This window comes from Eptesicus fuscus, chromosome 7 (genome assembly GCF_027574615.1).
Source record: "Eptesicus fuscus isolate TK198812 chromosome 7, DD_ASM_mEF_20220401, whole genome shotgun sequence".
Taxonomy (NCBI): Eukaryota; Metazoa; Chordata; class Mammalia; order Chiroptera; family Vespertilionidae; genus Eptesicus; species Eptesicus fuscus.
In genome coordinates, this window is record NC_072479.1 from 49129777 (window position 1) to 49418134 (window position 288358).

The 288358-nt window shown below is 37.9% G+C and overlaps 1 protein-coding gene across 1 annotated transcript; it reads left to right on the forward strand.

The window, feature by feature from the left end:
* Nucleotides 1-38423: 38423 nt before the first annotated feature.
* On the forward strand, nt 38424-230059 carry TAFA2 (TAFA chemokine like family member 2). The gene is made up of 5 exons (XM_054718591.1): nt 38424-38502; nt 107223-107329; nt 191284-191436; nt 192523-192647; nt 230021-230059. The coding sequence occupies exons 2-5, from the start codon at nt 107224-107226 to the stop codon at nt 230057-230059; spliced, it is 423 nt and encodes a 140-aa protein (XP_054574566.1). The 5' UTR covers nt 38424-38502; nt 107223.
* Nucleotides 230060-288358: the final 58299 nt, after the last annotated feature.

The window sequence follows — 288358 nt, forward strand, 5'->3', positions numbered from 1 at the left end:
TTTTTGTGTTTTTGTTTTTTCTTTTGTATAAGTCATTTGATCTTTTAAAAAGGTCATTCTACTTGTTGTTCTTCCTCTTCTTCCTCTATTACAAACTAGAGGCCCAGTGCATGAAATTCGTGCACGGAGGGGGGGTTGTCCCTCAGCCCAGCCTGTACCCTCTCCAATATGGGACCCCTTGAGGGCAGTCAGACATCCCTCTCACAATCCAGGACTGCTGGCTCCCAACTGCTTGCCTGCCTCCCTTCCTGATTGCCCCTAACCACTCTGCCTGCCAGCCTGATCACCCCCTAACTTCCCTCCTCTGCCAGCCTGTTCACCCCCAACTTCCCTCCTCTGCAGGGTTGATCACCTCCAACTGCCCTCTCCTGCAGGCCTGGTCACCTCTCAACTGCCCTCCCTTGCAGGCCTGGTCCTTCTCAACTGCCCTCCCTTGCAGGCCTGGTCCTTCTCAACTGCCCTCCCTTGCAGGCCGGTTGCCTCCCAACTGCCCTCTCCTGCTGGCCATCTTGTGGTGGCCATCTTGTGTCCACATGGGGGCAGGATCTTTGACCACATGGGAGCAGCTATCTTGATCTTGTGTTGGAGTGATGGTCAATCTGCATATTACTCTTTTATTAGATAGAATAGAGGCCTGGTGCATGGGTGGGGGGCCAGCCGGTTTGCCCTGAAGGGTGTCCCAGATCAGGGTGGGGATTCCCTTGGGGTGTGGGGCAGCCAGGGTGAGGGGCCTGTGGTGGTTTGCAGGCCGACCACGCCCCCTGGCAACCCAAGCGGAGGCTCTGGTATCTGGGATATATTTATCTTCTACAATTGAAACTTTGTAACCTGGAGCAAAGCCAAGCCTTCTGCTCGCTCTGTGGCTGTCGCCATTTCTGTTTGGATTTGTTTACCTTCTTTAATTGAAACTTTGTAGCCTTAAGTGGAGGCCTGGGCCAGCCAGGGCTGGTTGAAAGCTTGGCTTCCTTGGTCGCTGGGGGCAACCCTAGCCTGCTCTCTCCAGCTCCATGGCTGCCACCATTTTTGGGGGGATTTATCTTCTATAATTGAATCTTTGTATTCTTGAGTGGAGGCCTGGGCCCGCCAGGGTGTGTGGAAAGCTTGGCTTCCTCTATTGCTGGGGAAACTCAAGCCTCCCTCCTACTCTCTGTGGCAGCAGCCATCTTGGTTGGGGTTTATGTACATATTTGCTCCTGATTGGCTGGTGTGCGTGGCTGGTGGGCATGGCTTGTGGGTGTAGTGGAGTTAGGGTCAATTTGCATATTACTCTTTTATTAGGTAGGGTAGTAACTTATATTCCTCTATTAATTTCTCTTACTATGATAGCAGTAACAGACTTGGAATAGATTCAAGAGTATGTATGATTTACCACTTTTTGCCTGATTCCTGCTCATCATTCAAGACCCAGATAACCTCCCCTCAACCCCCAGGAAGTCTCTGATCATCCTTTCCCATGTGATTTTTGAATGAGTATTCTGTATCCATTGTCTTTTATTTCCACTCACTCTTGCCCCCTCCTATTTTCTTTTATTCTTTTAAGTTTGTAATGGCATATTTTGCTATATCCAGGGACCTTTTTTTCTGTCTGCATTTATCTAGAACTAATGGGTCACACTAGACATTATGCGTTACCCTCTCATTTTTGAAATGCAGATATGCCAGGAATGTATTCTTTAGCCTGCTATTTTTTAAACTTATATAGAATAAATCATCGAGGACCATGTTTTCATCTCTTAAAATGCCCTTTGAATTTTTTACTCTCCATTCCAATGTTACCATTTTACTCTGGATGTTCATGATAATTTTTGCAGGAGTTTGCTCACTCTTATTTCTGTAATCACTTCTCAGTGACTCCTCTCTCCTGGTCCATGGTTAGTACTTAATGCATGTTTGTTAAAGAATGAGTTATAATAACTAATGAATAATGCTTTTGGTATATCATTTTCTTGCGGAAGAACTTAGTTTTTGTTACCACTAAACTCTTTGACCTTTGTAAAGTTCTTCAGACTCTAGGCTTGATCTGCCATTTAATTCTTAACATCAGAACTTCTGAAGGAAAAAATAATTCTTTTGGCTAAATTGGTTTATTTCTTACATTCCAGATGTGTTAACCCTTCTGTGTTTATTTAAATTTTGCCTGTTCTTTTTAGCCAGTTTTGTTCTTATCCCATTTAACAAATAATAGCTTCTGACATTGTATTTTTTCTTGATCTGCCATTTTTTTTTTTCTAATAGGTCCAGTATTGGGGGAACAAAAAAATTTTCAGATATAAATTTCATTAAGAAAATTGGATTCTTCCATCAATTTGTAGTGTCTAGTAAGTTTTATCATGTATAGTTTTAGCCATTATCAGTTCTATTATGTTTTAATGATATATACCAGTGATCTCCATTATAATTTAAATGCTTGATTTTTAAATTATGTATTCTTCTTTATTCTTAGTATCAAAATAAAATGAGAGGACATTCTATGAAAGAACAAAAACACAGGAATTTTGTGTACCATTGGGTTAAAAATATTCTCAGGATTGAAACAATAGTTGAAACAGCTGCTTTGACTCTATGCTTGTAACCTGGCTGTTGAGGTCTTTAATAGTCTGAATGTATGTTCCTTTCCCATCTTGTCTCTGACCATACATCTTTATTTGCCCTTTGCTTTAGTCATATTGGATTTCTTGACATCCTCTGAACATATGGCAACCTATTTTTTCATGAATTTGTGTCTTTGTTCTCACAATTCCCTCTGTATAAAACATCCCTTTGTCTCCTTCTTTGCCTTGTGAATTGTACTCTTATACAAGGCCAAGTTCAAATGAGTATTGAGTTCTTGATCTCTCAAACTTAGTAAATATCTCCTTCCTTTGTGCTGTTACCTCATTATTTTCATAACCTTTAAAAAGTATTTACCGCATTATGTTCTACATGTTTTCTCTGTTAGACTGAGTTAATCAGGATATGTCTTGATTTATTTTTTCACTTAGTACTTAGTAGGTTTTTCAATAGAGATAATTACAGATACATGTCTGTTATGAATTGCCCTCTTACACAATGCATACAATTAGATTTTGGCAAGCAGACCAGGTTTTATATTTTTAAAGTAGTCTAATAGCCACAAACTGGTTAGGATTCTTCTCCTTATGCATTGAATATGTCTTCAGACAGCCTGTGTTAAATAGTCACTTTCCATATCCTTTGTATAGTTTCATTTATTATAGTAGACTCCAAATTTAGGAAGAAAAAAAAGTGTTTAAAGTAGATTTTTTCAAAGGAATCTTTTTTAAACTTTAAATCAGTTAGTATATTAATATAATTTTTTTCTTAATAAATTTATACTGTTCAAGTATAAATCATTTATTGATTATTTATGATAACATTATTATATGAGAAACACTAGACTACACCATTGTCATAAAGATATTTCTTGACCTGAAGAGCTTCTAATTTATTTAGAAGGGGAGGGGAAAAGAAATAACACTTGCTAAGCATTTCCTGTATGCTAGTCTTGTTCTTTTGTATTTCATATACATAATTCTTGTTGATACTCACAATAACATTATTTCATTGATGAACAAATGTGGATCAAACTGGTTAATGAACTCACCCAGGGCAACCTAGCTTGTGAGTGGCAGAGAAAGAATTTGAAATCAGTCAGATTTATGTGTCTCTAAAGCCAACACTCTGGTTCCAGATATCATTTCTAATAAATGTGATAGTTCAGAGAGATATGAATTCTAGGGAAAATTTCTTAACTTCTTTATCGGTTTTGTAGTGTAGTTAATTGAAGTAATTATCTTCACATCAACTCAACAGCATAGCATTGTTTCAATGATTGACAAAAAAAAATGTGAAAAATTATTAGCAAAGTGACTGGAACAGAGTAAACTTTAAAAAACTGGAAGCTATTGTTATTATTATGATGATTTAATCATACTTCCTCTGAACAAATAAGCAAGCAAAGCAGACCTATATATAGCCAAACAAATACAATGAGTTCAAAATGCTGAATGTGGGGTTTGAAACAGTAATGCTGAGATTGAGGCCCATGTTGTGTGTCTTATAGTTTTTTATAGTGGCTTAAAATGAGCAAGCAGCTTTAATGTGCATTATTAAGGCAGGTAAAAATGTAGCTGAAGTATGAGCTTATTATACCACAATATGTGTGTAGAGTACTAAGGGAGATCAAAGGAAGTAGAGCTTGGCTTGGAGAATAGAGTGAGTTAGGGGGGATTAAGAATACTGACAGGCTTATAATGTAAGTGCTAGTGGAGGGGTTATAAAAGATACGCTATGCAAGGAAAATCTATCTATACTAATAAAAGGGTAATATTCTAATTAGACTGGATAGACCAGACGTCCTTCTGGACAAAGCCACGGTGGTGGGGGCTGAGGCAGAGGCAGTTAGGGGCAATCAGGCTGGCAGGGGAGAGCAGTTAGGAGCAATCAGGCCAGCAAGGGAGAGCAGTTAGGGGCAATCAGGCCAGCAGGGGAGAGTAGTTAGGGGCAATCAAGCAGGCAGGTAGAGTGGTTAGGGGTGATCAGGCAGGCAGGCAGGTGAGTGGTTAGGAGCCAGCAGTCTCGGATTGGGAGAGGGATGTCCGACTGCCGATGTCCCTGTAGGATTGGGCCTAAACCGGCAGTCAGACATCCCCTGAGGGGTCCTGGATTGGAAAGGTTGCAGGCTGGGCTGAGGGACCACTTCCCCCACCCCCGTGCATGAATTTCGTGCACTGGGCCTCTAGTAGCATAATGAAAGGCCCAGGGATTGGAATAAATAAGTTGTATATGGAAGAAGAAAATGAGGTCAGCACAGCACAAATTAAGTTTTTAAAATTTTATTTTTTATATTTTAGTCATCTGTATTGCCACCTAGAGGAGTAGCTAATGTGGGAAGGAAATAGGGAACACATTTTTGATGTTTTAAATGGTAATATGGTATGGTGAGTCCATTAAGTAAGGAATATGCATTGAACAAGGTGACCTTATTAAACAATTATTGACCACCTTGACAACACCAAACCAGGACCTGGAAGGCAGAAATGTGGGGCTGCAGACCTGTTCATGGGTTTCATTGCTTGTGTGTATATCATATATGGACTCTTACCTTCTTTGTTGGAAAATGGATGTCAGTGGTGAATAGATCATCTTTATCTTTCCTCCCCATTGATAAACTGCTTCTCAGAGGCAGGAACTCCATAAATTTTGACTTATCACTTTACTTTCTTCTGATATATTTTTACTCCTCCTGCCACTTCTTGATTGCTTTTCAAGTTTTGAACTGAAATATCTGGTATTGTTGGCATAACTCCTATGAACATTGTTGTTTTTTTTCTTTTCTTTTTTTTTTTAATATTTTATTGATTCTTTACAGAGAGGAAGGGAGAGGGATAGAGAGTTAGAAACGTCGATGAGAGAGAAACATCGACAAGCTGCCTCCTGCACATCCCCCACTGGGGACGTGCCCGCAACCAATGTACATGCCCTTGACCGGAATCGAACCTGGGACCTTTCAGTCCGCAGACCGACGCTCTATCCACTGAGCCAAACCGGTTTCGGCTGAACATTGTTTTGAATGGCTCAAAGAGTTGGATCATCTTTTACTTCCGTTTCCAGCACCTTGCATTATTATAGATTGAAAGCACTGTGCCAATCTGACAGTGCTTTAAAAAATATATATTTGTATTGATTTCATAGAGGAAGGGAGAGAGAGATAGAAACATCAATGATGAGAGAGAATCATTGATTGGCTGCCTCACACTGGGGATTGAGCCCACATCCCTGGCGTATGCCCAGACTGGGAATCGAACTGTGACCTCCTGGTTCATAAGTCTATGGTCAACCACTGAACCATGCCTGCTGGGCCTGACAGTGCTTTTTGATATAATGTATGCAATATGCTGGCCATGCTTCATTCACTGATCGAAGAAACAATGAGGGCTTAGTATGCTCTTAAAAACAAGTTATTGTACGAGATACACAGTGGATGGCAATTAGATTCTCTTTAACTTACCTTTAAATTTAAATTATTGCATATGAGAACTTTGAACTTCTGGTAGAGGACCTCTGTAGAGCATGGATAGTTATTCTCTATATCACTTCTTGGGAACAAGTCAAGTTGCTAGGTTCATCTTTATAAGTATTTAGATTTAGCAGGTGATTAATTAGTGTCTCTTGATTGAATTATTGCATATTTTCAGTAAAGTACACATGTTTCTCTAAATACTTAACATAATAGAATATATATACAAAAAAATGATACATTCAAATGTCACCTCTTCTGTGAAGCCTAACACACATAAAAGATCGAGACCCCCTGTTATATAGCCCCTCTGCAATTCTCACTTTTATTTTGAAGCAATTTAAAATTTATTTGTAATATATGAATTTTGCCTCCAGGTCCACATAGGTATTATTCTTCTACATCTACTGCTCATATGTAAAGTTACTCAATGCAATAGAATATACACTTAGAAAAAGAAGTACATAGAAAAATTACTGGCAAAACATAAGGAATTCCTATTTATTTTTGAAATCTCCCATTCTAATGTTTTACATGTATCCAGATAGTTTAATTTTATATATGCATATTTATTGATTTCAGAGAGGAAGGAAGAGGGAGAGAAAGATAGAAACATCAATGATGAGGGAGAATCATTGATTGGTTGCCTCCTACATGGCCCCTACTGGGGATCAAGCTCACAACCTGGGCATGTGCCCTAGACCAGAATTGAACCTGGGACCCTACAGTCTGCAGTCTGATGCTCTATCTACTGAGCCAAACCAGCCAAGGTCAGATAGTTTAAAACACCTCAAAAGAGAAAGTAGGGAGATAGAAGTTGTTGGCATAACTGCGAGGGAGAACAAAATGGGCTCTTTTCCAAGCACCCTGGAGACGGAATTACACTATGTAATGTGCACCTGCTTTCTTCGGATGATACTGAGCTGAGCTCTTTCCCAATTAAACTTCATAAGTATTTAGTGAACACTTACTATATGCTCAGCCATGGAATTTCTGATGTAGATTATCAGCTCACACCCATTAGATTAAAAAACAAAACATAAAATAAGAAGGTGAACATGAGGAGAAATTGGAACTCTTATGCACTGTTGATGGGAATGTAAAATGGTGCAGCTGTTATGGAAAACAGTATGGTTTTTCAAAAAATTGAAAATAGAATTACCATATAATCCAGCAATTATATTTCTTGGTATATATCAAAAAGAATTGAAAGCAGATTTTGTACACCATGTTCATAGCAACATTATTTATAATAGCCAAACTGTGGACACAACTGATGTCTATCCATCAATGAATAAACAAAATGTGGTATATATATATACAATGGGATATGATTAAGCCTTTAAAAAGAAGGAAAGTCTGACATGCTATAACATGGGTGAACCCTGAGGACATTATGCTAAGTAAAATACACCAATTATAAAAAGAAAACTAATACTAAAACTAAACTAATACTCCGATTCCACTTAAATGAGGTTTCTAGGGTTGTAAAATTCATAGTGACAACATCGCTGGGTTGTTGTCAGAGACTTGTGGGGAGCAGTGAATGGGGGAGTTACTATTTGATGAGTTTAAGTTTCAGTTTTGCAAGCTGAAGAGTTCTGGAGATTGGTTGTACGACATGTGAGTGTACTGAACACTGATGAACTGTACACCTAAAAATTACTAAGATGGTAAAATTTATGTTTTGTACATTTTACTGCCTGCCCCTGCCAAGATGATTAAGAAACAGTTTCTTCCCTTAAGTGTTTTAAAATATTTTTGTGGTGATTAACTGAATAAGGTTTTGCTTATTTGTGTGGAAAACTAAAGGAAGAGTAGGAGCTAGCTGAATATAAAGAGAATGGAAAAAGGCACTGTTGATCATTTGTATATGGAGAAACTAGATGCTAGGGTGGCTAAAGCTCAGGGAATGTGCCAAGCAGAGACATGTCAGGAGAGAAAGGCAGGCTTTATACTTTTCAGAAATTGCTAGGACACATGATGAGTTTTAGCTTTTAAGTTTAACCCAAAGACTGAGGGATATTGAGTGCAGTTGAATATATCTCTGATTAGGTGTTTCAAGCATTGCACAATTTCATGTTATTCTCAGCTTTCCAGAGTTGGGGCCACTAATCTTCTGTTTGCAACCTCTGTCTTGCTCTCTCTTCACAGTGCCGCTTCTGCCTGGTTAAGGAGTAATGATTCCATGATGTTGTTAGAGTACTCTTGGAATGAGTCCATCAGTTTCAGTCCCATTCTGGATTCTACTGATTATCTCCCCCCCACCCCCTAGTTTATTGATGTAAAATGAATAAATAAGATGTTTAAAGTGTACAACATGATATTTGATGTATATTGTGAAAAGATTTCCCCCATTGAGTTAATTAACTCATTTATCAATTCACATATTTATATTTCTGAGAGAACATTTTTCTATTTTCTTAGCAAATTTTAATTATACAATACTGTGTGTTATCAGCTACAGTCACCATATTATACATTAGCTCCTCAGACCTCATTCATTTTATAAGATTGGTACATATATAAGCGATACCTTGAAGTAATTTGTCTTTCTCTGCCTTATTGCCCTGAAGGTTCATTCATGTTGTTGCAAATGACAGGATTGTCTTCTTTTTAGAGGCTGAATAATATTTCAGTGTGTGTGTGTGTGTGTGTGTGTATACATCTATATCTCATGTTTTCTTTATCCATTCATTCACTGATGGACACTTAGGTTGTTTCCATGTCTTGGCTTTTGTGACTAATGCTGCTGTGACCATGAGAGTACAGCTGTCTCTTCAAGATCTTGATTTTAATTGTTTTGGATATGTACTTAGAAGTGGGGGTTACTAGATCATATGCCAGTTCTACTTTTAATTTTTGAGGAAATTACATACCGTTTTATATAGTGGCTACGCTGGTTTACCTTTCCACCGAGGGTGTACAAGGGTTTCTTTTTCTCTCTGTCCTTGGCAGCACTTAGTCTCTCTCTCTTTTAATAATACTCATCCTAACAGGTGTGAGGTGATATTTCATTATGGTTTTGATTTGCTTCCCTGATGATGAGTAATGATTGGCACCTTTTCATGTATCTGTTGGCCATACGTATGTTGTCTTTGAAAAAAATGTTTATTCAGGTCCTTTGCCCATTTTAAAATTGGGTTACTTGTGTTTTTTTTCCATTGAGCTGTATGAGTTTCTTGTATTTTTGGATATTAAGCCCTTATTGGATATGTGGCTTACAAATATTTTCATCCTTTCTGTAGGTTGCCTTTTCATTTTACTATCCAGAAGCTTATTTGCTTGATATGGTTCTACTTGTTTATTTTTTCTTGTGTTTAAAATAAACCTGCTGGCATATTTACAGCAACCTTTTTCTTACATGTAAAAAGAGTAATCCTATCTAATAATAGAGTAATATGCAAATTAGGCATCACTCTGTGACAAAATGGCGGCCCCCATACCCACAAGATGGCGGCGCCCAGTCCCCTCAGCCCCACTGCTGGAGCGTCTGGCCTGTCCCACCAGCAAACAGAGCACTGAGAGCAGGGCATGGCGGCTTCCTTAGTGCTGCGGCAGCGGGAAGCTGCCAGGCCCTGCGCACACGGAGCGAGCTGGCGGAGGAGCGGGGTCTGGGGCCTTCCTGATGGTCGCCACGGCGATTGGGAGGACGCCAGGCTCTGCGCACACGTGCACATGGAGCCGGCGGAGGAGCGGGGCCTGGGGCCTTCCTGATGGTCGCCACGGCGATCGGGAGGACGCCAGGCCCTGCACACACGGAGCCGGTGGGCGATAGGGAAGACTCCAGTGCCAGCAGAGCAGGGCATGGCAGTTTCCTTAGTGGGACAGTGGCAGGGAAGTCCCCAGACATGGCAGATAGAGCCCAGACAGCAGGGCTTGGGGGCTTCCTTAGTGGGCAGTGGCGGTGGGAACACCCCCAGGCCCTGCAGACAGAAAGCCTGGACAACAGGGCATGGGGCTTCCTTAGTGTGTCCGTGTCTGGGAAGCCCCCAGGCCCGGCAGACAGAGTACACTGCAGGGCATTGGGGCTTCCTTCACATGGCACATGGCGGCAGCAGGCAGAGAGCGACAGCAGGGCAGGGGGGCTTCATCTCCATGGCTGCAGGGAAACCTCCAGGCCCTGCAGAGAGCAGAGAACCATGGGGAGTGGGCCTAAGCCATCAGTAGGATATCCGCTGAGAGTTCCTGGATTGTAGAGGGTGCAGATTGGGCTGAGGGACCTCCCGTGCACGAATTTCATGCACCAGGCCTCTAGACTCTAAAATAATGATTAAAAATATAGTAAATACATAAGCCAGTAACAGTTGTTTATAAATGATTATGTTCTGGTTATAACTATATGTGCTATACTTTCATACAACTGGGTGGACAGTAGGTTTGTTTATACCATCATCACCTCAAACAGGTGAGTAAATGTGCTATACTACAACATTACAATGGCTACTAATACACTAGGTCCGTGGTTGGCAAACTGTGGCTCGCGAGCCACATGCGGCTCTTTGGCCCCTTGAGTGTGGCTCTTCCACAAAATACCATGCCTGGGCGAGTCTATTTTGAAGAAGTGGTGTTAGAAGAAGTTTCAGTTTAAAAAATTTGGCTCTCAAAAGAAATTTCAATCGTTGTACTGTTGATATTTGGCTCTGTTGACTAATGAGTTTGCCGACCACTGCACTAGGTGATAGGAAGTTTTCAGCTTCATTATACTCTTATGGGACCACAGTCCAAGGGGAGTGTTTTTTGAGGCACATAACTACATACAGTTGATAGCAAATACAGAAAGGTAAAGAGAAGTGTTCTATTTTCTCTGTTTTCATCAGGTTGTACATGCTTATGAGATGTTGAGGACATTTACTTTAGCAAGGCAAGTTTGAGATTGAAAGTTTTAATGGTGAAACAGGACTAAGTGGTTATATTTAAAAAAGGCCACAAGGATAATTTTTAAAAAGTGGACAAGTGCTGTATTTGACAGAATTATACAACTGATTAAATAGTCATACACTAATGTATAATTGGAGGATGCACTTACACAGTGGTCGGCAAACTCATTAGTCAACAGAGCCAAATATCAACAGTACAAAGATGAAATTTCTTTTGAGAGCCACATTTTTTAAACGTAAACTTCTAATGCCACTTCTTCAAAATAGACTCGCCCAGGCCGTGGTATTTTTGTGGAAGAGCCACACTCAAGGGGCCAAAGAGCTGCATGTGGCTTGCGAGCCGCAGTTTGCCGACCATGGTACTAACACATCATGTGAATAACAGCAATGAGTATATGGGGGGGGGGGGGGGAACCAAAAGACCAGATTCCAGTCCTTGTACATTTACTCTCTGAGCTGCTCAGAGTCTGTTTCCTCATCTGAGAAATGAGATTAATAATGAAACATTTCTCACAGGGTAGTTGTGAAGATAAAATTAATCAATGTCAATTTAGTGAACCACAAAACTCTATTCTACAACTATATTTAGCATCAAAGATGTCTAGCATTGTGTTAAATTTTGGGATACAGTAATAATTGAATATAGCTATTCTCTTAAGAACACACAATATAATGGCCTAGGTCAGTGATTCTCAAACTTTTTTGATCACATTGCACACATAAACTAATTACTAAAATTATGCAGCACATCAAAAAATTTTTTTGGCCTATCTGACAAAAAATGTATAATTTTGATTCATTCATACCAGATGGCTATTGTTGTATTGGCTGTTGTTATTATTTTTAAAAATATATTTTTGTTGATTTTTAGAGAGAGGGGAAAGGAGATAAGAGAGATGCCTCCTACATGCCCCCTACTGGGGATTGAGCCTACAACCTGGACCTCTGGAACCTGTGACTGCCTGGAACCTGTGGGCCCCTTTACCTCATTCATTCTTGATATTTATTTTTTTTAGAATTATATTTTGAATTTTATCTTTCCAGTTTAATATAGAATTTTGCCATGAGCACTCTAGTATCATCATGTTTGCCAAAAGTCTCAACCAAGTTTGCTTTCTAGTGTGAATCACAGACAACCTGACTATAATGGTTTAGTTTTTCTCACAGAAAGAGAAGTCTGAGGAAGCAGCCCAGAGATGTGTCAACAGTGCCACATTTTCATCAGTATCCTAGCCTCCTCCTTTCTGTTCCACCATCTTTAGCAGGTGGCTTTAATACCAATGGTCACAATTGGGATTTATTGCATTCAGGAAGGAAGTGATGGAAGGAGACAGTTACCTGTATCAGAAAAATGAAAACATTCTCAAAACTTCCCAGTGACTTTATGCATTGGTGTTTAGAATCATGTAACATGTCCCACCCAGTAGCAAGGGGGGATTTGAATTTTTAGGTGGATACATGGTGACAAAGACTCTTTGACCAAACTTTAGTTAGGCTCCCCTGAGCCCTCTTCTAGATGAGGCCTCTATTTTGGCTCCCATCCTGTCTTTGGCCTGTCCAGCCCAGTGTTGGCAAAGAATCCTGACAATCAGTTTAGGGAGATACTCCTCACCCTTGGTATCCAATCAAGTTCCTCATCCTCCACCATTGATGATAAGTCCTTGGCTTGTTAGCAGAATCTTATTAGGTAGTTTAGTAAGAATTCTCTTACCCTTGGTGTCTCCTCTTTGTAATTTTCTATCCACTTGTCCCCTCACTCTACAAATCCCCAGCTATCTTTGCTGTATTTGGAGTTCTGATCTCTGTCCCCAATTGTAATACCTCTATTGTGAGAGTCTTGGATACAGTCTTCATTACCATTTCAGCAAGTGTCAGAATCATTTTTCCTTTAACAATGGCCATTCTTGAAGAGAAGTAGGATTCTGCTAGCTAAGAAGAGGACTGGATAATGAGGAAGCAATTAACAGTGCCTGTGGCATCAAAGGTCTATGTAAGCTAAAAGTGAGTCATTTACTTTTGAGGAGCTAGTGTGACATGGAGCATAAATCCTCATAAGTTTGGGATTTACATTTCACTTCCATCTCTGCCAGTGATATACCTAGGAATTCAAGAAAATGAAGCCTGTAAAACTTTTCACCTCCATATTTTGCAGAAGTATTTGTGCAGTTTAATTAGCTAATGGTTATAAAGTGATTTGAAGAAAGTTACTGCAAGTACATAATGCTTTGTTAGATAATGTGCGAATAATTTTACAAAATCTGGATAACTGTCAAGCAATTAAAGGCAAATGCACTGTAGATGCTGTTATGTGTGTTCCATTAGTGTTCATCAGAAGTTGACACACCCATTGAGGAAAAGAGCAGATCTCATATTATTCTGAAATGGTTTTTGAAAAATCCTTACTCCTCTCTTAAATTCTCTTTCACCATCTGCTGGTAAAAGAATTGAGATGGTTGCCTGTGAACTTAGCAATTACATGTGCTAATATAGTAGCAGGAGAAAATGTTCATCACACCTGTTTTTACAAACAACAACAACAAACAAAACAAAATTCCACTACTACCCCAATCCAAAAACACCATCTGGTTTTCTGTGAAAACAAATTTTCAGATTCCTAAAAACAACAAACCAACTGTATTTTCAGGTGTTGTTATGTATACTGAAAATGTACTCATTTAACGCCTCTTAATTCTTAGAAAAATTTTGGGGGGGGGGGGTCTTAAGACAAAGCATCATCCTGCCAATATTTTTGTGTCTTCTCCTTTCTTTTGGATTTTGAGAAGATGGTGGAGGGGAAGAAACATGACTGTGAGAGAACTGTTTCATTTTATTTTGTTCATGAAATCCTTAATATACCTACAAAAGACAGGATTATGTATTTGTCTCAATTTAAGAAGTATTAGTGCATGAAAATTAACATATAAAAATCTTTAGCAAATGTAGGACAAAAATATTTTTAAAAAAATCTAACTTGCTAGCATTCATAAATTAGTGGGCTACTAGAACCTAGCTTTCCTGATAAATGTTATTTGTGTGTTATTGTCTACCACTAAATCTTATGTCCTCATCTTAACAACAAAATCATAATTGAGATTAAATTTAAAAATTTGTATATATTATCGAGCTATTAAATTTTGAAATCAAGACAATTGTATCATAAAATTGGGGACATGAGAGTTTCCTGGCACCAGGAAAATTGGTATTAATAAAATCACCGTATGTGATTGATTCGGTTTAGTCTTATTTACCACCCCATTATCTATGTAACAATGTAAATTTGTGAGATTCATGGATTTCCAATTTCATAGTCCTTTCCAGAAAAACTCAGCCCTCCTCTTGACTATGTATTAAATTTAATTTGATGCATATTTTGATTAAGTTTAATTTTTCTGGAAACATCTATTATAAGAAGGTAAACATAGGATAATATTGTGCTCTGGTTTTTCATCTAAATGATAGAGCAAACATTATGTGCCTAAACAATCTATGTTAATGTGTTCTTGAAATTAAGCAATAAATATCAGCCAGCAACTTCATAATCCAGATGTTATTTTATTACTCCAATAATATGGGGAATTTAAGACACTATTTTTAGTAAAACTAATCTTATTTCTAGATAATACAGTCTACTACATCGAGACCCTCATTATATTCTTTACAGGGATGATGAAATGTGCATATTCAGGAAGGGTTATATTACCTTACTACCTGGTAAGCTTCTAAGAGTTATAAAGTAAATGAAGACTTTAGGTTAATAAAATTTTCTGTGGTTTAATGATTTTGTGTAGGTCAGTGAACCCCAAAATAGGGCTTGCTATGAGAAAAAATTCCTGAAGTGGAAAATCTGTATAATAATGTAATAGTTAGCACATTTTTTTTGGGGGGGGGGCGTGTCTGTTCTATTTTCAAATAAAGTTGCTTGTTATCATTCATGTACATGTTTCCCCTTTTGCACAAAATTGAAATTACATTTAATATTGTGCTAAGTAGTTCATCCAAATAGAATTGAGCACCATTTGGACAAAGTTCACTCAAAGATGCTGATTATCTTCTTTTACACGTTGTTCACCAAAGTCATGTGTCTTGTCAGCTCAGTCCACCTCACCTGTATATCCCTAAGCAGTAATTCCACAGGTATTCTTCCTATGTGTATAAAGTTCTCCCACTGCAGGGTGCTGACAGATGGGCAGGGTCAGAAACGAGTAACTTCCTGAGTCTGCTCTTTAGGTGAAAGGCTCAGGGAACAGGTAGTGATTGTCTCCTGGGATGAATTTGAGACACCTCAAAATTGCTGGGAGGAACACCTGGCCCAAAGGCTGTGCAGTAGAACAGGTGCTCAGGGTTGCTATGGCCTTAGACCTTGGCAGACATGGGATTGAGGCCTCTGGGTTGTGTAAGCCTGAACTCACTATCCTAGAGTCTTCCAGCCCCTGAAGGGCTAAAGATGCTTTCGATTTTCTGCTGACATATGCACAGTTGCCTCCCTGTTGTCTGGCTTTCAGTGCCTGTCCTGGGCCGCCTTGGGCCGCAGACCCTTCCCCACACCTGGCAGGGCTTCTAGGGTGAGGGTGGAGTGAGGCATCCATGAGCACTGGGGTTTGCATAATAGGTGGTGTGAGCCAGACTCCTTATGGATGAGTCTGGGATGAGGGGACTGCAGCCCCCAGACGCCCGGTGTTTCTCTTCTCAGGACTCTCCTCCCAGTCCCTTAGGTCCTTCAAGATAGGGCTTGTTCTGGGGCAAGTGACCAATTTCACAATTTTCTGCGTCACCCCTGATGTTCAGTGCATCCCAGCCCATCCTCTCCATGACCCTCTATCAGGACACAAAAAAGAAAAAAAAAAGTTTATTATAAAGTTAAACTAGGAACTCTATGTACATAGAAAAATGTTGATAGACAATGATCGAATCTAAGCTATGTATGAGAGCACCCTTTTTTCAAAAAGCAATTAACTTGAATTTAAATTTCTACCAGTATATTACAAACTCCAAATGTTACATAATATAGGTTATGTATGGCTTATCTCAATTTAAGAGGATTAGTGTAGGAAAATTAACATGTAAAGCCAATATAGGGATACTTGGCTAAAGCATTCTTTCCAAAAGAATCTGCTGAGACAAAATACAACAAAATGGAGTCCTTTGACCCTGCCTCCCCGACCCCACCACTTTCCAAAGATAGATGTTCTTCTTAGAATCTTGAGGACTTTATTTTTAACACTGTTAGTTCTTATTAGTAGCTCTATAGTTGCTTTAAATTTATACTTTAATTTCAGCATCTCTGTTAAGCTGATTTCTAGACCCCTATTTCTAATGCTAATGGTAGACTTAAGAAAATAGGTACCCTTTTAATATGCTTTTCAAAAATTGCCCATTAGTGATTTGTCATCAGTAAAATGCCTTATCTCTGTGCCTAATTTTGTCACACTTTGCTCTGTCCTCTCTGTGTCCTTGTGATGGATAAAAGGTTGACTTTCTGTGGTACTAAATTTATCCAAACATGCCCTGGTGTTTCTCGGGATGAAGTGCTACCATATTGGGGAAGCACAGAGGTAGGCTTCCCAATTGTACAGAAATCATGAAACTTATGTCCTATATGTTACTCACAAGTATCTCATTAGCTGAAGCCACTGCTTATTAATCATATGCTTTTTTTTTTAATGTATAGGCTAAAATCCCACAGAAATGTGGCAAATAAATGATGGTGGAGGCTGTGAAAAATGTCAATTACTCATTGAGTGATTGGCAGTAGTTAAGTCTCAGGGAAAAGAGGAATCTTAGATGCATTTCATATTTTCTTACCCGACAATGTAACTTCACTAAAATTACACCTTTTTGAGTTACTATTATTCAACTGTTTTCCTGATTTGAAAGCTAGTGCTGACTTGTGCCTACTTTGCAATGGATTAGTATCTTTTGCATTTAACTTCTTGTTACAAAGGTCTGTAATTTGACTGAAATAAGCACTTGAAAAAATACAGACTTGGTGGATGGTAGTAATACAAAGTTTTAGGACTTTTTAAAGGGAATGCTATTGTTTCTTTGGAAAATGCAAACAATGCCTCTGCATAGTGCTCTCAGGAGGAGGCAGTGGGTTCTCAGGACACTGGACCGGCTCAGTCATTTATTGCTTCTCTTCACCTCCATGAGAGCCTCATTGCCTCATGGAGAACATGATAAAGAGGAGGAGATGAGATGAAGATACACTTTACAGTTTTGCTTTGAGTCAATTTTTGTGGCTCCTATTGACCATTAAATTAAAATCTAGGTAGACATTGGAATTGTCTTGCAATAGTACCCTGATACTGCATGTTTCAGCAAAACTGCTAACCCCAGTCCCCCAATATGCTCAGTTCTTCTAATATATCTTCTTTGTCTTGGTTTATGCTGTCTTTAGTATACAACGTTTCTCTTACTGTTCCCATTGTCACAATTCTTCTTACCCTTCAAGGCCCATTTAAAATATCACCTCCTATATGAATCTCTTCTTCACCAGATATGTTCTTTCCCTCTTATTTGGACTCCTATGATAATTTATTTCTTCCTCTCATGAAGTATATTCCTCCTTATCTACTATTTATTTCTACTCCTATCTCATTCCTCCCCATGAAATAATAGGGAGTTCCTGAAAACAGAGGCCATGTGTTATTCATATTTAAGTACTCAACCAACAGGAACTTCAGGCATGGTCACTAAGTGAAAATTGTGTTTAGATCCAAACATTTAATAGCTCCAGAAGATTCCTACATATTAACCACGTCCTCCTACCCCCAGATTCACATTCACTTAAGTAAAGTTACTTGTGAAAGACATAGCTTTGAGCTTTTCAGAATAAAATGACATACGCAAAAACTGGTCTTGGTTTTCTAGGCTGTTTTAACAGATCATAATCTTTCTATTTTTACAAAATATAAAGAAAGAAAAATGATCTAAAAAAGTTCATCTTGGGTACAAAGCACTTGGTTATTTATATGGCCACATATATAATCATATGTATATATGTATATAAAATCATATATCCTATATAATAAAGGCTAATATGCAAATAGACCGAACAGTGGAACAACTGGAACAACTGAACAACTGAACAACCGGTCACTATGATGTGCACTGACCACCAGAGGGCGTACGTTGAACATAGTGGGTGTCGGCCCTGGCGGGAAGGTGGAGCAGGTGAGCAGGGGTGCCAGACCAAGGTGGGGTGTTGGTTGCTGTCATTGGGGTGAACCTCTGGTGGTTACTGAAAATTCTTTGCTCCCGTGTGCCGCAGTCCCACCTGGCACTTGCACCTGCTGCTGGCGCCGGCCCTGCTTGCACCTGCTGCTGGTGCCAGAGTCGCTGCTCACACCCACTGCCAGTGCCTGGTGCCAGACTCGATCGCTCGGTGCTGTCAGTGAGTGTGAGTGGTGGCTGCCAGCTCCTATTGCCCCTCAGGGCTTCTCCACCTCCTCCTGCTCCTGAGGGGAGATCGGGGTCAGCAGCCACCTCTTGCACCCACTGCCAGCGACGGCCCCACTAGCATCCGCTGCTGGTGCTGGAGCTGCGGCTTACACCTGCTGCTGGCACCAGCCCCAATCACTCTGCGCCTTCAGTGGGTGCAAGCAGGGACAGTGCCGTCAGCGCATGGGAGAGACAGCAGTGGGAGCGGGGGTTATGGAAGGGGCTAGGGGGACGGCACAGAGGATGCCTACCACAGCCTCGTGGCCCACAGTTTCTTTCAAGGTGCATGAATTTGTGCACTGGGTCCCTAGTATGTATATAAAATCACATATATATATGACTGTGGAGCTCTCCTGATTCAGAAACATATAAATGATTTCTCTTTTAAATTCCCATCTATCTCATAAATTTTCTCTAGCTTTAGATATGCAATTTTTAAGGCAATATAAAAAATCCTAAAAATGAACCAATTGTAAAACTATGGGGTAGAAATAAAATGTCAGCTTTTTTCTTTTCTATAAATAGTCAACTGCAAGTATTGTGTTTCTGAAAGCTTTTCTGTTTCCAATAGGTTAGTCTTTGTCAGTTCTTGAAGTTTTTAAATGTTGATACCAGGAAGATGAGTATTTAACTCCTAGAAATCTAAAGAATAAAAGTTAATTTGCATTAATTAAAATAACTTAATGACAAGAACAAGGAATAAAAATATAAAACCTCTGAAGGGTCATGCAAAGCAAATTGTGGATGGAAAATTTTGATATAAACCTTTAATATTTAAAAACCTTTTATAGACCTTTTTATTCACTGGAAGTCTCATAGCTTCATCATTAGCAGAGAAAAATAATTATCTAATGAAAACATGGAAATGTTGACTGACAGGTTGGACATTTTTACGTTAGAGAGTCTGGTTGGAAATGGGTAGCAACAGATACCTATCTTGGTTCTGTCTATCTGCCTTCCTGTCAATCATCATTTCTAGGTGTCATTTTTTTTCTCTTAATTTTATATTTCCAGTGACTGGTCTTAGAAAGATCATATTCTTTGTGCATCATTTAGTAAGAAAGGAAAACCTAAACAGATAATATGACTATTTCAAAGTAAATAAATCCTTCCTGGTGTGAAAGGATCTGTTGATTTCTATTAAGTTTTCCTTTGCCTTGTAATACAAGGTGCATTAATGGGCTAGAACTAAGTATATCAATATATTTAACTACTTTTTGTGATATATAATGAACTCTTTTCTCTAAAGTTTAGGCATCAACTTAAAAGGCCAAGGAGATAAGACTCCCTAACAGCTTGTCTCGATTTTGCTGAGGGTTGATATGATTTCAGTAAGCAAACTCTTGATTTTTTCCTTTTCTTTTTCTTTCAACAATGACAATACACGTTCTAAAAAATATAGGAAAGTTCAGATGTAAATAGTAACTCAGAGTTCTTGCTTTATTTAAAACAATCATGTCGTCCTTTCCATATCTGAGCTGCTAGGCAATGGCATCTATGATTCTATCAGTTTTATTTCAAAGACTTAATATGACACTTTAAATAGCCTATCTAATAAAGAGGGAATATGCTAATTGACCATCACACCTTCACAAGACGGCGACCCCCAAACCAATAAAGAGGGAATATGCTAATTGACTGTCATGCCCTCACAAAATGTCAGTGTCCACAGCCACAAGATGGTGGCACTCAGTCCCCTCAGCCCCACCTCATCCAGCTGGAGTCCCTCAGTCCCCTCAGCCTTGCAGGGGAAGGCAGTGGGGGTGATCAGCAGGGGAGGGCAGTTGGGGATGATCATGCTGGCAGGGGAGCAGTTAGGTGTCAATCAGGCCAGCAAGGGTGTGGTTAAGGGGCTATCAGGCTGGCAGGCAGAGTGGTTAGGGGCAATCAGGCAGGCTGGCAGGTGAGTGGGTTAGGAGTCAGCAGTCCCGGATTGTGAGAGAGATGTCCGACTGCCAGTTTAGGCCCTAGATTGGAGAGGGTGCCAGCTGGGCTGAGGGACACTCCCCCGCCCCTATGCATGAATTTTGTTCCCTGGGCCTCTAGTGTAAACATATTAGGTAACGCTATTGTTTATGTCTGTGTTAACATAATTTACATTGTAGCTATGTCATGGGAAATATTTTAAAGGTAATCTATATTCACACTGACTGTGTTATGGTTTTTGAAGTTTGTATACATCTGATGTATAGTTTTGGTTTGGTATAAGCTACTATTGTAATTTTTTGGCATTTTATTCATAAAGAATTTTTTGAAGGAATGACAGCTTGTCAAGGATTGTGAATAAACACATTTTTACATTAAAAAAAGATGGTAGCATTTGCAGAGACTTGGGACTAGGAATGTGCATAAAGAAAAGAAGCAGAAAAATATATAGGGGTAGAAATGAGAAATATATTTCTTGACAATCCATATTCCTTACCACTTAGCCATTAGTAACACCAAGAGGAAGTCAAATTGCTACTCTGCATTTGGCCGTTTTGGTTAGTAGATTGCTTAAAGTGCTTTGCATTTTTTCTCAAGTGTGCATTAGTTAAGCTATATTTAACTTTTCTTTCTGTATAAGGTGAATATTGCAGCTAGAGAAATATTCTAAGAAGCCTTAAACATTAAAACAAACCAGTTTCCACAGTATGTACACATAGTGTTTAGTGTGACAGAGGTATGCCTGAATAATTCCTGCATTTTGAAACTGGGATGGTGGGTATAGAAATCAGAATACTAGGGTTGTGGCATATTAGAAATAGGAGAATTGTTGAAAGCTTGTTTGGAGGTGGCGATGAATGACAAAATTGGAAAAGCAGTGACATGGCAAGGTGTTAATCCTAAAGATTAACAAACTGGCTACCCCAGTGCCCTTGACCAGAATTGAAACTGGGACTCTTCAGTCTGTAGGCTGGCACTCTATCCACTGAACCAAACCAGTTAGGGCTTCAGATTTATTTTTACAGATACTCAGAGTGAAAGCCAAGCAGATAGCACCTCGGTGTAACTCTAACGTTTGTGTGGTGCCTTTTCTCTCCATTGCTTCCCAGCCTTCCAGGCACTTAAACAGCACAGTAGCAAAATTAAAACCAGTTTATTTCAACCATCAGCCCAGAGACTCCTCTAATCATCTGTAAAATCAGAGAGCCAAAGGGACAAACTCTAAAGATTTATTTAAAGTTAGAATATCTTTGGCAAACAAAATATTTTATTCTATTGTCAAATCACAGTCTTGGACAGGGAAATAGTAAAATCTAAGTAGCATTTTGTCAGGGCTTTGTTGCCCATTTTCAAATAAACATTTATTTCCATCAATAAGCAGCATCCTAGGAAAAGTGAATGTAGTATGTATATAATACATACACACACTCACATGTTTTATTATTTAACACACACCATATGCTAGGCACTGTCCTAAGCATCTTATATATGTTAACTTTTATTTATTTCAGATATGGAACTGCTTTGCCAATTTACTTGTATATGAATTTACTAGGTAATTGATTTAATGAAACAAATTCTTAATAGAATATTCTACTCTGAGCCTTCCTGGATATGCCTGATATATGGTACAGGCATAATAAATTATCTGAATAGATATTTCATTAAGAGGAAATAGGGTATAATAAATATTGATATGATTACATATTACTACCAATATTCTTTGTGGCTCTAAATCTTATTCACTGAGTGTCCTCACCTCATATAAGCCTGAATGAGTGGGGTTGTTTTTGTGGATCATCCTTCAAAGGGTGCCATAGACAGCATTATTAACAGTCCCTCTAGAACTCATGAATGAAACTATGGCACATTTTTAGCTGTGTGTATTGATTTCTGGACTTACTTTGAAATTCGTAGTATATATCTTAGTGCCATCTGGAGAAGGAAGAAAGGATAAACTACATTTCCTTTGTGATATCATCTTTACCTTCCTCTTTCCTGTGATGCCCTTCATCTCCATTCCCCCTCTAGCTTTTGTTTTCCAGACATAAGGCTGAGGAGGCTTTCCAGTGGGGTTCTGACCTCCCCCCACTTCTCTGATGGTTTGTTTAATTTTTATCTCATATCCAAGATCAGCTATAGAATTAAAGCCACCATACCTGTGTATATTTACTGCAGAAATACTCATTAATTCTTTGTTTACTTGTTATTTGCAGTCTATAATGTTTTCTGGGTGGGGAATAGTCCATGTTGCTGACATTTCTTCTTTTTCAAACATCAGACTTCTTTTATTTAATCATTTTGTTACAGAAACCTCTGTAAAATAAATTATATAGTTGTCTGTAAAGACATATAATTTAATCTTTTCTTTAACCAAATGTCTGCAAAAATCACTCTTCCTCTGTGCTCCGTGGAGCCCTTAAGGAAAACCCACGTATGTGAGACTGCCCTCTCCTGCACCAGGTCTCCTGTTTGCTACTGAGTTGATTCTTCTGACTTCCTTTTTGTTTATTCTCACTTCAGCAAGGTGTCTTCTGTAGCAGCTTCCTTTTCTCAATCCTTCACTTTTAGTATCTGATTTGCAGTCCTGGTCATCTGGGGCAAAACTATAGTCTAGGAATAGCCAGTTGAACATGCTTCCTAAATTGTGGAGCCAATAAGAAGTCAGTAGGCTCCAGTCCAAAGACAGTCTCACCTTTCCTATGAATAAGAGGATTGGTGTTAGAAAGGTGGCTCAAAGCCTGTGCCTACTGTCTTACCTCTATGGTATGTATTCTTTGTTTTTTAATTCCCATTGGCTGGTTGTCTACTAACTACTGGTCATTGTAGTAAGTTCTGATTGTGTAGCAGAGAAGAAACAGACATGGAGAAGTCTTGTAGGCACACAGACATGAACTTTTTAGTGTCCTAGTGCTGTCATCTATATACCAAAGTGACAGGGAGGACCTTGACTTTCAGGGGTCAGATAATTCACCTTCTTAGATCATATATTGCTGGAGCAGAATTTTGAAGGATAGATGGCTGTTGGTGCAGTGAACAAAGGTGGGGTTTTCCAACAAGTTGAAAGAGTACATGTAAATTTCCAGACAGGCAGCATCATGTGGTCCTCAGTACATCTTGGTTTTTCATTTGTTGTAGAGGAGCTTGTGATGAAATAGGTGACAAAGTTATTAATTATGGCAAAACCTTATTTTCTCTACAACATTCTATTAGATCAGTACTGTCTAATAAAATATAATGTGAGCAAAAAGGCAATTAAAAACTCAATAGTAGCCACATTTTAAAAAGTAAAAAGAAATAGTTGAAATTTATTTTAATGATATACAGGAGTGGGCAAAAGTAGGGTTATAGTTGTTACTATTGAAAATAATACAATAATACATAATAATACAAGAATAAATGCTGTTTTGTATACTCACAACTGTTAACCGACTTTTGCCTACCTCTGTACTTTATTTACCCAACATATCTAAAATATTATAATTTTAATATGTAATCAATATAAAATTATTAATATTATGTTTTAAGTTATTTTTGGCACTAAATTTTCAAAATTTGGTGTGCAGTTTATAGTTATAGCATATTCAATTCAGACTCTAATAGAAAATATGTGGCCTGAATTTAAATTTCTTAAAATCAGAATTAAAACATAGATTCATGTGTACAAATTCTTTAAAACATTCATAAACTATCTTAAGTAACAGAATAATTTAAAATTTAAATAAGTTACATTTAAATAAATTTAAAAATTCAGTTCCTAACTCAATATGAGTCATATTTCCAGTCATATTCAATAGCCACATATGACTAGTGATTCCCATATTGGACAACTTGTATTAAACTATACTCCCCTTAAATTACTAAATACTGTTTCATCTAATGTAGCCAAATGATAACTTACACCCATAGTATCATACTGAGTTTATTAAGTAGCTTATAGATATGATCAGTTTTTTATGCTTTTCTTTTGAAGTTACCATATTAGCCACCACTTATTGAGGCTCTCCTCTTGCTTCTATGTGTCTGTATCCAAAGATCAATTCTCAGGCATCCTCTTATGAGACCTCTATGCACCCTGTGATACACTGATCTCTTTCGTCTCCTCGACACATTTTCCTGGGATCCATGCCATCGTACCCTCCTAGTCATCCTGTAACCTTACTGGTTGATTCTTCTCAGTTTCCTTTTCCTCTTTAGTTTACTGACCTTTACACTTTGAAAGACTTCAGATCTGAGTCTTTCGACCATTTCATCACTCATTCTTTGGTGATCCTGTTCAGTCTCATAACTTTAAATATTAACAACATGTTGATGACTCCCAGATTTGAATCTCTAATACAGACCTTTCCCTGAACTCCAATCTACTCCACTACCTAGTGTGATGTCTAATACATAGCCCCATTATAATGTATCTAAATTTTCTGATTTTCTACTAACAAGTTCTTCCAGGCCTCTCCATCTTGGTTAATAGTAACTCTATTCTTCCAGTTGCTTGAGGTAGGAATATTGGCATCATTCTTGCTGCCTTTCTTTCTCTTATAACCTCTAATAAATCTATTGGCAAATCCTGTTGGCTCTCTTTATATCCAAAATATATCCAAAAACCAACTAATTCTTATCACTCTTTTTTCTGTTACTATCCTGGTCTAAGCCAATACCATTTTAATCTAGATAATTAGAATAACCTCCCAATTGCACTCTCTGTACTTTCATTCTTGCCCAGTTTAGTCTATTCTCAACCCAGAACCCATAACATGATACTTTCTGCAAATCTCCAATGGCTTCCCATGTCTGAATAAAAGCCACCGTTCTGATAATGGCCTCACAATTCTACCTGCCTCTCTCACCTGATTTCCTGCCTCACATCATCCTTTCTGGGTTTACTGGCCTCCAGGCTATTCCAGGAACATGAGCCAGGCTGCTGTGTCAAGATCTTTGCACTCACAGTTCTCTTTGGTCTAGCTCCCTCTTTCTCTGTTCTGCACAACTGATGTGCTTATTTTTTCAGACCTTTACTTAAAGACCTTTCAGGGAGGCCTTCTCTGATTGGCTGGTCCATAGCTGGCTTAATTGGAACCTCTGTGTAAAGGAGAAAATGGTACCCACCTGAGGCCATGGCTCTGTGGTTGACAGATGAACAAGCAGATGATTTGCTGGGCTACCCATCTGAAGATACTTGGGGGCACATTATAATCTATGTGATTGTCATTTCTAGAGCACTTTGCCTGGAGCCAGTTTTGTACAAAGAAAAAGGCCCCTTCCTTTAGGCAGTTTTCAGGCTCCACTAGCCCCCTAAACTTGACACCTTTGTGTAGTGTTCAAAATGCTCATGGGGCCTTTTTGAGGCCTCTTGACCGCTCCTTCTACCTCCCAGGGCACATCTCCCTATCTCCCTGCTAATTTTATTTTTTTCCATAGTGTCTACCACTATCCAGGAAATGAAAACGTGGGCCCCCTTGTTCAAAAGTATTAAGAATTTTAAGACTGCCACAGCAGAGCATTAAAGGAAGCACAGGCCCTTCTGAGCTCAGGACCCGGTGCAATTGCACAGGTTGTGTGCCCATGAAGCTCGCACTGCCATCATTTTAAAGACCATATATTTTGCTTATTTATTCGATAACTTGCCTTTCTCCCTAGACTTGGATATAAACTCAATGGGGCCTGTGATTTTTCTGTTCCATTCTGTTATACCTGTGGCAGCTAGAACAGATTATTTGTTGAATAAATGAATGTGCTAAGCACTAGGCCATAGGCTTTAAATATATTATCTCCGAAGCCAATTTCACAGATGAGAAAGCTGAGTAAGACAACACTGTTAAACCTGTTGTCTTATGTCTGCGTAGGTGGGGGCAGGTAAGCTGTGCCGTTTAGAAAGAATGAGATACTGAGGCTCAGGGAAATTTTGTATCTGCCCCAAGAGTGAACATCTCAATGCCAGAGAATTACTCTTTTTCTTTGAATCCTACTTCGGGCAACAACTTATTTTTGGCTCTTTTGCTTAGAGTGGGTAAAGGGAACAGTCACTGGAGGAGAGGCAGCCACCAATTTTTTTTTCTTTTTGCTGTTTCTCTCCTTTTACTTGAAAATGCCTTTGATAATAACATTACATACTTTAAAAAATTTAATAAATTACCCTGTTTGCTCCACAAAAAGTCTATGAAGTAGACAGAAATTGTTCTTTCCTACTCTATACATGTGAAATTTGAAAACCAAATGGGCAAAGATCATGTAAGTTAGTAAAGAGTGGGCCTGCTAAACCCCAAGTTTTTTGTCTCTGGTTCTCTGTTTTTATCAAAAGTTAATCTTTAAAAAAATGATTCTTTTAACTTATTGCAAATTACTTTTTTTGTGATAAAGGTTTACCATTTTTCTGTTTCTATGTAATGACTATGCTGAAGAATGTCATTATTTTTCCTAAAGCAGTGATTTTTGTTAAGCTCATATAAATCCCATAATGAAAGTAAATGCATATTAAGGAATTAGCGTTTCTGATACATTGGATGGAGTTTAAAATTGGTGTGGCATAGCACATCAAATACTTGATAAGGTGTTTATAAACTTATAAGTAGCTAGATGAACTATTGCATTGATTTGGGGATTAAATGGCAATTCAGTCTGTGGCTTTTGATGAATTGGAGCATGATGAAGTTTTCTGGAGCACTATGATATAGGCAGTTGCTTATGATACATTTCTATCAATTGAGAAACAGATCATATTTCTGAGAAAGATAGCTTGAAATACTTCTTATCATTTTGGAACTTGGTTGTATTGTCATTCACTATTGAATAATTCTGGAAAGTGTTGTCAGAAACCATACATTCTAAAAATAAAACATGTTCCCATAAAATGTTTTCAGGGTAAGGCATGATAGTGAAACGTAGCACCTTGCAGTTCTATTTCTTGTCCTGATTCAGTTGAGGGTGCTACATAGTCAGTAATTAGTTATTTCATGTACTCATGACAGGCCCAGTTGATGTTTATGAGTTCAGTGAAGTGGACTCATTTTTTCCCCATAAATCTTACCCAATCTGAGACATATAGGAGCTCTTCATTTTATAAGTGAAGTCCAGTTCCCAAAAGTTCTAAGTATGTAAGCAGAACCACACATTAAGTGTCCTAAGGAAGTGGTTATTTAAAGAAATCTTTTCAAGAAGTGGAGAATCTTGCAAGAGCACTCAACTTCATTTATTTAGATTTTGGTCTAGGTACCTCTCTCACTACTTTCCTGTTTTATTGGGTTCACTATGTGCTAAGTAGAAGGTTATCTCCAGAGAAACTCTTGCTCAGCTCCAATACTAGTATTTGAAACAGCATCTGAGACACAGGAAAGTGTTTGTGTCATGTGTCACAACAGCATGAAGAAATGTCTGAAGAAAGTGAGGTCAATTGGTCTCTGCTTTCAGGCAGAGTTTTCCCAGGTAAATGAGCATCCAGTTGGTATATATATATATATATATATATATATATATATATATATATATATACACTTATATACATATCTCTCCCTCTCCATTCCTCTCTGAAATCAATACAAATATATATTTTTTAAATATATTTTTAAAATATATTTTATTGATTTCAGAGAGGAATGGAGAGGGAGAGAGAGATGGAAACATCATGATGAGAGAGAATCATTGATCGGCTGGCTGCCTCCTGCACGTCCCCCACTGAGGATCGAGCCCACAACCTGGGCATGTGTTCCTGACCGGAATCGAACCTGGGACCTTTCAGTCCTCAGGCTGACACTCTATCCACTGAGCCAAACTGACTAGGGCCAGTTGGTGCATATTTTATAGTACCAAGGGTTTATCTTATACCCCGTCTTGGAGTTCAGTTTAGCATGATAAAAAAAAAAAATTGTAAGAAGTGGCTTATCATCTCCATATAAAATGCAGTTCCTTTCTGAGGTGCTGAATGTGATTCTTGCTGGTGTTGGGACTCAACATTAATTCCTGATGAGATGATTACTTATCTTCAGTACTTACTTCAATTAGTGCCATTAGTGGTGGTGCACTTATTCCTCAGTTCTGAATGGGAGTGTTGTGACCTGGGATTACTGTCAGCCCACCTCTTGAGGAGTTTCTGGTTAGATTTTTCTCTTCTCTCTGATAGGTGTGGTCTTATTTCAGGCCACTCCACAGGTTTTTGGTTAGGGGTGGTTTCTGGGCAACAGTATTTTTCTGACAGTCTTGGGCTATGTAGCAACAGGATTTAGGGTGGTGAGTTTCTTTGGATTTAATTTACTTGGGTTCCAAGTATTTCTTTTACTTTTAGGTTTTGAAATGCAATACACAAATCAGGGAAAACTATTATATTTTAAGTATATAATAAGCACTGGGCAGTTAGCTGTGAGGCCTTGGAGAAGGCACTTAACTTTCCTAAAGTCAAATTAGATGCTAATTTGTCTGGCAGAACCCCGACTCAAAGCAAGGAAAAGAATCTCCTATACCTGTCTAGTTTTCTCCTTGCTGTTTGTAACACTTAACAGGGATACTTTCTATTAAATGACCTCCAGGTTGTAGGGTTTATTAATGAGATTTAGAAAAATTTAGAAATTCAATGTGCATATGCTTAGCACAGTGCTTAGCCTATAAAGTATTCAATGAAAGGTCATTGTTATTATTCTTACTATATATCTGCTACTATTACAATGGCTACTATTATTAAATTATTTTGAATAGGTTTAGACCAATAAACAGGTAAGTGCTTCGATTAAAGTTCTGGACCAGGAACTTCATATATATTATTTTATTTAATCCTTATGACAAACTAATGAGGTAGATATTACCTCTCCATTACATAAATATGGAAACCATAGTTTAGTGCTACTATGAATATTTTTGCTAAGAATTTTTAAGGAATTAAACTGGAATTTGAGCTCAATCTGTTTGATCCCAAATTCTTTGTCCCTTCCTGGATGCCATGAAGCATCAGAGATACATCTAGAAATAAAATAAATTCAGGTCAGCATACAAAGACTCCTTTCTGCATTAGCGCAAGTATCTCCACTACCGTAAGTCTTTTTCACTATGTAAAACTAGTTTGCGGAAATTGATACTCAGCTCAGCTGAATAAACTCAATTTTCTACTAACTTCCCTGGTTACCTGTAACCCAGCTCAGCTTTTAGAGTTTCCAAGTCCCAGGAGACAGCAGCTAGTGGCCCAAGGAAGCTCCATTAAACATTTGACTTGGTGGCACCATGATGCAACAAAAAAATTCTATTACAATGGACTACCATAAATCATTAAGGAATCAGTTCTCTGCTAGGAAGAGGAAGGATGTGGAAGGTAAACGGAGTTACTTGGGAGTAGAAAGTCTAGAGCCCTACTGAACAGAAGTGCTGTGGGGGCCTATGCCGGGGCATTAAAAGATGTAGGGGGTGCATGATGTCTATCCCCTCCTTGCTGGAACATCATCTGCTTTTCACTTTTCACCTTTCTGGCTACTTCATTTCCCAGCCCCAGAAAGCATTTGTTATTGCCACTCTCACTCCTGGGTCACCACCTTAAAGTTTCCTTTCAAAACTGGAACACAAGTGGAAAAGGAAAATAGCATTGCCGCGTGTGCATCGCGGCCCCTTGTCTTTCGCTGTAAAGGGCACCATCCCTGATAGACCCGTGGGCGGCATTTGAGGTGACCCCGCAGAGACTATTGCCCAAATAGGAAAATCTACAAACTGTCCTTCTCCCTTTCAAATGCCATTTGGGTGTTTTTTGTTTATGCATGCTAATAATAGATACCGCTTTACTACTTTGGTTAAGAGAATTTGTTTTTCTGGTACAAAATTCAATTTGAAACAAGTCAGTGATTTATGATGTTATTTGATGTAGCTGAGGTAAAAAATAATAAAGGTATGAGGTGAAGGAGGAAATTTATGCTTAGGTATATTCGCAAGGAATGAAAACATAGGTGAAGCAGAATTGTCTTCAAATATATTTTTGGAGGCAAGCAAGAATCCTATGTACAGGATTTTGATTATAGAAATTGCCTGGCACAAACCTGATACAAAAATTGGTTTGTTGTATATTACTTTTTGTGTTCCAGAAGATTTCCCAAAGAAGATAATTAATCTGATAAAGCTGCTGTACAAGCACACTGTGCATTTGAAAACAAAAGCCCTTGTAACATTACAAAATGACTATGACCACCGGGGACATATGCAGCTAGACTTAAACAGGACCTTCCATACTGGATGTTAAAATAGCTTATTTCTCTTTAGTTTTTTGGACTACCGGAAGAAGCAGAGCAGATCCAAGATTTTGTGTGATGTGTAGTTTTACAAAAGACCACGGGTAAGCTGCAGTGAAAATTACAGGGTAGGAGTGTGTATTCCTCATTCATGGCATTCATATAATATGCTTATTACAGAAAGGCATTAAAAGGTATGTATCCAATTTCACAACAGCTGGATAGTGCTAAGGGCTCCCATGGCATAAGGTCAGGTGTTATGCCTTCTTTATGACATTGATTTAAATTGGGGTACTACAGTATTTGCATCTAAAACTAAAATAAGAATTTTTATGTATCAGATGAACCAAGGTTTCTAAGATTTCCAATCTAATACAGGCATCCAGCATGAGATTAATTTTCATGTGCGTATAGCAGGGATTAATTTTGAGAGCTGAGAGACAACACACAGAATGGATCAGAGTTTTCGGTAATCCTAAAATTGAAACAAAAAAAGAAAATACACTTTAATCAGAATGCCTTATGAAAACTGTAGCTATTGATGATAAAGATTACATTGATGGTGGCACAAGGAGCAAAACGTGTTGGACATCTTTTAAAGTCATAGCTACTTCGACATGTAGTAAAAGGAAATACAGCAGTCCCACCTTAGCCACAGGGGATACAGCTAGTACTGAACCTTATGTGCACTATGGTTTTTTTCCTATGCACACATTCCTATGATGAAGTTTAATTTATAAATTAGGCACAGTAAGAGATTAACAACAATTACTACTAATAAACTAGAATAATTATTCTATATAATAAAAGAGTAATATACAAATTGACCCTAACAGTGGAACGACTGGGAATTATCAGTTGCTATGATGCACACTGACTACCAGGGGGCAGACGCTCAATGCAGGAGCTGCCCCCTGGTGGTCAGTGCGCTCCCACAGGGGGAGCTCTGCTCAGCCACAAGCCTGGCTGACAGCTGTGAGAGTAGCAGAGGTGATGGGAGCCTCCTGCCTCCTCGGCAGTGCTAAGGATGTCCAACGTGGCTTAGTCCCGCTCCCCAAGTCGGACATCCCCTGAGGGCTCCCAGGCTGCCAGAGGGATTTCTGACTGCCAATATAGGCCTGATCCCCCAGGGAGAGGGCCTAAGTCAGCAGGTGAACATCCACTGGGGGGTCCTGGACTGAGAGAGGGTGCAGGCTGGGCTGAGGAACCCCCCCCCCCCCCCGTCCAAGTGCACAAGTGCACTAATTTTCATGCACTGGGCCTCTAGTCCTATAATAAAAGTTATATGAATATCATCTCTTTCTATCTCACAAAATATCCCATTGTACTCCACGTACAGCATGGATATGCTGGACAAAGGGCTGATTCGCATCCTGGGTGGGACTGAGCAGAACGGTGCAAGATTATGTCATGCTACTCAGAATGGCACACAATTTAAAGCTTATGAATTGTTTATCTCCGTAATTTTCCATTTAGCATTTTTGGACTGCCATTGACCATGAGTAACTAAAATCTCGGATCAGGAGGCTATCAATGATCTCTCATCTGTCAGTCTACGTATTTTATTAAACCAACTATCACTGGGTTGACGTGGGAGACAAGTTCTCACTGTACTCCTTGAGATGTTGGCACCACATTACTTCTGCCATGGAATCCTCTTAGGATTTAACATCAAGGCTATCAAAGGAGGTGCTACCCCCATGTGGACCATCCTGCTTCATGGCCCCTGACAAACTGGATTATGGACATCGCTGTTCAGGACATTAGTTTCTTCCTAAGTCATACAGAGTACTATGAGGGGTACTGAAAATTGTGAAAATATGTTCTAAGGTCTTGAGGAACTTGAATCTGGTGGAAAAACAAGTCTTGGAGATATCCACTGAATCTAATGTCCAAAAGTAATGCCCTAAAATGTTGACTATATAAATGGTTTGTTCTACTAGATTGAGGCTGTACTAACATGGAACAAGTTGATCAGGATCAGGGACTTTGTACCCAGCAGTTCAAATCTTGGTTTTGACCCTGAGAAGGTATGAGATTTTAGCTTTCTTATTGGCAAAATAGAGAAAATAATAGTGTTTACTCAGAGGATTGCCATGAAGAGGAATGTGATAATCCATGTGAACTGTTTAGATGAAACTTACCACATACTAAGTGCTCAGTGCATGTTTCTTACTATTATTGAAATGGCTCCTTAACATGAAGGGGATATAAAGATGTAAGTTTCTGTGTGTTTTTTTTCTGAATTTAGTTTGGCTCTTGAGGCTATAATTTTTTAAAATTAATCTTAATTGTTGAGATTATTACAGATATCCCTCTTCCCCCCTGCCCCCCACCCCCCATAGTTCCCCTCTACTTGGTTCCCACCTCACCCCAGGCCCTCACAACCCTATTGTCTGTGTCCATAGCTAATAATACATGCATATAAGATCTTTGTCTAATCTCTTCCCACACCCCTCAAGCCCCCTTCCCTCTGAGAATCATCAGTCTGTTCCATTCCCATGCCTCTGATTCTATTCCATTCACCATTTTTTTCTGTTCATCAGATTTTTTATTCATTTGATTTTTAGATTCAGTTGTTGATATATGTATTTGCTGTCACTTCGTTGTTCATATTTTTTTATCTTTACCTTCTTCTTCTTCCTATTCTTAAAGAATACCCTTCAGCATTTCATATAATACTCATTGGGTGGTGATGAACTCCTTTAGCTTTTTCTGATCTGTGAAGCTCTTTATCTGACCTTCAATTCTAAATGATAGCTTTGCTGGGTAAAGTAATCTTGGTGTAGGTTTTTGTTATTCATCACTTGAATATTTCTTGCCACTCCCTTCTGGCCTGTATAGTTTCTGATGAGAAATCAGCTGACAGTCATATGGGTACTTCCTTGTAGGTAACTAACTTTTTCTCTTGCTGCTTTTAATATTCTCTCTTTGTCTTTTGCCCTTGGCATTTTAATTATGATGTGTCTTGGTGTGGTCCTCTTTGGATTCCTCTTGTTTGGGGTTCTCTGTGCTTCCTGGACTTGTTAGCCTATTTCTTTCACCAGGTAGGGGAACTTTTCTATCATTATTTCTTCAAATAGGTTTTCAGTATCTTGCTCTCTCTCTTCTTCTGGCACCCTCATAATTTGGGTGTTGGTACACTTGAAGTTGTCCCAGAGGCTCCTTACACTATCTTCATATTTTTGGATTCTTTTTCTTTTTGCTTTTCTGGTTGGGTGTTTTTTGCTTCTTCGTATTTCAAATCTTTTACTTGATTCTTGGGATCCTCTAGTCTACTGTTGAATCCCTGTATATCATTCTTTATTTCAGTCAGTGTATGCTTAATTTCTGACTGGTTCTTTTCCATTTTTTTTTGGCATTCTCACTAAGATCTTTGAAAGTCTCACTAAGTTCTTTAGAGGTTTCTAGAAGATTCTTGAGTAACCTCTTAACTGTGGTTTTGAACTTCATATCCAGTAGTTTGCTTTCTTCCATTTCTTTCATTTGTGACATGTTTCTTTGTCTCTACATTTTGGCTGCTTCCCTGTGTTTGTTTCTATGTATTGGGTAGCTACTAAGTCTCCTTGAGTTGACAGAGTGGCCTTGTGTAGTAGGTGTCCTATAGGGCCCAGTGGCTCAGTCTCCCCAATCACCTAAGGTGGACACTTTTGGTGCACCCCTTTGTGGGCTGTGTGCACAATTTTGTTGTAGTTGAGCCTTGATTGCTGTTAGTGTCACTGGGAAGAATTGAACTCTAGGCCAATTGGATGTGGGGACCAGCTGTGACTATAGTGGGAGAGCTGCTGTGCAGGAGACACCCTTATGGGGCAGGACTTGCTTCAGTGGGGCTTTGGTGCTCACTAAGTCTGCCCCTTGAGTGTGTCTCTTACGGATGTGAAGAGTTGTAATCTGTAATGGTCTCACACTGACCACTGTGTACACTGGCTCTTGGGTCTCCAGGGAGGTGCAAAGTCAGTCACTGCCTGGGGCCATCCAGCAGGAGCTACAGAGAGATCTGCAGATTCTCCACTTTGTATTGGGTCTGGCAGTGCTCAGACAAGGCCCAGATGTGAAGCAAAGCATGTTGGTGCTGGTGTGGGGTCTTGGGCCTTTTCTTGATAGGTTTGGGGCTCCCTGACCCAGCTTCAGCTTGCTTGACAGATTTTTAGCCTGAGAAAAGACAGACCATTCATATGCAAAAGCCTCTGTGCACAGCTTGGTTGGGGTTGTAAATTGGGTGGGGCAGGGTCTCAGGGAATCACCAGGGTGGAGCAAACAGAAATGGCTTCCAGACAGTCCTGCACTGGGGCAGTCCCAGCATGGGAACAATGACCACTGTGAGTACCTCCATCTGGAAGAAAGCCACCCCCACATTCCTGCCCTGATGCCAGACAGTCCAGTTTCTTCCCATATGTGTCTAGGTCCCCCAGAGCCTCGCCCAGCACTGGAGCTCAGAGGAAGTGGGAGCTTTTAAATTCTGTTTGTGGTGCTGGCCTTTTAAGAGGAGCAGTTGGGTCTCCAGTAGCCTGTGTGTCACTCAACCCCAATCTGCACTGGTTTTTACAACCTGTAGTTCTTACTGCCCCTAGGGACTTTTTCCCCCCCCTGGAACCCTGGGCTGGAGGTCTGGTGTGAGGCTTGGACCCCTTGCTCCTCTGGGCGGCCTCTCAGAGGCGTTCTCCCTCCCAAGTAAAAAAGCGGCACACCTGGGTGCTGGACCAGCCCGTTCTGTGCCTCTGCACCTCCTGCCAGTCTCAGTGTGCTTTCTTCTTTGCTTCTCTAGTTGTAGTACATCCATTCAGCCAGCTTTCCCGTTGTTCTGGATTTTAGTTGTAATTTTGATGTGGTTGTGAGAGGCAGCAAGCACAGGCATTTACCTATGCCGCCATCTTGGTTCTCAAGGCTTCATTTTTACTCTAAGATAGGAGACTTAATCTTGCCAGCTTAAGGTTGTACAGTCACTTTTGGTTTAAAACTTGTCTATTTTGGGTGAATCATCAGGTAAAGATTATTCTCCTCTCCTTCTCCCTAATGACAATCATAATCTCCAAGGGGCTTTTGAATGGTTTTGGCATCAAAGAAGTATTAAATGCTGTGTGTTGCTTTTTATTTGCCATCAGTTGCTGTTGTACTGATATTTTATTGATCCTTTGGTGACATGGCCCTGCCTTGGCTCTTGATACTAAATTGCCCATCCAGTTCTATTGGCCTGTTGACCCCAGAGCCCTTGCAAATTGTGCTTAATGATGTTATCTCTATCATGATTATTAGTGATTCTACTCTTCCAGAAGAGTATGCTAGAGATTAGGATAACACAGACAGAATAAGGGTGCTAAGGGATAGCTTGTGCAACCATAAATCTCTTTAGGGTCATGATGGCTAGGGGACAGTTGGCTATGAAATCTTTAAAAGCAAGTTTGGTTAAAAATTACTATAGCTGGTATTTAATCTCAAATGTCTGTTTCCAAATTCCATGTTCCTTTCACTGTTGTCATCACCACCTCAATTAAAAAAAAAAAAGATATACTTTTATTTGTACTGGTTTTTACTTTAAATTTTAAAGCGTGACCAGACATTCCACCAACAGGAGGGCTAAGGATACTCTATTACTCCAGAACTCCTTGATTCCACCTAAGGGTCAAGAGAGAACCCTAGATTCTTTTTCCGTTATTTCCGAACACTCTCCGTCTGACTATCACATTCTGCCTTGAGCTCATTAGGACTGGCTTCAATTGCCCTTTATTGCTTTAAATTTATTTCCCACAAGAGATTCCAAACCTCTCCCACATTTTAATTTCCATTAGGTTTTCTTATCTCCTATTTTGCCTCCTCTCACCCTTCCCATTTCCCATAACTTTTCCCTGGGCTCTTCAAGGTCTGTCAAGAGCATTTCTCCTCTCTCCTTCAAGCCCAGCACCTCATCCTCATCCTCACTCTTCCCTGATGACTATCTTCCTGATTTATTGAGAAAACTGAAGGATCAGCAGAGAACTTCCATCAGCATATTTACCCACCCATCAGCATTGGCCTTCCTGTCTCCTACCAAGCAGCAGTAGTTCTCAACACTGTGGGCATACTGGAATCACCTGGGAATTTTATAAATCTACAGATGCCTCCTACACTGGACAAATTAAATCAGAACCTGTTAGTTGGGGCCTGAGTATTACATTTTAAAAATATTTCCCTGGAGATATTTCTGTCTAGCCAGCATTGTGAACCATTACCATAGAAAAAGTATTCCTGTTCCTATCGAAAGCCAATCCCTCCACTTTGTTTAGTGGATTCTATTTATCTCACCTCCCAAGGACATGACTCTAGTGACTTTCCTTCTCTTTCCATCATCAGTTATTCACCTCTTTATGGATCATTTTCAGCAGTATACAAACATGCTGTCATTGTACCAATATATTTTAAGTTTTTTTTATTGCACTTTTCCATCAGTTCCATAATCAGTTCTATTATTTTACATCCCTTTGCTTTTCTACCATTCTCTCTTATAATATATTTCATGTGTCATCACTCTGCTAAGCCTGATATTATTTAGATAACAAAAGACTTTAACTACGCTAAATCTAATATTCAGTTCTTAATCCTCATCTTGATATATTAACAGCATTTGACGTAGTTGATCACATACTTTTCCTTGTTCAGCTTTCTTTATTTGGCTTATTTCTCCTACCTCATTTTCTCTCAGTCTCCTTTACTGGTTGCTTTTTTTGTCCCTGACCTCTCAATGTTGGTGGAGCCTTGAGTCCAGTATTTAATCCTCTTCTCTTTTCTGTAGACTCGCCCATAGTCATACCATCTACTTCTATATTTAAATAACACCAATATGCTAGTGGTTCCATAACTAGTATTTGCATATAGATCTTTATCCTAAATTCTTCACTTATATATTTGAATTGCTTAATTCCACAATTCCATGGAGAACTGATAGCCTTTTCCATCTCAGATAGTGGTAATTCTGTTCTTTCACTGCACAACTCCAAAACATTGGAGTCATCCTTGAGACCTCTTTTTTCTTTGTTTATTTTTTTATTTTATTGAATTTATTGGGGTGACATTGGTTAATAAAATTATATAGTTTCAGGGGTACAAGTCTATAATACATCATCTGTATATTGTATTGTGTGTTCACCACCCCAATTCAAGTCCTTCCATCACCACTTGTCTCCCTATACCCTCTTGTACTTCCCTCTACAAACCCCTTCCCTCTGGTAATCACCATACTGTTGTCTGTCTCTATAAGGGTTTTGTTTGTTTTTGCTTAATCCCTTCACCTTTTCTCCCAGCCTCCTAACCCACCTCCCCTCTAACAGCTATCAGTCTGTTCTCTGTATTTATCACTCTGTTTTTATTTTGTTTGTTTGTTTTGTTCATTAGATTCCACATATAAGTGACATCATATGATACTTGTCTTTTTCTGACTGGCTTATTTCACTTAGCAAATGCTCTTCAGGCCCATCTATGCTGTTTCAAAGGGTAAGACTTCCTTCTATTTTATAGCTGAGTAGTATTCCATTGTGTAAATGTACCACAGCCTTTTTTATCCATTCATCTACTGATGGAGAGACTTTCTTTTTCTTATATTCCCATTCAGTCTATCAGTAAGTCTTTTTACTGTACCTTCAAATGATCTGGCTACTTCTCACCACCTCCTCTGTTATTACTCTGGTCTAAATCACCAATATTTTGGCCTGGATTAGTTTATAATCTCCTAAGTGGTCCCCCTTCTGTCTCCCTTCCTCCATATACCTCAATCAAGCACCCTGAGTGATATATTTAGTACCTAAGCCAGTTCTTGGCAATCCTCTGCTGAAATACTCCTGTAGCTTTTTTTGCCACTCAGAGTAAGAGCCAATTCCTCATAATGGCCAGTAACTCCCATTATGACCTGACCCACCATTTTCTTTCTGCTGCTGGCTCTTCCTGCTTTCCCTTTTGCTTATTCTCTTCCAGGCACATTGGCCTCTGACTCTTGACCTTTGCACTGGCATTTCCAGAGGGAATTTTTGCCCCAAAATTGGCATGGCTACTACCTTATCTTGTCTCAGTCTGTATCCTGTCAGTGAGTATTGCTCTGACAACTCCCCATTTGTCTTTTATTTTTTCATAGTGGCTTAACATTACCACCTAGTATTCTATATGGCAGGCTTATTGTTATACTATTACATTATCAGAATATTACATTGTTCTGCATAGTATACTTATTAGTAATTCAGTTGTCAATGGAATGTACATTCCTTCATATTTTACTATCTCATTTAGTGTCCAAATTAGTGCTAATTTATTATATCAGTTATATGTTATATTAACACTATAGATATTTTAATTTCAGTGCTTCATAATGCTTTAGGTACTTTAAAAATTGTCTTCGTGATCATTATTTTAAAATTTTACATATAATAATTTCACTTTTATAATTAACTGAAGAGACTGAGAAATTTTATCATGAGTCAACATTAAGAAAGTGAAGTGGAAAATTGATGATATTATACTGATAAGCTGGGCCAAAAATGCATTTGCCTGAATTAAGCAATTGAAACAGACTTTACTGTTTCGGGTTGAATGATTACCTACCATTCTTTGTCCCATTTCTTTATTTCCTACTCTTACTCACATGTTTAGACTTGAGAAAATGAAATAAGTGAAGAAATTGACCATCATATAATTAGAAAACAAAATACAATGGTCAGAAAGATGGCATTGGGGAGGTGATGGGCGAGCTGAGTGTTTTCCACAGATAGAAATTATTTAGCTATTCAGAAAGGCAGTTAGAAAGGCTTTCTAGGCAAAAAGCACAATATTGACAGAGGCCTTAGACAAGAGAAATGGCTGTGAGAATGAAAAGGTAGTGTCTGGGGAAAGGGAAGTTGAAAGGAGGAAGGGTTGGACTTGAAAGACATATGAATATTAAGTTAACAGGTCTTATAGTTGATTCCTCTATGCCCTATTTTCAAAATTATCTTCTGCATTTTAAATAGAGCATCAGAAAAAGAAAGTCAAGTAGGAAGTATGGTCTTGATTGTATAAATAATTCCCCAAGAGAAAGTTGAAATCAATACATTATAATAATAAAAAATAAAATAATAATTGCTACAAATTACTTAATGGTCCATTATATGTGGTATGCTTTATGCTTTATACCCATGTTGTTATTTAATACTTGTAACAACCTAAAGAAATTTGAACTATCATTATCATCTCCATTTTACTGAATAAGAAATACAGGTGGTACTGGCAAACCCACGTATTCACTCGAATCTTTCTGAATCCAGAGCTCTTAACTGTGGCCCCAGCATTTCCCAAAGAGCCTTCCCTTGCTACAGACGAAGACTCCTAGGCCCCACACCAGAGGTACTGAATTAATGGAACCCAATAGTCTGCATTTTAAACAAGCATGGTTCTTATATCCGATATAAATTGAGAATCCAGTATATCTTCAGTATAATATGCCTGCCAGTTGGTCAAGGTATTCAAGGATTTTTTTTTTTCTTCACATGATTTCTTGGGCCTTTCAGTATGTGCCTAGTGTGTAGCTTGGATAGACTTATACTCAAGGAACAGACAGACATTTTCGTCCTTTATTTCTCTGGCCCCCACTTCGGAAAGTAGGACCGAAGGCTCGTCTCCCATAGAAATAAGCGGCCCTCATGCTTTAACAGACAGCAGGGGAAATGCACTGTCCCCAAACATCCACCAGCTCATCCCCTTCAGTCTCCTACCTGATGAGCTTTTTGACATGTCATTCTAGAGAGCACAGGCCAACTATTGGAGTGGAGGAGTTATGCAGGGTATAGAGATCAATTGAATAAAAGGAGGAAATGTTTAACCAAAAGAGATCTTCATCAAGGAATACTATGCCTTGGGAGGTAGTGAGCCCTCACCAATGGACATAATCAAACATAGTCTGGATGCATAATTGTTAGGGATACTACACAAAGAACTGGATATGACTTTGACCTTATTAAGGAAAACTAAATGTTTAATTTCTGACAGGTAAAAATTATGAACAAAAAATGTGCATGCACTCCTTTCAAAATGCTGTCTAGATTTTGATTCATAGGGGCTGTTTTATGCTTTTTCTTTGTTTTATTATGTCACAAGAGCTTTTCTTGTCAAATGAAAGTTTTCATGTCTGATGACTTCAGATCTATGCTATTAAAGAGTCCTATCAGGTTCTCCTGACAGTTAACCCTCTTGATATTGAACACTCATCTTCATTTCCCTCTCCTATCCTGTATATTTAAATGGCAGCACTGGGGGCTGGGAGATCCAAACAACTCACTCTCATTGCCTTGCAGAAGTTCTTACTACTCCCAGTGGGGCTTTTAGGTTAATTAGACATGAATGACAATGATGTGAGTGAACTTATTATAGTTAATATACCTATTAAGAATACATTTCTATGCAGCATCTGTACATAATTTGGATAAGAAAGCATAAAACCTGAAATACATCCTTCCTTAATTATTTTTTCAAACAAAAATGGAGAGCATCTTAGATTAATTTGGAATTTTCACTGTGGTTCTGTCAATTGGGAATACGAGGTTTATCTTGAAGCCACACTGAAGATTTGCTGTGACACATGGCTCAGGTATCCCCACTCGGAAATATTTTTCTCAATAAAAGTGGGATGAAGGCAAAAGCCAGAGGTGGGTGAGTTATCAAGCCAAGAAATAAGAGAATAAAACATACACACAAAAGCCTAGAGAGTCTTCCAGTAAATTTTACACAACTTCAGAGATGACTTAACAGTCATGCTATTTTTTTGGGTTAGTCAGATTACAGCTGGAGAGTAAAAACAGTAATACTATAAAAGCAACTACCCATTTATTAAAACCTTGCTATGTATCAGATACCCTACTAAGCATTATACTCACTACATTTAATCCTTTTAATCAAGCTTTAAGGAATATAATGAAACATTCTGATCCCTAGTACAGGGATATTTAGATGAGTAAACAGACCAGAGAGGTTAATTAACTTGCTGAAGATCAAACAGTTGGCAGTTTTAGAGCTGGTATTCTAACAGATTTATCTGACCACAGGGCCCATTTTAAAAAAAAAAAACTGTTATGGTATATATTCTCCTTTTATTACATTTAGTTCTGGATCTCATCTTTCAATAGGGACATAGACAAACTGGAACCTGTTCAGAAGAGAATGACCTCAGGGACAAAGGGTTTTATGTCATTTCATATGAAGAAGGACGAAAGGCCCTGGAGATGGCTTGGATCAGTAATGGAAAAGGGGATAGCTACCCGTATATATATGGGCAATCTGAATTCACATAACGTAGGGCCAGGAGCTACTGAGAAAATTTGTTCTAATTGGGGGGAGTAAATTTCTCTTCATGGGATGATTTGGAGAAGATGTGGGACACCCTCTGAGTGGGGATCTTGTAGAGAAGATTGGATGGATGTTTGGGAGTGAATTTCATACACTGGGCCTCTAGTATTATTATATAACACAATCACTTTAAAAGGTTTTTATTTAGATAGATGTTTCTTTTGTTACTCTTACTCTGAATACAGTGAAACCATAGCTCTCAGGACTCAGATGAGAGGTTGTGAGGATATGGCATCTAGCTCCTTCTGTCATCTGAGTGACCTAAAGCCTTGTTTCATAGCTACCTTAGAGGCACGTGTTCCTCTCTGACCAGATTGTGACTTTCTTGCATGAAGGGCATTGGCTTCTATTATTACTGACCCCATTCATTGGTTTGAGAATTAAATGACTGAGAAAGCAAAATAGTACAACAAATATTACTCAGAAATGTTACAGATACTTGGAAGTCAGGATCATGATCCCTATATACTTGCTCCCCGTGATTCACATCCTCCTGACTTCTATCTGTCCTATTAAACAGGAAGAAATGTGATCCTTTGACCATGGCCAGAATGGTAGTCAGGCTTTCAAAGTGCCATCATAAGTTATGCAACTCTGAGTAAATTTCTTCCCCAATGTCTCCAGTTTTTTTCTTTAACAAAAGCTGTTGAATTAGCGTTACCTTCAGGTGTGATTGTTTATAATAATCAGCAAATACCAGTAAAGTCTTTTGAGAAATGTTAAGGCTTTGTATTATAAATACCAATTGGTGATGCGGATTTCTTGGGTCCTATTCAGATGGGCACTTACTTTATTTAGTAATCAGGATCATTTTATGCTCAATTCCTTCCTTCATACCTCTGTGTCTGCCTATTTTCTTGCCTGGTTCTTTCTTCTTAACTTTGTTTCATTTAGCGTAATAAAGCCTACAGCATCAAAACTAGGAGAAAAGATTGTCTGTGGCTACCTCCTTCACAACTGTTGCATAATGTTTTTAAAACTTTCAAATTTCATGCCTTTAGACAGATATGCATCACTTATTTACCGTACTCACTACCACTCCCTATTGTGCTACACCAGAACAATTTCTCTTATTTATATTACCAGTATTGATTCTATAAATTTTTAATTTTGTGATCACATGTGGCTAGTGGCAACCATATTGGACAGCAGCTTTCTAGAAAGAGAACTACAAACATTTTGCAATGTATAAACATTAGTATGACAGCATATTATAGAGAAACGAATACTTTGAATCCCAGTTCTGGCTCTTAAAGAACTGGGCAACTTTAAAGCAGTAATTTACCTTTCTGAGCCTTGGATATCTCATGCATAAAATAGAGAATTTATAAATGCCTATAGAGTTGTTTTGAGGTTTAAGTGAGATAATGTATGTAAAGTGCTTTGCAGGTACTTGACAGGCAATTATCCGTTTCACATCCCAGTGGGGAGTTTGGATAAAAATTTTAAGTTATCTCCTCAATAAGGGCTCCATCAGAACTACTAGCTAGTGGGAGTGAGGCATTAGCTTCTGTTTGGTATTGGTTTGGTTCTTCTTCTTTGAGGTTTTCTACATCCTTTTCAGTGTCCTATGTAGTTTGCATTTTGATTGCTCACGTCCTTCATGAGAGCCTTGCTTGTTGTTTTCTGGCTGTTATTCTGTTGTTTGACCTTCTCAGGTTCTTGACATATCTCTCACTTAGGCTCTTTGTCATCAATCCTGGTTTCACCCCCAGTTCTATTTGTGACTCACTGTCTGGGCCTGATGCCTGTTTTCCCCTTCTCTGGCACCAACCCTGGTTTTGTTCTTGCTCTGCCACAGAAAGAAAAGTAGGGCTGATAACCTTGATCACTGAATGCATGACAAGTGTGGGCTTTCTAAAGATTAGCGTGCTTTTCAGTACCTGTACCTAAACCTGACAGTAAATTCCTTATAGTATTTAATTTGGTACCCAAGGCAAACTATTTGAAGTGCTGTGTGAGTGAAAAATGTCATGATTTAATTCAGACATGTAGAGTGGAACATAACTTAGCTTACAACTTAGTGGTACATGGAACTTGCTTGATTAGGAATAATGAATGCAAGAGAAATGGTAAGGTTGTTGATAGTTTAGAGTTTTTGGAGGGTTGGGTCAGTTCTGTTGCCTCTTCACTTGAAATGCTACCCAGAACCTGGGTGAAGGTGGGAATACAGAGTTGAGAATGGAGAAAAGGAACTTCCTGCTGCTGAGCGATTATAAGAGTGTTAGTTATGGTAAATTGCTATGACTTTCTGTTTCCCATCCAGTCTTAAATGAATAGCTCAGAAAGTACCATGTAAAGCAAACACAGCTATTTTCTTCTGAGGACACAATACCAACAGATGCAACCTTTGTGAACATCTATACATGATTCAAGTCCTTAGCCATGCAGGGAACTTATAGGCAAACTGCTTGTCTTATTTCTGTAAGTCCCGAAGACAAAGAAACAGCCAAACATCTGATCTTTGAAGTAAATGCCTCCTAAAATAGAGCTGTCCTAATCATTGGCAGGGTTAGGGCTGATAGTTACGTGCCTTGAGGAAACACAGATGGTTCAGAGTTGCACAGGGTGAGTTTATCAGCAGGAATGGCAAAGAGGGTACTAATTGTGATGGCTGCTTTTGCTGTGCTGTGTGGGGTCTTGACCTTTACCTAGTTTTCAGACTCAGCACAATTCCTCCCTCTTCCACAGCTTCCCCTTAAATGTATTCTTTCCTCTTTGATTTCTTCTTTACATTTTCTTTTTCCTTATATATTTCAGTCTATTGCATGGATTTGGCAAGAATAATGCACAACCCTGAGCCAGCTCCTCTTGAGTTGTCTTACCAGCTTACAAAATCAGTGTGTTATCAAAGGTTTCTTATGGTTGTTTTATTTTCCAATTAAATTGGGAGCTCCTGTGGAAAGAGAATATTATTTATGCCACTTTACCTCCAAGTCCTGCCCAGAGGGTGTTTGTTGATTATGTTTTTCGCAGAGTCAACCTCTGGGAGAAAGGTTGTCCACTGAGTGGAGAGGCAGGCAGAGTCACAGCCGTTCAGCCACCCCAGCTTCTGCAGCTGTCACTTGTCCTCAGCTAACTCTACTTTGTGGAAGTCAGGAGGGAATGACCCTTTCTAGCATCTCTAGTTAGTCCTATAAACATGTTCCTAACCCTCAAGTTACAATATAAATGAATAAAAGAGTGGAACATTTCTTTTCAAGCTATGGATTATACCCCTAAATTCCCCGAATCATTTTATTTGTGCATGCATTGTGTCCTGAGCGACTGAAAGAGAAAAGAGTTGGGATGGGGCAGCATAGCCACTAGCCACACACACACACACACACACACACACACACACACACACACACACTCCATACACCACACACACAGCACACACATACAAAATTCTAGTGATCCCTTTCGGGCCCTGTTTTACATTGTATTGGGAATTATTTACACACTTGAATTTTTGATGTCAGATCAGAGATTTGCTTTATGTATCTTTGTGCTTCCCCATAATGTCCTTTAATAATTGTTTGTTGAATAAATTTACCATATTTACACATTTAACCCTTTGCACTCACTTGCTTTTTTCTCAATTCCTTTATTCTACTTGGGATTTAATTTTTTAAATACCCCAGATTTTACAAAGCGCGGCAGTAGAATAAAAAGCTGGAGTTTCTTTTCATACAAACTTATTTATTTGGATTTTTTTATATTTCAAATTATTGATACATTCAAAGAGTAATTTTAATCTCGACATCCGAGTGCAACAGGTTAAAAGGCAGTAAGTATATCATGTTTTCCTTTCAATAGCCTAGAAAAGTTTTCTTTAAGATGAAAATGCACTCAGTGAATATTCCTGTCTTCCATCACTTTCTTTAAGACCATATTCAAATTTTCCCATTTCGATTTTCAACAGTTTACTGTGCCTTTTAATTATAGGAAACCAGAAGCCTTAGGTGGAACCACTCTCAATTCCCCCCTTCCCCATTCTATAAACATCTAGTGGGTGGTTTCCCGTCTCTTTACCGCATTTGTCACTGCTGTTTACTTCCTGCCTACATGACTGCCCCCCATTGGCTGCTTCACCTTGCACTTCTCGTGTCTGTGTCTTTGACAGGCAGTTCATCCTCTGCTTCTCCTAAATACTGCCATTTCCCCAGAGATTTATCTTATTAAATCTGCTAACAACAAACTCTTTCTGCCTCCTAGTCCTAACTCCCCACACCCCACCATGCTGCGACCCCTCCCCTCCAAATGTGTATTCCTAACCTAGACGGCTCCGTCTGAGGCTCAAAATCTCACATAAAACCACCTTGTCTGTCCGCTATACCCATGAGGAGGGTCTACGCCTTACTTTTCCATACATCCCGAGGCATTCGTAGGATGCTCTGAAATTGCCTGATTTTTCCCATACTTTGGTAACTCACCTCTATTTTTACCAACAAGAAAATAGAACTTTGAAAATGCTGTGACTTCAAGGTCAAAATGCTCACAATAGTTTATGAATTTGTGACTGACGATTTACCCCGTGCAAGGCCTTGGATACCTTTCTCTCCAGATTTCCTGGTCTGTGAACATCCTTCACTGTGTCCATGGGACTGAAAACTGTCATTTCTGGTGACTTGCTGACAGTAAAATGCAGGCTCCTTCACGCAGAACTTGCTTCCAGAAATTGCACTATTGGATCACTTTAGGATTACAAATTACACTTTAGGTGAGGAAATAAACTAACTTTGGGGAAAGTTAATATCAGTTTGGCTTAGGTTTGCAAAGAATGCAACATTCTGATAATACAGTAAAATATAGGGGTTGGCAAAGACCATGAGGTATTACCTAGTTTATTTCCTCATTTTGTACTTAGAAGTTAACATTCAGTGTTCAAAATAGTTATGCTTCTTCTTGACAACCCATCAAGGACCAGCTTCATGTCTCTGTTGTTACTCTGAATCAGGTAGTACACTTTCTTTGTTGCGAGGGAGGTTAAAAGTAGTCAAGATGCATGTTAACAACATGATTACTGAATTTTGGCTTTCTCCATGTGTACTCAGGTGAATTGAGAAAGCACTGAAAAAAGACAGAGCTTTGGGGCCTGCATGTGAGCCAGTGTGTCTGCGTGCCTGGTAGCAGTAGATAGATGTCAGAGGCATTTTGTTCAGAGACTTAATAAAATGAATATTTGCCTTTTGGTACTTTTCAAAAAGCTATTATCCCCTGTGTAGGAGAAAAGAATTTTTCATTATGCTTTGCTTTCATAACTGAGGAGGACAAGAAGACCTTTTTTTCTAATTAAAATCTCATTTCATACTAATGTGATATGAGGAAATTATTTCTGGAGACCTCCATAATTTTTAATATATGTAACAGTGATCTGTCTGGTGATACTGAAACTATCTGGTGATGTGAATTCTATACATTTATTTAGCACTTTACATATTCACTTATGTACAATATTATGCTTGATCCTCAATGTTAATGAAATAATATCAAGACCATCTTACCTTTTGAGAGGTTAGCTAATAATTTTTCTTTAATTTGGATCGGATCATTGTTATAACAGTTTGTAACTCTAAATTAGTATCTTGATGTTAAGGTAATTGGAATGTTGGGTTACTGAACTGTAAGTTTCAAAAGAACTGACAATCTATTACTCTTTCGTTTGTGGTACTTCTCATGTCTTTCAAGTAATTAGCAAACTTATTAGAAGGCCTGGTAATGACATGCTTTTGAACAATAATCTTTTACTCCATGAGAAGATAAGAGACTACTTTTTAAAGATAGTCATAAAATAGTTCTGTTATACTGCAAGACTCTCATGTACTACTGAATTAGATACATTAATTCTCTATGAAACAGAATAATACTCTTGGCTATCTTCCCAGGTTTAACCAATTTATTGTTATGAAATGGAGAACCAGAAAATGAAAAAAAACAACACACAACCTCTTGAATATTCCATGAGTACTGAATGCACACTTCCCTTCTGAATCCTTTTTAGCATTTAATTGTTGATGGCAACCTGCTGAAGATATTACATGAAAAAAATCTTGGTAAATAAAATCAACATGGTAGATATTTTTTTATTAAATAATTTGTTTGTTTATTTATTTATTTATTTAAAAATATATTTTATTGACCCTTTAAAGAGAGGAATTGAGAGGGAGAGAGAGTTAGAAACATCGATGAGAGAGAAACATTGATCAGCTGCCTCCTGCACACCTCCCACTGGGGATGTGCCCGCAACCAAGGCACATGCCCCTGACCGGAATCGAACCTGGGACCCTCCAGTCCGCAGGCTGATGCTCTATCCACTGAGCCAAACCGGTTTCAGCAACATGGTGGATTTTTGCACTTTCTCATTGAATCAAAGAATTGAGGCCAAGTGAAACATTTATTTAATAAACCTTTAGGCACATTGAAAATTTGGAAGTATATCTGTTTTTTCTTACTATTATTTATTTTATGCTCAGGCCAATAGTTACGAAGTAATTCCTGCCAATGAAATTGAATAAGTCTAAATTTTTATTTCAAGTGTATACTGTAAATCACGAGGAGAAATCATGTAGACCATGGGTTAGCATAATCTGGTTGAAAATTATAAACATTATAAGTTATTTATTGAAGTGTTTCATGATAAGAATGTTGCCTGCTTTATCTTGGTTGATCATCAATGGGGTTGGTATTATTCTCTTTTTATCTAAGAGGAAATGAAGGCTCTAAATTACTCTAAGGGCTTTTATTTAGACATAACACCTAGTTCAGCCCCTGGCAGAGTAAGTGCTCAGTGAATATTCCATGAAGGAAAGATATATAATACACTCAAGTACAAACCAGTAAGAGGCAGAGCCAAATTTTGCATGTATACCTTGAATTTCTCTACACTCTCATTCTTCTACTCTGCCTCTTAAATATCTGAGTTTTGGAGGTGTTTGTCCCATCAGGAAAAAAAACAACATGTAATATTTTTATCCAAATGTCCAAACTTTTATTTGGAGATTGTTTACCTTCAACCAGGTATGATGGCTGCAAAGCCAAGGGGCTCTTGGTGTGTGTTATATGTTTAGATCATCACCAATAATTGCTAGAGTATATTAATGCTGATCAAATCGATATTTTCTTTACCTTATTGGTCATATAGTTGATATAGATGGATGGTCTTGTTGGTTTCCACTTACAACTTCTATAACATTGTGTCTGTTTCCCCAAGCCAGTCAGGGTCCCCAAATTACAGAAGCTTTCAGTAATTTCTGATGTTGGATCTTAAAAGAATAGCAGGTATTGTCAAAAGCAAGGCATTTCCCCCCAAATCACTTAAACTATTATTATTCCATTGTATGAAAGATAATTTTAATGAGAGTAAATTACAATCAACTTTGTAGAGAAGAGCTTTTGCTCTTGAAGTTCCTCAGAAGTAAAAATAAACGTGACATTTTTTACTTCATGAGTGCAATTGCATTTTTTGACTCATGTAATAGTCAACGTACAGAGAAACGAGAGATTTTAAATGTTTCTTAAAATTAGAAAGTGGCACACAAATCAAGCAATTTCTCCATGACTATTAATTTTGACATGCAAATAAAAGAAATTCAGGGAATTTGGGGAATGGTTATTAGGTATCAGGAGGAGGGGCTTTATACAATTTATTTTTTAATAACTATTTATTGAATGCTTAGCATGAGCCAGCCACTGTTCTAGACCCAGATGGTTGGAACACAGTAGTGAACAAGACAGAAAAGGTTCCTTGTGTAAAACTGAGATGCTTGTGGTAGGAGTCAGAAAATATGCAAACAAATACATTATTATTGACTAGAGGCCCAGTGCATGAAATTCGTGCATGGGGGGGATGGGTGACCCTCAGCCCAGCCTGTACCCTCTCCAATCTGGGACCCCTCGAGGGATGTCCGACTGCCCGTTTAGTTGGACATCCCTCTCACAATCCAGGACTGCTGGCTCCCAACCACTTGCCTGCCTGCCTGCCTGATTGCCCCTAACCGCTTCTGCCTGCCAGCCTGATCACCCCCTAACCACTCCCCTGACAGCCTGATGAATGCCTAACTGCTCCCCTGCTGGCCTGATTGCTCTAACTACTCTCCCCTGCTAGCCTGGTCACCTCTAACTGCCATCCATTGTTAGCCTGGTCGCCCTTAACTGTCCTCCCCTGCAGGCCTGGTTGCCCCCAACTGCCCTCTCCTGCTGGCCCGGTAACCCCTAACTGTCCTCCCTTGCCTGCCTGGTCACCCCTAACTGCCCTCCCTGCTGGCCTGGTCACCCCCAACTGCCTTCTCCTGCAGGCCTGGTCCCCCCAACTGCTCTCTCCTGTTGGCCTGCTTTCCCCCAACTGCCCTCCCCTGCAGGCCTGGTCCCCCCAACTGCCCTCCCCTGCAGTCCTGGTCCCCCCAACTGCCCTCCCCTGCAGGCCTGGTCCCTCCCAACTGCCCTCCCCTGCAGGCCTGGTCACCCCTTACTGCCCTTCCCGAAGGCCTGATCCCCCCAACTGCCCTTCCTTGCAGGCCTTGTCCCTCCCAACTGCCCTTTCCTGCAGGCCTGATCGCCCACAACTGCCCTCCCTTGCTGGCCTGATTGCCCACAACTGCCCTCCCTTGCCGGCCATCTTGTGGCGGCCATCTTGTGTCCACATGGGGGCATCATCTTTGACCACATGGGGGCAGCCATCTTGTGTGTTTGAGTTATGGTCAATTTACATATTACTCTTTTACTAGATAGGATGGAAATAATAGTTAATAGTTCTTTGGATGGAAATAATAGTTAATTGGATACTGAGCTATATGATAGTCAGAAAAATCCTCTCTGAAAAGATTTAATCTGACCAGAAATCTAAAGAATGAGGAGGACTTTCAGGCAGAAGAACTAGGCATTATTAAGGATTTGAGGACTTGAGTTTGGCTTTTTAGGAATGAGGTGTGAGTGGGAGGGAGAAGGATAAGTGATCAAATGTAGGTAGTCTACTAGGCCATGGTAAGGAGATGGGATTTTAATTTTATTCTGATAATAATACATTGGTTGTACATTGGAAACCTTTAAGTTCCAGCATCAGAAACTTTTTAAGTGATGCAGTAGTAAGATTTTCATGTAGAAAGAAAATGATGGCTGTCTAAGTTTTTAGAAGAAAAATGCTATGGTGAAAGAGTGGAAGCAGAGATCAAATAGGAGATCATTGTCATAGTGAAGGTCAGACTTGGACAAGGATGAAGGTGGAAATAAATAGATGGATTTATTGTATATTTCAGATGTTGAGCATAGGATGTACTGAAAGTTTAGAAATGGGGGTCAGTGAAAGGGGAAAATCAAAGATGACTTCTGAATTTTTGCTTGGCTGAATGGTGGTACAATGAAGAATGAGGCAGAAATAGTCAGGGAGATGGAAGGAAATGTAACAGTCAACCCTTCAAGTTTGACATATCTATTAGCCATCTAATTAAAGATGCTAAACTCCTGGTTGAATAGGAAAGTTTGGTTCAGGTAAGATGTTCGGGTTGGGGGAAATTTTTGTGAATTATCAGTGAGGAGATCATACTAAAGCCATGAATCTGGGTGAGAAATCTGGGAGAAATAGTTAACAGAGGCTCCAGCACAGCCTTGAGGCACTGCAGTGACCTTTCAGAGGTCAGCCAGACAAACAGATATCAGCAAAGTACCCTGAAATGAGAGGCCAGTAGGTTAGTAAGAGAACCAAGAGTATGAGAATGTTCAATCCCTCACTTCCAGAGAGAGAGAACAATGTTTCTAACAAAAGAAGGGTGTGCTCAGTTGTGTTTATAGTACAGAGAGGCCTAGAAGAATGGGGACATTGAAGTGATCTCTAGCACAGGAGGTGATTTCTGTGATTTTTGAACTGAGCATGGATAGTATGCCATTTCCAGCTTTGAATTGGATGATAATATAGAAAGTAGTCATGGTATTGATATTTATTTTAAAGGTGGTGACAACTGGTCATTTTTTAAAAAGTAAAGGTATTACTGAAGTAATATACAGGGGTGGGCAAAAGTAGGTTTATAGTTGTTCATATGGGAAAAGACATACAAGTTATGATTATTACAATAGCTTCATTAACTCAAAAGAATGTCACAATGGCACAATGTACTTAGGTACAATCTCGTAAGTGCTCACATTGTCAGCCTTCCTTATTTATATAATCTTGTAGTCTTTGAAAATCAGTAAGCAAACCTGAATTTGTTTTTCTTTTCTTTCTATCCATATATCTTTCATTTAAGTTTTTAATTTTTAATTTAATTTTTTTGTAGATAAAAATAATTAGCCATTTACATGCAATAAATATTAATATTTCAAGAAAAACAATTTTAAATATAATAATGTTGCATGCAATAAACATCAGTATTTCAAGAAAAAAGATTTTAAATATAATATTACCAAAACTGTACTAACATAGTATAATATCACAAAAGTTGTAGGGAACATTAAAAATCTGCAAATAATAGGATTACTTCTATTATATTCTAAAACATTTTTTTCTCTGGCTCTATTTTTGTTCATTAGTTTATATTGTTCATTATATCCACAAAAGAGTGAGATCATGTGATATTTATCTTTCTCCAACTGGCTTATTTCACTTAGCATGATACTCTCCAGGTCCATCCATGCGGTTGCGAATGGTAAGAGTTCCTTTTTATAGCAGTGTAGTATTCCATTGTGTAGATGTACCACAGTTTTTTAATCCAGTCATCTGCTGAATTTTGGTGACCTGCTTGGGGTGAGCCCCACTGACTCCTGAGGTGGTTTAATTAAAGCGTACTTTTGTCCACCCCTGTATATTTCCCAATTTCCATAGTGGGGCTAGAATACTTAGATGGCATTGTTTTGTATATAGCATAGATTTAATAGGTTACTGAGAGGTTGGATTCCTATAGTGCCATACCAGAAAAACACAGGTTCTTTAATGTTATTGCCCCCTGGTTAAATCAATAGGTTGCAATGAAAGAGTTTAATTGGCAGGTTTGCAGAGCTGGAAGATTTATCCACAGCCATAGACAAGTGCTATGAAAGTCATACATCTATATTTGATAGAAAGTGTACTGCTATCCTAGTCATGTACACTAAATAAGGAAACTTTGATGCATAGTCATGAAAAAAAACAACAAAACAAAAAACAAAAACACCAAAATTCAACAGACCCCATTCTTGTTAATGGTAACATGGCAGATCTGTGGCAGGATGTCTGACTGTGGAATCATCATCACTGACTGACATGGCTTGCTATTTAAAATGGTCTCTCTATGCTGTGGGAGACATAAAGTATCAAAGCTATGTCATCAGGATGATGCCTTCAATTCAACTATAAACCTCATTCTGTTTATTCTGATCTTACCTGAGAAAAATAATCCGTTGTTATAGGCCAAATATATGTGCATTCTGTCCTTTTGAGAAAACAAGTTTTTGCACTGTAATCACATGCCTTCAATTCAACTTTAAATCCGATTCTATTTATTCTGATATTATCTGAAAAAAATAATTTTCATAGGCCAAGTATATGTGTCTTCTTCAAATGACCTTCTGAGAAAATCAAGGTTTTTGCACTGTAATTGCATTTTTATGTCTTTTTCTACTGTAGGAGTACCATATATTTGTTCAGCTACAGGTAACAAGAGATAGTAAAATTTAGAGAATGTTTTTAAATTACAAAGGTGGAAATAGAATTAAAAATGGGAGGACATATTCGCTAATGATACATCTAATAAGGAGTTAATGTCCAAAATTTATAAAGAATTTATGAAACTCTAGATAAATAAAAAATTCCAATTAAAAAATAGGCAAAATGTCTGAATAGACGTGTCTCCAAAGAAGACATACAGAGGCCAATAGACATATGAAAACATGCTCAATGTCACTAATCATCAGGGAAATGCAAATTAAAACCTCAATGAGATATCACTTCATACCTGCCTGAATGTCTATCTCAATAAATCGACAAACAACAAGTGTTGGCAAGGGTGTGGAGAAAGGGAGCCCTGTTGTATTGTTGTTGGGAATGTAGTACAGCCACTGTGGAAGGCAGTATGGAGTTAGCTCAAAAAAATAAAAAATGTAACTGCCTTATGACCCAGCGATTCCACTTCTGAGAATTTATCCAAAGTAACTCTAAACCCTAATTCAAAAAATATATGTACTCCTATTTTCATGGCAGCATTATTTACAATAGTCAAGTTTTGGAAGCAGCCAAAGTGCTCATCAGTGGATGACTGGACAAAAATGCTGTGATATATTTACACAATGGAATACTACTCGGCTGTAAAAAGGAAGAAAATTTTACTCTTTGTGGGCAGACAGCTCTGGCGGTGGTGGTGGTGGTGGTGGTTTTGGGGGTGTGGGGTGTGGTTGGAGAGATTAAGCAAAAAATAAAGAGAGAGAAAGAACTCACGGATATGGACAACAGTATGGTGATTGTCAGGGTAGGAGGGGTGGGTGGAATGGAAAAGGGCATAGAGGGGATAAATGGTGATGGAAAACAACCACCACAACAAAAACAAGACCGACTATAATGTTGCCTTTAAGAAACCCACTTTAACTACAAGGCACAGCGAGATGAAGACTATAGGGAAGGACAAGAGGCACCATGCTCACACTAATTTAAAAAGTTGGAATCGCTGTGTTGATATCAAAACAGAGTAGAGAGCAAGAAAAGTGATCAGGGTTCAGGGGAAGGGGCATGACTTGGTGGAGCAGGAGGGACTGTTAGGGCAGTGAAAGTATTCCGTGGGAATATAATGGTGAGTACAGGCATCACACATTTGTCAAAAACCACATCATGTGCCACACAAAGCGTGAACCCTAACGTAAAGGGACTTTAGGTGACAACAATGTGCCCACATCCATTCATCCGCTGACGATGAAGCCGTCCCACAGTCATGCCAATAGCACGGGCGTCTTCATGCGGGATGTCAGGGGTACATGTGAACTCTCTGTGCTTTCCATTCAAGTTTATTGGCTCTTCACCCCGTCCCATTTCAGAGCCAAGTTAGGAACTGTTTTCTAGAACCACCGGCCTCCCCTCCCCCAGCCCAACTGACCAGCCCTGGCTGCTGGGCACCCGGTCACCTCAGAGACAGAACTCCGCGGGGTTCTGAGCGGTCTGTGCCCACCAGACACTGGCAGTCAGAGGCGGAGCCCGGAGCCCGACCAGCCATGGAGGGGCTGCTGCCTGCCGCCGCATCCGCCTTCCAGCTGGTCCTGCAGCACCTGTGCGGGGCTCTGCTGGGGATTCCGGGGAGCTGGAGACTCGTCCCGGGTCCCGCTGCGTTCCCCTGGGCCTGGGGGATGCTGGCGGGCACGCTGGTGGTGGTGTCTGTCATCGTGAAGAGACAACGCGCTTCAAGAAGTGTGAAGGCGCCAGGTGCAGGGTGTGCTGCCCGCCGCACAGTCTGTGCGAGAGGCCGTGGGAACACTGGGCCCATCACAGGAGTCAGCCACGCCCTCACGTCACCCGGGGCGGGGGCCAGTCCCCTCCTGTTGCAGACTCTGTGCTGGAGGGCACTGAATAAACACCTGAGCAAGCTGCCACTTCAGGACACGGTTTACTTACGGAGCCAACCTCCTACACTTTCCCAAGGGACTGATGAAAAGCCCATCTCAAAAGCATCGGGGATTGATGGAGAACAACTTCAGAAGAACAGAATGGATGGTTTGAACAAAAATTCTCATTATCCAGAAGGTACAAAACTGCGCCAAGAAGAAATGATGGGATGGAAGCAGAAAATCCAAGAGAAGGAGGAGAGGAAACAGAGGCTGGGGCAGGCGAACACAGGAATGGAGCAGGTCCTGAACGTTAGAGGCGGCCAGTCAACGTCAGTGGCTGGAAACCCCAAGCCTGACGACCTTGGACATCACCTGTATGACGGGAACTTGGAATTCCCACAAAGGAGGGAAGTAGGAAAAGGAGATCGACTCATCCGTGGGTCGGAAGTTGATCTCAAGGGTGTCCCTCATGTTGCTGATGTCAGTCTGTCCCTTCAAAGCGCTGACCAGGGACATCAGGACATAGCCAGACAAGTGTGGGAGCAAAAGCAAAGGAATGAAGAGCTTGCAGCAGAAATAACGAGCCTGAAAACCGAGAAAGCATCTTTGCAGCGTGAAAATTCAAGCCTACAAGATGAGATGCAACAGCTGAAGCTGAAGCTTGAAATTGCTCCTGATGTATATGAAGACCCTGTAACACAATTACAGAAAAAACTGTTTGAGGCGGAAATGCGCGGCTTCGAAATGGAGAAGAAGTTTTTCAACGCCTGGAGAAACATGAACTCCAACTATCAGTTTCTGAACATGTATAGGAAGATGGTCCAAGACATGAATCAGGAGCTACGAAGAAGCACTTTCTACTATGAAAATGAGATTCGATACCATCAGAGAAGAGCTGAAGAAGCCTGCATGGCAGCCAAGTTCACTGAGAGAAAGCTCCAGTACCTATGGCGGGAAAATGATCACAACAAGCAAATGCTGGCTGAGGTCAAGTCCAAGTCCAAGTTCCAGCCTTTCAGAGATGGCTCTTTTGGTACCCGCCGACTCCAGGAGGGAGGTCGCCTAGTAAGACCTCAAGAATTCAGCATCACCCACAGTTGTGACTCAGCTTCCACAGTCTCTGGGTCCTGAGCACCCACAACCAGGGCACATCTGCTGGTGTGTCTGTTCCAGTAGTTCTGATTGATCTCTCTTTAGTTTTGGTACTCTTACTAAATTGATGCCACAATTACCCTTAGTAGTATATAGCATTATAACTTTACAGAAGTATTATTTAAATGTAGATCATTTAGTATAATTCTCATGAATACTACATTCCCCATAAGACCCTTTAGAATTATATACTAAAAGTATTGTATTTTGATTTAAATATCCACTATCTAAGTTTGACATGGATGTTTAAACAAAGACCTTGATTGTATGATATTGCTCTTATTACAAGTCTATAGAAGTAACTTAATATGTACCTGTTGGTTTTAAAAACAATGCAAAAAAAAAATTGAACAGGACAACATCCCATTCAAACTGCATAATATTTTCATTATTTTAGTCCTGAATTCATAATTTAGCCCTAAAATCATAGGATAGTTTAGCCCTACATTCATAGATTAGAAATCTTTAGAATTCTTTTCAGCTTTATAGTTCTTTCTTATTCTCTTTTGCCTAAGATACTATTTATTGTTTAGCATTTTTAAATTTTATGCAGTCAAAGTAAAAAAGGTTACTCTTGATGGCAAACACACACTCACTCACACACATAATGAAGATAAAAGGTCCTCTTAGTAGTTCTGAATCTGAAGAAAAGGTAAAAATATTATTGTAAAATTTAATGTATATTTTAAATATATAAATAAAAAGACAAAAATTGTTTTTATTATTACAACAATAATTTCAGTATTATTTATAGTCTGACTAGTATTAATTATTTACAGCCTTCAGAACTCTTGGCAATCACATTATCCATTATGTGATTTTCTTAATTGTTTAAGTTCCATAATACTAACAGTTTGTTGTTTAAAAACATCCTCATATAAGACTTTTTGATGCATTAATAAAAAAAATCTTAAGGTTTCTTTTTTAACAAGGCAAAAACAACAAAACTGCTTGAAGCTTGTTATATTTATGAGCATCCAGAGTGTTGTGAGCTTCTCTTGCTTTATATTAACCAGACAAATAGAAACAGAATATGTGGAAGTTCCCTTATTCCTCTTTTTATCTAAAACATAAAATCAGAGAAGGTAGCAACATTCTCACCTGAGAATATTCTTTCCCTTAGCAATAAGTATCATTTCTTCATGTTATTTTCATGATTTTTGTTATTATTTTTGATGTTGTTATTTTATATTCCAGGGATTTCAAGAGTAAATAAAAAAATTTATAATCCAAACTTCTGTCTCTTCCTCTCCCCCAACTAAAACGCTGCCCCAAAAGAAGACATGTAGCTAGCCCCCTGCAGCCATGTCAGATGGGCACCTGGAAAGTTTTCCCAGCCTATCCATTTGAGCAAGGTTGATCTAAACTGTTACCCTTGATTTCCAAAGGCTGAAATAATGGTGGATTACATCATCCTTTGGCAGGAATATCACGCTTCCTGTGTCTCCTTATGAAACACCATCAGATACCCACTCACATTATGAAAAGACATATATTCCTGGGTGCCTGGAGAACAAAATGTCCATGAGCTAAGAATGCACCATACCCTAAGATCAGAAAATAGATAATGAAGAAAAATTACCTCCATTCATTGCAGATTGCTGATGCAGAATATATTAGACTAGAGACCCAGTGCACAAAATTTGTGCATGGGGGTCCCTCAGCCCAACCTGAACCCTCTACAATCCAGGAGCTCTCAGGGGATATCCTACTGATGGCTTAGGCCCACTCCCCGTGGTTCTCTGCTCTCTGCGGGCCTGGAGGTTTCACTGCAGCCATGGAGATGAAGCCCCCATGCCCTGCTCTCTGCTCTCTGCCTGCCTCAGCCATGCACCATGCCAAGGAAGCCCCAATGCCCTGTAGTGTGCTCTGTCTGCCAGGCCTGGGGACTTCGAGGACACCGACACACTAAGTAAGCCCCCATGCCCTGTTGTCCTGGCTCTGTCTGTGGGGCCTGGAGGTGTTCCTGCCACCACCTTGCTAAGGAAGCCCCCAAGCCCTGCTGTCTGGGCTCTGTTTGCCGGGCCTGGGGCTTCCCCGCTGCTGCTGAAGCCTCCATGCCCTGCTGTCTGGGCTCTGTCTGCCGGGCCTGGGGCTTCCCCCGCCATCACCCTGCAAACGAAGCCTCCATGCCCTGCTGTGCCGGCTCTGTTTGCTGGGCCTGGGGCTTCCCCGCTGCCGGAAGCCTCCCAAACCCTGCTGTCCAGGCTCTGTTTGCAGGGCCTGGGGCTTCCCCGCTGCCGCGCTAAGGAAGCCTCCAAGCCCTGCTGTCCAGGCTCTAACTGCTGTGTCTGGGAGCGGATCAAAAACTCCTCCGGAGGCAGATCCAGCCTCGCTGCTCCTGCGGACAGGCTGGACACTCCAGCAGCAGAGCTGAGGGGATTGGGCACCACCATCTTGTGGCTATGGGGGCCGCCATTTTTGTCGCAGAGGGATAGTTAATTTGCATATTACTCTATTATTAGATAGGATGCTACTAAAAAAGGTTTGTTTTGTATAATTCTGCACATTTTCCCCTACATTTCATCAGATCTCAAAGATTCTGTTCCCTAGTGATAAAGATTTCATTAATGAGTTAATGCCTTAAGGATACAGACTCCAACAACACTGTTATTACCTGATTCTCTGCCCGTCCCTAATTGCTGGGCCAAAATCAAAGAACTAGTAAAGAAATTTCTATCAATTATCCTGTCAGAATATGAAGGTAATTCCTACAGGTGTAATGATTTATGTCACCAATTTCTGAATACATTGTGTACCAAACGTTCATATTTTAGTTGAGTTTTGTAGTTGACATGCATTTTTCTACAGAATCAATGGTTTAAATTATGGCTAGGTTTTCTGGCTTGTCATAAAAATCTATTTGAATCAGTCACACTGTACCTAAGCAAAGTACATATAATACTATTTCAAATTTGTTTTACTCTTTTATTATTATTAAATCTTTATTGTTGAAAGTATTACATAATTCCCTTTTTTCTCCCATTGACTCTTTATGTTTCACTCTTAATTAAAACATTATTTCTATGGAAAGATAAACTCAAAGTTCATCTGTTCACTTATTTATATGAAATGGAACCATATGAAAATGTCATTTTTGTGGGTCAAAAACAATTGGATATTGACAGTTTATATGGTTCAACCTGATACACTCACTCAAAAAAAAAAAAATCAACTGAATAGCATGAGATATAAGAAAGTTAGGAACAAGGATGTATAAATTAAAGTCCTTCTATTTCCAGATCATCATGTCCAGTTAATACACATAATGTATATTATGGGTACATGACATTATGAGCAACAATTTGATGCATATTGACTCAAGGGCAGCTAAAAACAGATGACACATTTTTAAAATTATCAAGCACTGTAAGCAGTAGACATCTTCACCTCTCTCTGAACACAACTCCCTTTACCAATCCCACATCCTGAGTAGGGGCATGATGAAGTTTAAGCATCACTTGGTAGACAAATCACATAAATGTGAGCCCAATGTTTATTAGACTTGCTTATATCAAGAAAGGCCAGAGCCAGCTCATTTGTGAATTTATTAATATTTAATGGTCTGTAATTCAAGTTTTCTTGTTACTCTCTTTAGCTGTAATATTCAGTCAAATTAGTTTCAGGTAATAAATAGATTAATCAACTGAATAAGGATATTTAGTCTGCTTTCCATTTGAAAAATCTAGAGTATGAATACCTCTGCTTTGTTTAGGCTGCCTAATTATGCTAATTGTATTTGACTGAGTATATATTAGACAGTGAGCCAAGCAGGATGTTGGATCACAATATCCCTTGTTTTCAACTCCAAATTGCATGCTTAATCTTTAATTAAATTTCCCATAGATTTCCCCATAGTCAATAGTATCCATGTGTTAAACTAATATTATTAAATTCCTGTAAAATTATAATTTGGGGAATTGGATGATATAATCTGAGAATCCAGTATAGTTCCAATAGAATTTGAAAATTTTAATCATCTTTCTGAATATAAAGTAATATTCATTAGTCTTTAAAAAAAATCAAACAATGAAAAAGTAAACTAGAAATTGAAAGTCAGCTATAATTGGAGTGAGAGGGTTAGAATAAGTAAAGCAAGGGATGGTGATAGAAAAGGAGAGTGACTTTATACTAGCACCAAAAGAACGATATCTAAAAAGCCAAACTAAATATCCTACTTTGCCCATAACTACTACATAAAACACATATGCTTAATATCAGATATTGGTTTGAATAACAATTCCTTATAGATTCCGAGGACATTGGTCACCTCCAGGTGATGTGTCAAAAATAGCTATGGGTCTAATTTTTTTAAAATCACTGTCATGATCTGATTGGATGACTCATTTATTCAACTGATATTTATTGAGTGATTATCAAGTCACTATGTTAGACATTGGGAATAAAACAGTGAATAGGCCCTGTCCTCTTGAGATCATATTCTAACGGGGGTGGTAAGGTGAACCACCAATTACAAAATAAATTTTTAATGAGAGTATAAGGTCAAAGGCACTGGAATACATGGTGCTCTTAAAGCATAAGGCAATCTAAGCCAGTGGGAGAGGTATGGACGGCTTCTCTGAGGAGTGCTATTAGCTGAGCTCTGAAGGGTTCAGAGTTCATTCCTGTTAGGCAAATGAAACAGTACCATAGGCTATTGAGAAAACTGAAAGGAAGCCCAGTGGTCTGGGCGTGGAGAGGGTAGCCCAAGATGAGGCTTTCGCAGCTAGCAGGAGCTAGACGCCACAGGGCAAAGATCCTGAAACTCAGTACTGTTGACATTTGGGGTTAATAATTCCTGTTGTGAGGACCTGACCTGCACTTTATCGGATGTCTAACAGCATCTCTGGCCTCTACACATTATATGCCAATAGCATTATTACCCACCCCCAGGTATCCCTTGAGAACCAAGAATATCTCCAGACTTTGCCAAATGTCCTCTTGAGACAAAATCATCCCCAATTAAGAACTGCTGCCATAGGGCCTTATTGAAAATGTTAATAAGCCTGGCCTTTGTCCTAAAAGCAATACGAAGAAACGTAATCGTTTATGAAAATGAGTGATTTGTCAAACAATCTGTAGGGCAGGAGGCAATTGAGAGTGAAATTCTACATCTGCTAGAGAAATGATAGCTCTCCAAGCCTACAGAAGAGTAGGTCACCCACTCCCCAGATGTTCTGAATTAGGTAAGCTGCCTCGCTGGGAGTGGGAACACGGCCACTTGTTGTGTACTTCCTTAGTGTTCATTTATTTACTTGGATCATTTTGAGGGGCCTTTTGTGCATCTGTGTTCACCTTACAGCCTGGCAGTAATGCTCTACATAGTGTTTGCTAAATAACACTTTGGTGATGAATTGTTGGAATTCCAGTATGCATATTGGGGAGGGGGTAAGAGTTACATTTTAAAAAAGTATGGAGAGTAAACTGAAAATGAAGAGTATAAAAATACAGAATATGTAGAAATAATTATATTTTATGCTCCCAGGAGTATATCTGAATATACCTGTTTTTAGCAAAAAACTAAAACTAAAATCAAATATCAACCAAAACAAATATCAAATACTGAAAATGAAGAAGTGCTACTAGAATCAGGAATTATTTTTCTTATAAGTAACACTAACTTGAGACCATTATGGTTAGAAAAGAAAGTCAGTCAACTGATCCTCTCCTTCTTAGCTCAGTTCCTTCTGCTGTTTAGAAAAAACATGTGAAAAACATGTCACTATGTTGCTTTTTTAATTTGCTTCAATTTTGCTGCATTGTTAGCTATTTTTATTATAATAAATAATTGGAAGATATTTATTATATACTTTTAAAGGGCATAAATAAGATAAAATTGCATGCACTTCAAATAGACTTGCTATGTACACTCTTATTAAGATACATTAAGAGAAGGGAGCATTTTCTACAATGACCAGGTGAATGTGGATGTTGTTTAGTGCTCCACCTTCAGCCTTTGCCATTATTATTATTTTTTTTGGGGGGGGGGTGGGTGATTAAAATTATTTATTTTGTACTTGGAATGTCATTTTTATTTTTTAAAAAATCTTTATTGTTACAAGTATTATATATATCCCCTTCCCCCTCTCATTGATCTCTTCTAGCCCGCCCCAGGCCCCCCTTCCCCAACCTTTGTCTTTTCTCTCTTGCTCTTTCCCATGTGTTGGCTCTGCCAGTGAACTTGCTGTTCTTTCTCCATCTGTCCTCACAAACCATGGTCCATCTGTGCAGGATGAGTTCCATTCAAACCAGTAACCGAGAAGCAAGAGCCAATGTCCCTAAGCATGCCGGCATGGAAAAACACTGCCAGTGGAACCCCTCTGACCCATGCGCCAGGTGAAGTCTCCAGCAGCCAAAGCAAAGCAGTCATTAAGTGGCTCTCACTTGAGTTCTGGCTCAAAGTTACAGGCAATTTCCAGATTTTTACAAAACGGCATGATCCTAATCCACTCACGCCACAAGTAAATAATGGACATCAGCCCGGCTTCTCAGCACTGGCAGCAGCGGTTCATGAGCTTGGTTGGCATCAGAGTTACCTGCACTGCCCTTTACAAGTACATATACCTGGACCCCACTACAGACTATGGAACATGACTAATGAGAGAGAGCGGCAGGCTACCTGTCACTTCAACAAAAACCCCAAGAGAACCTGCACATTAAATTCTGATGTACACCAAAATTCAAGAATAAGTACTTTCCATACTAGAGCAATCATTAGTAATGGAAAAATAATTAATTATTAATGGCTCATTGATAGATAAGTATAATTCACAACATAAGTTATTTTACTCCAGATGATTTCACAGCCTCTTCTACTAGACTGAAATCTCTTTGGAGGAAACAAAATGACTTAATCACTGTTGTACCCCAGACCAGTTATACAGCACATGCTCAATGAGTTTGCATGCATATATGCATAACCCAATGGACACAGACCCTGGGATGCGGAGCAGGTGTGAGTTAGAAGGGGTCAATGGGGTAAAGGAGGATATTTATAAAACTTTTAACCATAAAGATAAAAAAATTAAAAAAAGAACTTTTAGACATACACAAAGGAAGAGAAAAGAATGAAATGCCAGGACCTTCATTTCATTCTATCACTTGAAAATGCTGTGCAAGAAAATGCAATATACCAGGTTTCTAGAAAGAAAATGCACATCCCTTCTACCCATCATTTCCACCATGAGTGCATTTTAAGTCTCAATTATTAAAAAAAAATAAGCCGAGTTATACATAAGATTTATCAAACTCTCAGGAGGAAATTAGATTACAGTCATTCCTCCATATTCCAGGGAGATTGGTTTCAGGACCCCTGTGAAAACTAAAATCCACAGATGCTCAAGTCCCTTATATAAAGTGGAGTAGTATTTGCATATACCCCACCCAATCCTCCCATACACTTTAAATCATCTCTAGATTACTTATAATATCTAAAAAAATATAATGCTATGTAAATAGTTCTATTGTATTCTTTAGGGAATAAAATAAGTTTGAAAAGACTATACATATACAGTACAGGTGCAACCATGATAGACCTAACTACAATATCTGTCAGCAACAACATAATATTATTTCAAATATTTTGCATGTTAAACTCTCCTCCCCTTACACTAGTTCTCTATTTTATTCTGAATCTGTCCAAAAAATGACAAATATTTATCTACTTACAGAGCACTTCATGAAAACTGCTGAGTAAGGGCACTAGAATAGGTTTTCCATTTCTAATAAATCACTATAATTTATGTGGCACACTTTCCCTTGGAGAGGATAATAGGAGGCTGATGTGCATAACACATTTCCACAAAAAGAGAAAAATGAAATCCTTTTAGTGGATTTGTACTCACTCTGGATCAGCAGTTATAAACCACAGACTTGATGGTTGAGAGCAGGGCGTTAAGCAGTGCTGAGAGAGATCAGTTTCCAAATGGAGCTTGGAATAAAACTTTTAAACGTAACTCAGATGAAATTAATGTTACATTGCCCTGATATCAATGCCATTCTTGCCGGTAGTATGTCCAGGAATGCTGCTGAACTCAAGGAAAGGGAAGTTAAAGGGGCAGAGTGGCCCCACCACCTGTTGCTTAAACAGTCCTGAGATGCATATACACTTGTGCCATCAACTCATGAAGCCCACCATCATCACCATGGCGGATATGCACAGAGTCCTGTGATACCCATTCCCATTCAGTGCTTCTCAACCTGCAACATGCGTACAAATCACCTACAGAACTTCTTAAAACAGATCCCTGAGCCCTACCTCTCCAATCCTGATTCAGTAGGTCGCGGTGGGATCCAAGCTTTTGCATTTCCAAATCTCCCAGGTGATCAGATGCTGCTGGTGTGTGCACCACACTTTAAGTGACATTCCTGCAAGTGATTTTTCTCTGATTGCTTTTACACTTCGGGTTGTTTCTGGGTGTTCATATTAACCGGGTAAGCTAAGAAAGCTGGAGGCAAACTCACTGGGGGATTTGGCATGTATTCTAGCACTCTGTACCCTGCATTTCCCCAGGAAAAAACCCTGAATGGGAAAATACCACTCAACCGACTCCTATAAATGTGATGTTTAGATCGCTAATCTCATTAGAAAGTGAAGCAGCCAGGTTCCAATGTAAGATAGTCCGGTTCCTAAGACCATGTTTATTCCGTTACACCTCAGTTGTCATTCGAGTCATGAGAAGATGAAACTACTTACAGAGAAGAAGGGGACCCGAAAGAGTCTGTGGTCAGAACCTTAGGGAGTACCGTTTGTATGGGTTGAGTTGTACACCACCCAAGATAAGATATGTAAAGAGTCCTAACCTCCGGGCACTCAGAATGTGGCTTTGTTGGGAAATAGTCTTTAGAAAGGTGACAAGGTAAAAATGAAATTGTTAAAGGGACCCTAGTTCAATATAAATGGTGTCCTTATAAAAAGGGGAAAATTGGACACAGAGACAACATGCACAAAGGGAAAACGATGTGAGGACACATAGGAGAAGACAGCTATGTAACAAATGCTGGCATCTACAAGCCGAGGAGCACCAAGGACTGGCAGAAGCTGGAAGAGCAGGGAGGGCCCTCCTCCAGAGCCTTCAGAAAGAGAGCTGCACGGCAGCATCTTGAGTTTCGATTTCTAGTCACTAGAATTGTGAGACAATACATTTCCGTTGTTTTAAGCCACCCAGTCTTTTAGGAACCAAGAGAAGTGCTGGCTAAAGAGGCTAAGAGACCATGATTAAAGGTGGGTAACGTGCTATGCCATAGGACGAAAGGGGAAAGAAGTAAAAATGCATTTACCAAAACAATTGCTTTCCCTCTAAAATAACTTTTCTGGTCAGGTGAACAACTTTAACTGGCCGTGTGATTAAGAAATCTCAAAACATTTTTGAGACATCAGTTGTTAGCAGCAAAGAATAATGAACCCCTTACATGTCTATAGGACCTTATTATTCGACGTTTTCATCATTGATTTTCAAAACAGTCTGATGAGGGAGGCATTTCTCTGTTGTTTAAATAGGAGACTGAAGCTGAAAAAGAACTGAACTTTAAATGAAACTGTAAAATGTGCAGCCATTATGTTAAGTGTTTCATTATTTAGTATCCACAGAAACCCTCTGAAGCAGGTGTCTCATCCACCATTCTCAGGTCAGGAAACATAGAGTGTGAGGTAAATTATCCATGATCATGGTTAGTAAGAGGTTAAAAAAAGCAGTAAAATCCATACCTGTTGCTTCCAAAACTCAAGTTCTTTCCAGTACACCATAACTGGCCTCCATGTGGACTGCTGTGCTCCATAAAGTAGTTATGGCAATGAGACAGGTACTTTCAAGTGGATTTATTAAACTACAGCTTCCTAGATAGAGAAATAGTTAAAAGATATTTCTCTTACCTGAAAGGCCTTTATGCATAAAGTAGTTGAAGAAATCATTCATATGGAAGTAATTACAGTTTATGCTGCCAAAATAAAATCTATTTTCTATCCATATGTATCAGTTAAAGGGCCCACCTGGTCAGCTGAACAACTTTAACTGGCTCTGTCATTAGGAAATCTCAAAGTAGAAGTTGGAAATTACTATAGAATCATGTGTATACTTACTTATTCTTCTCCTCAATAAACAGTAAAAAATCATCCCAAGACAAAAACCATACAGTACATTCCAATATAAAATTAATCATTTAAAATAACAACAGCATGTTTCCTTACCACACTGAAGATTAAATAAAGCTTTATGGTTTAATAAAGATTTCTCACGGGACCTAGAAGGCTGTTTTCAAATACTATCCTACTTCATTTTAAGACATTTTTTTTTCATCTTTAAGTTCTGAAAGAAGATTCCAATATTGCTTAAAATCCAAGTATCTAGAAGAGCAAGTCATATAGCATTCTTTTTTGATATTAAATGTTTTTGGAATCACAGAGTTATAAAGGGTGTATAAGAGGCATTTAACTTGCCCATATAGTCTTAATACCTTCTATAAATGTATGGTAACTAAAGATCATGAAGGAAAGTCTCTAAAGAGCTGTCTCCACCCTGGCATCCATTCCATATTGGAAGGACATTTCCAGGACAGAGGGGGAACTGCCCCCAAGTTCTCTCCTTCCCACAACCAAAAGCCCTTCAAGGCACCACTCTGCCCCAATGTTCAGGCCAATCCTGATCCCATAGAGGAATATTGTGAACACCTCTGGCCCCAAACTTAGGTTCACGCAGAATCAGCAAATGTCTCCTGGCTGCTAGCTCAGTTCAGCTGCTTGTACCCCCATTTTGATCAGCTGGATTTAGTTCTATTTTCTGCACTCAAGTCTTCCTTTCAGTAGCATACACAGTGCATGTATTCCTCCAGAATCATGACTTTGTCTTCATCTAGCTAGTCTCCTGCTGGTACAGAGTCTTGCCCTGAATTCTAGATTAGTGGCTGATAATTTATAATCAGCTGAATGGTTTCTCAGGTCCTACCAGCTTACATGCCTGCCTGGACTCCTAAGTATTTGTATCTATTAACTCACCTTACCTGTGAAAATTCTTACAACTGCATGATGAGCCTATATTTTGTTGCTATACTTTCTGATAATGGACTCTGCATCTCATTAAGTGTATTGAACGCCTCATCTGGTAGAGCAGCATTTAGGAATACTCTACTCTGTCAAGGTTCATTGTGCTATATCAGCTCAATCCTGAGCACAGTTTATTGTGGTGACCACTTCTTGGATGCACCCAAATACAGACCTGTCAGCACCTTGCCTTTCCTCCCCTTCTTTAGGGTCTTAATAATCAAAACTTCTTAATTTCTGCTGATCTCAATCATTTAGTAAAAATTAGGCTCTCAAAAAAAGGGAGATAGAACTGTCAGTCATAAATAATATAGGTAGAAATGGATGGAAATATTTTGCTAAAATCACAGAACAGATTATATGACTGTGAAAATGAATGAACTACAATTGGATGCAAACACATCTTAGAAATATAATGTTGAATGAAAAAAATAAATTTTAGGTGATTACACATAATATAATAACACATTTATAAAGCTTAATCAAGCAAATTGTAGTAATACATTGGTTAATGATACCTACCATATATAGTAACATTATTTTTTAAAGAGGAAAGTTAGTAATTACTTTTAGATGAAGAAAAGCAGGAGTTGAGCTGGGAAGGTGTACAAAATAGCTTTAAGAGCAAGCGTAAGGTTTGATTCCTAAATTGGTGATGGGTTTAGTACGTGGTAGTTCACAATTATTTTATATTATGCTTCCTAACTGTACATACATTACCTGTTTTTATATGTATCAAATAGTATAGAAAAGTAATATCTCAAGTCAGTTATAGGATCATCTTTACTGATAAAAGGGATAAGGTGTTAGGTTCTGTGTTCTCAGGGAACTGTATCCTTTTTTTTTTTTTCTATTTACATCACAATAGCTTGATGGCATGCAAAAGGAAAAAACACAGATAATCCAAAATTTCATCTCTCTTTGTAAGTTTAGCTTGGATCCTGGGGTCTTACAGAAATCAGAGCATATATTTAGCATTTCTGTTGACGATAAGACATGTTGTTCAGTGCCTGCTGAACCTTCTTCCTTTATCCTTTCATTAAATTTTAGGAAGTGCTGGCAAGATAAGAATAAAGAAAATCAAATAAATCATCTGCCAAAAGGCTCACCTGTAAGGTATAGGCAAATAGTGCAGGAGTACTGATTAAAACAAGCAGATCGAAACCCTGATAACCTAAACCTCTCTAAAGCATGGAGATTGGCAAGGGAAGAGCTTTCAGCATTTGAAGTGGCCCCATAGTATCAGGAACAAGGATGGGAATGTGAATCTAAGCACTTGTCAAGAGCTGTGTATTTAACTGAAGAGATAATTGTGGGCAAGTCTGTGGAATCCATGGAAGATGAAAAACGTGGAGTTTAGTAGATTATTAAATATTTCATAATGTTTTTTCCTTTCATGAAAGTATAATATAATTAGATCTTGGCTTAGTTTGTGCTTTTGACTGCCATTGTTAATTTTTTTTTTCATTTCAGAATTTTATTAACTCTCCACCCCTGAGTATGTGCACTTCATACTTAGCTTTGGCAAATTTAAGGATTTAATTGCTGTAAAAAGACAGAAGTGAAAAGTAAAATAAAGAACTGATTCCCTTTGCCTCATTCATGAGCATATTTTTTATTGAGGTAAAATCGGTATATAACATTATATTAGTTTCAGGTGTACAACATAAAAATTAGACACTTGTATTCAGTACAAAGTGATCACTATTATGAGTCCAGATGCAATCCATCACCATACAATTGACCCTCTTCATCAATTTTGGCTAACTCCCTTCCCCTCTGATAATCACCAATCTGTTCTCTGAACCTATGAGTTTTATTTTAGAGTCCACATGTAAGTGAATTCACACAGTATTGTCTTTCTATATCTGACTTATTTCACTTAGAATAATATCCCCAAGATCCATCCATGTCGTCACTATGTAAGATTTTCTTTTTTTATGGCTGAGTAGTATTTCACTATACATATGCACTGTATCTTATTTATTTATTCATCCATCAGTGGACACTGTAGGTTGTTTCCATATCTTAGATATTGTTAATAATGCTGCAGCGAATATAGAGGTGCATATATTTTTTCTAATTAGTATTTTTCTTTTCTCCAGATAAATACCCAGAAGTGGAATAGCTGAATAATATGGTAGTTGTATTTTTAATTTCTTGAGGAAACTCTATATTGCTTTTCATAGCAGCTATACCAATTTACATATTACCAACAGTGTATAAAGGTTCCCCTTTCTCTGCATTCTTTCCATCACATGCTATTTCTTGTCCTTTCAATAATTGTCATTTTGACAGATGTGTGATAATATCTTCTTATGACTTTGATTTGCATTTTCCTGATGATTAGTGAGGTTGAACATCTTTTCATGTGCCTACTGGTCATCTACATGTCTTAAATAAAATTGTTTATTTTATCTTATTTTTGCTATTGAGTTTAAAAATATATATTTTGTATATTAACCCTTTATTGGATACATGATTTGCAAATATTTTCTTCCATTCAGTAGGTTGTCTTTTTATTTTGTTGATGTTTTCCTTTGCTGTGCAGAAGTTTTTTAGTCCCACTTGTTTATTTTTCCTTTTGTTGCCTTTGCTTTTGAAGGCAGATCCAAAAACTCAGTGTCAACACTGATGTCAGGGAATTTACCGCCTATGTTTTCTTCTTCTTTATAGTTTCAGGTTATTATATTCAAGTATTTAATCAAATTTTCAGTTAGTTTTTGTGTATAATGTAAGGTAGTAGTCTAGTTTCATTTTTTATGTGTAGCTGTCCAGTTTTCTCAATCCAATTTATTGAAGAGACTGTTCTGTCTCCATTGCATATTATTGGCTCCCTTTTCATATACACAATTGACCATATATGTATGAGTTTATTTCTTCTGTTTTATTGAACTCTCTGTCCCATTTTCTGCTAATACTATGCAGTTTTGATTACTATAGGTTTGTTATATAGTTGAAAATTAGGGAGCATGATACTTTCAGTGTTGTCTGTTTTTTTTAGAATTGCTTTGGCTATTCAGGATATTTTGTGGTTCTAAACAAATTTTAGCATTATTTTTTTCTACTTTTGTGAGAAATGCCATTGGAATTTTGATAAGGATTGTGTTGAATCTGTACATCACTTTGGATGATATGAACATTTACACAATATTAATTATTCCAACCCATGAGTATGAGATATCTTTCCATTTACTTGTGTCTTCAGTTTCTTTCATCAACGTCTTACAGTTTTCAGTATACAAGTCTTTCACCTCCTTGGTTAGATTTATTCCTAGGTATTTTATTCTTTTTGATACAATTAAAAATGGGGTTGTTTTCTTAGTTTCTCTTTCTTATAGTTCATTATTAATTTATGGAAAAACAACCGATTTTTGGAACTTGATTTTATATTATGGAACTTTACTAAATTTTTTTATTCTAATGTGGTTTTTTAGTGTGGATTCTTTTATTTTTAAAATAATTTTAATTATTGATTTTTAGAGAAAGAAAGGGAGCAGGGAGAGAGAGAAGCATAGATTTGTTGTTCCACCTATTTATGCACCTTTGGTTGATTTTTGTATGTGCCATAGCTGGGAATCAAACCTGAAACCTTGGCATATGTGGGTGATGCTCTTACCAACTTAGCTACCAGGTGTGGGCTAGGGTTTTCTATATTTATTATCATATCTTCTGCAAATAGAGATATATTTACTGCTTTCTTTATGACTTGCATATCTTTTATTTATTTTCTTGTTTAATTGCTCTGGTTAGGACTTCCAATACTGTTTTGACTAAAAGTGGCAAGAAAAATACATCCTTGTATTTTTTCCTGATTATAGAGGAAAAATTTCAGCTTTTCACCATTAGGTATGATATTAGCTCTGGGTTTGTCATATATGGCTGTTATTATGTGAAGTACATTCCCTCTATACTGACTTTGTTGAGTTTTTATGAATGGATATTGAAATTTGTTTACTTGAGAAGACTGTGTATTCTGCTGCTTTGGGATGAAATGTTTTGTATATAACTATTAGTCTATCTTGTGTTATGTGTCATTTGAGGCCAATGTTTCCTTATTAATTTTCTGACTAGATTTTCTATCCATTGATGTAAGTGGGGTATTAAAGTTCCCTATTATTATTGTAATATTGTCAATTTTTTTCTGTTTAGGTATGTTAATATTTTGGGGCTCCTATGTTGAATATATATGTACTTACAAATGTTATATCCTCTTGTTGAATTGACCCTTTTATCATTATGTATTGCTCTTTGTCTTTTGTTACAGTCTCATTTTAAGTTCTATTTTGTTGGATACAAATATAGCTACACTAGCTTTCTTTACTCTTCCATTTACATGGAATGTCTTTTCCAATGTGGGACATAAACCCTTCACTCCTCAGAGAGAAGTGGAAGATCCATGAGATAAAATTCTCTACTATGTGTTGCCATGCTGGGAGTGGGGTTTTCGTTGATAATGCAACTCTGCCTCTCCTAGAGATCTTCTTTTTTCTTTATTGATTAAGGTATTACAGATGTGTCCTTATCCTCCCATTGCCCTCCCACCCCATTCCCGTTCATGCCCTCACCATCTTGATGTGGCTCTTTCATCCCTTGTCGTGAAGGGAGCTGTTTAGCTAGTTATAAGGATTTTTTTTCCAGTGGGAATTATTTCATAGGTACTTGTAGATTTAGTATGTCTATGGGACAAGGTGAGTTCAGGCTCTTTCTATGCCACTATCTTGCTATGTACAATCCTGCTGACTCACCAACATTTGATATTTGTATTCATCCTTCCCCTCCCTTTGACCTTTTCTTCTCTCCTCTCCTCCCTCTTTCCTCTATCTTCGTTCTCTCTAATTGCTGAATTGATTTGTGGTCTTCTGTCTTAAGAAATCCTTTTTCATAACAGTCCTTTGTGGGGAAAGGGTAACTTCTATTAAAAAAATCAAATACATGAGGAATTTGCATAATCTGTTTTTTTAATAGATTGTATTAGGATATTAGATTACGAGGTTGTGTTACCTGGGCATGTGTGCTTCCATTCTTTCATACATTCATTCATCTAATAAACATAGGCATTAAGTACCTACTATACACCAGTGCTGTGGTAGATTTCTGGGATACATAATTGAGAGTAACATGGTCCCAGCCTCCAAGAAGTTCTCTGTATGCCCTAACATGATTTATAGGTGTGAAATGTCAAAATATGAACTGTTGAGGTTATTTTAAAAAAGCATGGGTGTTATTCTTGGGAGTATTGGCCGTTGTGAATTGCTCTTTCTGTATTTCACTGTATTTGTGATAGCTTTGAAACCCTTGGGTAAATCCCAGGTATCAGGGTTTAAGTTTATAGAAGCATCATTTACAATAGTGAAGATATGGAAACTATATATATATATATATATATATATATATATATATATGTATATACTCATTATATATCATGGATATTTATCCATTCTTTATCTATTTAGTCACTGAGGAACACACACACACAGAGAGAGAGAGAGAGAGAGAGAGAGAGAGAGAGAGAGAGAGAGAGAGAAATATTATTCAGCCACAAAAATAAGGAAATCCTGCCTCTTTGAGACAACAGGAATAAACATTAAAGGCATTATGCTAAGTGAAATAAATTAGACACAGAAAGACAAATACTGTATGATTTCACTTATATGTGGAACCTAAATAAGCAGAACTCATAGAAACAAAGAGTGTATTGGTGGATGCCTGGGATTGGTGGGTGGTGGAAATCAGGAGATATTGGTCAAAGGGTAAAAACTTCCAGTTATAAGATGAATAAGTACTGGCTGTGTAATATTCAGCATAGCGACTATGGTTAACAACACTTTATTGTATACTTAAAAAATAGTTAGAAAGTAAATCCTAAATGTTCTCATCACACACATATGGGCACAAACACAAAGGTAGTTATATGAGGAGATGGATGTATTAACTTTATTGTGGCAATCATTTCTCAGTGTATGTATATATCAAATCACCCCGTTGTACACCGTAAACTTACACAGTGTTATGTATCAGTTATATATCAAAGCTAGGGTGGGTGGGCAGAAATCTATCAACAGAGCCTAGTGAGGTCTGTTTTGAGTGTATGAATGGATGGATTGGGGGGAGGGAGAGTGTTCCCCGTGTAGGGTAGAAGCATGTAGGAGAACTAGGGTTTTTAAATGGAATGAAAATATTTGTCACTAACTTGTGGCTTTAGGGATGGCAGGAAGTTCTGGAGAATATATGATACACCTTGTTTTCCTCACCTGATTAAGAAAAGTATATTTATGATCTCTTCACCATCTGACTAAATTTCATAGCTTCACTTCCGCATAGTTCTCTGGACATCCATCCACTCCTTCATCCATCGGTCCATATTTATTGACTGCCTTTAGGTTACCAGACACCAGGCAATGCATATAAGGCATCTTTGTGGAGCTTAGATTTTGTGCTCCTTGTGTTAATACAGGGAAACTAAAAAAATACTATCTAAAGATAGTGAAGGTGGCAATTTTAAATTGTAGTAAACATGCTGAGAAAGAGGCTTGTTCACTGTGGAAAGTGTTGGCAATAGATAATAAATGTTAGTTGGTTTAATATTCATGATTTTTTTCTTCACCCATATTTTATCAGTTCTAATAGCAGTGTCAGTTTGCCTTCAAATACAGGATATGGATAGGAGACACATTTCTTTAAATATTCAAAAGGATCCAAGACTGCTTTAGCTGTGAGCTTTGTGTTAAAAATAACGGGAACCATGCAGACAGTCCTTACTCTGAAACTTTAATAAACCAAGAAATTTCATTTGCCAGACTATCACTCTTCTATTAATAAGAACATGAAGTATTATGGAGCAAATGTTCATGTTCATTTATAAATATCATCAGGACTTCAGGTAACTGACAAATGACTGCATGGTACTTAGAGAAATGTTCTAAAGGTATTACTAGTATATCTAGCTAAAAATGTGTTTACTATTTCCTTTGAATTCCCCCAAATGCAGCACTATCTCTTTGCTGCTGAGCTATATTTATAGTTGTCTCCCTGGATACCTGATTTTTATTTTGGAGTAGATCCAATGCAAATCTCCACATTAATGCAACACATGCAAAGGTCAGAAGGTCCAAAGCGTGGTTCCCACAGCAACTGACCTTTGTTTCTCTGGAGCTTGGCAGTACTTGCTTTTACTTCGTATTAGAAAAACTTTTCTATTTAATGATGTATGGCATGGAGCAGTTGTTTGGGGAAATGTTGTTTAGGAATGTCTGCTTTCCAGTAGAAAAACTTCAGTTTTATGTTATAAAAGTTTAAAGGCTATTTTGTACTTCCCATAGTCTTGAAAACTGAAGGCAACCATGGGAAAGTAAAAGTGAACACTTCTTTTTTTTTTTCCTAAACAACTGTCTAACAGTAATTGATTTAGCTATCAAAACAACTTAAAATAAGCAACTAATTTTGATTATTTTATATTGGTTTATGAATATATAATAAGTAGATGGATACTTTTGAACAAACTAAAATGTGGAAAAAATACTTTATAAATGAAATATTTTTGTGTGGATGTTTATAAATGGAGTCATTTCTAATTTGAAACCAACAGAAACCACACCCATGTTTGCTATCTTCTCTCTGTTGAAATGGAAGAATTGTTTCCACTACTGTTTCCATCATGGTTTGAATCCCATTTTCCATAAAGGCTTTGGTCCTCCCATTTTCCCTCTCACTCCTGATTCATGCAGTTCTCCTCTCCCCCATATCATTCCCATCAGCATATACACAATCTCCTGCATCTCCCCCAGTGTCTGGGCCCCATAGCTACCACCCTGTTTTCTATATTCACTGTCTCCAGCTCTTTATCTCTTTATTCCACTCCAATGGGTCTTAAGTTCCAGTAGGTGCTCTCTTTCAAGGTCAGCAAGTCTTCCTTCCCTGATGCCAAATGCCATGGTTACTTGTTGAGCTCACATTATTCAAACCTTAAACAACAGTACAAACTTTGCACTCAATTGACTATTTCTTTCTTCTTGTGACACCTTTTTTTTTTTTGGTGCTTGGGACACCACACTCTCCTTACTGGTTCCTTCTAAGACTCCTTCTAAATGCTTCCTAAACCCTCTTCCTCTGATCCACTTCTCCAGTGTGGATACACCAGGTCTTGGTCTTCCCTATTTATGATATCACCCTGACTTAGGGTTGGCAGATTTGGCAAATAAAAATACAGGATGTTAATGTTATATCCGATAAGGGCCTAATCTCCAAAATTTATAGAGAACTCATACATCTTAACAAAAGGAAGATAAACAATCCAATAATAAAAAAAAAAAAAACGGGCAAAGGACTTAAATAGACATTTTTTGAAAGTGGACATAGAGAAGGCCAAGAGACATTTGAAAACATGCTCAAAGTCACTAATCATCCCAGAGATGCAAATGAAAATGACAATGAGATACCATCTCACACCTGTCAGAATGGCTATCGTCAACAAATCAACAAATGACAAGTCCTGGCAAGGATGCAGAGAAAAAGAAACCCTCATGCACTGCTGTTGAGAATGCAGATTGGTGCAGCCACTTTGGAAAACAGTATGGAGTTTCCTCAAAAAATTAAAAATGGAACTTCCATTTGACCCAGTAATCCCACTTCTAGGACTATATCCCAAGAAATCAGAAACACCAATCAGAAAGGACATATGCACCCCATGTTCATAGCACAATTTACAATAGCTAAGATTTGGAAACAGCCTAAGTGCCTATCAGCAGATGAGTGGATTAAAAAACAGTGGTACATCTACACAATGGAATACTATGCTTCTGTAAAAAAGAAAGAACTCTTACCATTTGCAACAGCATGGATGGAACTGGAGAGCATTATGCTAAGTGAAATAAGCTAGTTGGAGAAAGACAAATGTCACATGATCTCACTCATTTGTGGAATATAATGAACAACATAAACTGATGAACAGAAATAGATCCAGAGACAGAGAAGCTTTGAACAGACAGTCAAACTTCAGAGGGTAGGCAGGGGAAGGAGGGGGTGTGTAAGAGATCAACCAAAGGACTTGAAAGCATGCATATAAGCATAAGCAATGGACACAGACACTAGGGGGGTGAGGGCATGTGTAGAGGGATGGGGGTGGCCGGGGAGAGATCAATGAGGGAAAAAGAAAACATATGTAATACTATATGTAATACTTTAACCAATAAAGTATTAAAAAAATACAGGATGCCCAGTTAAACTTGAATTTTAGATAACCTTTTTTAGTGTTATGTGTTTCATAAAACACACACACACACACACACACACACACACACACACACACACACACCTCTATGTATCGTCTATCTATCCATCTCAGACTGTTGGGATATATCTACACTAACAAAAGAGAAACATGCAAATTACCATCACTCTGCTACGCTACCAGCCAATCAGAGTGAGTATGCAAATTAACCTGAAAACATGGTGGCAGCACCGCCCCCCTTGCCACTCCAGGCCTGTGGGGGTCGGAGAAGTTGGGCGCCAGTGCCTGAGGCTGGCTGCAGCCCAGGAGATGAAGAAGCCGCCTGCCCTGTGATCCCAGGCCACAGCCAGCAGCAGAAGCCTCACATCCGCCTGCCCCACGTCCTGGGGGAGACAGAGAAGCCGGGCCCCAGTGTCTGAGGAAAATGCAACCCAGGAGAGGAAAAAGTCACCTGCCCCATGATCCCAGGCCACAGCCAGCTGGAGAACTTGCCCACACTGCATCCCAGGGAAGATGAAGAAGCTGCTCACCCTGTGATGCTGGGCGCCAGCACTTGTGGCTGCAACCCAGGTGAAGCCACCTGCCCACCATCCCCTGTGTCTGCAGCCAGCCTGGGCACCTATGGCTGACCAGAGGGAGGGAAGCCTGGATCCTGGGTGCCTGTGGTCAGCTGGAGGAGGGAATCCTGGGTCCCAGATGCAGGGCCGAGGCAGAGGTGGTTAGGGGCAATCAAGCCAGCAGGGAAGCAGTTAGGGACAATCAGGCTGGCAGGCAGAAGAAGTTAGGGGCAATCAGGCAGGCAGGCGAGTGGTTAGGATTCAGCAGTTCTAAATTGTGAGAGGGATGTTCGACTGCCAGTTATCCCCTGAGGGTCCCAGATTGAAGAGGGTGCAGGCCGGGCTGAAGGACACCCTCCCTCAGCTCCCCCGCCCCCCGGGCATGAATTTCGTGCACTGGGCCACTAGTTTTAGTATAACCATGCTTCATGCATATTTGGGACATACTTATACTAAAAAAAAATATTCATTGTGTCTGAAATTCAAATTTAACTAGTGTCCTGTATTTCATCTCTAACTCTATGCCAGGTAAGCTTATTTAGTTACTTAGAATTAAATACTATCTGTATGACCTAGAACTTACCTCTCACTAAGCTCTAGTTTTGTGCTCTCAGCTTCCGAAAGTAATATCCTGGATATCTACCTTCTCAAACTTAATATGTCTAAATGAGAATTATTTAGTTTCACCCCCTTGTCATCTTACTAATGACATCAATGTTCTTTTTACCATACTCTCATTAAATCTTTGGACAAGTCCCAAGGCTTATATGATCAAAACATCTCACAAGTATGTGTACTTTTCTTTATCTCTACTGATGCCTTCCTAGGCCACATCATTATGAAACTTGCCTGGACTATAACCCCAGATTCCTCACTGTTCTCCCTGCATCTATGGCACCTATTCCCCACAACTATTTCTCTACGCAAAGATACTTTTAAAAGAGACCTTTAAATAATGTCAATGAGATTGTGTCATTTGGCCTGCTGTTTCAAAGCTCGCTTTACTTCTACTTTCCAATGGCTTCTCACTGCACTTTGAATAACCCAGATTCTTTATTATAACCAACAAGGACTCTGGCTAGTACCTCTCTTCAGACTCCTGCTTACCTCCTCCAGCCATGCTGTCTCCTCTTTATTTCACTAGCTCTTTATTTTTATAAACTCCTCCCTTTTATTGCCCACATTTTCTTTCCCCTCCTTTTTCTCATGGTTTATTCATTTGTTTAACATCCTCCTTACCATCCTGTCTCATGTTGCTTCTGTACTTTCATCACTCTGTATCACATAACTGTTTGTTTATGTATTATATCACTGAATAATACTTGCAGTTGTCACATTGGTGTTTTTAGATCTTCATTTATTTTTTTCTCTTCTGAAACATAAATTCCATGAGGAGAAACACCTTGTTTCTTTTGTTAATTATTTTATCTACAGCTCCAAGAATACAACATAGAAGGTACTCAACAAATATTTGTCGACAAATATTTGTTGAATGAGTGGTTTTCTAAAATAGATTTGAGCTGTGATGTGTCATGAAAATCCCAGCATATTACCCTTCCTCAGCTTTGAAGACAGGTATAGAATTTCCACTGCTTTTTCCCCCCACCAGCACATATGCTGCAATGGTGAGTTGGAAATGTTGGTGAAAAAACAGCAATCAGCACCAATGAAAACACTGAAATGGTTTCATCTGCTGGTTTGAGCTGGCTCTGTCTCTGAGGAGAGAAGCCTGAGATATTATAGCCAGTCAGGATCCTGCAATGGATTCTTTCAAAATCAAATTTCAGCCTGTCAAGAGGTGGAGAAAATGATTTGTGACCGGAGAAGATGGTAGATTAATATTTCTGAAATACTGTGCACTAAACCCCCTGTAGCTACTCCTTTGTTCTGCTATTAAGACCTCCCTCCCTCTGGTCCAGGAAATGCTTTGCTTTTAACAGCATCTTTGCTTTGATATAGACATTTCCCCTGCCCCGAGATGGGGTTTCCCAGTGAGGTGTAACGCTCATTAGCCCCTCTGGACAATGCAGTTGCTGAAACAGACTTGGGTCTTTGTCTCACAGCTGCGTTTTAGAGTCAGAAGGCCCTGGATGTCTGGGGGAGCTGTGATGTATGAAGCAGAAAGAAGATTGATTTGCCACAGGGTACCTTGTACCTGGAGTAATGAGAGTGGCAAATTACTTGCTCACTGAGCAAACATGACAGGAATGTCATAGAGTGAATTTATATGTATGCAAACACACTGGGGTCACAGAGGTGGGAATTCCACAAAGTGACCCTCTCTCTGGAAGACAGCCCTCCACATCACCACCTTGCACTGGGAAGGCTATGTTCAGCAAAAGCTGCATAATAGCTGCTTAAAACACAAAATACTTCTAATGAATAATGTAATGCTCACGGTACAGCAAGAACTAGGATAAATTGTGGTGCCATTTTAAAATGAGAGTCCTCAACTCACAGGCTATTTCTGGTGTTCATCTTGGATTTTGTGGCAGTGGAACATAAAACACCTACTTTAATAGAGTAAAAGAAATGGAGTGATTTATCCTAGTCATGGTAGGCCTTTAGAAACTCTCATTTGGTAATAGAAAAAAACCAGTGGTTGGTGGGGGAGCAGATAATTTGTCTACGTTTAGGCAGCCCAATGCATAGAGAGCACTCACGCTTCTAAGAACATTTGGGGCAGACAAAAGAATTTTAAAACTCTTTAAGTGACAGAGGAAGTGGTAGTAATATTCAGTTAAAACATTTTAAGATTTCCAACTTAAAGATTTGCACATATTCACTTTAAGAAGCACTGCTGTTGCTTTTAGCTGTAACCTATTAAAAAAAACACATTAAAATGATAATTTTGTTTTGTTAACAAGTTTAAAAATCTGCTGATTTTAACAAGTAGTCCTGGATTTAGAATACTTTTTTTCTTATTTGACACTTATTCGTTAATCTTTCCTCATTTATTTTTTGAGAAACTGGTCTGTGCCTGGCACCATGTTCAATGTAAGGTACTACAGAGAGCAAAGGAGCCATTCAGGTTCCTAAGCAGCCCCTTCCTAGTAACCCAGATTGTAATGTAATTTACGTCCAGAGAAAAGGACCCTTGTTAAGCCTGATTGTGGGACTGAGCCCTGGTGAACAAGGCAGAAGACAATATTCTAATGTGTTTTTTAGTTTTTTATCTGCTCCCCCATGTCCCCTCCCCCACCCCCCACCCCCGCTTAACTTCCACAGTATTGATTAGAATAGTCAGTGGGGGTGCAGTTAGTTAGTCTAGATAGTAAACAACAAATGGTGACATCCTTTAACTTGGTACCTCATGGGGACACAGAAAGTATGTATGTTTTCTGTGTGTTGTGCACCCTTCTAAGGATTTCATTTGTGGTAGCTGATTTAATAATCATGCTACTCCTGTTAGGCAGATTCCACTTGGCAGACAAGGAGACGATTGGGGAGTGAGATGAAATAACTTTGCCGAGGTCACACAGGTAGTTAGCAGTCAAGGCCGATCTGTTGTACAGCCTTCAATGACCATAGGGGAGTTTAACCTCTACTTGGGAGGAGGAGGATCAGAGGAGCTTTGGTTGAAAATAACTGAATCTACATTTAAAATAAGAAATATACTCCACTGTAGGTGCCAGAGCTTCTGCCTCCAAAGTTTCTTCCTTTCATGGCTCCAAAATTGTAAGATTGATTGTTGTAATTGCCAAAATCATTGTAGCGTCCTCCACCTCCCACATGGCTCCCATCATTATCAAATCCATTATAGCCATCCCCACTGCCACCATATCTAACACCATATCCACCCCCACCACGACTGCCACCGAAGCCACCTCGATCACTGATGTTTCCTCACAACCAAAGTTGTCATTCCCACCAAAACCACCTCCACGACACCTCCAAAGTTTCTAGAACCACTTTGACCTCTTTGGCTGGATGAAGCACTAGCCATCTCTTACTTAGATGGGCCTTTCCTTACTTCATAGTTGTGGCCATTCACAGGATGGTATTTCTGAATGACAATCCTGTCTACAGAGTCATGGTCATCAAAGGTTACAAAAGCAAAACCTCCCTTTCTGCCACTGCCTTGGTCAGTCATGATTTTCCAGTCATTTCAATTTTCCCATGCTGTTCAAAATAATCTCTTAGGTGATGTTCTTCAGTGTCTTTTTTAATACCACCAACAAAAGTCTTTTTCACAGTTAAGTGGGCACCAGGTCTTTGAGACTCTTCTCTTGAGACAACCCTCCCTGGTTCCACAACTCTTCTATCTCCCTCGTGGAGCCTTGCATCCATGACCTCCATAGTGGCACACGTGACAAACCCAAAGCCCCTGGGGTGCTTGGTGTTTGATCTCTCACCGCCACAATCTGTGAATGTCTCCATTGCTCAGCGTGGCTCCTCAGACTCTCATTGGTTGTTTCAAAGCTCAGACCTCCAATAAAGAGCTTGTACAGCTGTTTGTTCTCTTTGGGAGACCAACTTGACATGACAACTGCCAGAGGGTGGACTTCACCGATGCTACTTGGTGGTGTCCCCCGGCAGAAAGCTATGGCAGTGGCAGGTTTTAATTACTGTCAGGAAACAAAGCTTAGAGGAGAGGAGAGCCAGAGAAGTGACAGGGAAGCTACAGGTTACAACACATTCGTGAACTCAGCCAAGCACAGTGATGACAGGGCATAGCTGCTCCAGAGAAGACATGTTTTAGACAATACTCATGTGAATGGGCAAGAAACTTGAGGACTGTACTTGTGACTAATTGTATCACAGGTTATTTTCGTTTCTGTTCTGTGGAAAGCGTAAAGCATCCCAACAAAGGGTTTTAATGTAGATTTTTTTTGTACCCATGCTATTGATTGCTAAATGTGGTAGTCTGATCATGATGCTGAATAACTGTCTTTTTTTAAAAAGAAAATATTCTCTAAATTTTAGTATGTGACTGACGAAGACATATTTATGTGCACTTACACATGGTATAGAATGGAACTTTGGGTTTCATCTCTCAGACCTAGTCACTAAGAATCTGGTATTACCTACACCTTGGTCCACTATGAAATTCTCTTCCTTTAGGTTCTTTTGATCGTCTTTCGTGTCTACACTACTATTGCCTCATCTCATTGTATGTCAGATTGTTGCCTTCTTGCTTGGGGCCCCTAATTTTTTTCTGAGTCTTTTTATCCATTTGACCTTTTAAAGAGCAGTCTCTCACTGACTTTCTTTTTTTCTTTTTCTTTTCTAAAAAAAATATGTTTTATTGATTTTTCACAGAGAGGAAGGGAGAGGGATAGAGAGCTAGAAACATCAATGAGAGAGAGACATCGACCAGCTGCCTCCTGCACACCCCCCACCGGGGGATGTGCCCGCAACCAATGTACATGCCCTTGACCGGAATCGAACCTGGGACCTTCCAGTCCGCAGACCGACGCTCTATCCACTGAGCCAAACTGGTTTCGGCTCTCACTGACTTTCTAAGAAAGATTGCATCCCCTAAAAACTTTGCAAAATGTCAATTGTTATATGTACTTGCTTGATTTGCCTGCTTTCTCTGTTTGTAGGAGGGTGTGGCTATGATTGCTCCCTCTTGATCTGAGTGATCTTGTCCATCTGGTGAATTTTTCAGGCTTCACAATTAAGATTCGAACTCACTTTATGGGGGAAACTCCTGTTTGGGACTAGAGCTAATGACATACTGCCCATTTGTCAGGAACATGGATTCCTCCTGGCTCCAATCCCTTAGGGACATTCTGGTTTCATAATTTCATCTTTCTATTGTATGGACTACACTAATAATAGAAATTAGCCAACACTTAGGTGCTTTCTATATGTCAGGCCCCTTCTATAAGTGCTTTATATGTCTTAACAAATTTAATAATAAGGCTAGTGCTATTGGATAGGAAACACTATTTTCTGCATTTAATAGATAAAGAATGTGCACAAGGTAGTAAGCTGTCAAGCTCGATCTAGGACTTCAAACCTCTCTGCTAAAGAATTACTGGCATATTGAAGGCAATTTCAAATTGTCCTGGGAGGGTCATAGAAGTCTTCATGGGAGAGTTAGCATTGATTTCAGCATAGCACTGATTTTTTTTCTATTTGTTCTTCTCTATGACTCTCATAATTATTTGTTAGATATGGTTGCCTGTATCGAATTGTTGAGCATTTATTCTCGGGGAGGCCCTACTGTAAAAACTTCATTTATATCAACATGTCACTGGAGAATGAAACTTCTCCATCACTCAGAGGAGTGAGGTGCTTGTGATGTCTTTAGAAAATGAATTTCCTAAGATTCACATAGGAGAATGAGATGTGGTAAAATACTTTATTTGTGTGGAGTTACATTTCTAGGAGTGCAAAGTCCCATGTCCCTTAAACTAGTCTTTACAAAGGTGCAGCTGGGGATCCAGTAGAGCCAAAAGGAGGGTCAGTGTCCAGAGCTTCTGTTCCATGTAGCAGCCTCATAAGTTCTGCATTCAGACGAATTAAAAGTCCCTTAGTCCATTTGTGGGTCCCACATAGCTGTCACGCCCAGAACCTGGCACGCCAGTGAGAGAGAGAGGCTCCTTTGTTTAGAGGTTTAAATATTCAGGTTTTGTGCCCTTGCAATGGCCACACTTATTCTGGCTGTTGATTCACTCCTAGGTGTGACTGACAGACAGGCAGGCACCATCTCACATCTCTCAGACCTTACAGGGCATGTGACTAAATTGCCTTTGTCTAGTTCCTTCACCTATTGATCAGCAGGGAACAGACTTGGAGATTGTTAAATCAGCAAAGCTGTATAAATGGCATGCTTATATTACCTAGTCTTCATTTTATTCCGTTCCTGTTAATAATAACCAGGTTATTACAATGGTTTCATTCACATTTAATAATACTCACAACTCCTGAGAAAGGAATCATTTTCCCCTTTCCCCATTTCATAGTTGAAGAAATTGAAGCACTTGTTAATTTTGTCCACTGGCCCAAAGTTGGTAAATGTCAAAGCTAGGGTTTGAATGCAGGACATCTAGCTCCTGAGTTATGTATCCACTACTCATTATTGTAATTATGTATCATACCATGATCTTCGCAGTGGGCTTAGGATCTGAAGGAGGGGCTGACGCACAAATGAAAATACTATACAGGAAATATGAATTTAGAAGGCATGCGGGGCCAGGTGGAGACCTCTTTCTTGAAGAGGCACACTGACTTCTGGCCTGGTCCGCTATTTATTTACTTGAATACACATTTGGCCTTTAAGCAATGCATATGGGCATATCAAAGGTAAAGTTAGGTAAACAGTAAGAGGATTATCAGGTTAGGGAATTGCCTTGAGCCACCACTATCTCAACAGACCTGCTAACACCCAAGGTCCATTGGCCTTCTCCGTTTCTTGTTGCACTGACAGTATTGGCAAGTGGTGGCTTCCCTCAGTATCAAAGTCAAATAAGGTGGCCATAATTATAGCTGAATAATATACACCAATTTATGAACCACACTATTTTATCTTTTGATATTTTAGATGCCTATGTGAACTAACAATATAAAACAATAAAGGTCAAGAACTAATCTATTTTAAAGTACATTTCTTTTCATTAAACTGTAAGCCTCAAGTGACCAATACCAGCAAGTTGACACAAATGGGGACAGTTGGGACCCAGAACTTGACCTTGTCACTATGAGGGTCTGATGATGGGATTGGGCCCAGCTTGGGTCCTGAGGAAGCTCCATTCTGGTAGGTGAGGCATGGCATCCAGGCAATAAGGCAAGAACAACATAGCCCAGAGAATTATTGTTAAGGGCAGGAGAAATATAGGGTGTCCCCCAAAATGGATACACATTTTAACAGCTGATAACTCACTCAATTTTCACTCCTTTTGAGGTTTAACTGATTTTAAATAATGGCCAGGGAAGATTGTCAGGAGGTAGTAAAGACAAGGAGTGAATTTCAGGAATTGCATTTTAGGGGTGTGTGTGTTGGGGGGATGGGTTAGGGAAGGGAGGCTAGAGCAAAGTGAGGTGTTTACAGCTGCTCCAAAGGAGTCAGGCCCAAAAAATGGTAGAAGCTGAACTGGGGCACCACAAGAGAGCTAGACTGACAAATGTGATGTGAGTCTTATAGTATTGGGGCAGATCTTCAAATTCATATTCCAACTCCTAAGGCTCATCCTAATCACTAGAGGGAGGTCTGAGCCTGCAGTAGGGGGAGGCTTTGGAAAAAACTGTTTCCTCTTTTATCAGAGGGAGGCCTTATGATATCCTCTTCTAATTATTTGTCATAACTATGGTGATTATTGCTATATTTAGGTGCATTCCGTTGGTTGTACTTACAAAGTTCCTGATTGGTTTTTGAGATAGAGTGAAGACAGTGTTCCTGGACATACTATCTGCCTTACACAGGAATAAAAATTTTGAGAGGAGAGAAAAATCATTTATATTAATAGTATTATCTGTTTTCAGAAGGTGGGCACTTAGCCTGTTTCGAAAGGGCATAACATCAATGATCAAGTTGCTGGCATGAATTGAGAAGGGTGATGCCTATAAGCCCAAATCGCAGGGAGTCCAAAATTACTGCTATTTGTCATTAGGGACCATTATGTAGTTTTCCAGCATATAATTACCTTCTTAAATACATTGTGATACAGTGGTCATTTTTTATTCCTTATAACTGACAAAAAGAGTTAATACAGAATCAGGTGAACAGCATGTGACCTGAGGTGGAGGATACATGTTCCCCTGATAATTCAGAAATTGGATAATGTCCCCAATAGACGAAAGCAATTTTATTGTCACCTTCATTTGATGTTTGTACAATGTGGTGTCAGCAGATGGTGTCAGGGGTTCTGGGAACTTGATTATTTTTGTCAATGCTCAGTACAGAAGGTGCAGAACTAAAGAGGAATAAAGGAACAATGCCACCCTGTGCCCTGGCTCTGTGTCATCCTTCTCCTTTTGTGCAAGATGGAAACTAATGTAGAAGCCAGGATCTCTTTCTCTACTGTTCATCTGGTGCATACATGTCCACAAATATTGCTGTAGAGTGATCTGGTAGAAGGAACAAGAAATTTGTAATCAGAGGACCTGGACATGGGTCCTAAAGCTATTATATGGGGTGTGTCCCTACTGGGTGAGTCAATTCACTTCCCTGACCCTCAGTTTCCTTATTTTTGAAATACCTTTTCCAGATGTAACTCTTTTTTAAAAAATAAATAATTCTTTATTTTTAAAAATTTATTGGAGTGACATTGATTATTAGGATCATATAGGTTTCAGGTAGAGATTTCTCTGTTACAAGATCTGTATATTGTACTGTGTATGCCCACCACCCAAAGTCAAATAACCTTTTGTCACATGTATATGGTCAGATAATTTTCGACAAAGGAGCCAGAAACACACAATGAAGTAAAGGTAGCCTCTTCAATAAATGGTGCTGTGAAAATTGGAAGACCACACGCAAATTAATGAAACTGGATTACATTTTGTCCCCATGTACAAAAATTAATTGAAAATGGATCAAAGACATAAATACAAGGTCTGAAACAATAAATGGCATAGAAGAAAAGCAGATGTAACTCTTATTACTCCATTCCATAGTGCAGGACAAAGCCAAATAAGACTGCTTGCTTTTCCTACTCCTTGAAGGTCCCACATTGAGTGTTTTTCTCAGACTGTTCCTTTGACTTGGCATGCCTTTCTTTCTATCATCTCTGCTTATTAAGATCTTACCCAGAAGCAACTTGTTCAAGGACACCCAGCTGGGAGCTTTAGATGTTAATAAAAATAATAGAAGTGAAAAAAGAGACTCAGGGAGAAACCAAGATGGCTGCATAGGTAAACACCTAATCTGCAACCTCGCACAACAATTTCAAAAATACAACTAAAAGTCAAAACGGACATCATCCAGAACCACAGGAAAGCTGGCTGACTGAAACGCCCACAACTAGAAGAAAAGAGAAAACCACAAGGAAAATCAGAGGAGCCGTAAAAGCCTGAGGTATGGAGACACGGGAAGAGACAGGGGCGCGCGCGCCTGCGGGGAGGACGGAGCCGGAGAGGACGGGGCGGCTGAGTGCCTGGCCAGCGTTCTCTAGCGGGAAGGAGATAAAAGCTCCAGATTACGCTGAACCCCAGCTCCGACTGCACTGAACCCCAGCTCCGGGTGAGACCCTGGGAAGCCAGGCTTATACTGGGGGAATCTGGGCTGTAAGGTGGAAACTCAGGGGAGCGGCGAAAGGCAGAGCTCCAGAGGCGCGCACGTGAATGCGTGCAGAGGACGGACTGTTGACTGTGCCGCTGAATTGCCTTAGCAGGAAGGAGACAATAGTTCCAGACTGCGCTGAGCCCCAGTTCTGACTGCACTGAAACCCAGTACTGGGTGAGAATCTGGGAATCCAGATTCATTGGGGGAGAGACTAGACTGTTTGGCAGCGGGCGAAACTCCAGGGTGCCTTTCTCTCAGAGGTGCTTGCAGGGAGTACAGAGGGACACTGAGGGACACTGAGACCCAGGAACCTCATAGTGCAGGGCTGACGGGAAGCCAAGGCTGTAGGCTCCACCCTGAAACTCTGCCCCATCCAAGCTGAGCACAGAGGCTTTTACAATTTTGCAAGTCTAGTTGAATAAGGCTGTCTCCCGGCGTAGACACAGCTGATCCTCACAGCCAATTGGCCTGGAGGTCAAATCCTCCCAGTGTACCAACAGCAATCAAGGCTTAACAACATCAAGACTTTGCACTCAGCCCACAAAGGGAGGTATCAAGAGCGACCACCTAGGGAGATTGGGGAAGCTGAGCTACAGGCCCCATAGGTCACTGACCACACAAAGCCACTCCATCAACACAGGGAGGCAGCCAAAATGTGAGACACTGAAGCAGGTCACGAATAGAAGAGATGGAGGAAAGTAAACTAATGGACGACACAGTGTTCAGAACCACATTTATAAGGTTACTCAAGAATCTTCTAAAAACCGCTGATAAACTTGAAGAGACCTTCAAGGACATTAATGAGAATACCAAAAAAATGGAAAAGGACCAGTCAGAAATTATGCATACACTGTCTGAAATAAAGAATATACAGAAACTCAACTGTAGATCACGGTACCCCAAGAGTCAAACCAAAGATCTGGAACATGAGGAAGCAAAAAACACCCAACCAGAGAGGCAGAAAGTAAGAAGAATCCAAAAGTGTGAGGGTAGTGTAAGGAGCCTCTGGGACAGCTTTAAGCGTACCAACATCCGAATTTTTGGGGTGCCAGAAGAAGAGAGAGAGCAAGATACTGAAAACCTATTTGAAGAAATAATGACAGAAAACTTCCCCCACCTGGTGAAAGAAATAGACTTACAATTCCAGGAAGCACACAGAACCCCAAACAAGAGGAATCCAAAGAGGACCACACCAAGACACATCATAATTAAAATGCCAAGGGCAAAAGACAAAGAGAGAATCTTGAAAGCAGCAAGAGAAAAACAGTTAGTTACCTACAAGGGAGTACCCATACGACTGTCAGCTGATTTCTCAACAGAAACTATGCAGGCCAGACGGGAGTGGTAAGAAATATTCAAAGTGATGAACAGCAAGAACCTACAACCAAGATTACTCTACCCAGCAAAGCTATCATTCAGAATTGAAGGTCAGACGAAGAGCTTCACAGACAAGAAGAAGCTAAAGGAGTTCATCACCACAAAACCAGGATTACATGAAATGATGAAGGGTATTCTTTAAGAAGAGGAATAAGAAAAAAAAGGTAAAGGTAAAAATTATGAACAACAAAAAGACATCAAATACATACCTACCAACAAGTGAATCTAAAAATCAAGTGAATAAGCCGAAACCAGTTTGGCTCAGTGGATAGAGCGTCGGCCTGTGGACTCAAGGGTCCCAGGTTCGATTCCAGGGCCCCAGGTTCGATTCCGGTCAAGGGAATGTACCTTGGTTGTGGGCACATCCCCAGTGGGGTGTGTGCAAGAGGCAGCTGATCGATGTTTCTCTCTCTCATCGATGTTTCTAACTCTCTATCCCTCTCTCTTCCTCTCTGTAAAAAATCAATAAAATATATTTTTAAAAAATCAAGTCAATAAAAAATCTGAAGAACAGAATGGACTGGTGCATATAATAGAATCAGGGACATAGAAAGGGAGGCGACAGACAATTCTCAGGGGGAAGGGGGTCTGAGGGGTGTAGGAAGAGATTGGACAAAAATCTTACACCTATGGATGAAGACAGTGGCGGGGGGGGGGGTAAGGGTATGGGGTGGGGTGGGGAATCAGGTGGAGGGGAGCTATGTGGGGCAGGTGGGGGGGGGGGAAAGAGGAACACCTGTAATAATCTGAACAATAAAGATTTATAAAAAAAATAATAATAGAAGCAAAAACTGTGTAGTCCATTCCTGTTTATGGAAGTGCTTTCACACACATGATTTAATTTTACTGTTACAAAAACTTGTGAGGTTTTTATTACCATTTATTTCAATGGCTATATAATATTTATTTCAGCATTATCTTATAATGGGCACTGAAATAATTTATAATTTTTGTTATTATGATGAAATCTGTGAAGCATTCAGCATGTTCTCAATAAATGTTGTGGAATGAAAAAAAAAAAATCTTACCCATGCTTCAAGGTTTAGTTTGATTATTTCCTTCTTCATACCCAGGTTTAACACTTATTGAGGATGTTCTTAAGTGTCAGAAATAGTGAGGGTGCTTCACATATATTACCTAATGTAACTACCAAAATTGTGCAGTAAATCTGTTTATTCTGTTCTGAGCTGTGTGTGTGTGTGTGTGTGTGTTGTGTGTGTGTGTGTGTGTGTTTTCAAAAAGACTTGAGAAGCCAGAAGGGACAGAAGATTGGTACTGTTTTATTTATTTATTTTATAGATAGGAAAACTGGGTTAAAACAATTTTCTTTAGTTCATAGAACCAGTCTAGAGCAAAGACATGGTTAGATTACAACTCAGAATTTTGACTACTGGTCTGGCACTTTGTCCTATTTGTCAAAATTTTATGAAGTTAACTTTGACTCCCTAAGTTTGTTCTGTCTCTCTAAACTACTGTGATCTTATAATACTTCGTGCATTATTCTCTTATTTACATGATCTTATAAGTCTTCTATTTCTCTCTTATGAGTCCTTTAAAGGAAGGAAGGGACTGGAGAGTAGTATCACAATGCCCACCATAGGGCCTTGCATAATTTAAGCATTTAATAATAGCTATTTTGGATGAATACATGGTATTTCCCCAAGCCATTTCCCCAACAGCATTTCCCTTATGTTTGTCTGACATCAAGTGTGTCTGTGCCAACTGTTTAATAATTACTATGTGCCAATGACACATATATAGTAAATAATACTTTGACTATACAATTTCAGGCTAAGTGCCTTTCTGAATTTAATTAAAAATGCCATTATATTCTTTTCTTTATGGATATTAATGGAAAACAAGCAATACATAATCGTAAACTTATTTAAAATCAATTTATATTGTAAGATGAATTATTTTGTTTACGATGTTATTGTCAAAACTCAAATTAAGAATTTACAATGTTAATCAGAATGTAGGCTCCATATGTGTAGGGATCCTGATGATACCTGTCATTTTCACAGCTATATCACTGGTATTTAAAGTAACAGTAGATGCTTAATATTATTTGTTGAATGGCTCATGAGGCTGCAGTTTTCATTGGATAATGAACCTTTGACTTTTTCGATAAGATATTATTAGGATGAAAACTTGTAAGACATTATCATATATGTTATCTCTTGATTTTTCCCAACAACCCTGTGAGATATTTAAGAATTTTAATACTGCATTTTACATTAACAAACAAATAAGTAAACAAACAAACAAAAATAAATAAATAAGCTGAGGCTCAAAGAGATTATATGTCTCCATAAATCATCTACCTAAGCAGTAGCAGGTGAACAAGACTCTAATCCCACTATGCTTATAGCAAATTCAGCATTCTTTCTGTGTTTTCATATAGTCGGTAAAGAATATAAGCATAGAAGGGAATATTGGCCAGGACAATCATGCTGGATGACTTTTTAAGGCTAGAAAGTTATGTGTAATACATTGAAGTGACTTAAGCATCTGAAAGATGGCACCACCAAGGAAGCAATGTTAGTTTGGAGAGAGACTCTGAATTTGAGGCAATTGTGAATGGTCCTTTGAGACTTACACTAGGAGAAAAATTCAGTACAGCCATTTAATGCTTCATATTTTTGCTTTGCCCCTTACTTCCAGCTTGTCTGAACCACAGGCTATTTAAAGCTTCAGATTTTATCAGTCTTCTCAATACTCTTTTGTACTCTGTAGTTTTTGTTCTTACCAGTTGAAAGGAACCAGCTGACTTCTTTGGTATTTTTATATTTTGTGCTCTATTCCTCCAGTGTTTTCAACCCATTGCCCAAATGCAGATGTGTGATTGCTACTTCTAGCTCAAGACATCTGCTTTCCAGTAGGTCCCTTTCTTTTTCTTATTCCCAATTATAATCTTTATGTGCCACTGCTAACGTACAGCATCAGATCTGGTCCCTGCAAGAATGAATACTCTGTTTTCAACATCTGTGTTCTCCCAAGGAAGGCAATGTTCGTTTTGAGTTGTATTTGTATACTAAACACTTTCAAATCTAAGGACCTTAAATACTCATAAAAGCACAGTCATTTGATATAAAAGCACTCGTTTGAAGTCCTATAAGTCTAGGTATAATTTTCAATGGGGTAAATAAAAGTTACAGGGGAAATAACTAACTCATTTAAGGTCATTTTTCTCTTTATATGCTCCCTTCCTGCTCTGTTTGTGCTGATCCAAGTCAGAGTTTCCGTAGCCTATGACTAGAAAGCACTGTCTCTTCTAAAACCTACCCAGAAAAATGATGGCTTACATCAGAGACCACACACTGGCTGTCTACAGGCTGTATTTGGCATGCATAATGTTCTTAAAAATGGAATTCATTGAGAACATTTAAAAATTGTGAGATTTCAGATATGATTCTGAATTTCTGGCTTTTTAGAGATATGGGAGGGTATGCCAGAACAAAGCTCGCATTTTCATTTCATCAATGGGCTGGAGCTCAATGGTTTCTGGAGGTGACTTGGAGGGTAAAATTGAGCCCTCTTTTCACTTACTTTACTGCTCCTACTGACTCCATCAGAGATCTCTAAACAGCTAGTGACTTCCTCTCTTCCTCCTTCCCTTTAGTATTATAATGGCAAATAGCTAAATTTATTTTCAAACAGGTCTAATTTGCCTCTTTCTGAGCAATTCTAACACACCCATGGTCAAGATATCTTTTATTATAAGCCCAGAAAAAAGATAGTAGGAAATATATTAAAATGTTCTATTTTAAAGTATTGAAAATATGACAGTATCATTGTTTTCATTATCAAACTTTAAATGGAAATAATTTTGGACCTGGAGCTAGAAGACTTGGTTTTGAGTTCTGGATTTGCCACTTACTAATTTTGACCTTGAACAAGTTATTTAACTTCTCTGAGCGTGTCTCCTCATCTTTGCAAGGGATTATTATGTCTGCCAGCCTCCGGTCATGTGTATCAAATGTGATCATGGGGTGGAAGTTCTTACCATGCTATATGATGCTATGCAAGGGTCAGATATTTTATGGGGAAGCAGAGCTATCGCATCTGATTTCTTGGAATCTGGTTACAGAGACAGGACTTACGTATAAGGTAAATGACAGCTGAAAGTATCCTTCTGACTACAAAGGATGGAGGCACTAAATGTTATCAGATCTAAGAAAAAGTGCATGACTATGCACTCAAAGTTAAAAAGACATATATTATTATTTTTATTTATTATTTATTATTTCATTTGCTCCACAAATATTTATTCTGTATTTACTCTGTGACAAAAACATAGTAAGCGCTGGACATAAAGTATTGAAATAGAATGCCTCGGCTCTTGCTCTTATAGAATTTGTATTCTAGTAGAGGAAGAGAGGGACAATAAACAAACAGATCATTATAACTTCAAATACTGTTATGTTCCATGAGGAAAATAAATGTAGGTTATATAACAGGACTGACGAGCAGAGCTGTTCTCATTATGACTCTTGCCGTGTTACTTTTTTCTTTATTTTTATTGTGATAAAATGCACATAAAATTTATCATTTTAACTGTTTCAGTGGAATTAAGTGCATTCATAATATTGAACAACCATGACCACCATCCATTTTCAAAACTTTTTTATCGTCCCCATTAAACAAAAACTCTCCATTTCTTCTTCCCCTCAGATCCTAGTAACCTCCATTCTATTTTCTGTCTATGAATTTATTTGCCTATTTTATATAGTGCATGTAAGTGGAATAATATATTTTTACTTTTTGTGTCTGGCTTATTCCACTTAGCATGTTTACAAGGCTTACCCATGTATCAGAATTTCCTTTTTAAGGCTGAATAATATTACACGGTATACTAGTATACACCCCATAGTGTTAATTCATTCACAATATTACCTATTTTAACACGACTTGGTAATAAGTCTAATTTGTAGAATACTTTACAAAGAACTATAATATCCATTATACATGGCAAGAATAGTGTTAACTCAGGGATTATTGTCACAAAACTGTGGTGTTATCTGACTCAGTTGTTTTATAACATTCTATCTGATGTATTTTGAAACCTGTTACCAACAGTGAAGTAAGAGTATATGAATTGGGAGGAAGTAAGGGCAGTGGTTTTTCAGCAAATATGAAATGACAATGGCTGTAGTATGGACCAGTCTTACCGACTCCCCTATTGTAGGACATTCCTCTTCTCAGGGTGTTTTGGAGCATTTTTCAAAAATAGATTTAGGTCATAAGCTTCTACCACCACCTTGGGACATAACTTCACAATCTAATAAATCTCATCATTGGGCAAATTTCTTAAGATTGCACACTTAACCACTTGAGGGCTGCTTTGCAGTGTGATTGCATCCTCCCGAAAATTGCTTGCTCTGTGACTGAGGAAGACAAGTTCATTCATAAGGAAAATGTTAGCAGTGGAAAGAAACAGTTGATGGCAAAGAGAAGGTAGAGTTAGTGTACACAGCAGGTCTTCAAAGAACATCTTTTTATTCAAGGTCATTTCCTTGTAACGTTGATGAGATGCTGTAGCTAATTGATTGTTTCTATCAATTAGCCTTTGGTAAAATTGGTTTTGTTATACGTCATTTAGTTTAAAGTCACAGAACCTAACGACTACGGTAAGTGAGGACTGACTGACTGTGTTATGTGATTGACTTTATTCAGGATAGGAAGTCCAGAAATTGGAAAGAATAAAAATGTGAGATTTTAAAAGGAGCAGAAATCTTGTTACAAAGGAACAAGATGAAAGAATATATTACAGAGCTTACTGTAGACTGATGCTTATAGCACATAGTGGTTGCTGCTTTGATTCTTAACCAGTTGAGTTCTCAGTTGCTTTAGCTATTAACTGAAAGCTGGGTATAGTACTTCGCTATATTTAAATCTGATAATGTTCCACTTTTGCTCAAAAGGAGCTCATTATATATGAAGTCATGTACAAATACCAAACACATACAAGATGTGTGTGTGAAATGTAGTTATAAAAATGTAAGCAAAATAAGCCAGTGAGAGAAAGACAAATATTACATAATCTCACTTTGTGGAATCTAATAAACAAAATAAACTGACAAATAAAATAGGTCTGGAGGCATGGATGCCTGGAACAGACTGACAGATCTCAGAGAGGAGGGGGTTGGAGGGACAGGAAGAAATTAACTAAAGAACTTATATGAATATATGCATAGCCCATGGACACAGGCAATTGTGTGGTGAAGGCTTGGGGTGGGGCAGGGGCTAGGTAGAGGGGGGCAAAGGGGAGAACGGGAGACATCTGTAATAATACTGTCAACAATAAAAAACAAACAGGTGTGTCAGCATCACTGTCTCTTTCATCATTCATTGTGAAGTTGTGCATGGAATTTAATGCTCGTACAGGTGTTGTCCAAAAAATCTTGCTTAAACTATTATTCTTAGAGCAAAGTACAGACAGACTGTAATGCGCTAGATTAAGCAGCCTCTTGAACTTCTTTTTATTGCTTTCTTTTGAAGACATAGAATGGAACGTCTTTCAACATGTAGCTGTCCCTGTCTTTTTCATGGTTTATTTGCTTTGATATTTTTGATGGTAAGATGAAATGTGTGAATGTTTGTGCCTTTTGGGGCATGGTTGTATGAGCGGAGGCCTTCAGGTTTTAGCCTTTCTGTTCACGGACCTCTGAGAGGTTCTATGTTGAGGGAAGGTCAGCCATGGGTAAAGGTGTGTTTTTCTCCTGATTGCATGCTGTTGCCTAGTTAGTATTTGATGGCATATTGGCCATGACTGCATGATTGAATTCACAAAGGGAAGAATCCCTCATATCCGTAGCTGTAGCCACAGTGAGAATATGTGTCCTTCTTGGACCACAAATTTTATCCTGACAAAGAGCCCTTAAAGATTAACTTTTTCATCATTCTTACTTATTCTTTGGCTCCTTTGCTAACATGAAGGAGAGGGAGCTGGGTGCAGTGGATTTCTTCTGCTTCCTCATTTCCCAAGAGAGCACAGACACGAGAGTAAAAGGAATAGAAGCACTTAACTAGGGCCAGTGGTAATAGAGTAGACAAATATTTAGAATTGATTACATGACCATCAATTATTTGTTTTAATAACTATAAAAGTTTTATTAAAAAAGGAAAGAGTATTTTGTTATGATCCTGTATGTGGAACTTAGATGTTATGTGCTGAGCTAGCTGTGTTTTTGCCACAGTAATCACAAAATTAAATGCTAGGATTGTGATTGAACTACCAATATAATATGTTGAAAGTTTTATTTCTTATTCTACTTAGTGATACTCCACCCAAGAGTTGTGAAATGTAACCAGTTCAAGTGGATGCTTTGAATTCAGGACTCTCCTCTGCGACTTATTAGTTGTCTTCAAATTATTCTTTCAGATTCTATATGTGATCTTGGAATATTAATACATGTAGTTTAGTTCTCATGAGGATTATTGAGTTATTGTGAGGATTCAATGACATATTGAATGAGTTAGAACATTTTAAGCCAGTATATTTGAAACTCTACAAAAACATACATATTATCCTATATAATACAAAGATAATATGCAAATTGACCGAACAGTGGAATGACCTGTCGCTATGATGTGCACTGACGCTCAATGCAGGAGCTGCCCCCCTGGTGGTCAGTGTGCTCTCACAGGTGGAGCGCCGCTCAGCCAGAAGCTGGGCTCACGGCTGGCGAGTGCAGTGGCAGTGGCGGGAGCCTCTCCTGCCTCAGTGGCAGTGCTAAGAATGTCTGACTGATGGCTTAGGCCCGCTCCCCGTGTCAGTCAGACATCCCCCGAGGGCTCCCAGACTGCGAGAGGGTGCAGGCTGGGTTGAGGGACTCCCTCCCCCTGAGTGCTAGAATTTTGTGCACTGGGCCTCTAGTTATTAATAACTTCAGTTAGCATGCTGTATTCTACATATCTCTAGGCATTTGAGGAATATTTGTTCTTATACTTAATGATCCCAGAATGCTGTGCATTTATAGATTTGATGTCTACTTCCTGATATCCAAGTATTAGTATTTATTTTGCAGAGCCATCAGGAGACTGTTAATCAGCCCTATTCCATTTTTAGCTTGTTGCTTTATAGTCTTACCTTCCAATTCTATAGACTTAGAGTAAATTCCTAAAAGTAGGTTTATTTATCACCTATGATTAAAACACATGAGCTCTTTTATTTGTTGCTCAAAGATTTTTATTCCCCACTCACTCCTAGCCAGCAGGCCATGTTCCAGATATTATTAATAATATATAATAATAGCTACAGTTTGAGTGCCTATTCTGGCTTTGTGTTAAATGCTTTATATACATTGAATTTATTCCTTAGAGCAGTCCTACCAACATGTAATACTATTAATGCATTCCCTATGTGGGCATAAATGCTCAAGTTGTTAAGTAAAGTTGACAAATTCATTTAACTATTATGTGTTGAAGCCAAGATCACACTCAGGCAGGTATTTCTGATTTATAAGCCCATGGTCTGAGAGTAGGACCTTTGAAGAAATAGTAACACCTCTGATTTATCATATGTCTTATTAAGTCCAAACTGTCACATGATTTCTTGTTTATTACAATGACATTCCTCTTTGAAGAATAGACAACATTTGAATTTTATAGATAGAAAAGGAGAGTAAGCAATTCAGTTGTAATAACAGATGCACAGCATTGTGGTTTAGTTTAGCCCTGGTCATTTCAGGTGTCTTTCTAGTGCTCTCATAATCTCAAATAATTGTTTTATTTTGCTTATGACATTTTTGTCTAATTGAGTATTAGAGCTTAGAGTTTTAGAATAATGTATGCTTCTGGAGAAATCATTTAAATGACAATGCATTTCTATTTCCTATTATTATAAAACTAGAGGCCCGGTGCACAAAATTCATGCACAGGGGAGGGGGGATCCCCTCAGCCCAGCCTGCACCCTCTCCAATCCGGGACCCTTTGGGGGATGTCCGACTGCCGGTTTCGGCCCTATCCTAGGGATCGGGCCAAAACCGGCAGTTGGACATCCCTCTCACAATTCGGGACCAGTGGCTCCTAACTGCTCACCTGACTGCCTGCCTGATTGCCCCTAACTGCCCCCCCCCCTGCCAGCCTGATCACCCCTAACCACTGCTGCCTACCAGCCTGATCACCCCTAACTGCCGCCCTGCCAGCCTGGTTGCCCCCAACTGCCCACCCCTGCCAGCCTTGTCACCCCTAACTGCCCCCCTGCCGGCCTGGTCGCCCCTTAGTGCTCCCCCTGCCAGCCTAGTTGCCCCCAACTGCCCCCCTCTGCCGGCCTGGTCGCCCCCAACTGCCCTCCTCTGCCATCCTGGTCACCCATCACTGCCCTCCTCTGCCGGCCTGGTCACCCCTCACTGCCCCCCCTGCTGGCCTGGTTGCTCCACACAGCCTGCTGGTCAGTCATTTGGTCGTCCCTCACTAACCCCCCTGCCAGCCTTGTTGCCCCATGAAGCCTGCTGTTCGGTTGTTACTGTGAGAATGTCGTGACCAATTTGCATATTACCTTTTTATTAGTACAGATTTAGATGGCAAAGGCATTTGCACAAAATCAACACTTTGATGGTACCTGGCTAAGCACAAAGCAAACACACTCCTCGGCTTTTGTACCCATCCAAATTGCAATATTGTGGGGAAATAAATGAAAGTATAAAATCTGGGTGAAGAAAGGGGGTACTTCTTAAATGAGGCTTGCATTTGCTGCCAGGCAATCTTTAGAAATAATGGTGATTTCTTGGCTAAATCTCCAGGGTTGACTTTTTAACAGAATGGAATTCAGAAAGTAGATTTATCATGAAACACTGCTGTATCAAAAAATGAGAATTTTAAAACAGATGTTTCAATTCATAAAAAATTGAGAAACTGATTTAAATTTCAATCCTTGTACTAAAGTTACCTAAGAGTTAATTGGGTTAATCATATTACTGGCATATGAAAATCCAACTCTATAAACTTTTGATGATAATTTACAAGATGGGAAGTCCAGATTCTAATTATTCAACAGGGAGATTCTACTTCAAGTAATGTTGGTGGTAAGTGTGGTGTGAAATACTATAATGTGACATTATTGGATATATGATGTAAAATAAAAACAAAATGAATAGCAATAATAACAATGACTAGAAAGGACCACTTCAGCTTCTGGATAATATAACACATAATGTAGGATTCTTGGTAGGGCTACATGATTATCTCTTAAATTTGTTACTATATATTCTTTTATATACAAAATACATATATACAGGAGTCCCTTATACTTTAATACACATCTGTATCTACTTAATCTATATGTACCTATCTATCTACTCAAAGATAATTGCTATTCAGTAAATAACTTGGATATTCTAAATGCAGTCATAATCTTTATAATAAAATGATAGTCAAGTTGGATATTATTGGATAAAACCAACGGTATAGTGAAACTTGTGGCTCTATATGTCCTATTAGTAGGATTATTTTGATAAGCTACCAAAAAGCAATGAATGCTTTAGTTTTGGAAGATACATTTGTTTCTACATAAAATGTGGAAATTAAAAGTAATAATAACAGCCCTGGCTGGTGTGGTTCATTTGGTTGGGCATTGTCCTGTGCACCGAAAGGATGCTAGTTCAATTCCTGTTCAGGGCAGATGCCCAGATTGTGGGCTTGATTCCTGGTAGGAGGCGTTCAGGAGGCAGTCGATTGATGTTTTCCTCTCACATTAATGTTTTTCTTTCTCTCTCTCTCCCTCTCCCTTTCTCTTTCTTTAAAAATCAATACAATATTTTAAAAAGTAATAATAACAAAAATAACTTATCTATATATATATAAAAGCCTAAGTGACCGGCCGACTGGCCAACTGGCTGGTAGCTATGATGTGCAATGACCACCTGGGGCTAGACGCTCAAGCAGGAGCTGCCAAGTGACAGAAACTTTGCAGAGTGCCCTCTTGCACTATGGGACCCATCAGGGGATGTCAGAGAGCTGGTTTCGGCCAGATCCCCGCAGGCCAGGCCGAGGGACCCCACCTGCCTGAGGGACCCTGCTCACTCTGCAGATGCCCTTTGAACCCCAGCACCACCCCAGGTGCGCTGGCCATGGAGGGAATGCGGGAGGTTGGCTCCAGGGGGTGTCCAGCCCATCTTGCCCAGTCCCGCCCTGCTGGCCACATTCTAATTAATTTCCTTTCAATGTGCACGAATCCATGCACGGGGCCTCTCGTTGTAATTATAATAACACTAGTGGCCTGGTGCACAAAATTCGTGCACATTAAAAGGGGGACCCAGAGTCAAGTCCCCGCCCACCCACATGTGCCTCAAAATCACGTGAGACCCAGACCCGGCCACCTCCCCCCACATTGGGCTAGATCCAGACCCGGCCAGTCCCACCTTTGTCAAGCCCCACTGGGCAGGGGGCATAGCCTCAAGTTCCCTGGCCCAGCGCCAGGATGGGGGCGTGGCCTGAGGTCTCCCAGATGGGGTGGGGGGCGTGCCTTGAGGTCCCCTGTCAAGCCCCGCCAGGTGGGGGACATGGCCTGAGATCCCATGTCAAGCCCCGCTGGGTGGGGGGCATGGCCTGAGGTCCCCCATCAAGCCCCACTGGCAGGGGGTCACAGCCTCAGGTCCCCTGGCCTGGTGCTGGGGCAGGGGATGCAGCCTGAGGTCCCCCGGCCTGGTGCTAGGGTGGGGGGGCGTGGCCTGAAGTACCCTGTCAAGCCCCACCTGGTGGGGGGTGCATTTTGAGGTCCCCCGTTAAGGCCCGCTAGGCGGGGGTTGTGGCCTCAGTCCCTTGGCCTGGCTTTGGGGTGGGGGGTGTGGCCTGAGGTCCCCCGGTCTGGTGCCAAGGCAGGAGGTGCAGCCTGAGGTCCCCCAGCCTGATGTCAGGGCGAGGGGCACGGCCTGAGGTTCCCTGTCAAGCCCTGCCGGGTGGGGGGCACGGCCTGAGGACCCTTGTCAAGCCCTGCTGGGTGGGGGGTGTGGCCTGAGGTTCCCTGTCAAGCCCCACGGGGGCACGGGAGGGTGTAGCCTCAGGTCCCTGCTGATTGCTCGTTAAGGCTCCTTAAGGGAACTTGGCCTCAGCTGTGGGTGCAGCCATCTTTGTGATGGAGTGATGGTCAATTAGCATATTCCCTCTTTATTAGATAGGATTGTAATAATAGTATATACTTGTAGAATATAAAAGTTTACAAAAATTTTTAATCTTTATAGTCTACTCTCACTTTGGTATCTTTAACTTCTCTCTTCCTTCTGACTCTTTCCCATCAACTTATTAAAATCTCTCTAGCTACCACTCTTCCTTTACTTCCATTCTCTGTGTGTTTCTTAAGAGATTAATCAAGACACTGTTTCCATTTTTTCATCTTCCCACTTACTCCTCTTCTCACTTTATATTGTATCACTCCACCAATATGTGCACTGTTCTTGCCATTGGCATTCCTAGCTGATGAATATAGTAGAAATTTAATCATTTAAATTAAAAGAAGGAATGAAACTTCCCCATTAGAAAGGATTCATCTATTCTGTTATGATTACATATTCAATACGCACATTCCTTCATCGAACATGTAGATATTGAACATTGTAGATGGTGTTCCATTGCTGGAGTAGTGCTAAATAGACAGTATATACCCTCATAGAAATTACATTTTAGTGGGAGAAAAAAGCAAATAAACTGCTTAAATGTATAATATGTAAATAAGGTAATTTCATATTGTAATAAATAAAATACCTCAGAATATTGGGAGAAAGAGAGGCTGTGGGGTGGGTATCTTTGCATCTGGAGGGCAGAGTGGTCAAGAGGTGCTCTCTGCAGAGATGATCATAAACAGAAGCTCACCACACAGAGATGGGAGGAAGAGCCTCAGGCAGAGCTAACATTTAGCGTAAGGTCTAGATCATGCTTGGCACAAGGGACAGAGGGCAGGCCAACGGGGAACAAAGGGAACAGGGATGTGAACTGAAGTCAGAGAGGGAGAAGCTTGAGCCTTTTCTCTGGTAAGAAATTTACATTTTACTCTCTCATCAATGGGTGGGTAAATTCTGGGATGTTAAGTAAGGTGTGAGGTGGAGTAATGTGATCTTATTTACATTTTATAAAGATCATTCTGATCCCTATGAGACAAAAGGAATGCGCCTTATCGATTAGAGTATTTTACCTCAAGGGTTGATTCCTGTACTAGTTTTGGCTGTTGAAATCCATGCTATTCTAATTAATTAACACCAGGTTAGTTTGAATATTAGATCATTGTAGAGAAGTGTGCTAAAGAGCCTTTTATATGTATTGCCTTACATGACCTTTATTTCCACAGAAGTGCCTTAAGCTCAGAGGACAGCTTTTATCTCCTTTCTGTATAAGATTCTCCCCTTTTCCTTTCCATTTCTCTTCTTTAGACCAGTTAAGCTTACTTTCTGTTTGTAGGGGGAAATGGTTTTTCTAATAGCATAACAGTTTTTTAATTCTTGTTTATTTACTATTAAATGCACTTTTAGCATAGGTCAGGAGGGGGAGGGTTTCAGTATCATCCAAAAGTCTACATCTCAGTGAGTCTAACTGAAACAGAATACAGAAGAGAAGAGTGGGAGGAAGTCTGAGATGTGATTGTCAGTCTGCCACTTTGACAACTTTTCACTTCAGCATCCTTCACTGCCAAGGTTACCATTTCTCAATTATCCGTTTCCCTTGTGCTGTGTGCAGGCTGCTGCTGCTTGGGGAGCAATTTCAAGGTTTCCTTCTCTGTGTGTATTTATCCTGCAGTTTCCTGTTTCTTTTCCCCTCAGCTTTTGCTGTTAAAAACTCCACTTAAATTTTGTTGTTTTTACAGGTGAATGTGACAATTCTGAAAGTGTGTTGGACCCTTGACTGTGGTGGGAAATTTTAAACTGAGGCCTGGTGGGTAGCACATTGAATGGGAAGTGAATGCCCCCTCCTGTGGCTCCCACTCAAGATCAGGAAGAAACATGCCATTCAGCCTTTGTTTCTTTGGGTTTCTTCTTTGATACTGCCCCTTTTTCAAAACTCTTCCTTCTCTCAGCGTGATTGTTATTTAAAAATCAGAATAAAGCTCTCATTACAGATTGGATTTCTCTGTTCTTTCTTCTCTTCCAGTTTGCCTTTCTCATCTCCCCTCCCCGACCTCTTTTTTACATTTTTCTTCTTTGTCCTTTTATCATTTCATCCTAAAGAAATGACACACACTTCTTCCTCCTCACATTGACAACTACACAATATATTTGGGTGTAAGGCACCACCAACATTCAATAAATATTCACTTTCCAGTTATTAAGCTCAACTTTGGGCCAGGCTGTACGTATTCACAAATGTATTAGACACAGTCCCTGTGGGATCTTTAGGGATCTTATATTAGAGTGGAGGATGGAGATAAGTAAATGGAAAATAATAATGCAGTGTGGCAAATGGCTGTCGTGCATAAAGAAGGGTGCTCAACATGGTCTTGGACAAATCCAATGGGAGAAATTCTAACTTGCACTCTGACCAGTGAATAACAGTTAGCATTCTGAAGAGTGGATGGGGGATGGGGTGGGTGGCTGATATGTTTCAGGTGACATGGAGGTGAGGTATGCTGGAAAGCATTGAGGAAATTTAGTAGAGTTAAAATAAAATGATGGGAAGAACAGCATAGAATCAGATTAGAGACATAATGAGTCAAAAACAATTTTTTTAAACCTATACAGGTTTTTATACCTTGCTAAGGATTATAGCATTTTCTACCTTTGAATGTAGAGGGGAATCATGTGAAGATTTTAATCTTATGAAGGGTGTCTCGTGATCATAGTTACATATTTGACTACAGCACAGAGAGGTAGTTAGCACAGAGAATGCATTACATTCAGTCAACAGTGTTTATCAGGCCCTTACAAAGTGCTAAATACTGCAAATATAGTTGTGGAAAAGGCAGTTACCAAGCCTGCCTTTAGTTCCAGAAGATGGCAATTTTGGTGGCAGGAAGTCCAGTTAGGAGGCTGTAACCTGTGAAAATTTTGGTAGTCTACAGTATTGCCATAGGGATGGAAATAAGTGCATACATTTAGGAGATATTGAGGAAGTAGTATTAAGAGAAGATGGTAATTGACTGGTCAGGGATGGGGTTGGTAAGAGGGAGAAGACATGGGTCTTTAGAGACCTCCAAATGTTGACCTTCATTCTGCTTTTTCTTTTAGTTTGACAGCCTGGTGACGTTGTGGGTGTTTCCATTTTCAAATGTCTAGTTATCTGTTTGACCAGCTGTCAGTTTTGTCATCCCATTTGGTGGGTGCATAGTGGAATGGCAAATACAATGGGTCATTGACCTTGTAGCAGAGACCATTTGATATGGGAGAGCTATTATCAAGAATTATGCTAAGCAGCTCTTGTCAGATGAGTTTTGCTAAACTGCTGCTTTTTTAAAGATGATATGCAGTACAATAAAGCTGCAGGGATTGGATGTAGAAGGGGAGGCAAGATCATTGGCAAAAAGTGAGAAAATGTAGAGTATCATAACAAAGTTAGTAGTAAGAAGGCTGAGGGGAAACAAAGGCGATGAAAGATTGAAAATGGGCATTTGTCTATTGAGGGAAGAATTTTATAACAGATTTCTCTATGTAGAGGGCCCCCTGGGAAGGCGCATGGGCATTCTTTAATTATTGTCAGCTGAACCCAGTGGTGTCGGCAAAGCCACACCTTGGGAACATGCCTTGCCAAAAGGGCAAGGGTGTTGTCAGCTTGACCTTCATTTCAGCCCATGGTGTGGGGAAGTGGGTTTTGATATCTAAATCCAGCCTAGCACCAGGAATGCTCAGGGCCTACTCAAGAATGCAAATAATCTCCTTTGTCTTGACCTTTTGGTGAAACTTCCTGGTATTTGGGAGTCTAAAATAAACATGCTGCATCAGCTCTGGGTCACTGTCTCTCCATCAGAAGAGGGCAGCGGTCCACACAGCCCCAGCTTTTCTTTCTATCTCTGTGTCTTGTCTCTTTCTTTTATTTCTCAATCCCCAGCCGCCTCTACTCAGGAATTGGACCCACTCTCTAGCCGCCCTGGACGTGGAATAGAGAGAAAATAGTTACATGTCTAAGAGGTTTCCTGATGGCATTTGTATCCTGTGTTACTCTGTGGAGAGAGGTTTTTGGAAAATGTCAAACACTCAGATATGCCTCTTGTTAAAAACATCTGCTTAAATTTGTTGAACCCAGAATTTAAAAAAATATATATTTTATGGATTTTTAGAGTGAGAGGAAGGAAGAGGGGAGAGAGAAACATCAATGTGAGGGCAAAACATCAATTGGCTGCCTCCTGCACACCCCCTAACAGGGATCAAGCCCACAACCTGGGCATGTGCCCTGACTAGAATCAAACCCAGCAACCTTTTAGTGCATGGGATGACATCCAATCAACTGAGTCACACTGGCCAGGGCTGTTGAACCCAGAATTTTACAAATACATTTGCCCCAATGTTTTTCACTAATACTGCATTAATTATTCTGTGGGACTGGTGCCTCACAAGACACAACTAGGAGAATGCTGATCTAAGTTATGATCATAGTAAGGGTTAGCACTTATTAAGCTTTTATTATCTTCTATGCATAATGTTAAACTCTTACATGAATGATCTTATTTAGTCTTCATATCTACAACACTGTGAAGTAGATACTATTATAATCCTCATTTTAGTGACAAAAAAAAATCTCCGAGTTATTAAGTAATTTGTCCAAAGTCATTAGTCAGTAGGCAGGAAGTCAAATTTTAAAACAAACAGTTTAATCTAAAAAGTTAGGCACCTATCCCTTTGTACACGATCTGACGTGTTACAAGAACAAGGTCCACAGAGGACTTCCAGCTGTTGATGCCACTGAAACTCCCTTCATTCACCACATAAATGGGACTGTCCTCTTATGTGCTCAAGGATCAACATAACATCCAAATGATTGAACATTCCCTAACTTCAAAGTTGTTGATCCCTATACATGTCAGCCAGTGGGTCAGGCATTTCAGATGCATTATTCCATATTACAGAAGAAGAAACTGAAGAACGAGATCAGAAACCCACACAAGATCACACAATTAAAAGCTGGTAGAGCCTGGACTCAAGTCCAGACAGTAAGACTCAAGAGTGAGTCTATGCTCTTAATCATACAACGTTGCTTTCTCAGCATCTGAATGAGTGTGCACAAGGCTAGGAAATGTTACCATACATGTATATTACATTTACATTATATATTAATTTATTGTTTTACCTATTTATTAGTATGAAAGGCTTCCTTTCAAAACCGTATAGCCACCATTGCTACCACTGAGTCATATTTTTGGAGCTGGTATAATTGGAAACAAAGGTGGGAGGAGAAAGCTAACTTGGAGAATTCAGGAGGAATCAGGCTAGGTCAGGAACTGACCTCATGAACTTACTTGTAGTAGAACCAAGGCAAGAATCTGCAGGTCAAGCACGAATGAAATTGAGAAGGCACTGAGTGACGGACATATGTTTTATCTCCCTAAAAAAATAAATGCATAATGACTATATTTTATATTAGTTTTGCTTTCCTCTTAGCAATGTAGTAATATAGGATTTTAATATTAGACAATTCTGGGTTTGGATTTTTATTTTATTATTAAAAATTACCTGAGGCCAATTTCTAAATTTTGTCATCTATGAAGTGGGGATAGTTATACCAACATCTCAAATTTGTTCTGAAGAGCAATTGAAATAATATTCTATAAAATGCTAGAGAAAGTAGGTGTTGAACTTTTATTGTAAGTAGCTATGATTTTATAACATTTCTTTGCTTTCCTTAGTTTTGTGTGCTCAACTTGAAAATGTTAAGTTGGTACTTTTTCTATCTGCTTTTCCATATTTTTCCTACTTCTGATAAGTACAGCACAGAGGAGTTCAACAATATTAAAATATCTGAATATCTCCAGCAGTAGTGATGTATAATGACAAAGCTATTGTACCTGGTGACTTTGTTTTTTAAAGCACATTAGGAATAATAGATTTTAAGTGATTTTATTCTGTGCAGAAATTCATCTATCTCATTTTATCTAAACTGCTTACCCTGACCATTTGACTTGGCATTGAAGGAGGAATATTTAGAAAAAAAGTAAAATAAGTCACTATTTGGAGATTATTCAAACAACTGTGCCTTTGATTTTGTGAAGAAGTTATGTGTATGGAGAGGAAAATGGTACTATTTCTCATTGATTTAGGCTATAGTTAAGTGAATGAAGACCGACTTAGGCAGAATCTCTCTTATCTCATATGAAAATCTTTTTGCTTAGAAAATCTTTTTTTTTCTCTTCATAGTTTATATACAGTGGACAGCATTTTAAATATAATAAATGCAATTTTATGCAATTTTCAGGAGTTAAATGGGTTAAGGTGTCATGAAAAGCTTTAAACGTGGCATAATTACAATGAAAAAGCAATGCCTTCATACACTTAGGATTTTTATTATTATTTTCTATTTGCAGGATGAGTAAGGGATACTTACAGAAAGCAACAAAAGGAAAACTGCTAATAATAATATTTATTGTAACCTTGTGGGGGAAAGTCATATCCAGCGCAAACCATCATAAAGGTAAGCTCTTCTGCTTTCTTTCTCAGCTGCCTGTAGCAGGTGACTTCCTTCAACACTGACTGCTATGTTCCATCTTCACTGGGATATTAATTTTACTGGATATGGGCCCCCCTGGCAATTCTCTGTAAGTAAAAATGCAGAGATAGCTATCCTTACTATGGCTTTGGTAGGGGAAGCATGACTATTTAAATGTTTCCGGGACAGTTGCCATTTCTGCAAATAGAGTTCCAAGAGGATGTAATTGTGACTCAGACTTTCGCATCATTTACAACTTAAAGAGAGTGATGTTGGAATGTTGGGTTGACACTTAATAAAGATGAGTTTCAGGTTGTAGTCATCCTCATCATGAAAGCATTTTTAATGACATGTGTCTTAACAATATGCATATATGGAAATTTTCCGTCAGTGCATTTTGTGAATCACACTTCTTTGTGCCAGGGTACCTTTGAAACCACCATTTGGACTCTCCATTTAGTCTGATACTTAGCAGTCTAATTCTGCTATAAAACAGAGTGAGAATATTTGTTTCATACATGTTTTAAGCTTGACAGCTCAAAATTATGTCCTGTCTGTTCTCTTTCCTGAGCGTGAGACTCGATATAATGAGTAACTACCTCTTTCCAAGTGAATGAAAATGGGGCTATTTCTGAGCTGTCCCTACCATAATCATGTATTTATAACCTGAGAAGTCAATTTAGATTTTTTTCTGAAATATGATTTTACAGTTTAATTCTCAGTCCTCTGTAAATTCTAGAGGCTAGCAACTTACTTTCTGATTTTGTGTTGGGGTGAAAGGGGAGTTAAGACCACCTTGAATTCTGTAACACTTAAATTAGTTACACGTGTGCATTTAATTAGCATTATATGGAACATTAACAGCAGGGAAAGGAAAGATGTGGCATGAAGGAGTGATGTTTATCAGACAAAATCTTTTCCCCCTGTGTTTAAACCAGAGCCATCTTTCTAAATATGAATTTTATGAAGAGGTCTTTTATATTTCATAATCCTGTTTTTGTCCCACTGTGTGTGTTTATTATATATATTTTAGAGTTTTCTTTAATACTACACACTGATCCACATATCAAACTTTAAATTCTCTTTAATAATTGGTATTAATAAAAGATATTTAGTGTCCTAGGACATTATTCCCCATGCCTCCAAAATGGCAACATTGAACCAAACTTAAGGACAAAATAGTGTTAAATACTCACCTTTAAAAAGAGTTGAAAACCATTGGGGCCAGCCCCCCTGTCTTGGTCTTATCAAGAGAAGACATGTCATCCTTACTATCTGGAGGACTATAATGCTATTATGTAAATTCAATAACAACCAAAAATTAAGCAACATGCCATTTGGAGATATACACTGAGTGGCCAGATTATTATGATCTCTGAACACATAATAACCTGGCCACTCAGTGTGTGTGTGTGTGTGTGTGTGTGTGTGTGTGTGTGTGTATGTGTGTGTGTGTGTATGTATATATATATACATATTAGAGGCCTGGTGCATGAATTTGTGCATGGGTGTGGTCCAGTCAGCCTGGCCAGGGGGAGGGGACATGGGTGGTTGGCCGGCCTGCCTGCTGGTTGAACTCCTGGTCGAGGGGACAATTTGCATATTAGCCTTTTATTATATAGGATATACACTGAGTGGCCAGATTATTATGCATTCAGAGATCATAATAATCTGGCCACTCAGTATATATGTACATCCCTTCCCAGCTTATAAAAAATAGGTGATTGAAGATGGGGAGACTCACAGGAACTGTGGCATCAGCCTGGTGAAGCAAGGGTTTGTGAAGAAGATGCTTTCCATCTGCAAAGCCAAGTGATGGGGTCTCTAAGAGATTCACGCCCGAAGACTACCCTGCAGTGACTATTACATACACTTTTTAAAGCTACTTTTGATAATTTTTAAGTTGTGTTATGGTCTATGCTAACTCTGAAACTAAGTTTTTTTCCTTAATTTTTGCCAAGAAAATACTTCTTGAACATAAGAGACTGTACATCTCAGAAAACCTACTTAAAGTGCCAAACCCAGTACATTATAGAATTTTGTGCCCTTTTGGTGTTTCATTCTCACCTTATCACTGATATTTTGGATGAAGGTTTGAGAACAGATTTCTCTATACTTTCCTTTTCCCTCATTCTTCTCTTCCTTCATCCCTTTCTTTTATATTTTCCATACAAAATGCCCCTTTAGTGTAATGTATTTCACATTTAAAATAATAAGTGGAATGTGTGTGTGCATTTCAGGAATGTTCATAAAATGAACACCAGTGTGCTCACCACCCAATTGAGAAATGTAACATTTCTAATACCCTTGAAACTGGCTGTGTCTGCCACTCTGATTTTATTCCTTTGCCTCTTCCCCAAGATAATCACTATTTTAAATTTTGTGATTATAATTCCTTTGTCTTTTATTTCACCATGTACGTATATATCTCCAAATGGCATGTTGCTTAATTTTTGGTTGTTATTGAATTTATGTAATAGCATTATATTGTATTTTTCTGTAATTTTCTATTTTGCCAGACAATATATTTGTGGCATTTATTATAGTTGATGGCATGCTATAGAACAGCAAAAGTAACCACAATTTACGTATTTATTTTCTGATACATAAGCATTTGGTGTTCTATTTTCTTGCCATTATGACTGATATTTCTATGAACAATCTTGTACCCCTGGTGCATGTGCGCAAGTCTCTGTCTCAAGCACATTCTGAGGAGCATGATTTTATGAAATATTTGCAGTTTCTTTCTGGTGAATCTCATTCATGATACTTTATTTATTTTAGGATTTGTGATTTTTAAAAATGTTGTGAGCTAATGTTCATTGTAATCCTATTGATGAGAATTTTATAGGCCTCTGCTTAGGATGCATTCTTCCAGGATGGTTTGCATATGCCATGTGCCTTAGGTGAGGTTCTCTAGAAGCAGAGCCACGACAGGAATTCTTGTTTATATTATTCATTGAAAGAGTGCTCCCGGGAGAGCAGCAGGAGATAAAAGCTAAGCACAAATAGAGTCTCAGCTAGAGAACAGCCTGGTCAGGTTGCTCCACAGAATTGGTCCGTCCTTGAGGTGAGATGGACAGCCTCATCTATCCTTGTGTCCATTAGCTATGGATCTATTACCCATGGTAGGGGGGGGGAGGGGCTTCTTGGGGAAGTGGCTACTCTTTAGCAGAGGATGAGTCTCCAAACAAGGGAGGGGCTATGAATAGTAATCTAGCATTTACAGCAAATGGAAGACAGGTGCACAGCTGATAGAAAGGATCTTGGTAATGAATCGGCCTATAGTCCTCTGCAGTCTCCTCCTTGTGCCCCTCAGATCTGCTTGCTTCTCAGTTAAGTTTACTCCATCCAGCCCTGGCCAGTGTGGCTCAGTTGGTTGAGTGTCCTTCCTGCACTGAGAAGTTGCCTATTTGATTCCCATCAGGGCACTTGCCCGGGTTGCTGGTTCAATCCCCAGTAGGGGTCATGCAGAAGGAGGCCAATCAATGGTTCTCACATTGATGTTTCTCTCTCTTCCACTTCCTTCCTCTCTCTCTGTAAAATAAATAAAAACATGTTTTTTAAAAAAAGGTTCACTCCATCCAGGCAAAGCTTATCAAAGATTCTGGTTGGTTACAATTTCCAAGAAACTGTACTTGAGCAAAAGTGGGGCCCCCACTAATGCACTTTGTACCAGACCATTACCAATGTTCATTATCTTCCCACGCCCCTAGACATTTTAGGCTCCCCTCTCCTTCAGCTAGCACTTCTGCTCATTAAAGAGGCTTGCCTCATGTTTTATTCAGATCACATGCCTGAGGGTTCTGAACCCTGGATTATCATGCTCTTAAGCTGTGGTTATTGTACGAACACATTTGTAATTATACTAGAGGCCCACTGCACGTATTTGTGCACTGGTGGGGTTCCTCGGCCTGGCCTGTGGGGATCAGGCCAAAACCAGCTCTCCAACATCCCCTGAGGGGTCCTGGATTGTGATAGGGTGGTTCTCAGGTGATGTACCCCAGAATCGGGCTCCCTCCTCTCCGGTTCCAGGTGCGTCATCTGAGAACTGCTGCTAGCCAAGTGACCACAACTCGGCAGCTCCTGCATTGAGTTGTCTGCCCCCTGGTGGTCAATGCACATCATAGCTACTGGCTGATTGGCCGGTCGGCTGGTTGGCCGGTTGGCTGGTCACTTAGCCTTTTAGATATATAGATTTAGTCACGGTGATGTCAAGAAATGCCCAATGGATCATCTGAGAGCCTAACATAGTCTTACCCACCCCAGTATACAGGAGATACCCTCTTCTTCATGATCATCATGGTCCTTTACCCCAACAGTATCTAACTCCTTCCTTTTTCACTGTCTGTGGGGCTGAGCAGCAGCAGCTGTAGCTTTGTGAGAAGCAGGACTCTTACTCTTGTCCCTGGTAAAAGCATCTTCTTTCTGGGAAGCAGTACTTCTAGACTCACAGAGTCTATTTGTAGTTTTCATAAGGAATATTTTAGATTGGATAATTCTGATGAAATATTTGTTTTACTTAATAATTTTTGAGTACCTACAATAAGGGATGAGAATATAGTAGAACATAGAGGAAGCAAAATCTTTGCCTTTATGGAGTTTTTGTCCTAGAGGTGGGAAGATAGTTAATGAAAATAAAAAGTTTTACTGTGTAAATGCTATGGAAAAAATAAAGAAATAAAGAGGTATAAGAAGTGTTCAAGAGGAATTGTAATTTTCAATAAAGTCTTATGGTAAGACCTAAAGTTTTCAATAGAGACAGATACGAATATATCTGGGGGAAGGATGTTCCAGGCCCAGGAGCAATAAGTATGAATGCTTTCAAGTAGAAGCATGCTTGCAGACAAGGAGAAATGGCAAGAAGAGTGGTGTGAATAGAACAGAGCATGTAAGAAAGAGAGTAAGACATTAGGTCATTACAAAACAGGTTAATGTAGGAGAATAAAAAATAGAATAGGTAGCTCATCAAAAACACTGGTGCAATGGCCTTGTGCTCTCAAAAGCAACCCAATGCAGTATTGTGTTATTCTTATTTTTTAAAATATATTTTTTAAATTTTTTACAGAGAAGAAGGGAGAGGGATAGAGAGTTAGAATCATCGATGTGAGAGAAACATCGATCAGCTTCCTCCTGCACACTCCCTATTGGGTATGTGCCTGCAACCAAGGTACATGCCCTTGACTGGAATCGAATCTGGGACCCTTGAGTGAATAAGAGCAGGCCAACGCTCTTATCCACTGAGCCAAACCAGTTAGGGCTATTCTGATTTTTAAACATGATGTAGAAACACTTGTAGAAATCTAGAGCATTTGGATTTGAAAAATGAGAAATCTAAAAATCAGAAAATGTCACTTGCTTAATGAAATCCTCTGAGCTTTGGGGACTAAAATATCCCTCACACAGATGAATTAGTTTACTGCTCAAACCACCACAGAGATTCAGCCCTGAATTATCAAAATTGTTTTGAGCCGGGCGTTTTATGGGGGATGGTGATTAACTCAGAGGAGTGTGACAGCCAGTCAGAAAGTATAAGCAGTATTCCCCCCTTGGAAGCAATTACATTAGATACAGCTTCAGATTCTGTGGATCAGAGAGGAAACCTTTCAGTTTAGGATTCCAAGTTCTCAACAAAAAATATAGTCAATAAATAATATATAGTCATTAATCTTAGAAGGTTGATATGTTTTCTTGCCTTTTTCTTCCTCTACCCATATAGCCATCATTGGATATTTGGGTTGGAAAAGAATCTGTATTTATTGTGAAAGACCTATAAACAGGTGAAAATTATATACTAAGAGAAAAAGAATAAAAGTTCTTTGATTAGCTGAAATCGAATATGTTATCCTTGTTGTCATACAAGGTAATTACTAATCTGAGCTAGACATTTTGATTAAATTGAAATTTTTTTCAAAGAAAAACTAAGTTTAAAATAAAAATGATTTTTAGTTCAAAGGCTAATGAGAGAGCAGCCATTGAATTTTTTTGGTAGCTTTTCATTTGTTTGTTGGTTCACTTGGTAATTTACTCATTTATCCAACCAACTTCCCAGTAATCAAAATATGTATTGTCTGTTAAGTGTTGGATGTTAGGTCCAGTTCTGGAGATATTAAAGTGACCAAAAGCAACACAATCCATGCATCCATGCCCTGTGGAGCTAACAGTATAGTTGGGAAGGAAAAACATTAATGTGATAATCAGACAAATAAATATTTGCTCAATAAAGTGCTGTAAAGATAAAATTTCAGGATAAGAATATATAAATTGTAATATAGATGTAGAGGAATCAGGGAAATCTCTTCTAGAGAAGGGACTTTTGAAATGAGATCTGAATGGGGAGTGGAACTTAAGTAGACAGAATGTTCTGGAGTGGAACTTAAGTAGACAGAATGTTCTAGATCTGAATGGGGAGTGGAACTTAAGTAGACAGAATGTTCTGGAACTTAAGTAGACAGAATGTTCTTACAAGAGCAGTCACTGTCTGGAGGGTAAACAGCAAGGATTGTGGCACACAATTTGCAGGGAGAGGGGGCTGGGGCAGATCCTCTGGGGCCATATTCAGAATGCTTGTTCTCTTACAGTTAAAAGTGTTTGATCCAATTTAGCTAGGGTATTACTAGGTTCTCTTGGGCTTATAGCTGATTATTATGTGTATCACAGTTCAAGAACTTTGGTTTATAATTTATATTGTTTTAAGCACCTTGTTTATGAAAACAATAATATTAATGGCCCGAGAGAAAGAAAAATGGCCATAACATAAACTGACTCAATTTTGGACTTTTAACAACACATCTTATGACATAGTTTATTGAATTTTCAAAGTAATACATATTTATTTGAGAATTTTGATAAGAAAGAAAAATGTCAAGAAGAGAAATCAAGTCACCCATAATTTTTCCACATAAAAATTATCAGATGGCATCTGGATATCTAATTTATGAGCATATTAAACATATTAGAGATCTTGGTGTTCATTTGCTTATTTAATTATTCATACATTTATGGAGATAGACTAGGCATGTGAGAGACTGTGCTGCTCTGAGCTGGTGATTCGGCTTTAAATTATGCAGATCAAATTTCCTTTTTCCTGGAGTTTATTCTTCTATATCTTGATTTTTCTTCTTTTTATTTTAAGACTAGAGGCCTGGTGCACAGACTTGTGTACCAGTGGGGTCCCTCAGCTTGGCCTGCGGGGATCGGGCCGAAACCAGCTCTCTGACATCCCCCAAGGGGTCCAAGATTGCAAGAGGGTGCAGGCCAGGCTGAAGGACCCCACCTGTGCACGATTGGGGCTGGGGAGGGACCGCGGGAGGGCTCTAGGGTGGTCGGGCCCGTCTTGCCCAGTTCCTATCAGCTGGACCCCAGCAGCAAGCTAACTTCCCAGTTGGAGCATCTGCTTCCTGGTGTTCAGTGTGCGTCATAGTGACTGGTCAAACAGTCAAACGGCCGGACACTTAGCATATTAGGCTTTTATTATATAGGATATCTCATGCTTACAGGATAGTGCATGAAACCCATATGTATATTCAAAAGGATAATTATAAGGCAAACAACTGTGCAACTACCAACCAGGATAAGAAATAGAATACTGCCAGCCCCTCAAAGCTCTTTATGGGTCTCCATGATTATAACCTTTCCTCCCACAGAGGTACTTCTTTCCTGACTTGCTATGCCTAAATAATGGATATTGTTTTGTCTTTTTATTTTGTAAAAATGGAATCTTACTATGGGCATTGTTTTCAGTGTGATTTGCTTTTTATCATTGACATTTTCTCCTGAGATTCACCCATGTTGTCATATAGGATTTCATTGTGTGAATATACTATGATGTATTTATCTTTTGCTGTTGATGTATTTGGGTCTTTCCAGCTGTTGGTTGTTATTGACAAAGCTGCTGTGGACATTATTTTACATGTATTTTCATTCACATGTGCAAAATTTCCCCAGTGTACATTTCTAAGAATGGAACTTTAGGGGTCATCTGATAAGTACAAATTCAACTTTACTTTTCGCCTCACTTAGCAATATAATTAGCGGTAAATGAAGTATACTTACTTATACTATATCTACAAACTATCTACAAACACATGAAGAAACATTATAATAATGTACCCTAAATTACTTCATAAAATCTTTGTTGTTAGATTTTTTTTAGATTATTTTGTTTGTTAATACTAATATAAACACATTTGGGTAATAATTGTTTACATTTAATATTAATAAATAAATGTATTAATACATTTTGCTCATATTCAATTTATTTACATAATCAACAGAAATGAGAATTTTTTGAGGTAAAAAAGATTGAAATAGTGAAGTTTGTATCGTTCAATATTCAATCAAGAAAAAGAAAATCACACCAATTGTAATTAATTATTTGTATAATTATTTACAAATTACAAGTTAATACTTACTTTGCTGCTTAGCTGAAGGGAGATCCAGGCATTTCATGCTGGGCATCTTCTGTTCCTAACAGTATCTAGCATAAATAAAAATATGATATGGTCTCTTCCTTTAAATATATTCTTAATTTAGATTTCATATTTCAAAACTTTGAACAGAAGGTGCAAAAGAGGTTTTTTTCAATTTTTTTTTTTATTGATTAAGGTATTACATGTGTCCCTATCTCCCCATTGCCCCCCAACCCCACTCCTATACATGCTCACCCCCCAGTGTCTTGGGTCCATTGGTTATGCTTATATGCATGCATACAAGTCTTTCGGTTGATCTCTTACCACCCCCCACCTCCCCAGCCTTCCCGCTGTAATTTGACAGTCTGTTTGATGCTTTACTGCCTCTGTATTTATCTTTTTGTTCATCAAGTTATAATGTTCTTTATTTTCCATAAATGAGTGAGATCATGTGGTATTTTTCTTTCACTGACTGGCTTATTTCACTTAGCATAATGCTCTCCAGATCCATCCATGCTGCTGCAAATGGTAAGAATTCCTTCTTTTTTAAAGCAGCGTAGTATTCCATTGTGTAGATGTACCATAGTTTTCTAATCCAGTCATCTGCTGATGGGCACTTAGGCTGTTTTCTAAATCTTAGCTATGGTGAATTGTGCTACTATGAACATAGGGGTGCATATATCCTTTCTGATTGGTGTTTCTAGTTTCTTCGGATATATTCCTAGAAGTGGGATCACTGGGTCAAATGGGAGTTCCATTTTTAGTTTTTTGAGGAAACTCCATACTATTCTCCACAGTGGCTGTACCAGTCTGCATTCCCACCAGCAGTGCACGAGGGTTCCTTTTTCTCTGCATCCTCGCCAGCACTTGTCTTTGGTTGATTTGCTGATGATAGCCATTCTGATAGGTGTGAGATGGTACCTCATTGTCGTTTTGATTTGCATCTCTCAGATAATTAGTGACTTTGAGCATGTTTTCATATGTCTCTTGGCCTTCCTTATGTCCTCTTTTGAAAAGTATCTATTTAGGTCCTTTGCCCATTTTTTGATTGGGCTGTTTATCTTCCTTTTGTTAAGTTGTATGAGTTCCCTGTAAATGTTGGAGATTAAACCCTTATCGGGGATAACATTGGCAAATATTATCCCCGATAAGGGAGTGGGCTTTGTTGTTGTTTTGTTGATGGTTTCTTTTGCTGTGCAGAAGCTTTTTACTTTGATGTAGTCCCATTTGTTTATTTTCTCTTTAGTTTCTATTGCCCTAGGAGCTGTGTTGGTGAAGATATTACTTCGGCAAATGTCTGAGATTTTGCTGCCTGTGTATTCCTCTAGTATTTTTATGGTTTCCCATCTTACATTTAAGTCCTTTATCCATTTTGAGTTTACTTTTGTGTATGGTGTAAGTTGGTGGACTAGTTTCATTTTTTTGCATGTATCAATCCAATTTTCCCAACACCATTTATTGAAGAGACTGTCTTGACTCCATTGTATGCTCTTGCCTCCTTTGTCAAATATTAATTGAGCATAGTGGTTTGGGTCGATTTCTGGGTTCTCTATTCTATTCCATTGATCTATATGTCTGTTCTTATGCCAGTACCAGGCAGTTTTGACAACAGTGGCTTTGTAATACAGCTTGATATCTGGTATTGAGATCCCTCCTATGTTGCTCTTCTTTCTCAGGATTGCTGCAGCTATTCAAGGTCTTTTTCTATTCCAGATGAATTTTTGGAGAGTTCTTTCTAAGTTTGTGAAATATGCCATTGGTATTTTAATGGGGAGTGTGTTGAATCTATAGATTGCTTTGGGTAGTATGGACATTTTAATGATGTTGATTCTACCAATCCATGAACACGGTATGCTCTTCCATCTATTTATGTCTTCCTCTATCTCTTTTTTGTGTCCTGTAGTTTTCTGAGTAGAGGTCTTTTACCTCCTTAGTTAAGTTTATTCCTAGGTATCTTAATTTTTTTGGTGCGATGGTAAATGGGATTGCTATTTTAGTCTCTTTCTGTAAGTTCACTGTTGGGGTATAGAAATGCCATATATTTCTTGGCATTAATTTTGTATCCTGCCAAATTCATTTATTAAGTCTAATAATTTTTTATTAGACTTAATAATTTTATTAATACTTTTATTAATAATTTTTATTAGATTTCTTATTTGCCAAATTCATTTATTAAGTTTAATAATTTTTTGATGGAGTTTTTAGGGTTTTCTATGTACAGTATCATGTCATCTGCAAATAATGACAATTTTACATCTTTTCCAATTTGGATGCCCTTCATTTCTTCTTGTCGATTGCTGTGGCTTAATATTTACTTTACCACTTAGCTGAAGGGAGATCCAGGCGTTTCATGCTGGGCATCTCCTGTTCCTAACAGTATCTAGCATAAATAAAAATATGATATGGTCTCTTCCTTTAAATATATTCTGAATTTAGATTTCATATTTCAAAACTTTGAACAGAAGGTGCAAAAGAGTTTGAAAAATCAATGGTGATAACAGGTATCCTTGTTCTTATTTTAATGATGGTTACTCTAGTGTTCTGGCATTAAATATAATATTGACCTTTAAAAAATGGCTTAAAAATTACATGGAAGATATTTTCTTTATATATGTTTTCTCTAATTACTTAAAGGATTGGGATTTGTTTTCAGTGTAGGATGTATTTGCAGGTATAGGAGTAGGGAAATTCTGAATATTGTTAAAACAAGTGAAGTAATCCTACTTATTATTTCTAGTATGACTTTATTTATTTGGATTAAGAAAGGGATAATCTTTCACTGAAGTTCCTCTCTCATGTATTCAAAATATACATTTTGTGTGTGTGTGTGTGTGTGTGTGTGTGTGTGTATGTATGTGTAATGAACGCAAAGCAGAGCACGTCTATTGAGTGGAGTGAATTTTACTATTTGAGAAAATTGGATATAGTTTCTGGTATTGGTGGGTTTGACAGTCCCTGAATGAAGTTATGTCATTACTGCATACTTTCATGGTTTTAAAAAAGATGAAAAGTAAAAAAAAAGCATTTGTTCTCTTTTGACTGAAAACAATTCATTAATTGAAATATATTTAGTAATTTTTAGCCCTATACTGGATACTGTGAGCTAAGAACAAGCATTCCATAATTTATTTGGGGAATATATAAAAATTCGTGCATGGTGAGGGGGTGTCCCTCAGTCCAGCCTGCACCTTCTCATAATCCGGGACCCCTCGGGGGATATCTGGACATCCCTCTCGCAATCCGGGACCCCTTGCTCCTAACTGCCCGCCTGCTCACTTCTAACTGCCCGCCTGCTCATTCCTTACTGCCCACCTGCTCGCTTCTTACTGCGCTGCCGCGGAGGTGGGAGAGGCTGCCGCCACTGCCACCGCACTAGCCAGCTGTGAGCCTTGCTTCTGTCTGAGCAGCGCTCCCACTGTGGGAGCTCACTGACCACCAGGGGGCAGCTCCTGCATTGAGTGTCTGCCCCCTGGTGGTCAAAGCGCATCATAGCGACCGGTTGTTCTGGTCCTCTGGTCGTTCCACCATAAGGGTCGCTGGGCTTTTATATATATAGATACTTCTATGACTAATCCTCATCACCTAGCAATAATTAAAGGAAATAAAACAAGTCTTGAATTTATTTAACTTAGAGTAGAATTTGCTAATACTTGTTTACTCAGAGCTGTATTTCTCAACCATTTTTTTTTTTTCATTTGTTCTCTAGGGAGCTTTTTAAGATATTTTTTCCTAGTTGATCTCCACTCTCTTGAAATTTTCATACCACAAATATACTGTATATCTGTTAATGTGCTTATGTTTCTGGGATTTATAGATAAAGAAAATGAGATTCTTTTTCATTTCCCATGAACCAATTTTCACCCCCTTAGGGGATGAAATCACCCTTGTGGAAAATGTATGACTCATAGATGATTTTTGTTACTCCATAGTACCTGTTTCTTAGTACTACCATTCTTTTCTTGTCATTAATAATCATTTAGAAAAGTCCCTAATAGGAGCTAATATAATCTACTGGATCAATAATCTAATTTTAATGAGTTCACATGACAAAATACTACTAAAAGCACTATCAATCCATAGTTTGAAATAAAAAACAACATAGAGAACAGATTGGGCCCCTTTTGGAAGTATGAAACTTCAGGTAAAGAACAACAAAGTCAATCTTGAAAAATGGCAATTTTGGGCTGATGTACATGTAGTAAGACCCTAGAGTGTCTTCATAGGTGCTCTCATTGCATGTTCGGTATATCAGATGGACAGACAGTTTTTCTGTTCTTATTAATGTATGGTAAATATTATTGTGGCTTGATCTTTCATAATCCTTAGCATACTTTCTTCTTCAAATTATTAAGATTTGGGGCTCAATTTTTCTTTTGACCTTCACTTCTAGCAGCATTTTTCTAAACTATTAGATTCAAGTTCAAAAATACCTTTGAAAGATGAATGAAAATCGTTCTAATATTTCTACCAAGATGATATAGCATACTTGTTTATGAAAAAATTTCTTAAGATTTTATTTGAGAACTCTGTACTCTGATAAATAAGATCACAACCCCAAAACAATTCAAGTAAGAAAACTGTGAAGGAAAACTGAAGTTAAATGTATTCATAATATAAGGTTGACTTGATTAGAGCTATTGTCTTGGATTATGTAACTTGAATATTATTTCAGTTAAAATTGAAACTTGATTTGTGATTAAATGAGAACTTTAGTTACAACCTAAAATAACAGCCTGGTCAAAGTCAGCTCTGAGAATGACAGTCACGTTTTTTTGATAGAGGTATTTAATTTTTTTCTGTAAAAATATGAAGAGATTTTAACAACTGTTAACTTATAGCAGTGAATGTTCTGCAATTTCAAAATTCAAGCTGTTACTCTAGAAAAACTAACGACTCCAGTTCATCTCCCAGGGGCATTTCATCAAGCAAGTTATTTTGTGATCATAGCTTGCAGTTATTCTTCCCTTCTTACTTCCCACACAGATTTTCTCCTGTTTCTCTGAGCTGCTGTTCAACCACCTACACTTTCTCTTCCATGCACGTGCTTTGCTCCATTACAACATGCCATCTCCTACTTCCACTGACCCTCTCAGGCTGACACATATTTTTGCACTTTCTAGTAACTCTACCTTTTCAACATTAAGATGGACTTGTCTCTATTATTTCTTCTACTGTTGGTATTATACATATGTGCACATGCTTTGTCCTTATCTGTGTGTGAATAAGTAAGCTTTAATTAAATACTCATTGTGTTCACTTTTATTACACAAGTGTGTCGTTTGTTAGTTTTTATATTATTTGGGATTTTATTTTTATTTTATTTTAGTCTTTATTGATTAAGGTATTGCATATGTGCCCTTATTTTTAAGTTGATGAGTTTCCTGAGACCAAAAAGATCTAGTGTATTTTGATGGTTTCTTGGTGCTGAAGTAGTATCTGCTTATAATAAATGTTCAACACATATTTGTTGAATAAATGAATCATAAATAAATTACCAGGAAAAAGAATATTTGAAAGGAAAGAAAGCAATGAGAATTTGATATTATTTCTGAAAGTTAATTGTATTCAATATTTGACATGTATAAATTACTTTGAACAATCCCATTATATGTGAAATATATCATCTATATGTATGAGTAGAGGTCTAGTATACATATAGATAGATGCTTTGCCTATCTTTGATCTCAGTGTCTTCCAGTGCTAGCATTCTAGAGAAGTATTTGTTATAGTGTTTCATAACAATGTTTGTTAAACAAAGAACAACAGTAAGGGTGATTTTACGTAAATAACATATATTTTTAGATAAGACATTTACAGAGTTAGAAAATAACACATAAGCTATAATTATTATAAAAATAACATAATAATTTAATAAATCTTTTTTTAATGATGTTGTAACATTTATCTATACTTGAGTTACATTTCTTTTTATAACTCCTGTGCAATTTGTTTCAAATCAGGAAAAAAATTTGTTCAGTTGATTGATTTTCTCAGTGAACTAGTTGTAATTTGAAAATACATTATAAAAGAGCTTGATTCCTTTCTGACTAACAGGTAGCACTCAGTTTCCTTAAAATACTCCCACAGATACACATTTGCAAAAGCACATTAATTTCATGTATGGGAAAAGAATTAAGGGCTGATTATTATTTGTATTATATCATATTTCTAAAAAGCAAGAAATTGTTCCCTAAATTAGTCAAAATTTAACTTTATTTCCTAAGAAATACCTTTTAAAACTATCAATATTTATAAAAGTATTATCAGTAAAATTAAAATTTTTGTATATAGTAGAAACTAAAATAACTTACATTTTATGACTCTTCAAAAGAAATTTCATGTGAATTATCATTTTTTTTATCTCTACAGCAAGCCAGTGTAGAAAAATGAGCACCTGTTATTTCTACTTTACAGATAAAGAAACTAAAATTTCAGAGGTAATAGTTTCACCCAAGGGCATTCAGCTTAAATCCTAAATTCTCCTGACTCCAAATTGTCTTTTCTTTTCACCACTCTGATCAGATAAGTATCTTAAATACCAATTCAAATTAGTCTTTCTGTTTGTTTATCCTACAAATACAGTTTCCCATACTCATGAACTTGTACAGGGGTAGGCAAATGTAGGTTTACAGTTTGTATGGAAAATAACACAATAATTAATAAATAATAATACAAATTAAACTGTATTTTGCATACTCACAACTGTATACCTACTTTTGCCAATCTCTGTATTTGAGGGAAAACGTTCTTTCATATATCCTACAATTTATTTTATTATTAAAAAGAGAACTTAAATTTTTGTTCAGTCATACCAAGCTTTTAGTCTTGGTCCTGTGAATACCTTTCTTTCAAGTCACCAAACCATAGTGATCTATAATTTTTATAATACAAATTATTAGGCCAATGGAAAATACTTTTAATATCTTCTATAGTTTTTACTTTTTCATATTGTGAGTTCCATTTCTGTAACACTAATGCATTGGATGTCTCTATAATAGGAAGTCATTTACTAAGTAATTCAAATCCGGTGATGATATTTGGATGTTAACCAAATAAAATAAACAGGACACAAAACTGGATATTAAATTACCAAACAAAATGACTACTTTGCTAATCACTTAGGATGAACATGTCTACTTCCCCAAATAAATTGTTTGCTGGGATGGGCAAAAATAGATTTATAGTTGTTCATATGGAAAATTATATAAGAACTAGAGGCCCGTTGCATGATATTCATGCAAGAATAGGCCTTCCTTCCTCTGGCTTCACTCCCAGCCGCCCGGGAGCCAGCAAGTCCTCACTCCTGGCCCGCCCAGGAGCCGGCAAGTCCTCGCTTCTGTCTGGAGCACCGCTCCTATAGCTCCCTCCGCTGCCCCCCCCCCCCCCCTCATAGCAGGCGTCCCACCCCTCCCAGCTGCTCCGTGTGTGCATATGCAAATTAACCCACCATATTTGTTGGGTTAATTTGCATACTCACTCTGATTGGCTGTGGACATAGCAGAGGTATGGTCAATTTACATGTTTGTCTATTATTAGCTAAGATAAATAATAATACAAGAATAAACTCTGTTTTGTGTACTCATAACTACAAACCTCCTTTTGCCCACTCCTGTATTACCTTGCAAAGTGGAACAAAAGCTTATTTTATGTAATGACTTCTGTGGTTAGTTCAACGCAACCTTTCTATTGTATTAATAAGGGAATTACAGTCTTGCAAAATGGGACTAGGCAAACATTTATCTATTCTATCAATATGAACATCCTGGACTCTTTCCATGTAGTAAGTTGTACGTTTTGTATTTTGATAGAACCTTGCTTTGTGGGTCATTTCTATGAGTGCTATTGGCAAAAGGCCTTTGACTTTAGAGTTGTCAGATGATTGCTTTTGCCTCTGGACACACTGGGGAACTGTAAAATGGGTGATTTCCCTGGAAGGGTACTGACCTAGCTCATTCCTCTAGGTATTTTCTTTAATGTCTCAACTCTGGCTTCTCTCAAAGCCATAATACCAAATTCTCATAGGGAAAATTTTTGTGATACGATCCTGTTCTTGTTAATAAATCAGAGTTTGATTGTGAAGTCACAGTGTTTCCTAAAGCAGTGTTCAAGGTCTCTGTGTCACTTGTCCTGCCCCTACAAGACAATGAGAGGCTTTGGGCTGAGGATATTGGGAGCCAGAATCTTGGGTTGACAAAGCCCTGGGGCATATTGGGAGTCTCTGTATGCTTTTCCTTTTTTTCTAAAGACAGTGTCTCTAGTGGGTAAACAAGGTAACCTAGGTAAAAACTATTGAGAATAATGCAAATTAAATTTTAAATGTTAATAATCTCACTGAATGGCCCATGTCACAGGAAAGACACTCCTGTATTTTTGTCAGTACTACAACTTCTGTGGACATGACTGGGCTGGATCTCGCTCAGACCCCAGAAATTTAAATGATCAACTCAACTATTTGGACACTTTTCAGTGCATCATTGGACTTTCTTCTCTTCATGAAATATCTTGGTTCTCTGCTACCTGTGTTCCCAGGAACCCATAGCTACCATGTCAAGCAGCCCATCTCATCATGTTTAATTCCTTATGACTTAGACTCATTTCTGTAGGTGATCCTGAGCTCAGTGTGACAGTAACTTTCATTGAATTTTAGATAGTCGGTCTGTATAATAAACATATAAATACACACCGTGTGTATACTTCTGAGTTTTGTGATACTGCCAGATGGAGGTTGCTTTGTGGAGTGTTTTCAAGGAAGGCAATAATATACCATCTCAGGATGAGAAAATATTGTTACCCCTCATAGAGAAAGATGATTTTCTGTGAGCTAATAATGGATTCTCACATGGCTGATAATTGTTCATGAGTCATGCTTTCTAGCCAATTTGTTATCTCTGTATAGCTGTGTTTTGTGATATTTTATTGAAGCACAGTGACTTCTATTTTAGCAGAACAAAATTATTATTTCTGTTTACTTTCATTTCAAATTAGATCATAATGGAAATCTTTGGGTGTAATGAGCTTTAAAAACTAATTCCTGTAAAAATGATCCATTTAACCTAAATAATAAAAGCCTTATCTTGGTAACATAAATTTCTGTATCACAAAGAAATAATAACCATTTGAAAATATGTAGAAAATGTGGCCTCCTTTTGTGCTATTATAACAATGAAGCAAACCTTTCCTTATGTTTTGACAAATGGCACCATATGTATGATTCAGTTCCGAATGCTGAAACATTGAAACTGTACTTGACCAGATTTCATTCTTGCTAAAGATGCCTTGAAATATTTTTTAGAAAACCATTTAGATAACAATCTTTTTCAAACTGGAGATGCTTGTCATGCTCAGTGTCAGTCTTAAGCTCAAGGCTGAAGTATTTCTTTATTGGCTGAAATGTAGAAGCAGTGAAATTCTCATGGAATCTCATTTGGCTGTTCCATGGAAAAATTAATTAATAAATGAATAATGAGAAAGTACAAATTTATAACACTCTCATCTTTTAAAGCACCACCTGCCCTAATAACTATATTTATGCATACATTATTAAACACTTTCAGAACTATCTCTTATAAGCCAAGTGTGTATCATTTTTCCACTATTATTAATACTGAACATCCCCCCGCCCCCCAAGTAACCAATTAACCAAAAATTTCAGGATTGAAAAAATACTTAGAGGTCATATACTTCTAATTACTAATCAGTGCACAACTCCCTTCTATAGTACTCCTGATCAGTCTTCAGCTTTTCCTATATATTACCTCAGCTTGCTATTTCACAAGTCCACCTACTTTATTTTTTTAAACATCAAATTGAACTTGTTTGAAAGTTCTGTCTTTATATATTAATACATTTGTTTACCTATTTATCTGTGTATATATGCATCTACTTCCAGAATTAGAAGTAATAACATCTGCATAACTTCAACCAATTGAAAATAGATAACGAGGCATCACATGACTATTCTTGTTATGTAATGGTCTTTTAAATATTTTCATACACATATCTTATTTTAGACCCCTCTTCTTCAGAATTAACATCAATTAATCTTCAAAAACAGGCTCTTACCTTTATAATACTTTGAAGACTTTCTTCGATGTATTGCAGCTTAGTTATGGAGTACCTATAGCAGAATAAAATGAGAAACAGTGTTTTGAATTTTTTTTCTATTGCTTTCTCTGCAGTTGTTTGGGCAGCTTCACTTTTCTGGCTTCTCTAAATGTAATTTTCCCAATATCTAGAGTCCCGCTGCTTCCTAAACAGTGTGCCAACTTTGTTTTAAGAACAGAGCAAAGTGAAGCAATTCAGCAAAGACTCAGTGGTCTCAGATCGGTAGTACAAGAAAGAAAAGACTTTTTTGAAATGACGATTCAAGGTTGCCATCTTCTTTCTCAAGTGCTTTTACTGAGGTGAACTTGTTCTGAAGCTTGTCTCAATTCTCCTGCAAGGCCTAAAGTATATACTCAGATGCAAAGGTAGCTAGCCATTCCCTCGTCTCTCTCTGTCTACATGGTGGCTAATCTTAGCTCTCAGTCTGGCCCTCCTTCCTCCTGTGGACTTGCTTTGCTTTCTCCATGCATATTGCCACCCACCAGCTCTGAAGTGTATACATTGGTTGCAGCCACACACTTCTATAATACTCCCGAGACTAGTGTATTTCAGTATCAAGTGAAAATTCCTGAGATTCCCTAAATCAGTGGTCGCCAACCAGTGGACCACTGGTGGTCCATGAAGTCCAAAAGGTTGATGACCGCTGGTTTAAGGAAACCTTTGGCCTAAGTAACTGTGGCTTAAGGTTAAATATGGCTTGTGTGGGACATTTCAACGGGAAAGAATATCTTCTTCAATGTTGAACAGCCCTTTGGTTTCCCCCAACTCTTTCAGTTTGTGGCTACTATTTTGTAGTTGTCATTTTTGATGAAATTAAAATATCATAAAATATTAAGGGCTGCTCATGCTTTGAGGTACTGGAAAAATGGAATTTTCTGGACCTAGAATGGATGCTTTAGTTTGATTTCTAGAGAATGCTTCATTGAGTGCATTGGGCCTTGATATGAGAATCCTCTAAAAGGGCTCATTATAAAAAATCACACAAACCTGAATAAGCTCAGTTTCTTAACTTGGCCTTTTATTCTTCATACAGATTTATGCAATTCATTGTTTTTAAATTGAAATGTCAGACATTTCAGAGGATTTGTACCTGATATTTAAAAGAACAACAGAGTTCAACTTTAAAAAAAGTCAAGAATACACTGTGCCAAAATAGCATTTGCCCTTAGAATGAAAGTACTTAGTTGCACTTGATATCGGTCATTTGATCTCCCCCAAATAAAGATCAAGTTCCCCCATGAGTGAGAAGTTCTTTGACTGAGTAAACTAGACTATATTATGTTTTCCTCTTTTTGTCCCTGTGTGCGTAGTGAACTAATGTAGGTGGCCAAGAAGATGCATGATATAATGCTAAATATAATTATTTTCTATATACCATGAGCAAAAGAAAGAAAGGCTTCTTTACGCTTCCTTATGAAGACTGTGGCATTAAAATATTAAAATTCCTTGGTACTTTTCTTAAAGCTTAAGCTTTATTCAGCACAGACCAGTCTTTAAGTTGAGGGTAAGAAACTCAAGTCATGACTTGATTGATTAGGTATTTATATGGCTGTCCATCTCTTTATATCATCTTTCCTGACCAATTTGGATACCCTATTTACCAAACAGTGGCTTTTAAACTTTCTATCTTACCACTCTTTGAATCAGCCTCATTCTTAAAAGTATACTAGTTTGAGACAGGTCCTTCTAAAATATGTTTCTTTTGGGAGAAATCTCATTTTGACCATTCACATTTTAAATAAAGGGAGAGAGTGTAAATATATATATATATATATATTTCACAGAGGAAGGGAGAGGAATAGAGAAATAGAAAGATCAATGATGAGAGTCATTGATTAGCTGCCTCCTGCACCCCCCACACTGGGGATCGAGTCTGCAACCCAGGCATGTGCCCTGACCGGGAATCCAACTGCAACGTCCTGATTCATAGATCGATGCTCAACCACTGAGCCATGCCAGCCAGACGGGAGAGAGCCTTTGACATAATATAATGCATCTGGTCTGCTACGGTCTGCTCTCACTATGGTTTCACACTGTGCAGATATAGTGTGCATGGGCCACGTTTACACTGGGACTCACCTATTGGTACAAGAAGACTGTGGCCTGACTTCTTGCTAGTAATGACCCTTGCTCCAGCTGGAAACATGGATATGCATAGTGCCCTGTGTAAATTAGGGACTCTGTCAGTCTTTGTTGAATTAAATTGAAGAAGCTTTGTGCCAGTATAAGATCTTTTTTACAACGGGGATCTGGACTCTTTCCTGCTGATAGTTGACCTTGATTAGCCTTGATTTCTGTATAATTTTTGGCTTCTGAATGCTTGCCTTGACCTTAACTAGGTTCTACATTTCCCTTATGATTCCTGCTCTTGGCCTTTCAAGTGTCCTGTGTCTATCACCATCCTCACTTTCCCACTGCCTTGCCTGGTCTGAGAGTCTCAGAAGAGAAACTGCATTAAAACCCTGTAGAAAAGAAATCAGGTCATTGTTCTCCTTTGCTCCTTTACATGAAAATAGTACATTTTTTGTTTAACTGGAGATCTTGAATATTTAAAAAGAGTGAACGACCTGTATGGAAAGAGAAAAGTCTGAATAATTTTCAAAGTATAATAGAGACTGAAGACAACAAGTTGTATTGGGGGTTACCTTAGAAATACAGACAATTCCCTGGCAACTGGCATCAAATTGTTTTACTCTACACTTGATATTTTTTGGCTGGCTCATTTGCTCTGTCATCTCTCAACCCGTCCCTTTTATTGAGGTTTCTATTTCTAGAATCTGTGCAGCTTATTTGTCTGCTCTTCGGTTGAAGGGCGTAGTTTGCAAATGAACATGTGTGTAAAATTAAAGGAAGGTTTGTCAAGGAACAATGAAGGTAGATGTTTAGTATATACAATCTTATAACCAAAGTAAATTTAAGAAGTTTTAAAATATGCGAGGTTGCTTCCTTGTGTCAAACTGACTGGTTGTGAAACATGCCAAATAACATTATCACTGATTTATCATACTCTCGACATAAATATGCAGGCACAGTGAAATACAGCACTGAGGCACTTCAGGCACATATACAAAAATAGCTTTGAAGCATATTAAGTCAGAATTAACCTAAAAACGCCACTGCTTCCCACTTCACAATACGCTCTGTGCTTTGTGAATTTGACGGCTGGAGCCTTGCATTCGGGTTGGAATGGCTGCCCCTCTGAGCACAGCAAGGACTGAAACCACCACCCTTATCTCTCTTAGCCCTGCCTCTTCCTGCGCTCTCTGGTTCAGGCTTCCTGAGACCCGGACCCAGGGACATTCCATATGCTCGCACAGCTCCAGATCTTTGCCTATGAGGCTCCTCCTACCTGAAGTCTTTCCCCCATGTCTGTGTCAACTCTGCCTGATTCGTTCCTTCTCATTCTTCTGGTGCTGATTCTGACCCACCCTTTACCTTCTTGGGTAGCAACTAAGACATCTCTTCCCGAGAAAGCGTTCTTTGATCCTCCTGGACTGGGTTAGATAGTCCCTGCCCTGCCCCACAGGACAACATGCTCATTGGTATCTTGGTGCTGACAGTGTTGCTCTATGCATATCTCCTGGGCTGTCCCCCTCTCCAGACTGTAAGTTCCTAGAGGGAAAAAGATTGCTTGCTTCAGTGTCCCAGAGGCATAGGCAAGTTTGAACATCTGACCGGACAAGCCTGAGGGAAGTCCATACTCTGATACTTTCTCTTCCTGTCTAATAATCTTGATATCACCTGGTTTCCTCTAAGGCAGGTTTTTCAACCTTGACATTGTTGATATTCCTAGATGAATAAATCTTTGTTGTGGGGGGTCTGTCCTGTGCACTGTAGGATTTTAGCAGCATCCCTGACCTCAACCCATTAGGTACAATCAGCCCCATCCCTGCCCCTGCCCCCGCTCCCCCGTGTGACAGCCAGAAATGTATTCAGACATTGCCACATATCCCTGGGGGCAGGACCTGTTGAGAATTGCTGCTCGAAGGTTATTCATCATATTCTTTAAAAATGTTATACTTCTTCAAAATTATTGACAAATGTATCCTTTAAATGATATTTGCAGGGGAATCAAGCACTTCCATTCTTCCTGGTGCCCCAACCCTCTGCTATACTTCTGCAGCATTGGGCATATGGTAGGTGCTCAAAAATGTTTGCTGAAAGTATTAAAAAATGCCTGGGAAGAATACATTTCTCAGTGATTGAATTGCCTATTTGTTAGTTTGCCTCTTTTTCTGCTTCAATTGGAACAATGTGAAAATTGTCCATAGACTATAGGTCTTCCTACTGACTAGGCTCATCTCAGATGGTTTTCCTTTTCAGCTTGAAGGATTCCTTGTATCTGCTTTGAGCCTTGGGATCTGTTGTCTTTTCTGTCTAGAAAATGCTCACCTCCCCTTTATTTACTTGCTAATATGAATTAAAAACTATAAAAATTTATATTCAACAAGCTTTGAAAAGAGAAGGATTTATTGGAAGCATGTTATGCACGTAATAGTAAGAAGGGCAGGAGAAATAAGGCCTTGGGGACAACTGACACAAGAAACTTAAATGTTGCCTGGATCCCCTTCCTGTCTCTGCCTCTCATGTCCCCACCTCTCTGATATACTTTCATTTTATTCCGCTATGACATCCTTCCTTCACGTGCAGAGAACAGAGGCACAGCAATGTGCCGAGTCTCCCTCCTTAATCGACAATTCTACTGTTATCAGTGGAAGGGAGTTATATCTTTCCCCACAGAGTGCTTGGAGTTGGGTCCTCATGATATCACAAGAAAAAGAATTTTCTGAGACTTGCACAGGAAGATAAGTGATTTTTATTTGCATGGATTTACGTCCTTGGTTTTCCAAAGTCCCATTTCCCTTAACCCAGTTCGGGAAGACATGCAGTTGGCATTCAGTAGAGATAGAAGCAAAACCAGCATCCAAAGTTTCCTTTCCATGGTGGAGTTGGGGCCGGTTTAGCATCCGGCTAGTTACAGTCCATTAGTCCGTTGTTTGGGGTCCACATGGCTATGGGCCATGTGGGCAAATGCAGGAGAGCTAGGAGAGTGCGCCCCCTGTAACAAGAATTCCAAGAGAGCAAATTTATTTGTTTAGGGGATCAAGTATCTCAAATATTCCCAGGCTTGCTGTGGTCATGCCTACCCTGGCCAATGACCTGTTCCCAAGCGTGACTGACAGAAAAGTACCTCCCTATTTCACCAGACTTTACTGTGCATCATCCCTTCCCCCAGCGATCTGTGGGGAATAGACTGGCAAGTGTTAAACTGCAGCTTCCTGGCAAAGCTGCAAGGTGACATGCCTATGTACTATTTGGCCCTCCCTTTGCTCCTCCCTAGCTATTTGTAACCAGTTCATTACAACGGTATCACTACCACCAGAGAGGCACAGATTTTCTTCTTTTAAGTTTAGTCGCCAGAATTGGTTCACATTGGGTCAAATGTCCATGCCATGCCTGGTTTAATCAGCTCTGGCTGTGGATTAGGCTCACATAAAACAGATGAGGCAGCAAAGAGTTATTTCTGAATTTTGTGAACCACCTAGCCAACTCAAATGTTGTCTACTCCAGTGGCTAATTATTTGCAATCCTTCAGAGCTCATCTCTGATATCATTGCTTCAAAGAACCCTACTTAAAAGCTCTTGTAGCACTTTGCATTTCTTTATAACACTAAAATTATGATTACTTTCTTATTGATATAATTTGTTTGCCATCTCTCTCCCACTCGAATGCAACCTTCAGGAGTGCAGCAACCACATATATTTGTTCTATGTTATTTTCAGCAATTAGCATAGTCTTGCTAAGAGTACATATCTGATTAGTAGTTATTGAATGTAAAAATGAATTCCTGGACTCAGTCACAAAATTCCTAGCAAATCAGACATATAAGTGATATATTAGAGAGGAAACATTAAACAATTACAAATTAGTTTTATTTAAAGGAACATTAGTGACTTCAAATAATACATACTGTGCCCTGACAAGTGTGGCTCAGTGGAGCATGATCCCCTGCACCAAAAGGTCGCTGGTGCCATTCTCGGTCAAGATACCCGCCTGCGTTGTAGGTTTGGTCTCCAGTCAGGGTACGTGCTGGAGGCAACCGATCGGTGTTTCTTTCTCACATTGATGTTTCTCTTTCTCTCTCTCCGTCTCCCTTTCTCTCTCTCTCTCTAAAATCAATAAAAGCATTTAAAAATAATATACACACCGTCAACACCCAGATTATCACTCATATTTGAATACTATCGCTAAAATGATTATATATCAGAAGTGCTTTGCAAGTTATGTAATAGTAAGGTAGCCTCAGTGGTTTAAGGGTTATAATGTGAATAAAAAACAGCATTCATTTTAATCCCTGTGAGGATAGATGCTCAGTAGTAGAGAAGGAATTACATATGGAAATAACAAAGTGTGTGACATAAACTTTGGTTGTTACAAACTCAAAGAAATAGTAATAATAGTAAATTAAAATGGCTCTGAGAATAGAATATTGATTGCAGTTCCTATCAAATCTGTTAGTTGTTATGTCATTCACAAGATATACATAAGTTTAGAGATGAAAGATATGGAATGATCGATTAGAGTATATGAAAATTAAAAACTTTGGTTAGTTAATAAAATACCACACATAAAGTTTAAATACAAGAAACAGACTTCAAAAATGTTTATGGCCGATAAAAGGGTAATACCTTAAATACATTGAGCACCTTTTATTAGTACAAATGAATAAGGAAAAAAACCCCACAAACACTTTTATAGGTTAGTTGGAAATTCACAAAGGAAGGAATACACAAATTCCCAATTAATATACTAGTATACACATATAAAAATTGGTTCCATTTCACTCTTAATTTGCTAAAAGCATAACAGTGACATAGATGTATAATTAGCAAATATTCTGAATACTAAGTGCTAGCTAATTTATGGTCAAAAGACATTCATGAACTTGTTTTGAGGGATATAATTAGAATAACTTTAAAGAAGCAATTTGGCACTATTTTGTAAGAGCTTTGCTTTTGTTACAAAATAATTTACTCATCCAGTGTCATTGAGACCCTCAGTGTTTTAGAAAACCACTTAGTCCAACAGCTGCTTTAAGGAGGAAACTGTAAAATTAAAAACTGGCAAAGATACACATGAATTCACCCAACTGTTAGGAAGGAATAAGGAGTTTTCTTGGAGGTGGGCCCTCTGACTAGAGCCTGGCCTTATCATCCCTGTATGCATCATCTAAATTTCCAGGTTGGGATTCAAGAATCTAAGACACCTGCAGAATAATCTGTGTAAAATCTTTCCAGATCTCATTTTTCCTAATTTATGAATTTTTTCACTCACACCTAACTCCTCAGAAATATATATTTTAGTTACTTTTCTTTCTCGAACCTTACTAAAGCTTTTCACATGCAAACAGCATCAGTTTTTATAATGGTTAATTAAGTTATGTAATTAAGTACAACTGATGTAAACATGTTTGGGGGCACAGGCAACTGATTTTTGGTAAGTATATAATTTAACCTGTAGGGTCAAGGAGCCATTATCCAAGCATATATTGCTATTGGTGTTGGGAAATCCATTAATCAAAAGCTTAGAATCGAGCACCACAGATAAACCAGAGTTGTCTAAGTGGAAGTGAGTTAAGGGAATGTTTGAAGTACTGACCATTATTTCAATACTGAAGATGCTAAGTGCAACTGTACAAGTACTATCTCTCCAATGAACTATAGGCCCTGTAAGGGTGGGTGCTACATCTATTCCAAAGCTACTAGTATATTGCTAGAGCCTATGATAGTCTCTGGCACAAAATAGGCATTAAACACCTATTTTTTAGGTTGAACTAAAGAAGAAATAGAATGTTTGTGCTCTTTCATTTAATAATACTTCACTTCTATAAATCTTAGGAACAATTCAGATCAATATGTTTAAGAATAATTATTCAGTCTGGCTAGTGTGGGTCAGTGGTTGAGTGTTGACCTATGAACCAGGAGGTCATGGTTTGATTCCTGGTCAGGGCACATGTCTGGGTTTCAGACTTGATCCCCAGTTGGAGGCATGCAGGAGGCAGCCGATCAATGATTCTCTCTCATCATTAATGTTCCTATCTCTCTCTTTCTCTCCTTTCCTCTCTGAAATCAGTAAAAATATATTTTTAAAAAGAATAATTATTCAATGATTTTTGACAGTTTAAAAATAGCTATAAAGTTACTCATTAAAGCATTGTTTGTAGCAGTAAAAGATGAAAATATCCTAAACATTCAACAGTATGAAAATAAATAAATTAATTATGGTGTGCCTGGTAAAATATTATCTAGTTATTAAAAAGAATTTGTTTTTTAAATGTTAAAAGTCTCCCTTTGTAAAGAATATAAGAAGTGCTCAAAATTTGATGTTTTTTTTTAAAAAATTACAGTAAAAACTATTGTAGAACATTATTCTAATTTTCAAATTAATATAGTTATTTATATCTGCATAGGTCAAAGCCCGGGAGGAAAGCACATTACTGTTCACAGGGGCTCAGCCTGGGGTGTGTGTCACTTTTATTTTCTTCTTGATACCTGTTCACATTTTTTACGCATTGTTTTATAGTCAGAAGAAGATAGTAATGTTTGAGGTGGAACTGATTTTCTTTCCTCAGGCAAGGAGAGGAAATGGATTGGCATTTAGTTAGAAATGCAGAAAATAGTCAAGGCAGAGCAGCTGAGACAACAAAAGCAATTATGGAGGATTATAGTCACAGAGGAAGAAAAAATTTAAAAATTACTGAAAAAAGAGGTTGCGCTCCAAAAATTAAGTTTTGAGTGACTAGAACCATGAGAGAAATAAATTATGATTTAATGTAAAGAATAATTGCTGACGCTTTAATAAGTTATACAGCATTATTGATTTTATTGAATAGGGAATGGTAATAAAGAGAAATGGCTGTCACTTAATCCAGAAAGAAGAATCTTGTCAAGTGATAAGATCAATTGCTGGCAGGATTTTAATGTTGGATATTTCTTGTATTTTTTTTCCTACTTATTTTTTATCTATAGTGTTTGTTCATTGTTTGAAGTTATCTAATTAGGATGGTCCCTCATGAGTTTATATTTTCCCTAAGAAGAGATGTTTGGAACATGTATTGACCTCTTAGCAAAATATTTTATGAAGCTTTACACCAGGTCTCTATACAACTGTATAGAGACTTACAGCCTGCGGGTGTGCTTTGTGGGAAGTGGTGTGGCAGTCTGGTCTGAGGGCACATCAGTCTGCTAGAGTTCCCTCTGCAGAAACTGAAGTCACAGGGTCAGGCTAAGGTCAACATTGTGAATCAGAGGAGTTATTCATAGCAGAAATAAGTGCTGATGTGCAGGTAAGAAATCCAGCAACAAACCGTAACATCAGACAGCCTGGTGCTATTAATTTTACTGACTTCCTGCTCATGGTCTCATTTCTCAAATTCTCATTTCTCTTGAGTGGGAAGAAGCAGGAGATCTCTGTAAGTGGACACATTTCCACAGCGGGGCCAGGAGCAAAACAATGAGAGTAGGGCAAAAGCCATATCTCAGCTATGTTGATTTATGATGAGGATTAAGTGAGCTAATGTGTATGAAAGTATTAAAATCAGTGCCTGCATATGGAATAAACACAGTGTAAGCGAGAAAAGGGAATGACGAATTTCAGTGAGAAGGGATAATGGTAAAGAGACATTCCCTGAAACTTAAAGGATGAGTAGAATTCTAATGAATTCATTAGGTACAGTGATTTCCATCCTTGGTTTATTGACCAACTTTGGCTGTATAAGAATCACATGGGAAACTTAATAAGAAAACAGGAACTCTAGGCTCTACCCTAGATCTTGCAACAGGGCTACATAATGTATATATTAAATCTCCACAAAGTATTATGATGCACAGCCAGGTTTGCGATCATTGAAGTTGGAACAGTAGGTGGAGTATGACAGCATAATGAAATGCAGGAGGTGTGGAGATTTGTGTGAAGTGGAGAGTCACCTAGTTATTTTCTTTTTTAAAAAAATATATTTTTATTTATTACAGAGAGGAAGGGAGAGGAAAAGAGAGATAGAAACATCAATGATGAGAGAGAATCATTGATTGGCTGCCTCCTGCACACCCCCTACTGGGAATCGAGGCCACAACCCAAGCATGTGCCCTTGACCGTAATCAAACCTGGGACCCTTCAGTCCACAGGCCGATGTTCTATCCACTGAGGCAAACTGACTAGGGCTCATCCAGTTATTTCCCCTTGGAGACATCTTTCTTGGTTCTCCTAATGTCATCTGCCATCCTTCCCTAGTCTTTTTGAAGGATCCTTCTCATCTTTTTGGTTCAGTTCTTGGACCTTTTTTTTTTTTTCTTTCTCTCTCTCTTTCTAAACTCCCATGGTGTGGTCAGGCAGTACCATGGCTTTCAATACCATTTATACACTCATAACTTCCAAATTTTTAAAATCTCTAGCCCCAACTTTCCCCCTTATTTACATAATCACATGTTTATCAATCACATCTAATAACATTTCAAATCTAACTTTTCCTACCTCCTGACCCAAATCTACTTTTTCCTCAGTCTTCCCCATCTCCAATTCGTAGTTGATAAGGTGAAACACTGGAATTTTCCTTGACACCTCTCTTTCTTTTACACTCAACATTCACTCTATCAGCATATCCTATTATTCTCTTCAAAATATGTTCTTAATTATTTTTTTACACCTGTAAAGATGCCATTTGATTTCCCCAAGGCAGTCCACATTCATGGCTGTTAATAGCATTTTCTTTTACTCTCAAAGGTGTCCTAATTTGGACAATGGTCATCTTAGTTACAACATTAATACATTTCACTTTCATCTCTCCTGGACTATTGCAATTGATTCTCATTGCCTCCCTACTTTTATTATTTTTCCCCACAGCGTGTTATCCATAAAATAGCCAATATGAACTTTTCAAAATATGTTATCAAATCATTTTCTGCTCAAACCCTCCAGTACCTTTCATTCTTAGTCAGAGTAGGCTAGATTATACTACTGAAATACATCCCAGTGGTAAACCCCTCAAAGGCTCTCACTCATACAACATGTCTATAGCTCAACCAATTGGAATGTGCATCCTTGGTTGCTCAGGCAAATGAAGAAGATATAGGCTGAATCCTGTATGACATTTTTACTGCCTTAGCTCAAAAGTAACATATCACTCCCACTCATATTTCAATGGCCATGTCTAGTCAAAAAGTCTTGCTCAAATGAGAAATGTAATTTTCTATGGCCCCAAAGGGAGAGGAGAACTAGAGATTCATGAACCTACATAATGTTCCCAACATCACTTTACTCAGAACAAAATCCAAAGCCTTTATGATAGCCAAAGGATCACATACAGTCTGCTTCCTGGATACTGTTCTTCCTCACTCTATTCCAGCGATTCCTGCCTCTTGTCATTTTTGAACACTATGATAACATAGCTCTTCCTGGAATGATCTCTATAAAACTAGAACTAGATCCCTCATTTTATATAGGTCTCTGATCAAATATGTCTTATGAAAAATATCTTCCATTACCACGCTATAAAATTGTACTCCTTGGTCCTTTTCACCCTGCTTTACATTTCTTCATAGCACATATTTCTACTTGGTCTGTTATATGCTAATTTATTTATTTTCTATACTAGAGGCCTGGTGCGTGAAATTTGTGCATAGGTGGGGTCCCTAGGTCTGGCCAGTGATCAGGGCCAATCGGGGCCTTTTGGCTGCCAGCTGGGGCCTTCCTGCCAGCTGCCAGCTGCTGGCCGGGGCCTGCTGGACAGGGCAAGGATCAGGGGAGGTTGGCAGGCCGTGGGAGGTTGTCTGTCGGAGTACACCAACCATCAGAGGGCAACTCCTGTGTTGAGTGTCTGCCACGTGGTGGTCAGTGCACATCATAGTGACTGGTCGTTCTGGTCATTCTAATTGTTCCAGCATCCCGGTTGCTTAGACCAGTGGTTGGCAAACTCATTAGTCAACATAGCCAAATATCAACAGTACAATGATTGAAATTTCTTTTGAGAGCCGAAAACCAACTTTTGCGCATGGGCCACGAAGTTTCAATTGCACTGTACATGCGCGCCCACACGTGGTATTTTGTGGAAGAGCCACATTCAAGAGGCCAAACAGCCGTATGTGGCTCGTGAGCTGCGGTTTGCTGACCACTGGCTTAGGCTTTTATATATATAGATATTCTTATTATAATATATACAACATCATAGGAAGGATGTTGTCTGTTTGGTGCACAGCTTTATATAATCCAGTCCCTGGAATAGTGTCGACATAAATTGTAGGTGCTCCATCAATATTTATTGAATTAATTACAAATAAATGAAGTGATAATTTTAAATACTAATGGTGGATGAGCTACTGAAGAAGAGACAGCAGGAAAGAGACCTGATGAAATGACCTCTTGGAATGCCTTCTTTTGAGAGTTTGCTAGAGGAAATGAATCTGTTGAAAAAATTGAAACTGGGAGAGAAGAAGAAGAATTTGCTATGTCATGAATGTATAGATAAAATGAGGTTCTTGTAAGGTTGAAGAATATGGAAAATGAGTAGAGGACACTGAATTTAGTAAGTAATAAAGCTATAAATGTTTTGGTCATCTATTGCTGCATGATCAGTCATTTCAAACTTAGTGGCAAAAAGACAACCATTTTGTTATGCTCATGAATTCTTGGATCAGGAATTTGGACAAGGCATAACTAGTTTGACTTATTTGGGCTCTCCATTGGAAATACTTGATTGGCTTTGAGTGACTTGAAGATTGGAGCTGGCATCATCTGGAGGCTTTGTTCACATGTCTTGTGCCTGGTCTGGCATAACTTGAAGATGAGGTTTAGCTGGGACTGTTGACCAGAGTACCTGTAGGCGACTGCTCCTCTGGCTTGAGTTTATCACACTAGATGTCAGGGTTGTTCTGAGAGGGTGTCTAGAGAGGGAGCATCTGTAAGTGAACAGTCTAAGAGGGAAGCAGATATAAGTTGCATGGCCTTTGATGATCTAGTTGAGGAAATCTCACAGTGTCATTCTGTGGCTGTAGGGTGTTGGATACAAGTGAGTAACTAAGGCCAGAACAGATAAAATAGAATAATTAGACTCAAGGTGAGGGGAATTAGACTCCATCTCTGGATTGGTGAGTGGCAAGATCACACTGCAAAGAGCATGTGGGAAGGGAGATTTCATTGCTACCATTTTTGAATATACAATTTGCCACAACTGGTAATGTTTGCTGAAATAACTTATGTATGTAAATTTTTCTTCAAGAAGTTTTGTGGTTAAATAAATAAAAGAGTCAGAATAGATTAGACTTAAATGGAATATTTTAAAACTTCTTATTTTCAAATAATAAAAACACAACAACTGAGGAGTTTAACCAAACAAGTTTAGTGACTTGCACAAGGAGCACATTTGGGAGGAAGCTAGCTTCCAGAGTTAGTGCTGATAAATCCTCATGCTTCCTCCTTTCTAAATCTTTGCACAATCCTAGAATCCCCTAAGAGTGGGTTGATCAGAATCCCCTATGCTCAGAGGAGATTCAACCAGAGCAGTTCTGAGTTGGTCAGTTCTATATTGGGGTTCCATGTGGAATTTTCTTTTGAAAAAGGATTTTACTGCTAAAAACAAAACAAAACAAAAACAATAACAACACCCTAAAAACAATAAAGTAGATGTATTCAAAGTTCCTTTACATTCCCAACTTTCTATGTTTCCATTTTTCTAATTTCCATAAACTGACAATGATAGCAATTTGAAATATTAAAGACATAGGCAAAGGAAGAAGAGTGTGGAAATTACCAGCTGTGGAAATCCTATCTAATAATAGACAAATATGCAAATTGACTGCACCTTCGCTACACCCAAGCCATGCCCACCAGCCAAGCCACACCCACCAGCCAATCAGGATGAGTATGTAAATTACCCCAACAAAGATGGCGGCTAATTTGCATATCAAGACAGCTTCGAAAGAAGCCAAGAGCTGCAGAAGGGAGCAAAGCTGCAGAGAAGCAAGCAAGCCAGGGGGGAGGGGGAGGAGAAGGGAGGATCGGAGGTGGGGCCGGGGGAGAAGGAAGGAGCGGAGGCGGGGCCTAGGGCGAAGGGCAAAGCAGGCGGGCTGTCGGAGAAGGTGGGGCCGGGGGAGAAGGGAAAAGCAGGCGGGCTGTCGGAGAAGGCAGGGCGGGCGACAAGGGAGGAGCGGAGGCGAGGCCGGGTAGAGTGCAGCAGGAAATCCTATTGCAGGATTTTTCCTGCAACGGGATCGCTAGTCTTTATATAATAAGCACTGAGGTAGGATGCTTAACACATGTAATCCCATTAAATCCATTCACTACTGCAAAGTAGGTGTTATTACCCATAACTTATAAGAAACCAAGGCTCAAATAATTTAAATCAATTGTCTAGGGTGACTCAAAACTAAAATGGTTTGTATACAAAGACAGTGTTCTAACAAAAATGGACTCCAAAAAATTTTAAGAGCCAAATTTGGAAAATACATATATTTATTGGAATTGATAGTTATGAATAAAGTATTTGTTTCTATGTGAAACTTCTTGTATGTTTGATAGATGTGCCTTGGATACAAATTTGGCCCACTGAAGCCAAGGCGAGAGTTAAATTTTACAATCATAGAATAAAATTCTGAGGTATTATCATAAATCTAAGGTTTTATAAATTTTGAAATTATTAAATGTTATTATTAAAATATCAAGCACTCATTGTTTAAATGTTTGACATTATAGTACAGGAACACTACCTTCTCTGTACGCTCATTTTTTAGACACTCTGTACTCTCATTTTTAGAGCTTCTGCAGACACTCTACTCTATTGTTTGTGATATAAAATAAATCCTCACAGTCCACCAAAGTAGGTGAGGGGAGCAAGATATTTGGGAGACTATATATTTTTTTCTCAAACTTTCTTTTTTTTTAGTATTCTTTTGTATTTTTTGTGTTCTTTGCATTTGGACTGAAAATTATTTGAAATAATTGAATATTTTTAATGTTATAAATGTTTATAAGCTAAATAATTCCAGAGAGCTTAGAATTATGATATAATTCTTATTATTCTACCTTTTTACTTACATGTCACAAAAACTTTTAGATAAAAAAGGGATATTTTTTTCTAAAGATGTCTAGCTAATATTTTCCCCTAATATCTAGTAAGTACATGTTATTTCCCAATTTGTTTAACTCTTTGGATGCTTTTAAGCATTTTTGACATAAAATTTAGCTGCTTTAACTATTAAACATTAATTATTGAAGCATTTTACTTTTACAAAAATAAATTTGCATTAGTGGCTGAAATTTTTTACATAGCACATAAAAATATTTCTAAGTTACATATTCACATATTAACAATGGACTCAAATGACTTGCTGTCATTTATTTTATGTGAATATTTTGAGTAGAAAATATAGGTGATCTATTCATTGCATGATTATTGATCTCAATCAATTTCAGTGAAGCCCAGAATGGCATTAAGTAGGCTTTTAACTACTGGGCTTTCTCAAGACCATGTCCAAAGCCACACCTAAAAGCATGTTTGGGCTTAATACCAAGGCTGATACCATACCTTGAGCTCAACCCTATTAAATGCCTAGCTCCTTGTAAAAACCTAAATGTCAACAAACAGCTCAGAAACAAAATGTATCCTGAGACCTTGTTAGTTTTAAATAGAATTAATTAATTCTTACAAATATCTCACCAATGTGATAAGACATTTGAATAAGTTTAATTTAAGTTGTTATTGGAAAAGAAACAAGAACATTATTAATTTATTCAAGAATATATTTAAATTCAGAATCAAGTAATCCATGTGGAGTCATTAGATGGCTATTCAACAGTTTACATATTACTCAGAGCTCAGTGGAATCACTATTAATTCTCTTTAATTAAACTTCTGACATTTAATGTTGAGAATTACCATTGTGAGAACCAAGAGATTTGATTGAAATAAATTTGATTAGTTAAGCTTATTGAATGCAACTTTAAAAAAATCTTAAGAATTGTATATTTGGTTAATTCATGAAAAGATAGCAAATGAACTGATTGAAAACAACTTGGTCACAAACAAATTGGCTAAGACAACAATTTTATTAAAAATTTGTCAAAACAAATAATTTCAATACTGCTTTTCAAATGTTAATTATCTTGTAAAACAATTTTTAATTTTAGTTAATCAGTTACTACTACCACATATATTACAATGTACATTTATATAAATAAAGTTAGTTAATATTGTAATTCTACCATTTTGGTAGATTCATACTATTTTTACATTTCCAATAAACTGTATTTTATTAGTATGATTAATGAAAAATTAAAGTGGCCCATACACATATGGATTTATGACCACCTAGTAAGGTAACAATTATTGATTAGGAGAATGGATGTGGAGGACTAAATGTGAGTTTTAGTTATATAATACTTTGGCTTTGCAATTCTTGAGTTTCTAGTCAAATGGCAAATAATGAAATTGGTCATGTTGGTTATCAGAAAATAATTGACTTTCTTTTATGATGTTTTCTATGTATCAGATGATTGAGTGAAAGCAAGATTTACTCAATTTACTCCTTCCTCTCTGACATGTGAAACTGAAAAGAATTGATCAGACGATCGATGATCAACACTGCTAAAGGGAAACTGAAACTCTAGGTAGATGGAGTATGAGTGGTTTCCATCGAGTTCATTGAAAAGGTGGACATGGATACATTAATAGAACTAGTTAATATCCCATTTAATCAATGTCCTTATTTTCAAAAGTGAAAAGTGGGTGAAATGAAGTATTTTTGAAGTAGTTTTCTGTTATTGGAAGGTAACTATGCCTGCGTTGAAGATCCATTTGTAGTAGGGATTTACACATTATATAGTGATTTAAAATTCTCCAATGAATGTTCCACAGAACAGTAGTTGTAAAGTATGTTAATATATATTGTGTCTTAAATCTTTCTATGTTCCATTGCTAGGGGAAAATAGTTAAACTCATTCCTTTATTTCATACTCATATTTTTGATATGCTAATTTGCCTTATGAATTTTAAAGAAAAGAATAGATTTTAGATGTTTTTCAAACTTTTTTACTTTGATGTCCTGTATTCCTATCTCACAAGACTCTGCCTATCCAATTAAATACACATCAGAAAACATCATACTACATTTTACAGCTCTGAAATTATGTGAATACAATCATTTTTTCAAAGTGGAACTATTAATTTGAAAGGAAACTAAAATGAGTATGATGTCTAAGAACAAGTAATGCTGGAGAACCTCCTATTTCCCCAAAAATATACATGATCCTTTTGAAATCACAAGGATATAAGTTCAGCAACATGGCAAAACCAGAAATAATACTGCTTTAAACAAGACTGGAGGCCATTTCTCTCTCATGAAATCCTGAAATGGTATTGGAGCTCTGTGTCAAGAATTTATCAAGACTGAGGATTCTTCTCCCTTGTGGCTTCAGACTCCTAACATGATCCCTTCATCTCTGTGGATCAAGGGGGCAAGGGGAGGACAAGCTACTTCCTTTTATGGATATAATTTGTAAATTGCACATAATAGTTCTACTGACATTCCTTTCCCCCAAACTGAATCATATAGCTACCTGCACCTGTAACTGACTGGGCTTGTTTTTTTCTGAGTATATGCCCAGCTAAAGATTGGGAAGTTTTCTATAAGAGGAGGAGAGCATAGATATTGGAGAAGAACCTACCATCTCTGTTGTATGGCCTTATTGTCAGTACAGTTGCTTCTGATGACATATTGGTAAGGAAACACTGCCTCTAGAAATTAAGATTGTATTTCTTTACTAATCTTCTGTTATTCCTTAAGTATGTATTATAAAACTCAAGAAAATCTAGTAAGGTATAAGATGTTAATAATATGAGAGAGAGAGAAAGAATGGGAGGGAAGGGTAATAACACGGAAGGAGAAGACAGAGATAAATTCTGATTGAATGAGGAGGTTAAAACAGACTAGACTATGCACAATGGATCTTGCTGTGAGTCAAAGCTGAAGATAATATTTTGCATTTAAGGTGAGATAGCCTGGCCACTGGAAATTTAGTAAGTGCTGTGTCAAAAAGGCACATCAGCTGTCTGACTCACAGCCACGCAAATATTCTTATACTATTTGGTTTATGATGATGTTCATACTTCATATTTTTACATTATATAGATTCTAAGCTTAGAACTATTTTTCAATTTTCTTTTTTAAATGTCAAAATGTTTTTGTGATTCAATATTTCTAAGATTGCATGCTTTCTTAAGTTATTAATGAACAATCACTTTGCTGGCTATTTGACATCCATAGTCTCACTTCATTCACAAATTCAAATATATATATATATATATATATATACAAATATATACACAAATATATATATATATTTGTAATCTATATACATCTATATATGCAAATATATAATTTATATACTAGATATACACACACATATATATACATATATACCTAGATATCTAAATTAATAAATAGTTATAAACACCTTCTCTGCAGAGAACTATGTTAAATGCTATGGAAGATGCACAAAAAGGGTAACCCTTTGTGCTACACATATGCTAAAAATAGAAGTGAAAGAAAATAAGAAAATTTTCTAAAACATGCAAATTATAGGACTAGTGAGCATGGCGTTATCTGCTTGTCTGGATCTAACACTCATCATCAAGAAATAACTTGCTTTTCATAGCTGAAAACATAGGTGTTATCATCCTGCATCTAGCTGTAATTGCTTCAACTCAGGGTGCTGCATTAAGAAATGAAAAGCATTCAAAGAATAATATATATAAAATAGCAAAATTCTCTGAACTTTCATCAGTCCTTTCATACTCATCATAGCTATGCATCTTTTTTTTTTTTTTTAGGTCCAATGACTTACTCTATATTCAAAATAGGGATGGGAGGTCTTTTTCCCCTCTTTAATTTCCCCTAACAGAAAAGGGAGTTGCTATGTTCCAAAAGATGTGTATGCCCCAAATAACAATTGTATTATTTGCATTTGTGCTTTATGTATTTCTATGGAGTCGTTTAATGAAACACTTCTTTTCTTGTTTTGAAAATACTCAAACCCAAGCATTCCTTTTGAGTTGTAATAACAGAAATACCCTGAAAAGCATCTAAGTAACTTTAATCTCCTTCAAACTTTCCCATGTTCTTATTCAAGATCCTTGTTACTTTGCCACCTTGAGAACGTGTTATATGTAGTCACTATGTCCACTTTCTCGCTAGCAACTTCTTTACATTAAACTGAAACACAGTAGTAGAGGTTTCCTCATTCCTTGCCCTCATTCTCCTCACCTTTCTCCTCAAGCTTCCCCTCTCACTAGCCCATTAAATACATGTACCAAATCCAACCATTTCCTCCGCTCAAACCAATAGTACCTCTTAACTCTCCTAATTCTGTTAATGATGCTTCTTTTCTCTCTCACACAGGTTTGAAATTTCATTTTCAATTAGTCTCTCTGTATCATCTGTGTCATGCAGTCCATTGTGCTGCTTATTCTAGGGCCCACATCTGCAATGTCATTCTTCTTTGTCTGCATCCTCTGCTCCAGTCCAGTTTGGCTCAGCCCCTCATTATTTTTTAATTGACACTGTCTCCTATGCTCTTGCTTTCCCCAATAAGCCACAATGCCTTTCAAGACAAAATCTCTTGTTCTCTGAGCATGCCCCTCATTCTTACTCTAAGTGCCTTCATTCACTGTTTTTTCCCCCCATAGAATGTTCTCTTTCATAATCCAGTTTTTGAAACCCATCCGTAAGACTCATGGCCATTTATCAGAAAAAAAAAACATGATATTTTTTGATAAATATTTATAGGTGGGTTTCTATCAGCAATTTTACTTTGCTAAACACATTTATTTTTCTCTGTTTTAAAACTATGATTCTTTAAGATATATACCATATTGTAAATAATTTAAACTCTTTTGCATTGACAACGCATTCTCAAAACTTTGTGTATCAAAGTTGTAATTTTTCTTAGGGCACTAGCCATGTCTTGTTCATATATGTTTTTTTAGAGCATTTTTCAGTTTCCACAAAATGGAAATGCATTAAATATTTGATGAATGAGTGAGTGAATTTAAGACTTATTACTATCAGTATTGGTGGTCCCTAATTGTAAAGAATGGCCAAAGACCTAGTAAGTTACTTTGAGAACAGAAAGTTCCTCATTAACTTTCTAAGGTGTGTTTTAGTTCAACTTCCTGAAAGAATAAAAGGGTATGACCTTTTTTATTTGGAAATAAAAAATAGCTTTATCTATTGTTTTGTAGAGGAGATAACATGGATCGGTATGATTTTACTACCTAATGAACATCCTCCACAAAATGCAGGCATGAAAAGACCATAATTATCTTCACAGTAATTTTTAGTGACCTATTGATGCATAACACATGACCACAAACTTAGCAGCTTAAAACAGCACACATCAATTATTTCATGGTTTCTGTGGGTCAGAAGTTCAGCCAGATATGGTATAACTGGGTTCAGGCTGCAATCCAGGTGTTGGCTGGGTCTGTAGTCTCATCAGAGGCTCAACTGGGTAAAAATTTGTTTCTAGCCTAACTCAGGTTATTGGCAGATTCATCTCCTTGCAACCCAGGATTGAGGCTGCCCTCTGCTCTTAGAGACCACTAGCAGTTACCTGCAGTGTGAGTTTCTATTTCATGGCAGCTGGCTTCTTCATGGCTGGCAAAGAAGAGTGACTCTAGAGCCATTCTACTAGCAAGACAGTTTTACATAACATAAGCATGAAGTGACATTTTATTACTTTTGCCATTTTTTAATGGTTCGAAGCCAATCACAGGTCTCATTTATACTGAAAGGGAGGGGAATCAAAGGTGTGGACACCAGTAGCTGAATATATAAGGGGCCAACTTAAAGTCTCACATGATGATGGCTTTTGGCATGTGGTTCCTATTTGTCCATGCATAAGTCCTGCCTCAGGTTCTGCTGTACATATTATTCTAGGAATCATCTCTTCCACCTCTTAGTTTACACTTTCATGACTAGATTTCCACCAATAAGATATAAGCATTGAAGGACCAGATGCATTTGGAAGGGGAAGGAAGATCTTTATTTGCTGGCTGTTTCAAGTACTGAAACCGCTACAGAGTTCATCTAAAAATTCGGAATGTTATGAACAGAACAGAACATGCAAGGTCACCTGGCACAACTACTCATTGTACTGACTTGCCAACAAAATTACTCAGAAATGGAGTGGTTTATCCAGGATTGAATCTGAATACGTGACCTACCTGGAGACCCTGAACTCTTAGATAGAAAAGTTAATGAGTACCTGCAGTGAAATTAATTCAGTTAAATATAGTTTATGGAGATTGGATTTGATCCAAAGAAGAAGTTTTTGGAACACTTTTATAAACATTTTAAAACTGGTATAGCAGAGTGAAAATTATACAGTTATTATGATTATTCTGGTATGCAAATAATACAATGAAAAGGTTATTTTACACAATTTTTAAATGAGATCTTTTATGCATATGTTAGTTGTTATATTATTCATGGAGCAAAAAATAACTAACATGGTATTTCCTAAGAGTTAGATATATAACTCTATAGAGAACACATATGGAGTGAATGGAATAAAAACTATTAATCATAAATACATAAAACACCTTGGTCTACAGTCCCAGTTATTTTCTTGATCCTGGTTAGGTTCTACTCAGAGAATACATTTGTGTTTCCATCAATGTAAATCACTCACCCATTCATTTAATTACATATTGATGCAGCTTAGTATATATACCACATACTAAACATTATACTGGCCTTAGGAATACAAAGGTCAAGGCTTAGTACTTACTTTTAAGTATCTCATAGAAGGAAGCATAAAGAAAATTGTCATACAATATACTAAGAGTGTGGTGATATGAAGTAACTGTAGAACAAATCAACAAGAAGGAATAGTTCCTGTGTCTGAAGAGTTGGAAAGGCTTTTAGATAAGTGACATTTGACAACAGAAAGGTACATTGTGAACAAATATCTTTCCCTTCTGACTAGTTTCTTAGTTTTCTAGAAATTTTAGCTTATCTGCATTTTGAGTCTTCACAGGTGCATTTTTATTCTGATGTAGATGGTTTTGAAGTTCTACTAGATTAGAGTTGGGAGCAGGGATGAAAGCAACACCATTCATTTCCTGTACTACTTGATACTGCTCCTGGTTTAATGCTATGCACAACCTCATGGCCAATGGGCACGTGCATTGATAAGTGTCTAATAGGTAGGTGATTTATTTTAGATCTGTGGTGCTCAAGTCTAAAGATTTAGGAGGTGATAGACTCACTTCTCATTGTCTCAAATTCATATTTTCTAGTCATCAGTGAAGAATGAGATGAAAATTTTACCTATAGTAGCCAAAGATTGAATTAGTATACAAATTAATTTTATTTTTTGGTGCAAATGACTCCTTCAGAATGAATGAGAAATATTTGTACAATATATTCAAAAGAGAGATTTACCATGAAATATATCATAAATTTCTTGCACTTATTGCTTTATATTATATCTAGAGGCCCAGTGCACGACATTTGTGCACTGGAGGGGGGGGGGCCCTCAGCCTGGCCTGCACCCTCTCATAGTCTAGGACTCCTCAGCAGACATCCCCCGGGGGTCCTTAGCACTGCTGCAGAGGCAGGAGAGGCTCCTGCCACTGCTGCTGCACTCACCAGCCGTGTGCCTGGCTTCTGGCTGAGCAGCGGTCCCCCTGTGGGAGTGCACTGACCACCAGGGTGCAGCTCCTGCATTGAGCGTCTGCCCCCTGGTGGTCAGTGTGCATCATAGCAACTGGTCCTTCTGCCATTTGGTCAATTTGCATATTAGCCTTTTATTATAAAGGATTGATTTTCAGTTCCACTCATTTTTAAATTAATTCATTTAATCACATATAACTGATTATTTGTAAAATGGGGCTAACAGTTCCAATTTAATTTACAGGTGGACTGTGAAACTCAAAGGAGACAATGCATAAAAATTTCATATAAATTCAAAGCTCTACAGAAATGAAAACATTTAAAATTTGAAAAACTGAGTTCAGAATATTTATTTAAGTTTGGGAATAACTTTTGAGGCATGGCAAAAAACAATGAGTTCATTTAAAACGTATTTATCTGAATTTAAATTTCATATAGTCAATTTTGCATTCTTATAATTAACTAGAGGCCTGGTGCACGAATTTGTGCATGGGTGGGGTCCGTTGGCCTGGCTGGCAATCGGGTGTGATTGGGGCCGTCTCACCCAGTCCCACTCGGTGCCCATCGGGACCGCGGGATGCTGGCTGGCCACATGAGGTTGTCTGTGGGAATGCACTGACCACCAGGGAGCAGCTTCTGCGTTGAGCATATGCCCCCTGGTGGTCAATACGCATCATAGAGACCGGTTGATCTAGGCTTTTATATATATGGATGTCTCTTGGTAAGGTGCTCGTGGAATTTTAAAAATGGAGGACAAATATGTTCCTATTAGAGTTCTTGCAAATTTATGTTGTCATAATCTAAATGACACACACAATTTTCTAGAACAGTTCTGAAGTAACACTTGTTTCTAAAGGTCTTTTTTTCTCTCCCCTTTGTCCCCCGCCCCTCTTCCTTTTTTATTTTATTTTTTTACTTCTTTGCAATCCACTTTATTAAAAGATAACACTCAGTAGGCTATCTAAAGGTGAAAACTCCAATTTAGGTTCTGGAAAATGACTTTTATTTAACTGTAGGTATATTTTAGTTTTATTTCCTAACCACTTCTCAGATTAGCTATTTAAAAAAAAACTAATAAAAAAAGATTTTGTCTATTAAAATTTGAGAATTTACCTATATTATAAGCAATCATCTCTATGAATATATCAACATTTTACCCTCTAGCTAGAGAAAGTAAATTAGGAAACATGTCTATCTTACAGCAATTAGTTCAAATTACAATGAGATGTTTCAGTGCCCTCATTTAATTACATGGTGTGTATATAAATCTTGATCAAATTAAGTGTCAACAACTATGTCTCCCTTCCATCCTTCCTTTCTAACTTCCTCTCTTTTTCCCTCCCTTCCTTCCCTTCCTTCCTTTTTCTCTTTTGTATTACTGTGATAGGTATTCTGGATATAGGGAATTCCTAAAACTCACAGTTCCGAAGAGAGTGAGCCAGATGGATGGATGAATGGATAGATAGATAAGATAGATAGATAGATAGATAATAGATAGATAGATAGATAGATAGATAGATAGATAGATAGGCAGGAAGAAAGGGGGAATTAGGGGAAAGGGGGATAAGGAAGGGAGGAAGGAAGGAAGGAAGGAAGAGGAAGGAAGGAAGGAAGGAAGGAAGGAAGGAAAATATTATTATTGCTTATTAGAGTTAAGTAAAAATCAATGAGGGAATTAATGTAAATGTGATAGTTAACTTAAGCTTATACTTCCCACATTTTGGATGAATATGTTGAAACAGATTTAGGGTTGCAACACAATATAATATTCATTATTGATATCCAAGTATTTGAACTGTCTATGACCTCACCACCATTTCTTAAAGTTCCTATGCATTGACTATTACTATGTCATGATTGATCCACAACATAATGAAATCCTTGACACAATGAATGGTGTTGGCAACTGTTATGGCAGGAGAAACTGATACAACTGCAGTTTACTTTATGAATTCAACAATGACTATTAAGGCTTGTATAAACTTTTTTCTTATTCATGTTCTCTGGATGGGATAGAGTGACTCTTCAAGATGAGCTAAACTTTCAACAAAATTTGGAGACTGAGTGAAGTTTTATTATTCCACAAATTTGCCCATGGATTTTGAAGATAAATGTACAATGATTTTGAAACTTAAAACTTTTAGGGGGAAAGTTTTTCACTCCCAGATGTTTGGTGCATTTATGAAATTTAATAAAATTTCATGGAAATATGCACTGAAAAATGCCTTCTGGGACATTTGTTAGATTCTCAGTATTGATTCATGAAATGGAAACCAGACGCTGTTCTGAGCTGTAGTCATTATGTAATAGATAGTAAACATGTGTTTTTGACAAGTGACTAGTTAGCAAATTAGACATCTGGATGAAGTGGAATTTTGGATTCTAAATTATGTAATTCACCCCTGAACATCTGCCAAAGGAAAACAACCAAAGATAACAGAATCTGAGGAAAGATATAAGATGATAAATGGGAAATGATAATGCAGTTATCTAAGTTTTTGAGTTCAGATCCCTAGTATCTCTTCCACAACTATACTATCTCTAAAATTATTGAGAGATAATTGGATTTGCATAATAGGTATTCTACAGACTTGGGATTCAGCTCTTTATATAGGAAGAAATCTGCTTGTATTTACATTTTACCATTGGAAAGATTTTTCTAAGTGCTAGAAAATCCAGTGTATTCTGTGAACTTGGTGGTATTGGATGGGTTAGGAGAAATTAAAAATATATCCTTTAAAATAATATTTTCAGGCACTCAGAATTTCTCTAGTAGGTTTAAAAGTCCTAGGTTTGAAAATTTTTAACTTTATAAATTTGTCAATACTATCTCATCTATTCCTCTCCTTAAGCCGAAGCTATTATTTCTTAGTGCTTTACACAACAAATCTACTCCTGTTTTTCACTAGGATAAATAAACACAAACATCCATCATGGATCACATACTAAACATCTTGACAATAAATTGAGAGAATACGATTAATCAGTGATAAAGGCTGGATGAAGATGAGTTTAGGAAGAGATGATGTAGTTTAGCAGTAATGGACAATAATGAAAAAGCAAGGGTTGGACTCCCATTCTAGCCTTTTCCAAAATATGTAAACTTAAACACGTTTCAATATCTGAGTCCTTGCTTTTCATTGGTTAAAAAAAAAAAAAGACTGTGGTAGCATTATTGGGGCAGAAGGGGAATTGAATGAGATACTGCTTTGCAGCATTTCAATAAAACTAAAGTTGGCACTCAACAGTATTATCGTTTCCTTGCCACTCAGTCTTTCTTGCCATTTAACTGTGTTGAATATAATTTGAATATTAGAGCTAGAAAGGGACTTAGTGATCACTTAGTTGAAAGATTGTCATATACTCCTTAGAGTCTTTTAAGTTGGAAATATCTCAGGGGCCACATTGAGAAAGGGTAACAATGCATCCAATGGTGAGGGCTCTGGAATCCCATTCCAACCTGGGTCAGCTGGTGCTCTGTTTGGGGAGATTTGTTATAATCATTGGTCACAATAGCATTTGAAGAAAGAATCTCACTATTTAATACAAATTAAAATCCACTAATTCTAGACCATCCCAGCCCAATTTTACTGATGAGAAAACTGAGACCCGGAGAGGTTATATTATTTGCCCAAAGTGAATAATTGTTTCTGGCACATTACCTATTAGTCACAGGTAAAAGAATACGATCATTGAAATGCACCATTTTTATGGAATGGGGTTTGGCAGATTCTATTTGGTAAAGAAGAAGAGAGAGGCGACAATATAGAACAGAGAGAATGAGTTGAAGATTTAATGACAGACAAGAAGGATAGAAAGTTGAAGCTTCAGAAAAATGATCAGGATCCATTGGCTGAAAGTCCCAATGGAGGAAGATGTGGATTCCATTCTGGTGGTGAGGATGGCGGGCATTCTGCTAAATTATGAAGAAGAATGATGCAGCTGATGGTGGGCACCTGGGAGAGTCTGTTTTGGTTAGTTGGCAGCTTCGGGTGTTGCTGAAGGATGATGGAAGCATGAAGTGAAGGTAACTGAATACCAGAGGCTCCCAGGAGCCATCATTGTGATTTAAAGTTTCTGAGAATGAAGTTTGGAGCCTTAGAGGAAAAAATGCCTGGAGGGAGGTAAAACTTGGTTGAGTAGACCACACAATTGTGTCAATATGTCATTTGGAGGTGGCTGATTTATGTTTATATTGGCCATTTTTATATATCACTGTTATTGCTTTTTGCTAAAATTCGCTCATTGTGGCCTTTTTATGGCTGCTCTGTGCTGCACTAATCTGCATCAGAACTGGAAAGAGTTATGGCCTCAGTCTTTAAGGACCCAGGGCATACCTCGCTACCACTTAACACAGAAAACAACTTTAAAGTGCTAACTTTAAGATGACCTTTGGAGTAGGAAAAAATAAAAATCTCTGTCAGGGGGAAACACTTCTTGTCTATGAATTGATTGTGTATGCTTAAGATTTCCAGTAAGTTAAAACCATGTTATATAAATCCTTTATACATTTTCTATTTCTAAAATAATATTCTAGAAGAATATTTTGGCACTTAAATTTCTTAATAATGTTTTCCTAATAATAATTAAAATATGCTATCCTAATGTGTATTAGTTTTAGTATTATAATAATTATTACTTCATTATTTTCACTTCATGCCTGTCTTGGTCCTGTAGCATGTAGATAGGACCAGAAGCTCTGTTTAATCCCATTTACAAAAGACTCAGAAGTTGAGTTACTTGTCAAGGTCTCCAATCCTATTATGTGCAAAGTCAAGTTTAAGCGTTTTATCTTCTTACCCTGAGTCCACTCTTCACTTTGTCAGGATGTCTTCCTGTAGCATGTAATGTGGCAGTCCACATCATGGAGCCTGAGGTCTGCCTTTTCCATCACTGTTTACTAGTATGTAATCTCTTCAAATAGATTGTGAGCTATTGGGAATGAGCAATAAAACCGTATTTCTTTTGGTCTCCCAAACCTAATAAACAGCAAATAGCTCATTATTTGCTTACGATCTTCAAGACATACATATTATAATACACATCATAATAATAGCTATCTCAGTGCCAGACTTTGTATGTATAAAAAATTAGGCAATATGTTTGTCCTCAAGTGCTTAGTCAGATGGGAGAAGACAGACACTATGTCCACCAATAAGTATGGCTGCTTACTTGTCATTCAAGTCTCAGCTTAAGTGCTTCCTCCATAAAGACTTTTCTGACTCCCAATCTAAGGATGCTCCCTCTCCTAATGTTAATATGTCTTGTCAATGCCTGAGAAAGACCTTTTCCATCTGCTTTATTTAAAATAGCCTTGATATCCACACCATCTTGTTTTATTTTCATTATAACACTTATTTACTTATATTTTTATACATTCATTTGGTTTATTATATATCTCCTTTCACTAAAATAAAATAAGAACAGGGATTGGTTTGTCTCATTCACTGCTGTACTTCCTGATCTTAGAAAAGCAGTTGATTATTAAATATTTAGTGCAGGAAGGAATAATATCATCCAGCCTCATATATTTTATTGATATTTTATTGATTTTTTTTCTATTTCTGTGTATTTAACTCTACCCACTCACAAAGAACTAGATTAATTACTTCAAAGTATGTGCTCTAACTCCCTGCTAAAAGTGATCTTTCTCATTTAAATGTTTATATTATTCTGAAATACTATTATGACATTTACCATATACTGTAGTTTATCAGTTATTTTTGCACATGGTTTATATATCCAACTAGTTTTTAATATGCTTTATGCCATGTTTCCTGTCCTTTACATATTCGTATTTCCCATGGTCATTGAATGTTATTATGCCCTATACATAAACACTTCCTAATTGAATGAACAATGAACTTACAAATTTGCTTTATTATTATTGTTTTGTGTTTTTGAATAGTTTCTTTATTTACTAGCCACATAATTGTCTTTCTGCACATTGAAAGGAAATTAATTAGAAGGTGGCCGGCAGGGTGGGACTGGGCGAGATGGTCTGGACACACCCTGGAGCCTACCTCCCGCGGTTTCTCCCCGGCTGGCCGCACCTGCGGTGGCACTGGGGCTTAAAGGGAATCTGTGGAGTGAGCAGCGTCCCTCTGGCAGGTGGGGTCTCTCGGCCTGGCCTGCGGAGGTCTGGCTGAAACCAGCAGTCTGACATCCCTTGAGGGGTCCTGGAGTGTGAGAGGGCACTCTGCAAAGTTGCTGTTACTCGGCAGCTCCTGTGTTGAGCATCTGCCCCCTGTTGGTCATTGCACAGCATAGCTACCAGCTGGTCGGCTGGTCGGCAGGTCGCTTAGGCTTTTATATATATAGACTAGAGGCCTGGTGCATGAAAATTCGTGCACTTGGGGTGGGGGTTCCCTCAGCCCAGCCTACACTCTCTTGCAGTCCGGGACCCCTCGGGGGATATCCGACTGATGGCTTAGGCCTGTTTCCTGGGGGAACAGGCCTAAGCTGGCAGTCAGACATCCCTCTGGCAGCCCAGTAGCCCTCTGGCAGCCCTTAAGCCATTAGTCGGACTTCTTTAGTGCTGCTGTGGAGGCAGGAGAGGTTCCCGCCACCGCCACTGCGCTGGCCAGCCATGAGCCGGCTTCTGGCTGAATGGCACTCCCCCTGTGGAAGCACACTGACTACCAGGGGGCAGCTCCTGTGTTGAGTCTTTGCCCCCTGATGGTCAGTGCACTTCATAGCTACCGGTCATTCCTGGTAGTTCTACTGTTAGGGTCAATTTGCATATTATCCTTTTATTATATAGGATAATCTTGGGCAAGTTGCTTAACATGTCTAAGTTTTACATTTTTCAATGGTAAAGTTTTTAAGAATTAAATGTGAGAATGCATGTAGAATCGCACATTGTAAGCAATCAATAAATGTTAGACAAATTATAAAAATTATATGTTTTTATTAATAATTGTGTGTTAATGTTGGCATTACCAACCATTTAGAAATCTCCATTTGAGAAAAATGTTTGTTTTTACTTATATGTTAGTTGTATAGTGTTAATATAATTTTCATTTTACTGTGTAGTAATTTGACCACATGGACTAGTTAAGGTTACTCTAGTTGCTATAGAAATTAAACCATCAGATCTCAATAGGTTACTATAATAAAAATGTATTCCCACCCACTCAGTAGGAACCAGAATAGTAGTAGGTTGGTCTTAGTTTTCACCCAATCTTTTGGAAACTCAGGCTGACTAAACTCTGCCTTTTTCAACATCACACCTGGCTTACAAGATCACTTTAGGCAAATATTTCCAGCTGGCTGATGGGAGAAGAGAGAAAGATCACTGAGGACTGTATAGGAGATTCTTATGCTCCAAGACTGGAAGTGGCAAATCTCACTTCTATCCCAATTATTTTGACTATAATTTAGTCACATGGCCCCACCAAGATGCAAAGGAAGCTGGGAGATGTATTCTGTATCCAGGCAGCTACTTTCCAGCAATAACTCATAATTGAGGAAGGGAGTACAAGGGAGATAACTAGCTTTTTAGATAATAAGCTATTTCTGCAATATAATTTCAACTCTATTAATGCTTAGATATTATTAGAGCAGTTACCTTATAGTAATAAGAATCATATCATGTGAAACAGTAATTCTAATCTGTTCTTGATTGTCAGCACTTCCTTCCTAATCATTGAATCTTTATCTGAGGCTACATTTATTTTCCTTAAATGTATTTAAGTATGAGTGGAAATATAGATGTTTCAAACACAGGCTTCATGATCAAAAGTTACATATGTTTTTATCTTAGCTGGTTTGACTCAGTGGGTAGAGTGCCAACCCCTGGACTGAAGGGTCACAGGTTCGATTCTGGTCAAGGGCAGGTACTTTGGTTGCAAGCTTGATGGCCGGCCTGCCCATACCTTGGTTGCAGGCTCAATCCCTGCCCTGGGTCAGGGCACATGAGAGATGTGTAACCAATTTATGTGTCTCTCTCACATCAATGTTTCTCTCTCCCTCCCCCCTTACACTCTCTCTAAAAATCAATGGAAAAATATCCTCGGATGAGGATTAATAAAAACAAAAACCAAAACAAAAGTTACATATGTTTTTTTCTAAAAAAGAAACTCAAAATAATGATTATGAGTCCTGTAAAGCACCTGTTTCCCCATTAGAGAAAGAGTAGAAATCATTTTAGGAAGCTAGGTTTAAATCTGATGCATTGAAAATCAGAGGCAGAATTTTTTAACATGTTGGGCAGGGCTTATTTTCAGGAAAACTATGTTTTATGCTGTTTATTCACCCATATTTTGGTAAGTGTTAAATGATAAAAGAATAGAAACAGGAAATATGTTTTTTTTTTTTTTTTACAAGGAAAGTCTTTGATTAGATGGCAAAGATGATGGGAAAGAAAATGCGGTTCCCAAGAATGCTCTAACACTCCTATAATTCCCTTGTAGATGATGGCCTTTTATGTCTGCAGAAACATTATGGGATTGGGATATTGTATGGAAATTGCCATCTCAAAATGTTGGAGCTTCTCAAACTTAAATCACCTGTTCTCAGAGGTATTTCCATCCACCTTTCTGTGGTAGGGGTGACTATTAAAGCTGAGAAAGGCTTGGTACGTTGTGTTGGTGACAATAAGGTGAAATAGGTTCACAAGCTTACCCCCATAAGCTTTTACTCAACCTAAGTAAAGGTCAGATTTCCCTTAGTATAAAAAACTATAAAGCTAAGAAAAGTTTTGTTAAAATGTTTTTTATTTTTAAAAATGTTCTAATCATGATTCTTGTTGGTATCATGGGTTAGATAATAATCAGTGCCTGTGCTCTTTCTTTTTTTCCTTATATTTTGATTAATTTCAGAGAGGAAGGGAGAGGGAGAGAGAGATAGAAACATCAATGATGAGAGAGAATCATTGATTGGCTGCCTCCTGCACACCCACACTGGGGATTGAGCCCACAACACCCGCATGTGCCTAACCGGGAATCGAACCATGACTTCCTTGTTCATAGGTCAATGTGCAACCACTGAGCCATGCTGGCCAGGCCATGGGCTCTTCTTTTAATAAAGAGCTACTTTTTACATACTTTTTATTATGACAAATGCCTAGAGTCCCAGTCAACTATCCCTGAACCACATGTATTTAGCTCTGTGAAGAAGATAAATAGGCTCAAGAATAGTAACATTTATTGATGAGGGCTATGTATAAGACAGTTTGCTAAGTGCTTTTACTTTTATTATTCCAACTAATTTTATAGCTATTATTATAATGCCATTTTAAAAATAAAGAAGCTACTATCACTATCCGTATTTTAAATAAGAAAACTGAGGTTCAATAATGAAATAACATGCCCAAGGTTAGCTAACAAGTACAGTAGTCCCTTCCTATATCCACAGTTTCACTTTACATGATTTCAGTTACTTGTGGTCAACTGCAGTCTGAATATCAAATGGAAAATTCCAGAAATAAACAATTCACAAGTTTTAAATGATGAGTAGCATGATGAAATCTCACACTGTCCTGCTCCATCCTGCCTGGGACATGAATTGCCTTTGTCCAGCATGCCCAGGCTGTAGACTCTCCCCACCCCTTACTCACTGAGTAGCTGGCTGAGTTGTCAGATCAACAGTTTCTGAATTGCAGTGCTTGTGTTCAAGGAACCCTTGTGTTATTTAATAATGGCCCCAAAGTGTAAGAGTAATGAGGCTTGAAATTTGGATATACCAAAGAAAAGCCAAAAGTGCTTTCTTACAATAAAAAGGTAAAAGGTTTTGACATAAGGAAAAAAAAATTGTATGCTGAAGTTACTAAGATGTATAGTAAGAATGAATAGTCTATCTGTGAAATTGTAAAGAAAGAAAAAGAAATTCATGGTAGTTTTGCTATCACATCCACACTGCAAAATTTATGGCCACAGTGTGGGATAAGTGCTTAGTTAAGATACAAAAGGCATTAAATCTGTGGATGGAAGATGTGGACAGAAAATGTGTTATGATTGATGGCATTGTGTTGCACCAGAAAACATTGAGCCTATAGAAAGACTTAAGCAAGTGATCCCCAGAAATGAGTGAACACGTACACAGAACTTTACGACAGTGTATTGTTTTAGTTCTATTTTATTATTAGTTACTAGAGCCTGGTGCATGAAATTCATGCATGGGTAGGGTCCCTAGGCCTGGCCAGTGATCAGGGTTGATCTGTGGGGTGACCGGTGGGGCGATCGGGGGGCCTCCACTGGCACCTGCTTTGGCTGGCCTGGCACTGCCCACTCACTGGCCCTGCCCCCTGCCGCTGCTGCTGGTTGGGTCCTACGGGCTGGGGCAGCTCCTGCATTGAGTGTCTTCCCCCTGGTGGTCAGTGCACATCATAGCAACTGGTCGCTCCACTGGTCATTCTGCCATTTGGTTGATTTGCATATTAGGCTTTTATTATATTGGATTGTTATTGATCTCTTACTGTACATAATTTAAAAGTTAAACTTTATCATAGGTATGTATGTATTTATAAGAGAAAACATAGTCTATGTAGGATTCGGTACTATCCATAGTTTCTGGCACCCATTGGGGGTCTTGGAACATATCCCCCATGGATAAGGGGGCACTACTGTATTAGGGCTCCTGTCTGATCCAGGCAGCCTGACTTTAGAGGTTGCTCACTGAACCCTGTGCTCTCTGCCTCTCCATAGATGTGGATTCATATACACACATTTTCAAACTATGTGCTTTCACACAGCTCCAAACTTGGGTGTTATCTGTGATTCATCTGTTTTCCAGAACCACCATTTCTAAATGTCTTTATCAGGCTTACTTTCCATTTTAATATCATAGTTCATTCATATATGCCTTCATTCAATAAACATTTACTGATTGCATATTGTGCTTCAGGCACTGTGTAAAAACTGTGAATATTGATCTGTTGACTCCACTCTTACCCCTAACTTACCTTGCATTACTCCTTCAGGACCATCCGGGAAATCTAAGCTCTTATGCTCAATGTTAAAGGCTTTTAAAAACATCCATCTAATCTTACATAAATTCCTGCTAACCACATGTCCTTTCCTCTCATTGTCTTCACAAGTTGCTTTGTCCCGCAACTTACCTAAATCCTAATCATCCTTTAAGGTTAGTTTTCCCATGGAGTTACTTTTCCCCATGGAATAAGGAATGCACACATACATATAATTATATACCATTTTTCTTATTAGCATACATTTACATAAAAAGTATAAAATACAAAAATAAAAATTATATGTGTTCCTTGCAAAAATGCAACACACTGTGGGAAAATGAGCTACCTTCTTTGATTTCTCCATCTCTCACACCCAAGTAATGAATCTTTCTTCCTTTTCTCTGTGTCTTTGTTGTATGGGCTATATAGTAATATGTGTTTGCAGTTAGTGCTGTATATTTATGAGTACATAATAATAAATAATTTAATCTATTAATTTGTTAACTCCATCAAAATGAAACCATCAGAAATTTTGGGTAAAATCCCATCTATGAATAGATTATTGTCATATTCAAAACATATTAATGAGTTCTGCTTATTGGTATCTCTGTACTTTTAAAAGGTAAAATTAAATAAGTTGGTATTTGCACATTTGTTGAGTACATTTCCTTATTTCTGCAGGTATGTATTAATTTTGGAAATCTAAAAAGGATCACCTAAGGCATCTTGATGGACATGTCCTGCACAAAGGAATTACTTAGCACAGTCATGAGGTGCTACGATCATCTCCACTGCAATATAAACTATTGCACAGTGTTTAACATTTGGGCTATAAACAGAGAATTTTTAAAAAAGATTTAGCAAAAATTCAAAATGCAATTTAAATATATTTTTGTTTAAAAAATAATAAATACATAATTCTAAATTTAGTATGTAATCTAATATGTAATCAACATTTATTGATGTTTGAGCTTTTGAATTAAAATTGGATGTCTCCACATACAATCATGAATGAGGTAAGGTATAGAATCTCACTAGTTTATGCTACAGGTCCCAATTGCTGTAAGATACCCATTCTTAGAGTGACAACTGGTAATGTGTTTTGACAAATGAGTATTTATTTATTTAGTTTTATTTAGTGGCTAAATATTTTGGCCAAATGTTATATATTAGAAAGCATTTTGCCTTTATCCATTTTGTTTCTTTAGATACCATTTATTTTTAATTAAATGACTACATAATCTTTAATATAAAATTTTGACCATAATATATGTTATCTTTACCACCTGTAAATATAAGACATATACCTTTTATGGATAGATAAAAATAGAATTATTGATTTTGTCCAAGGAATAATCTTAGAATTTATACTTTATACCAATTATGTTTTTAGACTTAATGGTCTCAGGTGAATGTGCACAGTAAGGCTTGTCCTGCCTCTGGTTCTCATGTCAGATCATTTTTACATAGAAATAGGAATGTTATAGGTAACTTTCCAAATACCACTGGAATTTTGAAATTTTGTTAATTTGCGTATTGGTTTTCCCAATTATGGTCTATATGATCTTAGGTATGTTACTAAATTTCTATGTGTCTCAATTTCTTCATTTGAAAAGTGGGAATAGTAATAGGTGTATGTGTGAAGGATCAATGTAAGGTTTAAATGAGATAATGGGTATAAAACAGAAGAAAGGGACCTAGAAAATGCTTCAAAGATGTTAGAGTTTATTAATTTTTACTAGATTTCTGGGAATAATGATTCTATCAGGGACTTATTGTAGAAGCTTGTTTCCCACAACATAACTTGGCTCAACAACTTTGGCCCAAATATATCCCAGAATCATTGTAATACAAAATGCAATTCCTGACTTGATTTTCTGCTCCAACCTCAATGTAATTTACTTCCTTGGTAGTATTAGCACAAATTTGTAACTAGGAACTCCTTGAAGTACCTTTCTCTCTTAGAGAAGTTCAAGGAGGGTTTGCTTACTGAATAATTCAGTTCTCCCTGAATTTGAAGTGGTGGTTAGTGGAGAGCATAAACCATATGGCTTTAACAAGTTCCTGACATATATGCTCATGAATGTTTATTTGTGGCATATATTTGAAGATGGACATAATATCTTCCTTGTTAGCAACATCATTAGTAAATTGGACATACATTATTTGATAGTTAAAGGATTACAAAAGAGAAATGAGTCACAAGTTTTTAAATTTAAAGTGTGAAAAGCCATTGTATTCTAGTGCTGACATGGATGAAAAAACAGTGGACTGGTAATCCCAGTCTCAGAAGAATCCACATTGTCAATATTATCTTTCTTCTTTAGTTTATTGAGTGAATAATAATGGATTTAGTAATAATACTTTCCTTGTAGGCTTATTATGAGTACTAAAAGAGTTAATATATGTAAGATGCATATGATTACACTAAGTCCATCTATATATATAAAAGGCTAATATGCAAAGTGTCCCCTCGAGAGTTCAACCAGGAGACCAGGAGTTCAATCACTCGCTATGATGTGCACTGACCACCAAGGGGCAGTGCAGAAAGAAGGAAGGCCCCGGCCTGCAGCCAGAAGGCCCGATCAGCCCTGATTGACAATCAGGCCTAGGGACCCTACCCATACACGAATTTTGTGCACTGGGCCTCTAGTAGGTATATATAGATATTAGCTATTGTGATTCTTATTATTCTAGGATAGGTACTGGATTTTTGTTATTTCAGTGGTTTGCAATAACAAATCTCTTGAGAATTCATTTGACTAGTCATAAATGAATAAGTTATTATGCTTCAGATTTTGAGAATTAATAAAATGTTAATTTAAATGAATCAATGATCTATAGTTATATATTAAAAATTGAGTAGAATCTTAGAAAAAATAATTCTTTATGTTCAATTCAACTATAAGGGTGACTGATATAACATATGCATAAGGGAATTTAGACTGGTTTTGTTATCCATGAGATATACAATTACTAACATACAAAATTCTGATTTAGTGTGTAAAAATGGAACAGAACATCAATGCTTAACTGAGCACACAGTTGGCTGAAGAATCTGAATGAAATTCATCCTATATGAAATCAGACATTGTATTACTTGACAGTTAATCTTAAATTTTCACCATTAATGAATCTTCTTTTATACTTTCTATTCAATGGCATGATAAATATACAGCTATAAGCTATCTTCTTCCTAGTTAGAGACTTCTAACTAACAAAAACTAGTAAGTCTTGCCAATCCTTTAGTTCTTATCAATTTGTTTGTCTTATCATTTGTACTCCATGGATAAAAGTATTGATCAGATCTATATTCCACTCACAGAAAAAAAATGTAAATAGTTATTTTACTGATGCTATCCATTCTCAAAAATGGAATATATAAAGTCCAAAAACTGTTATTAAGGGAAGTTTGGAATTTTGAGTTACAATGCCTGCATATAGAGGAATGCACGCATGGAGCTCTGAGACTGAAAGTACCAAGCTCAGGGGATTCCTGGGAGGCATTCTTTAACTGATGTGCACTACAGCGATCCTTGCTGCTTTCACAGTGTCCTACACTAAGAGGACGATAAATGGCATCTCATTAACTTTTATCTCTTTTGCTTTACATGGAGTCTCCTTCTGACCCTATGACTTGTAAGTGTTCTCTTAAAGATCAGCAAAGGGCATTTCTCCGTAAGGGCCCTCTTTTTTTAAAAAAATTCTTTATTGATTAAGGTATTACATAATTGTCCTCATCCCCCCATTACTTTCCCAATGCCCCCCCCCCCAAATCCTACCCCACCCCCATGTTGTCTGTGACCATTGGTTAGGCTTATATGCATGCCTACAAGTCCTTTGGTTGATCTCTCCCCCTAACCCCCATCCTCCCCTACCTTCCCTCTAAGGTTTGACAGTCTGATCAATGCTTCCCTGTCTCTGGATCTGTTTTTGTTCATCAGTTTATGTTGTTCATTATTAACCCTCTTTAGCCTTTCTGAGGTATTGAACACAGCTGCCCACAACCTGTCTTCTATGTCCTTCTCTACCTGGCATCATCCCGTTTCTCCTTATTTCTGAACATTCCTTCTCTTTTACTACTCATTCTCCTTCCTTCCTAAAAATTTGCCTTCACAGCCGTTATCTTGCTCATACCTCCCTCTATACTCCTAAAACTTCATTGATTTCACCATTATAGCAAATGACTTCCCAATTCATTTCTCGAGTCAATCAAGTTCCTGAATATTTGCCCCTCATTTCCAAGTTCTTGATGAATTTATCCAATATTAGGCTGTTGAGCACTAATTCAATGTGTCCGAATAAAGTCCTCTCATGTTTACCTGACTTCAGTTATTAAATCAAGGTTTCTCACCAGCAGCTTCCTTCTAATAAATATAAATTGAATAAATCTGTCAAATTTATCTTCTTAAAGCAAGTTTCCAATCATGTAGTTTCTTTCTTCAGCAAGTTTTAAACTAGACTACAGAGTTCCCAGCCAAGAATATGAATCAATTTCTTAGATGTCGTGGTGAAGATTAAGAGACATGATAGGTAAAGATGACTAACATTGTACCTAATGTATAGAAAAATAGTCAACGTATTATTCATGACTATGGGTAATTATATTATCTTCTGATCACTAATTTTATTACTTCAAATATGTTTTGCTTTTTAAGTGTATTTAAATTAATTCCATGATATCTTCTCAGTTATTTATATAAAAATATCCATTACTTACCATTCTAAATAATAATATTTATTTGTGAACAGTGTAATTTACTTGATTTTATGCAATCTTAAACTATACGAAATAGGAAGATTAGTACCTTCCCAGAGAGAAAGGAAACGACTAGAAACACAAAACCTGTCTATTTGTCTATATTCCTCATGAGGGTAAATCACTTGACCTTCAGGATCCTTAGTTTTTTACTTCTAAATTGTAGATAGGAGCATATTATTTACTTTATAGAGTAGATATGAATATATTGTGGTTGAAAGTCAAAACACTGAAAGACAAAAATTTCAGATGGGGGAAGTCTATTTAATTGACTAGCATCAAACTATTCTGTCAACTACAAATCCAGGGAACTGGTGTTCAGTACATGCCTGCAGCTTTTATTGCAGCACTGGCAATGAAGGGGAGGGATCTTGACTCTGGAGGGGTGTTGACTCTGTGGAAGATGACATCACCTATTCAGAGAAACATGCTCTTACCAGGCGCTAAAGCACTGATAGAGTAAAATGAGTCCCTGTACACCCCGGAGGCTCACGTCAGATGGCTGAACACTGGCCAGGTCCTAGAGTTCAACTATAAGAAATAGGAAGATTAGTACCTTCCCAGAGAGAAAGAAAACTGTACTAGAAACACAAAACCTATTTGTCTATATTCCACCAGAGGGTTAAATCACTTTACCTTCAGGATCCTTAGTTTTTTACTTCTAAATTGTAGATAGGAGTATATTATTTACTTTATAGAGTAGTTATGAATACATTGTGGTTGTAATCCATCTGTGGTTTTATGTTGTTGTGTTTTTGTTTTTTTTAAACAGATTTTTGTGCCCAGCTGACTCTAGGCCAATCTGCCATGTAATTCCTATTAAACTTTTTCCTGACTCAGCAGCTGTAAATTCATCCATCTGTCCACTGCAGCTCATGGGCAGTGTCCTGGTACTATTTGGGGCTTAACTTCACTGGATCATTAGTGAATAATTCCCTAGAGAATGCTTTCATTTTAGTTTTCCTTGATGCTTTTTCCCAGAGAAGAAAAGTCTTCCTTAGCAGATGGCTGTTCCGGGTGGCTGACAGGCCAGCTGATGGAGAATATTTTCCTTTGACATTGTGCAGTGGCGCACGCTCTGCAGTGTGGCTGTGGCAAACCATTCATTAGCCCTGCTTTTAAGGCCACTAAAGATGCTGTTGGTATGTGATGCTGTGTGAACACTGCTCACCGTTCTACATCCAACTGGACTAAACAGGTTCACGGCTCAGTGGAACCAGCTCTTCCACGTTAGCTGGCCAGCACCTTTGTAGTAAACACTAAAAATTACTCTTGTGAAGTCACAACTGCTCTCTAGTGTGATTGAGATTTTTGTAGCAGCTGTTTAAAAGAGGTATGATGAAGCATGTCCTCTTTCCCATGACTGGGAATTGAACCCACAACCCTTCAGTGAGCGGGCCATCAGTTTAACCACTGAGCACCACCGGCCAGCTGTGTCTTAATTGCTTTGCTAGCTATAACTTTTTTGTTGTTAGAATACTTTAGAGCAGGGGTGGGGAACCTTTTATTCTGCCAAGGGCCATTTGTATATTTATTACATCATTCATGGGCCATACAAAATTATCAGCTTAACAATTAGCCTGCTATATTTGGTCATACATTTAGTTAACTGGTCCCTAATGCCTTGGAAGGACCAGACCAAATCATTTTGAGGGCCTTATGTGGCTAGGGGGCTGGGTGCCCCACCCCTGTGCTTGGCTTCCTTGCCCCTGCTTTGGAGTAAACAGTGCACATTTTTAACTTTACATAACAGTGTACCTTCTACTGATATTATAATGCTTAATATAGTTGTACTTTCATTTCTCCTTCCTTGTGTCTGTACTATTGCTGGCATACATTTCACCTCTACATTTTTTATCAACTTCAAACTATATTGTTGTTATATTTAAGAAGTCTATTATCTTTGAAAGAGAATTAAATTATCAGAACAATCTTACAATTTTTTTCCATAAAATACAACATCCAGAACTCTTTATTCCATTATGTAGATGCATAATTGCATCTGATATCGTTTTCCTTATGTCTAAAGCACTTCCTTTAACATTTCCTGTGCGATGCTCTGCTGGCTGTGAATTACTTCAGCTGTTGTATGTCTGAAGATGTCTTTATTTTTACCTATAGTTTTAAAAGATATTTTTGCTGGGTATAGAATTATGGCTTATAACCATTCAGGTTTTTATTTTTCAACCTTGAAAAGATGTCCCATTACTTCTCATTTGCTTTGTATCCAATGAGAAATCTGCTCAATTCCTTATCTTTGTTCCTTTGAACCTCACAGGTCTTCTCTGGCAGCTTTTATGATTTTTTGTTTTTCAGAATAATATGATTATAATGTTCCCTGATGCAGTTTTCTTCATGTTTTTTGTGCTTGGCTTTTTTTGTTTTGTTTTAACTTTTAGGACCTGTGGGTTTACTTTTTAAAAAATCAATTTTGGGAAATTTTTATCCATTATGTTTTCAAATATTATTTCTTTCCCCGTAACCTCTTTCTTTCTTCCAGAAACTCCAATTGTGCATATTTTAGTCCCACGACACCCTTAGACTATGTTTATTTTTTAGTTGTTTCCCTCTGTTTTCTTTTGGGTATTTAAAATTACTATATCTTCATATTTACTAATGTTTTTATACAATGTCTAAATCATCATTAATCCTGTCCAGTGTATTGTTTCATCTTAGATGTTGTTGTTTTCATATGTCGGCATTCAATTTGAATTATTTTTATATTTCCCTTTTCTCTACTTAAGATGTACATGTTTATTCTCCCTTCCCCAACCTCTTGAACATATGGAATATAGATACAATAGCTGATTTAATGTTTGTCTGCTAATTTTAACATTTGGGTCAATTCTGGGTCAGTTTCAATTATTTTGTTGTATTTATTTTTATTATAGTGCATGTTTTCCTACTTCTTCACGTTTGATAATTTTTGATTGGCTGAAAGTCTGTCTATTTCACTCTTTTAGTTGTTGGATTTTTAAAAATTAATATAAATATTATTAAGCTTTGTTCTGGTACACAATTAAGTTACTTGGGAATAGTTTTATGCACTATGGGTGTTGCTTTTAAGATTAGTAAGGCAGGACCAGAGCAGCATTTAACATAGAACCAATTATCCCCTACTACTGAGGCAAGACTCTTCTGAGTATGCTATGTAGGGGCCTTGTGACTTATAAGGGTTTTTTGTTTTTGTTTTTTTTGTCTGCACTATTCACAGTCTTGGGTGATCTCTAGCTCATGTTTCTTTAATCCTTTTGGGTTGTTTCTTTCCCTTGCCTCAGGTAGTTTCCTCATAAGCGTGTGCTGATCAGTACTCTAACTGAATACACAAGTTCTTGCTCTGTATTGTTTCTTCTCTCTGGTAAATTGTTCTCTTAACTCAAGCTGCTTTTTTCCCCCCCAACTCACAACTCTGTCACCATGATTTAGGGAGTCAGTCAGACATCTGGATTTCTCCTCCATATTTTTTAAATTTAATACTTCATTTTGTGTGTGATTAAACTAGGATTAAACTATTCTTAGATTGGAAATTAGTTTCCTTTGGAGAAACCATGAAACTGTACCTGAGTCAATATGTTAGAGCCAACAAACAATATAATACCAATGTACTCATGCTAACAGTGCAGAGACATTACACTCTAAATCTTTACAGAGAGTTAAGGCATGATTGGTACTGCATGCACTGCAAAAAGGTACAAAGGTGCACTTTTCATATGTACAGTTATTTCTTTGTCAATAAATAGAATTAATCTGGTTTCATGGAAAAACTACACTATAGTAAATGGTGATGAAATCTTCGTTTCCTATAATTCCTTCCTTAAGAGCCAGAAAATGAACTTTAAAAAGGAAAGATAATATTTTAAAATGAGGAAGACTAAATATATAAAGCTTTCTTTTATGTGACATAAATTTGAAATAATTTTTTAAATGGGAGGGAGATATTAAGTCATGTTGAACCTCTCATTTAGTTTAATTAGAATTAGTGATGAACATTCACCTAACTTTGTTGTCTTATGATAAAAATTCTTAAACACTAAAAATTTATCTCTAAAATATTCTGTCTCCCTGTACTGGACTTCAATAAATTCTCTTCCCAATCTGTGGATTAGACCCATGAAGTTAATAAAAGCAAGAGCGGGTTTTTCTCACCTCTGACCTTAGACATGATATGCACATGAACAATGAGATGAATCATGCCTCACATTTTTCTGAGGGGGCTTCTTTTATATCCCTTCTCTTGATGTGCTTGGCAGTTTTTGCTATAATGATCCTAGGTACACACTTTTTTTTAATGTGGAGCAAAATAATTTTAATTAGGTATTTCTGAAAGATACATCATGTTACTCAGTACGAAGTGCTCACACTCTGAAATAGACAAAGCTGAGTTCAAGTGTTAGTTCAGCCACTTACTAGCTCTTTGTAGAAATTTAGTTTTCTCTCAGAGCCATTACTTCTCTGTAAACTGAAAAGGAAAACATCTAACTTACAGGATTCTTATAAGAATATAAAAGTAATGTGTACTTTTATTACTTTATGTGCATGGGAGGATACCGTTAAAAGGTAGCTAGTTGTGTCTAAGCCAGGAAGAAAGATTTCACCAGATACCAGATATGACAGTGCCTTAATCTTGAACTTCCCAGCCTCCAAACCTGTGAGAAATAAATGTTTGTTGCTTAAGTCCAATCTATCATATTTTTGTTATAGCAGCCTGAACTAAAACAGTCTTTTACTCCTTACATCCCCTTTCTATCTTTTTTTTTTTTTTTTTTTTTCTGTAGAGGGTGAGCTTATTTCCAAACTATCCAAAAGAATTAGATTCTGACCTTCCCTTCTCTCCTCCCTTTTCCAGTGAGGGCCTCAGTATCACAGGAGAAAACACAGCCAGTCACCCAAACAAACTTGATGACAAAAATATATTATTTTCATAAAGTAGTTGTGCTGTTTTTATGCCTTTGACTTCCATTTAATTTTCCACTTATACATAATCTAAAGTTGATTGTCTTAGGTTACTTAAATAAAAATACCAGTATATTAACCTCCTCTGACTAAAAGAACTATTAGTAAAAGCCTTGAAATGAATCATTAAGCTACATGAATATTTAAAGGACATGCTTCTTTCCTTCCTTAGTGACATTGAATTTTCTTTTTAAGAATGTCAATATAGGGTACTGAATTCTGCAGTTTTTAGTACTGTCTTGTTGTTGATTTTGTCTTGGAACTCAAGAATCCCAATAAATTCAATTTAAAGTAATTTAAAAGTATTGCTTTACTACTTGAAAGAGCAGATCCTCTTGCCTGCTTCCCTTTTCTGAACTAATTTTCTACTAATGGAGTAAGGAATATGTCTGGGAATGGAAGTGAAGACTATTCTGTTAGCTTCCTGTGTGACATATCCTTAGTGTTTATTAATTTTAATTCAATAAGCGTTTATTGAATACATACTCTGTGCCAAGTTTAAGAAATCCTTGTCTCGGAGGATTTCAATTCAAGAGGAAGCCAATTCTTACAATAGAGTTTGATAACTGTCTAATTATATTGGTGGGCAAAAGGGAAGTTGTCACAAGCTCTTAATTTTCTTACCAGAAATGAGCTTGATTCTGTCACATGTGGTTAGACATGTGAAATCAAAGCCTATTCACATGAATTTGTCTTAAGCAAAATAGGAAGTCATTAAACAACAATTCTATGCAAAATGAATACTAATTTCTGCATTTCTTATGATCTCCTTTTATAGCCTTGTTTTCATATTTCTGATTGATCTTCTGTGGCCTCCAAGCATTTCAGACTTCCTAGCCTTGGGCTGTCCATCAGATAGTTAATGGTCTGTAAGCAGTGTTTTATGTAAGTAGTTTTCAAACAACTTATTGACCCTTTGATGTAAAAGTATGTTGAAAACTAAATATGTAAAGTATTTTAACATAAACTCCCCAAGAATAAATATTTTCCTCAAGCTTTAAGATTAAATTCTGGAACCTCCTGGAAAAAAATTATAAATGTCAACTATACTCTTCATGATCTATAATATTAAAAGCATAATATGCTAATTAGACCTGATGTCCTTCCGGATGAAGCGGGGGCTGCAAGGGAAGCCTGGGTCCCGGGTGCCAGAGGGAAGCCGGTGCCAGTAGCTGGGGGAAGGAAGATCTACTCTTGCACAAATTTCGTGCATCGGGCCTCTAGTTAGGAAATTAAAGAGCTCTTTGGGGATTCAGATTTCAAGTCTTTGCTAGATAGCATAAATAAATAGGAAATAAATATATTTGCTTCACCTAAGCTCATAAATACTACATTACATAAGATGTCAACTTTAGTTAGAAACTCTTCTAAACAATCCTTGAATTACAGAGAAGCTTGAAACCTTATTAAATAACAACAACAAAAAAAGGAATAAGTATTTGCAAGCTTATTTTTTTTAGGGCTAGTATTTAAGATTATACCTGTGGGCTCAAATATTTACATGGAAATAGAGACTTTTTCACACCAATCTCTCCTAGCCCTAAACCTACTGTTTCCTAAGGGGGACCCCCATTTAGGATGTAAGAGAAAAACTCCAAACATGTAGAATAGTTTTGTGAGTTTTATTGGTTGGCTAACAGCATGGCATTTTTTAAATTTGTATTTTTACTTCTTTTATTAGCAACTATTCCTAACAAAAAGAAACATTGCTGCTCTTCATGATTTTAATTGGAATTATTGCTATTTTAGTACAATTATTGTGTTGGTTGTAGGTTATTTAATACAATCTATTTTTTGTAGCAATATATAGTTGTGTTACAATATTTGTCTACTATAAGACTCATTAATGACATTAAGATATATATCTATGATTCATTTCTAACATTCATATCACTGAGGACTGGGTTGTTGTTGTTTTTCTTTCAAAATAGCATTGTCTATAATGGAGAAGAATTGGGAATTTTTGCTTTGCCTGAGGCTATGATCCTCTCTCTCTCTCTCTCTCTCTCTCTCTCTCTCTCTCTCTCTCTCTCTCTCTCTCTCTTGCACACACACACACACACATGCATGCTCTCTCACACTCACACACACACTTATGCATCCATGCACACACTCATATGATGCATGCCATAGAAAGAAAAGTGGAAAAATAATGTTAGATTTCAAGTATGGTAATATTCTAAAAATCTAAGCTACTTTATAAGAAGTCAGAAGTGTTTAATAAAACAAACCCTGAACATCTTCATTAATCAAGCCAAGTGTGGCTTGTGTGTGCAGCTGCATGACAAAAACACCTCAGCCCCCAGCTTCTTTTGATGCCAGCCCTGTTGGAGGTAGATGAGGCAGGCTCTCTAGGCAAAGCTGTAAATCCTGTGAAGTTTGTCTTCACCCTCATTTTTCTGCCTTTTTTCTTCTCCACATCCCCTCTTTGTCCTTCTATTCTTCTCATGCTTCCTGCTCCTCAATCCGAATAGGAAAGGCTCTTATCATGACCCATTTATACCTGTTGATTGACTGATTACACCCTGAAATGCTTCCCCACTGAAGCATTACCTGAATCCACCTTTATCCCTGATTGCACAGGAAAGGCTGACTCCTTGTTAGAAAAACGGTTCCCTGCAGGCTGGTGAGAAGATCATTTTTGGAGAATGAGGTGGGAGGAGGCCCTTTGGAGCGTCTGAACTCACAGTGGCCCTAGTCGGGCAAATTTAATTTAGAACTTAGGATGTGTTGAGCAGATGCTCTAGAAGAAATTTACTGGACACTTGTTAAAAATGGCAAGGAAGACTTTATGAAAGACTATTGCAAAGGGGGAGAGAGATTTCAGCTCCACTGAAATAAAAGGCAGGAGGATCTCCCAACACTGGGCTTGGTGCAGAGGCCCTGGAGGACAGGGGATTGGTCACTGTAAGCCATCATGTTTGCTGATTGGTGCATAGCAATGTTAGGCTCCACCCCTCTCGCAGAGACTGGAAGACAAGCTTCTTTGATAATTACATTTCTATGGCTTTAGGGTGCTTGAGAAAGACATTCCTGGGTTGTAAAACAGGCAAGAGACTGGGAAAAGATTTACATCTCAGCACAGAAAAGAATTTAGGATCACAACATTTCTAAAGTAAATGCTATAGGAAAAGGTAGATCAGGGGCCTGTAGTCTGGAAAAAGCCTGTCTCAAGTCTAGTCAAACTGAGAGCATGAAGGCCCTCTTGGTTATTCACGTTCCACACTCATTCCCATCCTAACCCCGCCTGAAAGCTCTGCAGTTCCTTGAAAACATTATGGATGTTTCTAGTTTTTCTGGATTTGGCTGAGGTTGGTCTGATGTCCCTGCATTATCTGTTTCTTCTGTCTGTGGCACGTGCCCTAGCACAGGTAGGCTTGCTGGCAGTTATTCTCTCTCAGTGCCTCTCTCTCTAATGTAATTTGATCTCTGCCATCTCTTCCATATGCCCCAGGGCTTGGAATTATGTAGTTGTTGTTCTGGGATATTTGACATTGTCCATTCATTTAATGATTTTTCATATTGTAACACTCCTTATCTGATGTCCTCAACACTCCTCTAAGCACAATATTATTTATGCCCCTGGTTATGGAGGTTTGCCCAAAATCAATGTAATTTGGGCTGCATCTCCTTCATTGATAGAGATGGTATCATAGCGAGGATTAATATTTGTGGTCACAAAACAGAGGAAAAGAACAGATCCAGGACAAAGACGCCATCGATGCAGTAGCATTGCCTTCTGAGAGTGAGAGTAAAGCACCTACACTGTCCCTGGTCCAGCCTCTAGCCCACCATATCCTGTACAGGCTTTTCAGAGAAAGAGAAGGCCACTGGTTTTGCAGAGTGCGAAATCCGTATCGCCACGTAGGAAAATCTGTTGCTTACCCATTGATTTTAGTCTCCTCTAGGATTTTAGTTTCCCTTTCTCCCCACCAGGTTAGTTCATAATAATTCATAGCAGCATATTTTCAAAAGCCTGGGTAGTTAGGCTAGAATAAGACCATAGTAGGAGCAGACTTCAGCAGACCAGTTCAGGCTGAGCATTAGTGTAATGATATGTCCCACTTTGCATCCACCCAGTTAACACCCATTACTGCAGCATAGTCATTAATAGCAAACCCTTTACTCTCAGATAGGTCCTGATCTGCATAATAAATTATATGGACATGCGCTGTGTTACTCCAAATTTATAATCTCTTCTGAGGTCCTCTACCAGTGTGCAGTGAAGATATACCTCCTCATTCTACTTAGTTATCAGATATATAATTATTAGATTAAAACCTGTCATTCCTATTCTCTCTGTCTCTGTCTCTGTCTCTGTCTCTGTCTCTCTCTCTGTCTCTCTTTCTTTCTCTCTCTCTCCCCCCCGCCACACACATGTTCCCACACTACTAACTCCAAGAAAAAATGTAGTTCTCACGCTGACTACCTTTTAAGCATAATTTAAGAAGAAAAATGTTGCCTTAAGTGCAACATAATGAGCAATGGTTCCAGCCCACAGTGAACACGGCACAGAGCTTTACACTGTGATGCTAAGCCTGGTTCATTCTCCAGTGGGGCTCATTGCTGTGTTTTCAGAAAACAGAGATGTGGTGTTGACTTTTATAGAAAGATCAGCCGAAGCTTTGGAAACATAACTCCCCCCCCCTTTTTTTTAACAGATCACATTTTAAAGCAAGCTATCCCATCAGTCCCTGTAAGCAGGGTGTAACTGGTAAAATGATTTCTTTTCTTTTTTTTTTTTTTTTTTTTTGTTTATCTTCTCTACGAAGGCAGGAACTTTGCTTTTTCTGTGTTTATATGTCTTACGTGTATAATACATGTTAAATGACTGAATGATTGAAGTGACCTATGAAAGGGAATAAGAATGATAGCTAGAGGTCAGGGAGGCACAGGGTTGTATTTGAAAGGCAAAGTCAAGAATGGTGGCAAGTGTCTGTCAGTACACGTTCACATGGAGTCTTTGGGACTCTTGCTAAGAATGCGAGGGGAGACACCAGTTCAGGACCAGGGAGTGGATATAATGAGGTACAAAGGTTCAGGGGTCAGAGTTTGGTGGCAGAATAGTTTAACAGGGTATTTTTGAATAGCTTTCCTGCCGCTTAGGCTAAAGAGACAGTACAGTGCAGTGGTCAAGGTGAGGGCTCAAATTCAGTTAACCCTTAGGTTGAGCCTTTAAAAAATTATTAAAAGTATAGAGGCGATCAGCCACTTTACATTTGGGATCCCATTTCATCCTCACCACAGTTTTAGGTGGATACTGCTATCCCAATTTAGGACCGAGCCACCTGAGACTTTGGAATGAAATGATATGAACAAGGTCATGCATAGCAGGTCAGCTTTCTCATCTGGGCCTGTCACCCTGGAGAATGAGTTCTCAGTTGTCCTTTCCCTCAGGAGGGCCTTCTGAGAATGCTTTTACCACCGAGGTAAGAGGTCACCATTAAGCCCACCTTGATGACACTACCTCCTACATCTCCATTGGTGCTACATAAAGTGTTATTCCTACCACTAGCAAACATTTACAGAATCCTTGTTGTGACCAGATACTGTTGCAAGTGATTATATATATATACTAGAGGCCCGGTGCCCGAGATTCGTGCACTGGAGAGTCGGGGGGGGGGGGGCGGTTCCCTCAGCCCGGCCTATGCCCTCTCACAGTTCGGGACCCCTCGGAGAATGTCCATCTCTCAGTCCAGGGTTCTCTCAGTCCAGGGTTCTCGCAGTCCAGGACCCCTCACTCCTATGGCCCGCCTGCAGCGGAGGCCGGAGAGGCTCCTGCCACCGATGCTGGGCTCGCCAGCCATGAGCCCAGCTTCTGGCTGAGCAGTGCTCCCCTTGTGGGAGCGCACTGACCACCAGGGGGCACCTCTTGTGTTGAGTGTCTACCTCCTGGTGGTCAGCGCATGTCATAGCGACCAGTTGTTCCGCCGTTCAGTTGATTTGCATATTATGCTTTTATTATATAGGATATAAATTAAATCCTTACAACAATGCTATGAGGCAGGTACTATTGAATTTTCCTATTTTTACAGATGAGGAAACTAAGATGGAGTCTGCTTAAGGAATTTACCAAAGGTTAGGCAACAAGTAAGAGGTAGGGCTGGAATTGGAATCCAAGTAGACTGGCTCTAGAATTTGTGTTCTCACCTTCGATGCAACTTTGTTACCTACTGACTCCTAGATAAGAAGGTAACTTGCTGAGGAATAGATCCATAAGTTACTTTCACTGAAAACCATTGCCATCTGTCATGCCTCGCATCTTGTAGAATGTTTAACAAAGATAATAAGAGTCCCTGGATTTGTAAGAATGATGATAACAACAACGCCAATAATCACTGAGCACGATCTACATGCTCGATATAGTGCTGAGAGCTTTACCAGCTTTTTCTTAATCTTCAACAATAAAATAAAATAGGTTTACCATTCTTATTTTAAAAAAATTTGTCTTTATTAATTTTAGAGAGAGAGAAAGGGGGAGGGAGAGAAAGATAGAAACATCAATGAGAAACATCATGGATTGGCTGCCTTCTGCACACCCCTTACTGGGGGTCGAGCCCAAAGCCTGGGCATGTGCCCCTGACCGGTAATCCACAGTGACCTCTTGGTTCATGGGCCAACACTCAACCACTGACCCACATTAGCTGGGTGGTTTATCATTCTTGTTTCACAGAAGAGGGAATTGAAGCTTAGGTGTAAGTAACTTGCTTAGGTGTAAGTAACTTGCTCAACAGCAGTGTAAAAGCCAGCTTCTGTTTGATTTGTTGTAACCACCAGTCCCTCTGCTGCCTCCCACCAGAGGCTGCTTTAGCCTTTGATTCATTCATTAGATTGGCTGGATCGTGTCCATTTTATGCTGCCCAGGAGGGCATGTTAGTGTGCATGCGCACTTCACTTTCAATAGAAAAAGGCAAATTACCAAAAGAACAAAGTAACACCAGGGACTTTTATAAGAAAGTAAATTCCTGGGATATAATTTATTCAAGATCCACTTACCACTACATGTCACACTATATCTTGATTTTTTTTATTCATCTGCATAAAGCTACACTGCCAACATACTCTAGGACTGGATGCTTATCATCATGCCCAAGGTTAATAGCTAAAAGTTAAGTGGTGATTAGGAGATACTGTTTAAAGAAGCAAAATAAGTACTTTAGAAAGCTTTATATTAGAAATATTTAATAGAGGAATTTGGATAATGTACATACTATGGTTAAATATATACATATGTAAACAAAACAGAAACATATACCTTTCTATATTGTTATTAAAGATGACAATTTAGAGCCAGAGGGGAGTTTAGAGATCACCTAGACAGATAATGAAACGAAGTAAGGCCAACGCTGGGAAGGTGACTTGGCCAGCCTTCAGGCGTCTTGCAAAATTCAGATTATGCATCATGTTCTTTTTGAATTCTTTCCTGATCCTCTTCTTGTGTTGCCCCTGAGTGGAAATGACTTTTTGTTTGGTTTGGTTTTTAAGCCTTAGCATACTCGGTGGCTATTTCCATCACGGCTCCTATATCACCTTTTCTCTTTGTCTACATGGCTCCCGTCCTCTACCGCCTTTAAGCTCCTTGAAAGCAGGGTGGTCATTCCCTGGGCTTTATCTTCTCAGGGGATAGCGCGAGGCCTATGTGGGGGCTAAAATATATTCATGCTTTTCCGCCCACCTTCTAAGTTCTTCTGGCTTAACCAATTTCCAAAGCAACAGAGAGAAGATTAGCAGGAGAAAAATCAAAGTTTAATACATGCACATGGGGAATTCACATAGACAAGATCATTCCACGAGGCAACATTGGGTATATGACATTTTTTTTTTTTTTTTTTGGAGAAAATGGGCAATATACAGGTAGTTGAGGAAGAGCAGAACACACAAGGCAGGCAAATCCTGGCGAGGCGACTCAGAAACAATGGAACGCAGGGGAAATCTAGTTAGCCGGCATCTTTCTGCCTGGAGCCCTCTTACTTGTCATACTTATTCAAATTAGGCTAAGCAACATCCTAAGATTTCCTTCCTGAAGCAGGTTTCTCTGTCTGAATCTTTTGGTCAGAGAAGGTCGGAGGGTCAAAGCTTCTTTCTGAGTTTTTTTTGTTTCTTAATAAACAACTTAAAGTCAATGACCCCCAAAGCAGCTTCAGGGTGGCAGAATTTTGGTCCCTTTACCTGGTACTTACTCAATGATAGATAGATCTTCAATATATGAATGAAGAGATCTCCTGGTTAGTTAACGGTAGAATGAAAAGGAGGACAGATTTCCCAAAGGGGCAGGAACCAATGATCTTTCTACTACACTTCGCTACTTTTCTATTTTCACTTCATGAATGAATTTTCAAGTTATTTTTAAAGAGGACATTTTCAGAAGCTGTCAACAACAAAAAATCTTAATTGATATGACAGTATAAAATCCTTACCCCGTGAATAGGCAGTGCAAAATATAATTTCTCAAAGAGCTACTAGCATCTTTCTTCTAAGAACTAAAAAAAGCTTCCTTTAGTCTTCCTTAGTAATTAGACTTACGATTTATAAGCTTTTGATCTAGAGTGACACTCAGAACCTGGATATTCCATACTGAAATTGCTGAAGTAGAGGAAGGATAACCTAAATTTGCTTTTGATGTCAATCATGGGATATGAAGCAAACTTTCCATGTGCTAGAAAAATTTTGTTGAAAGACAGTTATTTCATTCATTCTTGAATAATACTGATTTATTCTGTTTATAGATGTCTTGCTAGTTTCAAAGGGTACATCAGATGTAGAAAACTTCTTAGTACACAGAAAACTATGGAATTATGAATATGCAAAATTAGATATGGGAAATAGAAGTTCATCCTTTCCACAGGGGATAATTATTTCCCAAAGGTAAATGACCCTAGTGCCTCTATTGATCTAGATTTCTGCATAGCAACCATATAATACGTTTTTGGAGCAGAAGAGAAATTTAGAGACCCTTCTAATGTAGCTGCGGAAACTAAAATCCAAATAAATAAAATAATTTTTCAAAGAATTTTCCTGACCAATTTGGAACCAAAATCAAGATCTTCTGGGTGGGGATACAATGTCACACTGCTTTTGTGATGGTCACTTTATTTTAGAGATGATGACTTGTGACTTAGGGAGATTAACCGATTTACTGAAGTTTAAATAGTCCCTTTGTGATAGTACTAGAAATAGAATCTAGGGCTTCTGATTTCCCAATCCAGGGCTCACTGAGTGTATTAATCTAAGCCTGGACTTGAAAAATTATTACTATTTTTTTGAGAACTCTTATAGTAAACCATTTATTTATTCATTTATTCATCAAACATTGATTTTTTCTATTATGGTTCTCAAACTGTGCTTCAAGCTGGGGAATCAGAGATGAATAATCATGAAGCTGAGCCTTACAATTTAATAGAGGGAAATAAAGAGTAAATATAGAAAACTTACAGGTGTTTCAGAAAAAAACTAAGAAAATATTAATCAGAGGAGAGAAGGCTGGTCCAGTCTACCCGAGGATTTGATTTGATTAGCAGCTTCATAGAGTAGGTGTTGTGATGTTTTCAAAATGAAAGGTGGGGTAAGTGTTTCCTGGGGGCTAAGAAGTGGGGCAAGGACTCAGGAAAGAGAGAGAGGTGGCCTGAGCAAAGATATAAGGTTCTAAAAATTGTTTCTATGACTCAAGTGTAGGTTACAACAGAGCACACAGGAAAGGAAGACTGCAATAGTCAGAAATGGGCTGATGGAAGGATGCTTGGGCCATACCCAAGAATTTAAATTTATTCTATGAATAATTATGAGCCAAGAATGGTTTTATACCCTGGGATTAATTTTAGAAAGATCTACCATGGTAGAATGTGAGTGTTTATATTTGTGCAAGAGAATAAGCTAACAAGGAGGGAGACCCATCAGAGATCCCTTATGGTTATGCTATGAAAAGATGCTAAGGATGCGCAAGTTAAGTCATTAGAGGTAAAGTTGCAAATGAGGGAGGGAAATTAAGTAAACAGGAAGCAAAATGAGAGGAATTTGGTGAGCAAAGAGATGTGGGGTAGGTGATGGAATTGACATTGAACTGGGAGTTAAGAGAGCTGAATTCTAATTATGGATCTCCCCACTCTTAAGCCTGTGATTTTGAACTAGTGAGTATACTAGATGTTTTCTAACAATTTCATTTTTGTAAAGTGGCAAAATATGACTTTATTATTTTTAAATTCTCTAAAAGTCAATGATTCTCTCTTAGATGTCTGCATTATATAAATGGATTCAAGGGTCTAAGTAAGGTTTTCTTAGACTCCATAATAAGAGGTATGGCTAACATTTACTCTGTTTATCAAATATAAGCATCATTATAAGTGCTGAATCAATTGATCCTTTCATCCCTTTATGATAGGTATTATAATTCCTATTTTACTGATGTGAAGCTGAAGCATAAGAGAGGCAAAATATTTTTTTTTCAAATTACATATTCTTTGTTCTTTGAATGCCTTAGTCCATTCAAGCTGCCATCACAAAACACCAAAGACTGGGTGGCCTATTAACAAAGGAAGTTTGTTTCTCATAGTTCTGGGGACTTGAAGTTTAAGATCAGAGTGCCAGCATGGTACAAGTGAGGGCCCTCTTCTGGGCTTCAGACTTCATGTTGTGTCCTCACATTGCAGAAGGGGTGAGCCTCTCCTTGGGGGCCTCTTTTATAAGGACACTAACCCAATTACCTCCCCAAGATCCTACCTTTAATACCATCACCGTGGGCACTTGGTTTCCATCATGAATAATGGGGAGACACAAACACTCAGACCATAACACTGAATAGTTTCCTTAAGAAGCACTTGGACTATACCTGACTCCTTTCTAGGCCCATTGATAGGAATATTATTGTGTATTAGTTAATACTTGCTATTATAACAGATATACTTCTAAATCTCATTGACCTAACATAGCCTGTTTACTTCTGGTATATATGAAGCCAGTTAATGTCAGGGGATGGATCTCTCCTCTACACAGTCATTCAGGATGATTGTGGCTCTTCAAGGTCACCTTTGGCACTGACATGCAACTTAAAGGGGAGGAGAGAGTGGGTGATGGAGTAGGTTTCTAAGGAAGTATAATGTACTTCTGCCCACTGTCTAGTTGTATGCCCAGGAGGAAAGATAAAGGAGACTTAATGAATAGGTAGACACTCTCTTGTAAAGCTGGGACTTGAACCTAAACTATCTTGGCTTCAGAATCCTCACCCAAACCACTGTGCTAGGATACCTTTGGTACTTGATTTGTCTCATGGAATCAACAGTAATTAAACTGTTTTGTACATAAAAGAATATGAGGATTATGAGGATGTAGATTGACTTTACAGTGAATGTTATACTGTGTAGTTAAGATTCATGACTTCATACATATAAGAAATATATCCAAAAATATAAACTCCATTCGCAGTTTTTCATTTGGTGCAGTGACTTAATGAAGTTAATTTATGTAAGTAAAAGTGATTTAAAAAAATCTGTTTTACTTTGACTTTCATTTTCTGATAGGTCTACTTTATAGTACCCATTTAATGAAACTTAATTATTTCATGAACTCATAGAATTTTAAAAGTAGAAGGAATCTTTAAATTCACTCTATAAATAGACTGATATTTTTCAATTGAGGAAAAAGACCCAGCGATCCAAATGACTTACTCAAGATTACACTCTTTAGGGACAGAGAACTATGTACTAGGCCCAAATATCCCATCTTTTCTTTAAGTGCTCTTTCTACTCACTGTCATTTTTCTCAATAAGCACTTGGGCTGTACTGCCCTCCTTCCTAGAATCACTTAAAGGAAATTTATTAATCATTAAAGAGCACTGTGACTCCTACAGTGTATAGGAAGCGGGGATATTCTGATTCTTCACATTTTGTGTGCATGTGTAATTTGGGATTAAGCAGGACATCTGCTGTTAGCCTTTGACATTAGAAACATTCACAGTAATTTGAGATGGCCTTTGGATCATCATTTGAAATGTCAATTTCCACTAGGAGGTTAAAGGAGAAAGTGTGGCTGCTGGTTTGTGTATTTCCTGGGTACTTTGAAGGTAGAAACTTGTCTCTTGTTCTTAAAAATAAGGGCAAAGAATCCCTCTGCTAATAATTAGCTTTTGTTCATTATAACTTTAATTACAAAAACTTAAATATCCTAGGCAGCACATTTTGGGGGGTCAAACAGAGACATCACTGGGTTATCTAAGAGGGGGGGTGGGAAAGGGCTCATTTAAAACGATTGTAGGGAAAATTTCAGGAAGACCTCGCCAAGAGCAGATGCCAAGGCAGCCGAAGGAACTACCTACTGTCTTGTCTGTTACCTCTCTCTGCACCTCTCCTGTTTGCTTCCTCTGAGTGCATCTCTCATCACCATGAGGTGCACAACATTCTCCATGGGCTCAAATGCCCATTTCCCTGTGGCTATTTCTGACTTCTAGTCCACATTTCCAGAGGGATGGATTTGATTGGTCTAGCTCCTCTTTTTCAGATCAGGCTTCCCAAGCAAAAGTTGCTGGGCAGTTTTTAAAGAGACCACTCAGTTGCCTTCCTCAGTGTCAGTTCTCATTTAAAAACAAAGGAGGTACGAGATGTTCATGTTTAAAATGAGGGCAAATGAATCTAAAATTTTAGAGTGAATCTTCTGTCCCACCTTTCTCTTAAAATAGACTGAGGACATCATCTGGTTGAGAGTTTGCTTTTGTTAAGAGAGACTGTACTGTTAATTAGGGTTATTCTTTAGTGCCAATCTGTCTTTCCCTAATAATTTTATTTTTCCCCATAAAATTGGAGACATTTCAGAAAACAGGCTTTGCAAAAATGTCACTGGCACTTGGCTATTTCCTGCCCAATCATCCTGACTTCATAAATTATGCAAATTTTTGAAATTTCATTGAGCTATGTAAGTGATTATTTCTTTTAATTAGATTGCTTCACCAGGAAGTCTAAAAATGTGCCTTGTTTTCTCCTTCTAATGAATTAAAGTGAGAAATTAGCTGTCTCAAAAAGTTTCTGTTTCAGCACATTTTTCCATTCAAAGTGATTTACAGCAACCTCAATCCACTAAGCCGCTTGCATTTTACATGCTTATTTTGGTGCGAGTAGGTGATCCTTTATTCCTGTGTAGAAGAAGGTATAATGCAGACTCTCTGGGGAGCTATTCAAGCTGGGTAAAACTATTAAATAGGAGTGTATGGAGACAAACAAAATTTCAGAATCAATGAGACAAATCAGAATACAAATAAGAACTGAAATTCAGTGGAGAGGAAACTAGATAGGTACAAATTCACAACTTAATGCTAAATTTACTCTCTCTGTAGCTTAAGTATCAGATTCAATTTTTTTACATGTATCTTATGTCAACACAAGTATATATAGACTTTTTTGTAATATTAAATTTGAACTTTTATAAAATGTAGGTAACTTTCCCTCACAACTGTCTTTGTAGTTTATATATGCTGCATTGTTTTGATATTTATTGATTACTTTAAAAAGTAAAAATCAAGATAATTAACATTTCAGTTGCTAAAGAGTTGAAAAGTAGTTTTATCATGTACATGGTCTGATTTAGTCTTTATAAGGGCTCATGGAGCCATTTTAGACATGAACAAACAAGTTCCTTGAAGGTGAATGGCTTGTTCAAGGCTTTGCTCAGAAAAGTATAGGTGAAAATAGGTGGGGACTGAGGTATTTCAGCTCCAGAGCCCATGCCCTTTCAAGGTTACCAAGTGTTGCATGTGGGGACAGGGATACCTTCCCTGCATTTCTCCACATCACCTGGATCTGTCCTCTGTAGCACATGTGAAGCTCTATAGAAAAGCCACCAGAGAACAGTGGTCAAGGTCATGGATTCTGAAAGCAAACTGCTTGGACTCTCCTCTCTGGTTTTGTCCCTTACTAATTACATTACCTTGGGCAAGCTCCTTAACCTTTCTGCGGTTCAGTTTCTGCAACCGTAAATTGGGGATAATTATAGCTTCCCCTATAATGGTTGCTGTGATGATAAAATAGAATAACGCTTGGCATACAGTTAAAATCCAGTAAATGTTAGCAATTACCATTATTCTATAAATTGTTTCCAGAGTGAATGAATTATTCTTACATATAGAATGTGATATGCAAAGCTTTGTGCTCTTATTAACCCTAAGGCCAGCAATATCTACTCCAGGTGAATGATTTACATAACTATTACTCTGTTGTGAGCTCATTTTTCATAGCTATGCATTTATAGTTGTTTCACAAGTGATGAATAAAATGTGAATATATTAACACGTATGTAAATATAAATTACACATATAATTATGTATGTATATAATGCTTAAAAATCTCTGCATGCTTACAAATAAAATGCTATTTAATTCATTTTGCCCCCTTATGAAGAGATGCCTTTCAATGGGTAAAAAAGGCATTTGGGAAAAAAATGCCTTATAGGACTTCATGCCAGAATATACCTTTGCCAAACATTTAGGAATCTTAAGATATGATTAAGTGGCAGTCTCTTAAGGCCATGTTTCTGGGCCATTATACGACTAACGGTCCTATTGTTGAAATAAGACATAAGGTAATAAGCTTGGAAGGCACAATTAGAGCTGGGTAAGACTTGGTATTCCTATTTTATAAGAATTAAACTGTGTGTCTCTAGTGTCACCTCACAAAATTGGAGGAGGCAACTTTGTGTTTATGCATCACATCCAGACAGGGGAAAATTGCAGACTAGCAACCAGGTGGGTTGTGTTTCTTTTTGTTTTTTAACTTCAGAATTTTTACATAAAAAATAAAAATTTGTGCCCAACTAGGGTTGCTCAGTGGTTGAACATTGACCCATGAACCAGGAGGTCACAATTCGATTCCTGGTCAGGGCACATGCCCAAGTTTCGGGCTCTGTCCCCAGTAGGGGGCATACAGGAGGCAGCCAATCAATGATTCTCATCATTGATGTTTCTATCTCTCTGAAATCAGTTTTTTTTTAAATTATTTTTTTTTCATTTAAATCTTCTCCAGGAGGTCTCACGTCATTTTGTTATGATGCTAACTGATAGTCTGTGAACCCTGTTTTGTTAATTTGGAAAACCCTAATATTTGATTAGGTTAGTTTAGCATAAGCTCTGTCTGAATCTGTGTAGAGAATTCCAGTAACTGCTTGAATTTCTTACAGTCTCATTAACCTTTTAAAATAAAACCAAGGCATTAGTTTTACCTCCTTAAATTATTGGTTTACCATCTATTAAACATATACCACATACTGAGCAGTTTACATGAAAAATTAGTCTTTGTCCACAAGGATTTGGTTATAAGAAATACATCAGACAAATGAGAAAACTATATATATTTATATACATGCTATGCTTAGGTGGACTAAATTCTGCTAGAAGATTCATTTCCCTGTTTTAAGCCATATCTACCAGCAGATATCAAGTAATACTGAACAGTCAATATTCTCCCTACCTAAGCCTTCAAACTCTTTCAAGTACAAGATTATCCATCTATCCCTCCACCCATCCTATTTTTAAAAGATTAATTATCCCTCTCTCATTCTCCCACAATAAACTTTAGAACTTCAGTTCTAATAAGAACAGCAAAGGCTGAGAGGGATTTTTCACAAAATCACATTTCTTGCCAGGAAACAAAACCTGTGTGCCTGAGTATTTTATTCATAGACAACGAAAAGAAAGTTTAGGTCAGAAAAGCCTCCTGTCTGTCAGGCCTGCTTTTGCTGCCGCCTTTATTATTAATCTCTTAGCATTTAGTCCCATGTTCTGTTTTCCCAGTGCAGCACCTACCTCATCCTCCTCTTCACTGAACCACATGGGCACTTCACTTCCGTTCTCTCAGAGAAGAAAGAAGCACACTTTCTTCACCAGAGCTCTGACATGCCGAACTTAGCCCATGTAATTATCCAACTATGGAACAATTCATTACAATCCTTTGAATCACATAAATATCTAAACAAGTTGTGTTTTATTCCATATTTATTCTGCATTGACTTAATTAAGGTAAATGATCCAGGTTTTGAGATATCATACTTAACTGAATTATCCTCCAACTAATGCATTTAGGAAAATATACTGAACCTCCCAGGAGAAAGTGCTACTGAGGCTTAAGTTTTGGAGCAGTAATAAACAACCTCCAAATTTTAGAGGCTTATAACAATTGAAGGTTTATTTCTCAGGCCTAGGTGCATCTTGCTGGGGACTCAGCTTGATCAAGTCTCTACTACCAAGAACACAATTGGTTTCTCTGGCTGGTAGGGAGAAATGGGGTGAATTACACACTCGCTCTTTATTTTTAATTTATTTTTCAATTACAATTGACATACAATATTATATTAGTTTCAGTGTGCAACCCAGTTATTAGACATTTATATCACTTACGAAGTGATTCCCCAATAAGTCTAGTACCCATCTGACACCATACATAGTTATTATATTATTGAGTATATTTCCTATGCTGTACTCTACATTCCTGTGACTATTTTGTAACTACCAATTTGTACTTCTGAACCCCTTCACCTTTTGCACCCATCCCATCTGGCAATCACCATTTTTATCTCTGTAACTATGAATTTGTTCATTTTGTTTCTTCATTTATTTTTTTAGATTCCACGTGTAAGTTAAATCATATGGTATTTTTTTTTTCTGCCTGACTTTAGCTTAGCACAATAAACTCTAGGTCCATCCAGGTTGTTGCAAAGGTAACATTTCATTCTTTTTATGACTGAGTCATATTCCATTGTACAATGTACCACACTTTCTTTATCCATTTGTCTATAGATGGGCACTTGGGTTGCTTCCAATATCTTGGCTATTGTGAATAATGCTGCAATAAACATAGGAGTATGTATATATTTTCAAATTAGTGTTTTGGATTTGTTAGAGAACTATCTAGAACTGGGATTGCTGGGTCATATGATAGTTACATTTTGAATTTTTTGAGGACCCTCCATATTGTTGTATTGTGACTGCATCAATTTACAAACCCACCAACAATGCATGAGGATTCCCTTTTCTCTATATGCTTGCCAACACTTGTTGTTTGTTGATGATAGCCCTCTTAGGGGTGTGAGGTGAAATGTCATTGTGGTTTTGATTTGCATTTATTTGATGATTAGTGATGTTGAGCATGTTTTCATGTCTATTGGCCATCTGTATGTCTTCTTTGAAGAAGTGTCTATTTAGGTCCTCTGCCCATTTTTTATTCAGATTGTTTGGGTTTTATTTAGTGTTAAGTTGTAAGAGTTTCTTATATATTTTGGATAGTAAGCCCTTATCAGATATATCATTGGTGAATATGTTCTCCCATTTAGTGAGTTGGCTTTTCATTTTGTTGATAGTTTCCTTCACTGTGCAAAAACTTTTGTTTGGTGTAGTCCTATTTGTTTACTTTTCTTTTGTTTCCCTTGCCTGAAAAGACATGTCCAAAAAATATTGCTTAGTGATGTCAAAGAATTTACCGCCTATGTTTTCTTCTAGGAGTTTATAGTTGAAGGTCTTGAACTTAAGTTTTTAATCCATTTTAGGTTTATTTTTGTATGTAATATAAAAAATGCTATAGTTAATTTTTTCATGTGTCTGTCCAGTTTTCCTAACACCATTTATTGGAGAGACTGTCTTTAACCCATTGTATAGTCTTGCCTCCTTTGTCATAGGTTAGTTGTCCACACAGACTGCTATCCTTTCCCTTTTCTCATAAGTGACTCATATTATTTAACTTCCATCTCATTGGCCTAAACAAGTCACATCGCTGCATCTAAATTTAATTGGGTGGAGAAATATAGTACTACCACATCCCAGAAAGGGGAGAACCAGAAATATTTGGTGAACAGCACTAATGACTACCACTGATTTTATGAACAGCACTAATGACAGCACTGATTTTATCCTCTTATTTTTCTTGTCAAAGTCAAACTTTTGATATTGGCATTTGGGAAAAAATATCAGATTAAGGGTCTTTTTCTATGTATGATAAAACCTTCCTTATAACAAAGTGGTAAAATGGCCTTGGTGCTGAAATTATGCCTTTTTTTCTCAGGGGAGAGGTTGGTGGAACCTACTGTGGTTCCTGGCTGCCATAGTCTGGGGAAGACCACAGAGCCCTAGCCACCATCAAACTCTTTCTGAAACTGTCTCAGCTCAGCACTCTGCCTACAGCTTCACTATCTGAAGAATCCTAATAATATCTTATCTCTAACCTGGCTTCCATTCAAAGAGTTGCAGGATTAATTGCCTCATGATTAACATATCTGCTTTCCTATATCACTATAAAAATTCCAAGCATACCAAATAATCTAATATCACATAGATGTTTATCTTAATTCTGCTCTGTATTCCACCTCTTCTTCCATCCACTGTGCCATCTGCACTTCACAGGGTGCGTCAGCCAACTTCCTGCCAAATGATCTACTGCCCTTTATAGGTAAACTTGCTTTCCTCTTTTTGAAATATTTACTTCATATACTAGTGCTCTTTTTTATTCTGAAACATCTCTCATATTTCATAGAAAAACTAGATAAAATCATATAAGAAACTGCCTCATCTTCTCACCACCTGATCCACTCACTCACACTTACCTGCTTCAGTCAAATGGATTGTGTCCCCACATCAATCTAATGCCATCCTCCCTGGTGCCCTGAATCTCAATTCCTTTTTCTTTCTCAAGAACTTTCTTTTTCAATTATCCATTTTTCTCTCCGATATTGACTGATTTTTCTACCAGATCATTCCAGCAAGTAAGCATGCTTTTATGGTATCTGTTTCCTTCTTTCTTTCACAGAAAAACTCCATGAAAGAAATTTTTATAATTGTACAGTTTTACATCTTATTCTGTACCAAACATACTTCAACCATGCTTTATCAGGCCATTAAAATGATTTTTAGGGAGAAACCAAGATGGCGGCATAGGTTAAACACCTAACCTGCAGCCGGGCACAACAATTTCAAAAATACAACTAGAGGTCAGAACGGACATCGTCCAGAAAATGATTTTTATTAAGTTGAAATGCTAACAATACTAACTGAGTGCTGATGATGAGTCGGGAAGTGTTCTAAATACTTTATACATGATAAATCATTTAATTCCCAAACCAGCCATATGAAGATTATGCTATTAACATCTCTGTTCTAGACATAAAAGACTGCTACTCAGAGATATTAGGTAACTTGCCCAAAATCACACAGCTGCTAGGAGTAGCTTAGATTGGAACCCAGAAACTTTGGTTTCAACCACTACATCATATTACTTTTTTAAGGGACAATTATTTCTTTTAACTTATTGAACCTTTCAGTAGCTTTTGGCATAGCTGATCAATCCCTTCTTCTTGAAACATTTTATTCTTTGGGTTCTATGTCTTTATTTGGGTTCTTTTTTCTCGCACCCCATATGTTGGTCCTTACCAGTCTTTTTTTTTTTCTGTTTTCTTCATTGCAGGTCTATACTTTGGGACATTTTCCTCTTCTTTGTTGGTAGCCCTTCCATGGTAATTTGGTTCAGATCTCTTGAGTGTGAATCTGGAGCCCATATTTTTCCCCTAAGCTCTATTTCATAAATGATGCTGCCTGATTTACTGTATATCTCTACTTGAGTATCTTATAAGGATCTCACATTTAACAGAGAAAAAGAGAACTATAGACATTCCAGCCCAACCCATCTTTTTGCCAAATTCTCCTTTCCCCAAGACTTTATCTACCAATGCCACCAACCTCAGGACAAATTTAGGAGTAATCCTTAATTCCTTTTTCCCTCACAGCTGACATTCTACCCATTAGCAAGTCAAACCAACCCTGCGCTGAAATACCCCTAACCTGCTACTTCCCCACAAGTTTACTGCTGTTAGTATAGTCTTAATTCCATCCTTTATCACTTAGACTCCTGCAGTCTCTTCATAATTGGTTTCCCTGATTCCACTCTTGCTTTTCCCCCCAGTCCTTTCTCTAAAGAGCAGCCTGAGAAAATGTCTAAAGTGTTAATGAGATCATACCAAAGACTTTTCCTTGCAATGAGAATCAAGTCCCATCTCCTTACTGTGGCATATCAGACCCTACATGATCTTCCCACATTTCTGACTCCTTTCCCTTGACTTCTCAATTGTTCCACCACACTGGTCATCCTGCTGTCCTGAGAACATACCATGCTTTTCCCCATTTGGTACCTTGTCATTGCTGCTCTTTCTCTTTGGAATGCTCTTCCTTAGATCTTCATAATGGGTGCTTCCTTCTCTTCACTCAGGTCATTATTCAGGTACCTCCTTCGAGAGGTCTTCCTTGAGACTCTTGCTAAAATATACATTCTCTCCGTCCTTAATTACTCTAAAAAACATATTACATTTCCTTCAAAGCGCTTACAAATCTAATATTGTCCTATGGAATCATTAACTTAGGCATTATTATTTGTTTTCTCCAGATGAATATAAGCTCTTTGCGGACATGGTCTATGTCTCTCTTATTCACTGATGCAACCCTAAAACCATGCCTGATGTGTGGTATTGACTCAACTAAAATGTGACTAAGTATAGTGTAGAAAGCAGTATGATGACTTGTATAACACAAAAACATTCAATAAGTTAAAACCAATGGAATCATCCTTAGCTAAGAAAGTATGTTCCAGAAGTAGATAGAGAAGTCTTGGGGAAAGGAGAATTTGGCAAAAAATAGGTTGGGCTAGAATGTCTATAGTTCTCTTTTTTCTCTAAATGTGAGCTCCTTATAAGACACTTAAGTAGAGCTATAAATCAGGCAGCACCACTTATGAAATAGAGTTTAGGGAAGAAATCTGGGCTGTAGATTCACACTTTGGAGACCTACATCAATAGGTACAAGTCATAGACTGAACAAAACTATCATGGGAAGGCTACCAACAAAGCATGAGGAACAGAAATCTCGCTCTTAAATTTTTAGCATTGCTAGGGATAGCTTTGTGACTTTGGAAATGATATTTGCTTCTTAAAAGCTCTTTTGAGAATTACTTGTCAAAGCTGTATGTCATACTTGAGCTTCTTGATCTCTCATGGAGGTATGAGGTGGATAATATGTGTGATTTCCTCTTTCTCACAAGAAAAAATCTAAACAAGTTATCTAACACAGCGGTTCCTCATCTCCCAGGGAAGATTAATATTATAAATGTATAATGTGCTCTTCTCAATATGCTTATAACATTAAAGAACTTTAGATCTCTACTTTTTCTATGTAAATTTGTTTTTATAGCAATCACAGTTTTAAAACTTCTGAAAGTATAGTATTTCAATAAATGTTGGATTCTAAGCTATTTTTGTTTTTAGCAGATGAAACTTTTCCTTTATCATGTCACAGTAGGATTAATAGAGTCTTATCATAATGTGATGTCAGGTCCCAAAATTTCACCTTCATAGACTTACTGCAAGGTGGATGGAAAGGGTAGGGGGCCTCACAGCTTTTTGGACTGGGTTTCTAGGCTAGATATAAATCTACCCAAGTTCTGGCTGTACTTGGTGCCTTTTGGTGGCAGTTGTCCCTGCAGGCAAAATTGGAAGGAATGATTTTTGGGATCTGAAACTGGCTGGAACTTTTGGGACAATAATAGCAATTTCAAGAATCAGCCCATTAATTCATTTCCAGAGAAACTGTGCAGATGAATAGTAAGGAGGGGGAAATCTGCCCTTCATCATTGCTTCTGGAAAATTGTTATTCTGCCTGACCTTACACTCACCCCCAGATGAACATAACCTTTATATTATCCATCAGCCACACTGTAGCATATTTGTCCAGGGGTTTACTTTAACATGTTGGGAAAAAAAGGTGTAAAAAGAAGCCACATGCAACTAAATATGTTTTTGACAGCACTATATATTGCTCCTATATTTCAGACTGTTCTAACGGCTTATTTTAATCTAGTTACCAGTTATTCCTGCTTCACCAAGCATTTACTGGCAGAAATGGTCCTGCCACATTTAGAAAAGAAATCAACTCCCATTATGGAGTCAGCATCATTGTAGTTCTAGTTTCATGCCTGGTGGGTCCCCTATAGAGCTATATGTAATGCACTGCTAATTAAAAAGAGGAAGGAAGTGTCCAAAGCTTTCTTAATGTCTCATCTTTTGTTTTTGTTTGTACAGCTCACCATGTTAAAACGGGCACTTGCGAGGTGGTGGCACTCCACAGATGCTGTAATAAGAACAAGATAGAAGAACGGTCACAAACTGTCAAGTGCTCCTGCTTCCCCGGGCAGGTGGCAGGCACCACGCGAGCTGCTCCATCTTGTGTGGATGGTGCGACTTTTACATTGCTCATTGCGGTAGTGTAGCTGGGGACTGCTTAGAACTGGAACCCCAGTGTAATGCTGTTGACGGGGCCAATTCTGAGGGACCGCAGTCTAGATTATGTGGTTGACATGAGGTTATTTGTAAGGCATTTTGAAATCCAAAATCCTTTGGAAGGAGGCCTAAGGACTTACCCAGTTTCATAAAAAACGGCGTTATAATGGGGTTCCAACAAATTCAAGTGCTTCTTTGATGCCATGAAATACTGATTTACCAACTGAGGGTGTGTGTGTGTTTGTAAATTAATTGGGAAAGAAGATGAAAACAGATGATTAAATAGTATGTATTTCTAAGCCCATGGATGGTTCTTAAGAATGAAAAATGAACATCATGCACATAAAAGAATATTAGCTGTGGATAGAATTTACATAAAATGTTAGTTATTATAAAGATGCATCAGAATATTCATTTCTTTATTTGATTATTTACTTAATTAGAATAGGATATTCAGCCATTTAATTGATGTTACCATAAATAATAATTTAAGTGCTCATATTAGCATGGTCCATATCTTGTGAAGATGGCTACTGCCCACAGTAAAAAGAAATTTAAAAAATTGCATTAACTCTAATGCCCTCTGATTTTCAGCCTACTGTGGGAAATATAACAGTTACTCTAAAATACTGACTCTAAATTGGTCAGGGGCTTATTTGCTTATCTGTGTATGTAAACCAGTTATTGCATACATACTGTTAGTTTCTTTCAAATATATAGTTTTCATGAAGCCTATATATTCCCGTGAAAAATCATTCAACAATGTGCTTATTGTGTATTGTACGTTTAATGATTCAAAAGGGTAAGTCTCATGTAAAGTATTCTTACCATAATAAAGTAAAATTAAAACAATTATTCTACTCAGAAAATCTAGATTTAGCCCTTTTGGACCAAAAAAAAAAAAAAAAAAAAGAGAGAGGCAGGCCCTAAAACACAGTCTACCCAGTGATAGGAAAAATTGATGGCTTTTTCTTTAAATGTGCACCCAGAGAATGAACAAACCCAATGGAAAACATTGCATCAATTTTCTATCTCCTGTAGCTTCCATAGTGGAACAGAAATGGTGGTGTCATATGCAGCCATGTCTTGAGGGAGAGGAGTGTAAAGTTCTTCCTGATCGGAAAGGATGGAGCTGCTCCTCTGGGAATAAAGTGAAAACAACTCGGGTAAGTGGACAGCCAGCTTGGGAAAGTAAAATGTCTCTGAATTAACAAAGCGTACACAGTGATATCTTTAAGTGTTGGTTGGAGAATGAGAGAGTATAGTTTTCCATAGTATGTTTTTCCCCATTTTCTCCCTAATTCATTTTTCATAGCACATTTTTATTTCATTCAGAATAACATCTCTAGATTGCCATCAGCTGTTGTGTTAGCTAAATAAACAAATATTGTTTGTTCCATCATGAGATACTGACAGTAATGTGAAACCCCCCAAGGTTAAAAATGCTGAAATACTGAATGTAATGTGAAACCCCCCAGCATATTAAAAATGCTGGGAAGGTGACCCCAACCCCTTATTCTGCTCATGGATAGAACTCTGAATAGATTCTCAAAAAAAAAAAAAATTATAATAGAGTCCCGGTGCATGGATTAGTGCACTGGTGAGGTCCCTTGACCTGGTCTGTGGGAATTGGGCCAAAACCAGCTCTCCAACATCCCCAGAGGGGTCCAGGATTGCGAGAGGGCACAAGCCAGGCTGAGGGACCCCACTGGTGCACAATTGGGGCCGGGGAGGGACCGTGGGAGGGCTCCAGGGTGTGTCCGGCCTGTCTCACCCAGTCCCGATCAGCTGGACCCCAGCAGCATCTGGTCAGAGCATCTGCCCCCTGGTCGTCAGTGCACATCATAGTGACTGGTTGAACAAATGGTCCGGCACTTAGCATATTAGGCTTTTATTATATAGGATATGACAATAAAATTTGCCAACTAAGATTCTTGCATTTTTATGAAAGTAATTATTTTGATCTCCCTGATTTCTGGATCAATAAATAATTTTCTAATATAGTATAAACTTTACATGGGCCTGTTTAATTGTTATCACAAATAGTTTGTTAAGTGCTCAGATTACCACAGTATAGTTCATGGGTTAATATAAAGAGAATACTCTTTAGAAAATGGTATACTTCCGCTTGCAATGCTGACTTCTGGGAAATGGGAGAGAAGTGAAAAACAGTGTTATTCTTTGTTCTTCTAATTAGTTCAATGGATGTTCTGGACTGGCAAATTTTAAATATTTTCTTTGTAGATTCAGCTGCGAAAGTTCTGTCTTGTTTTGCTGAGGGGAAAGTAGACAATTGAATAGAATTGAATCATCGTACAAGGGAATGTTTTATAAAAAAAACAGAACATAACCCTGACCTCTTGGCTTAGTGGTTGAGTATTGACCTATTCACCAGGAGGTTGCCAGTTCAATTCCTGGCCAGAGAATATGCCTGGGTTGCAGGCTCAATCCCCAGCAGGGGGCATGTAGGAGACAGCTGATCTATGATGTTTTTCTCTCATCAATGTTTCTACCTCTCCTCTCTAAAATAAAATTTTAAAAATTAAAAAAAAAAAACCACCCAATGAACAAAACAAAACAAAATAACATAAAACTAGATGCTGGTAATTGACAATAACAGTTTTTATAAACCTGTCAGGGAGAAGTGTCACGCACCTCCTTCTGGGGCCAGAAAAGCAACTAAATCAGAGAACATCCACCCAGAATTAACAAATTAGACACAGCTGAGGAGACAATTTTCAATAAGGAAGGTCAGAGGATGCCTAGAGAATGCCACTTGCCAGCCATTACCTGGGTGGAACCACCACTGTGTCCCAGCAGTGAGTGGTGCAGTACCTCCTGGCAGGATCCCAGATGTCTGCAGTGACCACTTGCCAGAGTGACCTCCACACCAGGCCTCCTCACTAGTCTGCTAGGACCCAGCATCCCAGGATCCATTTCCAGGAACCCGCAGTGAATGCAATCCAGGGGGACCCCCTGTGCCCTACATCTGACCAAGCCCCAGGACCTGCTGTCAGGGTGACCCAGGGCAACATAATGTGTTACCCACTCTGAGCCACAGAAGAGCACCAACTGTGCAACCCAGAAAAACCCATATCCACTTCACCTAGGGCCCCAGGAGGGATGATCCAGAGCAACCCAGTGCATGCCTCACTCAGGGCCACAGGAGAGCTATGACTATGTGACCCAGAGCAACCCACGTTCATTCCACCTCAGCCCTTGGGGCAGTCCTGCCGGGGATACCCAGAGCAACCCAGTGTGTGTCTCACTCTGGGCTACAGGAGAATGTGGACTGTGTGACCCGGAGCAACTCGCCCCCGCTTCACAGCAGGGAGAGGTGAACTGGAGCGACAAAGAGCAGGCCTCACTCCAGGCCAAATGAAATGAGGACGGTGTGACCCAGTGCAACCTGCACTCACTCCACCCCAAGCCCAGGGACTTGCTGGGATAACCTAGAGTAACCCAGCACATGCCCTACTCTGGGTCACAGAAGAGCTCTGACTGTGCTACCCAGAGCAACCCGCACCCACTCCACCCCAGCCCCTAGTACAGTCCTTCTAGGGCTACCAGGAGCAACCCAGACCATGCCACACTCTGGGTCACAGGAGAGCACTGCTGGGGTGAACTGGAGCAATCTGGTATGCCCAGCCAGGTTCCACAGTACCATGCTGCAAGTGACCTGCCAGAGGGACCTAGGGCACCACTTTGCCATGGGTGCTGGGGCCACACAGTGAATTGCATGTCAGAGGGCTCGGGGTCTTCACAGGGAGTTGCACATCAGAGGAACTGATACTCTGCAGCGGACAACTGAGGGACAAGATCTGTGGGAGAAGGGGATAAAATTCAGAGCAAATACAATAAAGGTGTGAGATTCAAGGCAGACCCAGCCTCTGAGCTAATGATTTCTGGACCATTGGCCTGATAGGGTCTTCAACCTCTCAAACCCCAAGCATGGTACCCAGGGCCAGAAAGAGACAGCAAAATGGGGAGACAAAGAAACAGAGTAATCGCTAGAAAAAGAACTAAATGAAATGGAGGCAAGCAATATGTCAGAAAAAGAATTCAGAGTATGGTTCATAAAGTTCCTAAACCAGATGGATGAGAAAAACAACATATACACTGAGTGGCCAGATTATTTTGCATTCCAAGATCATAATAATCTGGCCACTCAGTGTGTGTGTGTGTATGTATATATATATTAGAGGCCCGGTGCATGAATTCGTGCATGGGTGGGGTCCGAAGAGCCTGGCCAGGAGGAGGGGACATGGGCGGTTGGCTGGTCTGTCTGTTGGTCAAACTCCTGGTCGAGGGGACAATTTGCATATTAGCCTTTTATTATATAGTATATAAACTGAGTGACCAGATTATTATGCATTCAGAGATCATAATAATCTGGACACTCAGTGTATAAGAATCAAGAGGAAATGATGAATGATATAGCGGCAATAAAAAACACAATGGAAAGTCTCAACAGTAAATTAGAAGAAGCTGAGGACCGAATCAGTGAGTAAAAAACACCCAATTTGAACAGCAATTGGAAAAAATAAAATAAAAAGAAGAGGGGAATTTAAGGGAACTTTGGGACAACATGAAATGAAGCAACATCCAAATATAGGGGTGCCCGAAGTTCAAGAAGAGGAGCAAGGAATAGAAAACCTATTTGAAGAAATAATGACAGAAAACTTTCCTGACGTGGGGAAGAAAAAGTGACACAAGCACAGAAAGTCCCAAGCAAGATGAACCCAAAAAGACCCACACCAAGACACGTCGTAATTACAATGAAAACCATTAATGACCAAGAAAGAATCTTAAGGGAGAGAGACAGAAAGATCCATACAAGGGATCTCCATTAGACTATCAAATGATTTCTCAACAGAAACACATCAGGTCAGAGGGAATGGAATGAAGAATATGAAGTGATGCAAAGCAAGGGACTGACTCCTATAATACTCTATCCAGCAAAGTTATAAATCAAAATTGAAGGTGAAATAAGGAGCTTCACAGACAGAAAAAGGCTAAGGAAGTTTATTACCACCAAGCCAGCAAAACAAGAAATCTTAAAGGGACTGTTGTAAAAAGCAGAAATAGAAAGGGATAAAGGAACACAGACATAAAAAATAAAAATGGCAACAAACAAGTACCTATCAATAATAACCTTAAATGTAAATTGGTTAAATGCTCCAATCAAAAGACATAGGGTGGCTGAATGGATAAGAAAACATGATCCATATATATGCTGTCTACAAGAGAGCCACCTCAGAACAAAGGACTCACACAGACTGAAAGTGAAGGGATGGAAAAAAAAAAAATGATCAGGTAAACAGAAATGAAAAAAAAAAAAAAAAAAAAGCAAGCTGGGGTAGCAATACTTATCTTACAAAATAGATCTCAAAGTAAAAGCCATAACAAGAGATAAAGAAGGCCACTTCATAATACTAAAGGGATCCATACAACAGGAGGACATAACTTTGGTAAAAATATATGCACCCAATTCAGGAGCACCCAAATACATAATGATAACTTCTGGAAGATATCAAGAGAGATATTGACAGCAATACAATCATAGTAGGGGACTTTAATACCCCATTTACACCATTGGGTAAATCTCCTAGACAAAAAATCAACAGAAATAGCAATTCTAAATGACTCACTAGATCAGATGGAATTAATTGACCTCTTCAGAACATTTCACCCAAAAGCAATGGAATATACATTCTTCTAGAGGCACCTGGGACATTTTCAAAGATAGACCACATATTAGGACACAGGCTAAGTCTCTTCAAATTCAAGAAGATAGAAATCATATCAAACATATTCTCAGATCACAGTGGCTTAAAATTAGAAATCACCTACAATAAAACAATGAAAAAAAAATCCAACACTTGGATATTTAAACAATGATTGGGTTAGCAAAGAGATCAAAGAAGAAATAAAAAGCATCTTGGAAACAAATGACAATGAAAACACAACAATCCAAAATCTATGGGACACAGTGAAAACAGTCCTGAGAGGGAAGGTCATAGCTCTTTAGACCTACCTCAAAAACAAAAAAAAACACCTGGTAATAAATTATCTAACCTTACTACTTAAAAAATCAGAAAGAGAGCAACAAGAAAATCTCAGAGTAAGCAGAAGGAAGGAAATAATAAAGATCAGAGAGGAAATAAACAACATAGAGACCAAAAAAACAACAACCAAAAACAAAATACCAATAAAACCAAGAGCTGGTTCTTTGAAAGGATAAACAAGATTGATGAACCTCTAGCCAGGCTCACCAAGAAACAAAGAGAGAGGACCCAAATAAAATCGGAATTGAAAGAGATGAAATAAATATCGACCCCATAGACATACAAAGGATTCTAAAAAAATACTACAAACAACTCTACTCCAACAAACTGGACAGCCTAGATGAAATGGATATATTCCTAGAAAAAATACAATCTTTATATATATATATGTATACACACACACACACTCACATACACACATACATTGATTTCTGAGAGGAAGGAAGAAGGGAGGGAGAGATAGAAACATCAATGATGAAAGAGAATCATTGATCGGCTGCCTCCTGCACCCCCCCTACTGGGGATCGAGCCTGCAACCCAGGCATGTGCCCATGACTGGAATTGAACCTGGGATCCTTCAGTCTGCAGGCCAATGCTCTATCCACTGAGCCAAACCAGCTAGGGCGAAAAAATACAATCTTCTAAAACTCAATCAGGAAGAATCAAAAAACCTGAATAGGCCAATAACTACTGATGAAATGTAAGCAGTCATAAAAAAAGCTTCCAGCAAACAAAAGTCCTGGACCAGATGGCTTCACAGGGGAGTTTTACCAAACATTCAAAGAAGAACTAAAACCTACCCTCCTCAGACTATTCCAAAAATTTCAAGAGAAAGGCACACTTCCAAGCTCTTTCTATGAAGCCAGCATTACCCTAATCCCAAAAACAGATAAGACACTACCAAGAAAGAAAATTACAGGCCAATATCCCTGATGAACATAGATGCTAAAACACTTAACAAAATCCTAGCAAATACGATCCAGCATTACATTAGAAAGATCTAACACCAGGAACAAGTGGGATTTATTCTGCGGATGCAAGGATGGTACAATATCCACAAATCAATGAACATTATACATCATATAAACAAATGGAGAGACAAAAATCACATAATCGTATCAATCGATTCAGAAAAAGCATTTGACAGAATCCAACACTCTTTCTTGATAAAAACTCTCAGCAAAGTGGCAATAGAGGGTTCATACATCAACATAAGAAAAACTTTATATGACAAACCTACAGCCAACATCATACTCAATGGGCAAAAACTAAATCCATTTTCCCTTAGAACAGGAACAAGATAGGGATGCCCACTGTTCGATATAGTACAGGAAGTGCTAGCTATAGTGATCAGACAAGAAGAAGAAATAAAAGGTATCCAAATTGGAAAAGAAGAAGTAATACTGTCCTTATTCACAGATGATATAATATTGTACATAGAAAACCCCAAATACTCTATCAAAAAAACTACTAGACCTAATAAATGAATTTGGCAATGTAGCAAGATACAAAATTAACACCCAAAAATCTACGGCTTTTTTATACATCAATAATGAACTCACAGAAAGAGAAACTAAACTAAAAAATCCCATTTACCATTGCACCAAAAAATTAAGACATCTAGGAACAAACTTAATTAAGGAGTAAAAGACCTGTACTTGTAAAACAATAGGACATTGAAAAAAGAGATAGAGGAAGAAATAAACAAATGGAAGTGTATACCGTATTCATGGATTGGTAGAATCAACATCATTAAAATGTCTATACTACCCAAAGCTATTTATAGATTCATTGTAATCCCTATTAAAATACCAATGACATATTTCACAGACCTAGAACAAACTCTCCAAAAATTCATATGTAATAAAAAAAGACCCTGAATAGCTGCAGCAATCCTGAGAAAGAAGAACAAAGTTGGATGGATCACAATATCAGATATCAAGCTATATTACAAAGCCATTGTTCTCAAAACAGCCTAGTCCTGGCACAAGAACAGATATATAGACCAATGGAATAGAATAGAGAACCCAGAAATAGACCTAAGCCATTATGCTCAATTAACATTTGACAAAGGAGGCAAGAGCATACAATGGAGTCAAGACAGTCTCTTCAATAAATGGTGTTGGGAAAATTGAACAGATACATGCCAAAAAAACAAAACTAGATCACCAACTTACACCATTCACAAAAATAAATCCAAATGGATAAAGAACTTAAACGAAAGATGGGAAACCATAAAAATCTTAGAAGAATCCATAGGCATCAAAATATCAGACATATGTCATATCAATATCTTTGCAAATACAGCTCCTAGGACAATAGAAACTAAGGAGAAAATCAACAAATGGGACTACACCAAAATAAAAAGCTTCTGTACAGCAAAAGAAACCATCAACAAAACAACAAGAAAGCCCACTCCATGGGATAACATATTTGCCAATGTTATCCCTGGTAAGTGTTTAATCTCCAACATTTACAGGGAACGCATACAACGTAACAAAAGAAAGATAAATAATCCAATAAAAAAACGGGCCAAGGACTTAAATAGACACTTTTCGAAAGTAGACATACAGAAGGCCAAGAGATATGAAAACATGCTTAAAGTCACTAATCACCCAAGAGATTCAAATAGAAATGGTAATGAGGTACCATCTCACACCTGTCAGAATGGCTATCATCAACATATCAACAAAGGACAAGTGCTGGCGAGGATGTGGAGAAAAAGGAACTCTCCTGCACTGCTGGTGGGAATGCAGACTGGTGCAGACACTGTGAAAAACTTAAAAAAAGTAAAAATGGAACTCCCCTTTGACCCAGTAATCCCACTTCTAGGAATATATTCCAAGAAATTAGAAACACCAATCAGAAAGGACATATGCACTCCTATGTTCATAGCAGCACAATTTACAATAGCTAGGATTTAGAAACAGCCTAAGTGATAATCAGCAGATGAATGGATTAGAAAACTGTGGTACATCTACACAATGGAATGCTATGATGCTGTGAAAAAGAAAGAACTCTTACCATTCGCAACACAATGGATGGACCTGGAGAGCATTTTGCTAAGTGAAATAAGCCAGTCAGAGAAAGATAAATATCACATGATCTCACTCATTTGTGGAATATAATAAACAACATAAACTGATGAACAAAAATAGATCCAGAGACATGTAAGCGTTTATCAGACTGTCAAACCTCAGAGGGAAGGCAGGGGAATATTGTAGTGGGGGGCGGGGTGGGGTTAAGAGATTAACCAAAGGACTTTCATGCATGTTTATAACCATAACCAATGGACACAGACAATATGGGGGTGAGGGCATGTCCTAGGGGTGGGAGTGGTTGGGGAGAGATCAATGAGGGAAAAAGGAGACATATATAATACTTTAAACAATAAAGAATTTAAATAGAAAATCCTGTCTGGACATATTCAATAGGATTATTTTATAATCCCATCAGAGGTATAATTCAGTCTACCAAGTAATGATTGTTTAGACACAATAACTTCATAGTTTTTCAAATTATATGTGACTCTAACTTGTTGACTAAATACTGGCATACCATCCCAAAATCCACAGACTATGTGATCAGTCAATTAGAATAATTGTATTATTCAGTTAGCATATGATATAATCCATATTAATTTAGTAAAAATATTCTGGCTATATAAAATTTCCTTACAAGCTAGCTAGAGCATGAAAATTTTTTCCTAACACTATGAATTCAAAATAGCACTCATGGAAATTCACTGACAGGTTAATTCTAAAAAAAAATTTTAAAAAATAGTGAGTTCTCTACCACTAAATTTTGTTTTTATTACTTCAGTGGACATGAAGAAGCTAACTTTTGTTGAATAATTAAAACATATGCCATATACTGAACAAAGTGCTTTATGTGAATTAGCTTATTCAATCCACTTCATAGCTCAGTGAAGAAGTTAGTATCTTCTTTTTACAGATGAGTAAACTCAAACTTCAAAATGTTAAGTGACTTCCCAAGGTCATGTAGCTAATTAATGCAGAAACCAGGGTTCAAACCATACAGTCTTTTACAGTCTCCTTCCATATTTAACCTCTTCGCCTGTACTTTATATTTGATAATTTAATTTATTCTTAAGTAGTAGTGATAGAAGTTCCCTATAGTTCTTTTCACATAAGGCACACATTTAAAAACAGCTTTTAACAATTTTGATCATTGAAATGAAAAGGTCAAGACGATGTGATCTAAATTCTCATAGTAAATTGTTTTACAAGTGTTGCTTTCCTCTGTGATATAAAAACTAAACACAGCCCAGCTGATGTGGTTCAGTGGTTGAGCATTGACTTATGAACCAGGAGGTCATGGTTTGATTCCCAGGCAGAGAACATGCCCGGGTTACAGGCTTGATCCCCAGTAGGGGTTGTGCCGGCTGCAGCCTATCGACAATTCTCTCTGCCTCTCCCTTCCTCTCTGTAATCAATGAAAATATATTTAAAAAAATACCTAGAGGCAAATGAAAACACAGTGATCCCAAATCTATGTATTGGATTCAGACAAAGCAATTAATACCAAGATAGGCCTACCTCAAGAAACAAAATATTAAATAATCTAAAACTCCTAAAAGAACTAGAAAAACAATACAAAGCAGAAAAAGCCCAAAAGTGGGTACTAGAAAGGAAATAATGAAGATCAGAGAATAATAGATCTAAAACATGAATAGAAAAGATCAATGAAACCAAGAGCTGGTTCTTTAAAAAGATAAATAAAAATAAAACTTTACCAATATTTATAAAACAACAATAACAAAAACAAAAACAAGAGAGGGCCCAAATCAATAAAATCAGAAAGAAAAGAAGAGTGACAAGCAACACCATCCTATCTAATAATAGACAAATATGCAAATTGACCATACCCCTGACACACCCACAAGCCACGTCCACCATCCAATCAGAGCAAGCATGCAAATTAACCCAAACCAAGATGGCTACAGCCACAGAGAGCAAGGTTTCCTAAGTAACAGAGGAAGCCAAGCTTTCCGCCTGCCCTTTCCAGGCCTAAGCCTCCACTCAAGCTACAAAGTTTCAATTATAGAAGGTAAACAAATTCAAACAAATGGCGGCAGAGTGGAGCTTGAGAGAGCAGGCCAGGGTTGCCGCTGGCAACAGGGGAAGCAAAGCTTTCCACACACCCTGGCCGGGCTCACCTGCTTAAGGCAACATAGTTTCAATTATAATCCCAACACAATGGCTGCGGCCTCGGAGGGAGCCCCAGGCTTGGCTTGGCTCTGTTCCAGGCTACAAAGTTTCAATTGTAGAAGGAAAATAAATTCCAGATACCAGGGCCTCCGCTTGGGTTACCAGGGGGCGTGGCTGGCCTGCAAACCACCACAGGTCCCTCGCTCAGGCCGCCCCACACCCCAAGGGAAACCCCACCTGATCCGGGATGCCCTTCAGGGCAAACCAGCTGGTCCCCACCCCTGTACAAGGCCTCTATCCTATCTAATAAAAGAATAATATGCAGATTGATCATCACTGCAACACACAATATAGCTGCCCCCATGTGGTCAAAGATCCTGCCCCCATGTGGACACAAGATGGCCACCACAGATGGCCAGCAGGAGAGGGCAGTTGGGAGGCACCCGGCCTGCAAGGGAGGGCAGTTGTGAGGGACCAGCCCTGCAAGAGAGGGCAGTTGAGAGGGACCAGGCCTGCAAGAAAGGGCAGTTAGAGGTGATCAACCCTGCAAAAGAGGGCAGTTAGGGGTGACCAGGCCGGCAGAGGAGTGAAGTTGGGGGCAAACAGGCTGGCAGGGGAGCAGTTAGGCATCAATCAGGCTGGCATCAGAGTGGTTAGGGGGTGATCAGGCTGGCAGGCAGAAGCGGTTAGGGCCAATAAGGAAGGCAGGCAGGCAAGCAGTTGGGAGCCAGCAGTCCTGGATTGTGAGAGGGATCGGGCCTAAACGGGCAGTCGGACATCCCTTGAGGGGTCCCAGATTGGAGAGGGTACAGGCTGGGCTGAGGGAGAACCCCCCTCCGTGCATGAATTTCATGCACCGGGCCTCTAGTAGAAATATAAAGGACTACTGTATAAGGAAATACTGTGAACAAATTAGATAACCTGGAAAAATGGATAATTCTTAAAAACATCCAATCTTCCAAGAATGAATCAAGAAGAAACAGAAAATCTAAACAGACTGCTAACTGATAATGAAATTGAACCAGTATTCAAAACAATTCCAAATAAACAAAAGCCCAGGAACAGATGGCTTCACATGTGAATTTTACCACATTCGAAGAAGGAATGAATACCTATTCTCTATTCCAAAAAATTGAAGAGGAGGGAAGGCTGCCAGACTCATTTTACATGGCAAGCACTACCCTGATAGCAAAATCGACAAAGACATGAAGAAGAAGAAGAAGAAGAAGAAGAAGAAGAAGAAGAAGAAGAAGAAGAAGAAGAAGAAGAGAAGGAGGAGGAGGAGGAGGAAGAGGAATGAGGAGGAGGAGGAGGAGGAGATAAAATTATAGGTCAATATTCCTAATGAACATAGATGCAAAAATCCTCAACAAAATGATAGCAAGCTGAATTCAGCAGTACATCAAAAAGATCATACACCAGGATCAAGTGGGATTTATTCCTTAGATGAAAGCTTGGCTCAATATGTGCAAATCAATTAATGTGATACACCACATAAACAAAATTATGGATAAAAATCATATTACCATATCAGTAGATGCAGAAAAAGCATTTGGCAAAATTTAACATCCATTGAAGATAAAAACTTTCAGCAAATTGGAGCTAGAAGGACATACCTTAACATAATAAAGGCTTATGTATGACAAATGCACAGCGAAAATCATACTCAATGCTAAAAAGTAAAAGCTTTTTCTTTATGATCAGGAACAGGACAAGGATGTTCACTTTTTCCACTTTTATTCAACAGAGTTTGGAAATCCTAGTTGCAATACTCAGACAAGGAAAAGAAATAAAAGGCATCTAAATTGGAAAGGAAGACATAAAACTCATTATTTGCACATGACATGATACCACATATAGAGAAGCCAATAAATTCAAACAAACAAAAAACAACCACCATTAGAACTAATAAATGAATTCAGCAAATAGCAGGATACAAAATTAATATTCGGAAATTGGTGGTAGTTTTATACACCAATAACAAACTATCAGAAATAAATTAAGAAAATCCCATTTACAATTGCATCAATAAGGATAAAATACCTGGAAATGAATTTAAGCCAGAAGGTACCACCTCACATTGATCAGAATAGCTATCATCAATAAATCAACCAACAGAAGTGAAGGTGAGGATGTGTAGCAATGGAAACCCTTGTGTGCTGTTGGTAAGATTGTAAATTGCTGCAGCCACTATGGAAACAGTATGACAATTCCTCCAAAAATGAGCAGTAGGATTACCATATGACCCAACAATTCCACTTCTAGGTATTTATCTGAATCAATTAAAAAAGATGTATGTACCCCTATATTCATTGCTGCATTATTTATAGTAGCCAAGATATGGAAGGAAGCAATCTAAATGTCCATCGATAATTAATTGGATAAAGAAGTGTAAATAAAAAGATTGCCATTAGTGACATCATGGTGAAATAAGACAAAGGGACAAACAAATCAGAAACAAATTCAGATACAGAGAACAAATTGATCGTTACCAGATGGGAGGGGGGTTGAAGGAATATGTGAAAAAGGTGAAAAAATTAGGAAGTAAAAATTTCCACTTTAAAAAACAATCATAGTGAACATACTCAATAATATTGTTATAATTGTGTATGATGTCAGATAGGTACTAGTCTTATCGGGGCAATCACTTCATACATTATATAAATATATAATCACTATTTCATAAACATGAAACATAATATTGTATGTCAACTATAGTTGTAAATTTTTTCAAAAAAATAAGCAAAACTTTCAAGGTCATTGGATTATTATTGTTCGACCATCTCTATGGAAATAGTGTAAAAAGTATTGGAAATTTCAATTCTTGAAATTGTCCTTGTACAATATTCCGTTTCCCACAGTGGAAGTGTTGGACAGAAGTAGTTTATGCCATGCATAAATAGCAGCAATATTATTGAGGAGAAACCTATTATTGTAATTATTGGTGTTATTTTCCACTTGCCAGATTTGAATAAGGTCTCCATGGCTGTGGTGAGCCTAACAGCCACCGCGGCCCTGATTCGGCAGGTCCCAGCCACACATGCCATAGTGCAGAAGTGAAGCAGGAATAGGCTACAAAGTAACGGAAGAGCAGTTCTTAGCCAAAAGGCATTTGCGTTTCTTATGCATGATATGTTGGCTTTGTGGGATTATCACTGCCAGCAAAATGGCCCAAGCAATGATTAAAAATTGCAGTATGTACAGCATACCCTCTAATTGTCCATATCCAATCTGGTATGATCTGGTAAGCCTAAGGTTAGAAAAGAGCATTCAGCCAAAACAGCAGTGAGGTTTCTTGGCTTCAGCAGAGATGCATGGTACCTCCCAGAACTGATTGGAGGTTAGAGGCTAGGTGAATTCGTCATTTAAGACTAATTTGGACTCCATCAAAAATTATTAGACTAAATACATGAATTTGGCAATGTAGCAGGATACAAAATTAATGCCAAGAAATCTATGGCATTTCTATATACCAATAGTGAACTTACAGAAAGAGAGACTAAAATAGCAATCCCATTTACCATCGCACCAAAAAAATTAAGATACCTAGGAATAAACTTAACTAAGGAAGTAGAAGACCTATATGCAGAAAACTACAGGACACTGGAAAAAGAGATCGAGGAAGGCATAAACAGATGGAAGAACATACCGTGTTCATGGATTGGTAGAATCAACATCATCAAAATGGGCATACTACTCAAAGAAATCTATAGATTCAAAGCACTCCCCATTAAAATACCAAAGGCATATTTCAAAGACATATAATGAACTTTCAAAAAATTCACCTGGAATAAAAAAGACCCTGAATAGCTGCAGCAATCCTGAGAAAGAAGAACAAAGTAGGTGGGATCTCAAAACCAGATATCAAGCTGTATTATAAAGCCACTGTTCTCAAAACAGCCTGGTACTGGCACAAGAACAGACATATAGATCAATGGAACAGAATAGAGAACATAGAAATCGACCCAAACCACTATGCTCAATTAATATTTGACAAAGGAGGCATGAACATACAATGAAATCAAGACAGTCTCTTCAATAAATGGTGTTGGGAAAATTGGACAGATACACGCAAAAAAATGAAACTAGACCACAACTTACACCATACACAAAAATAAACTCAAAATGGATGAAGAACTTAAACATAAGATGGGAAACCATAAAAATACTAGAGGAATCCACAGACAGCAAAATCTCAGACACATGCTGAAGAAATTTCTTCACTGATACTACTCCTAGGGCAATGGAAACTAAAGAGAAAATAAACAAATGGGACTACATCAAAGTAAAAAGCTTTTGCACAGCAAAAGAAACCATCAACAAAACAACAAGAAAGCCCATTCTATTGGAGAACATATTTGCCAATGTTATCCCTGATAAGGGTTTAATCTCCAACATTTATAGGGAACTCATACAACTTAACAAAAGGAAGATAAACAACCCAATCAAAAAATGGGCAACGGACCTAAATAGACACTTTTTGAAAGAAGGCAGAAGGAAGGCCAAGAGACATGTGAAAATATGCTCAAAGTCACTAATCATCTGAGAGATGAAAATCAAAATGACAATGAGGTACCATCTCACACCTGTCAGAATGGCAATCATCAACAAATCAACAAACGACAAGTGCTGGCGAAGATGCGGAGAAAAAGGAACCTTCGTGCACTACTGGTGAGAATGCAGACTGGTGCAGCCACTGTGGAGAACAGTATGGAGTGTCCTCATAAAACTAAAAATGGAAGTCCCATTTGACCCAGGGATCCCACTTCTAGGTCTATATACGAAGAAACTAGAAACACCAATCAGAAAGGATATATGACCCCTATGTTCGTAGCAGCACAATTTACAATAGCTAAGATTTGGAAACAGCCTACGTGCCCATCAGCAGATGAGTGGATTAAAAAACTGTGGTACATCTACACAATGGAATACTACACTGTGGTAAAAAAGAAGGAATTCTTACCATTTGCAACAGCATGGATGGAACTGGAGAGTATTATGCTACGTGAAATAAGCCAGTCAGAGAAAGATAAATATCACACGATCTCACTCATTTGTGGAATATAATGAACAACATAAACTGATGAACAAAAACAGATCCAGAGACAGAGAAGCATCGATCGGACTGTCAAACCTCAGAGGGTAGGTAGGGGAGGGTGGGGGTAAGGGGCAGAGATCAACCAAAGGACTTATATGCATACATATAAGCCTAACCAATGGACACAGACAACAGGGGGGTGAGGGCATGAGTGGGGGGCTTGGGGGGATAATGGGGGTACAAGGACACATATGTAATACCTTAATCAATAAAGAAATTGTTTCTTCCTTCTATCTTTTCCCTGGATTCAGGAAGCTTATTGTTCTGACCCATTTCCTACAAAAGGCAAAGACCCTCAATATTTTGCAACATGTTCTTCAAAATCCCAAACATTTGATCCATAGAGAAAGGAGGATGCACATTTGTTTCCCAAACCCTATTTCTCATTTTAAAGGTGGAAACTTATGACTGCCTATGATACCCTTAACTATTGTGTTACCTTTAAGAAGTCTGAAGTTTGCCGAAACCGGTTTGGCTCAGTGGATAGAGCGTCGGCCTGTGGACTGGAAGGTCCCAGGTTCGATTCTGGTCAAGGGCATATACCTTGGTTGCGGGCACATCCCCAGTAGGGGGTGTGCAGGAGGCAGCTGGTCGATGTTTCTTTCTCATCGACGTTTCTAGCTCTCTATCCCTCTCCCTTCCTCCCTATAAAAAAAAAAAGAAATCAATAAAATATATTAAAAAAAAAAAAAAAGAAGTCTGAAGTTAAAAAGAAAGGAAACGTCATGAAAGCCTTTTGGTTTCAAGCTCACTAAAAAGATAAATGATAAAGAACTTTTCAAAGAGTCATTAATAAAAGAAGAGACTTTTCAGTGTGGAAGAGCACATAATCATCTGCTAATTATATACTAAAGGAGCAGGGGGGAAGGTGCTGCAGAGCCTGTACGGTTTGAGGAAAAGAAATCTTTGATAACATTGTTGGAGTCTTTAGAAAAACAGACTGACTAATTTCTTTCAGTGTTTTGCTCTTCTTTCTCTGTGGACCTCCTCAAGGAAGTCACATTCTGCTTCTAGGATTCACAGCCCTGGGCCGCTGGGGTGGACCTTAAACTCTAGCGGTCCCTGCAGCTCTTACGTCTGATTCTTACTAAGAAAGAATAAACTTCACTTCACATTATACAAGATTCATATTTTCCTTAGAAATATTAATTTTTATGAATCATGGATCTCACATCTATTTACTTTTCTATGCTGAGGAAGAAATTTTCTGGGTAATTTTTAATTAATTGGAATTCTTGCATCTTCACTCATTTACTTAAAGTGCCTTAAGCAGGTAAGAATTCTGTAATTTTTGAATGCCTCTTCAAATACAAATGAATTTTAAGGACATACAATGATTTTATTTTGTCCTATAATGCAATGAAAATCATGAGATATTAAGAATTTCCTATGCACCAACATTCTATGGTAATAATGCTCATGTTGAGATTAAAGCAACAAAAACAAATATGAGACCATTTACAGTGTGCTGTGCCCTCTGATAAGCGCATTGCAGGTACTGCCTTATTTAATTTCCCAGCCACAGTAGTCACTAACAAGAGTGCGAAGATATATGGCATGATCCCTGCCCCCAGGAATATGTCCTCGAGTGGAGAAATGAATAAGTGTACAGTCGCATTCTTCTCTATCTTTATGCAGTCCACTGACAGTACACATTGAATCGCTGGTAACTATAAGTCAAGAATAACATTGGGGATAGCATAGGCCTTGAGTTCAGCTTCCTCATCTGCAAAAATAATGGCAACATGGAACTAGATTAAAATTTCATGTTCTTCTAGCCAACATTTATTCTTTGGTTCCGTGTGCCAAGGATATTTCTAACTTCCTTTTCCAGCTAAATTTATATGACACTGATCATGGCTAATCTCAGAAGACTGATTTGCATTGGGTTTTTAGTCCTTTCCTTATAAGGGAGAAAATAAATCAATATGCTAGGAGGGTTTGCTGATTAAAGCCTAAGCCATCCCCTTGCAGATGTTGCCAGATTTTATACCAAGACTCAGTGACAGTGCTCTGTTGACAGTGTCCGGGGTTGCTATTTCAGGCTCAAGGCAAAGGAAGAATATAGCAAGAGGAAAAAGGTTCATGTCCTCACCTTAAGATGGTGCAGTTTGTGGGAACTCATTAATCATAGTGCTCTCTTTTGCCTTGCATATTTAATCATAGATTTCGGATAGTTAGTGTATTTATTTCTCAATGAGCCATTCTTAACAGACACATTCCCCATTCATTTGTATTCATTTCACCTCAGGTCAGGCCTCAGATTGCACCCTGATCCACAGCACAGAGTGTGCTGACCTTTAGGGCTGTGGTTTCTCAATAATTTGATGGTATCTACAGTAAGAAATACGTCTTATGTTGTGACCCAGCATACATACAACAGACACTCATTCACCCCACACTAAAATTAAAGTTCTGGTGTTTGGGTTCTATTTTCTTCCTTCCTTTCTCAACTCCATAAATTGATTTTATGACCTGTCAATATGTTACAAGATGTGGTTTGAAAACCACTACTTTAGGAAGTGGTATTTGATTGCTTCCCTTATCTGCACCATGGAAGCGATAGCTACCACAAACTTGCCACAAGATAGTTTTCAAATCAATTTACCTTTTACATTTTAAGTTTTAAATATTTTAGTTAAATGTTCTGGGGTAAAACTTTCATAAGCTCTTGTAAAATAAGATTTCATGGAATTCATTAAGTCAACAAGTATTTGGGTGTTTATGATTGTCAGGTGCTATTCTAGGATCTGGATCGCAGTGGAGAAAAATGAACAGATGAGAATCCCCTGCCCTCATAAGGCCTACATTCTAAGCGGGTGTATTCATTCTCTGTTGCTGCAATTTTAGTGATTTAGCACAAATTTAATGACTTAAGACACTATCTGATTTGCAGGTCAGACATACGGCACAGTCAGCTATTTCTCTACTCTGTATTTTATGAACCTGAAATCAAGGAGTGTGATTCACCTTGTCACAACAGGGCTAGTTTTCATTCTGGAGGCTCTGGGGGTGAATCTTCTTCCAGGCTCGCTCAGGTTATCGACAGAATTTGGTTCCTTATGAATGTAGAAACGAGGTTTCTATTCCCCTAGGGTTTGTCACCTGGAAGACTCTCTCACATCCTTCAGAATTCCTGCCTTCCTCACCACATTGCTCCCTTCATCAAACCAGCCAGGGCACGCTGAGTCTTCCTCACACTTTGCATTTCTCTGATGTCCCTGTTCCCACCATCTCTCCTTTGCCTTACTCTTCTGCTTTTAAGGGCTCAGGGATTACGTTGGCTCTACCCGGTAATACAGGATAACCTCTCCACTTTAAGGTCAGCTGATTAACAACTTTAATTATAATGCAAAGTCCCTTCATAGCAGTTCTTAGACTAGTGTTTGAACAGAGGACAGAAATCTTAGGGATGTATCTTTAGAATTCTACCTACTAATGGGGAGATAAAAAATAAAATAATTATATGTCTGATGGTGATAGGTGCTGTGGGAAGAAGTAAAGCAGGGAAGGGAACTAGAGAGTGCTGAGCAAGGGCGTTTGCATATTTGATCCATGGCTTTAAGGAGATGAGGGGGTGAGCCCCAGGGCTATCTGGAGAAGAAAGGTAAAGAAAAGAACAAGTGAAAGTACCTGAGTTGGGACATGCCCTGGAAATATCATGTTCAAGGGACAGCAATGATGCCAGTGTGGCTGCAGTGGACACAGCAAGTGGTTGAATTTAGGGTTAGAAAGGTAATATGAGGTATATAGTGATTGACTTAAATTTTGCATTAATATCCACCAAGTCTAGGTCATTTGACTTAATGGAAGCTTAAATATAGTATATCATCTTGAATTTGATATTTATGAAGAAAAATAGGTGAATTTTTTAAACTATAGTAACAAGAAATGCAGACATTGAATGAAATTAGTATTAGAAAAGATTTAAAATCTCAAATGATATGGCATTTGGAAAAAAGCACCTATAGAACTGTATCATTGCTATAATAATAAGTATTTTATAAAGAGATGTGAACAGAAATGAATAAATAAATTGAAGGTATTTTTATTCTCAAATACATATTAAGTCCAAGGTAAGTAAGACACAAAGTTAGGTGTCCAGGAATAGCATTAGCAAAAGTGACACTTTAAACCTGGTGTTTTAAATTTAATAGCTCCTTACCTAATTAACAATAATTTAATAGAACAAAGAGTGTCTGCCTTGATATTTGTTTAGAGTTATTGGAAATTCATGCAAAGACTTTAAAAAAAAGAGTATCATCAGGGCTATATTTCTAAGCCTTGGCTTATATCTTTACAATTAACGGACAACATGGGAATGCTCTGAAGTTCTTTGTAAGATTTAAATGCTTGCATAGTATTTGAGCCAGATGTTTATTTATAAGTATTACTCTGAGTAGTATGCTTATGATCTTATAATTAATTGTGAATAGCCACACATTGTAATAGGATTTAGTTTGAGCATCAGAGAATTTAATCAGCACGAGTGAGGTATATCTTTAGGTTACTGTTAATTAAGTTCTGAGAACAATATCCCTCTTACCTGTGGTCTGAGGACTAAAATTGTGTCAGGGACTTAGTTTTAATGTTGAAGAACTTCCTATTTGTTCAGAGGTAAAAGCTCCTGGGAGAGGTACTTCCCATCTGGTTTTGGTTATCTAGAGTGCCTTACTAAAAGAGGAATAGTACCTCATCAGACTTGAAGAATAGAACAGGAAGTTCAAGGGACCCTAGCTAGTGGGGCTTTCATGCCTGTTCTTTTTTCTATGGTAGGTGACAGCCCTCCTTTTTTAAAAAAAATCTAGGTAGTCTCTCCTGTATACACTCCCCTACGGCTCTTTCCCTTCTCTCCTCCTCACACATTTTCTGTGGAATTTAAATTCCTGAATCAATGCTTCCAGATCCAATTTTATTTTGTTACTTTGGAGAGTGAGATGAAGGTACTTTTTATTGAGAAATAAAAAAATAATTCTCCCACAGCTCAGAATTCTAAATGCTTTATGATTTGCGCTGAGATTGTGGTCTGATTCGCAGCTGTCTCTGGGATGAGAGTGAATCCTAGCTCCCTGCTGGGTAATCCACCTCTGAACACTAGAGAGTTGGTTGTGAAGTGTGCCTAATGCAAAGGCGGAGTTGAGCTTCACTCTGTAATGATCAGACCTTAGCTGGGGTACCCAATACATTTCTGAATACCAGCTCTGAGTGTGCTAGAAAAAGGAGGCTTATGTAAAGGGCTTTGTGAATATTTACCTCAGAGAATAGAATCGCTAGGAGTAATAGGTTTTAGATTATTTGAAGATATATCCTGTGAAAGAAAAAAGTATACTTGTTCATTGTGACTACAAGGAATACAGTTAAGGCCAAAATTTACATCTCTTCTTGTCAGCTCTAGATGGTGTTGAATGGGCTGCCTTGGGAAATAGTAAGTTTCTCATTTCTGGAAGTCATCAATTTGTGACTTAAAGGATGTACAGAGATTCAGAGTTAACTAGTGCACTTTACCTCACAAAAAAATGGCTTATGCAAAGGCATGGAAGTGTAGGAGATCATGGCTTATTCATGTGGGAACTTCACGTGTGTGTGAGGGGACCTGGGATGATGGGGAATTCCTGGGAGGGAAGTCAGGGTAGGCTGATGGTGGCCCTTAAAATGCCAAGCTAAAATATTTGAATGTCATTGTCTAAGCAATGGTGAACCATTGAAGAATCTTAAGTAGGAGAGAAGAAGGGTCTGCTTTTCACTTTAGAAAGTATATTCAGATATAATATATCAATTGCTGGGAATTAAGGGAAGTATATGATAATAGGCCTGAACTCGGATAGGACAGTGGTGGGGATGTGGAGGGCTAGGGTGTAGAATCAATAGGGCTTGGTCATTAAATATGAATAGTGAGTGAAAGGAAAAATTCCAGAAAGACCCATATTTCTGCCTTAACCTATTTGGTGATATTAATTGATAAAGCTATGATAAGGTAGACATGAAGTAGATGGGTCGACATAGCCCTAGAGATTAAGATACAAGTCTGAGAATAGTTATCCCCTAAATTGTGTTGAAATAATTAAGAAGGCTCTCTCAGAAGGAATGTGTTGAAAGGTGGTATCAAAAACATTTTAGGAGCTAATATAGAAAAATTTGACTACTAAGGAACATGCAATGTGGGCAGAGAGATGGGAAAACCAAGAGTGACCAGAGTCTGAGAGAACACAGAGAGCTCCAGGGAGCCAGGGCTGCCAGTTGATACAAAAACATGGAAACTACAAACAGATTATTTGGCCTCTTTATGAACAGGATATTTTCAAGAAATAGTGGAAGTTCATGATCAGTTAGCTGAAGTTATTTACTCTATCATATTCTTAAAACTTGCCTCGTAGTTGGATGGTGTCATTGGTAGCACATTGTAAACACTGCAGAATATGCATCTATTTAACACAAAATACACTGTTAGAAACATTTTTAAAATAAGAATAAATATGAATCTCTTTAGCAGATTAACAAATCTTCCATTCAAGGGAAGCTTATCCATTTATTTGTTCATTCTCTCTATAAAGATAAATTGAATGTCTGCTATGTGGTTACATGCCTAATATTGTGGTACACTTTGGGATTCAAATTTTGAAAAATGATGACACTTTGTTGTCCAAGAATTCACTTTCAAGTGGATAAAAAGTCAGTAAATCACTATCATGTACAGAAGTGGTAGCACAGAGGTTTGCACAGGTGCCTTGGGGGCACTATTAACAGTTTAATATTGCATAGCCCTTTACCCTCCTAAAACTTGTGGATAACAGATTTTGATGCCACTCAAAGGCAATTCAGTCAATATTTTTTCTCCTTAGTCTATAGTGACACTAAAAATTTTATGTTCTGTGATGTCAACATTGTACTGTTTTCTACTTTTACATCTGATATTGTACTACCATAAGAAAATAATAACCAATAAAATGCTTTCTCCACTAGACTACTTTCCTAATAATGAACTATCCATAGAGAAAAATGTAACACTGAATAAATACTTTTGGATTAGACTTTTAAATCATTTAACATTTTTCTTCCAGTTATAAAATATGTGAGAGAAGATGGGAGGAATTTTGTGTATGAGAGCATAGTAATAGCGCTAAATTGAAAATAATTTAAGGTTACCACCAGCTAATGAGAATATTGGAATCTTATAACATTGCATATATTTATGAATGCTTGAAGTTTATAAAACACCTTAAAAAATCTTTGGAGATGGAAGAGAGCATAGATGGGATAAATGGTGCTGGAAAAAATAAAATTAAAAATCTTTAACATATATTACAGCAAAATCAGCCTTCCAATTGAAATGTGATCTAAGATATGAAACTTAAATTGACAAGTTAAAAAAAAGAAATGAAAAATCTTTATAGTTTTTACTAAGCCAAGAAATTCCATTAAACATTTATTAAAACATTTAATACTGAACTTATTAAAGATGAGCGTTATTTAGCTATTGAATGTACTTCTAGCTCCTGTGGTCCAGCATTATTGTGTTTTGCTCTTATTAAGTAGCAGTGTTGGCTTCCCATGATTTATGGTGGGATTAGTCCAAAGTCAATAAAAGGCTGTTTTGTTGATGTTCTGCTTACTGTTGGCTATTTACCTTTATCTTTTATTGCTTATTCTCTGCTGGTGGCAAACATATTTTACCTTTATTTTGCACCCCCTATTCTCTTTCCAGTGCTGTTAAAAGAAAACTAGGAGTGAGAGACAGAGACACAGACTAGGTTATACCAAGGAAGGCAGTGCAAATTCATTTTCAAAGGATGTTTGCAAATAATTGAATGCAATCTCTGCTTTGCAACTTTAAAATACCCTATCCTTGAAAGGGCTGTTTGAGTAATTGTGGGGAGAGTTGATTTAGTCAGCTTGTTCCTAGGATTCATATACTGAGATGCTTTTATTCTATCTTGAAAGAAATAAAATTGAATATTCTCAACAGACACTTTGGTTGACAGAAAAATTTAAACAGGTATCATGATTAGAAATCTCAGCTTCCAACTTCAATTACAACATATGATTGATTTGAGAGATTACTAAAGTCAAATGTCTGGCCAGACAGTCAACCATTGTTTGATGTTAAATTTCACAAATGAAATCAACTTGTTGGGAGTACCCCTGCATATATAATAAAGATGTGCACTCTCTGCTTCCACAACATACTTTTGAGGATTTCTTATATCAGCAGTAAGGAAATTCCCATGTGAATAAAGTTTATGATAAAAGCTGTTGAAAGTAACTTTTGAGAAATATACATTTTACCTATGTAATAGTCTAAGGAGATTCTATTCAGTGAAATTGTGTCACATCACTATATGATATCAAAGGTAAAGATAAACATTCATACCATGAAAGAGAAGTTTTCGTACCAATAGACTAAAAACATCTACGGTAGAAGTATTTTCACTGGTGCTTCTAAGGATAGAAGTATTTTCGGTAGTACTAGTAACTCCTCACTAAGGGTTAGTCTGCCTGAGGTTACTGAAATTACAGAAAGATGCAGACATTGTCAAGATGGATCAGGTAATTTTTAATTCTCTATTTCACCCAGCATGGCCATTAGTGATTGCTGTGCAATGATGTTAAGTCTATCTAACTTGTCAAGGTCCCACAAGGCCTTATCAACTTAATATCATCTTCCCAGTTCTTCTGCACTGTGGTTCCCTCAGCTTCACCCTCACAAATGTACCCCAACTCCATCTCATGATGAAAACTTACACAGTATGCTCAGCTCTTCCAGAGCACTACTGGGTGAATTTTGCTAAGACAATAGAATATTTGTGATGCCACCACCCTGTGCTTATGTGTAACTAAGTGTACGTCACTCAGGCTGAGTCTTGCTGATTATTTATAGACAATTTCTTGTTTTGTTTTTCTTTATCCTTCTATGATATCACATATCTTATGGTTTGGAATAGGGGTGCTTGGTTTTCCAGGACAGTTTCCTTCTTTTCTTTTCTTATCTAGTACAAAATGGGAGTTCCATAAACAATCATGAAGGCTAATTATTATTCAATATGGGAGTTCCATAAACAATCATGAAGGCTAATTATTATTCAAAATTATTATTCAACTACCTCTTTGTAGGTTTTATAAGAGAAATGGGCACAATGAGAATGTATCTGTTTCAAGTTCTACTACAAGAAAGAATTTCAAGAAGTATTATAGTTGTTGCTCAACTATAAAATAGCATTGTTTATTCACAGACAATAAAATATAGGAATTCAATGTTTAGAAAGTCAAGGGCAAAATATTACTTAGTGTGATGTGTCAACTTGGCTGGGCCACATGTCTAAATATTTGGTTAAACATTACCCTGGATGTTTCTGTGAGGGTTTCTCTTGGATGAGATTTACTTTTAAATCTGTGGACTTTGCATAATGCAGATTGCCCTCCATAACATGGGTGGACTTCATCCTGATAGTTGAAGGCTCTGTCCTATTGGTTCTATTTTCTGGAGAACCCTGACTAACAACACTGGGATATTTTGCCATTTTCAACAGTATCCAAAGCTATATAGAAGATCAAGATAGCAACAGTAATAATTTTGATGACATTAATTAGCTTTGTTTTTCTTAATGCCAATTCTTCCCAGGTACAGTGCTAGATGATCTAAACAAATATTTCTAAGTTATGATAACTTGCATTTTAAGTCACCTTATTCCTTGGTACAGATGAAAAAAGACGTTTGAACAGTGTAAATAACTTTCCCAGCACTATACAATTAGTAAGTGGCAGAGGTCTAACACAGATCTGTCTGATTCTGAAGTTTATACTCTTTCCACTTAAATATGTTGTTTCTTAAGAAGTGTAAAAATTCGAAGTGCCATGTAAACTTTAGATATCTTCCCCAATATTTTCTTAGAAAATTTTGACTATTAGGGACATGATCATCATGTGTTCTTCAAATATAATGACTATTTAGGTATTATTCTTAGAACTGCTGTGAATGTCAAAACAATGTGTATGTATAATTTTTTTAAATTTATAATTACAAGGTCAGAAATTTCAATCCATCAAAGGATACCAAGGCATTTCTATAGTTAGAAGCCAAATAAAAGACTGGTAGTAGAGGGAAGGTCAAAGATGGTAACATAGGATGACCCTAGACTCACCTCCTCCCATGGACACACTGAATATATACCTATATATATAGTAATCTCACTCAAAGAACAACTGAGAGTTGATTGAACAGTTTTTGCACAACTAATAAGAGAGAGACCACATAGATAAAGGTAGAAAAGGTGGAGATGTGGTAACTGTAGAAACCTCACCCAACAGGACTGGCTTGTTGTAGGGAGGGATATCACTGAGGGGCTTGCATGGGCAGACTCATGATAAAACAGTGATTTAAGAGGCACCGACACTATCCTATATAATATAAGGCTAATATGCAAATAGACCGAACAGCAGAATGACCAGTCGCTATGATGCACACCAATCACCAGGGGCAGACACTCAACTCAGGAGCTGCTCCCTGTTGGTCAGTGCACTCCCTCAGGGGGAGCATTGCTCAGCCAGAAGCAAGGCTCACGGCTGGTGAGCGCAGCGGCAGTGGCGGGAGCCTCTTCTGCCTCTGTGGCAGCACTAAGCCATCAGTCGGACATCCCCTGAGGGCTCCTGGACTGTGAGAGGGCACAGGCTGGGCTGAGGGACCCCCCCTGAGTGCACAAATTTCGTGCACCGGGCCTCTAGTATGTGATAAAAGTCAACTTACTAACCCCATCGCACCTGCCAAATGAGTGGGGAAATGTGGGAACTCTTTGGGATTGTGAGTGTCATTGTTTGAATGCCCCCTACATCTAGATAGCATGGGTGGGAGCTCAGTCCAAGTGCTCTAGCCACACTACAAGACCTCCAGTGTGCCCCAAGCCACCTTGACCAGTGTCCACTGCAGACGCAGTGAGTAGCCTCCTAGGACACCTCTGGAGCTCAGTGCCACAGGCCTCGTCAGCCAGGAGCCAGTTCAGTCCCAGCCAGCCAGCCTAGCAGGATACCCTGAAGCCATAGGCCACCTCAGCCATTATATGCTACATCCCTGCCCAGCTGGCCTGCCCAAATCACCCAGCACATCCAGTCTATGCACATCCAGTCACTCCTCCACAAGACCAACCCTTCAAGACTGGGAGAGAAAACTGTTTCATCTAATTCCTAGAAACACACACAGGTGACCCAAACTGCCAAAGCAATCTTGAGAAAAAGGGACAGACCTGGAAGCATCGTGCTCCCAATTTCAAGCTGTGCTACAATGGAATATTATTCAGCCATAACAAAAAAATGAAACCTCGACATTTGCAACAACAATGGATGAATGTAAAGTGTATTATCTTAAGTGAAAAAAGACAGAAATACTGCATGATTTTACTTACATGTGAAATCTAAAAAACCCAAAACAAATAATTAAAACAGAAATAGACTCATAAATACAGAGAACTAACTGATGGTTGCCAGAGGGGAGGAGAGGAGGGATGAGTGGAAAAGGTCAAGAGAAGTAAGAGGTACCATATTCCAGTATAAGTCACAGGGAATATAATCAATATTATCCTAACAACTCTGTATGGTGACAGATGGTTACTAAACTTATCATGGTGATCACATTGTAAGGTATATAAATGTTGTACACCTGAAACAAATATGATATTGTATGTAAACTATACTTTTAAAAAGGCACTGTAGCAGTTTTTATAAAGCATTCTGTAGGAATTGGCAGCTTTCATTGGGGAAAGAGTGCCTTAAATAATTTTTCTCTAGGACTTCCAATTGCCAACTGTTGTTTGTACTTAGTGGAAGGCCTGTACATTTATTTTATTTTTTAAAATATATTTTATTGATTTTTTACAGAGAGGAAGGGAGAAGGATAGAGAGCTAGAAACATCGATGAGAGAAACATCGACCAGCTGCCTCCTGCACACCCCACTACCGGGGATGTGCCCGCAACCAATGTACATGCCCTTGACCGGAATCGAACCTGGGACCCTTCAGTCCGCAGACCGACGCTCTAATCCACTGAGCCAAACCGGTTTCGGCATGTACATTTATTTATAATCATAATTCAGTTACTCCATTAAAGGCTCCCACATAATAACCCCTTTTGATCAGGTTTCTAAGTTAAGCATTTTGATTTGCAGTTTCTGAGAATTCTGGAAACTTTCAATGCTGTTTCTAGATTATTTCCTAAGATTTTAGATATTGTACTACATTTTGATGATATTATGATACAGATTAAACAGATATTCTTTTCAGTTATTAAAATCATATTCAGTACCACTATATAAACCCTGGGGATACACATACAAGTAATACGGTCTTTGCCCAGGAGACTTTCCCATTCATATCTAATGGGATGGACTCTGGATTAGCCTGGGTTAAACGCAAATTTTTATTTTTATTTTTGGGTATAGCAAAGGTGGAGATTTATTGAAGAACAAGTACAGACTCCCACGTGGGGAGAGGGAAAGAGCCCCACAGAATGGACTCCCATGTAGGGAGGGGGAAAGGGTCCCCTAAATGCAAATTTAAAAAAAAGAAATTAAAACAATCTAATCTCAGTAGTTTAAAATAAAGGTTTATGTCTTACTCCAACTATATCAACATCATAGGTGGCCTTGGATTGTCAATTTTGGGTCTTCCTCATTTTAGACCCAAGGCTTCAGTGCAGATGTGATCTGGTACACAGTGAGGGCAAAAGTAGGTTTACAGTTATTCATATGGAAAAAGACATGCAGGTTATAAAAATGATAATTCAAGAATAAACTCTCACATACTTACAACTATAAATCTACTTTTGTCCTCCCTTTCCTCCCCCACACCCCCTCCCCCCATAGTTAAAGGGAAAGATAATTCTGGAGGGTTTTGCGCTAGCAATTACATGATCAGCCCTAAAGCAAAAAATCTGACCATAATTCTTGGTCAAAACTCTTATGGATATATACCCATCCAGCTGCAGGGGATTCCAGAAGTGGAGTCTTTCCATGTGCCCAGGAGATGTTTTTTATGCAAATGTAAATTTGGAATTATATGTGAAAATTCAGAGAATTTTTCCACTCTGTATGTTGTACCTGTGAAAGGACATGTTAGAACACATCATATTTCAATCATTAATTTGCTAAGCATTTATTAAACACTATTCGTGCAAGAGTAGGCCTTCTTTCCCCTGGCTGCCAGCACCGGCTTCCCTCTGACACCCAGGACCTGGGCTTTCCTCGCAGCCCTGGCTTCATCCAAAAGGACGTCCAGCCCAATTAGCATATTATGCTTTTATTATTATACATGTATTCAATGCCAGCCACTGTGGCAGGAAGTGGGTATCCACAGACAAATACATTCACAAATCTGTCTGCTGAATAAAGATACCACTTCAGATTACGCATTTTCTTATCTCATCTATAGTGGAGGTTCTGACACAAGTTTTATGACCTACCTCTTCAGGTTACATATCTCTTATTATATCTCTACCAGGGTCGTTTGGAAAGGGTTAGCTTTTGAGATGATATTTAAAGCAGGCAAGTAGTTTCAAAAGTTGTCATCCGAAGCTATCTATGCCTACAGGAAACATTTTTATAAGGAAAAAACACAGTTGTTATTATACCAAAAAATAATCTCATTCTTTAGTCATAGCACATACAGTAGAGTTAAGAACTGAAGTCACAGAAAACAAAACATTTTCGAGCTCTGTGCCTAGCTATTTAGCTCAAGCAAGGAATTCTTATTCTTTGGGGGGCGGGGGGGGGGGGGTAATAATACTCTATGTGCAATTTAACAGGGATTTTTCAAGGACAAAAAAATCCTAAATTGCTGAGGACTCTGGATGACTCCAAGAGTCCTATTAGCTTTGCCGTAATCACTCTCAATAGATACATTGCTAGAAGCATCCATCCATCCACCCATCCATTATTTCAGTGAGTCCCATTTGCCTCAGTGATAAAATGGCTGCTGTGTTGTGTATATTCAAGGATGGTGTAATGATTAAGAAGCCAGTCTCTGGAGCCAGATTACTTGGGTTCACATCCCAGCTGTGCTACTTGTTAGCTGGTAGCTTTCAGCAAGTTACTTTACACCTATGCTTCTCAGTTTGCATATTTGTGCGATTGGGACAGTAATATACCTACCACATAGTTTCCTTATATGAATTTAATGAGTTAATATTAATAAAGCACTTAACAGTTACTGGCCAAATGTAAATGCTATATGTCCTTGTTAAGTAAAATACATAAATCAAGCAAGTTTTTTAATAGGCTTATAAAATGGGCTAGCTCTCTCAGAATTCAAGCTTACACATTATTATTCCACAGTGGTCAGTCTGGTTAAATAAACACTAATATAGAGTTATCACAAGACTTCCATTTATATTTAGATGAGGGCTATGAAGAGAAAGCACAAGTACTTGAAGGTTGGTCTATCTATACCTATTCCTTTTTGGATTAGGTACAAAAATGCATCCTAGACAGAAACCAGAGAGAAGGAATAAATGGATTGCGTGTGTGTCTGTAGTGGTCACAGGATCTGGGCCATTTGTTACCCACGTAGATAGGACAGATAGAAACTGTTATGTTAATCCATTGCAAAGGCATTTCCCCCAGGTTTATCTTGTCGGAGCAAAAATAGTTTCTCTTTTATAGCTACCAGGCATTGGCTTTTTAGCAACATCTCTTGAGGACTTATCAGAGCTACATAGTAAAGGAGGCAGTTTTTTGTGTTTGTTTTTTTTCTCTCTGATCATTGCAATTGTTGATATTTGCTCAACTGGTATTTCTATATTCAATGATACAATTTAAATACAGCCTCATACAAAAAGTATCCTTTTATGGTTAAAATGTTTTGGTAACTTTAGAGGGAGGGATGCTATGCTAGGGTCTATGTACTAGGTTTGTGGGGATTTTTTAAAGTTTTTTTTTTTGTATTTATTTGCCTAGTGCAATTTAAGATGAGGTTAGCTTGGAGTAGTTGGTACAGAATTAAAGGACTATTTTATGGAATGCTAAGCTATCCTAGCACATTTTTCTATTACCAATTCAACATTAATGTTCTTACTAAATCACAAAAACACTATGCTAAAAGTGTTTATAGATATTATACAATTAGCAGAGGCCAATAATTCCTATTTATGGAATAATAAATAAAACCTACATGATTTTTTTTAACCTCAGTACATTTCAAACAAAGTGTGTTATATGTATTTTGCTTATAGATTTTTTAAAAATTGTGTTAGACCTTATGTAAAAATATAGCATTTTTATAATGTACCACATTCTAGTATAATCTTTGAACATAAAGCATTCTTTGCACAGGAAATGCATAGCTTTGAAAAGGGCAATAATAGTATCAAAAAGCCAGAAATACATTTATAATTAACTAGAGGCCCGGTGCATGAAATTTGTGCACTCGGGGGTGGGGGGGGGAGGGTCCCTCAGCCCGGCCTGTGTCCTCTCACAGTCCAGGAGCCCTTGGGGGATGTCTCACTGACAGGGAGCTGTCAGTCGGACATCCTTAGTGCTGCTGCGGAAGCAGGAGAAGCTCCCACCACTACCGCTGTGCTCGCCAGCTGTGAGCCTGGCTTCTGGCTGAGCGGCGCTCCCTCTGTGGGAGCGCACTGACCACCAGGGGGCAGCTCCTGCATTGAACGTCTGCCCCCTGGTGGTCAGTGTGCATCATAGCGACCAGTCGTTCCACCTTTTGGTCTATTTGCATATTAGCCTTTTATTATATAGGATGCCTTATATAATTAAAGTTAATATTTTATAATAATGATGTAATAATGAGAATAATCTTGAGCATATATTTACATTTTTTAAATTTCAAAGTACTGTTTGAAAGTGTTTAAAAATTACTATTTATTGTATTGTCACTACAGGCATTATTGCATTTAATCTTCACAGTAGTGTGATGAGATAGGGATTTATCAGATAAGGACGAAAACTGAGGTTTTTGTTTTTTTTTAAATAGTGAAACAACAGGGCCACACAGTTAATAAATAGCCAAGTCAGGATAACCCCTTGGCTGAATGATGTTATTAACCCCCTGCTCTTAACTATCTCTAAAAAATATATATATATATATATATATATATATATATATACATATATATATATATATATATATATATATATATTATTTAATTTCAGAAAGGAAGGGAGAGAGAGCTAGAAACATCAATGATGAGAGAGAATCATTGATCAGCTGCCTCCTGCACACTCTCTACTAGGAATCAAGCCTGAAACCTGGGCATGTGCCCTGACTGGGAATTGAATCATGACCTGCTGGTTCATAGGTCAATGCTCAACCACTGAGTTATGCCAGCCTGGTTCTTAACTATTTATTATAATTATTTTCCTGCCTGATTCTTAGAAAATTTTAAATTCATCATTTTATTCATCATCATCATCATCATCAGTAGATGAACATTCAGTGTATATAGGATATATTGCCTCTTATCTAACTTTTAGTTATTCATGGTAAAAATAGAGGAAATTGAAATTCACAGGTAATTTTTATTTTTCTATTTTGGGCAACATTGGAAAAATTTTCATCAGAATTGAATTTTTCATTATAATATAATACAAATAACCAAAAAAAAAAAATCCAGAAAATAATGAACCCTATACTTGAGATTATTAGTGTTTTAAAATAGATCTTGATTTTATAAGAAGCCCATTTGTCCTATTTGTTATAACAAATCTCTTATCTCAAAGGTAACAGTGTGTGCAATGGCTTTAATTTGATTCTCAGAGTTTATGACTTTGGATTACAACACTAATTGATAATATTGTAGTCAGTCTTTCACATTATAACATCCATGTCTCAGCTCTATGATGGAAAAGTTGAAGAAGTTACTACAATGCTCTAGCGACAAACCTTTCCTTAATGCTAGCCTTAAAAATTGATTAGCAACTTGATGTGACTGAATGAGTTTCAGAAATCTTGTACACTTCAAGGAATGCTCATTTTTTACTATTTCAATAGTTGAAATACTTGTATCAGAGAGTTATTCATTCATAGCTATAAGATTTCAACATTATGAATTATTTACTAAAAATTAAATTTTTCCACAATGAAGGTAACTACTCTCTGTGGGTGATGATATAATTTGTTGTTCATACTAGGACATGATTCCAGGATAAATCTAATGGGAAGTCAGAATAAATTGTGTAAATCAGGATTTTCCTAGGTGAACTGGACAATATAGTCATATATAAGTAACTGCTAATGAAGTTCTGTTTTAATCATTAAGTGAAGGTAAATATGGAGAGAACACTCCATCTCAACATGGCTGTAATACAGAGGTACTATGCTGGTTGAATATCAAAGATAAATTTCAAATATTACATACATTTGGTGAATGACTAATCAATACCAAGTTCATCAATAAAACTTAACCCATATAATTTGACTTTCACTTTTGGTAATGGATATTTAATAATAACATCAAACTGCCCTGTTTTCTACCCCTCCCTCTAAGGAAACTGATGAGTTTAACAAAACGTAAGATGGCGTACGTGGAGGCATTGAAACATTAATAAGAAATTGAAGAGTTATTGCTCCAGAATCTAGGGGAGAATGAAGACTAAGAGATATTAGTTTAGTTTTGGGAGTTCCTTAATCCATTGAGGCAGTTGTCAATGTTAGAGGGAGCACAAAAGAAGGCATAAGAAGAAAGAAAAAAGGAATTCAGAACAAGTAAAATAAAATTTAGTTGGTAGATTAAACCCAAATTTATAATGTGATTATATCAAGTGCAAATGGCCTAAATAATCCAATTATGAGGCAAATACAAAGATTGTCAATCTGGATCACAAGATCAAAACACAAGTATATACTATTTCACAGAGGTTCATCTAATCTAAAATTACAGTAGGTCCTCGGGTTACGTCGGAGATCCGTTCCTACAGCGACGTAACGCGATTTTCGCCGTAAGTCAGAACCCACCTACATAAGCACCTACGTCACTCACATGGAGCACACACACAGCAGTAATGAAGTGAAACAGTAAAGAAAATTTAAAAGAAAGATAACAATTCCTGACCTTTACTTGTGGTAAATAAATAATAGAAAACATAAAGCACATATGTACATACATCTAAATGACGAAACTTTTTTAAAAAAAAATAAATTAATGGGAGATGGTGAGGTAACTATGAAACGACGTACGTCGACTCCGACGTAACCCGAAGACTGCCTGTATAAAGAAAAACTGAACATAAAAAACAATGGAAAAGATACACTATGCAAACACTAACCTAAAGAAAGTTGATATGCTATTAAGGAAGAACATTTCCTAATGATAAAAGGTTTACTTCCTCAGGAAGAAACCACGTGATAAGTTGACTTCCTGAAGTTTTTCTATGGTCAAGCATCATTATAAGCACTTAATATATATTAGTTCACTTAATGCTCACAATCGCTCTATGAAATAGGCTTATCTTCATTTTACACATGAGGAGACTGAGAAATGAAGAGGTTGCCCAAAGTTGCATAGCCAATAAGCATCGGATCTAGGATTAAACCCAGGCAGTCTAGCCTCCTGGTTATGAGAATAAATATTTGAGTAGGAAAAGCCTAAATGGACCAAATAAGTTTTGATTTTTCCCTCTGCTACACATTTCAAACCAGTTTGCCATGGCAGGGGTAGCTCCTTAGAGATTCTCTGCTTCAGATATTAGTTTAGATTCTTCTCTACCTGTTCCTTCAGAATCCCCTAAAATGGAGATGTGGTATTTTTCTCATAATTGGTATTTTTTCTCACATACAGTTGACTAGTTTGGAGAGAGGACATTCCTTTAAAGCACTTTTCATAGACAGGAAAAGCTGGAAGCTACAGTGGAGGAATGCATGACCTTCTTGTTCGAGATTGGTTTTCTACGCTAGGGGATGTCTCCATCTAGCTAGAGTGTAAGTGTATGTAAGACACACATTCAAGAATGTTTTAACACCAGTCAGCTGAAAACGTTTGCCAGGGAAATGTTCCATTGTTTCACACCCAAATTTACACACACACACACACACACACACACACACACACACACACACACACACCTGTCCTTTCCTAAAGCTTTGCAATTCTTCGCTGATGGAATGGAAAGAACAGTGGCTTCCAGGGCTTATATAAAGAAGCCACTGTGTTCTCTCCTGTCCATTCTGGCTCTATCCAGTTCCAACTTCCAGGAATAAGGCTTTTGAAAGGAGGAAGGTATGAAGCCATGTTATTTCTGGTAACCACCAGGTAGTTCCACTTAGTGTGTAATCATGACAACAAGGATTATATCTGCTTTTGCCCACTTGTTATCTTCAATAAGTAAAATAGCAAGAAAAATAACATTTGTTGAAGAAAACAACAACAAAGAAATAGATGAATGAATGAGCCTTTGTGACCTCATCTTCTATACTGTCCCCCTTGCTTACTTCACTGTCAGCACACTACCCTCCTTCCTTTTTTTGTCTCAGGTCATTTGCACACGCTATGTATGCCCTCTGCGTGAAGTACCAGCTGTCTGCTGGATTGGCTCTCTTATCTCTTCCAGGCTTTCACTGAAGTCTCACTTTATTAGCAAGTCTTCCCTGTCTATGCGAACATACCTGCCTCAAAATTCCCCCTCTTCCTTTTGACTATATTTTCCTCTTTGCATGGGCTAAGATACTTTAAAATGTTAATATATTGTGTCTTTGACCGATGATCAGTTTCACAAGGACAATGATTTTTGTTCTCCCCTCCCCATACCTAGGAAAGCACCTGACATTTCATATGTGCTCAGTAAATATTAGTCACATGAGTGAATGAAATAACAGATATGTAGGACCTATTTCACTAGGTTTGAAGCCCCAAACCAGGGATCTCAGTCTGCAAACTATCACCTACTGCTTATATGCAACCTTGAAAAGTTTCACTTAATTCATCAGAGCTTCCGTTTAACTGCAAGAAGATAATAGTAATTAGAAACAAAGACTCATAACAGTAAATAGCAAACAGGGACAGTCTCATTGAATAATTCCGAGAGCTGTAAGAGAATATGGATGTGCACTAAGTAGTCTACTGGTGCCGGCAATTAATATCTGAGAGGCGGAAGCAAAGGAAGGGTGAGGAAGATTCCGGGATCCATGAGCAACAGAAGGATCCACTGCCTTTGACATTCTTGTCTAGACTAGAAAATGCAGTCTGCTACATTTTGCTAAGCAAAAATTGACTTCTCTTTGTCTTTTGAAATACCAGCCTCTGTATTTGAAAAATAAAATCTGGGGGGAGGGAGAGCAGCCAGGCATCCTGAACTTAAATCCTACATAATAAAAGGATAGTATGTAAATTACCATCACTCTGCTACGCCCACGATTGGGCCAGCGGGAGGCGCAGGGGGCGGGACTCGGGGTGGCCGGGGTGGCCGGGGTGGCCGATTGGGCCGGCGGAACGCTGAGCTCGCGTCGCCAGCAGCAGCACGAGCTCAGCATCTGCGCCATGGCTGTGCTACGGCACAGAAGGGGCCTCTGGGGCAGCGAGCCCAAGTCCTGCTGCGGACCATCAAAAGCGGGGAGCGAAAGCGGGGGAGCTGGCTATCTGTCCGCTCCCACACCAGGCCTTTCGAAAGCCTCTGCCGCGCCGGAGGCTTTCGAAAGGCCTGGTGCACCAGCGGACAGCCAGCCAGCTCCTCCACAATCGAAAGTGGGGAGGTGTGTGTCCACCCCAGCACCAGCGGACCCCCTGCCATCAAAAGCGGGGAGCAGGCTGCTAGCAGTGTCCGCGGAGCATGCTAGGCTTTGCGGGGCAGTGGATATGGCCTGGATGGCAGGTTAGGCCTAGGGGACCCTACACGTGCATGATTTAATCATGCACTGGGCCTCTAGTATAGAATATATAATTAAATATAGGCATGCCTGGGAGAGGGAGAGAGATTGCATGCACAATAGTATTTTGGGTGAAGCAGTCATTTCAGTATTTGTTTGTTCCATTATAAGGAATTTGGTACTTCATATGCACTGCCATACCTGTTGTCAAGTGAGCATGTAATACTTGGGTGTAGCATAATTGTCACAATGGAACATTTCATGAGAAAAATTTCCTGACACTGTTAAGCAGCAGTATTAAAATTACTCAAGAGAAAACCGCGTTTAAAAAAATTAGGATAAATTTCTCTGTGAAATATTAACTGTAATGAATATGCCATAATCAACCTTGCTGTATCTATTTGGACATTTTCCACATCCCCAGTGGTTAGTCTAATACCAATTAAATCATCACAGATTGCTATTATCTTCTTGCATTATGATTTTCATAAATTAATTTTGTTTTAAAAAATCAGGCCTTTTCCAAATGAGAATAAATTTAAATACCCAAGGTGTGAGTGTGAAGCTGATGTCAGGACCCATGCATATCTATAATTTTAAAATTCTGAAATCACAGAATCAGGGGAATAATCCTTAAAAAATTAAAAATGGTGGAACTGACTTTTGGGTCACTTAATCATTCCCCTTGCTATTCATGGAGAATCCAGACAGTAACTTTTGTTTTTCTTCTTCTAAAATTAATTATCATTTTTCCCTTATATTCATTTATTTGTTCATCCATCCATCCATCCATTCACTGTTTCAATCTTTTAATTAATAAATATTAGGCATCATTTAAGGGCCTGGAATGCTGCTTAGCACAGGGGCGTGGTTGGGTCAGGGGCCAAGGGGGTGGGGAATAAGGGACATCTGTAATACTGTCAACAACAACAACAACAAAAATAATTAATATTAAAATATGTTAATATCATCTTTTTCCAATACATTCTAGTTTAGTGGAAGAAACAAACAGGTTAATAAATTAGCATAATATGACAAAATATGTCTTATAATAGAATTATGGACAAGATATGTCTTATAATTGAAGTATGGACAAAGTGCTGACTAGATAAATCACAAAGGCTAATGAAATATGAAGTGATAACTATCTGAATACTCCAATGTCTGGAAGAAGAGGATTTCAGGCAAAGGTAAAATGTACACAAGGATAAGGAGATATGAATGGGCATATCAAGTCCTACAAGTATTACTTAGATATGGCTGGAGTTGTGCCTATGTGTCTCTGAGGGGCTTCGAGGAGATGGAGAGATGAAGCTGGGTGGGTTGAGGTCTCATTGTGAAGGACCTTCTAGATTACCAACAAGAATTTACATCTCTTTCCGTAACAGGAAACTATTATAGATTTTTGTTTTCAGGATAATGGTGGCAAAGAGGAGGAGGGCTACAATGAATAATACAAATCAGAAGACAAATTAGGAGGTTATTGCAACTGTACAAACCAGATGCAATAAAGGCCTTGATGAAGATAGTAACAGCCAGACAGAGAGTTGGGAAGAGAATAAACAGATGACTAGGGTCTAGAAACTGATTGGAAATAAAACATATGGGGGGCATTAATGTTACCATTCTAAAAGTATTCAGTGGGTATATGAAATTAAAAAACAGTAAGACTTTCCACATTTTTGAACAACGTAAAGAAAATGGGGAACTAGAAATATTAAGCAGTATATTCTCCATCTTCTCCATGCTTTTTCTCAAGGATATTAAGTTCCTCTACATTTCCTCCACCTTCATCTTTTGTCTTCAGTCACATGTTTCCATGGCAAGTCATGACACTGACCCATGTCATGACCGCGTTGGCTCTAATATAAATGCATAAAGTCAAGTAAATGCAGTGACCAGAGTGAAATTTTCTGCTCTTTTTCACACCATAATTTTAGTCTTACATTTTATGGTTAGGGAGGAAGTGGCCAAGTTAGCAGTGAAAAGGAAAAGGGGGTCTGTTCTTAGTACTAAAAGACTCAATTTTTTTTTTCAAAATTGGGAAATAGCTTTTTATAGTATGACTAGAGGCCTGATGCATAAAATTCGTGCAAGAGTAGGCCTTCGCAGCGCCAGTTGCCTTGGCCCTTGTAGCCCCAGCTTCGTCCGGACAGTCATTCCACTGTTCAGCCATTCTGTCAATTTGCATATTATGCTTTTATTATTCTAGATTAGTTTTAACTACCCTGAGCTCTCTAGTTTATATAAGAAATGATTTATATTACCAAAACCCTCTGTTATCTGATTCTAAATTACTAGCCACTCCTCCATATGATTATTGAATAATACTGACTAATATAGAATAATATTAAATTATCCAAATATTTGAAATTAAAATAGTATATGCTTTATGTAATATCTGGAATACTTTTGGAAAGATAAATTAGAAGTATAACTTTTGTCCTAGCTGGATTGGCTCAATGGATACAGCATCAACCTGTGGACTGAAAGGTCCCAGGTTCGATTCCCAACAAGGCACATGCCTGGGTTGCTTGCAGGCTTGATCCCCAGTAAGGGGTGTGCAGGAAGCAGCTGATCAATGATTCTCTCTCATCCTTGATATTTTTATCTCTCCCTTCCTCTCTGAAATCAACAAAAGAATATAAAAAAGAAGAAATATAACTTTTGAAAGTCTATACCTATAAAATAACATAAATTACAACTGAGAAAGTATGGATCCCATTCTGACCATTAATGAGGATTACACAAATGATGAGTAGTAAAGATGGCTTGAGATGAGAATGCCCATGGGTGCTAGACCCATACATTGGCCATATTACTCTGCCATACTTATCAATATTAAAGTATGTATGAGTAAGGTTCACACTTTACCAAATTACAAATTACTGTAGACATGAATGCTCAGACAAGCCTATGGACAGTTATGATTGCAAGTATTAAGTCTCTGAATTCAAATTGAATACTACTATATAATATTGTTTCTACAATTATTTTACCCTTTTATGTTAAAATGATTGTCTGCTGTTTTCTATATACTTTCTCCCTTGATCTTAATGAACTTTTTCCTTAAGTTTGTGCAGAATGCTGTCCAAAATACTCATGAGAAAAGCTTACTATCATTGTATCAGTTTCTTATAACACCTGTTTATTTTAGGTCCCATTCATAGGTATGTGTTTCTCTGAAATAAAAAATGTTCTAAGAGTTTATAATCCTCTAGGAGAGATACAAAACTATTGCTGTTCTCAGCTTTTATGGGGGTAAAGGAAATTATTGTCTTTCTGTTGAATTTTCCCTTTCTCCCAGGTTTGCTTCCTGTAATAACCTGTTGAACAGTGGAGTCCCTGACATGTGTTTGTTCCTTAGGCAAACGTGTAAAACTCTTCAAGTTCGAATGGAGGAGTAGAAAGAGAAGGTTTCTGCTGTGCCTGATGACAATTTTTTAATATCCTCACTCAAAATATTCTGGCTCCACCATGGAGCACTAGTGTGGTGAATCCTAATGTTGGTCGGATTCTAAGGAAGGGACAGAAGTTTCCTTGAGGAGTAAAGATTCAAAACAACTCCAGAAATGAGCTCTCACCTCGGTTTATTTCTCCCAGAGCAGCAGGTGTGTACATTGTGTTGCAGGATTAACTGTAACCAACTCTTCCTTATAGTTCCCATTAGCATTCCAGTGGCCGGTGATTGCAGAGGAAAGATGAACTCCATACAGCTTTAGGGAACAGATGGCAAAGATCTGCCTCTGTGGTCAGTGAAGAAAGGCATCAAATTATCTTTATTAAAAGAAGGGGGCATCATTCTTTGAACTATGATACCCACAAATTGAACAAATTGGCCACAAATAGCCAATATATCATTATTGTGAATTTAATATTACCACCTACAATAGCCCTCCAATTGACACAATGGATAATATAAAACCCTGGTTGTATTAGTGGACCCCAAATTAATAGTGTCTATTAATTTGGAAATTAGCATGAAAAGTATTGTGCCATCAGGCTTTCACTGAGTTTCCATATACCAAATGATGATTGCGCCTTTACCTAATGGTCCATACTTTCTATATTTAAATTGCCCTATAATTGAATCAGCTATCTCAGACCAGCATCTAAGCACTTAGAAATAGCTAGAGTTAAAGATTCATATTTTGATCAACTTTGGGAATTTGTGACTACTGAATTTTGACATTATTATTATTTTTGTTAAGTACAATTTTATTGATTTCAGAGAGAAAGGGAAAGGGAGAGAGAGATAGAACATTAATGATGAGAGAGAATCATTGATCAGCTGCCTCCTGCACATCCCCCACTGGGGATCGAGCCTTCAACTTGGGCATGTGCCCTTGACTGGAATCGAATCCAGGACCCTTCAATCCTCAGGCTAATGTGCTATCCACTGAGCCAAACCAGCTAGGGCTTGAGCATTATTAAAAACAAACAAACAAACAAACAAACAAACAAAAAACACCCAGAGTGGAATATATCTGGGAAATAGAAAGGAGAAAAAATAAAAGCACCAACATATTAAATGTCACTGTCTAGATGCTTCCCTGTTCTTCAGAAGTGAATTTAGTTTAGCAACTTGCAGAAAGGGAAGTTTTTTCAGAGATCTATCATCTCTAAACTTCATTTTATGGGAAAAGATAGGCATGGATGAGAGAGGATGTGCTACTTCAGGCATGGTACTAGCTTTGTCTTCCTCAGGTTCTCAAAGTGACAACAACATATTCTTTTTTAAATTTTTTTCTTTATTGATTAAAGTATTATATATGTGTCCTTATCCCCCCATTGTCCCCCACACCCCCCACTCATGCCCTCACCCCCCGTGGTGTCTGTGTCCATTGGTTAGGCTTATATGCATGCATACAAGTCCTTTGGTTGATCTCTTCCCCTTTACCACCACCTCCCCTACCTTCCCTCTGAGGTTTGATGGTCTGATCGATGCTTCTCTGTCTCTGGATCTGTTTTTGTTAATCAGTTTATGTTGTTCATTGTATTACATAAATGAGTGACATCATGTGAAAGATAAATATCACATGATCTCACTCATTTGTGGAATATAATAAACAACATATTCTTTATTCAGTCAGGTATCCTAAAGAAATGCTATTACTAGGAACCACTTGTATTTCTAACTCAAACCAATCAGGAGGATAAGAAAAAACATTGCTCTCTTGGTCATCTCTAGGTTACTAAGATGAATTTCTTAAGTTTCTGCCCTTCTTCTCCCAAAATTCCACTGTACTGAAATTCTGCTTTTAAGCATACTTTTACTGCTTATTTCTACTAGCCCTCAGATGTATGAGGCTGAAATTCTTGAGAATTGTGATACTCTAGCAGATTTTAACTTTTAAATTAAGCCTTAATGACAAAGAGGAAAATAACTATCATTTCAAATTACACCTTAACAAATGAGAGGTGATTCTAAAAAAAAAATGAACCTACTATCAAATCTAGCAGGTAAAGTACCTTTTAATTGAATTCAAAATATCAACTATCTAAAAATGTGTGAACTGTGCTGGTATATGGAATAATATCTTTAAAAAATCTACTCAGACTTCCTCCAAGCATTCAAAATAATAATTCTTCCATTTTAAGGGCTTTTTGATATTTCTGAAGGAAACATAACTGAATCCCATTATATTGCTGTCTTTCAAAGTTATCTTAATTTGGGGGTCATGTTTGACCTGCATAAACTAAAGTGCATGATGGGGGTCTGGGGAAGAAGAAGCAGGAAAGTTTTAAGTTAACTTACTGTCCCAAAGAAATTTATCAGCTGCCAGAATTGAAGTCAGGGTATGTTTTGCTAACAGTGACTGTCATCAGAGTGGAGCAGTTGATCTGCCTCTGAGTGGATGAATGTGCATAATTGGCCTTGTAAGCAGTCATCTGTTTTCATGAGTCACGTAGAAGAGTTCATGGCAGGCGCACTGTACTGCTTTCAAAGTTCCAAGAAACAGTGCAGGTCCATCTGTTCGAAAGATTTATTTCCAGTCAAGATCTTCATGTGCACAGCACAGGAAGCTGAAAGCCATTGACAGCTGTTGAATTTGTGGCAAAGCTCACTAGTTCTGCATTCTAATTTAGTGAGTAGGCTTTTTAGAAAAAAAGAAGTCTACATAGGGTTTATCCCACTGATGAACTTAGGTAATCAGGACAAAGTTTTATCCCAGGTGGGATTAGTCCTTCTTAAGAAAGGTCATAGTAGTTTGGGGATAGAAGGGAATCAGAAGCTCACTGAATCCAACTGACTCTTGTGGGAGGTATGGACCCTGGAGATTCAGAGATTAAGTGACTTGTCCAAATTTCTAAAACTACTCGCAGGTTGTAATGCTGGAATAAAACTCTTATCAGAATAAGGCCTCTTCTCTCTCCTCAGTTTTGCAGTATGTTCTGGTTCTCTGCAGAAATCTCGGAAGACTATACGCCATTTTCTGCTTCCACCCGGAGCTACACCTAAATATAATCAGTTAGCTACCCAAAGGCTCTCTGTTGTTTGAAATGACTTTCGTCCCAATCACCCAAGGTTGTTAAATTTGTAAAGAATTTATAGAACAGATAACAAGGTCATTGAGTGGAAATGCTGACTCTAGCTGAAGCATTAAACAGATAACCTTTGGTGCCTCAAATGTTAAAATACATGATCAGACCATTTCAGCACTAGCCATTCTTAGGAAGGAAAATTAAACTGTGGTATGAAAATGCAACAGCTTTCAAGGCTGTTGGAATCACCATATCACCTGAAAGGCAATGACAGGCTTATTTTTTGTGTAGGTGGTATATTTATGAAGGCAATTAATATGTCATTGACTTAACTTCATTTGTACCTAAAAACCGCCTGGTCAGCTTGCTATCAAATGATTGTCCCAGACTGACAGGTGTCTTTCATTTTGTAATACCTCCCTGTATAAGGTGCTTTAAGATGGGACAAGTGCATTCATGTACAGTTATGACTAGCTCAATGGCAGATTTTCTCCAGCTTAAATGAGAAAACCTGCTACTGCAGAGTAATTATGTTTTAATTGCACATTTAGTAGACAAAAGTGAAGTGAGAGCTTAATTCATGTACTTGTAAAAGCTACATTAAAAAATACATTTGCAGTGAAGCAGCAATTATATTCCACACAAGGAAAAATGCATTCAAATCAGCATTTAGGATGATGAAGATATTCTATTCTTCCTTTTACCTTTATTGAGTAGTTGAATTTATTTATTGGAATGTTAGTTTGAAATGGTGCCTATTTGTGATATTACTAAGGGGCTGTACTAGAAAGATTGGACATGCACTGCATTTAAACCTGCCACCCACATATTTCTTGCCTTCCAATTGCTTAAATAAATAATGTTCCTCAATCCAAAAGTAAATGTTTCCCTAATAACATGGGTATCCTAGTGAAAATTTAGCATTTTAAAAAATGAAATTGACTTGTAATGTTCAAAATGCATTGTCTTCTATTATTGTGTGTATAGGATTCATTTTACAGTCACAGGAATGTAAGTATTATTCAGTAGCTCCTCATAATAAGATTTTAATGATCATACTGAAGAAGAGAACATATTATTTTGTGAATTTAGTTAATATGATATAACATTCACATTGATGCTGTGGAAATTTGGCAGTGAATTCACAGTTTTATGTAAATTGACAAACTGAATGACTGAGGTTCAAAAAAAAATCAAAGAAAACAATATCAGAGGAACCGTCAATAATGAATAAATAAATTTACAAATCTTCATTTTGTTTTGGCATCATTATACCCTATTTATTTTTTAAGCCTAAGTAGTTAGAGTATAGTGCTAATTTCCTAAATATTTGTCCTGCATGCAAAGTTGGATGGTAGCTGGCCCCTTGGAAAGGCAAAGGATGAAAAAGAATGGAATTATGTGCCTGTGAAGACTAATAACGTATGCTCAGAAAGAATTAGGGGCAATTGTGAATAATTGTTACCACTTGCTATGCTTATTGTGTGCCTAGAACTGTTCTAAACACTTGACCCATTAACTTCTCAGCTCATACACCTCTGTGACATAGATATTAATATACCTGTTTTACTCAAGGTCATGTACTGAGTTATCAGAACTGAGCTTAGCTTATCTTTGAGATACATCCTTTTTAACCACTGATCTGTATCACCTTTTCTGAAAAGATTCTCTCTCTCCCAAAGTTCTCCAAAAGAGTGGTGCTTCATGCTAGATATAACAGTTTTATGAGTGACAAGAATATGAAAAGAAAAAATTGCAAGATCAGTTACTATAAGACACAGAAAATTAACTCTAATTGAGTAAGTCAATAGTTGGAGAGAAATAAGAAGTAATGCCCCCTCCAATATGTATCCATATCTTTTGTGTCTTTCTTTGGCAATTACTGCCTCTTAATATTTAAAAAGCATTTAGCTGGACAGACACTTTGCAGGAACTACCTGATTTCATCAAAGTAGCAAAATTATAGGGGCCGACAATACCCTTCCCATATTACACATGGGAGACTAAGGCACAGGGAGTTTAATTTATTCAGCCCCACAGTGTTAGAAAGTTACTATATAAGGCAGAGATCAGAACTCAGGCGATTTGCCTACAGAGCCCACACTATGCCTTGCACCATAACAGGTTGTCTTCCCTTGCTAATCTACTCAGCATGACTTGAACAGGGGGGAAAATTAGACATCCATAAATGTAATGATTTTAAAAGCATCATTTACACATGAGAACAGAATAAATTATTGAATTTTCTTCCTTTTGAGACTTTCTAGTTTATCTTAACTTTAAGATAGTCAAAAGGATATTTTGCAATCTTCAAAATATAAAATGAGAGCTACATAAAATAGTTGACTTCAGTTGATTTCAAATAGGCAGTTTACCTGGTTTTATTTCCTCAATTTTAGTTGGTAATTTTAGTATAAATTTTGTGTAAAATTAAAAGACATAATTTTATTATACATTTTTTGAGAAATCTAATTAGGACCCTATAATAGATTTTTTGGACTGGGAAACATAAACAGACAGTCTCATCTTAAAGGATTAGTGCTTTAAAAAAATGTTAGCAGATTAGCTTCTTCCTTCTGGTGAATGATTACCAAGATACCTTTCTGCTTGTGACTAGGAAAGCTGTTATTATTTTATTATTGTTATTATTATTATCATTATTGCATTTTGTACTGTTCAGCAGCTAAGTAGATTCACTTAACGAATTGGTTGGTGTGCAGCACACACACAAATAACACTTACATAAATAAGAACAGCTGTGTAAAATATTGCCTTTGAAAAGGCAAATTTACCGAGATAGTGATTATAGTGCATGAAGCTCCAGGCACAACGATAATTGTAGGACCATTTCTCTTCCTCTGCAGTCTTTTATGTCTATTGCCCTCAGAACCAGAAGACAGTGCATTCATGGCAGCCAATGCTATTCCCTTTCCTGTAAAACTACTTTTATTACAACATCGTGCTTTTAGTTACTGAAAACTTGCTGAAAATCCTCCTTAGAATAGGTACAACTTTTAAAATTTGGCCTCTTCCAAAAGATACGGCTTGAATGAAAAGAGGGTAATATTTAAGTTCTAAAAATAAAGCAATGCCTAATTTGGTGTATTAAAAATTACTTTTAAATGAAAAAAATTAAATGTTGGGTTGTATTAATATTGCTCAAGCAATTTTCCAATATCAGGAAGTGCCAGTTTGTCATCTACAAAGGGTAAAATGATATTGGTCTTGCCCCACTGACATGCCAGAAAATAAACTTGGGCTTATTCAATGAGTATATAGATCAGAAAAGGGCTATGTTTTTGTGTATTAAATTTTAGACAGTAATTTTATTTTAAAATTAGAGGCCTGGTGCAGGAAATTCATGCACCTGGTGGGGAGGTCCCTCAGCCTGGCCTGTGCCCTCTCCCAGTCCAGGAGCCCTCAGGGATGTCTGACTGATGGTTTAGGCCTGCGACTGATGGCTTAGGCCTGCTCCCTATGGACTATTTCTCTTCCCCTACAGGGAGCAGGCCTAAACCATCAGTCAGACATCCTTAGCTCTGCTATGGAGGTGGGAGAGGCTCCCACCACCACCACTGTGCTGGCCAGCCTTAAGCCCAGCTTCTGGCTGAGCAGCGCTCCTCATGTGGGAGCGCACTGACAACAAGGGAGCAGCTCCTGCACTGAGTGTCTGCCTCCTGATGGTCAGTATGCATCATAGTGACTGGTCATTCTGCTGTCCAGTCAATTTGCATATTAGCCTTTTATTTTATAGGATATAATTTGGATTTTACATATTAGGTGATGAAAACTGGTACATATATTCAAAAGCATCCTATATAATAAGAGCCTGATATGCTAAGTGTCCTGTTGTCAGCCATTCAACCAATCAAAGCCTAATATGCTAATGATATGCCTAAGGCCACTCAACCACTCACTATGATGTGCACTGACCACCAAGGGGCAGACAGTTGACCAGTTGACCAGTTGCTATGATGTACATTGACTAAGAGAGGGCAGACACTCTGACCAGTAGGTTAGCTTACTGCTGGGGTCTGGCAGATCAGGACTGAGCGAGATGGGCTGGACATGCACTGGAGCCCTCCCGCAGTCCCTCTCTGGCTGGCCAACTTCCTGTGTCCCTCCCCGGCCCTGATCGAGCACTGGTGGGGTCCCTCAGCCTGGCCTGCACCATCTTGCAATCCTGGACCCTTGGGAGATGTTGGAGAGCTGATTTCAGCCTGATCCCGCAGGCCAGGCCAAGGGACCCCACTGGTGCACAAATTCGTGCACCGGGTCTCTAGTCTTCTATAATTTTTAAAATCTTTGGTTTTGCCATTTCATTTGCTACAAAATCTGGAGGTTGTCAGGGAGGGTAAACACATTTGTAGTTATAATTACATTGAAAAGGGCAAGTAATTACTTAGCCTTTGTTTGAATTCCCTAAATGTAATCCTCTGACTTGTTAGTATAATCCTTTCATCCTACTTTTAGTGGCTCTCTTGTTAAAAATGAATGCAGTTAGAAAAACAAAACAAAACTCTAAAACTTTTGTTTTTATAGTACTTCAGTCTTCAAAGCTAGGTGTTTACATAAACATAATATTTGATCCTCACAGCACCCTAGGAGGTTAACAGGATCACCACTCCCCTTTTTACATATGGAAAAACTGAGCTCCCCAGTGTGAACAGTATTACTGCCACACTGACAGAAATCCAGATGCTAAGCCACATGACCTTCCGATCAAAACCCAATCTAAAACAATTGTCCACTTTCATCTGATATTAGAAACAACTTATGCCCTACTCTTCACCTCATAAAACATTTTAGAATATACTAGCATTTAGGATTAATAAACAAAGAATATTTTATAAAATTACAGTGTGAAAAAATTACGTTAATTATGTTCCAACCCATGCTTATTTCAATAATTACTTCTTTTAGTCAGGTTGACATTTTGGTTTTCTAGCAATTATTTTAGCTGATAAAAACTGAGTGTAATAAGAATATATGCTTATGATATTCCTGAAGGTTAGGATTGTATAATTACATTTATATGTGTTTATATGTTTGTGTGTGTATATATATATATGTTTTCTCTACTGAGATGAAGAAGAAATTTGTTCTAGGTACGTAAGCCTGTGTATTGTACTGTCGAGTTGGATGCCTATTTTTAAAATTATTTGAAAACAAAGTTTTAAAATATAATTAGTTGAGAGAATCACTCCTGAGATTTACATAAAGCAGCAGAATGAAATACTTAGCTTAGCTTGGAATGAAGAATGCATCTATCATACCCACCAATAGATGACTTAGGAACTGGGCTTGAAGTGACTCAAGAGGACATGCCCTCACTTTCATAGTCATAACACCACGTCCCTCCAGTTGCCTATTCTGTGTCCCTGCTGAGGCTAAACCATTTGTTCTCTTGCAATCTTTGCCCCTCCCTCTCTGTATCACTTCCTCTCTTTTCCTGTCATTCCAACCACTAGTTTTAGAAGTATGATCTTCTATTATGCTTCATAATTTTTCCTACTAAGAACTTTCAGAAGAGGCAGGTGGATCTTTTTCAGACTATGGAAATAAAAGATTTGTTGAATTAATGTTTAGCAAGAAAGTTTGTAATAAATATTCATATTTTTCACAATCATCAGTTATCTCCATTAGTAGTCTATAGCACAATGTCCATAGAAGTAGTCCTATTCCCATCCCATGTTCTTCTTATACTGACACTCAAAATGGAAGCCATTCACAGCACCTGACCACTGAATGGCAAACTGTTAGTGAACTGCTGCCCTACCTGCTCCCCGGCTCCTAGAATCTCTTGAGGCCAGGGGGCCCTTTATCTATGTGTTTGTAACCTCCCATCCCCAGTTCACTTCCTCCTTGTGTTCCTCTGTGCACGGGAGTAAGGAATGTCAAATGTACAGGCAAAGGCTCCTTCCATGGGAATGAGGGCCCACCACAGAGACACAAAGGAATTTGTGAATTTTACATCTTCCTTTTGTGGTATAATTTGAGACTAGCTCTGGTAGAACAAAATCTAGAGGAAGCTTTCTTTTTTTGTTTGTTAAATGTTTCTCTTTTTTGTAGTTGATTAAAAACACAACAAAAGCAAAGCAACAGAAAAATAGCCATTTTGTAAATGTTTTATGAAAGGAGAAATAACTATGTCACTAACTGGAATGGAATCAAAGTATTCAGAATAAGTTTTAAGAATCCCATTTTTGTTACAACCATTGCTAGAAAAGGACTGTTAGGCAACTCCAAACACCATCATGAATAATTAATTTTCCTGAAATATGATTTAAGTCAAATAAGCACCTAATTTTTAATCTATTTCAGGAATGGATGTTATGGAGTCCATTCCCAAGGGCTGGGATGATGTGTTTATGGTCTCTTGATTATGTCCTCCAAACCTTTGCAAAGAACAGGAATTCCTGACTCATTCTTTGGGTCTGAGAGGGATAGCATCACCCATTAGGAGTTTCCTGGTCATAGTTGGAGTCATTTAGATAATTCTGCAAGTGGTTCTAGAAATATTGCGAAATGATAAAGAGAAAAATATAGGTGTAACTATTAATAAGCTGGGATGTGGTAGTCTTTAAACAATTTCATACAGCGCATAACAGCATTTTGAATTATATATTAACTTCTAATACTAAATTGTCTTTGGGGATTTAAGATTATAGCTATTTTATGAAATTATTATATTTTCTTCTTCCTTTGTAGGTAACCCATTAACTAAGAATAAATCAAGTGACCCTCAAGGCTGATTACCTTGAACATATGCATAGAAACTTAACTTCTCTGGTGGTCTTAAAGGAAGATTTTTATACTGCTCCGAAGAGGCACTCCAGACTCTTATTTCCAAGGGATTTTATGGCTCGTAATCAGCATCTTCTTGAAATCAAGACTTTAAAAAAGTCAGACATGAACTTCTGTGTCATGAAGAGTTCATCAGATTTGAACTGTGTTCAACTTGTAAAATTGCACTTCCTAAAAGAATTTGAAGTCGTCATCTGAAGAGTTGGTGTTTCCGGGGGATGTCAGAGACACTTGCATTTTGGGCTCCTGGCTCCAAATGTGACTGCTTTTCTTGTTCCTGAAAGTCTCCCAAATGCACCGGCCTTCTGTCACGGATGTGTTCCTGGGTCTGGTCCTGTGTTCAGTGGCTAGTGGGACTGTATATGGCTTTAGTGACATTTCCTTTGCAAACTTCTCTGGCATGGTGTGGACTGAGATCATTTTATTTGTATCCTAATCTTGGAGCTCTGAAAGCCTACATGTTTTAACATCTTAAAGTTGCTTTTGTTAAAGGAATGGAAAAAATATATCCATTGATAATAATTATTGTTGGCAAGTAATAGTTATCTGAATACATCAATCACATAAGAATGTATAGACTAGCTGACATGTTTCCCCAAGGCTAACACACCACTGCAGCTCTCTGTCAGTTAAATAGGTAGTAGTTAGAAGTGAATTGCCATTTTCATAGAACACTATTTTGTACCTCTAGAGCACTCTTCTTTCTTTCTTTTTTAAGGTGGGCTGTTTTCTTTCTGTTTTCTGTTTACTTTTTTCCTTCACAGAAATCGGCAGTGAGCAGTCAAGTATTGAGTTAGGTAGCCTTCAGTTTCAAAAATTGCCAGGGATGCATGTGGGTTTCTGATTTCTTAGCTTGAAAGTTATTCATTTACATTTATTACACTTTAAAACTGTTCTTTCTATCTCATTTTAGGAGACTGTCTCTTGCTTGTTCCCAATGACTGTTTGAATGCTGTTTGTCCAGTCTGTGGATAAAATAAATTGTTCATTTTCCTTGGTATCAAATTTATAACTATTTGCTTATAGTTGTCCCATGTGAACAATTTCTTAGGTTAGTTTTTGCTCACATTTTTGTAGTAATTTTAACATTTGTGGTTTTCACTTCTATAGGAAAATCATATAAGTATTTAATGGCCTTAAACATGTATGTACCTTTTTTCCTAAGTTATTACAGAATGTATACTTTTATACTACATTTATTTTGTTTCATTTATGATGTGAAGGGAGAGAAGAATGGAAATTGCTAAGCTATTCTGTAATAATATTGTATAAACTTACAGTTTGAAGGAATGTAAATGGAGGGACATCTGTGTTTTATTCATCTTAGACTAATGGGAAGATACTTCAGAAATTGTCCTATTAGAGATTCCATTATGTTAGAGAAGGTGTGGATATCTTTTGTGTTTCTAAAACTCACTGACGTGGCCAATTGGGTATATGTTGGTTTCCATGATGGAGGCTGAGCCGACTGAAGACCTTTGGTCTGTTAGTTGGTAACAACTTCCAAAGACTGATATAAACTTTTCTGGGCAAAACAACTAAAAGTGGTAAAATTTGTTAAAAGTTAAATTTGTAAAGTATGCTTTTGACATTGAACTAAACTATACTGCCCTATAAGTCAATGAAATGACTTATTCCTTTTATTTAATTATACATAAAACTAGATGGCTCCACATGGATTTTGCAATGGTTCAATACTGTATGAACATTAAGACAGGAATAACAGTTGTGCTAGAGTTTCTGCATCAATTATATCATTAATTTGTTTGGAACAAAGAAGAAAACCATATTAATTTTGAAATTATGAATTTGTCCTACGTTGGTTTGAAATTATAGATCATGCCTCTCATTTATTGAACCATGTTCTTTAAAACAACACTGAAAATTCTGTACTATATATGTGTAATACATGCATATCAATAGAAAAAATAAATGGAATTTCAAATATACTAACTATATTATCCCCAATAGAATACTGTTGTGACTATTCAAAAAAGTGAATAAAATTGGGATATAAAATAGACTCTCTTTCATGAGTTACATTTGGAGAATCTGTTTTCTAGGGTTTTATTTTAAAAGCACTTCAGTCACAATCCAGGAAAACCTCTGAATTCATTTGGAAACTGACATAATTTCTTCAATTTTTAAAAAATGGAAATCTATGGCAAATCTTGCCATTTACACAGGTTCCAATATTTGATAGTTTAAGATTTACAAGAAGTTATGAAAATAGCACAGAGGACTCTGTGTGCCCTTTCTCTGTCATCCCCCAGTGATAACATCTTATAAAACCATTGTCAACCAAGGCCATGATATTGGCAGAATAATACTATTAACTCAAACACAGACCTTATTCAGATTTCACTAGTTTTCACATGCACTTTGTGTGTGTTTATGTGTGTGTGAGATCTTATCCCTTTTGAGCAACGTGGTACATATCCACTATAGTATGTCAGGATATGGATTGGAGTATGAAAGTATGTATGGATGAGTAACTAATTACTTTTTTAGGTTATCTATTTTTGGAGTAACATTCTGTAGATTTGATTTTATTTTTATATACTCTTGTTGCCTTAACACATAAAAACGTCTAGTTTTAACACCAGATATTATCATGTATATGATTTTAAGTTTGGTATTGGTTTTGATGGGTAAGAGGAGATCTGAGAATCTGTGTCTATAGTTGAGTTTAATCCTGTTCTTTATTTGAATCGGCAAGTCCTGTGCTATTATACTAATGCTATTCAGGTGGATTGTGACTTTTGATAACACGCTACAGCTAATAGCACAATGACTAAATAGGACTTTCAAAAAGTTTTTTTTCAACTTATAGAAGATACATCAATCTGAAAGAGTAATCTATGCAAATATATCAACTAGTATTTTTCATTATCCAACTTTCTCATTTGGACTCCCTTAATTTGAGAGAATTAGAATGATGGCAGACACTTTGCTTAGAGAAACTGAAAAGTTGAGAAGACATATACTGGGTACCTCTTGCTCCCCTTACCCACATAGACTATTTTTATTAAGGTACAAGTTTGTCTATTTGCCTTTCTTTCTGTTCTTCCTTTCTCTCTTCCTTTCCTTCTTTCTCTTTTGTTTTGTATATAGAATGCCTTGAAAAACAGTAGAGATACCAGATTTCTTCTTTACTGTATTGACTTGCACTGTGAAAGACTACAAAAAGTAAACATAAAAGGGACTAAAACATTCAGGGAAGAGTTAATGTGGGCCTGCCTTTGGGCTATTAGACTGAGAAGAATGTGAGACAATGGGTATGAATCCTGGTTGCAATTTAAATGATTTGAAGATACTAAAAATTATCCATGTCCTTTTCTACTTTCTGAGATTCTTTTAATCATCTGGGATTAGAGTCTGGGGATTTATTTATTTATTTATTTATTTATTGTTAATGCTCGCTGGAAGATATTTTTTTCCATTCATTTTTAGAGAGACTGGAATGGAGGGGGAAGGTGGAAGGAAGGAGGGAAGGAGACAGGAATGGGGAGAGAAAGAGAGAGGAGAGAAACATCAATGTGAGAGAGACTCATCGATTGGTTGCCTTTTGCATGCACCCCGACCAGGGACAGGGTTTAAATATGCAACACGGGTATGTGCCCTTGTCTGGGAATTGAACCCATGACCCTCTGGTGCCCAGGCCAATGCTCTAACCACTTATCCATGCCAGCCAGTGCTGGCTATGAGTATTTTTTTAAAAGCTCTCCAGGAGATTTTAAGCATCTATGATTAAGAACCACTAATTAAGGGTTTTGCCAAGGTGGAAATCAGGATTGGGTAAAAAGATTGGGTAAGTGAAAGGGAAATGTGGAAGAGAACTCCATAAGGTCCTGAACCTACTAAAATGGGTTATAGAGCTTTAGTTAAATATAAGATAAAAACATGAATGAAAAGCAAACTGAGTGGCAAGTGGAGACCATAAGTTATTGTTTAAGCATATTGAGTTTAAAGTGACAATGATACTTTCAAAAGGTCATGTGAGATAGGAAGTGAGCAATTTTTATTTGATTTTGTAATGAGAGATTATTGTTGGTCGTGAAAAGAGCAGTTTCATGAAGTGCTTATTGTAAAACTGAGTTTAGCAGGTTGGAGAATGAATGAGAGATTTGAAAGTGGAAATAGTAAGGTAAATGTCTCATTCACTGGGGAGTGAAAAAGAAAAGGGCAGTGGTTATGCAGGGCAGGCAGAATTGGAAGGGTGCATTTTTCTTAATATGGGAGAAATAATATATATATATTGCAAGGGAGAGAGAGAGAAAGGGGTTAAGGAACTAGGAGTAGAAAAAAAAGAAACTGATGAAGGCAGGGGTATCCTTATCATCTACGAGGAATAAGCAGGACCAAATCCCATAGCAAATCTAATGGGATGTGAACAATGCAGAGGTAATTGGTAAATCTTTGGTGACCTTCAGCAGAGCAGTGTTGGTCTATGATAGACCCTGAGTCAAAGAGCAATCATTGGAGTTGATTAGTACATGGGTGAGTATCGACTTGTACCTGGCTACTAAGACTTACAAGGTGAATGATTCTGAGGTCATAAATAGATAAACACGAGAAAAATTAACTAAGCTTCAGTATCCTTATTGTCAAATGAAAACATTTTACCTCACAGGATTATTTTGAATAATTGATGAATAATATATGTAAAAGTGTTTAGCATAGTCTCTAATGCATAGTAAATATTTATTAAATGGTAGTTCTTCAACTGGGAAAGATGTCACAGTTCTGTTTGCTCTGCAATAATGTAAAATCATGTTGATAGAAAAGAATATATATGATATGAAAGGTTTTGGGACCTGCTGGTATATGTGTTAAGTAGGAGAGGAAGATATAGAGGCATTGCGTTTAAATAATTTTATTTTCTAAAATTAAGTGGCTACAATGTAGGTAAAGAGTAACCTTAGTGACAGGCTGAGTAAAAATATTTTTCCTTCTGACAGGAGAGGACAGAAAGGGTTATAGGATGAATGTAAGGCATCAGTAGATAATGAGAAAATGATAAAGGAAGAGATGAATTAACATCCTGGAGGAAGAAGTAATAGGTGGGGTTGAGAATATTAAGTGGGATGATTAGTGTGAGTGGAATAACATTTCTTCTGTGAGATAAATGAACAAAGATGAAGGAAGCTGGAGAGAAATTTAAAAGTGAGTCCAAGGAAATAATGCTAGGGGCCTAGGATGAGGAACGAGGAAAGATCCATTAATTCATTAACAAATATTTCTCCCTCCATGTGCCAAGAACTGTGTTAGATGCAGTGAAAAAAAATTAAATGGTAAGCTTTACCTACTTTTCAAATGCTATCCCAGTCTGCTACTCATAGCAGCAGGAGAGAGAGAGAGAGAGAGCGAGAGAGAGAGAGAGAGAATCAAACTCACAAGCTTTTGGGATGCTCCAACCATGTGAGCCACCTGGCCAGGGCAAGACATTGCTTATTAAAATAATCATTTGCGGATTATAATGAACAACATAAACTGATGAACAAAAACAGATCCAGAGACAGAGAAGCACTGATCAGATGCTCAAACCTCAGAGGGAAGGTAGGGGAGGGGGGGGGGGGGAAGGGGGAGAGATCAACCAAAAGACTTGTATGTATGCATATAAGCATAATCAATGGACAGAGAAGACACGGGGGGGGGGGGTGGTGGTGGTGAGGTCATGTCATGAATGGGAGTTGGGGGGTGCAATGGGGGATAAGGACACATATGTAATACCTTAATCAATAATAATAATAAAAAAGCTTTCAGTATGACTAATGGAGTTTAGCTAAACACATTAGAGAACTGCACAATATATGCTGAGAAGAACATTTCCATTAGCCATTGCGGTGTCTTCTGCCTGGTCAGTGAGCAATGACTGCAAACCTAGCCTGGCAAGCAAGGCTTACACTTTGGGAAGAGACAGGAAGCAGTGGGCAGGGGCTGCCATGGTTTCTCCAAAGGGAAATGATAAACTGCTTTGGGAACCAAGAAGAGAGGGACAGAGATGAGCATCCTTCCTATTTTCTTGTTGGCAAAGCTCCTCCCAGTTTTCGTTAACAGAGCTCCGTTGAATGTCCAAAGGAACCAGGGAAGCAACTGAGAGAGACCCAGAAGAATTCACTGTCCTGCCTTCTCCTCTTCCCTCCCTACATGCTGTAGGGTATGATCTAAGTTGAGTTGTGTACCCACGCATTCACTGTCTCCCCCAAAATAGATGTTGAATTCCTAACCTCCATATCTCTGAATGTAAGCTTATTTGGAAATAAGGCCATTGCAGATGTCATTGAGATTTTTCATTACTTTTTATTCATAAACCAAAAAATGTTAATTCTTTAAAAAAAAAGAATCATTGTATGATTTAATGCACTGCATATACGTAGTTACTAGTAACCGAGTTTGCTTGTTGAATTATTCCTATCACCCCAAATCTGAGTATCAGCAGTTAGGGAAGATTCTGGCAAATGAAGCATGATTGTGATTTGTAGTGCAAATATCACATTAATCATTTTTGTTTTCTGCATCAAAAATGTCCCAGCTAAACAATCTGAGGGATCAAATAGCTTCTCATAATTCCCAAGCTGCTAAATAGCAGAAAGGTATTACCAAATCACTGTTGTGGGTCTTTGCTGGTGAGTTCTCATGGAAAACATTTTTTTAAAACTTTGAAGCCTTAGGAAACACAAATTGCAGTTTAAAAGTTGTTTTTCCTGGAATATATAAACAATCTATTGCTATTTCACTGCCAGACATGTCAATTACTTTACTAAAAATGTGACAGCACTGGTCACCTTTTATTTTCACTTTCAGTGCTTTATTTGTGCATTTCTTCTATGCTAACTGTTAAAAATTGATTTTAGGAAATTTTGAGTTCTACAGTGTTCCCTCATGATAGCTAATGATGTATGGTGCCAACAACTCTAACACTAACAGACACTTAAATATTTTTGTTGGCTTAATTATTTCTTGTAGCATTCCTAATGATATTGTGTAACTTATTTGGCCCTCCTCATTTCACCTCAGCCTATACATTAGGCCTCTTTTCTTGTATGGTTATTCTTATTTAGTTTTTGAAAATGGTCATTTTTTCTTTTATAAAAGACTCATTGCAGTATCTTGTTTCAAAGAGAACCGAGTAGCAGTTGTAAAGGGAGGGTATATGGTATCTCTTTGTGTCTCTTACAGGTTTATTGAGAAAGAATACTTGAGAATGGGTTATAGATAATTACTTCACAAGGATCTTTAAAAAATCCAATTACAAGATTTCGAATTTAAGTGGAAAAATGGGAGGGAGGGGCAAAAATTGCAGGCTCACTTCAATGCAATGTGCTATTTTGTAGAATATCACGTCCATCTTGGGAGTTTAACTGTGGGAGGACTTTGTAATAGCACTGTCTCCCTCTAACATGATTCCACAGATGGCATTATGATGAATCTCCTGTATGTGTTCATTTAATTTCAGGGGTTGCTGCACTAAACAATAAACCAAATTTGAGAGCCCGGATCCGGATATATCTTGTCACTTTCTTTCCCGGTCAGTTCAATCAAATGTCATTCTATTCCATTGTATATGGACAGGATGAATTTCAACTAAGAGAAAATTCGACCTGAGTGGCAGATTTCCTCTGAAAGTTACTTTTGATTTCATTTTGGTTCTTCTTTGCTGTGAAACCGCACAATGAAATGGAAATCGGGATGTCAATTCTACCGCTGCTTGCTGCTTCTGACTTAGGCTTTTGGATCAATGAAACTGGTTTCTTCGTACGTGCCTCATGGGTCACATAGCCTGGGCACTGCACACAATTCCAGGGAGCGCCGTTTATGTACAACACTATGTGAATGTCAGTCCCTAGAACTGCGCAGTGTTCCTCTGGCACAACTGTAAACAGAAGCTCTGCTGAGTCTCTCCATTGTGAAAGAGGTATTTGCCTCCTGCTTTGTTTCAAAGGAATACAAAGAATAAGAGTGACAGGTTTTTGATTTATGATTTCGGCACTAGATGACGGCACTGCAGAGAATCAGGCCATGAACTTATAAGTTCTGACCCTGGGCAAACCAATTACTTAACCTCTTTGAGCCTCAATTTTCTCATCTGTGAAAGATGAATAATAATATCTTTTTCTCTGCTGCCCAGGACTATTGGAAAGAGTAAGTGAAAGACTGCCTAATTCTCTGCAAAGTTAAAACTACTAGATAAATATGTTCTAATGTTATGATCATTATTAGAATGTACCAGAGAGGACCCATGGCACTGGATGCTGTTGGCAAAATCTATATAACATTTTCTATCAGTGAGAGCTCTAACATTGCATTGTTAATTAAAACACAGTGGTTCTTATACATTTTTAATATTGTTACAAATGGAAACACGTTATCCTTTAAGTGTTTATAGATTTAAGCAAATATTGTATTCTAAGTATAGAATCATAGTTCTTGAGGTTAAAAACTTGTAATGTTTGGCCAATGGTATATTTTGTTTATTTCATGGGGGATATCCTTGAAAGATAGTGATCATTTAGAATAACCTGAGGACATTTTTTAAAGCTAGATTCTAATTTTGCACTTTCAATAAGGTATATATAAGATTCTAACCTATTTAATCAAAGATCCATGCCCAGTATAATAAGGAAATAGGATTAGAGGTTTACTATTTGAGTACTCAAAATTATGAATGAAAGAGGATAGATCACAATAGATACCACAAAATACATAGGTTCATAAGAGAGTACTATCAACAATTATATATCAACAAATTGGACACCTAGAGGAAATAGACCAATTCCTAGAAACATTCAACCTCCCAAGACTGAAATAGAAAATCTGAACAGACTGGTAACTATGAGAAGTTTAATCAGTAATCCAAAACCTCCCCCCCACATCAAATGTTGAGTACAAGTTGGCTTACTGTTGAATTATAACAAACATTTAAAGAAGAATTAATACCAAACTCTTCTAAAAAAAAGAAGAGGAGGAAACACTTCCAAACTCATTTTACAAGACCAACATTACCTTGGTAACAAAATCAGAAGAAGACACTAGTAGAAAAGAAAATTATAGGCCCAAATCCCTGATGAACATAGATGCCAAAGAATCTTAACATATTACTAGCAAACCAAATTCTATAACACATTAAAAGGATCATACACCATGATCAAGTGGGATTTATTCCAGGGATGCAAGGATAGTTCATTCCCAAATCAATCAATACAACACAACACCTTAATAAAATGAAAGATAAAAATCATATGATTATCTCAAGAGGTGCAGAAAGAGCAAGTGACAAAATTCAACATTCTTTCATGATAAAAATTCTCAACAAAATGGATATAGAGGGAACAAATAACTGCTCTGAGAAAGTCCCTTTAATGGTCTACCGCACTTCAAATAAAATAAATGCCATATTCCTTCCTCTAGCTGTTCCCTCTGTCTGAAAAGGTCTTCCCCCAGATCTTCACTTGGGTATCTTCCTATGTGTCATCCATATATCTTCTCAAATGTTTCCTCCTAAGAGACGCACTTCCAAACTACCCTTTCTAAAGTAGGCAACACCCTACTCTGTCCATTCATTCCACCACTTAGCTGTATTTCATTTTCCTTAAAGTTTTCATCAAAATATGATATTATCAATTTAATTATATTGCCTTTATATCTTCCTCCCCCTTTTGACTCAAATGTAAGCCCAGGAAAGTAAGATTTCATTTCCTTCAGCATGGTTTCTCCAAATCATAAAACAGTGTCTGGCAAGTAGCAGATGCATATTCCTGCTTGTTTAAATGATGAAATGTGAGAGAGAGAGAGGAAGATGGGAAGAGTAAAAGATGGCTAAGCCACAGCACAAAGCCAAAAGATGGCTAATTAGCCACAGCACAAAATTAGCCAAAAGATGGCTAATTAGCCACAGCACAAAGAGCAAGTGGCTAATTATTCCAGCTTTTCTTTTAAAAGAGACAGAGAGAAGAAAAGAAAAGCTGGAATAATTAGCCACTTGCGTGAATAGTTGAACCACAATATAGACCTGAATGAATAAGGTGTTAATAGTGTCAACTCTATTAATGACTAAACACCAAAGTCCAAACTGGGGATTGGCATATAATCAGTAAAGTAAATGTATATGTATTAGTAGGCAGCACTGAACACACAAAAGTGTGATGTAAGGCAGTATTGAGTTGCTCAGTCTAGGAGTGTGCTCAATAATGCTTGTGAATAAATAAAGTGATGAGTGAAAATATATCTGTGCAGCTGAAATGTGGGAGAAGTAGTAAATTGCACAATCACTACCTTTAAGGATCTGGAAGGATAGAGGGTGTGGAGAGTCACTTCTTACTATGTTATATCTCTCTACCACCTTGTCTCTATTTGCATGGAAGAAAAGTAGAGTTATACATTGGGGAATCTCTTTATTGAAACAAAACCTGTCAGTCTGCCAAATCCTCACAAGTGTTCAGAGGAGCATACATAAAACACTCAGAAATACAAGAGAGTTTTATAAATGGTGTAGAGTTAAATGAGCCTAATGCAAAAGTCCTAACGATTCCTTTCATATCATCATGGATTGAGCTGAGTGGCAGAGAAATGTTGACTATGGAATGGACGAGAGAAAGTACGTCCTCAAATTCTGACAGAAATTTTGCTTTTTCTCCACTATCATTGTCAGCACAAAGCCAAAAAGAATATCCTACAGTTTGCAGGTGAGAACACAGCAGAACTTACAAGCAGGGGGGATGACAACTGTTCTAGCCTCTACCACCAGGTAATCTTGCGGCTTGCCTAGAAATCATGGCAAAAGGACTTGAAAACAATGTCTCCATATGCCACAGTTACCGAAATTATTCCTCAGATAGATTCCCTTGTCATTTTTCATATGTAGGGACTCATTAGACACCTACAGGAAAACATATGGAGGGAAACAATGATGCCATTGGTAGAAAATGCTGTGTGATAGTGTATTTATAATCTAAAAGTTCTTCTGCAAACAGCTTCCCAGAAATAGTAATGGCTGCTCTTTTGTGCAGTAGGTGACATAATTCTCACTGTCTTAAACCAAAGCACAAAGGTATTCTCAATTGCAATTAAATATTTACTAGCTTCCTGGCCAGAGGGGGTGTCTTCTCTAATTTTCCTTTTCAGTATTGCAAGTCTAGTTAGTGAGTTTCAGAAATATTCATTCTTTTGTAGAAGAGAGGATGCTACTGCATTTTCTGTAACTGTAATCTCTATTTTTCCATGGAAAAAGACAGTAAAAGACAGAGGTGTGGTTAGTGGTTCAGAGCTTGGAGTTTGCAATCAGAACGACATGGGTTCCAGTTCCTTCGCACAAGTGATTTATGGTCCGCAAGTCCTAATTTCCTCATCCATAAAATAAGGGCAAGAGAGTCTGAAGTTGTGATAATTTACTAAAACAATTAGTGTCAAGCAGGTTCTGGCAGATAAGTTGTCATTATTATCATCATCAATATTATCGAGCAGTTTCCCAACTAATACATTTATTTTAAAAATGCTTTTACATTATTAGTCAAAGGGTAAAATATTAGGACATTAAGATAATGGAAACTTTCATTTCTTCACCAGTGACAATTACCAGAGTGAATAAATATCTATCCAGGTTCAAATCGGTCAAGCTACACGTTTTGAAATAGAATTCATTGGTTGTTACTGAGGGTTGACTCTCTGATATTTGAAGTAAGATTTGTTGCATATTATTGTCATCTACTTATATAGTATGAATCATAATTTCTATCAGTTATTTTCCCAGGAGACCTTTGTTTTGGTTAACTTGTTATTTTAGTAGTCAGTGTCTTTGCAGTGGTACCATGGGTAAAGAAGACCTACTGTGAAATGTAACACAAGAGCCAATCTGATTTTTGCTGTTCAGAAATTCCATTAAAACCCTTGGCCCTCCATCTTTCACCAATGCTAATGGAAAGTTTTCATAAGAACAATAATCTCAGTTGAGAAGTGAGTGGCAGATCTGAAAATCAAGTATCCATGTAAGTTTTTATAACATTTGCAAATGCCAAGTTCCAAGAACACTACCTTCCTTGACTTCCATTGGGCTTCTTCTAGGGTCCCAGTAAATTGGATGGTAAGTTTTATTTACTTTTTTAGAATCTATTTTCAGGAAGCTGAGAAAAGTGGAAATCTGCGAATTATACAATCAGTATCAAAAATATAACCGTACATACGATGTGAAAAGTGGGCTATCTTTTATGACTATGCTTTGATCAGATTATCCAAGCATCTACCACATTGCCACTTATCCAGACCTTTATAAGGATGGGCTATAAGCAAATATGCCAGGAGACAAAACTCACTAAGTTTTCCTCCCTGTTGAACACATTAAAAGAATAATTGTTTCTAGTGACTCATTATATAGATGATTCTTTTTTTTAAAATATATATTTTATTGATTTTTTTACAGAGAGGAAGGGAGAGGGATAGAGAGTTAGAAACATCGATGAGAGAGAAACATCCATCAGCTGCCTCCTGCACCCCCCAATGGGGATGTGCCCGCAACCAAGGTACATGCCCTTGACCAGAATCGAATCCGGGACCCTTCAGTCCGCAGGCCGACGCTCTATCCACTGAGCCAAACCAGTCAGGGCTATAGATGATTCTTGATAAATGGAGGAAAGCATATTTTTTTTGATTTGTCAGTCTAGTCTATGGAAAAGATACCACCATCGGCTGAAATAGTAACCTGAACATTTAAATCAACCCCAAAAAATGTTATCTAAAGAGAAATGGTTAAATAGCCATCAAGGGCTTATTAACACATGCCAAGTGAAATGCAAAATTGAATAATTATGCAGGTAGTTTTAGCTAAGAATTAGCTTATTGTATCTCTTGCTTTTCAGGTATAAATCAGCTTGGCAAAGGCATTGTAATAATTGTACAGAATATCAAAAACACTGAGCATTACTTGCCTGAGAATAAAGGGATTTATAATTTGGTAATATTCAGGTCAAATAATGCTGACGGCTGATTCTTATGTTAAATACCCTTTTTTCCTATAAAAGGGTGCTTGTTCTTAAAATTTATGACATTGCTTATGGAAGAAAAAGCTATAGTGCAGAGGAGAAAAAATGTCAATATAACCATTGGCTCCATCATATTATAGCAGCATATAGCTGTTTTATGGATTTATTGTAATAGTTTTAAAGGTCATTTAAATATAAAGACAATTGTCAGGTTTGGCCCTTTAAGAATTTGCTTTCAGCAAAACACATTAAGACTTATGTTAATGGAACTTCCAGGACCAAACCTAGGCCTAAAGTTAGATCCAGATCCATTGACTATTTTTACCCTTTTACCCTGATCTCCCACTTTGGGGTGATGACTCCAGCTCAGTCTGCAAATGGGTCTGCCACCATCCTGCCCAGATGCCTCCGTGGGAAATAATAGGTCCAGGAAACAACAGAGTACCTCATTTTCTAGAAGAAATTCTGATTTTAAAGAATCCTCCTCTATTTTCTTCATAAGTATACTTATATTTGTCACACTATGCAGCATTATTTTCAATTTTGGTAAATAAAATCACCAATAATATTTACTGGTAAATAAACATTAACAATACAGGGAGGGGGACAAAAGTAGGTTTACAGTTGTTTGTATGGAAAAAGACACGTGGGTTATTATTATAATAATACAAGAATAAGCTTTTTTGTGTACTCACAACTGTAAATCTGCTTTTTCTCTCCCATGTATGCAGACACACACACACACACACACACACACACACTCACACGGAAATATATAGAACACAAATTTAAACATCTTAACTCGATGTTTCTAGACTTTCAGTGCTATAGAAAGAGCCTTATAGTATTAATTGTTTACTGTGCTTTATATGAAAGAATGTAGTATGTCCAAATAAAAAGATGTGTAAAAAAGAAAAATATCCCTATAGCCCAACATGTGAGCACCTGTGTGTGTGTGTTTGTGTGTGTGTGTGTGTGTGTGTGTGTGTGTGTGTGTGTGTGAGAGAGAGAGAGAGAGAGAGAGAGAGAGGAGTAATTGGAGAGAAACTGTAAGCATCCTATATGTAGGTAATACCCTGTGGAGAAGAACTATGTTGGAGAGGGTCCTAAAATCAGTAGGTCCTGGAAAGTGCAATGAGACATGTGCAGTCTCTTCTGAGTCACCTGTGACAAAGCCTGCTTGCTTTGCTTACAGAGTCAGGGTGCAGGAGTTTACAAAGTCCCAGTTGCACGGGGCCTGAATTTACTCAAAGGTCCTCTAGTTGCTTCATGGAAACAAGTTCTTCTGTAACTCTTGCATAAAGCACCTCGGCTTGCCTCCTGGGAGCTCTCAGGCATGTTCCTGATGAACTGACCTCAGCGTCTTTCCCTACATTTCACTTCCAGGAAATGGCAAGTGGCAGATGAACAGCTCTGAACTTAGGCTTGGAGGCCTGCTCAAGCCTGATTTAATTTTCAGCAATAAACATAATGCCATTGAAAGTGTGATGGGAAATGTTCATTCATCAAAGTAGGAACACATTACATTTTATTAAATTTAGGGAAAATCTGTTTGATAGGCCATAAACATTAAGGCTAAGAGTTATAATTTTTATGGAAATCTCTCTAATTTTCATGGTTGGGTCATACAGTATTTCCTACATGGGATTTAAATGTCAATAATATTGAGCTGGCAGCTTAATTTCTGTTCAGATCATTAAAATGAAGCAGTTTCTTACACTGAACATTATAAAATACCCTCTATATTTGTGACTCACTGCAGTTTGCTAAAAAATAACTTTTATAATGTAAAGTGCTGCCATTTCCTGGAGTATATAAAAATAATAATGATAATGTTAAAAAATGGGTCTACATTAGTGATGCCAATTGGCAATTTGATATAATTATGTGTTTTTTTCAGGGGGTGAGGAGGAAATCCTACTCCAGTGCACTATGAAAGCGGCATGCTTAGTTTTCTAAATTCCTTGCCATTTTTATTTCTTTCCTAGCATCGACTTTAGCTAGCACAACTCTAAATACCAGAGTGTCTCACATACCTAGTTTCTAATACCTATTGAGGGCTATTAAACAATCACAACAAAACAAAACGCTTTAAGTAATCCCAGAATTCTTACAAAGTGTCATTAATAAACATTTCACTTATTCTTATCCTAGTGGCATTCTTTTGTAAGAGACCCCCCCCCAGGAACATCAATAATTTGCTTAATGCCTAGAGAAACAATAGTTTAATTTTCTTTACTTTCCAGTATGCATATTTTATTATAATTGACAGAGTATTAAAAGCTCCAGGAAGAATTTCCTTGATTTGTCTCAAAGCTGGAAAAATTACTTAAATATATATATTTTTGGTGAATAGACATAAACTCACTCAAGTCATTCACAATAAAAGCTCTGATGCCTTTTACACAGCTTTCCCAGTTACGGGGCTGCCAAGGTGACTTCTCTTTCTGTTTCAATTACTCAGCTTCACCGTCGTTTAACTGTTACAGTGATGGAAGGCTTGCTCTACACTTATTCGTGGAGGGTGACATTTCAGGAGAGAGAAATCTCCCCCAATGAGTGTGGAAGGATATGTTACATTAATGGATACAAAAAAAGATGCTATGAAATAGTGGGGTGAGCATATTCTATTTTGAAAGAAGACCTGGAAATCACAAAAACATCAGTTATTCCTAATAAGTAATGAATCGTTGAATCGTTACCAGCCACTGTTTTGGGCTTAGCTCACTTTCCACCTTTTGTCGGAGTCTCTCATTTTACTTTGTAAACTGGTGACATTTTCCTCGTGTCCTTGAAAATAAGCGAGTAATGGAGCCTTTTAGATCTGTTTTTTGCATGGCGTTTAACTTGAAGTACAATAGAGTTGGAGATGACATTTGAATGGGCTAATACATTTTGTTAAATGGCACTTTCAATAAGCTCTATAAGCTTCATTACCGATTTCCCAAGCATACTGAATCTCCGGTGTTTTGACCATCAGTCACCACTGAAACATACAGGAAAACATGATTATCTTGAAATGCTGAGGAAATGTACATATTTACAATCAATTTAAATACTAATGAAAGACACTGTGGACTGCAGACCTGGGAAGAGAGCACAGCAGTGTTTTGCCATCATTTGTGAAAGTGGTCAACATTATTCTTAAACCCAAAGTCAATCAAAGGGTAAACAGCAAAGGGTAACGGTCAAATGCTTAGTGACTGTTTCCCACGTGCCAGGCCCTGCTCGGAGTGCTTTCCATACATCCTCTTCTGAATCCTCAGACTATGCTATGACATAAACATGATAGGCCTTTCATAGACGAGGAAACTGAGCCCTCGATGGTGTCAAGAACTGGGTCAAATTCAAAGCTCCCAAGCAGTACGTGCACATCTGCTGGTTTGCCTGCAAAACCTCTGTCTAACTAGGATGTACAGCTCCCTCCTTTATTTTCCTCGCGGTGTTTTTCTGCCTCGTGCAAGTCATACTGATATACAAATAAAAACTGTACTGGGAGACAGTTATTTTTATAGGACTGAGGGAAAGGTTTCTTGTTAGTAAAATGAGCTTAAAGCCCTAAGAAATGCTATGATAGAAGCTTCTTTTAAAAGGGTGCGATCCTGTTTCTAGGCAACTTTCTGCAGATGCTGCCACTGCTCACAGCTCAGCAGACATCTAGAAATCTTCTTTTAGAATATTCCACTCTCGTTTTTTGGATGTTGCTGAGGTCAATGTGATAGGAAACCGAAGGGTCGTACTTGGACTCCATGACTCTCAAATGATCTAGTTCAGAAAGCTCACATTCAGTACACTCTCTGAACTCGCCTTCCTGAGAGACTGTCTTAAGATTAATGGCACATTCCCTCCTATTCTCAGATCAGGAAATCCTCCCATTATTTGTTATTTCTATTATCTTTTTAGTAAATAAGTGGTAGAAGTGAATGGGTCGCAGACACAAAAGCAGTTGGGATTCTGGCCTTAAAGTCTATGTATGTAACAATAAACATAGATCCTCAGAACCTCTTGAACTGCTTTGTTTTCTGGGAGGAGAGGAATTTTATGGACAAAATGGTTAGAGTTCATTTAAACCCCCCCCTCTCCTCAAATACTAGTGATCACGTTGTTTCCAGGTAAATATACAGCCCATTTATAATAAACATATATATTAAATGTTTTTATTAATTTTTAGAGAGACAGGAGGGGAGAGGGAGAAAGAGATAGAAACATTGATGAGAGAGAAACATTGATTGGCTGCCTCCCGCATGCCTCCTAATGGGGATTGAGCCTGCTACCGAGGCATGTGCCCTGACCGGAAATAGAAACCTCGACCTCTTGGTGCATGAGATGATACTCAACCAACCAGACTGTACACACCGGCCAGACTGTAACTATATTTTTAAGAAAAATCATATTAATTTAAGGTATATAACATGGTGATTGATAGATATATATAGATAGTGACATTATTACTAGTTAAACTAATTAACATATTTCCTCAGTTACCATTTCTTTTTGTAATGAGAGCACCTGAAGTCTACTCAGCATATTTCCAGTATTCAGTGTTATAACCTGTAGTCATCATGCTGTATATTAGCTCTCTAAATTTATTCATTCTACATAACAGCAACTTTGTACCTTTTGACTGCCATCTCCCCATTTTTTCCAGCCTCCTAGCTCCTGGTAAGCACCATTTTACTCTATGCTTTTATGAGTTTGACCTTTTTATTTTTAGAATTTATATATTGATTCTACATAAAGTATTTGTATTTCTCTGGCTATTTCACTTAACATAGTATCCTCCAGGTTCATTCATGTTGTTACAGATGGTAGGGTTCTTTCTTTCTCATGGCTGAATACTATTCATTCATACACACACACACACACACACACACACACACACACACACACACACTACATCTTTATCTGTTGCTGGACACTTGGGTTATTTTTAAGTCTTAGCTATTATAAATAATGCTGCAATGAACATGGGAGTGCACATGTCTTTAAGATACTAATTTCATTTCCTTAGGATATATACCCAGAAGTGAGATTGCTAGATCATATGGCAGTTTTATTTTTAATCTTTTGAGGAACCTTCATACTGTTTTCCATAGTGGCTGTACCAATTTACATTCCCACCAACAGAGCACCAGGGTTCCCTTTTCTCCACATCCTCATAGAATATTTTATTACTAGTTTTGGGGGTACTATATTTCTCAATGATGTGTTACATACATACATATATATTATACCTATCTTTCATTGCTCACTATATAGAGAGCAAGCACTGACACATCAATAAAGAAAATTAAGGATGGGCAAAATGGATGTAAATCCTAGGTAACACAGCAAAAGGAAGGTCTAGAAAAGCCCTGATTCAGATATCATTAGGTGATGTCGCTGCTTACCTACTCTCCTTATTCTCAACCCTGTAACCTGTGCCATTTCAGTCCATCCAGATCAATGAGGTGTGTTTTTTTAAACAATGTAAATGGTTGTTTAAACTCAAGGCATTGTAAAATATAATATAAAGGGCTAGTTAAGCATCATTACACCAACTAGAGCATATGAATCACATACTATATTTATACAACCATCAATAAATGGCAATCATTCATCTAATAGTCATCCATATCTCTCACCCACCCCCCTAAATGCATTCTTATTAATGTGCAGCCCTGCCATTAAGTCCAATCCTGCTAGCTGTCCACCAAATTTTGCTCTATACTTCCAGTGGAATGGAGCTGAAGTGAAATGTGTTCCCTTTGGACTGGGCTTTCAGATGGTTTTCTTTATGCTCCCTTTTTCTTTCCCACTGGTTAATCTGATGGAATCTGACTTCTTCCATGCAGATGATGACAATGCCCAGAGGATGGTAGAGCTATCCTGCTAGCTTGTACCCCAATAACTTAATGGAGGGGAGCCTGCCTGCCAGGCTTGGACTGGTATAGGAAAGAGGCAAACTTTTATCTTATGTAAACCATTGACTTTTGGGTCTCCTTACAATAGCAATTTGGCTTTTACTCCAACCAGTATACCTTCCTAACTTGAAAATTTGAGATATCTTAAGTTTAGACTGCTTTGTTAAATGTTTCTATCACCATCATTCCATGTACAATATGGAGTTTGGTTGTTTTCTAATCCTTTCTCTCTCTCTCTCTCTCTCTCTCTCTCTCTCTCTCTCTCTCTAATGAGTCTGATCATCACGTTGATGTGATCACTTCCTCGTGTCAGCCTTGATATCTAAGGTACAGATAATTCTTGTGCTTTATGTCTATAACTGTATACAATTCCTATTTTAAGGTGTGGAGTCTATATTAACTACCTTGTGTAGTACCAATTATATTTCCCTGTTTGCTATGGCACAGATCCATGTGATACTGGAACTAAGTAAGGTAGCTTCATTTTCTTCAAGTCTTCATTTGCTCTCTTGCAGCTAAAGGACACTTGTCTTTTCTCCCTGAGCCCTGGGTGGCATTGGCATGTGAAGGTAACAGGGTTCTGTCAGTTATTGGCTACTCTGACTTGGGAGTGAGTGGACCAATAATAACTTCTGTTGAATCTGTGAAGAACACTACCTGTTATTAATCATACTTCATATTACTTAAGTTCCTTTGCTATACTATTACACGTCCTATTTAATAGGGTCATTGGATATATTTGATTATAGATATTTTGATTCTTTTTCCTTTAAACCTTTTCCAAAAGTTATGTTATCATTACCATAAGAATACTTAATGCTGCATATGTATTACCTATACCATATATACAAATGCACATACACACACACATATAACTATATACCATATATACTAAACAAGAATTGACAAGATTTTACATGCTTTTAATTAGTAGGTAATTATTTTGCCAAATTAATAAAAAAATCAGAAAATTTTAAATAAAATTTCTGAATATGAACATGGAAAAATAAAATATTTAAACATCTAACAATATCTCCTTCAAACATGCCTAGAAAATAAGATTATTATTTTAAAATAAAATAATTTTCAGTGTTATAAATTCATGAAATTTTAAAACTGGAAGAGAATATCCACTGAACATCATGCAATTAGGGAAAGTACTGTGGTGCAAGGGGTCGATGGAATAGCTGGAGATGGCTGAAAGCTCAAAGTGACTGCTCTACCAGGTGGTCAAGAGACAAAACATCAGCATGAAAGGGAAGAGAAAAAGATGGCAGTTGAAAGCAAGACATGAGTTAATTCCTTAGATGTGTCAGGACTATTAACATGTAAATCATGGCTTTGGCATCAGCTGAGAGAAGCTGAGTGGGAGGTGTCTCACAAAGGAAGAAAATAAACATCATCAGTGATCAATATTCAATATGAGGGATGTGTGTCTCAGCTGCAGAAAGCTACACTTGAAAAACTGACATAACAGGCCATATTAAACTGGCTCACAGATACTTTGTAGGAGAACTGGTACAAATGAAAAAAAATGTCACTTCAAGCATACACACACACACACACACACACACACACACACACGCGCGCGCGCACACACCACTGAATTGACATTTTGACTTACATACTATGATTCTTAATAAGATTCAATATTATTGCCCTAGCAGCTGGTTTGGGTCAGTGGTTGGAGCATCGGCCTGTGAACTGCAGAGTCCCGCATCTGATTCCCGTCAAGAGCACATACCTCAGTTGTAGGCTCAATCCCTGGCCCTGGTCAGGATGTGTGTGAGAGGTAACCAATCAATGTGTCTCTCTCTCATCCATGTTTCTCTTTCTCTGTCTCTCCTCCCTTCTACTTTGTCTACAAATCAATGGAAAAAATATCCTCAGGTGAGGGTAAATACATGTTTTTTTAAAAAAGATTCCATATTATCATTAGTTTCTTTCTCTTTTCTTTTCATTAGTTTATTTTTCTTCCCTTTTCTTTTCCTCTCTTTCTTTCTCCCAGATTATCTCTAAAGCTTTGTTGGTTGGATTATGGAGAAGAAAAGCTTAGGTATACCAGTTGGACAACTTAATATCAAATAAGGCCATGTTTGCATTTTGCTCCAGGTCTTAATGCTCTAATACTTTACTATTAATTCACTAAAAATCCAGTCTTTTCCTTGGTTTACTTCCTCAGATATTTTCTCCAAACCCCGAAGATTCTCATTAACTTAGAAAAGTGTTTCTCACCTATAGGTGGCCCTGGAAGTCAACGATTCACTTGAGATGGAACTCACAAACCTCTGAGCCAGCCAGAGGTAGTACTGCTGCAATCAGTGGCCTTTACTTTCCTCAGAAATCACCGTGCCCAGGGCAAAAGCCAAGGCAGCTATGATGCTGCTGGGAAAGTGAGGAGTCTAAGAATGTTACTACTAGTTATGTGTCCAGGGTTAGCAAATCAAGAGAATGATCCCACATTCAATCAAAGTATGTCCTGTAGCAATCTTTGGAGCCAACAGTGATGTGCTCTCTCCTTGGGGATGGGTCTTTGATGTTACCCTAAGACATATGGAACATGCTAGGGACACTGGGTAGCATGGATTCCACTGTAGTATAAGCTCTGCCAGACCCTCAATATCTCCTTCAAACATGCCTAGGTCTTGGTGCTGCAGCCAGATCATTATTCCAGGCTGTTTTCCTTTATGCAGATCTCCCTCTCAGGAGTACTGGTATTCGTTTTGAAGTTTGGTCTCAGTGGTTTTACTTTAGTCCATCAGAAGTATTTTTTATATTCATAAACCTCAGAGAGGATCCTGATTCCCCTTTTTCTGGGATAATTTTCAGCCTCCAGAGAAGGAGATATTTGCAAATACAAACTTTCAGGGAGCAACACTCTATTCCACTTATAAGCATCCAAGATCCTAATAAAAATTATCCAGAAATGAGTAATGAGAATGTTAGAAACTAGCATTTAGGCCCAGAACATAAATTAGAAGCGAAAAAGTTCTACCATTCTAAATAACTGGGGAATTTGGGAGGAAAAAATACCAAAGAAAAGGTTTAATCAAATTTGGCATTTAGGGTTCCTTTCTTTTGTATTATTAAAAGTTATGTTCATATGTCATCATCAATAGTTATTTGTCAAATGTTCATTTGAGCAGGACATTACACTGAGTGCAGTATGGTATAAATGAGAGATTTACCCAAAGTACTTATAACCTTGGAGGAAATAATTTTATGGGCTAAAGTTTGCTGAAATCCTTTTTTTTTTCACTCTTCTTTATATTCATTTCCCAGTCTGGTTACTACTTGAAGTATTAATTTTTAACCTCCCCAAAGACCTCTATATGGCTTTGCTGTGACTCAGTAGAGAATAACCGAACAGGAGCACATTAAGTTTGTGCATTAGTTAAGAATGGTACAAGAAACAATTTAGAATCATGGGCAATTTACCATCTTGTGTATGAATTACCATTACTATAGTGTATCTCAAAAGGTTATAGCAAAAATAAAGTTATTCTTGCCAGGGAAATCTAGATATGTGGACTTAGGATAGAAAACAGAAGAGAAGGTAGAATATATGGTTTTATGGCAAAAAAGTAAGTTAAGACAATTGTCAATTGAAATGAGATGGGGAATAGTGCTGTAATTTCAGTGGCTCATGCAAGTGTAGTGAAATGTATGTGGTGATATTTCAGAAGTTTTGAAACTATTTTGAGAAAGTATATTTCCATATTACAGAGCAGAAACATAGTCCATTTTACCAAGATCTGCTCAATGGTAGTCTTTCCTACTGTTTTTTTCCCCCTCTAATACTTCAAGATGGCAGTGTCACTGCAAAGAGATTTCTGGTAGTCAGAATGTTTTCTATTTTTATAAACTGAGTTTCCAGGATAACCCAGAATTGTGTACGAGGACTATAATCACAGAGTCTTTGAGGGAAAAACACCAAATGTTTTAGAATAAAGAAGTTTTTGTTTTTGCTTCTCAGTGGTTAAAGAAAATGATAATTTATATGCGGTGTCTATAATTAACTTGAATGAATTAGTGAGCTGAAAAGTAACATAAAAAATGAAGTCTTTTAAAAATTTACTTTCACATCAAACTTAAAGCAAAATATTTTGCCCAATTTTATATTCGTCGTAGTTTTTATCAAAAAGGAAATGACAAAAAGTCATTGTGATTTTAAGTTAGGTCTAACAGAGTATAATTGTGTTGCTTGTGAGTGAAATTTCTCCTTGGTGTCTGATCCAAGCGATCAGTTCCTCACTCTGCCCTTCCAAACAGTGTTTCATACTCTAGTTGTCTCTTTTGACTCTGTTCTCCTCCTCCAAGTCCTCATGCAAGTCTATTCTTATTGTGTCAGAGTGGAAGTGAGTGGGATAAATCTGTTCCGCAACTAGGCCTACCCTATGATATAACTGACATAACAGCTCCATATGTTCTTTCTTTAGAAGCATTTGTATAAGCTACAGAAATAATCTCTAATGGTGGAGAAAGACATCTACACAAGACCTGTTAGAGATTTTAGTCAGGAAGATTTAGTAGAGTCTCCTTCAACTCATACTGGCTCTGTTTAGTATATGTAGGAATAGGATAACTAATGTTTATAGTATTTTTTCTTTTAGTTTACAAGAACAACTTCTTAATGTGCAAGGCCTTGATCTTCACAATAGACCTTTGAGTTAAATATTATTAAATCCATTTTACTGATGATGACACTAAGAAATGATGAGGTTTAGGGGTTAGTTTATACACAACAGGGTTTGGATTCAAAGCCAGGTATATAGACTCCTGAGTTTATGTTCTTTCTACAATAGCACTGTCTTAATAGTGCTCCTGCTACTATTTATATTAAAAAAAACAACACTTTTGATGACCACACCTACTTTTATTACTAGTGGCTAATAATTATTGAGTGCCTGGAATATGCCTGGCATTTTCCTAAGAATTTTGCGTATTTGCACATTTGACACAACTCCATGTTCTCATCACAATTGTTTGATGAGAGGAGTGAGGCGAGACCTGTGGGGAATGTATTTGTTCATGCTGACAAGATGCCATCCTATATCTATGTTCAACATCCCTGGGTCCCTTTTTTGCTTCCCTAACTCCTTTATTTCTCAATCCCTAATTCAGATCACATTGATCAGAGCCTCAACAGAATTTACGGGGGATTGCAGAAATCTTTGGAATTGTTCCTCTACTATCAATTTCTAAATCCTGGAAGAGGCAGATGAGGCAGGGGAAGGGGGGCTGGACTATGATTAAATAGAATTTAAAAACCAAAATAGTATGAAGTACATGGAAAGAATTAGTATTACACTGGAGAAATCAAGGAGGAAATGCTTATTTATCCCCTTTGAGATGTGACTAAATAAGCCCTGTAGACTGGGTATAGGACTTTCAAGGAGGGCTATATCAACATTTTCAGCCTTATATGGACAGGTAACAAGGAGAGTGTTCAGTATCATGTACTAAGAATGTAAAAGTCGTATCTTTAAATTTCAAGTTTTCTTGAAACCTATACTATGATCTTTGAAGAAATATTTGATAGTGAAAAGATATTAGGATAGTGATGGAGAAGTTATTAGGGAGAATAAAGATTAAAAACCAAACCATCAAACAAAACTACCATAAATAAAAAGTCAAATTGTAAAAGCAGATTCAGATGCCTGTAGATTCTGGTGAATCCAATAAGTAAACAGAAAAGTAAGGTTACTAAAAACAAAAGGGTTCATCTGCATCGGTAAGCAAACCTGTTCTTGTAAGTAGCATATTATACAAAAGCTGGACATGTTCTAAAATTAACTTGTAATGGAAATCTAGAATCTGACAACAATTTTTTTAGCTATTAATTTCAAAAAGAACAAATTAAGCCCAGAGTTAGCAAAAAAGAAAACAATAAAGATAGGAGTGGAAATAAATGAAATACAGATCGGAAAGACAATTAAAAAGATCAACAACAAAAAAGAGCTAGTTTTTTTGAAGTAAACAAGATTAACAAACCTTTAGCTAGAGTAAGAAAAAAAAAGAGAAAGATTCAAATAAATAAAAACAGAAATAGAGAACATTGTAACTGATACCACAAAATGCATAAGATCATAAGAGACCACTATAAACAATTATATGGCAATAAATTGGATAATATAGAAGCAATGAATGATTTCCTAGAAATAACCTACCAAAATTGAGTCATGAGGAAATAGAAAATATGAACAGACCAATAATTAGTAAGGAGATTGAATGAGTAATCAAAAACCTTCAAACACGTAAGCCTAGGACCAGATGGCTTCACTGGAGAATTATACCAAACAGATAAAGAAGAATTAATGCTGATCTTTCTCAAAACTTTCCAAAAAATTGAAGAGCAGGGAACAATTCCAAACTCATTCTATGAGGTCAGCATTACCTTGATAGCAAATTCAGATAAGAATACAATGAAAAAAACAAAACAAAACAAAACTACAAAACAGGAGATGCAAAAATTCTCACAAAATATTAGCAAACCAAATTCAACAGCATATGAAATAGTTCAGAAACCATGACCTAGTGGGATTTATCCCTGGGATGCAAAGATGTTTCAAAATATGTAAATTAATAAATGTGATGTAAAACATTAGTAGAATAAAAGATAAAAATAATTTTACCAACTCAATATTTTCAGAAAACCTTCAACAAAATAAAACATTCTTTCATCATAAAAACCCTCAAGAAATTGGGTCTAGAAGAAACATAGAGCAATATAAAAAGGCCATTATTATAAACCCACATCTAAAATTATATTCATTGGTGAGTGGTTGAAGCTTTTCCTCAAAGATTGGGAACAAGACAAGGGTGCCCATTCTTGCCACTCTTGTTCAACATATACTGAAAATCCTAACTAAAACATTCAAGAAAAAGAAATAAAAGGCATTCAAATAAAAAAGAAGTAAAACTATCTCTGTTTACAGATGATATGAGCATATTTTAAAAAACCAAGAGACTCAACCAAAAAAATATTGGAACTAATCAACATATTCAACAAAGTTGCAGGTTATAAAATCAACATACAAAAATCAGTTGCATTTCTATATGTTAACATAAAATATCGGAATAAACAACAACAGAAGAACACTATTCCATTTACAAATACATCAAAACAGTAAAATGTTTATGAAGAAATTTAACCAAGGAGGTAAAAGATCTGTACAATAAAAACTATAAGACTTTGATGAAGGAAATCAGAAAAGACACCAATGGGAAGATATCCTGCATCCACAGACTGGAAGAATTAATATTGCTAAAATGTCCATACTACCCAAAGCAATCTGTAGATTCAATGCTTTAACTATCAAAATTCTAATGGCAATTTTCACAGAAGTAGAAAAACAACCCTAAAATTTGTATGAAACCACAAAAATCCCTGAATAGCCAAAGCAATCCTGAGAAAGAACAACAAAGCTGGAGACATCACACTTCCTGATTTCAGACTCCACTACAAAGCTATAGTAATCAAAACAATATGTGCTGACATAAAAGCTGATACACAGACCAATGAAACACAGACCAGAGAACCCAGAAATAAAACCCCACATATACGGTCAACTTACATTTGACAAGGGAGACAAGAACATTAATGGGGAAAAGATAGTCTCTTCAATAAATGGTTATGTGAAACTGATTAACCATGTGCAGAAAATGAAATTGAACCCATATCTTATACCACTGACAAAAATTAATTTAAAATGATTAAGGATTTAAACATGAGACCCAAAACCATAAAATTTCTTAAGGAAAAGTAAGGAAAAAAACTCCTTGACATTGGGATTGACAATGATATTTTGGATGACACCAAAAGTTCAAGCAACTAAAGCAAAACACAAGTGGAACTATGTCAAACTTAAAAGCTTCTGCATAGCAAAAGAAACAACCAACAAAATTAAAAGGCAACATACAGAGTGGGGAATAATATTTGTGAAGTGTATATCAGTCAGACAAGGGGTTAATTTCCAAGACATATAAAGAACTCATACAACTCAATAAAAGCAAACAACACAATTAAAAATTGAGAAACTGAATATATATATATATATATATATATATATATATATATATATATTCTCCATAAAAAGATATATAAATGGCCAACAGGTACATAAAAAGGTTCTGAACTTTGTAATTACTATTCATAAGGAAAACACAAATTTAAACCACATTAGGCTATCACCTCACACCTGTTGGAATTGCTATCATCAAGATGAAAGAGTGAAGCAGTGTTGCTATGTATAGGGAGAAAAGGGAACACTTGTGCACAATTGGTGGGAATGCATATTGGTACAACCATTATGAGAAACAGTATGGAGGTTCCTCAAATAATTAAAAATATAAAACTACCGTATGATTCAGCTGTCCTGCTTCTGGGTATATACCCAATGAAAATAAAAATAGGATATCAAAAAGTATCTGTACCTTCATGTTTATTGCAGCATCCTATATATTAAAAGGCTAATATGCAAATAGAATGAACAGCGGAACAACTAGAACAATCAAACAACCGGACACTATGATGTGTACTGACCACCAGGAGGCATGCATGGAACATGGAGGGCATCGGCTGCGGTGGGATGGTAGAGCAGGTGAGCGGGGTCGCCAGACCAAGGTGGGCGCTGGTGGCTGTCATTGGGGCATGCCTCTGGTGGTTACTGAAAATTCTTTGCTCCTGTGTGACTCCATCCAGCCTGGTGCTTGCACCCATGGCTAGTGTTGGAGCCACTGCTCACACCTGCTGCCAGTGCCCAGCGCCGGTCCCAATTGCTTGGTGCCATCAGTGGGTGCGAGCGGCAGCTGCCAGTCCTGATCACCTCTGAGGGCTTCTCTACCTTCCCCTGCTCCTGAGGGCAATTGGGGCACTGGCCCTGCTTGCACCCACTGCTGGTTCCAGCCCCAGTCACTCTGCACTGTCAGCGCATGAGAGCGGGGGTGGTGGGAGAGGGGCTGCCAGCAGACAGGGGACAGGGAAGGGGTGCGGAGAATGGGCTGAGACCTGCCCCTGTGCCTACTGCAACCTCAGGGCCCACAGTTCCTTTCAAGGTGCATGAATTTGTGCACTTGGCCTCTAGTTATTTATAATAGCCAAGAATTTGAAACAACCTATGTCTGTCAATGGATGAATGGATAAATGTGACCTACAATGAAATATTACTCAGCCATGAAAAAGAAGGAAGTCCTGTTATTTGAAACAATTTGGGTGAAACTTAAGGGCATTATGCTTAGTGAGATAAGCCAGATAAAGTAAAATATTGTATGATATCACATATGTGGAGCCAAACAAATCTGAACTCATTGAAACAGTAGAATGGTGGTTGCCAGAGTCTTGGGGATGAGGAATTGGGGAGATGTTATTAGATGGTACAAACTTGCAACTATAGTAGGTCCTTGGGTTACATCGGAGATCCGTTCTTATGGCGCAACATAACGCGATTTTCGCTGTAAGGAACCCACCTCCATAAGCACCTACGTCACTCACATGGAGCACATACACAGCAGTAATGAAGTGAAATAGTAAAAAAATTTAAAAGAAAGATAACAATTTCTGACCTTTACTGATGGTAAACATAAAGCACATATGTACATACGTTGAAATGACAGAACTTTTTTTTTTTATAAATAAATGGGAGATGGTGATGTAACCACGAAACGACATGCGTCGAGTCCGATGTAACCCGAGGACTGCCTGTAGTAGATAAATAAGTTCTGAAGATCTAATGTACAAAACAGTGATTTTAGAAAACAATACTATATTACATAGTTCAGAATTGCTAAGACAATAGACTTTAAATGTTCTCACCACACAAAGGAAATAATTATGTGATGTGATAGAGGTGTTATAGTTAAAGCTCTGCTGGTAATCATGTTCCAACATATAAATGTATTAAATCAACATGTTGTATTCCTTTCAACTTATACAATGTTATGTTAATTAAGTACCAATAAAAACAATATCTATTAGATGTTAGTATATTTTAGAGACAAAGGATATAAATATGAGTTATACCAACTCTTTGATGTCAATATGTTTATTGAGGAGAGAGGTTCAAAACAATGAGTGTTTGTTAATTTCCAATATTAACCATAATAGACATTGGTGAGAATTTTCCACTGTGATTCTTACATGCACTTGGGCCCCCCTCAGTCTCACAGCAATTCTTCACTACCCTCTTCTGCACAAGAAATTGGTCTCTAACTTTATAATACCCCCTCCTCATGCTTTGTCAGTAAAATACAAATTGCCCAATGGTTGCTAATCCAGAAAAAATACTTCCTTTTGATCAATTGTTGTTGAAGAAATAATTAAAAAGAAAACCTCCCAACCCAGAAAATCTTGTCACATGGGTAATTAAAACACACACACAGTTTTATTATTGGATGAGCATTAAGCCAGAATGGGATATATACCACAGACAATTTGCTAAGAGATTGCAAAGACAGAAAGAAATCTCACCCTTTAATATAGGCAAGCAGATACCAAGCATTGCACACATGTCCTAAAGATAATAACTAGTCCTCATGAAAGAGTACTTGACCGCACCATTTATCACACAGAGTTCAGCCTAAATGCGCCAGGTAATTGGGGTGACTATTGGTGCTAGTTAACTGCTTTTGTACAAAGGGAAAATAAACTTCTGTTTTCATTCTCCTATTTAAAACTTTGAGTCAGGCACTTGCTAACATTAGGCTCCAATTCTCCCATAGAAACTGGGAGGCAGGGGGTGCTCTCTCTTGATATTTACATTTCAAAAAGATGTCTCCCAGGTCCCTGAGAAAGAGATTTCTGGGTCATAAAGCTGGCAAGAAATAATCACTTTTAAAAAGTTTTACACGCATTTCAAAGAGAGAGAGAGAAAGGAATTACAAGTTCTCTAAAATAAATGTTCTAAAGAAAGGGAGAGGGGAGAAGTCTCTTTATTTTCAAGAGAATTAAGCCTCTTATTTTTAATGTATACTTGCCCTTACACTATTCTTAATATAAACTGGAAATTATGTAAGCCCTCCTGTGAAAGTTCTATAAAATTACTGCCCTTATTTCTCAAATTAGAAAGATTCTTTTGAGCCTTCTGCTAAGTTTTTTCAAACAAAGTCTTATGTTAATCGTGCCATGATTGATTTTCTTCCATACTAGCTATCAGGTGGAGTCACAGTCCTTAGACTATAGCTCGCATTGGCTTCTCATGCTTTCCATAGATGGTGGTCAATGTCTAGAACAGTATTTCTGCAAATATCAGTGGTTCCCATGTTCTCATGAGTATACTTGCATATACCTCCACAATTAGCTCAGTTTAGGGATCCTCTTGTAGCACTCTCCCAAGGTTCCTGCTATTGAAACTCCGGAATTAAACTGGAACGTGTGGTATTCCCCTGGGCAGGATGCAAAGGTGGCTTCCTGGGTTCTTGTCTAGGTGGGTTCAAAGAATGAAGCCACGGACAAAAGGTGGTATAGGAAAAGGTGGAAATTTATTGGGAAATAAGCTCAGATTCCCACGTGGGGAGAGAGACCCACTAGTTCCCTTTTTTCTAAGGTTTATAAAGGCTGCAGTTCTTTGTGTCCTGATATCCCCTCTGATATAGCAGCTTCGGAGCTCAAACCCCACGTGAGGTTCCCCTCTTCTTCTCCCTTTTGTTTTTCTATTCCCTTTGGCCTTCCTCTTCCCTCTCTGAGTGAGTGGATTCCTTTCCTTTATTCTGTGAATGTATGCCTTCTGGCAGCTCCCAGCTTTGCAGCCCTGTGGTTCCTCACTATGGAACCCCTAGTTCCTAAAATTTCCTAAACCTGACTATTTTACTCCTAAAAACTCTTTTCACTATGTACTTAGACATCCCCGATGTGGAATTCCATCCCAGGGTGCAGAACATATATTTGATACTTGGAATGATGGACAAGTCTGTATCACACCAGTGAAATCAGCTTAATAGTCATCTTAAGATAATTCTGTTCTTAAGTCCCTCTACAGTAATCAAAATTCTAGCTGAAATTGTCTATATGTTATATATTTTTCTCCATCTCCTCCCCATTTCCTCTTTATTTTCCATCAAAATATTTCTCTTCATTGTTAACACAGAGCAATTAGATGACTGCTTTTGTTGTCTTGAAAGCTGCCAACACATGCCCGCAGGGGCTCACCTTTCCCCCATGGCTTAAAAATGTGCTTCCTAATAAGGCATTTTTCTCTAAAAGAATTTTGATGCCAGCTTTTAAGTCAATACTGCTATATTTATTTATTTCAAAATGTATTCCCATAAGTCAACAAAGTAAAACAAATTAAGTGGAGGAATGAGGTTATGAAGGAAAAATAAGTTAACCTAAACTGCAAACAAGTGTAAGGTTTCTGTACAAAATGCACCTTCTGAGGTCCTGAGGGTTTCTTGGAGGAGGGTTTCTTGTTCTGTGGAAGTTTCTCACACTCTAATTGAGGGAGAGGTGTGCACAAGGGAGCGGAAGAGCAAGAGGCAAACCAGGGCTATGGCTCAGGTAAGGCAGGAATGCTGATTACTCTCACTGAGCAAGCAACATTTGAGCTTACCAGGTAGGTGTAGAGGCCTGAGAAAGGACTTCTGGGGAAAGGCTTACCAATAGTCCCACTGTGTAGGATCTAAGAGCATCAGATAGACCAGACATGCATCAGAAGGAGGAGTGAGGAGGGGTGAACCTTGAGGCTGGAAAACAAGCTTAGGCCTGATCATGAAGGGCCGTGGGTGCCTATAAATAATGGTGCTTCATATTTATCCTGAAGTCAGTGAGGGGGCGGGGGGTTACAGAAGACTGTTTAAGCAGGGGAGATATTTAAACAGATTTATATTTGAAAATCTAATAGTTTCTAATATTCCACAAATTATGAGTCTGTCTATAAATTATTTTTGAATTTCTCTTCTCAAGTCATAAGCACAATGGTCTATTCCCATGGTCAGCAAACGGCAGCTTGCGAGCCACATGTGGCTCTTTGACCCCTTGAGTGTGGCTCTTCCACAAAATACCGCGGCCTGGGCGAGTCTATTTTGAAGAAGTGGCGTTAGAAGAAGTTTAAGTTGAAAAAATTTGGCTCTCAAAAAAAATTTCCATCATTGTACTGTTGATATTTGGCTCTGTTGACTAATGAGTTTGCGACCACTGCTCTATGCAGAAAAAGAAGAAAAAACTTGTATGTTCATATGTGTGTGTGTGTGTAACACTAAGCAAGAATTGTAGTTATAAACACTGTTTTTAAGTTAAAGGACAAAGTTTACTTTAGTTAGAGCTAAGCTTTTGGTCATCAACAAAAGGGTGAACCATGAAGAATTTTTTAAGCTTAATTACTATGTCAAGACCAAAAAGTACAAGGTAAAACTATCAGGTATTTGTTTTTAAAGCCTAGGTAACATGAGTTTATAATATTTAAATTGTTGGGGGTAGGTTTTGGACAGTGCATTCATAAGTGACTGTCATCTATTTTTCTGGAATTCCATAGGAATATCTCTTCTCTTTACTGTGAGACTAAGTACATAAATTACTAAATATTGTTAACATAACAGATTGAAAACTTGTAACCATAAAAATCTTCTAAATATCATATTTGAAAATTCTATAATCTCTTCCAAACACAATTCCATTTTACTAAAAACCCAAATAAAGTTAGTTTACACATTCTGTTCCTAGAAATGATTCTTTTCAGCATCTTTGCTGAAGTGAATCGATGTGATGTTATTCATGGTAACAAAAAATACTGCAAGAAGATTGAACAATTATTGCATTCAAGTAAGAAATAGGTTGCGTGTGATTATTTGATCTACTCACATTTCATAGAAACTCTAGATTAGCTAGATAAAAGGTTAGCCAAGAGGAAACTGAAATTATTTAATTCAAAAAGGTTTAAAACATATTTAGAATGGCATCATGGGGTTTGAGAAGTGTTATTTGCAGAGATCAAAATCCATTGGGGTAAAAATAGACTCAAAATTGACGCAGACACAGAAAGAAATTCACTCATACTGACACAGTATTATGTCTGAGATTTATATTTTTATTTCCTGATATACTATGCTAAATTTGAGCTAATATATCATTAAGAATGTTGGTTTTGTTAGGTAAAGTGAATTATAATATAATGGAAAGGTAAGGATTAATGGTGCACTAGAAAAGAACATGATTACATTATAATTCACTTTGTCTTACTGGTTTCTGTTGATGAGGAGAGAAAACATGAAGTGAAAGATCCTAGCCATTTGTGTTCTCTTAAGAGGCAACTATTTGATATATCTCTAGTAATAATATGGGGAATGTTTGAATTAATCTTTCTATAATGTTTAAAATGCTAGGAAACATGAAGCTAAATTATGTTTATATAGATAGAACATCTGATATGCGGGCAGTAACCTGTTGTGAATTTGATTATAAGTTCATGCTATAATTGACATATTATTGGTGATGTTGCCTACCACATTTTGGTGCATAATGGAGTAAACTGAGGACTCTAATAAAGCCCATATGTGAGGCTAAGTACATATTTTCAGTCAGTATCTGCAACACACCAGCATGGGTTACTGGTGTGTCAAATTTTAGCACTTGTGGTTGGAGGAGGGGGGTGTTTGGGACAGCTGAAGCCCCAGAATATTGAACTAATCACACCTCTCTTTGCCTAAAATGACTGAACAAATATTATCACTATGTCAAAAGTTTGGGAAGCACTGGAAGTACACTTATAGTGAACATAAGAAAAGCTAAGGTGAGAATGGCTTTTCTAGTAAAGATTAATTGGAGTCAGAAATCTCAGTTTGGGTCTTGATTCTCTTACATTTGTGGAACCTCAGTTTTCTCATCTGCAAAATGGTGTACAACATTTCGCTTACTTCAGAGGTCATTTTGAAAATGAGATAATATATGGAAAACACTTTCTAAAACCACACAGAACTACATGTGTGTGAGTACAAGCAGCTTGATACTCTTTCCAGGTCTAATTGCCACTCAGAGCATTGAGTGAGTGTTCACTAATGGTTCACAGATGAATGACGAGGCAGTTATGTTATTAAAATTACTAGAGGCTCGGTGCATGAATTCCTGCCTGGCCTGGGATCAGGACAATGGGGACCAATCAGGGCCAGCGGCCAGGGAGAGGGACTGCGGGAGATCGGCCAGCCACGGGAGGTTGGCTGTGGGAGCGCACTGACCACCAGGGGGCAGCTCCTGCATTGAGCGTCTGCCCCCTGGTAGTCAGTGCGCATCATAGCAACCAGTCGAAGGTAGTTCGGTTGTTTGGTCGCGTAGGCTTTTATATATATAAATAAAGTGGTAGCATAGAAATCTGAGTTTGCAGTGGAACAGAGTTAGATTTCTATCTTGGCTCTGTGAACTGTCATAATATTTTCTGAACACTGAAAAATAAAAACAGGCAATTAAAATATACTTTGCAGTTATTTGTATTGTTTAAAATTGTCTCTCTACTGTCTACCATATATCTATGAGTGTGCACACATAATGCCTTCTTCATGTGTGAAATGTAAGTACTAATAACTACTTGGCAAGATGATTGTGATAGTTAAAGTTAGAAATAATAACATAATAAGTAAGTACCCATGTCACCTGCTTTTGGCTTTTTCCCCCTTATGTGCTAAAATGACCAGGATGAAGACCAGAGTTTTGCCACCACAGCACATTGATATTTTGATATGAACAATTCTATGTTGTGAAGGGCATTCCTGTGCATTGTAGTATGTACCATGTCTGCAGACATCACCAAATGTCCTTTAGTGCCCAAATCAACTCCCATTGAGAATTACTGTTCTAGACCTTTCCAGGACAAGAAGCCAATCCCAAATGGAAGATAGCTAACAGCCACCTTGTATCAGCCTTAAGGAGTCTAATAGCCTTAGACAACAGATGAAGATCTCAAAAGAAGATCCAAAGAGGACGCTCCAAAGAGAGGCCTTATTCCCTGCCAAAAAAAAAAAAAAAAAAGGCCAAAAGTAAATGCCATGGAGAAGCAGAATTTTTAATTGTTTTTCTATAAATAAAAAATCTAACCTGGCATCATTACCAAATAATGTCCTTATGCTTCACCTATTCATATCAGTGCTTTTCTTCAAGGCAGAAAACAATAGGGGATACATACACTCTCTTTAGTGATGAGTGTGGGACTGATAACTGGACTCTCTCACTATCATTACCATATTATTATCATCATTATTTTAATTACATTAGGTACACTGAATTCATATTTTGATTAACTGGAACTTCACTTCAGACTACCATATGAATAAGACTGAGAATAAATGACAATAACCTTAGATCATATAGCACTGAAGTAAGATATAACATTATGGTATGTTTTGCTATTTTGGAATAGAATAGTCCTAGCTACCATGAGGTGGGTTTAGTTCTCCTAGATATTTACTTCTAGGATTGTGATGCAGATTGTGCAGCAACACGAAGATTGGCAATCAATCCCCTACTGTGCAGTACTGGTTTCTAAAACAGAATCACGACCATCCCCTCCCTAGGTCCCGTTAGTACATTCTGACATAATTTGGGTCCTAAATCTACTAGGAAACAACTGAGCATGAAGTAGAATATGATGCACAGTGGGATACAGACTTCTAATACATATGATTTTCTTATATCAAGCACTGTAGATGATAGGGGAGGACAAAAGATAGATGTGTAGTACATAAGGAAGAAATACAGACTGTGTTGGACGGAAACAATTTATTTTTATTTCTAACAGAGAATTAAAGAGTCAGGGCAGAAATATACCTTTGTTCAGCAAGGTCATACCAGATAAATTCCTATAGATCAACACAAGTGGGCTATGCGTTTCTTTCTCTATCTGTTTACTTTAAGCTTGGCAGCGGTCATTTTATAATAGCCTAATATCTGAGGAGCATGATGAAGTGTGCTCTGTATTCTCTTTCTACTGACAATCCTGGGCCAGGCTATTTTTTTCCTTATTAAAAAGAAACAATACAGTGATGTCATCAACATGGCAGAATGGCTGGTCCCTGACATCAGTCCCACTCCCAGAAAACCAGCTAGTAACCATCCATAGACAAGACACCTTTGTGAAAATTCCAGAAGCGAAGAGTTAGGCAGAAGCACCCCCTTAGACACAGAGACTGAAAAGAAACATATTAAAAGGGTAAGAGGAGTGGTTTCACTTTGACCTCACTGCTCCTCCCCGAAGCTGGCAGAGCAGCACACTGAGAGGACACCCTGGCCCCTCAGCTTCCTGTTTCTCTAGTGAGTAAAAGAGAGCCTCAGGTGGGCATCCTGCTTCACAACATTGTGGACTGCTTCCCCGGAGGACCATTTGGGTCTTACCTCCTGAGTTCACTGGATAGACCCTGACCACCAGGGATCAGACAGAGATGGGGAAGTGGGATGTGCCTTAGAGCAACCAGTATGTAGATATTAGAAAACAGTGCTCCTGCTAGAGGTGGTACGTAAGCAGATCCAAGATGTTGGTCCCATCTTGCCAAGGAACTTGATTGGCACTTCTAGTTTATTTGGTTTCCCAGCCAATGGCCATATCAGCCTTGCAGCCCATTCTACAGCCCTCCACGGACAAGAAAGCAAGGCAGTGTCCCTGTCCAACTGCTGAGCATGGCCTCCAGTCATGCCTCACCAGGAAGTCTGGGCATAGATGCCATGCAGCTGCAGAACACATTCTATGGCCTGCCTAGGTAGGGAAGCAAATCAGCATGCCCACCCAGCTGCTGAACATAACCTCCTGCACTGTCTGACCAGGAAGCCCAAACAGTGATCTCAGGCAGTCTTGAAGCCCAGCCTAAGGCACTGCCTGGCTTTAGAGCTCAGTTCACAGCCCTACCTGACATCAGAACACAGTTACGGCCTTGCCCAAATGTTGCATACAGCCTGTGGATTCTCTGCACCAGGGAGTCTGGAATAGCAACGCTATCCAACAGACCACAGCCGCTAGCCCCACCAACTGCAAGATATCCTGGAAGTCCCACCTATCTTGATCAACGGGATTGCACAGCCAAGTGCCTGTCTGATGATAGAGTCCTGTCTTTATTCCCACCCAACGTTAGGGCACAGCCTGAGGACCTGTTGGATCACGTTGCTCTGTCTTCAGCCCTGCCTGATTGCAGACTCTAGACAGCAGTACTATCTTGGGGGGCACAGCCTGTGGCCCCATCTGACCAGGAGTAATTGAGGACCCCAGCTTGCAGCACTGACTAATTGCAGACTCTAATCAGTGGCACTGCCCTGTCAGGAAATATAGCCTGTGACCCTGTCCAACTGAGGTGACTGCCAACTGCTGTGACTGGCCCAACTTAATAAAGGTTGTTACAACTGCTAGATATTTTATGTAGCCTCACGGTAAGCACAAGGAAAAAACCTGTAGACCAAACAAAAGACTAAGATAAAGGAATCAAAACACACTACTATAAAAATCCTATCACAAAGATAGACAGCAAGAGAAGAAAAAAAAAGGAATTAAGAAACAGTCAGAAAACAAACATCAATATTTACTTTAAATGTAACTGGATTAAAATTTCCCATCAAAAGACAGAGTAGCTGAATGGGTTAAAAAAAGACAATGATATGCTGCTTACAAGAGATTTGATTTAGCCTCAAAGACACACACAGACTAAAACTGTCAGAAAATGAGGTCTTAGTTTTACTGTCTTAGTTTATATTTCATTTATCCACTCTGATATTTATTTTTTCTTTCTACTAACTTGAGGCTTGGTTTGATCTTATTTTCCTAGTTCCTTCAGGTGAAATGTTAGGTTGTTTGAGATTTATCTTTTTTACTTAATGTAATTTAAATAGCTATAAACTTCCCTCTTTTCCCCATAAGTTTGGTATGTTGTACATCACAAGTTTTATTTCATTTTTTTTCTTTTAAACATTTGTTGTTCAAGAATGTATTGTTTAATTTCCACATATTTGTAAATTTGTCAGTTTTCCTCCTGTTATTGGTTTCTATTTTATACCATTGTGTTCATAATAATAGATAATATAATCTCTATAATTTCATATTTGTTACTACTTATTTCATGACTGAACATATGATCTATACTGAAGAATGTTCCAAGTTTACTTGAAAATAATATATATCTAAATACCATGGGACAAAATGTTCTGTACATGTCTGTTAGGTGCATTTGGTCTATAGTGTTGTTCAAATCTGCTAATTCCATATTGATTTTCTATCTAGATGATCTATCCATTATTGAGATTGGGATATTAAAGTTTCCTACTACTATTGTGTTGCTGTTATTTCTCCTTTTAGTTATGTTATTATTTTCTTTATATTTTTAAGTGACCCAATACTGGATGAATAAATATTTACAATTATTATATTTTCTTGATGAATTAACCCCTTTATCATTATATTATGACATTTTGTCTCTTGTGAGCTTAAATTCTATTTTGTCTGGTATAAGTATAGCTACCCCTGGTCTCTTTTGGTTAGATTTGCTTAGAATATCCTTTTCATCCTCTCGATTTAAGGTGTACAAATATGGTGATTTAATACACATATATATTGCAAAATGATTGCTATAATAAAGTTAGTTAGCACCTCACTAACCTCTCATAATTATCTTTTTTGCAGAGAGAACATTTAAGATCTACTCTCTTAGCAATTTTCAAGTATATGATGCAGTATTTTTACAATATAATTTGCACCCTTTGACCAAAATTTTTCCATTCCCTCTCTCCTCTCAGCCCCTGGCAATCCTTATTCTACTCTCTATTTGTAGGCGTTTACCTGTTTTAGATTCCACATAGAGTTGAGAACATATAGTATCTTTCTCTTTTCAGATCTCACTTCTGCTGAGTACTTCTTGATTATATTCCTTAAAACTACTTTTCTACTGTCATTCTCCACGTTAAAGAGTATGCACATCTTCTACTTTCTACTTCATCAAATCCAAGCTGCTCTGTTTGACTTTGAGAGTTTTCAATACAACCTTACCCTTCCCATCTATCTTCATTTCCTTCTATTCCGGACCTAATCCTCTGTGTGTTTAAAAACATCTTCTCCTGTGCAGCATCTTAGAGTTTATAGGAAGCTTCAGAAATCTCACACTTCTCAAAGTAAAGTGGGCATGGTTATGTCCATTTTATAGAGACTCCAAAAGGCAGTGCAATTTTGCCAGTGTCACATGAAAAAGCAAACGGCAGGGCTCATTTCGCTATACCATACTAGTAATACAGCTTTTGATATTTGTCTTTCATAGATCATGTTTCTTCTCTACCTTCAAAATGTTACTTGTTTTCTCCATGTAGATATCCATAAACTATTTTAGCCTATATTCATCCCTTTGGTGAATTAGTTGAATTTCATATGAATTTTATTTTTAAGGCCAGATGTTTTACAAGCCACGGTTATATCTTTTTTATATTTTTTGAAGTTACTAAGATATATTTTACAGTATTGAGCCATATTTTGCAATCAATAAATTTGGTTAAGTTGCATTAAATCAAACACCTAACATGTACATGACTGAATGTTGAACAAAGCAACTGATGAAAAGGTGGACTCTGCCCTTGAGGAAATTTTAGCCTATTGGGTTTGAGGAAATAAAAGAATTAAAAAAAAATAGGAGTAAGGGAGGTTCTGAAACAGAAACACATTTCAAGTGAAATGGGTATTCAAAGGAGGAAGAAATCATAGCAGCTAGAGAAATTAACAAAAGTTTCATGGTTAAAGTTACATTTGAAATGGTCTTTGAAAGATGATTAGCAAAATAAAGTGAATGGTAGATTTGAAATTTAAAATATCTGTTAACAAAGTAGTATTAATATTAAACACATAAATTGAAAATGAAGAACTCAAGCCATTTGAAAAAAATTGAAAATGTTTAATATTCATTCATTCATTTGACAAGCATTTGTAAAACCAAAAATATGTTCCCTACCTTCAGGGGACCCAAGATCATTAGAGGGAAAAGTTCATCCCAAGAAATAAGTATAATATATTGAAGAAAAGGCTAACATAGCAGTGTGTACAAAGCATTCTGGGAGTACTGTGGAGAAAGCCACTATCTGTGTTTCAATAACGCACATTAATGCTATGGTGAAAACTAGCTGGAGTTGGTAGTGCAGCCATGTTGGTTCATTTGCATCTACCTCTCCAGATTATTGGTTTAAGTTCGTGTATTTTGAGCAAGTTGAATTCCCTTGGCAGACAGGTTGATGTATTGCACTTCCTTATCTTGCTAGCATCGCATGTTCTCCCTCAAACTGGAGCAGGAATTGAGTTCATAGTTTGCAGAGCTGTTATCTTAGGCTTAACTTCTTGGATGTAGCCCATGAACATTTATGTCCGTGTGAGAGAGGTTATGAAAATACCTGTAAGGGAATTAAATCAGTGGGAGTTTTCACTGAGTGAAGACTTTGGAAGCAGGCGTTCACTAAAAGGGTCTCCTTGTGAAAAACACTGTTTTTAAGAGCTGCCTACTTTTATTTGAAAGCATAAGCAGTGGGTATAATAAAAGAATACAATTATTGAACAATTTTGTCATTTTGGGTTAATTTAACTGGGGTAATGGAATTCAAATGAAGCTCTGTGCTGATTTTTTTTTTCTGGCAGGTATGCAATACCTGTTTCATATAAATATATGGTACACTCAGCAAGAGACTCTATGAAATTCTTATTGGTTCTATTGTTAACTGGCTTATATTTCCTTATAGAATATGCAAACAGTCTCAAACATATTTCTCCCTTACTGTAAGCAGTTTATTAAATAGACTGGACTAGTGAAAACACCTTTCATTCTGACTTAACCCCCAAATAATCAAATGCAATCAAAGAATTGCTGGGAATAGAAAAATCCTGTGCTTTATAGTTAACAACTGTGTCAGCCACCACCATCCCATGAGGGTTCCTGCAGACTCACACCTTCCTTGCTGCTGTCTTGCCAAGTGACAGCAACTTGTTTTTCCTTGATGTGTTGTTAGAGGTGGGTCTGGCCTGGAACTAGTGACATTAGTGTGGAAGTGCACCTCGGCACAAGTATCATTGTTCAATATGACCTTGGCATGCTCCTCATGCAGCAGCTAGCTGCACCGCTGAGACTTTGAAATGACACAAGATAGAAGTGAATGAACACATCTGAAAGGAAACGTTAGAAATACCACCCAAATCCTAAGAATTTCTTATTGAAACAGCTCGATGAGGTATTCTCTCCCTACACTTTACCTCCTGGTCTCATGGAGGTGGTGCGGCAAGATGATTACAAGAAAGAGAGCTCCGACTTTGGTTTCACACTGCGGGCTTGTTAAAAGAAAGGGCTTTAGCCTGTGCTCTTTCTCAGTGTTAATGAGCTGGTATGTCTATAGTCGGTGCAGAGAAAGGTACAAAATGTACCTGTTAAGTTATATTAGCAGGTTATTAGCTGTTTGAAATGACTATAAGGAGCACATTGAGGTAAGATCAATGGAATGATATGGTTAGTGCAAGGCTTTTGTATGAAAAGCAATTCTGAAACATAATTGCTAATAAAAGATCTATTCATTCTGTAAAGTACACTAATAGGTCCATTCTAGGGAGTAGAAAGTAGGTGGTAATTAGGAAACTGAAAGTTCAAATGCTATCAGGAACCCTAGCAATGTTCCCTGCCTGCCCTGTAGGATGCCCCATATTACATGTGTTCAGTGATAAATTGTAAGTTAAAAATATTAAAATAAATTAAATCAAGGTTCTTTTCCTTTTCAAATGTACCTAATATAGCATAATTTCAGAACCCCTACTCTGGTTGCCAGCAAAGCAAAATACTGGGGAAAGATAGATGAGTAGAGTGTATAGGATATGTGTGTATCAGTATGTCTATATGCAGGGGTTATGGGTGCACTCATATAGTGTGTGTGTGTGTGTGTGTGTGTGTGTGTGTGTGTGTGTGTGTATACATACCTAGGTTAAAGTGAGGGAGGGTCTTTGCAGCAGCATGATTCCTTTCTTGCCTCACACTGCTTCCTTTTAGATTTTTTTGTATTTGGTTTCTTAGAAAACACAGCAGGAGACTGCCCTGTTTGCCTCATGGCTCGGCAGGCTTGGTGTAGTACCAGGATTCTAGGAACATGATTTTAATCTCACAGTTTCTCAACAGGTTTCACCCTTTCATGGTTCTCATCTGCTTCTACCCTATGGAGTTTACCTCTGGCTTTAAAAAAGAAAAAAATAAGAAATGAAGCAAAAAAACAAAGAAAAGGAAAAAACCTAAAGCAAAAAGCATTACAAAATGATTGATTATGCTAACTTTAAACACTTAAGGGTTCAATACAGTTATTAAATTTAAAACATCTGCTAATTGGCAACCAAAGCTTCACCTTCAAAGATTTTCTCTCATGACTGCTGTCATTTCCTCTTTGAGGTCTGTCAATTTCTTCTCTAGTCTCTGCCCCTGGAATGTGTCACCTATCTCCACAGCCAAAGATCTGAAGATTAAATCTCCTCAGTATTGTTTCATATACCTTCTGTTGGAGTTACTTTCACTCACATCCCACATCCAACATAATGATTAAATATATTAATCCTGAACAAGCTGACTAGTATTTTCTAGAGATTATCAGAAGCATTGAAAATATAAATAATATCAATGTATGTATGATTCTTTACACAAATAATCTCATTTAACTTACACAACAACTGTGAGATGTGTATACAATCTCCCATTTTTTCCAATAAGAAAACAACCTCAGAAAGTTTAGGTAGCTTGTTCAAGGTCAACAAGCCAGTAACAGCAGAGTTAGAGCTTCAACTTGAGCTTTATTTGACTTCCTGATTCAATTTATTGCCTTTGTGACTTGGGATAAGTTATTTACTTCTCGTTCCTTTGATTCCTCATATGTGAAAAATTGTAGTGGTGGTAATATAATTTGTTTGCCTTTACTGGACATATGTGCTGAATTGCCATTATCATTATTATTCCGACTTTACAGCTTGTTCTTCATGCCAGGGCTTGTCAGACTTTAATGTGCATTGGATTCATCTGAAATCCTTATGACACTGCAGGTCAGATCTAGTAAGTCTAGGCAAGATCTGAGACTGTGTCCCTGAAAGCTAGTCTGCAGGTTGCCTACCACTTTGCTTCATGTCAAGGAGAGTTACAACTGAATTGTTCAAAGAAAGATGATGGAGGCCAAAGTCCTATTTCTCCTTTGGGAGTATGATTTGGTCATGCTATTTCAGTAGGATACTTGTTGAGATCTCAGTTTTTGCCATTGTTTTCTGCACATATTTTTATCTCCACCTTTCTCCTCTTCAAGAAGGTAGCCTGGCCCTTTAATGTTCTTTGCCTCAATGGCCTTTTTAGCATAGGAAGAAAAACCATATTGGTGATTTCCTTCATATTAGAATGAAATCAATTTCATTCTATTGCCTCTGAAAGTCTGATTGTCAATTGCTTGACTAAACTGGACACTCATTAAAGAAATTAAGTGTCCTGCCCTAGCTGGTTTTGTTCAGTGGATAGAACTTCGGCCTGTTGACTCAAGGGCCCCGGGTTCAATTTTCAGTCAAAGACATGGACCCATGCTGATACCTGGCCCTGGTCAGGGCGAGTGCAGGAGACAACCAATCAATGTGTCTCACATCAATGTTTCTCTTTCTCTCTTTCCCCACCCCACTCCCACCCCCTTCCACTCATTGATTTCTAAAAATCAATGGAAAAAATATTATCTGATGAGGATTAACAAAATAAGTAATAATAACAATAGCTTTGTACTTTAAGGAAAAAGTGATTTCTCTATCTTAAAAAATAATTTTGGAGCTAATAGAGGTCTTTCCAAGTATTAGATTACATGTAGAATCAGATCAATGGTTTTTTTTGTTTTGTTTTGTTTTTTTTTAAGTGGAAGGATATCCAGGAGCCAGGGGGGTGAGGTGACATTATCAGAATTAACTTGCTAATCTTGCCAACACTTATTCAACTCCTACTTTGTTCTAGGTAGTGTTGGGTATCAACTATTAATATTATCATTCAATATGAAGATGATTAAGACAGTGAAATATGAATGGTACTAACAGAAGCATAAACCCAACCTCATGGGAGGAGCCCTATAGGTCAGAGGGGACAGCCAGGATGGGTCCAGAGATTAGTTTGAAAGAAGAGGAAGAATGATTTGAGGAATTGTCTGCTTTGCACGGTGAAGTTACTTAGTTGTCTCTGAGATAAGCTGCATTTCGAAATTTTTTATTTGGGAGGAATGTAAAATATCCCAATAAGGCCAGCAAGTTAAAATATACTCAGATTCAGCATGCTAATGTGTGGGGATGATTTCAGTTCAATACTAATTAGAAAGGGCTTAGCAAGGGCTTTGTTGGATGGGTGTACTCCACAAAGCATAGGAGTTGCCTAGATTTGCAATTCTTTGAAATTTGGTTTTGTGTTCTTCAGTAGAATAATGATTCGCAGGCTGGTTCTGTGGAGATTGCCCAATTGTGCTACTAAGCTTCTTAGGATATTCTGAGCCAACCTAGACAATGTTGGAAAGCAAGTAGGTTTGGTATTAGCCCTACTGTTCCCCAGGACTCTACACTTTTATTTTCCTTTTTACTGGACAGTTGTCATTAACCTCAATAGGGTGTTGATAAGAGATCAAATCCCTCACCTAATAAAGGTATCTCTGTTCAAATGGGGGTTGGCCTTACTGGAAAGCAAAACATCTGAGAATCTGTTTTTGCCATTGTTTTCTGCACCTACTTTTATCTCTACCCTTCTCCTCCTCAAGAAGGTAGATTAGGGTCAGGGGCTGAAGTGCAAATGGCGTTCTTGCTGTGTTTCCTTGTGAGACCAACTCTGGTACTATTTATTTTATAGCTATACAAACTGCAATTGGAAGTTAACATAATTAATATCTGTGACTTACACATTGTTTTGCAACCAAATTTCAGCCATCAATGCCATGTGTTGTCTTAGAAAGGTTACCCTTTCTCCACATTTTCCCTTTAGCTTGAAAATAAGGAACAAGAAATACTAAATGGCATTGAGAGATAATGGCTCTGAGCTGGAGAATTTTAAATAGGCTTCCAATTTATCAAACCTGACTTTCCCCACTCCTGATAGATAGGCAGCTTTGTGACACAGAATGAAGAGGAAATGCTCTGTCATAAGCATTTACTAAAGAACCTGGGCCCGTGAAAGGATTTTTTCTTCCTTGGGGAAATGCAACACTTCTGAGTAATAAATTGGAAGACACATCAGCGGCGTAGAAGAGCACACTGATTGTTTGTCCACCCCATGGAAGGTCATTATTTTCCAGGGCTTCCATTACCTTCCATGTAAGCATGACAGACGGATGCATTTTCTCTTTCAGGTTTGACAAGACATGAATTAACAGACTTACTGTGTTTTACTTGGCTGAGGGCTCCAAGCTACTGACATATTAATATCCTACTCAAGTAATTCTGTAGGAGAGAGCAATATAATGATGACACAATGACTATTCAACATAAAATCTGACAATAATGTGAGAAGATTTCCTGGTCAGTGGCAACAGAACTACTCAATTACAAAGGCAAGTAATTAAAATCCAGGAAATATTCTCACATTGATATTGAAATTGCCAAAAAAATATTTAGTGTATTTAAATTTTTGAAAACAAAGGTTTGGTTAAATAAATTATTATAGATCCATATTTTCTAATTATGAAAATCATTGTTTTAAAGTTTTCAATGGTGAGGGAAAAATGCTTTCAAGAAGATATATGATCTAAACTTTTAAAAATGGGGCATAAATCTATAAATAATGATAAAAAGTTTTTATTTCTTTCAAGCATGATTGTTCATTTAAAGTCTCATTTGAGACTCCTGCTTCCACCTTATACTTGTTCTCTTGCTTTCTTGCTTTTCCTTTCTATTTCTGCACTAAATAAGAACATCTCTCCTACATTTTCTTCAATTATCTATCTCATATTCTTCATTTCCCACCAAGTCTATCCCTCTCTTAAGATAGCTCAGTTTGATAAATTACAGGACCTCTTAACCAGCTGTTTAGACCCCAACGGTGGTGTCATTGTGAACTCTGCTTGTTTTCTCACTTTGTGAATCGTATCCATTAGCCAATTCCGTCAGTCCTTTTGCAAACTATATTTTGAATCCAGCCACTTGGACCACCTTACCTGTTTCCATATATCCAAGTCACCAAATTTCTTACTTAGATTATTGCTAATTGCCTTTTAACTACTATTCTTGTTTCTGTCATTTCCCACAGTTTCTTCTCAAAACAGGAATGAGATCCTTTTAAAACACAAATCAGATCATGCTATTCTTGTACTCAAAGCCAGTTGCTTTGTTGGTCTTTAGGATATTTAGGATAAAGTTCAAAGGTTTTCCCGTGGCCTACAAAGCCCTATGATAGCTTCTCCATCGACCTCCTCCTCTCCCGCTTCTATCTCCACTCGGAGCCCCACTGTCCTTGCTGTTTCTCACATGTCAAGTTCCTGCCTCAAGGCATTTGCACTGACTGTTGCCTCTTCCTGCAGGCCCTCTTTTGTCCCCGCTCCCCACACCCAAAGGACCACATGGCTCATTCCTCATTTCCTTCAGGTCTTGGTCATATGTTACCGCCTCTGACATCCCTATATGCTAACCATACCTAAAATATCTATGCTTGCCTA

What these genes read in the sequence shown, in the direction of transcription:
- TAFA2 (XM_054718591.1), top strand. Translation starts at nt 107,224, where the DNA reads ATGAGTAAGGGATACTTACAGAAAGCAACAAAAGGAAAACTGCTAATA. An exon ending in TGCTCCATCTTGTGTGGATG is followed by an intron (nt 191,437 to 192,522) that starts GTGCGACTTTTA and finishes TATCTCCTGTAG; the next exon opens with CTTCCATAGTGGAACAGAAA. An exon ending in ATAAAGTGAAAACAACTCGG is followed by an intron (nt 192,648 to 230,020) that starts GTAAGTGGACAG and finishes TTTTGTTTTCAG; the next exon opens with GATAATGGTGGCAAAGAGGA.